The sequence below is a fragment of the Tachyglossus aculeatus genome, chromosome 22, assembly GCF_015852505.1.
Source record: "Tachyglossus aculeatus isolate mTacAcu1 chromosome 22, mTacAcu1.pri, whole genome shotgun sequence".
Lineage (NCBI taxonomy): Eukaryota > Metazoa > Chordata > Mammalia > Monotremata > Tachyglossidae > Tachyglossus > Tachyglossus aculeatus.
The window spans coordinates 38,291,802-38,578,947 of record NC_052087.1 but is presented as its reverse complement, the minus strand read 5'-3'; the positions used below and the strand labels follow the sequence as shown (position 1 = coordinate 38,578,947).

General features: G+C 46.0%; 7 protein-coding genes across 26 annotated transcripts; 4 read left to right on the top strand and 3 right to left on the bottom strand.

Annotated features, from left to right (window-relative positions):
• Positions 1–5,704: 5,704 nt before the first annotated feature.
• SPINDOC (spindlin interactor and repressor of chromatin binding) lies at positions 5,705–19,521 on the bottom strand. Of its 7 annotated transcripts, none has more exons than XM_038764489.1 (8): positions 19,495–19,521; positions 16,804–16,991; positions 8,832–9,152; positions 8,608–8,703; positions 8,201–8,344; positions 7,814–7,987; positions 6,311–6,460; positions 5,705–5,846 (listed from the first exon to the last, which is right to left on the bottom strand). In XM_038764489.1, the coding sequence occupies exons 2-8, from the start codon at positions 16,982–16,984 to the stop codon at positions 5,728–5,730; spliced, it is 1,185 nt and encodes a 394-aa protein (XP_038620417.1). In that variant the 5' UTR covers positions 16,985–16,991; positions 19,495–19,521; the 3' UTR covers positions 5,705–5,727. The 7 variants fall into 7 exon arrangements, with proteins under 7 accessions (XP_038620417.1, XP_038620411.1, XP_038620412.1 ...); XM_038764483.1 differs by lacking the exon at positions 19,495–19,521 and adding an exon at positions 17,232–17,331; XM_038764484.1 differs by lacking the exon at positions 19,495–19,521 and adding an exon at positions 17,232–17,331 and having other exon boundaries at positions 5,705–5,843.
• Positions 19,522–32,801: 13,280 nt separating this feature from the next.
• Positions 32,802–54,130, top strand: C22H11orf95 (chromosome 22 C11orf95 homolog). The gene is made up of 9 exons (XM_038765347.1): positions 32,802–32,838; positions 39,258–39,405; positions 39,819–39,944; positions 40,045–40,121; positions 47,697–47,798; positions 49,320–49,814; positions 50,287–50,649; positions 51,049–51,624; positions 51,913–54,130. The coding sequence occupies exons 1-9, from the start codon at positions 32,802–32,804 to the stop codon at positions 52,365–52,367; spliced, it is 2,379 nt and encodes a 792-aa protein (XP_038621275.1). The 3' UTR covers positions 52,368–54,130.
• Positions 54,131–58,098: 3,968 nt separating this feature from the next.
• Positions 58,099–114,772, bottom strand: RTN3 (reticulon 3). 5 transcript variants are annotated; one of them, XM_038764068.1, is made up of 9 exons: positions 114,518–114,772; positions 99,556–99,612; positions 88,837–91,248; positions 69,658–69,865; positions 67,283–67,421; positions 64,707–64,776; positions 63,668–63,714; positions 62,659–62,717; positions 58,099–60,685 (listed from the first exon to the last, which is right to left on the bottom strand). In XM_038764068.1, exons 1-9 carry the CDS (start codon positions 114,627–114,629, stop codon positions 60,640–60,642), a joined length of 3,150 nt encoding a protein of 1,049 aa, XP_038619996.1. In that variant the 5' UTR covers positions 114,630–114,772; the 3' UTR covers positions 58,099–60,639. The 5 variants fall into 5 exon arrangements, with proteins under 5 accessions (XP_038619996.1, XP_038619998.1, XP_038619999.1 ...); XM_038764070.1 differs by lacking the exon at positions 88,837–91,248 and having other exon boundaries at positions 114,518–114,748; XM_038764071.1 differs by lacking the exons at positions 88,837–91,248; positions 99,556–99,612 and having other exon boundaries at positions 114,518–114,747.
• Positions 114,773–136,698: 21,926 nt separating this feature from the next.
• Positions 136,699–171,946, top strand: ATL3 (atlastin GTPase 3). 6 transcript variants are annotated; one of them, XM_038765192.1, is made up of 15 exons: positions 136,700–136,953; positions 144,831–144,932; positions 146,208–146,268; positions 147,088–147,305; positions 147,475–147,618; positions 149,915–150,019; positions 150,760–150,810; positions 151,653–151,709; positions 152,591–152,683; positions 153,794–153,932; positions 159,750–159,877; positions 161,100–161,156; positions 162,374–162,445; positions 166,233–166,664; positions 168,823–171,946. In XM_038765192.1, exons 4-15 carry the CDS (start codon positions 147,099–147,101, stop codon positions 168,910–168,912), a joined length of 1,575 nt encoding a protein of 524 aa, XP_038621120.1. In that variant the 5' UTR covers positions 136,700–136,953; positions 144,831–144,932; positions 146,208–146,268; positions 147,088–147,098; the 3' UTR covers positions 168,913–171,946. The 6 variants fall into 6 exon arrangements, with proteins under 6 accessions (XP_038621117.1, XP_038621116.1, XP_038621120.1 ...); XM_038765193.1 differs by lacking the exon at positions 144,831–144,932 and having other exon boundaries at positions 136,936–136,953; XM_038765190.1 differs by lacking the exons at positions 136,700–136,953; positions 144,831–144,932 and adding an exon at positions 145,834–145,951.
• A 4,149-nt stretch (positions 171,947–176,095) lies between these two features.
• LOC119943410 (phospholipase A and acyltransferase 3-like) lies at positions 176,096–184,540 on the top strand. Of its 3 annotated transcripts, XM_038764376.1 has the most exons (6): positions 176,418–176,647; positions 177,075–177,208; positions 177,360–177,435; positions 180,544–180,646; positions 181,747–182,015; positions 184,317–184,540. In XM_038764376.1, exons 3-6 carry the CDS (start codon positions 177,421–177,423, stop codon positions 184,416–184,418), a joined length of 489 nt encoding a protein of 162 aa, XP_038620304.1. In that variant the 5' UTR covers positions 176,418–176,647; positions 177,075–177,208; positions 177,360–177,420; the 3' UTR covers positions 184,419–184,540. The 3 variants fall into 3 exon arrangements, with proteins under 3 accessions (XP_038620305.1, XP_038620304.1, XP_038620303.1); XM_038764377.1 differs by lacking the exons at positions 176,418–176,647; positions 177,075–177,208 and adding an exon at positions 176,096–176,163; XM_038764375.1 differs by lacking the exon at positions 177,075–177,208 and having other exon boundaries at positions 176,419–176,647.
• Positions 184,541–188,101: 3,561 nt separating this feature from the next.
• On the top strand, positions 188,102–219,584 carry LOC119944126 (phospholipase A and acyltransferase 5-like). Its single transcript, XM_038765346.1, has 6 exons — positions 188,102–188,166; positions 188,254–188,400; positions 197,312–197,463; positions 200,191–200,459; positions 203,103–203,184; positions 219,102–219,584. Exons 1-6 carry the CDS (start codon positions 188,102–188,104, stop codon positions 219,377–219,379), a joined length of 993 nt encoding a protein of 330 aa, XP_038621274.1. The 3' UTR covers positions 219,380–219,584.
• Positions 219,585–222,085: 2,501 nt separating this feature from the next.
• Positions 222,086–256,064, bottom strand: LGALS12 (galectin 12). Of its 3 annotated transcripts, none has more exons than XM_038764963.1 (9): positions 256,003–256,064; positions 232,354–232,442; positions 231,773–231,986; positions 229,925–230,044; positions 228,255–228,293; positions 226,750–226,776; positions 225,455–225,543; positions 225,207–225,357; positions 222,086–222,783 (listed from the first exon to the last, which is right to left on the bottom strand). In XM_038764963.1, exons 2-9 carry the CDS (start codon positions 232,392–232,394, stop codon positions 222,637–222,639), a joined length of 828 nt encoding a protein of 275 aa, XP_038620891.1. In that variant the 5' UTR covers positions 232,395–232,442; positions 256,003–256,064; the 3' UTR covers positions 222,086–222,636. The 3 variants fall into 3 exon arrangements, with proteins under 3 accessions (XP_038620891.1, XP_038620889.1, XP_038620890.1); XM_038764961.1 differs by lacking the exon at positions 256,003–256,064 and adding an exon at positions 238,022–238,220; XM_038764962.1 differs by lacking the exon at positions 256,003–256,064 and adding an exon at positions 238,022–238,220 and having other exon boundaries at positions 225,455–225,540.
• Between the last annotated feature and the right edge of the window lie 31,082 nt (positions 256,065–287,146).

Genomic DNA, 287,146 nt, shown 5'->3' with positions numbered 1-287,146 from the left:
TCTGTGCCTTAGTTACCTCATCTGTAAAATGGGGATTAAGACTATGAGCCCCACTTGGGACCATCTGATTATCTTGTATCTATCCCAGGGCTTAGAACAGTGCTTGGCATATAGTAAGCGCTTAACAAATACCAACACTATTATTATTATTATTAAACTTGGTTAAATATACATCCATCACACGAATACATGTGTATGCAGTGTACGAAAATGCAGCTAGCAGTGACAAATTCAAATGATGCAGCAGTATAGCGGAACGGCTCCCGGCTCCGCCAATTGTCAGCTGTGTGACTTTGGGTAAGTCACTTAACTTCTCTGTGCATCAGTTATCTCATCTGGAAAATGGGGATTAAGACTGTGAGCCCCCCGTGGGACAACCTGATTACCTTGTAACCTCCCCAGCGCTTAGAACAGTGCTTTGCACATAGTAAGCGCTTAATAAATGTCATCATTAACAGTGGACTTAACCACACATGTATCCTAATCTGCCTTGACTATTACTCTAGCCTCTTTGCTGACCTCCCTCCCTGCCTGTCTCTCCCCACTCCAGTCCATATTTCAGTCTGCTGCCCAGATCGTTATTCTTAAAAAAAAACACTCAGCCCATGTCTTCCCATTCCTCAATCAATCAATCAATCAATCGTATTTATTGAGCGCTTACTATGTGCAGAGCACTGTACTAAGCGCTTGGGAAGTACAAATTGGCAACACATAGAGACAGTCCCTACCCAACAGTGGGCTCACAGTCTAAAAGGGGGAGACAGAGAACAGAACCAAACATACCAACAAAATAAAATAAATAGGATAGAAATGTAATTCCTCAAGAACCTCCAGTAGTTGCCCATCCACCTCCACATCAAACAGAAATTCCTTACCATAGGCTTGAAGGCCACTTGTCAGCTGTGTGACTTTGGACAAGTCACTTCACTTCTCTGTGCCTCAGTTACCTCATCTGTCAAATGGGGATTAAGACTGTGAGCCCCCCGTGGGACAACCTGATCCCCTTGGAACCTCCCCAGCGCTTAGAACAGTGCTTTGCACATAGTAAGCGCTTAATGCCATCATTATTATTATTATTATGAAGGAGACTTTGATACTCTCCCCAGCCCCACATCACTTATGTAAATATACAGAACAGTGCTTTGCACATAGTAAGCGCTTAACAAATGCCATCATTATTATTATATATTCTACAATTTCTCTTTTCCCTTATCTGTAATATATTTTAAAATCTATCTCCCCCTTTAAACTGTAAGCTCCCTGTGGGCAAGGACTGCCTACCAAATCAATCAATCAATCGTATTTATTGAGCGCTTACTGTGTGCAGAGCACTGTACTAAGCGCTTGGGAAGTACAAGTTGGAAACATATAGAGACAGTCCCTACCCAACAGTGGGCTCACAGTCTAAAAGGGGGAGACAGAGAACAAAACCAAACATACTAACAAAATAAAATAAATAGAATGTATTCTATTGTTCTTTCCCATGCACTTAATACAGTGCTCCACACTTACTAAGTGCTAAATACCATTGATTCATTGATTGGTTGATTGAAGGCATTCAATCAAGCTCTCTCTTACCTTTTCTTGCAGATTCCTACTATAACCCAGTCCGTACACGGGGACTGTGTAGAGAAGCAGCGTGGCTCAGTGAAAAGAGCCCGGGCTTTGGAGTCGGAGGTCATGGGTTCAAATCCCAGCTCCGCCAACTGTCAGCTGTGTGACTTTGGGCAAGTCATTTAACTTCTCTGTGCCTCAGTTACCTCATCTGTAAAATGGGGATTAAAACTGTGAGCCCCCCGTGGGACAACCTGATCACCTTGTAACCTCCCCAGTGCTTAGAAAAGTGCTTTGCCATAGTAAGTGCTTAACAAATACCATTATTATTATATTATTCTCTGGGCCTCAGTTCCCTCATCTGTAAAATGGGGATTAAGACTGTGAGCCCCCGCTGGGACAACCTCATCACCTTGTAACCTCCCAGCACTTAGAACAGTGCTTTGCACATAGTAAGCGATTATTAAATGCTATCATTAAATTAATACACTGCTCTTCAATTCAATAGCATTTATTGAGTTCTTACTGTGTGCAGAGCACTGTACTAAGTGCTTAGTTGCTTGCTCTTCTACCGCCAATCTACTCACAGTACCCTGTCCATGTCTATCTCGCCACTCACCCCTTACCCACATCCTCCCTCTGGTCCGGTCTGGGAGACATGTTTCCCTCCTTCCCCCTTCATACACATCAGACCATTAATTCACATTTATCGAGAGCTTACTCTGTGCAAAGCACTTAGACCACCACTCTCCCCACCTTCAAAGCCCTATTAAAAATCAATGTCCTCCATGAGGCCTTCCCCAGATTCACCTTCATTTCCCCTCCTCTTTCTCCTTTCTGTATTGCCCTTACACTAGGATTTGTAGCCTTTAAGCACTTGATATTCACCCCACCCTCATCCCTACTGCACTTATCTGTAATTTAACATAATAATAACAATGATGGCATTTATTAAGCACTTACCACGTACAAAGTACTGTTCTAAGGGCTGGGAAGGTTACAAGGTGATCAGGTTGTCCCATGGGGGGCTCACAGTCTTAATCCCCATTTGACAGATTAGGTAATTGAGGCACAGAGAAGTTAAGTGACTTGCCCAAAGGCACACAGCTGACAATTGGTCTGTCACCAGCTATGGCCTGTAAGCTCCTTGTAGGTGGAGAGCATGTCTCCCAACTCTTTCACATTGTATTCTCTCAAGTACTTAGTACAGTGCTCTGAAAGTGCTCAATTAATACCACTGACTGAATGAATGACGGTAAGGAAACAATAGTGGCAGAATGGCTTAATGGGTGGCGGTCAGGAAAGAGGTGACTCTCCTTGAGCAGAGGCTTCGGTAAGGTTTCAGAAGGAATTGAAAACCACTTCTAATTCTACAAATGTTATCCGTGCAATAAAGGATAATCACAGGGTGCACACAGAATGGAAGGAACTTTTGGTTAGATCTTGGTCTTTTCAATCACAAACTTGGAAAAGCAACATTTTCAAACACCCAGGATAATTACAGATTTAATAAAACATGAATACAATAGCTACATGGGAATGCAAATTATTTGATACACTGCAAGCTTGTCAAAAATCTTTCTTATATTAACCGAATAAGGGAGAGGGGGAGGCAGAGGCTGCAGGGGACCAAAACATCCTGAGAAGCAAGATACTTATGTTCCCTGGGGGCTGTGAGATTTGAAAATATAATCGCCTAAACTCTACTGGATGAGTAGAGCTTAAATTTGCCTCTAATTCCCTGTGAAATCCCTCATCACTTTGGCATTCAACATATGACTGTTGTAGCAGGGTGAGATATTCTAGACTGTGAGCCTGTTGTTAGGTAAGGACCGTGTCCATTATATGTTGCCAACTTGTACTTCCCAAGCACTTAGTACAGTGCTCTGCACACAGTAAGCGCTCAATAAATAAGATTGAATGAATCGGGGAAGTGGATTCTAGTCCCTCAGGCCCCACCCACTTCCAGAAGCAGAGAACAAAAACAGCCAGGCAAAATATTTGCCTAGACAAGGAGAGCAAAAGAGGGAAGTGGTTCTTTATAATAATAATGATGGCATTTGTTAAGCGCTTATTATGTGCGAAGGACTAAGTGCTGGGGAGGATACAAGGTGATCACATTGTCCCTCGTGGGGTTCACAGTCTTAATCCCCATTTTACAGATGAGGTAACTGAGGCTCAGAGAAGTTAAGTGACTTGCCCAAGGTCACACAGCAGACATGTGGGGGAGCAGGGATTAGAACCCAGTGGGGGAGCAGGGATTAGAACCCATGACCTCTGACTCCCAAGCCCGTTATGAAGTACCCCTGGTGTGTTTGTGTTTCTGCCAAGATCTTAAGGTCAAGGGATTGTCTTCAGGCATGTATTTCCCATGCTACGAATCAAAAAGAATACCTTGTTCTCCTTGACGATATCTGCTGGCACCAGCCTCGAACCCAATCTATAGCCTGTGCCCACCTTCCCCAGTATCCCAATCTCCATTCTATTGCCCCAAAGTCCTCTGTCCATCCTGTTGAGTATCAGAAAGCCAAAGAGTCTCTGGCAGAAGCAGGGTGGCTTAGTGGATAGAGCACAGGAGTCGTAAGGACTTGGGTTCCTAATCCTGACCCTGCCACATTTCTCCTGTGTGATCTTGGGCAAATTGCTTCACTTTTCTGGGTCTCAGTTACCTTGTCTGGAAAATGGGGAGTAAGAGTGTGAGCCCTATGTGGGACAGGGACTGTGTCCAACCCAATTACCTTGCATCTACCCCAGGACTTAGTACAGTGCCTGGCACATAGTGAGCACTTAAATACCACAATTATTATTATTAAATTTCTGGGCCACTCCTGCCCCTCCAAGAGCGGCTCAGACTTGTTTCCCAGGATTGGGGGGTGGTGCTTTACCCCAATGTAGGATTGCAGATGGAGGTGGAGCGTTCTGGGAGAGATGTGTCCATCGAGTCGCTATGGGTCAGCATAAGACAAGTTGTCCCTGGACACAAATGGGATCTGTAGTCTCCATAAATACAGGCTCTAAGGCAAATGCGATGTGTGTGCATGCATGCTGCTCATTGCGGGTAGAGTCGGTCAGTCAATTGTATTTATTGAGCACTTGTATGCAGAGCACTGTACTGAGCGCTGGTTAGTGTACAATACAATAAACAGACACATTCCCTGCCCACAATGAGCTTACAGTCTAGAGGGGGAGACAGACATTTATATAAATAAATTACAGACGAGGGCATGAAGAAGGTGGGGGGAGGGTGTAGAAGAAATGAGATGAGTCAGAATACAGGGGGGCCGATCAAACGGGAAAGAAAAGGGTAGTACCCTTATCACTCTGGTTCACAAAACTGCTCAGGGGGTGGGAGGACCTGGGGTGCCTGGGTCATAAGCTCCTACTAAGAGTTCTGGAAACCCAGTGGGCCAAGGACCTTGTACAGTCCGCGCTTTCACTCAGCTCTAGAGGACTGCTGGAAAGGGAGAGGTGGTTCCATGGGAGGGTTGGGGTGGAGGACAATGGGAGAGAAAGAGAGGCAGGAGTTGGCCAGGTCCTGGGATCCCTGACAGTCCCCAGGAACTGATGGAAAGGGAAAGAGTCTTGGTTTCCAGAGGGTATTGGGAAACTACATTGTTCAGAGATAAGGACACAATCCTCCCAACCCTTTCCACCTACTTAGCCCAGTCCTGGAGCCTCCAAATGGCAGCATGAGACACCAACTCACCCACGTTACAGTCTCCCCCCTCTAGACTGTAAGCTCGTTGTGTGCAGGAAATATGTCTGTTTATTGTTACACTGTCCTCTCCCAAGCGCTTAATACAGTGCTCTGCAGACAGTAGGTGCTCAATAAATACGATTGAATGAATAAACTGGGCTCAACCTGTGCCATTCCAGATCCCTTAAGGGCAAATGCCAATGAAAGGGAACCAACAAGGGGAGTCCTAGACTGAACTGGTCCTAACTCCAACTCACGGGGTTGGGGTGGCATACAACTGTCTGCAGTTCTGCAGGAAGCAGTTATATTCAGTTTGCTCTGATCATACTACTGAACAGCTCTACCCTTCTCATTTTCCATAAGGTAGAGACGGAAAGGGCAATAACCATGTCCCTCCCAGCCCAGTTCCCTTTCTCTTTCCGGAACCTTGTACAGTCCACGCTGTCACCGATCTTCATTTAAAAAAAAATAATTTATTACCAACAAAAGAGGTATTTACACAAGAACTGGAGGAATAAACGGGGAGGGGGACAACAAACAACCCCCATGATGGCTCCTCTTCTCCACACCATGGCTCCTGAGATCTCCCTCCCTGCTGGGGGAGGAGGGGGAAGGAGGTAATAAAGACCTCTTCGACTTGGAGAGTGCAAAAGGGATGTGGTGAAAGGAGATTCCCCTGAGGTAGTGGGGGACCTAGGGTCTGCCCCTCCGCCCCATGGCCACCTGCTGGATAAGGCACTCTGCCAAGGGAAGGAAGTGGGCAGAAAGGAGAGAAGCTGAACCAGCTGAAGCTACGCAATTTCTTGGACATCAACAACTCTCCATGTACAACTTTAGCTTTTCCAACTTGGGTTATACCCGGGCACTGATCTCCTCCACCTGGCAGATGTTGCCTGGGGCCCAATGGGTACCCTCGGCCCCTACCCAATCACCGATGCCCAACTTGATGGGGGAAGTGATTGGCGGCCAACAGGAGGAAGGGGGATCAGCAGGGCTCACACATCATGCTCTCTCTGGACGCCCACCTGGCGCCACGCTAGCATTTGCCGGCAGTCCCACCTGCCAGCCTGAGGGCATCACATGTACCCACTCCCTTTGGTCCTTGGGGGTGATTGGGCCAGCCCTGCAGGAGGCTGCCAGTTGAAGAGTCATCCAGGCAAAGATGGATCACCTGTAAACCCAGGGCCCCTCTGAGACCAGAAGAGGAAGCTAAGGGAGAGTAAAGGAGAGGGAGAGAGACAGAGAGAGAAGAAAAATTATTACCATAACCATCGCCCTCATCAGTGGTATTTTTTAAGAACTTACTTTGCGTAAAACACATTTCTAGGGATTCTGGGGAATTTACAAAACAAGTTGTAGAGGTCTCTTGCTCTCAAAGAGCCTAATGGACAAAATAAGCCAACATTAGAGCAAGGCCATATAATCTGGTCAAGTCCTAGAACCCAGGGGTTCTGACCCTATTCACCCCAGGCTCAAAAGCAGCCAGGCCCCCCAGTTCTCCCTACACAAGCCAGACATCCTGGCCCCCAATCTGGATCCCCACACCAGAATCAATCCTACAAAGAATTGGGTCTGCAACCATCCTGCCCCTCCACCTTGCAAGTTTGGGGGCTTTTAGTTTTCTTTTTAATGGTACTATCTTCCAGGCATTGTAATGATAATAATAATTATGGTATTTGCTAAGTGTTTAATATGTACCAAGGGGTGGATACAAAATATTCAAGTTGGACACAGATGAGTCTCACACGGGGCTCACAGTCTAAGCAGGAGGGAATACATTTTAATCCTCATTTTACAGATGAGGGAACTAAGGTACAGAAAAGTTAAGTGATTTGCCCAAGATCACACAGCAGACATTTGGCGGAGCCAGGATTAGAACCCAAAGTCTCTGATTCCCAGGCCAGCGCACTTTCCACCAGGCCACACTGTTTCCCTAAGCACTCTACTAACCACTGTGTTAGATAAAAAGGCAATCAAGTCAGGCACAGTCTCTGTACCCATCTGGGGCTCACCATCTAAAAAGAAAGGAGGAAGATTAAATTCTCATTTTCCAGATGAGGTAACTGCAGCCCAAGGAAGTGACTTGCCTAAGGTCACCCAGCAGGCAAGTGGCATGGGCAGGATTAGAATTCAGGTCCTCCGACTGCCAGGCCCGTGCTTTTTCCATTAGGCCACACTGCTACCCTGAACCAGCACTTTGGCCTCCTTGTTCCAAATTCAGCCAAGAGGGGACCTGCCAGCAGTAAGGATTGGCGGTTCCCAGAAGGAGAACCCCAATACACCTCTTGGAGGAGTGGAAAATGGCCCATTAACTTTAAGGTGCAAGAGGGTTAGGTCACTCTTTGCGTCACAAAGAGTGAGTGCCGCTCTTTTGAAAAGACAATGACCACCTTCCAGGGGCAGGGCCTCAGGACAAAAAGGAAGTGGTTCCCCAGCAATCCAGGCCCACCTACTCAAGAAGCCACATTCCTCTGTAACCTGTGTCCCATCTCCTCATCCTCTCCCTGCTGCTCGACCTGCTCAGCAGACTCAGGCAAGGCCCCTTTTGGAGCCACAGCTTACCTGGCAAGGGGCTCTGGGCCTGGCTAGGGCCCTCTTCTGCACAGCCCTTCGCTTCGAATGAGGCCCTGACCTTGGGGGACTCCAGTCGGGACTTGGAGAAGAGTCGGAAGGTAAAGCCGGTGGGGAAGCTGCCGTCGCTGAAGAGCCGGATCTCCGCCGGGGCTGCATCTGGCTCTGGAGAGGGGTGTGGTGAGGAGTACAGCAAAAGAGGCATCGATGGAAAACAAAACAAAACAACCAGTAACTCAGGACTCCTGGTCTCCCTCCTCTCCAATTTCCTATTCTGAAACCAAGGACCCTGCCCTATCAACCTAACTTCCTTCTTACAAAACAGGATCTGTTCCTCCAGTGCCCAGACCTCCCTATCACCCAGATCCCATCTCTCACCTGGAACGGGGTCTGGCGGCTCAGGGGTCACGCTGGCTTTGCAAGAAGGTCTCCCTCTCTTCTTTTTGGCCACCGCCCGCCCCTGGAGCCCTGCCCACCTCCGGCCCCGTGGCTTCCTGCTCTCCAACTCCACAGCGGAGGGAGCTGTAAAGAGAGGACAACCCCCAGCTCACTTTGGGAGAATTCCAGACCCAAGCTCATTGTGGGCAGGTTATGTGTCTGTTTATTGTTGCACCGTACTCTCCCAGGAGCTTAGTTCATTGCTTTGCACATAGTAAGCACTCAATAAATACGACTGAGTGAACGAATGAATTCCATGGCTGCATTGGTCCTTCTTGGAACCCAGAAAGCCTGTTCGGCAGCCCCCTCCCTGCCTTTCTTCTCCTGGCTTCCCAAGGGGGTCTCACCAGGAAGCTGCATGGGGCGAGCAGCCCGTCTCCGGTGACGTGGCTGTTCCTCAGGGTCGAGGGAGACTTCGATCTCGGCTGGCCCCTTGGGAAGGTCTGGGTTTGGGGGGGGAACAGAACTGAGGAGTATCCCTCTTTGGGGCACCCCACCCCATCCCAGCTGGCTCCCCTGTAGCTCTGCCCTTTCATACCCTGCCCAGCATTCCCGCCAGCCCTCCCCGCACCTGAGCCGGGAGCTGGCGGGGAGTCAGCCCAAGTCCAGGCTGCCTCATCACACCAGGCCTCGAGGATATTGCACTTCTCCGCGGGGCTGAGGCCCAGCGTGTGTGGGTGTTGGCCCAGGATGTGTTCTTTGGCTGCTTGGACCGAGTGGGTGGAGAGTTTCTCCCCGCACACCAGGCACAGTGTCCGCCCGCTCCCCCCGGGGCTGCTCCCAACCAAGTATTCTTGCTCCCAGGACCCCAGCAACTCCTTCTCTCCATAGCCGCCTGTGTCCCATTCCAACTGGCGATGTCCAGGCCGCCTGGTCTCGTCCTGGTGTCCAGCTGAAGGAAAAGAAAGGAGCTGGTTACTCTCTCTGAGCCACTGTGGAGCTGCTCTGGACCAAAGGGATTCGGGATCGGTAACTCTGGGTCCCATCTCTCAGTGCAGGAGGGCAGGAGAATAAGCCTGGGTCTTCTCCTGGGCTAGGCCTCCCTAGGGGATCCTCAATCTAGCAGTCTAATTCTTCCTCCAAGCCTCAGTTTCCCCTTCACAGGGTTCCTGGGTAACCACTTCTCTCTCTTCCACCCCACACCTAAGGAGACTAATAATAATAATAGTGGCATTTATTATTACTACTAATAATAATAATTACTACTAATGCTTTGCACATAGTAAGCGCTTAACAAATACCAAAATTATAAATAATAGCAACAATGGTACTTGTTAGGCACTTATTATATGCCAAGCATGCTTCTAAATGTTGGGATAGATACGAATCAATCTGGTGGACACATGGGGCTCACATGCTTAATCCCCATTTTACAGATGAGGTAACTGAGGCCCAGAGAAGTTAAGTGACTTGCCCAAAGTCACACAGCTAGCAACTGGCGGAGCTGGGATTTGAACCCATGACCTCTGACTCCCAAGCCTGTGCTCTTTCCATTGAGCCACGCTGCCTCGGGGGTTACAGTAACCCCAGGGGGAAGAGCAGGTCACTTTCCTCATCTTTCCCAAAAGCCCTTCCTCCCTCCAGGCTCAGTCCCATGCCCTTCTGAGGGGGTGGGCCCATCCAGAGCTTAGTAGGGTGCCTGTCACATAGTAAGCGCTTAGCAAATACTATCATTATTATTATCTGAGTGAACCAGAGGGGGAAAGGCCTGAGCAATACAGGGCCGTTAACAGTCAGGTGATCCGGGTGCCAACTTTTTCACTTTAAGCGGAGGCAAAGGAGAGGCTCTTCTGGGACCACTTCCTCCTCTGCATGAGCTGCTGTCACCCATCGAGCAGCAGTGGCCTTGACAGGCAGCTCCAGGCTTGGAAGGAGCTCTGGAGCCCCTATGCCTGTCTTGTCGGTGTCCCCCCACCCCAATAATAATAATAATAATAATAATTTATAGCAATGTCTGTCTCCCCCACTAGACTGTAAGCTCCTTGTGGGCAGGGAATGTGTCTTATTCATTCATTCAATCGTATTTATTGAGCGCTTACTGTGTGCAGAGCACTGTACTAAGCGCTTGGGAAGTACAAGCTGGCAACATACAGAGACGGTCCCTACCCAACAGCAGGCTCACAGTCTAGAAGGGGGAGACAGACAACAAAACAAAACATATTAACAAAATAAAATAAATAGAATAGTAAATATGTGCAAGTAAAATAAACAGAGTAATAAATCTGTACAAACATATACAGGTGCTGTGGGGAGGGGAAGGAGGTAGGGTGGGAGGGATGGGGAGGGGGAGAGGGAGAGAGAAAGGAGGGGGCTCAGTCTGGGAAGGCCTCCTGGAGGAGGTGAGCTCTCAGTAGGGCTTTGAAGGGAGGAAGAGAGCTAGCTTGGCGGATGTGCGGAAGGAGGGCATTCCAGGCCAGGGGGAGGATGTGGGCCGGGGGTCGATGGCGGGACAGGCGAGAACGAGGCAGAGTGAGGAGGTTAGTGGCAGAGGGGTGGAGAGTGAGGGCTGGGCTGGAGAAGGAAAGAAGGGAGGCGAGGTAGGAGGGGGCGAGGTGATGGAGAGCGCTGAAGCTGAGAGTGAGGAGTTTTTGCCTGATGCGTAGGTTCACTGGTAGCCACTGGAGATTTCTGAGGAGGGGAGTAACATGCCCAGAGCGTTTCTGCACAAAGATGATCCGGGCAGCAGCATGAAGTATAGATTGAAGTGCGGAGAGACAGGAGGATGGGAGATCAGAGAGGAGGCTGATGCAGTAATCCAGTCGGAATAGGATGAGACCAGTCGGGATAGGATGAGAGTCTTACCAACTCTGTTCCATTGCACTCCCCCAATCACTTAGTATAGTGCTCTGCACACAGACAGCGTCCCCTCCCCATCACCCCTACTCCCTCCCTCTGCTCTACCCCCTTTCCCGCCCCACAGTACTTGTGTATATTTGTGCATAGTTATTATTCTCTTGATTTTATTAATGATGTGTGAACCTCTATAATTCTATTTATCTATTTTGATGCTATTGATGCCTGTCTACTTGTTTTGTTTTGTTGTCTGTCTCCCCCTTCTAGACTGTGAGCCCATTGCTGGGTAGGGATTGTCTCTATCTGTTGCCAACTTGTACTTTCCAAGCGCTCAGTACAGTGCTCTGCACACAGTAAGTGCTCAATAAATATTATTGAATGAATGAACGAATGAATGAGTGCCCGATATATACCACTGATTGATTGGTACATGGCTGCTGTGTGCACTGATGGGGAGAAGCCAGAGCCAACATTATGGCTTCAAGGGATGGGGTGGGCAGCTTTAGCTAGCCCAATTTGCCCCAAAAGATATGGGGGTGAAGCCATTAGTTTCGATCTTTCAGTGACACTTCCATGGGGCCAATGGCCCCCCTCCCCCTATTGGAGAAGCCACCACCTGGGATGGACTTTGCCATGGCTCAAGACAGAATGCTGGACTGAGTTGGTCAAATCCAATTACATCATTACTTATTATTACTGATAATAATAATAATAATAGCATTTGTTAAACACTACGTGGCAAGTACTGTCAGATTCTGCATTAAGTAGATCGGATACAATCATTGTCCCATATGGGGTTCACAATCTAAGAGGGAGGGAGGTGTTTAATCTCCATTTTAAAAATGAGATAACTGAGGCACAGAAAAGTTAGTGGCTTGCCCAAGACTGTACAGCAGAAAAGTGGCAGGAACAGGATTGGAACCAAATGGGGAAGTAGCATGGCCTAGTAATAATAATAATAATGATGGTATTTGTTAAGCCCTTACTATGTGCCAAGCACTCTTCTAAGCGCTGGGCACACAGGTAATCAGCTTGCCCCACGTGGGGCTCACAGTCTTAATCCCCATTTTACAGAAGAGGTAACTGAAGCATAAACAAGTTAAGTGAATTGCTCAAAGTCACACAGCTAACAAGTGACGGAGCCGGAATTGGAACCCACAACCTCTGATGACTCCCAAGCTAGGTCTCTATCCACTAGGCCATGCTGCCGCTCAATTAAGTAACTTGCCCAGCAAGTGGTGACTAAGCCTTCATTTCTCCTCCCTGCCAACTTCCTCTGCACTTGGATCTCTACCCCTTGTCTTCTTTTATGTCGTCGAGTCCTCTCCGACCCATAGCGACTCCACAGACACATCCCTCCCAGAACGCCCCACCTCCATCTGCAATCGTTCTGGTAGTGGATCCAGAGAGTTTTCTTGGCAACAATATGGTTGTGGTTTACCATTGCCTCCTTCTGCGCAGTCAAGTTGAGTCTCTGTCCTCAACACTCTCCACTACTCCAACACTCTCCACTCTCCAACGCTGCCCAGCACAGGGGAGTTTTGACTTGTAGCTGATTGCCTTCAACTCGCTAGCCACTGCCCGAGTTATGAATCAATCGATCAATCGTATTTACTGAGCGCTTACTGTGTGCAGAGCACTGTACTAAGCACTTGGGAAGTACAAGATGGCAACAGACAAAGACAGTTGCTACCCACAGTGGGCTCACAGTCTAAAAGGGGGAGACAGAGAACGAAACCAAAAATACTAACAAAATAAAATAGAATAGATATGTACAAGTAAAATAAATAGAGTAATAAATATGTACAGACGTATATACATATATACATGTATATATGGTATGAATCAATCAATCAATCAATCATATTTATTGAGCACTTACTGTGTGCAGAGCACTGTACTAAGCGCTTGGGAAGTACAAGCTGGCAACATATAGAGACAGTCCCTACCTAACAGTGGGCTCACAGTCTAGAAGGGGGAGACAGAGAACAAAACCAAACATACTAACAAAATAAAATAAATAGGATAGGTACAATCTATGAATGAAATGGATAAGCCACTGCTTGACTCTTCCTCCCATAGTCGAGACTGGTAGAGTAGTGGAAACTCTCCAGGTGCGATGCTGAGAGGGGCTTTACCCTTTAAGCACTTGATATTCATTCCATCCATACCCTCCCAGCACTTATGTATATATCCTTACACTCTGCCATTTTCCCTACCTATAATTTACTTCAATGTCTGACTCGACCCTCTGGACTATAAACTCCTTATGGGCAGGGATTGTATCTACCAACTCTATTGTATTTACTTTCCCAAATGCTTACTACAGTGTTCTCCACACAGTAAGTGCCCAATAAATACCACTGATTCATTGAAATGCCGATCTGTACTTCCCAAACGCTTATTACAGTGCTCTGCACACAGTAAGTGCTCAATAAATGCGATTGAATGAATGAATGAATGACAGAGATCGGCTTAGAACCCAGGTTCTCTGACTCCTAGGCCTGTGTTGTTTCCCCTGGGCCAGGCTGCTTCAGGTGGTTGACTATTTTTTTTTTTATAATGGTATTTGGCAAGCACTTACTATGTGTCAAGCACCGTTCTAAGTGCCGAGGTAGATACGAGGTAATCACATCGGACACAGTCCATGTCCCTCATGGGGCTCACTGGCAAGTAGGAGGCAGAACAGAATTTAATCCCATTTTACAACTGAGGAAACTGAAGCACAGAGAAATTAAATGACTTGCCCAAGGTCACACAGCAGGCAAGTGGTGGAGCCAGGATTGGAACCCAGTGCTTTTATCCACTAGGCCATACTGATTCACAATTTTCCAAGGTAGTAAATTTCAACTCTTGATCTTGGACTTCCAAGATCTTCTCCAGGCTGCCTTATCAGTTCATCCCTCTTGGGTTACTCTTTGGTCTCCTTCTCAGCATCACCCCACATGCCCCTACCCACAACTTCTGCTTAACCATCTCACCAGGCAGCACCACACTTGCCTGGGGCAATTTATCCACATCCACTCAAGCCCCTATAGTAGCTGTATACATCCTATAGAGAAGCACCTTGGCTTAGTGAAACAGCGTGGCTCAGTGGAAAGAGCACGGGCTTTGGATTCAGAGGTCATAGGTTGACTGTGAGCCCCCCGTGGGTCAACTTGATCACCTTGTAACCTCCCCAGCGCTTAGAACAGTGCTTGACACATAGTCAGCGCTTAATAAATGCCATTATTATTATTATTATTAGTGGACAGAGCAAGGGCCTGGGAATCAGAAGGACCGGGTTCTAATCCCTGCTCTGCCACGTCTGTATGTGACCTTGGGCAAGTCACTTCACTTCTCTAAGTCTCAGTTACCTCACCTGTAAAATGGAGATTAAGACTGTGAGCTCCATGTGGGACAGGGATTGTGTCTAACCTGATTAACTTGTATCTACCCCAGCACTTAGAACACTTCTCCCCCTTCTAAACTGTGAGCCCGTTGTTGGGTAGGGACCATCTCTATATGTTGCCGACTTGTCCTTCCCAAGTGCTTAGTCCAGTGCTCTGCACATGGTAAGCGCTCAATAAATATGATTGAATGAATGAATGAATGAACTTCTTGGCACATAGTATGTGCTTAACAAGTACCACAATTATTAATTATTATTCTGGGGTTCCATTTGTTTTTTGCCTTAAGACAAAAAGCTCCTCCTCCAGAATGCTATCCCTGATTAAGTAGAGCTTGGATCCTGTCTGGGTCTTCATCATCATCTTGGTATTTATTGATCATTTACTCTGTGCAGTGCACTGTATTAAGTGCACAGTGCAATTCTACAGAGTGGGCAAATATGTTCCCTGCTCGCATGTTCCCTGCAGTCTAGTGTAGATGTAGATCTGCATTTGTACCAGAACTCAAAGCATTTCACTCTGTCCTGACCCATTCATTTAGACTGTAAGCTCCCCTTTGGGAACCTATAATACCTAGCATAGCTGGAGTTACAGATTTTGATACCCAAGGCTAATTTTCAATCAGTCTCTACTAGTAGCCATAGCACTTACTGAGGACCCACTGTACTAGGGGTTGGGGAAGTATAGACAAACTAAGGTGCATGTTCCCCGCCCACAAGGAGCTTCCACTTGAACCATTCTGAATTTTTTTATGGTATTTGTTAAACACATACCGTGCGCCAGGCACTGTACTAAGCACTTGGGCCTTGTCTTGACTTATGCTGTCGTTTCCAACCCATAGCGATTCCATGGACACATCTCTCCCACAGCTCCCCACCTCCGTCTGAAATTGTTCTGGTAGTGTATCCACAAGCTAATCAAGTTGGACACAGTTCTTGTCCCACATAGGATTCACAGTTTTAATCCCCATTTTACAGATGAGATAACTGCGTCCTGGTGAAGTGGCTTGCCCAAGGTCACACAGCAGATGAATGTACAGTGCTCTGCACACAGTAAGCGCTCAATAAATATGACTGATTGATTGATTGAATGGTGGAGCCAGGATTAGAGCCCAGGTCCTTCTGACTCCCGGGCTGTGCTCTTTCCACTAGGCCATGCTGCTTCCACAGAACGTTTTTGATGATAACGCTAGTACTTGTTTTGATGTGTGTATATATATATATATATATATATATTAATCTATTTATTTATATTGATGCTGTTTACTTGTTTTGATGTCTATCATCCCCCTTCTAGACTGCAAGCCCAGTGTGAGAAAGGGACTGTCTCTCTTTATTGCTGAACTGTACTTTCCAAGTTTTCCGCACACAGTAAGCGCTCAATAAATACGACTGAATGAATGGAACGTGCCTACCAACTCGGTTACACTGCAGTCACCCAACTCTGATTGACTGATTGACTGACTGATCAAGGTTCAAGCCCAGAAAAGACTCTTGCCTAGGTGAAGTCTGAGGCTGAGGCCCCTGACCTCTCCAGGCTCTGTCAAAAGCCAGGACAAGCCTGGCTCTGAGAAGCAGTGTGGCTCAGTGGAAAGAACCTGGGCTTGGGAGTCAGAGGTCATGGGTTCAAATGCCGGCTCCGCCACTTGTCAGCTGCGTGACTTTGGGCAAGCCACTTCACTTCTCTGGGCCTCAGTCCCCTCATCTGTAAAATGGGGATGAAGACTGTGACCCCCCCCCCCCCACAACCTGATCATCATTCATTCATTCATTAAGAGAAGCAGTGTGGCTCAGTGGAAACAGCACGGGCTTTGGAGTCGGAGGTCATGGGTTCAAATCCCAGCTCCGCCACTTGTCAGCTGCGTGACTTTGGGCAAGCCACTTCACTTCTCTGGGCCTCAGTCCCCTTATCTGTAAAATGGGGATGAAGACTGTGACCCCCCCAGAACCTGATCACCATTCATTCATTAAGAGAAGCAGCGTGGCTCAGTGGAAAGAGCCCGGGCTTTGGAGTCAGAGGTCATGGGTTCAAATCCCGGCTCCGCCACTTGTCAGCTGTCTGACCTTGGGCAAGTCACTTAACTTCTCTGTGCCTCAGTTCCCTCACCTGTAAAAGGGAGATTAAGACTATGAGCCCCATGTGGGACAACCTGATTACTTTGTATCTACCCCAGCGCTTGGCACATAGTAAGCGCTTAACAAATGCCATCATTATTATTATTACTATAATCACCGTGTATCCTCCCCAGCGCTTAGAGCGGTGCTTCGCACATAATAAGCGCTTAACAGACGTCATCATTATTATTAAAAGAGAGTGTGACGAACTGAGGAAGGTTTAAGGGTCCGGCCCCCCTCTTCTTACCAATGCCCTGGGGCTCCTGGATCACGGGCTCTTTCTTGGCCTTGCTGGATGCCAAGCAGAAGGATTCAGGGGCGGCGGGGTTGGGGCCATGAGGGGCCATCACCGCCTCTTCTTCCACCTTCTCACACTTCAGCGTCACCTTGATGTAGTCCAGCAGGGCCGGCTCATTCTTAACTGCCATGGTCCTGCTGTGGGAGGGGAAGAAAATGAGGTTGGGATGGTCCTAGGGGGGGTCCAGTTCTCAGTCACCTCAGGGCTGAGGAGAAACTCCCAGAAGCCTTTGCCCTCCTGCCTCAGGGCCTGTCCTTTTTGCCCCCTCATCCAGTCCTCCCTCCTCAGCCTCCCCTGCTCACCCCAGCTCCCCCAGGAAGCCCACCTCCTCTCCAACCGCCCCCACCCAGTGCCCCCTGGCCCACCTGTCGCCTCACCTCCTCCCCTCCACACGGCTCCAGTCGCCACAGGGCCCGAGTCCTCCCAAGCACCATAGAGTTCCCCGGCCCCGGCACGGGAAGCCCATCCATCCCGGGCCCTTCTTCCAACGTCGCTATTTTCTATGGTTTTCTTCCCCGTCTCCCCTCGCCCCCGCCCGACCATTGTCAAACGTAAGCCCCGCCCCCCTCGGCCAAGGTCCACCAATCGCGAGCCTTTATCTCCTTAAGCCCCGCCCCCCAAAGCGGAGACGCTGCCCACAGGGGACTTGGAGCCGGGCGCAAGAGGCCGGGAAGGAGGGCGCCACCCCACGGCCGAGAGGAGGCGGTGCAGGAGAAGAAAGGCCGGCGCACAAAAGGAAACTTCCCCGTAGGAATTCCATTCATTCATTCATTCATTCATTCATTCATTCATTCATTCATTCAATCAATCAGTCAATCAATCAATCGTATTTATTGAGCGCTTACTGTGTGCAATCAATCAATCAATCGTATTTATTGAGCGCTTACTGTGTGCAGAGCACTGTACTAAGCGCTTGGGAAGTACAAGTTGGCAACATAATAGAGACAGTCCCTACCCAACAGTGGGCTTACAATCAATCAATCAATCAATCAATCGTATTTATTGAGCGCTTACTGTGTGCAATCAATCAATCGTATTTATTGAGCGCTTACTGTGTGCAGAGCACTGTACCAAGCGCTTGGGAAGTACAAGTTGGCAACATATAGAGACAATCCCTACCCAACAGTGGGCTCGCAATCAATCAATCAATCAATAAATCAATCGTATTTATTGAGTGCTTACTATGTGCAGAGCACTGTACTAAGCGCTTGGGATGTACAAATTGGCAACACATAGAGACAGTCCCTACCCAACAGTGGGCTCACAGTCTAAAAGGGGGAGATAGAGAACAAAACCAAACATACTAACAAAATAGAATAGATATGTGCAAGTAAAATAAATAAATAAATAAATAGAGTAATAAATATGTACAAACATATATACATATATACAGGTGCTGTGGGGAAGGGAAGGAGGTAAGATGGGGGGATGGAGAGGGGGACGAGGGGGAGAGGAAGGAAGGGGCTCAGTCTGGGAAGGCCTCCTGGAGGAGGTGAGCTCTCAGTAGGGCCTTGAAGGGAGGAAGAGAGCTAGCTTGGCGAGTGGGCGGAGGGAGGGCATTTCAGGCCCGGGGGATGACGTGGGCCGGGGGTCGATGGCGGGACAGGCGAGAACGAGGGACGGTGAGGAGATTAGCGGCGGAGGAGCGGAGGGTGCGGGCTGGGCTGTAGAATCAATCAATTAATCAATCAATAAATCAATCGTATTTATTGAGTGCTTACTGTGTGCAGAGCCCTGGACTAAGCGCTTGGGAAGTACAAGTTGGCAACATATAGAGACAGTCCCTACCCAACAGTGGGCTCACAGTCTAAAAGGGACACAGAGAACAAAACCAAACATACTAACAAAATAAAATAAATAGAATAGATATGTACAAGTAAAATAAATAAAGAAATAAATAGAGTAATAAATATGTACAAACATATATACAGGTGCTGTGGGGAAGGAAAGGAGGTAAGATGGGGGGATGGAGAGGGGGACGAGGGGGAGTTCATTCAATCAATCCATCAATCATAGTTATTGAGCGCTTACTGTGTGCAGAGCACTGTACTAAGCGCTTGGGAAGTACAAGTTGGCAACATATGAATGGCAACATTTATTCGTTCGTTCGTTCATTCATTCTTCATTAAATCATTTATTCATTCTTCATTCGTATTTATTGAACGCTTACTGTGTGCAGAGCCCTGTATTAAGCGCTCGGGAAGTACAATTTGGCAACAGAGACAATCCCTACCCAACAACGGGCTCACAGTCTAGAAGGGGGGAGACAGACAACAGAAGAAGTAGACAGGCGTCAATACCATCAAGATAGATAAATTATAGCTATATACACATCATTAACAAATAGAGTAATAAATATGTACAAATATACACAAGTGCTGTGGGGAGGGGAAAGGAGTAGGGTGGCGGGGGAGATGGGGAGGGGATCAAGTGAGTAAATTCCCCAGGGTGTGAACTAGACACCTTTTAGAGATGTATTTATCTATCTGAGCAATATTTGTGTTTGAGAAGCAGCGTGGCTTAGTGGAAAGAGCCCGGGGTTGGGAGTCAGAGGAGGTAGGTTCTAATCCCGGCTCTGCCACTTGTCTGTTCTGTGATCTTGGGCAAGTCACTTAACTTCTCTGTGCCTCAGTTACCTACCTGAGAAGCAGTGTGGCTCAGTGGAAAGAGCCTGGGGAGCCTGGGCTTTGGAGTCAGAGGTCATGGGTTCAAATCCTGGCTCTGCCAACTGTCAGCTGGGTGACTTTGGGCAAGTCACTTAACTTCTCAGTGCCTCAGTTCCCTCATCTGTAAAATGGGGATTAAAACTGTGAGCCCCACGTGGGACAACCTGATCACCTTGTAACCTCCCCAGCGCTTAGAACAGTACCTTGCACATAGTAAGCGCTTAACAAATACCATTATTATTATTATTATTACCTCATAAATCAAATAGGGATTAAGACTGTGAGCCCCAGTGGGACAACCTGATTACCCTATACCTACCCCAGTGCTTAGAACAGTGCTTAACACATAGTAAGCGCTTAACAAATACCATAATTATTATTATTATTTCAAGCTCCATACATAGTAATAATGATGGTATTTCTTAAGCACTTACCATGTGCCAGGCACTGTACTAAGCGCTGGATGGGAGCTCTGTGCCCACATTCTGAGCAGCAATTTATTCTTATTGTCTAAGCAGCCTGAAGGAGAGAATGCATCTCCAAGGACCCAGAGGTCCTGGGCTTTAATACCAGATAATAATAATAATAATAATGATGGCATTTATTAAGTGCTTACTATGTGCAAATCACTGTTCTAAGCGCTGGGGAGGCTACAAGGCAATCACGTTGTCCCACAGGAGGCTCACAGTCTTAGTGCTGTTCCACATGAGGCTCACAGTCTTAATCCCCATTTTACAGATGAGGGAACTGAGGCACAGAGAGGTTAAGTGACTTGTCCAAAGTCACACAGCTGACAATTGGGGGAGCAGGGATTTGAACCCATGACCTCTGACTCCAAAGCCCGGGCTCTATCCACTGGGCCACGCTTCTTCTCAAACACAAATATCGCTCAGATAGATAAATACATCTCTAAAAGATCTGCCCCTTGTCTGCTGTGTGACCTTGGGCAAGTCATTTAAGTTCTCTGTGCCTTAGTTACCTCATCTGTAAAATGTAAGACTGTAAGCCCTGCGTAGGACATGGACTGTATTGATTCATTCATTCAGTCGTATTTACTGAACACTTACTGTGTGCACAGCACTGTACTAAGCGCTTGGGAGAGTTCATTACAAAAATAGTCACATTCCCTGCCCACAACAAGTTTACAGTCTAGAGTGGGGGAGACAGACATCAACATAAATAAATAAAATTACAGGTATGTACAAAAGTGATTAGCTTGTATCTACTCCAGCTCTTAGTACAGTGCGTGACACTTAGTGTTTAACAAATAGCAGCGTGGCTCAGTGGAAAGAGCACGGGCTTGGGAGTCAGAGGTCATGGGTTCTAGTCCCGGCTCCCCCACGTGTCTGCTGTGTGACCTTGGGCAAGTCACTTCACTTCCCTGTGAGAAGCAGCGTGGCTCAGTGGAAAAAGCACAGGCTTGGGAGCCAGAGGTCATGGGTTCAAATCCTGGCTCCGCCTATTGTCAGCCATGTGACTTTGGGCGAGTCACTTAACTTCTCTGTGCCTCAGTTACCTCATCAGTAAAATGGGGATGAAGACTGTGAGCCCCCCCATGGGACAACCTGATCACCTTGTAACCTCTCCAGCGCTTAGAACAGTGCTTTGCACATAGTAAGCGCTTAATAAATGTCATTATTATTATTATTATTATTCTCTGGCCCTCCGTTACCTCATCTGTAAAATGGGGATTAAGACTGTGAGCCCCACGTAGGACAACGTGGTCACCTTGTATCCCCCCAGCGCTTACAACAGTGCTTTGCATATAGTAAGTGCTTAACAAATGCCATTATTATTAAATATTATTTCAAAAAAAATGTTTAAGGGGCCAGGCCTGGCTTCCAGTGTCGCAGTCAGATCGAACATTTACTGGGGGCTGAGCTTCATTCTCACAAAGAGTTTCCCTCTTACAATGTCCCTGTTTTATATGATTCCCCCTCCACCCCTCCACCCCCAAAAAATAAAATAAATCCCAAACCCACCCCTGGACCAGGGCACACCAATCTCTACCCTTTATCTCCACACACCCTAAGGGCAACAGTAAAGATGAAGCTGAGAGTAAAGGTAAGGGTGAAGCTGAGAGCAAAGGCAAAACCAAACTCAAACCCAAGGGCAAAGCAAAGGCAAAGTTGAGGACAAAAGATAAGGATGGAACTGAGGGCAAAGCTGAGGGTGAAGTCAATAATAATAATAATAATAATAATGGTATTTGTTAAGTGCTTACTATGTGCAAAGCACTGTTCTAAGCACTGGGGAGGTTACAAGGTAATCAGGTTGTCCCATGAGGCGCTCACAGTTTTAATCCCTATTTTACAGATGAGGGAACTGAGGCCCAGAGAAGTTAAGTGACTTGCCTAAACTCCCCAGCACTTAGAACAGTGCTTTGCACATAGTAAGCACTTAATAAATGCCATTATTATTATTATTATTTTGGCCTTACTTTGCCCTTACCTCCATCCTTGCCTTTACCTACAGGCTTGCCCACACATTCATTCTTGGCTTTTCCCTCAGTTTTGCTCCTATTTTTGTCTTTACGTTGTCCTCACCTTTGCCCTCGGTTTTTCCCTCAGCTTTAACCGTACCTTTACTCTTGGCCTTGCCCTTTCCTTTGCCTTTAGCTTAGCCCTCAGCTTCACTCTTACTTCTCTTTCTTCTTCATCCCCACCTTCACCCTTACTTTGCCCTCCCCTTCACCCTTGACTTCACTCTTACTATTACTCCACCACTTACCAGCTGTGTGATCTGGGGCAAGTCACTTAACTTCTCTGTGCCTCAGTTACCTCATCTATAAAATGGGGACGAAGATTGTAGCCCCATGTGGGACAACCTGAGTACCTTGTATCAACCTCAGCGCTTAGAACAGTTCTTTGCACATAGTAAGCACTTAACAAATACCATTATTAATAATAATGGCATTTATTAAGCACTTGCTATGAGCTAATAATTATTATTATTATTGCCCTTAGCTTCATGTTTCTCTTTGTTTCTTACCTTGGACCTTACTTTGCCCTAACCTTCACTAACAACTTTGTCTTTAGATTCACCCTCAGCTCTGCCATTTCTTTGCCTTCACTTTCTCTCTCAGCTTTTTCTTTACCTTTGCCCTCACCTTCACGCTTACTTTTGCCCTTATCTTTGCCCCTTTTTTATGGTATTGTTAAGCGCTATGTGCCAGGCACTGTACTAACCGCTGAGGTAGATTCAAGCTAATCAGGTTGGACATAGTCTATGTCCCACATGGGGCTCACAGTCTTAATCTCCAGATTGGAGGGGGTCAAGGAGAGAACTGGAGGAGAGAAAACTGAGACAGCGGGTGTAGACAACTCACTCAAGAAGTTTAGAGAGAAATGGTAGGAAGGAGATGGGGCAATAGCTGGAGGGAGATGTGGAGTCAAAGGAGGGGGTTTTTTTAGGTTAGGGGAGATATGAGCATGTTTGAAAGCAGTGGGGAAAAGCCATTGGAGAATGAACAGTTGAAGATGGCAGTCAGGAAGAAGGGAGGGGGCAAGTGCTTTGATGAAGTGTGAAGGGATGGGGCTGAATGTACAGGTAGGGGGGTGGATTTTGAGAGAATGCGGATCTCCTCCTGAGATATTGCTGGGAAAGATGGGAGATTTTAATCTTAACTCACAGCTTCTCCCTTACCTCATTAGCTTTATCTTCTCCCAGTGTCTCCTCTACCTCCTCTTCATTTAAGCTTCTCCCTTACCTCCTCTGCCTTTACCTTCCCCAACTTCTCCCTTTTCTCCTCTGCCCTTCTCTCCTCCCAAAGTTTCTCCTTTACCTCCACCTCTTACCTTCACCCTCAGTATTGCTTTTACCTTCTTCCTTACCTTCACCCTCATCGATGGGCAAAAAGCCGAGGTGACACCATCTGCAAGATAAGGCCAAAGTTGAGGGCGAAACTGTGGGAGAAGATAGCTAAGGAACATGGTACATTCTCGATTCATACCACCGATTGTTTATCAAACAACAGTCATTAATATTATTTGTCATCTACAAATGAGCCTCCTATAAACTCAGTTCCTCTGCTCCAGGCCTTTGGAACTGCCTTCACTTCTTGTCTCTCCCTGGAGTGTCCCTCATAAAAGTACCCTATTCTTTGCCATACTGAGAGTAGCAGAGAAGCAGTGTAGCCTACAGCACGGACTTGGGAGTCAGAAGGACCTGGGTTCTAATACTGGCTCTGCAACTTGTCTGCTGTGTGACCTTGGGCAAGTCACGTCACTTCTCTGTACCTCATTTACCCCATCTGTAAAATGGGGATTAAGAATTTGAGCCCCATGTGGGACATGGACTGATTAGCTTGTATCTATCCCAACACTTAGTACAGGGCCTGACACATAGTAAGCGCTTAACAAATTAAAAAAAAGACAAAACAACGGGGAAGGCTGGGAGTTCTCCTGGGCAATGTGGAGGGAAAGAATGGAACATGAGGCCGCAAGAGGCTCTGCAACCTGGCTGGCTGGAGAGGAACTTTGACCAGCTGAAAGGAGTCTAAAGAGATGGGGGCCCATTGTGAGTTTTCATGAAGGCAATGACATGGCAGATGAGACAAGATGACTTAGGCAGCAGCATTTCAGAATGGCTGGCAAGGAACGGTCAGTCCATGTGGGAAATAATCAGGGCGCAGATTGTGGCCTGGGCCAGGAAATGGAGAGATAAGACTTGTTTGAAAGATACTCAAGGTGCTAATTCCAGCTAATAATAATAATAATGGTGGCATTTGTTAAGCACTTACTATGTTCCAGGCACTGTACTAAGCATTGGGATTGATACAAGCAAATCGGTTGGACGGTCACTGCCTCAATGGGGCTCCCCATCTTAATCCCCTTTTTCTGGATAAGGTAACTGAGGCGCAGAGAAGTGAAGTGACTTGTCCAAAGTCATGCAGCAGAAGAGAGGCAGAGCGGGGATTAGAACCCAGGTCATTCTGTCGTGCTGTGGGGTCGGGAGTGGGGTGAATATGTAACAACTCAAATAGCCATAAATGTAAAATGCCGTTTCATTTGTCATTCATTTCATAAATGTGAAATGCAAACATTTGCTCAAATTGCAACCCAATCCTTCCCATCCCAGCCCCCGATCCCAGCCCAGCCTCTCCCCAGCCCCATTGCTGCTCCTTGCCTCCCCACCCCTTAATCCAAAGGCCTGGTGCCATGTGGGCACTTCCTTGTAGATTGGGGCTGATCTGATTGAACCTAGTTCAACGCTTTGCACAGGGCTTGACACAATGCTTGACATAGAGTAAGCATTTCCCAAAAAGCACGATTCTTATTATCACCAGCACGCGATGGGGTGCTCAGTAAATACCACTGATTGACTGACTCTGAAGGAAAAAGTAAAGGGGTGTGAGTGAAAACTGGGATTGAAGAACATAATAATGATGGCATTTCTTAAGGGCTTACTATGTGCAAAGCACTGTTCTAAGAGCCGGAGAGGTAACGAGGTGATCAGGTTGTCCATGGGGGGCTCACAGTCTTAATCCCCATTTTACAGATGAGGTAACGGAAGCACAGAGAAGTGAAGTGACTTGCCCAAAGTCACATAGCTGACAATTGGCGGAGCTGAGATTTGAACCCATGACCTCTGTCTCCAAAGCCCAGGTTCTTTCCACTGAGCCACGCTGCTTCCCTAACATACAAGGGAGTGAGAGCATTAGAAAATTGTACAGTAGACAGTGGAAGCAGGGCCATCTAAGGGACAATAAAACTTTGATGGGAGATTTTTTTATGATATTTGTTAAGTGCATACTATTTAATAATAATAATGATGATGGTATTTGTTAAGCGCTTACTATGTGCAAAGCACTGTTCTAAGCGCTGGGGGGATACAAGGTGATCAGGTTGTCCCACGTGGGGCTCACAGTCTTAATCCCCATTTTACAGATGAGGGAACTGAGGCACAGAGAAGTTAAGTGACTTAACCAAAGTCGCACAGCTGACAATTGGCGGAGCCGGGATTTGAACCCATGACCTCTGACTCCAAAGCCTGTGCTCTTTCCACTGAGCCACGCTGCTTCTTCTATATGTGCCAAGCACTGTACTAAGCACTGAGGTAGATATAAGATAACCAGGTTGGACACAGTTCCTGTTCCACATGGGGCTCACAGTCTTAATATCCATTTTACAAATTGGGGTAACAGGCACATTGGAGTAAAATGACTTGCCCAAGGTCACACAGCATTCAAGTGGCAGAGTTGGGATTAGAACCCAGGTCCTCTGACTCCCCAGCCCAACGAGGCCACGCTGCTTCCCTGAGGTGAACAATTGGGTCCGGGACCAAGGGAGAAACCTACTTTGGTCTGGGCTTGGAATTGGACCATCCCAAAGAAACAGATTTGGTGCTTGTAAGAGGGGAATTGCCAAGTCCCGGGAAGTTCGAAACCCCACCGACCTACAGGCTGGATGGTGAAGAAAACATCCGGCAGAACCGATCATGAGTTATCAACCAGTCTGGGCCGGATCAGGAGCTTTCCAGACCAGGAAATATCCTGGAACCTCCTTGAGTGACAGGAAGTCCAAATTAAAGAATCTAAAGTTAGGAACAAGACTATCTGGAGAAGGCTTGAATAGCCCCGTCCCTTGGAGGGAGGATGATCCGCTTATGATGCAACATGCATACTTGCATGGGTTAAGAAAAATGGGTTATAGGTAGTTATAGTGGTTGTGGTTGTTATAAGCCTAGGGTGAAAACAATTACTTTCTAGTGAAGGTTTTACATCTTATATACGCAAAAAAAACACTTAGTAGGCATTAACTCTAGATTTAGTGAGTGTGGGAGGAATTATGTTCTAGTTATATTTGTGTATTTTAAGAAGTGGATTTTAAGTGAAGGCCCCAAGCAACATAGACGGTTCTGGGGAAATTGTGTAGCGCATGGGGCCCACATGAATCAGCATAAGTCAGCAGCACTGAATCCTGGTACATACCAATCAATCAAGCAATTGTATTTATTGAGCGCCTACTGTGTCCAGAGCACTGAACTCCTTGAACGAGTTGTCTACACCCGCTGCCTCGAATTCCTCAATGCCGACTCTCTCCTCAACCCCCTCCAATCTGGCTTCCGTCCCCTACATTCCACGGAAACTGCCCTCTCAAAGGTCACCAATGACCTCCTGCTTGCCAAATCCAATGGCTCCTACTCTATCCTAATCCTCCTCGACCTCTCAGCTGCTTTCGACACTGTAGACCACCCCTTTCTCCTCAACATGCTATCCAACCTTGGCTTCACAGACTCCTCCTCCCCCTCCCATCCCCTTACTGTGGGGGTTCCCCAAGGTTCAGTGCTTGGTCCCATTCTGTTCTCCATCTACACGCACTCCCTTGGTGACCTCATTCACTCCCACGGCTTCAACTATCATCTCTACACTGATGACGCCCAGATCTACATCTCTGCCCCTGCTCTCTCCCCCTCTCTCCAGGCTCACATCTCCTCCTGCCTTCAGGACATCTCCATCTGGATGTCTGCCCGCCACCTAAAACTCAACATGTCCAAGACTGAACTCCTTGTCTTCCCTCCCAAACCCTGCCCTCTCCCTGACTTTCCCATCACTGTTGATGGCATTACCATCCTTCCCGTCTCACAAGCCCGCAACCTTGGCGTCATCCTCGACTCCGCTCTCTCCTTCACCCCTCACATCCAAGCCGTCACCAAAACCTGCCTGTCTCAGCTCCGCAACATTGCCAAGATCCGCCCTTTCCTCTCCATCCAAACCGCTACCCTGCTTGTTCAAGCTCTCATCCTAGCCAGTCTGGACTACTGTATCAGCCTTCTCTCTGATCTCCCATTCTCATGACTCTCCCCACTTCAATCCATACTTCATGCTGCTGCCCGGATTGTCTTTGTCCAGAAACTCTCTGGGCATGTTACTCCCCTCCTCAAAACTCTCCAGTGGCTACCAATCAATCTGCGCATCAGGCAGAAACTCCTCACCCTGGGCTTCAAGGCTGTCCATCACCTCGCCCCCTCCTACCTCACCTCCCTTCTCTCCTTCTACAGCCCAGCCCTCACCCTCAGCTCCTCCGCCGCTAAGCTCCTCATCGTGCCTCGTTCTCGCCTGTCCCGCCATCAACCCCCGGCCCACGTCATCCCCCGGGCCTGGAATGGCCTCCCTCTGCCCATCCGCCAAGCTGGCTCTCTTCCTCCCTTCAAGGCCCTACTGAGATCTCACCTCCTCCAGGAGGCCTTCCCAGACTGAGCCCCTTCCTTCCTCTCCCCCTCGTCCCTGTCTACATCCCCCTCATCTTACCTCTTTCCCTTCCCCACAGCACCTGTATATACGTATATATGTTTGTACATATTTATTACTCTATTTATTTATTTTACTTGTACATATCTATTCTATTTATTTTATTTTGTTAGTATGTTTGGTTTTGTTCTCTGTCTCCCCCTTTTAGACTGTGAGCCCACTGTTGGGTAGGGACTGTCTCTATATGTTGCCAACTTGTACTTCCCAAGTGCTTAGTCCAGTGCTCTGCACACAGTAAGCGCTCAATAAATACGATTGATGTTGATGATGATGACTTCTGGTTCCAGAAAGTGGCTCACATCCTTGGAAAGCCCGGAACAGACTCTCCCGTGCCCTCTTACCCAGTCACCCGCACATGCAATCAAGGGTACTTATGGAGCGCTCACCGTGTACAGAGCACTGTACCAAGCGCTTGGGAAAGTACAATACAACAGAGTTGGAAGACTTGATCCTCACCCATAAGGACCTTACCATCTACAGCATAGTGTAGTCGATAGAGCATGGGCCAGAGAGTTCATTCAATCATTATTTATTGAGCACTTACTGTGTGCAGGGCACTGTACTAAGCGCTTGGAGAAAGTACAATTCAGCAACAAAGAGAATCAATCCCTGCCCACAACGGGCTCACAGTCTAGAAGGAGGGAGATAGTCATCAAAACAAGTAAACAGGCATCAATAGCATCAATATAAGTAGTATTATAGATATGTACATATATACACAAGTGCTGTGGGAGCGTGTCGGGGCGATGTGGGGGGGTGGAGCTGAGGAAAAGGGGGGCTAAATCTGGAAAGGCCTCCTGGAAGAGGTGAGCCTTCAGTAGGGCTTTGAAGGGGGGAATTGTGATTGTTTGGCAGATGTTGCCAACTTGTACTTCCCAAGCGCTCAGTACAGTGTTCTGCACACAGTAAGCGCTCAATAAATATGATTGAATGAATGGATGAATGTGAGGCGAGAGGGCATTCCGGGGTAGGACGTGGGCCTGGGGTCGACAGCAGGACAGGCGAGAATTGAGGCAGTGAGGTTAGCAGCAGAGGAGCCGAGTGTGTGGGCTGGGCCATAGAGCAGAGAAGGGAGGTGAGGTAGGAGGGGGCAAAGTGATGGAGAGCTTTGAAGCCAGTAGTGAGGAGTTTTTGCTAGATACAGAGATTGATAGACAATCACTGGAGATTTTTGAGGAGGGGGGTGACATTCCCAAAAGGTTTCTTTAGAAAGATGATCCAGGCAGCAGAGTGAAGTATAGACTGAAGCGGGGAGAGAAAGGAGGTTGGGAGATCAGAAAGGAGGCTGATGCAGTAATCCAGTCGGGATAGGATGACTGATTGTACTTATTGTCACCCGTCTTCCGGGCCCTGGTGACATAAATGGCAATGAGGACGGGATTGGCGATAGGCAACAGAGAGCTGGGAGGCTGATTGAATTCTTTGCGGATCAGGGATGGAAAACCTCGAGGTGGGCCAGCCGGCCAGGTGGATGTGAGTCCACAGGAAAGCAGCCGCCTGGACTTGGGTCCAGGGGTGGACATGGTCAAAGTCGTGACCTCTGGACCTCACGGCGCACTTGACTCGGGGGAGCCACTGGAGCCAGCAGGGAAGGATTGGTGCCTTCCTATGGAATAATCCCACGACATTAAACAAGCACTAACCAAGTTATCTAGTTTTAAGTTGCAGGCACCAAAACATTCATGCGCTTAGAACAGTGCTTGGCACAGTAAGCGCTTGACAAATGCCATCATTATTATTCTTACGTGAGAGATCTGTGTGTGCTGGAAGCTGATTCTTAACGCCCAGAAAACCTCTCTGTTCTGTTGTAAAGTACTGAAAACATTGTGTGAATGTGGGATTGGGCACACCCTCCTCTTTGAGTGGGAGAGTTATCGTGTAGAGCGTTCTGCTTTGGGAGTTGAAATGATTGAATGAGCAAATTCCCCTGGTATTTTGTGTGCATAGAATGGAGGACATTCTGAGAACACCAAGTAGTTGAGATTTGAGGTGAGGTCTATAGAAAGGTTATGTATATGTCTGTGGGTGGAGCAGGAACGAAGAAAGATTTAGGCATTTGTCCTGAAGGTGGTTGGAAATTAACATCTTGATTGATACGGAGGAAGGGGGGCGGTTGGCTTTACCACTGCGTCCGTGTGAAAGTGTGTTTAGGATGAGTTATGTTTTAATTAGTTGGCCGATGTGAAAACGTGTATTGTTCATTTAAGATAAATTCCTAGATGAATCTGGGTAGCTCCGCAGATTGAGAGTCATTTTATTGGCCTGGGGTTTTTAATTCTTCTCCCTTCTCTCACCTGTTCATGAAATCACCCAGTAACTTGCAACAAATTTGCAAGTTAAGGCTTGGGGGTAGGAAACTTAACCAATTTGCCTTCAGGGCCAGAGATGTCAGTTTGGGAGGTCAAAAGGGAATTCCTTCGAGAGTAGGTACCTTCCTCCAGCAAAGGGTTGCCTCCTTCTCAGTGAATGGCAGTGAATGGCTGCCCTCCTCAATCTAAGGCACCTCCCTCTAGAAACTACAATGGTGATAATTGGGAGTGAATTTGCCATTGTTCTCCAAGCCTAGGAATAACTGTAGGGGTGGTGATTTAATCATTATTTCTAAAATTCTACTGCATTAAATTTGGCTAAATTGGTAAAAGAGGTATATAAGCAAATCAAATACAAAAAAAATCATCTTGATATATTTGGAATATATCTGGCTGGTATAAAGCCAGATATATATAAGCAAATCAAATACAAAAAAATCATCTTGATATATTTGGAATATATCTGGCTGGTATAAATGCGATGGTTTGAATAAGAAAGCCTACCTCGACCTGTCCACTATGGAATTAATAATAATGATAATAATGGCATTTATTAAGCGTTTACTATGTGCAAAGCGTTGTTCTAAGCGCTGGGGAGGTTACAAGGTGATCAGGTTATCCCACGGGGGGGCTCAAAGTCTTAATCCCCATTTTACAGATGAGGTAAATGAGGCACAGAGAAGTTAAGTGACTTGCCCAAAGTCACACAGCTGACAAGCAGCGGAGCCGGGATTAGAACCCATGAACTCTGACTCCAAAGCCCATGCTCTTTTCCACTGAGCCACGCTGCTTCTTCAACCAGTGCTTCTACAATTGCTTCTACAATTAACCAAATGTGTGGTGAAAAGAAAATGTATGGAAGGCGTGTGGTCACTTGTATAATTTTTGATAAACTGGAATATTAAAATTTGGTGTAAAGGGATATTGTTGGGGTAAAGGTAGTACTAATATTGGGAGGGAAACTTGGAATGATAATTGAATCTGGAGCTTTCCTCTCCTTAAATGGATTTTTATGAAGTTTACTAAAATTGAAGTTAAGAAGTTAACTAAAATCAGCCATTGATCTTAAGGAGTCTAGTAAGGGGACAGCTGCACGCAAAGTCCAGATTTAATTGCTGCATATTATAAATTGAATATATTAGAAATGGGGTTTGTTCATCTTCACTTGTTAAATTGGTTCAAATGGTCTGTAATATAAAATTTCCATTATGTTAAGGGTTGACAATGTGTTGTCTCTGCCATAGCCTAGCTAAGGGGCTAAAAGCAGTTGTACGTTATTTGGTATCATACATATGTACAGATAATAATAATTATGGTAAGTGCTTACTAAGCTGGGGAAGCAGCATGGCTCAGTGGAAAGAGCCCGGGCTTTGGAGTCAGAGGTCAGGGATTCAAATCCCGGCTCTGTCAATTGTCAGCTGTGTGACTTTGGGCAAGTCACTTAACTGTTCTGTGCCTCAGTTACCTCATCTGTAAAATGGGGATTAAGATTGTGAGCCCTCCGTGGGACAACATGATCACGTTGTAACCTCCCCAGCACTTAGAACAGTGCTTTGTACATAGTAAGCGCTTAATAAATGCCATCATTATTATTATTATTACTATGTGCCAAGCACTGTACTAAGTGCTGGGGCAGATACAAGATAAGCAGGTTGTCCAACGTGGGGCTCACAGTCTTAATCCCCATTTTACAGATGAGGGAACTGAGGCACAAAGAAGTCAAGTGACTTGCCTAACGTCACACAGCAGACAAGTGGTGGAGCCGGGATTAGAACCCACGACCTTCTACTCCCAAACCCGGGCTCTTTCCACTAGCTACGCTGCTTCTCAATCTGGATGTCTACTTTGTCTTTGTGATCGTTTCCTTTTAAGCGACTGGAAAGGTTTAGTCACCATTTCCCAAGGATTTGGAAAGCAACAGAAGAATAAAAATTGGAAAATTTGTTAAATTATTAGTTTTTTTAAGAATGAGTTAAGAATATGTTAAATATTATTAGGAAAAAGCTATTATTTCAAACTTTATCAATCGTATCTGGCTATATGATGCTCCTGGGTACTTCTCTGCCTCACAATTCTAAGGTAAGGATTGCCCGACTTCCAGACAGGTCCAGCAAAGGAATAATCAATTAACTGCCTCCCAATCAGTCAATCCATCAATCGTATTTATTGAGCGCTTACTGTGTGCAGAGCACTGTACTAAGCACTTGGGAAATACAAGTTGGCAACATATAGAGACAGTCCCTACCCAACAGTGGGCTCACAGTCTAAAAGGGGGAGACAGAGAACAAAACCAAACATACTAACAAAATAAAATAAATAGAATAGATATGTACCCAGAGAGCCTGTCTTCAGTCTTAGCCATGACGTGACAGCATCGGGGAAGGGAACCTGTCTCTACCAGGCCACCTGTTTCAACCTGACCGGTGGCCCCTCACCCCTTCACCCCAGTAATTCTGGACAATTGGACGCGATCATTTCTAGCAATGTACCATGCGGCTGACGAGGAGTCCACCCCACAGAAGGAGTTTGGGGCTGGTTTTAAGGCCTCCTTCGAGAACTGAGGCAGCTCCCTCATCCATGGGTTGCAAAGACTTTTGCTATTAACTAAAGGTGTGCTAGTTGGGAAGTGTTATCTGTCCCACTGCTGCACCGCTCTATCTGCATGCAGCGGACACTTCAACCATCTTTGGCCCCGTACCTCAGTGCAGTGCCTCAACAACCATGGTGGGCCACCAACCACCTTCCTTACCTCCTATTCGTACGCCTTAAAGGCGGGGTGCCGCCTTCTGTTGCCCCGGCCATGGGATAGAAACTGTCCTCTGCCCAGACCCATGGATCTGCTTTCCTGACAAGCCAGGGAGGTTATCGGCCCATGCGGTCAGGGGAAGGACAGCGCTGGAAGGCATGGCTTCCAGTGCCACCCACCACCACATGACCTAGAGGGGATGCAGGAAGAGGAAGAATGAATTACTGCATCAGGTGGGCACAGATGGCGAGGGCCAAGGGGTGGTATGTCCCAACGTGACCCTGGGGTACCAGCTATCTCAAATTCAAATGCTATCTCGCCTGAGCCAGCAGGTGGGATAATAATAATAATGATGGCATTTATTAAACGCTTACTATATGCAAAGCACATCGGAGAAGCCGTGTGGCTCAGTGGAAAGAGCCTGGGCTTCGGAGTCAGAGGTCATGGGTTCAAATCCTGGCTCCGCCACTTGTCTGCTGTGTGATGTTAGTCAAGTCACTTGACTTCTCTGTGCCTCAGTTCCCTCATCTGTCAAATGGGGATGAAGACTGTGAGTCTCCCGTGGGACAACCTGATCACCTTGTAACCCAGTGCTTAGAACAGTGTTTTGCACATAGTAAGCACTTAATAAATGTCATCATTATTATTATTGTTATTATAAGTGCTCCCATGGCTTCAACTATCATCTCTATGCTGATGACACCCAAATCTACATCTCTGCCCCTGCTCTCTCTCCCTCCCCTCAGGCTCCTGTCTCCTCCTGCCTTCAGGACATCTCCATCTGGATGTCTGCCCGCCATCAAAAACTCAATATGTCCAAAACTGAACTCCTTATCTTCCTTCCCAAACCCTACCCTCTCCCTGACTCTCCCATAACTGTAAACAGCACGACCATCCTTCTAGTCTCACAAGCCTGCAACCTTGGTGTCATCCTCAACTCCGCTCTCACGTTCACCCCTCACATCCAATCCGTCACCAAAACCTGCCGGTCTCACCTCCACAACATCGCCAAGATCCACCCTTTCCTCTCCATCCAAACCACTACCTTGCTGGTTCAATCTCTCATCCTATCTCGACTGCATCATTACTCTGATCTCCCATCCTCCTGTCTCTCCCCACTTCAGTCTATACTTCACGCCGCTGCCTGGAGCATCTCTGTGCAGAAATGCTCTGGGCATGTTACTCCCCTCCTCAAAAATCTCCAATGGCTGCCGGTCAACCTATGAATCAGGCAAAAACTCCTCACTTTCGGCTTCAAGGCTGTCCATCCCCTCACCCCCTCCTATCTCACCTCCCTTCTCTCCTTCTCCAGCCCAGCCCGCACCCTCCGCTCCTCTGCCGCTAACCCCCCACAGTACGGGGGTGGGAGGGGGAAGAGGAGCCTGCAAAAGAGACTGAGAATGAACGACCGGAGAGATAAGAGGAGAACCAGGAGAGGACGGAGTCTGTGAAGCCAAGGTCGGATAGCGTGTTGAGGAGAAGGGGGTGGTCCACAGTGTCGAAGGCAGCTGAGAGGTCGAGGAGGATTAGGATAGAGTAGGAGCCGTTGGATTTGGCAAGCAGGAGGTCATTGGTGACCTTTGAGAGGGCAGTTTCCGTGGAATGTAGGGGACGGAAGCCAGATTGGAGAGGGTCAAGGAGAGAGTTAGCATTGAGGAATTCGAGCAGCAGGTGTAGACGACTCGTTCAAGGAGCTTGGAAAGGAATGGTAGGAGGGAGATAGGGCGATAACTAGAAGGGGAGGTGGGGTCAAGAGAGGGTTTTTTAGGATGGGGGAGACGTGGGCATGTTTGAAGGCAGAGGGGAAGGAACCAGTGGAGAGTGAGCAGTTGAAGATGGAAATTAAGGAGGGGAGAAGGGATGGAGTGAGAGATTTCATGAGATGAGAGGGAATGGGGTCAGAAGCACAGGTGGCCTGAGTAGCACTTGAGAGGAGGGAGGAGAGCTCCTCTGAGGATACTGCTGGGAAGGATGGGAGGATAGAGGAGAGGGTTGAGAGCAGGGGGGTTGGAGAAGGGGGAGGTGTGACTTTGGGGAGCTCAGACCTGATGGAGTTAATTTTACTAATGAAGTAGGAGGCCACATCGTTGGAGGTGAGGGAAGGAGGAGGGGGAGGAACAGGGGGCTTGAGAATACTCACACTCCCTCCCCTCTCCCCAACCTCCTCTCCCTCCCAGCTCTGACCCACATCTTCCTTTCATTCATTCATTCATTCAATTGTATTCATTGAGCGCTTACTGTGTGCAAGAGCACTGTAGTAAGCGCTTGGGAAAGTACATTACACCAATGAAGAGTGACAGTCCCTGCCCATGAAGAGCTCATGGTCTAGAGGAGGGGAGAGAGCCCTCAAGATAAAGAAACAGACATCAGTACAAATAAAAGAAAATGACGGAAGTGCAGTGGGGCCGGGGGCAGGAGGAGAGGAAAGGGAGCAAGTCAGGGCCAGGCAGAAGGGAGTGGGAGAGGGAGGAAAAGTGGGGTTTAGGCTGGGAAGGCCTCCCCCCACCCTCGGACCCTCCTCCCTCTTCCTCCTAACAGTGCTTGGCACATAGTAAGTGCTTAACAAATACCATCATTATTATTATGAGAAGCAGCGTGGCTCAGTGGAAAGAGCCCGGGCTTTGGAGTCACAGGTCATGGGCTCAAATCCCGGCCCCGCCACTTGTCAGCCGTGTGACCTTGGGCAAGTCACTTCACTTCTCTGGGCCTCAGTGACCTCATCTGTAAAATGGGGATGAAGACTGTGAGCCCCCCGTGGGACAGACTCATCACCTTGTAACCTCCCCAGCGCTTAGAACAGTGCTTTGCACAAAGTAAGCGCTTAATAAACACTATCATTATTATTATTATTATTATCATTACAATGACTACTCCCTTCCCCCCTTCGGCCCCCTCCTCTGAACCTCCTTCCCACCCTCCGTCCCTCCGTCTGTCCCCGATGCCCAGCTGGCCGCCCTCAGCTTTGGGGGGCCCCCCGAGGGGAAGTGGGGGTCGCCCCTGCCAGGACTGTTAGATGCCCAGCTCTTCCCCCGGCCTCTCCTCCTCTCGCTCCCTCTAGGCCGGGGCCCTGTGCCCGGGGTTCAGTGCCTAGGGATCAATGCCCAGTACTTGGTGCCCCGGGCTCAGTGCCCAGGGCCCAGTGTTTGGTGTCTGGTGCTCAGCACTTGGTGCCCAGGGCTCAGTGCCCAGTACTTGGTGTCTGGGGCTCAGTGCCCAGTACTTGGTGCCTGGGGCTCAGTGCTCAGTATCAGGGCTCAGTGCCCAGTGCCCAGTACGTGGTGCCCGGGGCTCAGTGCCCAGTACCTAGTGTCTGGTGCTCAGTGCCTGGTTCCCAATGCTCGGTGTTCGGTGCTCAGTGCCCAGTGCTCGGTGCCTAGGGATCAGTGCCCAGTACTTGGTGCCCCGGGCTCAATGCCCAGGACCCAGTGTTTGGTGTCTGGTGCTCATGACTTGGTGCCCCGGGCTCAGTGCCCAGGGCCCAGTGTTTGGTGTCTGGTGCTCAGCACTTGGTGCCCAGGGCTCAGCGTTCAGTACTTGGTGCCCAGTACTTGGTGCCTGGGGCTCAGTGCTCAGTACTTAGTATCCAGGGCTCAGTGCCCAGTGCTTCGTGCCCATTGCCCAGTATGTGGTGCCCGGGACTCAGTGCCCAGTACCTAGTGTCTGTTGCTCAGTGCCTGGTTCCCAATGCTCGGTGTCCGGTGCTCATTGCCCAGTGCTCGGTGCCTAGGGATCAGTGCCCATTACTTGGTGCCCCGGGCTCAGTGCCCAGGACCCAGTGTTTGGTGTCTGGTGCTCAGTACTTGGTGCCCGGGGCTCAGTGTTCAGTACTTGGTGCCCCGGGCCCAGTGTTTGGTGTCTGGTGCTCAGCACTTGGTGCCCAGGGCTCAGTGTTCAGTACTTGGTGCCCAGTACTTGGTGTCTGGGGCTCAGTGCCCAGTACTTGGTGCCTGGGGCTCAGTGCTCAGTACTTAGTATCCAGGGCTCAGTGCCCAGTGCTTGGTGCCCATTGCCCAGTATGTGGTGCCCGGGGCTCAGTGCCCAGTTCCCAACGCTCTGTGTCTGGTGCTCAGTGCCCAGTGCCCAGTGCTCGGTGCCCAGTACTTGGTGTCCAGTGCTCGGTGCCCAGTTCCCAGCATTTGGGGTCCGGTCCTCAGTGCCCGGTGCCCAGTACTTGGTGTCCAGTGCTCGGTGCCCAGTTCCCAGCATTTGGGGTCCGGTCCTCAGTGCCCGGTGCCCAGTACTTGGTGTCCAGTGCTCGCTGCCCAGTTCCCAGTGCTTGGTGCCCAGTTCCCAGCTTTTTGGGTCCGGTCCTCAGTGTCCAGTGCCCGGTGCGGCCCAGCAGCATGGGGTCGGGAGCCTGGCCCAGATGCCCCCTCACCCCGCGTCAGGGCAACACATTCCCCGCAGCGTGGGCTGCCGTTGGGGGGGGTACACCGGGGGGCGGAGGGGGATATTGTACAGTGCTTTGCACACAGTGTTGCCCAATGGAAAGAGCCCAGGTTTGGGAGTCAGAGGTCATGGGTTCTAATCTTGGCACCGCCACTTAATAATAATAATGATGATGGCATTTGTTAAGCACTTACTCTGTGCAAAGCACTGTTCTAAGCTCTGGGGGAGATACAAGGGAATCAGGTTGTCCCACGTGGGGCTCACAGTCTTCATCCCCATTTGACAGATGAGGTCACTAAGGCCCAGGGAAGTGAAGTGACTTGCCCAAAGCCACGCAGCTGACAAGTGGTGGAGTCAGGATTAGAACCCATGACCTCTGGCTCCCAAGCCGGGGCTCTTGCCACTGAGCCACGCTGCTTCTCTTAAGAAGACGTTTGTCAGCTGTGTGACCTTGGGCAAGTCGCTTCGCCATTCTGTTCCTCAGTTTCCTCATCAGGAAAATGGGGATGAAGACCGTGAGCCCCACGTGGGACAACCTGATCACCTTGTATCTACCCTAGCGCCTAGCACATAGTAAGCGCTTAACAAATACCGACATTATTATAAATACGATTGAATGAATGCTAATGATGGAATTTGTTAAGGGCTTACTACAAGCAAAGCACTGTTCTAAGCGCTGGAGTAGATGCAAGGTAATCAGGTTGTCCCACGTGGGGCTCACAGTCTTCATCCCCATTTTACAGATGAGGGAACTGAGGCACAGAGAAGTGAATAATAATAGTAATGGCATTTGTTAAGCACTTACTATGTGCCAAGCACCGTTCTAAGTGCTGGGGGGATACAAGGTGATCAGGTTGTCCCACACGGGGCTCAGTTTTCATCCCCATTTTACAGATGAGGAAACTGAGGTGCAGAGAAATGAATAATAATAATAATAATGATGGTAATTGTTAAGCGCTTACTATGTGCAAAGTGCAGTTCTAAATGCAAGGGGAGGTTACAAGATGATCAGGTTGTCCCACGGGGGGCTCACAGTCTTCCTCCCCATTTTACAGATGAGGGAACTGAGGCACAGAGAAATGAATAATAATAATACTAATGGTATTTGTTAAGCACTATGTGCCAAGCACTATTCTAAGCGCTGGGGGGAATACAAGGTGATCAGGTTGTTCCACATGGGGCTCAGTCTTCCTCCCCATTTTACAGATGAGGGAACTGAGGCACGGAGAAATGAATAATAATAATACTAATGGTATTTGTTAAGCACTATGTGCCAAGCGCTGTTTTAAGTGCTGGGGGGAATACAAGGTGATCAGGTTGTTCCACATGGGGCTCACAGTTTTCATCCCCATTTGACAGATGAGGAAACTGAGGAGCAGAGAAATGAATAATAATAATAATAATGATGGTATTTGTTAAGCGCTTACAGCGTGCAAAGCACTGTTCTAAGCGCTGGGGGAGGGTACAAGGTGATGAGGTTGTCCCACGGGGGGCTTGCAGTCTTCATCCCCATTTTACAGATGAGGGAATTGAGGCACAGAGAAATGAATAATAACAATAGTAATGGTATTTGTTAAGTGCTATGTGCCAAGCACTAGTGTAAGCACTGGAGGTGATACAAGGTGATCAGGTTGTCCCACATGGGGCTCACAGTTTTCATCCCCATTTGACAGATGAGGAAACTGAGGCCCAGAAAAATGAATAATAATAACGGTATTTGAGCGCTTACTATGTGCCAAGCACTGTTCTAAGCGCTGGGGAGGGTACAAGGTGATGAGGTTGTCCCACGGGGGGGGGCTCAAAGTCTTTCTCCCCATTTTCCAGACGAGGGAACTGAGGCCCGGAGAAGTGAAGTGACTTTGCCCCAAGTCACCCAGCTGACAAGGGGCGGAGGCGGGATTAGAACCCACGACCCGGGCCACGGAGCGGCGCTGAATGAATGAATGAATGATGGGGGGGCGTCTCTCGGAGCGCCCCCCCCGCCCCCCCCCCTCAGGAGCCGTCGGGCGGAAATAGCGCGCGGCCCCTTTAAATTTGCCCAGGAGCCCCCCCAGGGGCCCCGCGCGCCCCCTACTGGACCCCCCTCAGGAGCCGTCGGGCGGAAATAGCGCGCGGCCCCTTTAAATTTGCCCAGGAGCCCCCCCCAGGAGCCCCGCGCGCCCCCTACCGGACCCCCCCCCCTCAGGAGCTGTCGGGCGGAAATAGCGCGCGGCCCCTTTAAATTTACCCAGGAGCCCCCCCAGGGGCCCCGCGCGCCCCCTACTGGACCCCCCTCAGGAGCCGTCGGACGCAAATAGCGCGCGGCCCCTTTAAATTTGCCCAGGAACCCAAGCGCTTAGTACAGTGCTCTGCACACAGTAAGCGCTCAATAAATACGATTGATGATGATGATGATGATGAGAGGAGCCCCCCACAGGGGCCCCGCGCCCCCCCTCAGGGGCTGTCGGGCGGAAATAGCGCGCGGCCCCTTTAAATTTACCCAGGAGCCCCGCAAAGAGAGTAGAGGAGCCCCCCCAAGGGCCCCGCGCGCCCCCCACCGGACACCCCCCCCCCGGAGCTGTCGGGCGGAAGAAATAGCGCGCGGCCCCTTTAAATTTACCCAGGAGCCCCGCAAAGAGAGGAGAGGAGCCCCCAGGGGCCCCGCGCCACGCCCCCCCATCCCTCCCTCCCTCCCTCCCCGGCCGCCGCGCACCCACGGCCCCCGCCGGCGGGCACGAGCCCGGGGAAGGGTCCGTCCATGGAGCCCGGCCAGGACCGGCCCCGCCGGGGCGGCGGCGGCGGCCGAGGAGGAGGAGGAGGCGGCGGCGGCCCGGCCCCCGCCGGCCGGAGCCCGCTGCTGCTGCTCGCCTGCCCCGGGGGCCCCGGAGGCCCTGGAGGCCGCCCGCGACACGACGGCGACGGCAGAGGTGAAAGGGGGGCCCGGGGGCCCGGGGGGGGGCGGGGGGCGCGCGCGCACCGGTTGGGACGCTCCCCCGGACCCTGCCACAGACACCCAACAAAGCCGGCGCACGCCGGGGGGGCGCGCCGCCTGCCGGCACGGGACCGGCGCTGCAGGGGGAAAGGGCACGGGGCCCGCGGCGGCGCCATCTGGCGGGCGCGGAACGGCGCTGCAAGGGGAAAGGGGACGGGGCCCGCGGCGGCGCCACCCGGCGGGCGCGGAACGGCGCTGCAAGGGGAAAGGAGAGGGGCCGGACGGCGGCGCCACCTGGCGGGCGCGGGTCAGTTCTGCAAGGGGAAAGGGGAGGGCGCGGGCGCGATTTAGCGTTGCAGGGGGAAAGGGAGGGGGCGGGCGGCGGCGCCACCTGGCGGGCGCGGACCGGTTCTGCAAGGGGGAGGGGGCGGGCGCTATTCAGCGCTGCAAGGGGAAAGGAGAGGGGGCGGGCGGCGGCGCCACCTGGCGGGCGCGGGCCGGTTCTTCAAGGGGAAAGGGGAGGGCGCGGGCGCGATTCAGCGTTGTAAGGGGAAAAGAGAGGGGGCGGGAGGCGGCGCCACCTGGTGGGCGCGGCCCGGCGCTGCAAGGGGAAAGGGGACGGGGCGAGCGGCGGCGCCACCTGGCGGGCGTGGACCGGTTCTGCAAGGGGAAAGGGGAGGGCGCGGGCCCGATTCAGCGTTGTAAGGGGAAAAGAGAGGGGGCGGGAGGCGGCGCCACCTGGTGGGCGCGGCCCGGCGCTGCAAGGGGAAAGGGGAGGGGGCGGGCGGCGGCGCCACCTGGCGGGCGCGGACCAGCGCTGCAAGGGGAAAGGGGAGGGCGCGGGCGCGATTTAACGTTACAAGGGGAAAGGAGAGGGGGCGGGCGGCGGCGGCGCCACCTGGTGGGCGCGGACCGGTTCTGCAAGGGGAAAGGGGAGGGCGCGGGCGCGATTCAGCGTTGCAAGGGGAAAGGGGAGGGGGCGGGCGGCGGCGCCACCTGGCGGGCGAAGACAGGCTCTGCAAGGGGAAAGGGGAGGGGGCGGGCGGCGGCGGCGCCACCTGGTGGGCGCGGGCCGGTTCTGCAAGGGGAAAGGGGAGGGGGTGGGCGGCGGCGCCACCTGGTGGGCGCGGACCGGTTCTGCAAGGGGAAAGGGGGGGAGGGAAGGGAGAGAGGGAGGCCGCCCCGCGCTCCTTAAATGTTAATAATGGTAATAATAATGTTGGTATTAAGCGCTTACTATGTGCCGGGCGCTGGGGTAGATGGCAAGGTCATCAGGTTGTCCCACGTGGGGCTCACAGTCTTCATCCCCTTTTTACAGATGAGGGAACTGAGGCCCAGAGAAGTTAGGTGACTTGCCCAAAGTCACACAGCTGAGAAGTGGTATTAAGCGCTTACTATGTGCGACCTTAAATAATAATAATAATGGCATTTGTTAGGCGCTTACCATGTGCCAAGGCCCTACTGAGAGCTCACCTCCTCCAGGTGGCCTTCCCAGACTGAGCCCCTTCCTTCCTCTCCCCCTCGTCCCCCCTTCATCCCCCCGTCTTAACTCCTTCCCTTCCCCACAGCACCTGTATATATGGATATATGTTTGTACATATTTATTACTCTATTTTACTTGTACATATCTATTCTATTTATTTTATTTTGTTAGTATGTTTGGTTTTGTTCTCTGGCTCCCCCTTTTAGACTGTGAGCCCACTATTGGGTAGGGACTGCCTCTATATGTTGCCAACTTGTACTTCCCAAGCGCTTAGTACAGTGCTCTGCACACAGTAAGTGCTCAATAAATATGATTGATTGATTGCCAAGCACTGTTCTAAGCCCCGGGGTAGATACAGGGTAATCAGGTTGGCCCATGTGGGGCTCACAGTCTTCATCCCCATTTTGCAGATGAGGGAACTGAGGCCCAGAGAAGTTAAGTGACTTGATGGTATCTGTTAAGCACGTACTATGTGCCAAGCACTGTCCTAAGCGCTGAGGGGGATACAAGGTGGTCAGGTTATCCCACGTGGGGCCCAAAGTCGTTATGTTTTGTTTTGTTGTCTCTCTCCCCCTTCTAGACTGTGAGCCCGTTGTTGGGTAGGGGCCGTCTCTGTGTGTTGCCGACTTGTACTTCCCAAGCGTTTAGTACAGTGCAGAGGCACACAGTAAGCACTCAGTAGATACGATTGAATGAATGAATGAAAGTCCTCATTTTACAGATGAGGGAACTGAGGCCCAGAGAAGTGAAGTGACTTGCCCAAAGTCACCCAGCTGACAGGTGGGGGAGCAGGAATAGAACCCACGACCTGTGACTCCCAAGCCCAGGCTCTTTCCACTGAGCCACGCTGCTTCATGATGATGATGATGGCATTTATTAAGCGCTTACTATGTGCAAAGCACTGTTCTAAGCGCTGGGGAGATTACAAGATCAGGTTGTCCCACAGGGGGCTCACAGTCTTAATCCCCATTTTCCAGATGAGGGAACTGAGGCCCAGAGAAGTGAAGTGACTTGCCCAAAGTCACCCAGCTGACAAGTGGCAGAGCTAGGATTTGAACCCATGACCTCTGACTCCAAAGCCCGGGCTCTTTCCACTGAGCCACGCTGCTTCGTGGCAACCTCCTTCTCGCCACCCTTACAAAGGCCCACGTTTCCATCCCGTGCCCAGCCGGTTTTATTATTGTAGAAGCGGCGAAGAAAGAGCCCGGGCTTGGGAGTCAGAGGTCATGGGTTCAAATCCCGACTCCGCCCCTTGTCAGCTGGGTGACGTTGGGCAAGTCACTTCACTTCTGGGCCTCAGTTCCCTCATCTGTAAAATGGGGATGAAGACTGGGAGCCCCACGTGGGCCAATCTGATGACGTTGTATCCCCCCAGCGCTTAGAACAGTGCTTAGCCCATAGTAAGCGCTTAACAAATACCATTATCATTATTAGTACAGTGCTGTGCATTCATTCATTCTAGATTTTGAGCCCCTTGTTAGGTAGGGACCGTCTCTATATGTTGCCGATTTGTACTTCCTAAACGCTTAGTACAGTGCTCCGCACACAGTAAGCGCTCAATAAATACGATGGAATGAATGAGTGAATTCATTCAAGCGTATTTATTGAGCGCTTACTGTGTGCGGAGCAGTGTACTAAGCTTGGAAAGTACAACGCTGCAATGAAAAGACAATCCCTGCCCACAACGGGATTATTATATTTTATATATATATATATGATAATTAATATAGTGCTCTGCATTCATTCAGTCATATTTATTGAGCGCTTACTGTGCAGAGCACTGTACTAAGCACTTGGGAAGTATAATAAGGCACTAAAGAGAAACAACCACCGCCCAGAATGGGCTTAATAATAATCACAATAATAATAATTAGTACAGTGCTCTGCATTCATTCATTGTCGTATTTATTGAGTGCTTACTGTGTGCACAGCACCGTACTAAGCGCTTGGAAAGTACTGCACTAAAGAGAGATGGTCCCTGCCCAGAATGGGCTTAATAATAATAAAAATAATAGTACAGTGCCCTGCATTCATTCAGCCATATTTATTGAGTGCTTACTGTGTGCACAGCACTGTAGTAAGCGCTTGGAAAGTAAAATACTGTAATAGAGTCAATCTCTGCCCGCAACGGGCTTAATAATAATCGTAGTAATTATATATTCATTCATTCACTCATATTTATTGAGCGCTTACTGTGTGCAGAGCACTGTCCTAAGCTCTTGGGAAGGACAAGAAGGCAACTAATATAGAGACGGTCCCTACCTAACAATGGGCTCACAGTCTAGAAGGCTCCAGTCTAGAATAATTAGTACAGTACTCTGCATTCGTTCATTCAGTCATATTTATTGAGCGCTTACAAAGTGCACAGCACTGTAGTAAGCATTTGGAAAGTATAATACTGCAATAAAGAGAGACAGTCCCTGCCCACAACGGGCTTAATAATAATAATAATTAGTACAGTGCTCTGCATTCATTGCCGTATTTATTGAGCACTTACTGTGTGCAGGGCACTGTACTAAGCGCTTTGAAAGTACAATACTGCAATAGAGACGGTCCCTGCCCACAACGGGACGCACATCGTAAACGTTCAATAAATACGATTGAGTGAGTAATAATAATTATGGTATTATGCACTTACCACGTGCCAGGCACTGTAATAGGCGCTGGGGAGGGTATAAGCAAATCGGGTTGGAGACAGACCCTGTCCCACCTGGGGCTCACCATCTTAACTTCTCTGTGCCTCAGTTACCTCATCTGTAAAATGGGGATGAAGGCTGTGAGCCCCCCGTGGGACAACCGATCACCTTGTAACCTCCCCAGTGCTTAGAACAGTGCTTTGCACATAGTGAGCGCTTAATAAATGCCATCATTATTATTATTAATCCCCACTTTATGGGAGGCAGCAAGTGAGGCACAGAGAAGTGAAGTGACTTGCCCAAGGCCATACATCAGTGGCAGCACTGGGATTAGAACCCATGACATTCCGACTCCCAGGTGTGTGCTCTAGCCACTAGGCTCTGCTTCTTCTCCTCTTGGCTTTAATAATAGTAATGATAGCATTTGTTAAGCGCTTACTATGTGCCAAGCACTGTTTTAAGCTCCAGGGACGGTCACCTTTTTCCCCCTCTCTTGGAGAGAAGCAGCGTGGCTCAGTGGAAAGAGCACAGGCTTGGGAGTCAGAGGTCATGAGTTCTAATCCAGGCTCCACTACGTGTCTGCTGTGTGACCTTAGGCAAGTCACTTCACTTCTCAGAGCCTCAGTTACCTCATCTGTAAAATGGGGATTTTCCAGATGGGACAACCTGATCCCCTTGTATCCCCCCCCCAGCGCTTAGAACAGTGCTTCGCACATAGTAAACACTTAACAAATGCCTTATTATTATTATTATTATTATTATTATTATTATAAAGAGACACGGTCTCCCATTTTAAAGAGGCAGGACCCCCCCCTTACTAGAACAGTGCTTTGCACGTAGTAAGCGCTTAATCATCATCATCAATCGTATTTATTGAGCGCTTACTATGTGCAGAGCACTGTACTAAGCGCTTGGGAAGTACAAATTGGCAACATATAGAGAAAGTCCCTACCCAACAGTGGGCTCACAGCCTAAAAGGGGGAGACAGAGAACAAAACCAAACATACTAACAAAATAAAATAAATAGAATAGATATGTACAAGTAAAATAAATAAATAAATAGGGTAATAAACATGTACAAACGTATATACATATATACAGGTGCTGTGGAGAAGGGAAGGAGGTAAGATGGGGGGGATGGAGAGGGGGACGAGGGGGAGAGGAAGGAAGGGGCTCAGTCTGGGAAGGCCTCCTGGAGGAGGTGAGCTCTCAGCAGGGCCTTGATAAATAAAATAAATGGCTTAATAAAATGCCATTATTATTACAAGAGCAAACTGCCCCTTTCTTATGGTGGGTAAGACTGTGAGCTCCTTGTGGGCAGGGATTGTCTCTTTTTGTACTTTCCCAAGCGCTTAGTACAGCAGCGTGGCTTAGTGGCAAGAGCCCGGGCTTGGGAGTCAGAGAACGCGGGTTCTAATCCCGCCCCCGCCACTTACCAGCCGTGTGATTTTGGGCAAGTCACTTCACTTCTTTTAGACTGTGAGCCCACTGTTGGGTAGGGACCGTCTCTATATGTTGCCAACTTGTACTTCCCAAGCGCTTAGTACAGTGCTCTGCACACAGTAAGCGCTCAATAAATACAATCGATTGATTGATTGATTCACTTCCCTGGGCCTCAGTTCCCTCATCTGTAAAATGGCGATGAAGACTGTGAGCCCCACGTGGGACAACCTGATTGCCTTGTATCAACCCCACTGCTTAGAACAGTGCTTTGCACATAGTAAGCGGTTAATACCATTATTATTATTATTATTATTACTACTGCTCTGCACACAATAAGTGCTCAATAAATAGGATTGAGTGAAATGGGTCTTCATTTCTCTCAAAAGACTAAGCCCTACCTTCCCGGCGTGTAAAGAACTCTTCTCTCAAAATTCAGAGCTCCCCGTTATTCTTGAAGGGAGAGCCCGACCTCTCTCTAAAACAGACCTGCCCTCCCTTGAATAATAATAATTATGACGGCATTTGTTAAGCGCTTACTATGTGCCAAGCACTGTTCTAAGCGCTGGGGGGATACAAGGTCATCAGGCTGTCCCACGGGGGGCTCACAGTCTTCATCCCCATTTTACAGATGAGGTAGCTGAGGCACAGAGAAGTTAAGTAACTTGCCCAAAGTCACACAGCTGACAAGCGGCAGAGCCGGGATTTGAACCCATGACCCTTGACTCCCAAGCCCATGCTCTTTCCTCTGAGCCACGCTTCTTCTCGTTGCTTGAAGGGACCAGATTTTGCCTTCGACCTTAAATACTAATTTCCTCTCCGCCCCTACCCGTTTTTAGAGGGCCAGAGTTTTCCCCCTAAAAGAGAGCCCCATTCCTAAAGTCATTTTATTTTCCAAGCAGTTCCCCCTCCTCTTCTCTACCCTAAGGCTAAAATCAATCAATCAATCGTATTTATTGAGCGCTTACTGTGTGCAGAGCACTGGACTCAGCGCTTGGGAAGGACAAGTTGGCAACATATAGAGACAGTCCGTACCCAACAGTGGGCTCACAGTCTAAAAGGGGGAGACAGAACAAAACCAAACATACAAAATAAAATCAATAGAATAGATATGTACAGGTAAAGTAAATAAATAGAGTAATAAATATGTACAAACATATATACATATATACAGGTGCTGTGGGGAAGGGAAGGAGGTAAGATGGGGAAGAGAAGCAGCGTGGCTCAGTGGAAAGAGCATGGGCTTTGGAGCAGAGGTCATGGGTTTGAATTCCGGCTCCACCAAATGTGAGCTGTGTGACTTTGGGGAAGTCACTTCACTTCTCTGGGCCTCAGTTACCTCATCTGTAAAATGGGGATTAAGACTGTGAGCCCCACGTGGGACAACCTGATCACCTTGTAACCTCCCCAGCGCTTAGAACAGTACTTTGCACATAGTAAACGCTTAATAAATGCCATCATTATTATTATTATGGGGGGATGGAGAGGGGGACGAGGGGGAGAGGAAGGAAGGGGCTCAGTCTGGGAAGGCCTCCTGGAGGAGGTGAGCTCTCAACTCCTCTCCTGCTCTTTATAACATCCCAAGGAACCTTCCCCTCCCCAAAGGGCCTGCAGCCCTATCCTCCATGCGGGATCAGAACTCCTCCCCTCTTTGGTTCTTAAGGGGGCAGCTGTTGTTTTTAAAGCCTTTTTTTCTTTGCTCATAAAGACCACCAACCTTAGAAATATGCAAAGCCCCCCCCCTCCCCCTTTAAAGGAATAACTCCTTCCCTTTTGACCTTAAAGGAAAAGCCCAAAGCATTCCTCCTTTTTGCCCTTAAGGGAATACTATTTTCCTAGGTACTTAAAGCATTCATTTGAGTGTATTTGTTGACCGTACTAAGCGCTTGGGAAGTACAAGTTGGCAACATACAGAGACGGTCCTTACCCAACAACGGGCTCACAGTCTAGAAGAAGCACCCATCCAAATCCTTTTTTTTTTTTTGGTAAAATTTATTTATTGTCTGGCTAGGCTGTCATTTGCCCAAGCTCCAGGCTGTATCCAGGAAGCAGAAAGGAGTCAAGCAGCATAAAGGAAAGGCCAGCAGTCACAGGACCAATAAGGGGGGAAAAGGTGAGCAGGGGGGAAAGATGTCAGAGTGTGGCTCTTTGTTTCCCCTCCTCAGTCCGGGGGTGGGGGTCCTTTTGTGTAATGGCAGGTGGAGGATGAATGCCAGGGTGGTGATGGGATCTGGGCCCCCCCCTCCAAAAAAACAAACCTACATGCTCTTGAGCGGGACACCTTATTTAGCCTCAAGTGTGCAGGCTAGTAGCTAACAGCAGGGCTGGCTTAATTGTGTGGCCAGTTCCATCCTCTCAGCTCTTCTACAGACCCTCGCCTCTTTTGTTCTCAAAGCATCAGGCCCCTGTTTCTTAGAGACAGACCCCCTTCTCTTAGATGCCGTCAACGGAATGGTCCTAGCTTCATCATAATAATGGCATTTGTTAAGCGCTGCCTATGTGCAAAGCATCATCGTCATCATCAATCGTATTTATTGAGCGCTTACTGTGTGCAGAGCACTGTACTAAGCGCTTGGGAAGTACAAGTCGGCAACATATAGAGACAGTCCCTACCCAACAGTGGGCTCACAGTCTAAAAGCACTGTTCTCCCTCACGTCCTTAAGGAGAAGGACGCCTTCCCATCCTTCCTGCCTTTATCGTCGTTCTCCCTCCCAGAGCCACATCTGGCCTCTGGATTGGGAGAGCCAGTAGGCTCTTTGTAGATACCGTTGGCACAGGGTGAGGTGGACTGTGGCATCTCCTTGTGGGCCATTTTCAGATTAAGATCTTTCGATGGCTCTCCTGGTGGTCTCCATTTCTTGGCTTTTGCTCCCCCCCACTTCTCCGTCCCCGCTCACCTCCCTGACGCTCAATGTCTCGGATTCCCAGCTCCCTCCGTGGATGGCACAAAAAGGGCAGGCGGAGCTGGGGGATGGAGGGAGGGGAAGGTCTGGGCTGTCAAAGGTCTCTGCCAGGCCTAAGTCTAAAGGACACGGTTTCATAGGGACCCCTCTGCTCTCTTTATGGGACTGAAGCATCTTCCCACGGAAACAGGCCACCTCCGCTCTTACAGGAGCCAGATGCCACGCTCTGTAGCTGCTTGGCTCGCCATTCCCTAGGTCCCATCCTGCCCCATTAACCTTTCTTTTGAGAGGATGCTTTCCTCCAGGCAGCCCCCCTGCCTCCCCCACACTCCAACTTAAAGCCATAGCTAGTCCTTCTATCACGTGGGCCTTTCTCTTAAAGAGACAGATGCCACCCTCTTCAACAATTCTTTCCTCAACAATGCTCTTCACCCAGCTTCTCTTTCAGGCCCCTCTTTCTTTTGTTCTCTCTCCTCTCTTAAAGCGACAGTGCTTCTTTTTTTGCTCTTCCTTAAAGGATTTGCTATTGGCCCCATTGCCCGTCCATGCCTGTCTCTTGGAGACAGGGCACTGAGACCTCGTCCCTCCCTCCGCTTCCTCCTTCCTCCTCCCTCCTCCCCACCAGCCCCGCAGCTGAGTACTTCTCTAGGTCTGGGGAGTGGGACCCCCTGGGTTCTGTTCCCAAAGAGCCCACGGATGAAATCCACCCACCCTGTGCCTCCCCTCCCAGGGCAAGGTCTGCAGCCCGAGGGGGATGCCCCAGGACCCTGGGGGAGCACCCCCATCTCCTCCCCCAGGTCCGGGGGCCTGGGCCCGCCCGCCGGGCGGAAGTACTCGGACCACTGCGAGGCGTGGGCTTCCCGGCCTGGCAAGAGCCGCATCCCCGGCCGCGACCACCGGCGCTACTACCACGACCACTGGCGACTGGAATACCTGATGGACTTCAACCCTCCGCGGCACGGCATGGTGTGCATGGTGTGCGGCAGCTCCCTGGCCACCCTCAAGCTCAGCACCATCAAGCGCCACATCCGCCAGAAACACCCATACTCCCTGTACTGGAGCCCCCGCCAGAAGGAGATCATCAGCAGCAGCTGGGACGCTCATCTGGGGCTGGGGGCCGGGGGCGAGGGGCCGGGGGCTGGGGAAGAGCAAGGGGCGGAGGAGGAAGAAGAGGAAGAGGAGGAAGGGGGGACAGACCCACCCGCCCACCTGTTGAAGAGCTCAGGTAAGGGGGAGGTGGTGGGAAGGGGGCAGAAAAGGGAGGGAGGGGCCAGGCTGGGGGCCATGCTGGGAGAGTCATCAGGCTGGAGTTGGTGGGGAGGGGACCGTAGAAAGGAGGGGAGGGCAAGGTGTAGTGGTCCAGGGGAGAGGAGACCAGGAGTCCAAGTTGATGATGAGAGGGGTAGGAAGTGGGTGTCGGGGAGAAGGTTAGGGAGAGGGAAGTTTAGGGGTGGGAGAGGGGGCCCAGGGGTCAGTGGGAACTGGGATGGTCGGGAGGGGGCAGGGAGGAGAGGGAGAGGAGCAACGCGGGGCAGGCGGGACGAGAAGTGAGGAAGCCACCGGGCAGGCCCTTTGGACCGGGATGGGATGTGGGCGGAGGGTGGGGTGGCGGGGTGCCGCAGGAGAGGAGAAGGCGAGGGGCTGGGTGGCGGGAGTGGGGCCTCAACCATCCAGCCTCCTCCTTCCACTCATTGCAGGCAATTCCCCAGCCCCTGAGGGCTGCTGGCGGCGTGGGGGTCCCTCGGCTCCCCGGGCCTGGCGCGCCTCTGCGGCCCGGTGGGCGGGGGGCGGGGGTGGGTGGGGGCAGAGTTTGGAGCGGCAGCTGAAGGAGTCTCTGCAGAGCTGGTTCCGGGCCGAGTTCCTCATGGATTACGACCCGCGGGGGAACCGGCTGGTGTGCATGGTCTGCTGGCAGGCGCTGCCCAGCCTCCACCTGGACGACATCCGTGCCCACGTGCTGGAGGTCCACCCGGGCACCCTGGGGCTCACCGCTCCCCAGCGCTGCGCCCTGCTGCGGGCCTGGGGCGCCTGGGCCGAGGGCCCGGCGGGGCCCCCTTCAGGTGCGCGGCCCTTGCCCTTCGCCCCTGCCCCCATTTACCCCAGGGGGCCAGGCCCTCCGGACCCCCGCTTGGGCGGGGAGGGGGTTAAGGCCCCCGACGGGGGGGAACGGGAGTCCCGGGTTTTGGGCCATCTGGTGGGCAGAGCATCGGACCGCCTGGCCGTTTCTCCCAGGTCCTCTTTCCAGCCCACGGCTGGGGGTGGGGGACGTGGATTAATCTGCTTCTAGGGCTCGGACGCAGGCCTGTGGGGTGGGGGCGAGGGGGCTCCGGTGCCTCTAGCCTGGCTAGCGGAAGGGGACTGGTGCTCCCCGGCGCGGGCCGCAGTCGTCGGGCCGGGGAAGGGAGCTTGTGGCCGGGAGCCAAGAGGCTCAACATCCTTCCCCCCACTCCCCGCAGCAGATGATGACGTCGCCCCCCAGGACTTGAGCAGCAAAGCCAGCGGCCTGGCCCCTCCCTCCGGCGGCACCCCCTCACCCCCGGAGCCCAGCTCCTTGGGAGCGGACGGAGAGCTGGGCTGGGGGGTGGGGAGCCCTAGGGAGAAGGAGGAGAAGGAAGAGAAGGGGGCCTGGGCGTCCCCCAGCATGGCCCGGGGCCGAGACCACCGGCGGTACTACCAAGAGCGCTGGCGGCTGGAGTACCTGATGGACTATGATGGGGGCCGGCGGGGGCTGGTTTGCATGGTGTGCGGGGGGGTCCTGGCCACGCTCAAGGTCAGCACCATCAAGAGGCACATCCACCAGCGCCACCCGGGCTCCACCCAGCTCAGCGGCCCCGTCAAGGCCCTCATCGCTCGGGAGTGGAGCCGCCAGGCTCCCCGCCTGCTGGGCCTGGGGCCGGGGCCGCCCTTCCTGGAGCTGTCAGGGGGGGCCGGGGGGGACCCTGTCGCCGCTGCCACAACCCTGCAGGGGGACGGGGAGGAGGAGGAGGAGGTGGTGGTGAAGGAGGAGGCGGTGGTGGAGGAAGAGGAAAAGTGGGGTGAGCCTGGGGAGGGGGAGAGGGGCTGCCCAGGGCAGAAGGCAAAGCAAAGGGGGAAAGGGAAGTCCTTAGGCAGGGGGAGGCAGAGTAGAAGGGGAGAGAGGAAAAGGACAGGAAGAGGGGGGATGGATGGGAAAGGGTTGGAGGAGAGGGGCAAAGGCAAAATATGGGTGGTGGGGGGGGTCACCGTCATGGTTGGGGGCCGGAGCTAGAGGCGTCTGCTCTTGACTGCCCCGCTATCTCCCCCGCTATCTCCCCCGCCCGGCCCCTTCCCCGCTCTCTCCGCAGCAGACCCTCGTCTGTCTTCTGAAGAGCCAGCCGGCGAGGAGGAGGAGGAGGAGCAGGAAGAGGAAGAAGAGAGCCTGAGCCTTCCCATGAGGGCGCCCCCGCCCCCGCCCCCGCAGCCCCTCACCCCGCGCAGCCGGGAGCAGCGGCGCTACTACCAGCCACGCTGGCGGAGCGAGTACCTGATGGACTACGACGGGGGCCGGCGGGGGCTGGTCTGTATGGTGTGCGGGGGGGCCCTGGCCACGCTCAAGGTCAGCACCATCAAACGACACATCCTGCAGGTCCACCCCTTCTCCCTGGAGTTCTCCCCCCAGGAGCGGCAGACCATCCTGGAGGCCTACGAGGAGGCCGCCCTGCGCTGCTACGGGCAGGAGGGCTTCAGGGGCCCGGCCCAGACGCCCGGCCCCAAAGCCGAGGTCAAGGCCGGGGTTGGGGGAGCCACCTGCAAGGCGTAGCTGAGGAGGGCAGGAGCGGGGTCGAGGGTAGGGGAGAGGTCCCCCCCCCCTCGCCTCCCTGGGGAAGGGGTGGTCAACACCGCCCGGCCCTTAGGAGCCGTTAGAGCCAGGCCGGGCCCTCGGACTCTCTTCTCCTGGAGGTGGGGCGGGGACCCACCCCCATGGGACCGAGCTGGGACCGGGGCCTGGCTAATTGGAAGATCTCCTCGCTCCCCATCCCTCCCTGGCTCTCTCCCTGCCCGGCTACACCCCTGGTTGTCACCCCAACCTTGTCCCTGGGAGCAAAAAAGGGGCCCAGGGCGGTGGTTTCCGCCTGGGCCCACACGTGGTGCTGGGCTGGTGGGACCGGCGTGGAGCCACAAGGACAGGACTGTCATTGCACCTTGGTTTTTGGTGTTCACAGCTCAAACTGCCCTTGACCCCCTCTCACCCTGAGCCTCGACTTTACCCTCCTTGGGGCTGTCTATTTCTCCCCCCTCCATCCCGCTGGAACGGGGGGCTGCTCTCTTCCCTCTGGGGAAAGGCGTAAGCCTTTGCCCCACAGCCGGAATAAAGAAGTGGGGCTGGAAGACTAAAAGGGGGCCTTTGCAGGACCTCTGTCTGGCCGCCCCCCAGGCCTGGCCTTCTCCGCGGGGCGGGGGGCGCTGGGCCCAGGGTGGGACGGGGCAGCAAGTGAGACTTCCCCCACCCTTTTTCTTTTTGCTCCGACGACCCCCAAGGGGCTGAAATGCTAAAACGAGGAGGGGGGAGGCCCTACCATAATCAGTATTATGGCCCGTGGAGGGCATGAGGGAAGACAGCCTGAGTCCTCGGCTAGCGGGGTGGTCTCCCGTGCCCTATTGCACATGAAGAGACGCTTGCTTATTTCACGGGGGATCCGGACCTCCCACGTGGCCAAGCTTGCTCCAGACCTCAGTGGAGTTGGCTGGGGGGCGGGCTGGAAAAAGGAGACCCTCGTCCAGATGACTGAAGGACTTGTGGCCTGGGCGGGCAGGGGGTGTGAGGAACCTCATTTGGGTCTTCAGCTTCTGGGTGGGAAAAAGAAGTGTGGCTTAGGTGGCAGGAGGAGGAGCATGAAATGTGCCCAGGAAGGGGGCACCTGGGCAGGGCCTCCCGCCCCCTCCCCATCTCCCACCCTCTTCCTTTCCGCCTCCTGCTCGGATGGGTGGGCATGATGCCTTCGATGCCAGCTTTCCCTTCATTCCCCAGGGGGTCTAAGACCCTCAGAGTGGTGGGGAGCTGGGAGAGAGAGCATGTGATGACAGTATTATTACACGACCATGTGAAAAGGGCCGCTTTGGGCCTGAATCCCCCTGCGTGGGGTCCAGGGAGAGCCGGGCCTTGGGAGCTGCGGGCAAGGGATTAGCACTTTTTTCATTGTAAACACACTCCTGGGGTCCAAGTGACCCACCTCCCCATGCCCAATTCTGCCTTGCGAGACGAGAAGGTGGGGGGGTCCTGTCGCCCCGCTCTTCCACGGATGGTACAAGGCCACGGATGAGGGGTGGTCTCTTGCCACCGTCCCCCCGGGCTGTCGCTTGGATTTGACTCCAAAATGGGAGCCCCGGGACTGATCGCAGAGGGGACCCTCCAAACCTTCCCGGCCCCGTGGGGCCGAGGGTCTCCGGGGCCGGGTGGGTGAAGTCACCCGGGGGTGTTTTGACTCATTCTCTCCTGTGGAGAACAGCTGGCCCTGCCATCAGGCCTTTCTGCGCTTATTTTTATTTTATTTTGAAGCCGTATTTAATGCTTTTATATTGAAAAAGGAGGGGGAGGGGGGAGGGAGGGAGCCGGCCCGGTCACCTTTATGTGCAAATGTCTTATTTATTATCCATATCAGAGATAAGCTGTGAGGTGCTGGATGACCCCAAGTGGGGCAGAGAAGCTAAGTATTATTATAGTTATTTCCTCAAGGGCCCAAACTGGTAGGACAGCAGGGGCAGCTGGAGGACACTTCACCCCACAGATCCTTTCAGGGGGACTGCCCGGTTGGGCCTGATGCCCATTCTACCCAGGAGCGGGCAGACTCTTGTCCCTTGAGTTTTCCCATCCGGTCACTCTGGAGGAAGAGGAGGGGTGCCAAGAGCAAATCAAATGGATTTTTGAGCCAATATTGCCAAAAGCCCTTGAAGATAGTAATAATGGGATTTGTTCAGCAGGTACTATATGCCAGGCACCGTACTAAGCGCTGGGGTACAAGCAAATCAAGTTGGACACAGTCCCTATCCCACATAGGACTCACAGTCTCCTCATTTTTCAGGTGAGAGAATTGAGTCCCAGAGAAGTACTTGCCCAAGTTCCCACAGCAGACACCCCGGTGGAGCCAGGATTAGAACCCGTGACATTCTGACCCTCAGGCCTGTGTTCTATCCAGTATGCCATACTGCTTAAAAAAGACCATTATTGTTATTATTAAATTAGATAGGGGCAGCAGATCACCACAAACGCAAACGTTTTTCATCCGTACTTTGGTGGAGTCTGCAGCAAAACACTACGTTGCCCCCTGCCGTAGTCACAGCCACTTTAGTAATGATGGTATTAAGCGCTTACTATGTGCCAGACACTGTACTAAGCGCTGAGGTGGCTCTTTGGCTAGCACTTGAATCTCCCCCTGTCTGGGCGCTCTCTGGCTCAGAAGCCATTGCAGGGGGAGCTTTTAAAAAATAACCTCTCCCTTCCTCGGGGGGCTGTAGATGGGACAATGCTTGGCAGGACGGTGAAAGAGAGGCCGCCTTAACTTCCTCCTGCTTTCCTGGCCTCTTGGAGGGCAAGGGATCATGTCTAACAAGCGCTTAGTACAGTGCTCTGCTCCATTCATACTGCCGATTGACAGGTTACCCCCTTTAAGTACTGCTGACAGTAAGCACGGTTCTGTGCCACTCTAGCTTTGGCTAAAGCAAGTCACTGTGGCCCTATTTTTTTTTTATGGTTTTAAGCGCTCACCATGTGCCAGGCACTGTACTAAGCGCTGGGGTAGATCCAAGCCCTTAACACAAGCCCCAAGGCAGCTTGCTGCTCTTCCCTATGGTTTCTTTGATGCGAAGACATGGTGTGAAGTTAACTTTAGCAACGTCAAAGGTTTTTTTCAATCAAGCCGGTCCCGTTATTTCAGTTGGCCTGGGAATCCTGGATGGCTTGGACTTCCCCGCGCCGGCCTTTCTGCGACTGTATCAGCCTGCAATAAGACAATTTCTCCAGGCCGGTCGTTAACAGGTAGAGGCACACAGGTTGGGCCAGCTATCAATCACGTTTTGCTATCCTCCAGCTTAAGCATTTCTTCAAAAAGCCATGGTGGGGAATAGGCGAAGGCCTCCCCCCAAATATTTGGGGGTCTATGGGGGGAAACCAGGGGTCTCAGTCCCTAGTGCCCCTTAATGGGCACACAACGTTAGTAATCTAGAGCAGGCACCAACAAACAGGCCAAAATGGCAATATGACCCAAGCCTTCGTATGCCTTTTGGGACAGGCTGGTCTGCCACTGGCACACGCTTGGCTACTGCGATATTTCCCACTCCGGCATCAGCCCAGAGTGAAGGGGACTTGGGAATCGAGAAGCTGGGGATGGATGCAGTGGTAATTTCTGCCTTCTTTGTGGCCTACTTGCTGCCTTTTCTCAATGGTACCTGGCTTGGTACATTAATAAGGTCCTCAAAGCAAGGTACAACTCAAAGAACTTCTCCGTGGCCGGAGCCCCGTGCTAAAAGGTCAGGAAGTTACAGCCTCATCCAGAGGCAGAGTGGTTAACAATGTATTTCTGTTCAAGGCATATCACCGATTTTCTGCCTCTAGTCTGGGATGAACAGATGACGCTTTCTCCATTCATTAAAAAACAAAACGGTATGCTCGCTCTTATGGCTAATATGTAAATGTTACTCTGAATATATTATATTTATATGCCATGTTACTTCTTAGTGACACTATTGGAACATTTGTAATGCGTATTCGTGAAAACTTGTTTGCCTCAGTCCATTTTTTTTATATCCGCCTAAGTTTTGTAAACAGGTATGTCAAATAAATTCTTTAAAAACCAAGCTGTAAGAAACTAAGTAGCCTGCACTCGTCTGCGGGGATTGGAAATAAAGCGCATCCAAAGTGACGGAATAAAATCCTTTCACATAAAGGGGAAATAGCTGTATTGTCTGGTCCCCCTTCTATTCTCCATTTATAATAAATAATAATGGTATTTGTTAAGCGCTTACTAGTTGCCAAGCACTGTTCAGCACAGTTTAGAGCACGGGCTTGGGAGTCAGAGGTCGTGTTCCCGGCTCTGCCGCTTGTCAGCTGTGTGGCTTTGGGCAAGTCACTTAACTTTTCTGTGCCTCAGTTAACTCATCTGTAAAATGGGGATTAAGACACAAGCCCTATGTGGGACAACCTGATAACCTTGTATCTACCGCAACTCTTAAAACAATGCTTAGCACATAGTAAGCATGTAGCGCTTAACGAATACCATCATTATTAATAATATCCCACCTTGACTACTGCCTCAGCTTCTTCGCTAACTTCCCTGCTTCTTTTCCCCTCTCCATTCCACACTCCATTCTGATGCACAGATCATTTTTCTTAAAAAACAAAAACCGAGTCTACATCTTCCAGCTCCTCAAAAACCTCTAATGGTTGCTCATCCAACACCGATAAACTCCTTACCATTGGCTTTAAAACACTCAATCGGCTCTCCCCCTCCCACCTAATGTAGCTGATCTACTATAATCCAACCCGCACACTTTGCTCCTCTAACACCAATTTTCACTTTATCTTGATCTCATCTTTCTAGCCCAACCCTTTGCCTACATCTTCCCTCTGGCTTGGCACTCTCCCCATTTCATATCTGGCAGACCGCCACCCTCCCCACCTTCAAATTCACATCTCCAAGAGTCCTTCCTCAACTAAGCTCTCACTTCCCTGTCTCAACTATCCCTTCTGCATCAGCTAATGCACTTGGGTCTGCTCCTTAGTGATATTCACCGCTTCCACAGCGTTTATGTACACAGCCATCTGTAATTTATTTCAGTCTGTACGCTCCTGGTGGGCAGGGATTATCTAAGTAGGAGGGAGAATATGTACTGAATTCCCGTTTTGCAGATGAGGAAACTAAGAAAACAGAGGGTTTAAGTGACTTGCTCAAGGTCTCCCAGAAGGCAAGTGGTGGAGCTAGTAGAGTCCAGGTCTTCTGACTCTGTTCTCTAATAATAGTAACAATAATATTATGGTATTTAGCGCTTACTATGTGCTAAGCGTTGGGGTGGATACAAGCAAATCGGGTTGAACACAGTCCAGTGCTTAGAACAGTGCTCCAGTGCTTAGAACAGTGCTTTGCACATAGTAAGCGCTTAATAAATGCCGTCATTATTATTATACCTCTTTCAAAATTGTGCTCTCCCAAGCGCTTAATACAAGTGCTTCGCACACAACACAAAATAAGCAAGCCCTCCGATTTCACACCGATTGGTACAGCTGGGACGAAGTTGGGTTCTCTGATTTCCAAAACAGAACTCTTCCCATCTCTTACAAAAACCAACAAAAACAAGCTCCTTCCTGAGACCTCACGAACAAAATTCAGGATGCCAACCTGAACTAAACTACAGTTCAGGGGTTAGCTAAACGTCCAGGATCCCTTTCAGTTTGACAAGCAGCCAATCACCTATTTTTTTCAAACGCTGATGGATCACAGGTAGAGTCGGCTCTCAGCCGTTCCCCAACCGAACATGCCAAAGTAAAGTGAGCCGGAATCATCTCACAGACATTATGTTCTTTTTATTAATATCACATCAATTTGCAGTTTTACAGGAACCAAGATTCTTCAAGCTCCTTAGGTGCTACTGTATTTTATGCTGCACGTACATACACGCACACACACATAGCTTCATTAGTTTTTTTGTCTACTTTTGATTTTTTTCTTAAAAAAAAAAAAAGAAAACCTGCCTGGCACAAAGATCTGTCCAATGTATCTAAACACAGCAGTAACAGAACAGACAGAAGAGCTAGGCTTGGCGGCTTCCAGTGCAGAAAGAGGTCCTTGGGAGGGGGAAGCCCGATAAGACAATCAGTGCATTGATTTCCTGGGAAAGCTGTGGGTGAAGATGGAAAATGGTTTTGTTACCATGACATGACACCAGATAAAGATCGAAGAGGAAGGGGGACATGGGAGGGGGAAAGCAAGGAAATGGGCTAGGTAGACAGGAGCAAACCATTTAGGAACTTCTCATTCTGAAATTCCCAGCCTACCCAGAATCTAAAAATGGATTTTCCAGGGAAAAATGAGTGGACTCAAATTTTCTTTCTACGCTCTCTGGAGCTAAAACGTCTAGAGAAATACCGTTCCATTTATTTTAAAAGCCCCCAGGCGCGATATTCCGAGATTTCCTGTGCTACCTACTTACATCTTTACAGAGCCACGACCAGGGTAAGTTCAATGACAATGGTGTCAGTGTGAACTGTTTCCTAATTTACTGATAGAAAAAGTTGTGCCGTGGGACAGGGACATACCCAACTCATTCTCAAGTAGGCTGAAGATACAAACTTTAGACCAGTTATCCCAGCCTCAGAGTGGACCCGGGCACCTTGGCTTTTTACTTGTTCTGCTTTATCACTGTCCTTCAACCTTGCACGTTCCTCAAATCAAAAAAAAAAAGGGGGGGGGGGGGGGGGGGAGAGCCCTTCATGGCCTTTCCTTGTCCAAAACCCTTTTTTCCTTAACCCCACTATAAAGGGTTTGTTGTCCAGATGAACATTTTGGGCTACAGCAAATCTGACAGCTCTTTCCCCTTTCCCAGAGCAAAGACAATCTCTCTCCTTAGAACAAAAACACTCACACTGCAAAGCTCTCTTCAAAACAAGTTAAAAAGACACCATACGAACCACAAAGCTAAGCCTCTGCATTCTACTCTTTTGTCGTTCATTTAAAAGCAAACCCTCAAGCCCACCACCCACCCCAAAACATCTCTCCTTACCAAACCCTCGATAATGGGTGAGGTTCCCCCCACCTCCCATCTCTGGGGACCCAAGGGGCCACTCGGGTTCAGTCAGACTTCAACTTTGCTCCTTGGGATAAGGATGATGAGGGCAGGAGGAAGTAGGTGGGGCATTACATGAGGGAAGAAGTGGGGGAAAGAAAGGGAAAATGTAGCATGGATCTTACGTTTCTGTAGTTCACCTTCTAAGAAGGTTCCCCCCGCCCCCCGCCCTTGGACTGAGATAGAATTACGACGACTGAAGAGTCCACATGCAGTTACGTTTTTTTCCTCTAACAGGTTTACAGCAGTGTACAGCAGTTACAGACATCTTTTTTTATTTCATAATAAGAAAAGTACAACCTTATTAAACTCGAAGTGAGGCGGGATAAAGGGAGAAAAGCACACTGCAGGAATGAGTTACCAGACGAAAGCTTGGAACTGGTGTCACGAGGAAGTAAAGCAGACACCTACTTCTCCAGCGGTGGGCGGGAGTCTGTGTGTGTGTGTATGTAGGGGGGGGGTGTTTTGTTTTTGGGCAATGGGAGAAGGTATGACAGGGAGGCGGCTGCTCCAATTTTGGATTTCTTTCAGGCACCATTCCCCTCTGCCATTATGGTGAGAAAGCACACTATCACTCGTGAGTCCTAAAACAGAACTGAAGTTTCCATTTTCCAAAGGGGTTAGAGGGAGACGACAGCACTGCGTAGAGCGGACAGTTTCCATTCGTTTTGCCCTTGTGGGGCAGAGAGGTGAGTCAGAGGACTCTAAAAAGATCTACAGGTAGGAGGACACGTGAAAGCCATCTGTCCTCCTGACCCCCCTACTCGTTCTCTTCCAAAGTCTATCAAAAGCAATCTGGTCTCCCATAACCAAATTCTGAAGATTGAACTATAATGAGAGATGGGCTGAAGGCCAGTAGTGGGAGAAAGGTGTGAGGTATGAGGCAGTCGGGTAGAGGGAAGATGCATTTTCCATGCCACCTTCCTTCATTTCCTGACTTACTCCGCCTCCCATCTTTCCCTCGTTCAAACCCGAGGCCAAACCCCACCACCCTTGGAGTACCGCTTCATCGCACAAACTGTAATCACTCTTTATTCTTGCAGTTCTAAGACATCAGTTCTTTTTCAGTCCAATATGTTCTTGTGCTCGATGTTGGTCGGGGGAAAGGGTGAGGAAGGGAAGAATGTACCAAATTAAAAAAAAGCTTGGAATGCAGGCTCAAGCTGACACTGAGCATATTCCTTCATAGGTACAAGTAACGAAGATTATAACTATTAAATGGTGTTTTAGTAACGGCCGGATTTCTGGCTTCCAAATGCTTATTCTGCCTTTTTCTTTGCGATGCCAGGGAGTTTCGCTTGGATCCTATTGAAGGAGAGTAAAAGAGAAGACAGACATAGGTCAACGCAGGTTCTAACCAAGATGTCTGTGGGTCTGAGCAAGTCCTTATTAAAGTGTTCTCCCTTCAGTCTGGAACACACCTCATTTGTTAGGGATGAAAAAGGGAGAGTGGACAGCTAAGTGGCAACTGTAAAGAACAAGTAATCTATAGGTTATGTCAACAAATGTCAGGAGATAAGAGGCCAAGGGGTACTTTCTTATGACCTAGAGAACAGGATAAGTATCCAGCCTAGCTTGCACTTTAAAAATCAGCTCACAAAGGCCACTGGGAGTCCTTGGGGAGAGAATTCTCATGCCCCACCCCCCCGCCCTGCCAAAAAAGGATATATACAAATGCTCCACGGCTCCTCATGTTTAAATATACACAACAACAGGAGGCAAAGACATTAGAATCCAACCTCTGAGGAAGTTAAAACTTTTCCATTTTCTATCGATACACGGGGAACTGGGGATATCTCTGAAAACTACATTTTTAAAGGCCTTTAAAAATGAGCAGAACTTAAGGGTCTCAGAGGGCTTCAAACTTACTTTATGAAACAAGTGGAATAGGAAATCTTCAATCAGATATACTGTCCTCGGCAGGACTTCTTTAAAGTACAAGGGACGCACCCTCAGATTTCAGACACAACAAAGCAAGAAATCTTAAAAGCTGAAACAGAGAAGGTAGTCCAGATTTCATGGCCATTTTCCACTTAAGCAGTGGCGTGGCCTAATGGAAAAAGCATGGGCTTGAGAGTCAGAAGACCTGGGTTCTAATTCCGCCTCTGCCACGTGTCTGCTGTGTGACCCTGGGCAAGACACTTGACTTCTCTGAGCCTCATTACCTCATCTGTAAAATGGGCATTATGGCCTACCCACTTCTACTTAAACTGTAAGCCCCATGTGAGACAGTGACTGTGTCCAACACGATGAACTTGTATCTACTCCAGCACTCAGGCAGTGCTTGGCACAAATTAAGCATTTAACAAGTACCATAAAAAAAAAAGCAGTACAAAGTGTTTTTTTTTTAAAGAGGCCAGAGAAGTGAAAAACTGCTGCTTAGAAAAAACACTACACTCACAACTTTTGAAATAGCAATTCAACCCTATATTACTAGGTAGAAAGAAAATAAATGATATTGGGGAATAGAGCTGGCTCTATTATTTTCTTGTGGATAAAGTGCTCGTGGGAGGAGTTTTCCTGTGGTGGGAGTAGAGTGGTCCAAGAATAGGAAGAGGGCTAGAAGCTAATAAGAGACAGACAGAGCTACAAAGATGGATAGATGGAGACAGAGATGCTGACCCAGACATAATTGTCAGACATGACATGGGAACACCTCCTCTTTCCTCCCTCCACCCTGGCCACCCTTTCTCCGCCACACCCACCCACATGACTCTCTTCTCTCCCACCACTCCATCAGAGAAGGTGGCAGAAGCAGGAGAGTGACAGAGCGGAGAATGTGACATCTCCACATTTACTGAGGAACGCAGCTCCTTTTTCAGAGCTGGAGTTTGTAAACTCATTACGGGCAGGGAACGGGTCTGCTAATTTGGCTCTACTGTACTCTCCCAACCGCTCAGTACAGCGCTTTGCACATAGTAAGCACTCCAATACCAGTGACTGACTGACTGAGGGGCCGCTGCCACCCCAGCCCTCTGGGGTTTCTGCCACAGAAACCTGGAAACCCCAGAAAGCGTGGCCATAGCAGCCCAAGCCAGGAACCAAACTGCCAATGATGGGGATGGGCACCTCAGCTGCATCTTCCTCCTTTTGCTTCCCTGTTGTACGCAGCTGCCTGGGGGCCGGCTGCCCAGAAACTTGTAGGGGGCTGAGGGTTTGGCAGGGCTGCTTTAAACCAATTGAGATTTTCTGCACTACCATCTGGCCTCTTTGGCATCAGTGCTCTAAAAGTTTGAGGGAGAAACATTTTTGAGTGTAACGTTGCCCAGGAGACTCACTTCGCAACAATTGACTTGGTCTGGTCCCGGGCGATGCTGACATAGTGGTCGATCTGTGTCTGGAAAAAAAATCGAAAGAGTAGCTAAGTAAATAGGGCAGATGGAAGGAGAAATTATTTTCCATCAGACCTACGTCCATCATTCTCCCCTCTCATAATTAATACAGTCATACAACACTCCACTGAGAACTAACGAGAGTCACTGACTTGATGAATTTGATCCTAACGAGTTCAGTGGCCTTTTCTGGCATCCATCAAAAGATATCGGTCTAAGCTCTTAGGAACTCGTATGTCTAGCCCTCCAATTTAATATGTTCCAGGAAACAGCAAGAAGTCTGCCCGACTTTTTTAACCCACAAGCCCCCACCCTGTATTTTAATGCATTTCCCTTTTTCACTTGGTCAATTTACTGGAAAGATCAGTTTTGCAGAAAACCTTACCCTGTAGAGTAAGACCTTCTACAACATTTATTTTCTTTGCATGTTTTGAATAGACTGTGGAGGAATTAGGGAACATTCTCTCCACAACTCATATCCGTCTGAATGCAGTGCAAGGCAAGGTTGGAAGAATCACATGCACAACGTAAGCGTTGTCCATCAAGGCCCGGAACTACTGGAGAATGTGCATTTTATGTGGTATTTCAAGAACACAACCCCCGAGTTACAGAACAGATTGCATTCCCTTGACAAAAACTTTGGATATAATCAGTTATCTGAATTTCAAGGATTTTATAATCACAAAGTTCTTGAGAAAACTCCGAGTAGTTTACGTTCAAAAACTTTTTGATGATGATACCATTATTTCAACTACTCTGTGTGACTTCTCTCAAAAAATCTGAAGTTGCAGAAGGCCAAATCCACACAAGACTTTTCAAAGTAAAACTGAGGGGTTGGACGCTAAAAAGAATGGTACACAACACTTAATTCCTAAATGACAGCAGACACACAACAAAACTCTAATCCCCTCTACATCTCCTGTGGTTTTTTTGTTCAGAATGGACAGTTACCCACCTTATACTTTTCATAGACAATTGGAACACTGAAAACCAGCAGTTCAGCTGTAAGGAACAGAGTCAGAGGTTATGGGATGGGAAAAATAAGACCAAGTCTCAAGAAATCAAAAGATAAACACCAAAGAAAAAAAATTCCTACACTTTGATTCAAAACCATGCTCGGCGATAATGTGCTAAACAGAGGAAAGCACTTGGGGAAATATCAAAACACAAAAGGAAAATGGCTAAGGATTAGACATGCGCAAGCTGTTTTACCAATGCATTCCAGTTTCCTTCAGTTTCTAAATTTATCAGAGATCTAAACATTTTCTGCCTTTCTAAGCTGCTCTACCCTCACCCCAGCTCATGACTGCTTTTGCATAGTTTTTGACAGCTGTGACTGGCAGGAAAAAAACTGCTTGATCGTAGTACATATTCATTACTTTATTTATTTATATATTTTACTTGTACATATCTATTCTATTTATTTTATTTTGTTAGTATGTTTGGTTTTCTTCTCTGTCTCCCCCTTTAAGACTGTGAGCCCACTGTTGGGTAGGGACTGTCTCTATATGTTGCCAACTTGTACTTGCCAAGCACTAAGTACAGTGCTCTGCACACAGTAAGCGCTCAATAAATACGATTGATGATGACAGTAAGGGTCAGGACATCCAGAATTGATCAAAATACGATGGTCACTGGGCTTAGAAAGGCATGACCCAGGCTATAGGTCCATTCAATCAATAGTAGTTATTGACCACTTACTATGTGCAGAGCATTTGGGAGAGTGCAAAATAACAATAAAATAACAATAAACAGACACATTCCCTGCCCACAATGAGCTTACTGTCTAGAGGCTACTGCACAGATCTTGAGGGCCCTCTGGCCTCTATTTTCCTCTATCCTGGTGTCTTCTCTTCTACATGTGCTCCCCTCTAGAGATTATGCTTCTTTCGTCAAAATACTTCTCCAGAAATTGAGAATGGGAATTGGCCTCATGCAGATAACTGGCATGAAAAGATCTCCCTTCCCACTTCCACAGTGGGCCGCCACCTTACCTAAGATCAGAAGGGTAATCCCATTGAAAACGGCACCGACGTAGGTCATCAACCACATGAATACAGCTAGCTGTGAAAGACAAGACCAAGGCAGTAAGTAAGGACAGTCACGATTCACGAACTGACGCTCAGCCTCCGAACCAATTTATCGAGCCGGTTCTCAGGCTAAGACGATCCAAGTCGAGAACTTCGGGTCACTTTAACGGCCTAAATCAGATCTCAGAACAAGCACTTTCAAATTCTAAATTACCAAGCGTCTGAGGCTTCGCTCCCAACCTATATATAACCAAGGGTCTAGGCATCTTACGTCTGATTCTTGCCCATTTTCCCTCCCATTTCTTTCCCAGTGTGTGTGTTTCCCAGCAAGTCGGGAGAGCTTCTCCACTTACCCTTTTATTCATTCATTCAATGGAATCTATTAAGTGCTTACTGTGTGCGGAGCACTGTACTAAGGGTACTTGGGGAGTACAAGTTGGCAACATATAGAGATAGTCCCTACCCAACAACGGGCTCACAGTCTAGAAGGGAGAGACAGACAATAAAACAAAACAAGTAGACACGGTGATGGGGAGGGGAGGAGGAGCAGAGGATGGGGGGGCTCAGTCTGGGAAGGCCTGCTGGAGGAGGTGAGCTCTCAGTGGGGCTTTGAAGAGAGGAAGAGAGCCAGCTTGGCGGATGTGTGGAGGGAGGGCATTCTAGGCCAGGGGTAGGACATGTCCCAGGGGTTGATGGTGGGACAGGCGAGTACAAGGCCCAGGGAGGAGGTTAGCGGCAGAGGAGTGGAATGTGTGGGCTGAGCTGTAGAAGAAGAGAAGGGAGGTGAGGTAGGAGGAGGCGAGGTGATGGAGAGCTTTGAAGCCAAGAGTGAGGAGCTTTTCCTTCACTGGAGATTTCTGAGGAGGGGAGTGACATGCCCAGAGCGTTTCTGTGAGAACAGGGAAGATGTAGATTTGCTTGTCGTCTGCTTAGAGATGATAGTTGAACCCGTGTGAGCAAATGAGTTCACCAAGGGAGTGAGTATAGATGGAGAACAGAAGGGGACTAAGAACTGACCCTTGAGGAACCCCTACATTAAGGGAATGGGAGGGGGAGGAGGAGCCTGTGAAGGAGACTGAGAATGCATGGCCAGAGAGATGAGGAGAACCAGGAGAGGACGGAGTCCATGAAGCCAAGGTTGGATAACATGTTGAGGAGAAGGGGATGGTCCACAGTGTCGAAGGCAGCTGAGGGGTCGAGGACAATTAGGATAGAGCTGGAGCCATTAGATTTGGCAAGAAGGAGGTCACTGGTGACCTTTGAGGGGGCAGTACTGGTGGAGTGCAGGGGATGGAAGCCAGACTGGAGGGGGTCTAGGAGGGAGTTGGAGTTGAGGAATTCGAGGGAGCGAGTATAGACAACTCGTTCTAGGAGTTTGGAAAGGAAGGGTATGAGGGAGATAGGGCGATAAATGGAAGGGGCACTGGGGTCAAGAGAGGTTTTTTTAGGATGGGAGAGACATGGGCATGTTTGAAGGCAGAGGGAAGAAACCATTGAAGAGTGAGCAGCTGAAGATGGAAGTTAAGGAGGGGAGGAGGGAAGGGGCGAGACTTTTTATAAGATGAGAGGGAATGGGGTCTGAAGCACAGGTGGATACTGCTGGGATACTGCTGGGAAGGATGGGAAATAGAGGAGAGGGTTGAGAGTGTGTGGGGGGGAATGGAGAAGGGGGAGGGGTGACTATGGGGAGCTCAGATTTGATGGTGTTAATTTTCCTAATGAAGTAGGTGGCCAAATCTTTGGGGGTAAGGGATGGAGGAGGGGGAGGAACAGGGGGCCTGAGGAGGGACTTAAATGTCCGGAACAGCTGATGGGGCTGATGGGCATGGGTGTAAATGCGGGAAGAAAAATAGCTTTACCTGGCAGGAGAGGGCAGAGTTAAGTCAGGAAAGGATAAATTTCAAGTGAACAAGGTTGGCTTGGTGTTAAGACTTTTGCCAGCAGTGTTCAGCAGCTCGAGCACAAGAGTGAAGGAGGCGGACAGTGGCAGTAATCCAAGGCTGTAGGTTAGTGGTGCGAGAGCGATGAAGGGAAAGGGAAGCGAGCAAGTTGAGTAGAGAGGGTGGAGTTGACAGCAGTAATCTGGTCATCATGAGTGGGTAGAGAGGATAAGGAGCGAGATGGAGTGTGTTGCGCTGAGAGCGCTGGATGGGGCCAAGAGAGCGGAGGTCTCTGTGGGGGAGTAATATAGATTTACATGGGGAAGGAGTGTATGGTCAGAGAGAGGGATTTCAGAGTTGGTGAGGGTGGAGATAGTGCAGCAGCAAGAGATGATGAGATTGAGGGTGTGACCAAGTTGGTGAGTGGCTGAGATGGGGTGGAGCAGGAGGATGGAGGAGTCAAGGAGAGATTGAAGGTGGGCGGCAGAGGAATCACCGGGTATATCCATGTGGATGTTGAAGTCTCCGAGGATCAGTGTGGGCATGGAAAAGGAGAGAAGGAAGGTGAGAAAGGGTTGTGTCAGTTATGGGAGAGTATGCCTTATCAGCATAGACCTAGTTGGGGCTGGGGTGGGGTCCTCGCCTACAGTTCTTACTGACCTTCAACGAATCAACCAGATCCTCCACCAGAAAGAGACGGATGATGAGTTTGAGCGCCCTGTTGACATATACCATAGCAGCATTCACATAGTTATGGAAAGCCTCTGATGAGAGAGCAATGTCCACATCCAGGTAGGCTCTAAAAAAAAGACAGAAAACAATCACACATCTGAGACGGAGAAGCCGCAAGGCCTAGTGGAAAGAGCATGGGCTTGAGAATCAGAGGCCCTGGGTTCTAATCCTGACGCTGCCAACAGCTTGCTGTGTGGCTTTGGGCAAGTCACTTAATTTACCTGTGTCTGTTCTCCCTCCTACTTAGACTATGAGCTCCATGAAGGTCAGGGACTGTGTCCAACCTAATTAACTTGTATCTACCCCAGCGCTTAGAACAGTATTTGGCACATAGTAAGCGCTTAACAAGTACTCTGTGCGTGTGCGTGTGTGTGTGTGTGTGTGTGTGTGTGTGTTGTGTGTGTCTGTGTATATATATATTTATATATAAAGTATATTTATTTAAAAAGGCAGCCTGGTTTAGTCAGTAGGTAGTGAGATGGACAATAATGAGAAGACCTGAGTTAGGGTCTGGGTACCTCCTCCAATGTGATATAACCATGGACATTTCAATTCCTGTCCCAGTTCTGACCTCTATTAAATTAGAAAAATTATGCCCATCAACAAGGAGACTGCAAAGTAGAATTAGATAATGTCTGCAAATGACTGGGCCGCAGAAAAATTAATTATACGAATACATGGTTATGCACTGAAGAGAAAAAAAATAGCACCAAGCTCAGATTGAGAGAAAGGTTGCAAGCAAGCTGTTCAATTTACTTTGCTAGCAGGCCTATGATCTTCCAAGCAAACCTACAAAGTAAAGGTTGTTTCTCCTCCTTTCCCCATAAATGTGGGGGAAACTGAGGAAAAGGGTGACAGCAGGAATGAAGCAAGACACTAAGAGTAAAGCACTGGGTAGCTCTCTGAGGGCAGGGATCTGTCCACCAACTTCCCCAAGTGTTTGATTTAGTGCTCTGCACACAGTAAGTGCTCAGTAAATACCACTGATTAATTTCTAAGCATTGTTACCAATTCTCAGGTCAATGTGAGTTTCACTCCCGCTGACCTCACCCTTCCTACCTCCACCATTTCTCTCAACACCCTGGCAAGCTCTACATTCTCTAAAATAAGGACAAATATATTTGTCATGCTTCCCCTTGGAGACATGTTATTTCCTCAAATAGCAAGTTTGAGATCAATCATATTTATTGAGCACTTACTATGTGCAGAGCAGTGTCCTATGCGCTCAGGATAGCATAATATAACCAAATTAGCAGGAATGTTCTTTGCCCTCGAGTTTACAGTCTAGGGGGGTTGGAAACGGACATTAACAGGAACAATGTTGAGATAAAAACAACTAATAACACTACTCTGGGAGGGGAGAAAAGGAAGGATATAAGAAGGGGAGCAGCATGGCCTACTGGAAAGAGCCCGGGCTTAGGAGTTAGAGGACCTGGGTCCTAATCCCAGCTCCTTGCCTCCTGTGTGACTTTGGGCAAGTCACTTAACTTCTCTGTGCCTCCGTTTCCTGATCTGTAAAATGGGGATTCTCCTTCCTCCTTGGATTGTCTGTCCCATGTGGGACAGGGACCGTGTCTGACCTAACGTGTATCTACCCCAGTTCTTAGAACAGTGCTAGACACATAATGGGCACTTTAGAACCATAATCATCACCATCATGAAAGGGAGAGAAAAAACACGGGCCACATTTTTGGCTATAAGAGCCTCTATTTACACTGTAAGCCTCTTGTACTTGTAGTAACAATAATATATAATAAAATATATATTATTATTGTACTTGTTAAGTGCTTACTATGTGCCAAGCACTGTTCTAAGTGCTGCAGTAGATACAAGTTAATCAGGTTGTTCCTGTCTCACACAGGGCTCCCAGTCTTTATCCCCATTTTACAGATGAGGTAACTGAGGCCCAAAGAAGTTAAGTGTCTTGCCCAAGATCATAGAGCAGACATGTGGCAGAACTGGGATTTGACTCTCAGGCCTTTGCTCTATCCACTAAGCCAGGCTACTTCCCTTGTGGAACCCAGGGGCTGTGTCTAACTTGATTATCTTGTCTCTAACCTTGTGCTTAGTAACACAGTAAGCACTCAACTAATCATAATAATAATAATAATAATAATAATAATAACCCTTCCACAATGGACAATGTGTAATTCATCCAAGATCTTGTAGATCCAAGGACAGAACCCATAACCCTTGACTTCTAGTCCGTGCACTAAAACATACAGCCACTTTGGAGTTAGGGCCCCTGGATGAAAATGTTTTTCCAAATACTGAGCTCTAGAAGGGACTGCAGTCTAACTTACTTGAAGGGATGACCCTCTTCTGACTTTTGTACAGCTTGGATGACAGACTTGTAGACCCTGAAGCTGATGGTGACAGAGAGAAAAGCCAGGATGAGGTAAGAAGCCACACTGATGACACTGAAGGCCGCCAGGGAGAGGAGCATGATCAGTGTAGTGCCGAAGACAAGCCCGGTCTTCTTCACATCCCGCCAGAAAATCAGGTCATGCACTGCCAAGAGAAAAAGGGAAAGGAATGTTACAGGGTTGGAAGCAACAGCTGCTTCCAGCATTCATATCCCAGGGCCTCAGGGGCCTGTCCTTCTCTGGAAATGAAGTGACACCTGGGTCACAACATATGAGGCTAAGTCAATCAAGCTTATATTCCCCCTTTGGCTGGACTGAAACAATAAGGCTCACTGAGGAGTACTTGAGAGGAATGGGTGCCGCCAACAATCCTAATCTTGACATAGGAAGATCTAGTAATTATCAACCCCTGACCTGAGCTAGATAGTATTCCCTGGTTACCCTGCCTGGACTTGCCAACTTCAGGCCCCACTTTGACCGTCTTTATTAATAATAATGCTGGTATTTGTTAAGCACTTACTATGTGTCAAGCACCGTTCTACGCGCTGGGGTAGTTACAAGCTAATCAGATTGGACACAGTCCCTGTCCCACATGGGGCTCACAGTCTTAATCCCAATTTTACGGATGAGGTAACTGAGGTCCGGAGAAGTGAAGTGACTTCCCCAAGGTCACACAGCAGACAGTAGGGATTGTCTCTATCTGTTGCCGAATTGTATTTTTCAAGTGCTTAGTACAGTGCTCTGCACACAGTAACGGCTCAATAAATACGACTGAATGAATGAAGTAAGAGTCAGGATTAGAGCCCAGGTCCTTCTGACTCCCAGCCCCAGGCTCTATCCTCTATGCCATGTTGCTTGTAATCCTTGTTCAGCTAATCAATCAATTGTATTTGAGCACTTACTATGTGCAGAGCACTGCACTAACTGCTTGGGAGAGTCCAATCCAATAGAATTAGCAGGCACGTTCCTGCCCATAATGAGCTTAGAGTGTAGAGGACTGCTTAGGAGTCACAAGGTGCTTCTTCTACCACCCAGTAAACTGCTTCCTGCTACTATTCAGGAGCCCCAAGCCAGGAAATAGTAGCCATTGCAGACAAGGCACACACCCTCTTAGTCAGAGGTCATGGATTCTAATCCCGGCTCTGCCACTTGTCAGTTGTGTGACTTTGGACAAGTCACTTAGCTTCTCTGTGCCTCAGTTACCTCATCTGGAAAATGGGGATTAAGACTGTGAGTCCCATGTGGGACAATCTGCTGACCTTGTATCTACCCCAGTGCTTAGAACAGTGCCTGGCACCTAGTAAAGCGATTAACAGATACCATAATAATAATTATTATTATTACTGTACCTCTACCATCCCTTGAGCTGACACAGCAATACAAAACCATGTCAGTGACAAGTCTCAACAGAGCAGAAAACTTGGCGGGGCTCTTGGGACACCTGCCAGAGAAAGCAGGAGCCTTGTTTCTCAGGAGAGTTTCTGCAGATCTAGAGATATGGAATGACAATATAGGAACCAATACTGATTCGTCTTTCTGCACGGGATCTGCTCACCAGGAAATTCAATCCATCAGTCGGTCAGTCAGTGGCATTTATTGGGTGCCTAATGGGTAGAGCACTGTACTGTGCTTCTTGAGAAGCAGCGTGGCTTAGTGGAAAGAGCCCGGGTTTGGGAGTCAGAGGTCGTGGGTTCTAATCCCAGCTCTGCCACATGTCAGCTGTGTGACTTTGGGCAAGTCACTTTACTCCTCTGTACCTCAGTTTCCTCATCTGTAAACTGGGGATTAAGACTATGAGCCCCATGTGTGACAACCTAATTGCCTTGTATCTACCCCAGTGCTTAGAATAGTGAATGGCACATATAAGCTCTTAACAAACACCTTCATCATTATTATTTCTATGTGCTTGATGCAGAGCACTGTACTTGCTGTGTGAAACTGTACTGTATAGTTTCAAGTGCTTGAAACTGATAATCTCGGGAACAGCAGTACTTTTATGGAAAGGACATTTGACCCCAGGGTTCCAATGAAGCTGGCTTAAGCAATTTCATTTATTGAGAAATAAGCTTCTTGTTTTGGAAGCCGATATCGGCTGTGACTTCTGTATAGCCTGTTCCATTGCCCAGTGGGAGGCAAGTGTGCTTTAGTGGGCCGATCTTGAGCCTGCCTTAATGCAGTCCCCTGGAAGTTTAGGTACTTGGCTCTTCCCTAAGCCCTGGTAACATGAATGAGGAGATTGAAAGGGGATGAAGATAGGATCAGTAAGACACTTTCAGTATGGGAAGAACGACCATTAGAAAAGCTCCAGAAGTTTCTCCAGGGACCTGGTCTTTTTGAGTGGCCTAGGTTGCTTTACAGCCCGTCCTAGAGATTGGCCCATTCTCAAAGGACTTGGTCCCGGCTGTAATAATAATAATAATAATAATAATGGCATTTGTTAAGTGCTTACTATATGCAAAGCACTGTTTTAAGTGCTGGGGAGGATACAAGGTGATCAGGTTGTCCCACGTGGGGCTCACAGTCTTAATCCTCATTTTACAGATGAGGTAACAGGCACAGAAAAGTGAAGCGACTTGCCAAAGTCACATAGCTGACAAGCAGCAGAGCTGCGATTAGAACCCACAACCTCTGACTCTCAAGCCCGGGCTCTTTCCACTGAGCCACGCTGCTTCCCATAACTGCTTAAGAGCTAAACAGCAGTGGCCAGATAGAGACAGTCACGGTTACAGGAAAGAGCTAACCTCTCCCACCCCCAGTAGCAACAATCACAGGGGCGGGGAGGGAGTGCCTTGGGTGAAGGGAAGATTTCAAGTCAACTGTTCTCCAAAACTTCTAATTCGCTTAATTGTATTTATCAATCGTATTTTGCTTAATCAATTGTATTTATGGAGCACTTATGAAGTGCAGAGCTTGGGAGAGTAGAATGTAACAATCAGCAGGCACATTCCCTGCCCAGAAGCAGCTTACAAACTAGAGGGGGAGACAGACATTACTATGAATAAATAAGTCATTTACAATATATAATTTAAAGATACGCACCTTAGTGCTGTGGGGTTGGGGCGAATATCAACGGTCCAAAGATTACAGATTGAAGTGCATAGATGATGCAGAAGGGAGAGTGAGACGGGGAAGAGGGGAGTTAATTGAGGAAGCCCTCTTAGAGATGTGACTTTAGTAATGCTTTGAAGGTGGTTTATATGGAGGGGGAGGGAGTTCCGGGTTAGGGGGAGGATGTGAGAAAGGGGTCGGTGGTGATATAGATAAGATTGGGGCACAGTGAGTAAGCAGGCGCTAGAGGAGCAGAATGTGCGGGCTGGGTGGTAAAAGGAGATCAGTGAGGTGAGACAGGATGGGGCGAGCTGATTGAGTGTTTTAATGCCAATGGGAAGGAATTTGATGTGGAGGTGGATGGGCCACCACTGAATATTCTTGAAAAGCGGGGACACATGAACTGAAGGTTTTTGCTGATAAATGATTCGTGCAGCAGAGTGAAGTAGGAATTGGAGTGTGGAGAGACAGGCGGCCAGGAGGTCAGCAAGGACAGAGATGCAGTAATCAAGGCGGAACAGGCTAAGTGTTTGGATCACTATGGTTGCAGTTTGGATGGAGAGGAATTTTAGCCATGTTGTGAAGGTAGAACTGACGGGATTTGGTGACAGACTGAATATGTGGGTGGAATGAGAAAGGTGAGTCGAGGACAACACTCAAGTTATGGGCTTGTGAAGAAGGGAGGCTAGTGGTGTTGTCTACAGTGATGGGAAAGACACACGGAGGACAGGGTTTAGGTGGGAAGATAAGGAGTTCAGTTTTGGCCACATTTAATTTGAGGTGTCGGCGGGCCATCCAACATTGCAAAAGCAATGGTCTTGTGCTCTGGGTGATTCCCCATGTCACCTGAAATATGAAACTGCCCTTGCCTAGCTCCTTTTGATTTATTTGGTACCAATCCTGCCACCGCTGGCAGCTAAAATTTTGAAATTGAATGGTTTCCTGTTTGACAGCCCCCCATGGAGGCCGTCAAGACTCTCCAGAGGAACACTGTATGTACCAATAATAAACGTCTGGAAGATGCCCACTGAGAACAAGCCAACTTTTTCTACCTTAAAACTAGCTATTTGTCTGACCAATTCTAACAAAGAGAAGTCATTCCAAAGATCTCAACAAGCATTGCCAAGTAATGACAGATGCTGTTGAAACATTTCATCTCATTGTTACCTTGTGAATATTACTCATTTCAGTTTTCCTTTACATGGAATACCTCAAGCATTTCTTCAGCACATACATTTGTGTCAGAGGCATTAAGACGCACTTTAACTATATGTTGTATCCTAACAAAGTGTCAGTTGCAATATCGAAATAAAAAGGCACTTTGGCAGGAACACTGAGGCATCAACCATCGCTATAAATAAGCAGGACACCCTGAAACCAGATTTACTGCTTTTCTTCTAAGGTTCGCAGATCTTCTGTACATTTAATCTGACTACAAAACTGAGCAGTATTATTCTGAAGGATCCTAGACACCAACAGACACACACACATACACGCATGTGCTCTCTCTCTCTCCCCCGCCCTTCCTCCCTCTCTCTCCCCCCAACCCTCGCTCCCCAAAGACAGTCCAGGCCAATAAAGTGCTCAATTTCAGCATTTCATTTTAAAAGCTAAATCAAGAATTGCTTTTATCAGCCATCAACAATGACAAAAAAAAATCACTTTGAAAGGAATAATCCTAAATGCAATGTATATATGCAGGGGAGTCAATAAGCTACCTGAACGCAAAACAGCAGAGCAAGTTGGCAGCATCTGGAGTGTGGCATTTTGACTGAATGATGAACTAAATCAATCTTTGCTGAGTCTTTGTCTTTTATAATTGGATTTATTTAGTCAATCAACAATAAGTGCCTTCTTTCTAAGTAGCTCAAAAGCACTTCGCATATACCACATGTCATTTTCTCCCGGAGAGGAAGCTAGGGAACAGATTCAACCATACACATATACTACAGATCAGGAACTAGGCCTAAAAAGATTTGGGATTGACAGCTAGTTGGTTGGCAGAGCCAGGACATATTCTAAATCCAGCAGAGAAGTATCCAGCCCTCACAGTGTTTTCCCTTCTGGGCAGCATTTCCACCTCAGGTAGCACTCAAATAATTAAGGGGAAAATAAAGGAGAACCAGGACTAGAGGTCAACTGAAGAGGAAGTTGCCTGAGACTGATGGTTATTTTGCTGCTTATCGGTGAGTTTTAGAAGGAGCCCCTACAGGTGTACAGTCAAGGTAACATTAAGGGAACTCCTGGGTTTTTTACTCCAGAGTACTCAGCTTCAAAAACAACATTTTAAAGCCGTCTCAGTCACCCCCTTCTTGCTAATGTTGCCACTGTAATCACCTCATTACTACTCTGAATCCCTCTGCTCACTTCCAACAACGACTTAAGATTCCCAATGGAGATGACTCACGAACATTTGACCCTTTTTAATTTGCTATCACAGGATGGAGAACAGTGGCATATAAGAGAATAGCAAAAGGATGCCAGCTTTAGCAAGTTACACACATAACTTCAACCACTCTTTAGCAAAAAACACAATACTTCCCCCTCAACCTCGGACCCCCAAACTAATTGTATCAGCAGCCTCTGAAGTCATCTAACTATTCTGAGGTGTTAGTCATTCCAGAGGAAGATCTCCCAATTTAGAATGCTATATTTGACGCGCTAATTTTGTTTGCTTAAAGCTCTCTTTTGAGGGAGGCAAAAAAAAATCAATGCCCTAATTGAAACATCAATTACTCAATCAGCAATAGGTTTTAGATACTGAACTTTTTACTAAAGAGATATCAAAGTCTCTTTCAGGATTCCACGACAGACTGGCAGAAATCATCACTTCCTGAGGAAGTGATTTGCACTTGACCTCAGTGTTTGGGTAAATCTCACCCCACTCTTAGAAGAGTGGTTTACATCTTTCCTGTCACCCTCCATCTATTGAACTCTAAATTCAATCCTTCCCCTCCTGCTGGGCTGGTCCAAATTGTTTCTTTTTTTAAACTGCCCTCAATCCCTCCCCATTCCATCCCCACTGCCCTCAGCTTCAGTAGTCCCCAGAGGCAGAGTCTGCAGGCCTGGAATGGGGAGCTGGGGAGGGGGAAGTGGTGGGAGCAGCATGCACTGTGGAAAGATCATGGGCTTGGGAGTCAGAAGGTCATGGGTTCTAATACTGCCTCCATCATTTGTCTGCTGTAGAGGCTGTCAGATTTGGCAAGATGGTTAGTGAAGACTGGATACGGTCCTCTGCTTTCAGCCCAAGGAAAGGGGAGAACTGGTATTTTTACCCTCATTTTACATATGAGAAGATGGAGGCATAGAGACCTTAAGCGGTTAGCCGTGATTTACTTCACTTCTCTGGGCCTTAGTGACCTCATCTGTAAAATGGGGATTGAGACGATGAGTCCCAGGTGGGACAGGGACTGTGTCCAACCCAATTTGCTTATATCTACTCCAGCACTGGTGCATAGTAAGCGCTTAATAAATACCATTATTATTATTATCTGGTGAAATAAAGGAAAGAAAGGGTCTGGGCCAGCCTGGTGACTGGAAAGGGAGTGCAGGGGGTGCTTGAGATGAGGTTCAGGAAGAACTGGAGCCTGGCCTAGTGGGGAGAGCATGGGCTGGCGAATCAGAAGGACCCGGGTTCTAATCCTAGCTCTGCCACATGCCTGCTGTGTGACCTTGGGCAAGGCACTTCACTTCTCTGGGCCTGTTACCTCCTCTGTAAAATGGGGATTAAGACTGTGAGCTCTGTGAGGGACAGGGACTGTGTCCAACCTGATTAACTTGTATCTCCCCCAGTGCTTAGTACAGTGCCTGGCACATAGTAAGCACTTAACAAATAATAATAATAATTATTATTATTATTAGGGAGGAGGCGGGGGATCTCAACATGAGGGAAGGGGAGGCAGGATAGCCATAAAGAACCTACTCTAAGAGCAGGGAGGGATGGACTTACCTCGATAGGAAATCGGCAGCCAAAGTTCCTGTAGTGGGGTATCTTTTTAAAAAAAATTCTGGTATTTGTTAAGCGCTTCCTATGTGCCAGGCACTGTACTAAGCACTGGGGTAGATACAAGCTAATCACGTTGGACAGAATCCAACTTACCACATGGGGCTCACAGTCTTAATCCCCACTTCACAGATGAGGTAACTGAGCCCCAGAGAAGTGAAGTGACTTGCCCAATGTCACACAGCAGACAAGTGGCAGAGCGGGGATTAGGACCCAGGTCCTTTTGACTCCCAGGCTGGTGCTCTATCCACTAGGCTATACTGCTTCTTTATCTTCTACTAGGTTTCACAACCCGACATGTAGGTATTACAGAAGTTAAATTTTGTTTTTAAAAAAGTGCACTTCAAAATATTTAAATCAGTGCTCTCCTAGTCAACATCTTCAACCCTCAGGGAGTCACCACGACCTAAGTCTTGTATGCCCATGCTCCTCCAGAGTCACAAAGCAAACTATTTTAATGCCCAGGCACAGGGCTTCCCCATAGAACCAAAATCATGCTATATAATAATAATAATAATGGCATTTATTAAGCACTTACTACGTGCAACGCACTGTTCTAAGCGCTGAGCACTGTTCATGAAGCTTTCCCCAAACATTTGGCTCTCCACCACCTCACTACTTCTAATTCCATATCAAGTTCATCAAATAAACGGTCTTAAACAGTGTTTTGATTAATGGGGTAACACCCCATTAGGGTTGGTTTGGACCTGCCTTTTCTTCACAATAGGAAGTCACTTCTAGTACTCTGTTTGCAGGGATTGAGCACATCTCTAGTGGTAATGGTAAACCCCAAAGCTAACCCCCCTGCTGCTTATTTTACAATGGCTCTGAAGGGGGACTCTTGGAAAGACACCAATTACAGTCAGTCATTCCCAGAGGGCTGGCAAAGTCAATCAATCCTATTTATTGAGCACTTATGGTGTACAGAGCACTGTACTAAGCTCTTGGAGAGTAAAATATAACAATCAAACACATTTCCCTGCCCACAATGAACTTACAGTTTTAAGGGGGAGACAGAATCATAAATAAATTACAGAGATGTACACGAGTGCTGGAGGGCTGTTGGAGGTGGGGGCAGGGAGGAAGAGAAGAGAGGCTCACATCGCTGTGGTGGAATAGGTTTTTTAATGTCTCTATTTGAAAATGAATTAGGAATGGAAGAAAAATCAATGTTCTGCAGTTATCTAACAAGCTGAAAACAAACAAAAAAACCAAACACAACCCCAGATTCTCAAGCTCCTTCTGTTAAATACAGACATGGATACAAAAGTTCGTTAGCAACTGTGTCATTATCATTTTCTGAAGGAACCTGCTCCTTGTGGGTCAAGACCTGTGTTTGATCTGATGAACTTGCATCCACCTCAGCACCTGGCACATAATAGTAATAATAATTGTATTTGTTAAGTACTTACTATGAGTCAAAAACTGTCCCAAGTGCTGGGGTAGATACAAGCTGATCAAGTTGGACACAGTCCCTGTCCCACATGGGGCTCCTAGTCTTAATCCCCATTTCACAGATGAGGTAACTGAAGCCCAGAGAAGTGAAATGACTCGCTCAAGGTTGCACAGCAGATAAGTGGAGTAGCCAGGATTAGCACCCAGGTCCTTTGGACTCCCAGGCCCGGGTTCTCTCCACTAGGCTTTGCTGGCTCACTCAACAAATACCATAATTATGACCTTGATTTCAAATAAACAAGATAGGCTTTAAATAACTGCAAAGTGAAAAGTCCATCAATGAAATGAAAAATGAGCAGTTGCCTCCCTGAGGACTGAATCCTTCAGACAAGGGGAAAAGTTGCCGATCTGGCAAAACTAGATCTCCTCGATTAAACTGAAAATATATGAAGACTAGCCTTAATCTGATGATATTTTGACCTCTGATTAAACTTTGTGTAGGTGCTAAAATGGGTTAACCGACTGCTTTGCTACATATCTGTCCCCAGCCAAATCAATCCCCCTCAAAATGGCACAGAGCAGTGCATTGACCAAGAGCGAGCACAATGCCGCTACTGTGAAATATGGTCCCTCATGCTCTCTGCTCTGGAAAAGCTGGCAGTGGCCCAAAAGAAATCTGTAGGAACCCTTTTCAAACCAGCTTTCCCTTCAGACCTGTGGAAAAAAAATAGTTTCTACCCATTATAACAACCCCACCACCCTTCTATACTCAATCTTAAGCTTACAAAACACAGAGCACAAAACAGCATTGACCACAGAGTTGACAACCTTGGGTGGCCCGGCAAGTTGAAACTGAGTGGGAACTTTTCATTTGGTTTCACACAGGAGTTAGCGAAAATACTGAACATGCGGGGTAAAAGAAAATGGGACGTCACAGTTTATAAATGCTACAGTTGATGCAATTAGGGTCCATTCAGTTCATTTCTTTCATTTCTTAGCTACTTGCTGACTCAAGTCGGACATATCATTCACCTAGTAAAGTGAACTAAGCTGCAGTTTGGAGGAGAGATTTTTAAGCAAAAAAAGAAATGCTTGGACCAGGGTGAGATAATTTATAGCATACAAATCTAGGCTCTAGGCCTTGCACTGCTACATTTTTTAACTTAGCTCAACACTGAAGATAATAATAATAATAATGACAGTATTTATTAAGCGCTTACTATGTGCAAAGCACTGTTCTAAGCGCTGGGGAGGTTACAAGGTGATCAGATTGCCCCACGAGGGGCTCACAGTCTTAATCCCCATTTTACAGATGAGGTAACGGAGGCACAGAAAAGTTAAGTGACTTGCCCAAAGTCACACAGCTGACAAGTGGTGGAGCCGGGATTTGAACCTGGCTGTGCACCAAGTTGAAAACTCAACTTTAAATGGCCAAATCTCTTTCCTAAAGTTGTGATGAAATGTCAGCCTCTAATTTTCTGCATCTTATCAGCATCTATTAATAATGGTGGTATTTTTTAAGCACTTATGTGTCAAGCACTGTTCTAAGTGCTGGGGAAGACACAAGATAAGCAGATCAGGCACAGTCTTTGTCCCACACAGGACTCACAGTTTAACAGGAGGGAGAATGAATATTGACTCCCCTTTTTACAGATGAGGTAACTGAGGCACAGAAGCAAAGTGACCTGCCCAAGGTCACAACAGCAGACAAGTGGCAGTGCTGGGATTAGAACCCAGGTCCTCTTATTCCCAGGCCACGAGTTAGTTAAATGTTGGCAATTCGATATACTCTAGTAGTCCACAAAATAGGACCATTCAGGACAAGAAAATAGCATAGTACTTGTAATGATAGTACTATTATTTTTTATTACTATTTATTGAGCAGCCACTGGCTGGAATGCATTGTATTAAGTACCTTCAATGAGGGAAACTGACATACAAACAATTTAAATAACCACTTCACAAACAACGTCACACAGAACTGAATAGAGTTTGCAATAATATACATGCACACTATGGTAATGTTAAGTACTTACTATTATTTTTTATTACTATTTATTGAGCAGCCACTGGCTGCAATGCATTGTACTAAGTACCTTCAATGAGGGAAACTGACATACAAACAATTTAAAATAACCACTTCACAAACAACGTCACACAGAACTGAACAGAGTCTGCAATAATATACACACACACTATGGTAACGTTAAGTACTTACTATGTGCCAAGTACTGTCCTAAGCGCTGGAGTAGATACAAGTTAATCAGGTTGGAAACAGTCCTTGCCCCACATGGGGTTCACAGTCGAAGTAGGAGGAAGTAGGAATTAATCCCTGTTTTACAGATGGGGTAACTGAGGCTAATAGAAGTTAAGTGACTTGCCCAAAGTCACACAGCAGACACGTGGTAGGGCTGGGATTAGAACCCAATGTGTCAACCAACTTTGCTATATTGTATTCTCTCCCAAGTGCTTGGCACATACTTTGCACACAGTAAAGCACTCAATACCATTGATTACTACGAAAAAATAGACAAAATAATTTTTAAAATGCCAAGTACATCAATGATGACTTAACTTGTATGCAAAGTATAGTCCAGTAAAAAATGGAAAACAGTTGGGGTTTTGTGAAGGTTATCTGCCAAGCCTTTACAGGGTTGCACCCTATTTTTATTGCGACTGTTCATATTTTTTTTTATGGTATTTGTTAAGTGCTTGCTATGTGTCAGGCACTGTACTAAGCACTGGGGTAGATACAAGCAAATCGGGTTGGACGCAATCCCTGTCCCACATGGGGTTTACCGTCTTAATCCCGATTTTATAGATGAGGTAATTGAGGCACAGAGGAAATGAAGTGACTTGCCTAAGGTCACACAGCAGACAAGTGGCGGAGTCAGGATTAGAACCAAGGTCCTTCTGGGCCCATGCTTTATCCACTTGGTCACGCTGCTTCTTACTGAGCGACTGAAATGCATTAAGAACTTTAGACTACATCCACATCAAATTCTTTGTCCTTTATCACAAACAGTTCTTCCTGGACTATGAAAACACTACACACTGTGAGCCTTCTGCGGGACAGGGATTGTGTCTAATTCCCACCTATCTATTCTTTCCCAGTACTTCATTCAGTACTCTGCACACAGTAAGCACTTAATAAATAAGAATAAATGTTAAGCGTTTACTATTTGCCAAGCACTGTTCTAAATGCCGGGGTAGATACAAGTTAATCAGGTTGGACAGAGTCCCTGTCCCACATAGGGGCTCTCATTTTTAATCCCCATTTTAGATGAGGTAATTGAAGCCCAGAGAACTTAAGTGATTTACCTAAGGTCACGCAGCAGACATATGATGGAGTTGGAATTAGAACCTGGGCCCTTCTGACTCCCAGGACCATGATCTATTCACTAAACCACGCTGCTTCTCATCCTACTAGTAATAAATATTACTATTAATACTACTATTCATTCATTCAATCGTATTTATTGAGCACTTGTGTGCAGAGCACTGTACTAAGCGCTATTGCAAAGAAGAAGAGGACTTCAAAAGAGAACAAAATGAAGAAATTTAGGTATCTTCAGTCTGGAACAAAGACAGCTGAGAAAGGACAGGACTGAAGTTTACAACATCATGAAGAATGTGTTAGAACGGACAGGGAGTTGTCAAATCCAAATCAAATCCAGCAACAAGAGGGAGAGGACATACTGCTTAAAAGCTTTCAGAAATTGCAACAAGAAACAGTGAGGAGATGATACAGGAACTCAACAATGCTACCATAATCACGGTTATCAAGAAGAAAGGTCTACTGAGGCATTTCATGACTCTCCATGGTTGGTATGACCCTGGTAGGGTTGATCAGAACTGGCTACTGCAAACTAATATTTACTGGGCATTCCCGAAATCACAATGTGGCACCAAAGGTGTGACAGCAGACATGATACCCGCAGCCTATCAGACACTGGAGAAATGCAGGGGGTAGCAACAGAACGTCTAATCAGTTTTCACAGAACTTAAGACTGCATTTGATGCCACTGGTAAATCCGAGCAGAAACTGCTTGATTCCTTAAGATTCTGAGTGCCTAATCTAATCTATTCCCCATCAAAATGGGGTACAGTCTCTAGACTGTAAGCTTGTTGTGGGCAGGGAACGCGTCTACCAACTCTGTCGTACCGTACCGTACTTTGCACACAGTAAGTATTCAATAAATACCACTGACTGATTGATAGAGCAGGTATACGTTTAGGAGGCTCACCCCTGTTTGGTTTAGAGTATGTAGCCAGGCTTTGGGCCAGGGATTACAGAAAGAAACCTAGACACCAATGTTAACGTATATTTTCCTCTTCTGGGAATCTTTTCCAATGCAAAATCCTTATAAACCACACTGAGTCAGCCAGGACCTATGAACAGAAGTTACACTTGATGAAGTAGCTGCATCAGTTTGTTTCAGGGAAACCATAATCCCAAGCCAAAGTTTTTCATTGGCATCCTGGAGCTAAACCAGAATTCTATTTCCCAGTCAGCACAATAGCCAGCAACATAATGAGACAAGTTAGAAGAAAACTGTATCAAGGCGGCCAGAACAACCTAAGGGAAATGGTCAGCTTGCTGTAGCATGGCGTTAGGGGTCAGAAAAAACTAGAGGTCTTCCAACATCTTTACGGTTTTAGGATCTAGAGCCCCCTGACAGTACTACACCCGATTCCTTGACCAGTTCTATAAGCGTCACCTGTGGGTCACACTGAACTGCAACATCAAGTGAGGCCGGTCTCCTGGCACTGAAGTGGTATTTTACCTCAAAAGGGTTTTGTTGTGTGGGGCGTGGGAGGACAATGGCTAACAGTAGGACACAAAAACAACTGCAGCATGGTGGAGCTGAAACTAGACATAGTGAACGCATTTAAGAATGCAGTAAAACCCTCTCCTAAAATACCATGTCTCAATTAAAAACCGAAAGACAACCAAAAGCCTGAACTGGAACACTACAGCCAAGAAAGGAGGGCTCCTTTTAAGCAGAGGTTTCATAGGGAACATAAGAAAAAAGAGGCAGGATTGAGAACAGCACTGGGCTCTGAAAGCAACAATAGGACAACATGACAGAGGACAGTCTTTGTGTGTGCTTGAGATGGGTCAAAACTTTGGGCCTCAGAGGGTGCATGGGTGACTCAAAAGGCCAAAGTAAACATTACCATTACTGGCAGCTTCTTCAAATATCAACTGCATTTCTATATGGAAGAAAACTACAGAAACACCTTCAGGGTGAGGAGGTACCAATGGAAGGCGCAAGGGGTTAGGTTCAAAATAAATGAAAACAATTCATTCTTACCATTAGCTCCGGGCTGTTTTCTAGAGAAGGGACAACTGGGGCAGTCGCCAAGTCTCTGAGCCAGCTTAGAATACTGGACTCTGGACTCCCTGTGCTGTGTACAGTGGCAAGGTGGGGGTAGACTGCATTCCCATGTCCCCTTACTCCCCTCCTACATAGCAATAGATACTTGAAGAGGAGTGGGATCCAAGGCTTTCTGAGGATTTGCCAGGACAGATGGGGAGAGAAGGCTGGTGCCACCACCTCTCCACACAACCTGGCAACTCTCTGCAAAGCCCCAGGGTCCAGGTGCAGGAGGACCCCTGAACCAGGAGGGGAATTTGGGCCCAAGGCTAGCCAAAGTGTGCCTGAAGGGACAAGGGGCAGGGAAGTTGTAGTCATGGCAGCAGCAGCTGAGACCCTGGAAGTCCCACCGCAATAATAAAGAAGGGGCTGAGGATGGGATGATGATGATGCTATTTGTTAAGTGCTTACTATTTGCCATGTACTGTTATAAGCCCTGGGGTAGAGACAAGCTAATGAGAATGGACCCAATCCCCATCCCACATGGGGCTCACAGTCTTAATCCCCATTTTACAGATGAGGTAACGGAGGTGCAGGGAAGTTAAGCAGCTTGCCCAAGGTCGCACAGCAGAAAAGTTGGGGAGCCAGGATTAGAACCCAATTCCTTCCGGGCCTGTGCTCTACTCACTGGGTCATGCTGCCTGTGAGGGAGAGGGAGAGAAGACGACACAGGGAGAAAAAATTTAACGGGAAAAAGTTCTGCCCTTCCAAACCCCCCATGACTGAAACAGACACACCAAGCTTACTGCCCCCACCTCCACTTTCGACTTGATTATGTAAGTGGGATGCCTTATCTCTCCTGTGAGTCAGCAACTTGAATTTTCCCTTTTCCCTCCAACTCTCATATCTCCTCTGACAGCAATACTCCCCAAGGTTACTAATTCCCCAACTTGGAGACTGAGGACTGCAGACCATCAGGTCAGGAGAGTTACTAAGTTGTCCGTTAAGAGAGTTCTGCTTCAAGGAGAAGAAAGAATGCATGAGGTTTAAGTTTCAAACTCTAGCTTTACGATCATAACAATAATAACTGTAGTATTTTTAAGTGCCTACTGGGTGCCAAGCACTGTACTAAGCCCTGGGATAGGTTCAGGATAATCAGGTCCCATACGGAGCTCGTAGCTCAAGATAATCAGGTCCCATACGGAGCTCGTAGCTTAAGTAGGAAGGAGAAGAGGTACTGAATCCCCATTTGGCAGGTGAGGGAACTGAGGCACATAGAAGTGAGATGACTTGCCCAAGGTCACAGAGCAGGAAAGTGGTGGAGCTGGGATTAAAACCCTGGTGTCCTCTGACTCCCAGGCCAACTGCTATGACTCTCGAAAGTAAGCTGGATAAATATTATTGTTTTCCTGAAACCTCCATCCATGAAATTCAGCACAAAATAATTCTTCTATAGAACAGGTGGTGTGGACAACCCAATGACGGACTCTGAGTCTTTCCTAAATAAAAGTTGGGCAAGCCTCGGTCCTGTCATGAAGATTTCAGAATGAGAACCTGTGCATAAGAATAATAATAATAGTAATAATGGCATGTATTAAGCGCTTACTATGTACAAAGCACTGTTCTAAGTGCTGGGAAGGTTACAAGGTGATCAGGTTGTCCCACGTGGGGCTCACAATCTTAATCCCCATTTTACAGATGAGGGAACTGAGGCACAGAGAAGTTAAGTGACTTGCCCAAAGTCACAGAGCTGACAATTCGTAAAGCCGGAATTTGAACCCATGACCTCTTACTCCAAAGTCCATGCTCTTTTCACTGAGCCACGCTGCTTCTCTAAACTGAAGACATACTAGTTAGTGGTCTGCAGAGTGCTACTAAAGTGGCTTACAATGCCTTCATTCTTCTAGAGCTCCTTTGAGGGCAATGATAACTTGACCTGGAGGATTTGTGGCTGCATTTTAATCAGAGGGATGAGACTCCAGCTTTATTACAAATAAAACAGAATTCTGATTACCCAAACTATTGTTATCTGTATCAAGGCTAGTTTGAATATCTGGAAAAGTTCAGATAACCAAAGAAACAAAGGCGGGGGCTCACTTGGTTGAGAGAGTCAAATCCAATTGCTCACTTGAACTTTATCATCTGATACAGGCTCAGTCACAACCTCACCAAATGCTGTTGGTTTTCTTCACATCTCCAGAATCTGCTCCTTCCTCTCAAGTCAAACTGCCACCAAACTTGTCTAAGCACTTGTCACAGCCCGAAGTGATTACTGCATCAGCCTCTTTGCTGACGAAGAAACTCTCCTCTCTCCACTCTGCTGCCCAGGAATTTTTCTAAAACATCTTCTGTGGACTTTTCCCTATTCCTCAAAACTTGATGCCCAATCCTCTGGTCAGCAAACTGCACTCTCCAAATTTCTCAGCTCTAAGGCACTCAATCAGTTCTTTCCCCACACTGTGTGACCTCATCCCTCTCCTGCAGCAATTCAGCCCACAACACTTAGCTCCTCTAACACCAACGAACTTACTTTGCCACGCTCTGGTCTCTCGGTCAGCCCCTTGCTCACGTCCTCTCTCCTGCATGAAACTACCCTCCCCACTTCACTACTGAAGACTTCTGCATATACATCCCCCCCACTTTTAACTCTTGCTTCCCGCTAATTTGATTTTATTTTAGTGTGTGTTTCCCCAGCTAATATTTACATTCTTGAGGGTGTGGCTCATATTGACTAAGTAAGTCCTCTACGCAAAGTAAGTACTCAATAAACACTACTACCAACTGACTTGCTCATCAAACCACAAGGCAAAGGGCTTCTGTAATATTTCATTATTCTCATTGTATGACTACTAATCAACTTTTCTGATCATTTTTAAGAAAGGATAACAGTAAAATGTTCCTACTTTGGGGGAAAAAAAGGTCATTAAGATCCAGGTATATCCCTGGTTACTACAACCACCTCAAAGAAACAATTTACTCTAGTTTGTGTCAGATTTTCAAGATGGTGAACTGGGGAGGCAACTTCTTTTGGAAATGGATGCTGTAACTATCAATGAGTTAAATGTATCTCATTCAGAGGAATCGCCCGATGAACGCCAACTTCAACACTCCAATGTAGCATTGCAAGATGCCAAAACAGATGGAAAAATTAGGGTTTTTCTACCACTAACTGAAATTTTGGGATTAAAAAGTTTTACATCAATTTTCAAGAAAGCAGATGACCCTATAGGTATGACTGAAGAAGACCGTAATGGAGAGAGGAATTGAAAGGTGTGGAGGGGGAGTTCATAAGGAGTTGGCCTGCTATTAAGCACCATTAAGAAAAAGAAGAAGGCTGCTGGTCTACTCAAACTGCATGAATTCTTCACTGAAGTTGAAAAACCACTATCACAGTCAATAGATTAAGCTTCTATTTCTGCTGACACCTGCAAAGACTGAAAATTATAACTCTTCATTTACCTAATATTGTGATGTTATCTTTGAATTACCTTAATAAAGATTAAATAATAGGTGAGGCTTATCATGACAAGTAAAAGCATTTCATATATTTTCAGAGGTTCTGGAACAGATCCTAATTTATATCAACTTGTGGAAAATGTACCCCATGATAAAACCACATTTTCAAGGTAGAGTGCACCTATATTACAATTTATCAAACATACAGAGATGTCAGCAAGCTGCTCAAATTACTTCAGTTTTTAACATTCCTGATCCAAAGACCAGAAATATTCCCTAGGTTTTTTACTAAGTTGGGCAATTTAAACCTTTGTCAACTTTAAACACAAAGAGGAATAACCTCCAGTTTCTTGGCCTAAGAACAAAACATTAAAATGTTTTGACAGCATTAGCAATAACCATCAATTATGGAATCTGTATAATGATAAAGAAGCAGCTCTTCTATAATTCCTTTCATCTACACTTCTTCACACGGTACCATTGTTAATTAAGACTCAACAAGCCTGTGAAGTAATAATAATCAGCCTTACTTTGTTTTGCCTGTGCTGACCCCATGAGGTAGGGCTCAATTATTAGACTCATTTTAATTAAGGAACTGGCTGAGGCAGTGAGGTTAAGTTGTTTTGTCTGAAGTCAAAGCAAGTATTAAGTCTGAACCTGGATAAGAAATCAGAGTTCTTAATCCAGATTCCCTTGACACATCACAAAGGTTACATTAATTCCAAGAGGCAGGAAGACACTAGAACTTGGGCCTCATTTGTTCTAACGAACAATTTGGCCTCACCTCTGGGTGCCAGCAACTTAGATGTCAGAAGCTAGGTACCAATGGTTAGAATGGTTGAAGCCGAATTCAAAATTTAGGGGAAGGCAAAAGCGCTTGCTGAATACAAGAGAAGCAAGTCAATAGGTGCTACCTGAATTGCTTGTTTCCTTGGCCAGAGGGCTGCATATTAACAAAGCTCTCTTCAAACCACATGAAAGTCGTTGGCACTGAGTTTTAGACAGACTTTAGGGTATCAAATGTTTATCTTAGTCCTATTCTTTGTTCAGACATTCCCTTTAAAAAACCCTAAAGCCAAACCAAAAAACTCATAAGCATCCATGATTATGTTATTGCTTTCATTTCTTAAATCCCCCAACTCATACAACAATGGAAGAATTCAAGATAGTCCACTGTCATTTAATCATTAATGGGGAAAACAACCCTTTTAAAACAAATGCTACCACCTAAAAAAAGGGTTACAAATAATGAAAACTGATGTGACTTCTCTCTATTCTGATCGTTTCAAAAGTATTTTAAACAAAGTTGGATGAAGAGGTATGTTTTTGAGTTTTATCTAAAAGCACTCCACAAAAAGTGCCCAATCACCAGGCCACCCTCTTTCATAATTGCATGAAATTTATATCCAGGACAGGATCCATTAACAAAAAGTTCTGCTTAACCTTTCTACTAAGATGGACTCACCTTCTGGTGCTTGAATGCACTTCACGGGCCTTGTTTTTAATCAATCTAAAAAGCCCATTGCAGAAACAATGGCCATTTTTAAGACACATCTTGTCTGGATGGGTGAAAATCCTGAATATTCTGTGGAACTGAGAAGCAACCTTCCTGACCAACAAAGACATCTGCAACCCCAAGAAGAAAGCCTGCAAATGATTACCTGAAGCTTACATTTTTGTGAAAGGTAGGCCAATTTTAGCGAAGAAATGGTGAAAGTACAGGAAAGGTAAAACGTGAATCTTGACGACAAGGTTCTATCTTCCCCTAACTTAAGTTCAACACATGATGTTAATTTTTACCAATATGGCTTACGGGGGTTATGATGAGAGTTGATTATAAGACAAGGACAGAAAAACTCATTACACACTGTATTTCCAATGTAAAAGGTTTACCTGAGAATTCGGTCAGAAGTCTTGTTAGGGCATGCTCATTTACCAGTTCGGTCTTGCTAGAGTTGGATGTCATTTCTACCTGGGTAACCTCTTTGGGAACAAAAGGCTCTTTAGTAACCCCAAGGTCTGGACCAGAGGTAGCCTTCATATCTGTTTGTTCTGGGATATCACGTGAGCTCTTTGACCAAATAGATTCTGCAGCAAACACAGAAGTGGCCAAATCTGTTGAGGTTGGCATAAGTCTTTCTTTTTCTTGTGGGGCTCCTATAATCTCTTGGGGAGGTTCTGGTCTTTTGCCTAATTCCTTAAGGGCCTTGATTGTGAGTTGTTCCTGTTCTAAATCTAGAGAGGTCACTGGTGTGCCTACAGCAGGAAATTTCTGGAGTCCACTGTCATTTATTCTTTGGCTTTCCACAGAGAATGTGCTGTCCTTGCCTCTGACTTCCATATCATCTGGCTCACCTTCATGGATCGCTTCCATGGGAAGGGCTGTTTTTGAATTTGGTCCCCTTCCCAGGGGTTCTCCAAAGGTATTCACCTCGGCTTTGGCTGCACTTTCCTTTATCTCGACTCCCTGAAGTGTTCCCAGAAGGACTTCTGTTGAGTCTCCTCTCTTAGAATTCGGACTCTCCCTCATGAAGCCTCCCAATTTTTCTTCATGAAATGAATCTGGGCACCGTGGAGCTGCTAACTCTCTTAGCTCTTTCACCTGAATTTTGGTTGGAGAAAATTTGGACTGCTCCGTTTGGACAGGTTCTCTACGAATGACCTGTTTCACATCTTCAAATGCTGTACTTACTGCAGATGCTTTTGGAAATGTGGTCTCACTGAGTGGACTTCCTTCAAGAACGGCAGGTTTGGCCTGTAGAGTTTCAAAGTCATTAACAGACTCTCTAAGGTCTTCGGGTTTCTTCGACTCTTTGATTTTCTTCTCATCTGCCTCCATAATAGAACTTGGAACAGACATAACTTTTTCTCCCTGGATCACATCCCTATCTGCAGTTTGGAATAAAACCTTCTCAGATTCTTTTTTCTCCCTTTCAAACGACGAGTCAACAACGTCTTCTATGACAGTATCATCAGATTCACCGGAGCTATCGGCTTCTGTCATTTCCACCAGCCCAGAGTTCTGCCACTTTGCATCACCCTTCAGGGAATCATCAGGTAAAGCCTCCTTCACATGAACTACCCCCACAAGACCCGCGGATGCACATTTCTCAAACTGAGATCCTGGTAACTCTGGAAGTATGCTGCCTATTTTCTGTACGTTATAAGCAACAGGTTCAACATGTATTTCCTTTGTGGCACCCGGGTGGGTTGGGGAAGCTTTTTTATCAATGGCACGTTCCCAGATCGGGGCTACTTCTGCCAGATCACCCGCTGATTCAGGGAGGGAACCACTTCCATCTCTGGAAGATACTGAAATTTTCTGATGAGGGGAGGTTCTAGGATTTATGACAGGAATTTCTGACTCACCCTCGTCTACAACTAATCCCGAAGTCGTAGTAACTTTGTCGGAAGGCTTTTCGGGTTGTTTTGCTTGCACTAAATCCCAGGTTAACATTTCATTTGTGAAGTTGTGCATGTCACTCACACACCTGGAAACCTCTTCTAGGGCAGCAGTTGTACGTGAAAACTGGCGGGTGAGCAATGCAGAAGTTGGAAACCGCCCTTCCTCCCGGCTTCTTGATGTAAATACTCTTGCTGGAATGTCTGTGGATGATTCTCGGTCAGTATGCATGGCCCAGCTACCAAATTCATTGGTACTCTCCTTATAAGACTCCTTAAACTCTTTGTCAAATGCTGCTTTGTCAATTATGACTTCAAAGGGTGATTCAGGGGAATCTTTTTCAATATTGGTCACGCTGGCAATTTCCGACGGGGATGAGGAATGTGAATAAACACCTCCCGTCTTAGATGGCTCATCATGTGATTTTTGGTCCATTAGCAAAGTAAACTTGGCATCATCATCATCAGACACAGCTTTGTCATCCTTTGTTGGTTCCTTTGTTTGGGTCTTTAAGTCTTGGCCCTTGTTTATGTGTTGTTCGGCTTCCCCAGTTTCCTTTGCAAGAAAGGTAGTGTGTTCAGGAAAACTTGTTGGAATAGATGAGCGGTTACAATGAACATCTGTTCCAATAGAAAATGGAGATTCTTCTAAGCCGGAAGATCCAAAAGATGGAGGGCCAGTTCCTGAGCCTGCACCAGGCTCTGGAAAACATTCTGTTTTTTTACTCTCTAGAGCAGCATTGGACTCTTTTCCTTCCTTTGATACAGCAGACTGGTCATTCAACGCTTTGCTGCTTTCTCCAGCTAATGTTGTTAGAACAGCAGTAGGAATTTCAGAAGATGAAGGAATAGAGGAAGTCTTAATTTCTGAAGGTGTCTTAGAATAGAGAGAGCTCATTCCCTCTGAAGTCAGGATTTGAAAGAGAAAAGTATTTACAGGGTGCAATTTCAGAACAGCTAGTCAGTCAAGAAGCATGCTTTTAATTTTTATTTTTACTTCATACATATTTGTACAGGGAAACAGTGGCAGATAGCTTTACTACAAGACATGCAGGAAATTGCCAATTTTGAAACAGGAAAGCCAACTTGTGCAAAGAGTTGCGACTTTACACAAATATTTTTAAGCAGTCCTATTCCTGTGACATCAAACCACAATACAAAGCTGTGCTAGGTGTGGACATAGCAGCTGAGGTGTTGGGGAAGGTAGAGGGGGTCTGCATGCAGCTTCATCAATGAAAGCAATTCACACTATAACATTACTTAATATTTTATAAAAACAATCCTTATTTAAATTCCTTATCACCCTCATTACTGGAATTTCAGTTTAAAAAAAAATACATAGGAATATTTATGGAACAGAGATGGCTAACTAAATATTTCAGAAATAAGCCATTCAAAAATGACTGTTTCTGGATGTAAGAATGTATCTCAGTTTACGTAAAGCAGAATATCCAGCTCTGTTCTACCCTTTGGTAGGGAAGGAAGAGATGTTATAAAATGAGGGAGAAGGGTCCGCCTACCCTACATCACAAGAAAGGCTAGTGAACAAAGACATTCTTCGGCAACCTAAGTGGACAGCATGCTGAGAAATACCACCCTGGATGAAGGGGAGAAGTGATAGTACACAAGGTAGCTTGTTTATCCAAGAGGATACTCAGTCTCATGGGTCCAGATAGAAGGGAGCTGGTTTTGCCCTACTCCTATCCACTTTACTGAACCATTTTTCACTTCCTTTCAACTCTTATCAGAAGACCTCGATTAACTATTCAACAGGATCCTGTCTTTCAAAATACAAGTTAAAAGTAGGTAGCAGAAAAAAGAAAAATCAAACAGTGAATCTTTACTATCAGGTGTGTCCTTTTGAGCTTGTGTACCATTTAAGATGAAAAGAAATAGTACACTTTACAATCTGGAAGCTGAAGCTGAAGAACGTAAGCACTTGGGGAACTTAGCAACGATTAAATGAGATGAAGAGTTATGAATTATGCATTGCTGAGGTAGAGGCTATTTGGCCCAACCCACTATCCTATACCTGTGCTAATAAAGCACCAAAACATACTTTTTTCTTTGCCTAAAGGCAGTATGGTATTTTCAGCAATGTAGTCAGAACTCCTACTCCAGTCCACACTTCACTCAGCTGCCCGGCTCATCTTTCTAAAACACATTCAGGACATGTTACCCCCATCTTCAAAAATCTCCAGGGGCTGCCCACTCACCTCTATATCAAACAAAAACTCCTCATCATTGGCTTTAAAGCACTTCATCACCTTGCCCCCTCCTACCTCACCTCGCTTCTCTCCTTCTACAACCCAGCCCGTGAAGTCACTCTCTAGTGCTAACCTTCTCACTGTGGCTCAATCTCACCTCTCTCGACACCAACCCCCTTGACATCGACCCCTGGCCCACGTCCCGCCTCTGGCCTGGAACACCCCCCATCAACTCGGACAATTACTTTCCCCTCCTTCAAAGCCCTACTGAGGGCACATCTCCTCCAAGAAGCCTTCCCAGACTAAGCCTCCTTTTCCTCTCTTCCACTCCCTTCTGCGTCACCCTGGCCTGCTTCCTTTGCTCTTCACCCCCCGCCTGCAGCACTTGTGCATATATCTGTAATTTTATTTATTTGTATTGATGTCTGCCTCCCAGCACCCAGCCCCGCCTCACTGTGAAATCATTGTGGGCAGGGAATGTCACTGTTTATTATTGAATGGTACTTTCTCAAGGGCTCTGAACAATGCTCTGCACACAGAATGAATGAATGAACTATAGGTAATCATGAATCGGTGGAAGAATTATCCCGGAACCAATACATGGGCTCCTTATGTTTTTACTCGGCTTACTGACTACGCCAAGGAAGATGATTTGGATTGGATAGGGGCAAAGCAACACTCTCAGGGAAGCCCTCCCAGCAAAGCGAAATGAGATTCAGAGATGAGCAAATTGGTTTCACCTCATGGGGAGAACAAATGTTGGGTGTGTTTCCTCCAATGATTCGGGCCTGACTGCTGATCTTGTTGTGAATAACCGAAGACTCAGGATAATCAGTTTGGGGATTTTTAAAAATGGAATTTGCATTTCTTTTCCAATAATGCAGGGGTGTGTTCCTAAAGAACTTCACTTTAAGGAGAAATCTCACTGAAGTACTCGTATTGTGTGTGATGCTGTGCGCATGGGCCAAACTGTTTTCTTTCAACCCTGCACTGCACTGAATCCAGACAGATGTACATTGCTGGAAGATTCCATTCATTCATTCTTTCAATCGGATTTATTGAGCGCTTACTGTGTGCAGATCACTGTACTAAGCGCTTGGGAAGTACAAGTTGGCAACATATAGCGACGGTCCCTACCCAACAATGGGCTCAATAGCCTCCCATCCAAAACACATCATGAAAACACACATCAAAGCAGAACAGATTGTACTTGGGGGTAAAAAAAACTCTGACTTTTCTTTAAAGTACAACCTAAGAATACTGCCACCTACTCCATATTAAGCTGGATCCTGACAAAGGTGTTCAACACAAGACAAATTCAAATTTATTGAAAATAATTTTTTTTAAACTGAACAAAGGAATCAACTCAAGCCTCAACAATACAAAAGGTAATTTGCTGAATATGGATAACTGAGGGTCACAGAGATGCCAACTTTTCATTTTGAGCCGGGAGGCAAACTTGGGGGCAGAGCCTTGAGGGGAAAAGGAAGGAAGAAACAACAGGGAAGGAAGGAAAAGAGGAAGGGAATGAGTGAGGAAGGAAGAGGAAGTAAAAGGTACAAAAGAAGGACAGCTGCTTCCTTTGCTGTCTCACCTCTGGCCCTGACAAGGAACCGGGGCCTGATGTGAACAGCTTTTTTTGCCCAATCAAATGCTATCACCATAGCAGCCTCACGGCCATGTTTGATAGGCCTGAAAGACTCTTTAGGAAAATGGCTGACATTTTAGCTGTTAACTAAACCTCTACATCCTGAATAATTTACACTGACAATATTCAGATTTGGAAAGACCAATTGTTTTATTCCTGTGAAGAGACAAAAGTGAGGTCGCTGAACTTTACAGCCAATTAATTCATCTCTCCTACTTGCAGCCGAACAGAAAAGTACTTCCTTCTGAACATGCGCTTTTTTATTCTCTGGTTTTGAACTGCAGCACTGGATTAAAGCCTGACAGCACAGTTATGAATAGAAAATTCTCTGGCAATGTTAAAGTATTAGCAGACTTCGGCAGGACATGCTAGCACCAAGACATGGTGCTAAGCTAGGTTGAAAGTAAATTACTAAGGTTTTATGTGATGGTGTGGAAGCACTTCAAAATTCTCCGGACCTAGATCTAAGCCCATCAACAATCTGAAATGGCCCACCAGGAACACAGTTCTGATAAATACCGCATTATTCCAAACTTTATGGCATGGCATTAAATATTCGGGCATGTAATAGGCAAAACTGGCAATATCTGACAGGGAGATGAAGGAAGAAATTGGGAAAGTTCTTAAAATCCCCAACATACATTATGGTTAGAGTGTATGTTGGGGATTTTTAAAAATGTAGAGTTACAACTCTGGAAGCTACACCACTTTATGGGCTGGAAAAGGACACAGAGTCTACTGGTCCTTTTCTCCTTTGGGCTAAATAAAGAATTTCATTTTCTGGAGGTTAATGATGATAAAATCAGAATGCCATTCAAATATATTAACAGGTCTTAAAAAACCAGGTAGAAAACAACAATCATAAATATTGTTCAAAAACTTGAGGTGGTTTAAAAATCCTGCTAACATATTCTGAAGAATTGAAAAGCCATCATTTAGGGGTACAATTTTTGCTTATACAAGGGAATATTGAAATCAGAGGCTTTATTCCAGGTTTCCTGTTGGCCAGTGGAAATATCACTAATTGGTAACTGAAAATCTACCTTCCTTTCCACAGTTAACTACCAAAATTGGCATTAACTTAGAAAAAACACCAAGATAAAACTCAACTGTAAAAGGCGAAGTCTACAGGGAACATTTTTGACTAGAAAAAGTTACAAAAACAATTCACTCTGCACAAAAGGCCATCTAAAACCATATTTTATATTCTCTTGATTGTTTTTGCATTTTCTTTCTAAGTTTGTGAGACAAATTAATGCTACCCGGCATATTCTGGAGAAACCTGGCTCACAGATACTTTGGCTTTCTTCCTCTATTCAGGCAAATGGGAAAATCGTAAAGGAGCTTAAAAGGCCTTCATTTTACTGATACAATCTGTACATTATAAATTCTTAGCCAAAGTTGAAAAGTTGTTCAGTTGGGTTGCACCAGACCACTTGACCAGTTTTAAAAGTGTTTAAATCCGGATATATTTGTCCCTACTCTTACTGCTCTGGTCTATACAGGTAGATGTCTTAATGACTTTATCTTGACCCCACCAACCTGAGATACTGGAATTCCAGGATTAATCCCCACAGTAAATTCTAGTTTATGGTGCAACTTGCCCAAATACTTGGTAAACATAATGATGAGGCACCACAAAGGAGCAACAAGTCATTAGTTTAACTTTCTACATTTCTGGGAAACAACACAACATGGAATTGACTACTGGTGTTTCAAAGGAAAGTTCTAACCATATTTCTCATAATCAATGAACAAAACCAAGACAACAGATTTAAATAATAGTTCTTTGGTTCAGATAAATTAGGAGATTAATTTTAAGAACTCACATCAATCTTGCAAGAGTTGTAAATGATTTAACCTTCTTTTAAGTTCCCCACTTTTAATAAAATTGCTCCCTTAAACCCAGATTGCTTAATCTTCCCTCTTTAATCTTTCCTTCCCTCAGTTTGTCTCTTGCAAACCTGGACTGCACAGATTAAGTGCCAGTGTCTGATAAATTACTGAAACAGGCATCTACTTGGTTCAATCCAGATTAAGAAACTAGTAAACAGAAATAAATCTGTTATTCTACTTCATATAAAGGGCAGCATTTCCATAGGGTGAGTGGCATAGGATAATGTCATAGCTAACATTTGGTCAATAAATTTAACACTGCCACATACATTTAAACACACTCTAACCAAGCTCTTGAAAAAACATTCAAGCATAGGTTTCCCTCCACATGAATCTTTCTAATTTACAAAGCAAGTAGGAAAGACAAAACTGAAGCTAAATAACGTGCAAAGCGGTATCAGCAATTTCAGCCACAGCACCAAAATAGGAAGTTAGCCAGTAGACACTTTGCAGCCAAGTTGGGTCCTAAACAAAGGGTTTCTTTTGAACAAAGAAAAATGTTGTTTTTTGTAAAAAGGCTGTAACTGGCTAAATACTTTTTCCCTAATGCCTGCCCCCAAATTCTCAACACTGAAACTTCCTATTCAGGATGCCTATGTATTGCACTAACGAGACTGAATCCACAGACATCCAAGGAAGCAAACGCACTTCTGATCCTGTGTAGTAACGCTGTTTCAATTTGTTTTTCCCCTAAATGAAATAATTCATAGAATTTATTCTTCCTGATTCTGCTTTTAGTAAAGGCTGAACATCAGGCTTAAACAAGGAAATCCAGGGATAGCTTATACTTATTTCTGACAAGGGATATCCCTAAATACAAATTTACTGAATAGGATACAAGTTAAGACAAATCATGGTAATATGATTACAGCCAAAACTTAATGCTCCATTATTCCTTAGCTTTTAACATTTCAAAAGAAAGGAAGAGCCTCTCCAGATAATCACTAGGAAGAAAAGGGTGCTGGACATGATTCAGAAATGGGGGCAAAGTCTGAGCTGGTGGCTAACCACTTTTGGAGAAGAATCTCTGGAGAACCTCTAGACTGAAGTGTGAGTCACTTTACTGATAAAAATCTTTCCCACCTCTTAGATCCCATAAATGCAGGTTTTAATGAATTGCACTTGAAAATTGAAAAGATGTCACATTAATAAATACATTGATGCCAAACTGGCATTATTTGTGGATGGAAGCACTGTGGCCTTGTGGATAAAACACTGGCCCGGGAGTCAGAGACCTGGGTTCTAATCCCAGCTCCATCACTTACGTCCTGTATGACCTTGGATTTAAATTTTCTATGCCTCAGTTCCCTCATATGAAAAATGGGGATTCACTACCTGTGCTCCCTCCTACTTCGAAAGTGAGCCCCAATGTGGGACCTGATAATCTTGCATCTACCCCAGCACTTAGTACAGTGCTTGACACCTAGTAAGTGCTTAACGAATACCATTATTACTATTGTCCTTTGAAAAATGAACACTACCATATAGTTTGATCCATAACTCGGATATCACCTACTACTCCCATTGCACCAGCAAAATGAAAGCACAAATTTACACAAATTTCTCTCTAAAGTTCAGAATAAATTGTGAAATTAAAACTGTTTTGAGTGGATTTCAGATTAGAAAAAAATCCTACTTTTTCTATTCTCCACTCTCCATTGGTTTAAAAAAATAATAAAACCAGGAACCTGCTAAGGGTATTTCTTTAGTCAGCTGCTGCCTGTTATTCTCTCATCTGTAGACATGTTTAGTGATGTTAGTTGTACATAGGTCAGCATCAGCATGCAATGCTTACACTGGCAGAACTGTTCCTTTCCTCCAAGCACAAAAAAAGTCCTGATGAAACTGAGGCATGGATTTATGAAAAGGTATGAGATGACACTTGCAACGATGAGAAGAGAGCAGAGCAAAATTTCCTTTCTGCCATCACCCCCTCAGATTCCACCAGTTAATTCTAGAGCATAAATTTAAAAATAACACCTTTTCATTTACATTATTTTATCACTGCATTAAGAGCACTGACGTATGCAGAAGCAGTGTGGCCTAGTGAATAGAGCCTGGGCCTGGGAGAAAAAGGATGTGTTCTAATTCCGGCTCTGCCACTTGTCTGCTGTGTGCCCTTGGTCAAGTCACAACTTCTCCATGCCTCAGTTAACAGCTATAAAATGGGGATTAAGACTGTGAGTCCCATGTGGATATAACCTATTAGCTTGTATCTACCCCAGCGGTTAGTTCAGTATCTGGCACATAATAAGCACTCAACAAATACAATATTTCTTTTAAAATGCCAGTCAATAGACTGTCTGACCTCAAATCAGCAAATTGTCTGATAGTAAGTAAACTGAGTGAAAATTATGCTATTCTTTTCACCCCCTACGGGCTTTATTCTCCAAGAGATGATAATTAGCATTTCTATGGCATCAACCAAATGGACTTCCAACCTATTGAATTTCACCTGGGATAAAGCCTAGGGAAAATAAAAGTCTATTTCATTTCTCTTAATAAGACTTATTTAGAGTGAATTTAATTAGTTTTTTTCTTTTACAAAAAATGGCTCTTTCACTGATCTTTATAGGGCCCACAACAGCAGTAACAACTATAATCATTATGGTACTTGTTAAGCACTTATTGTGTGTCAAACACCAAGATAACCAGGTTGGGGCTCACAGTCTACGTAGGAGGGAGTAGGATTTAATCCCCATTTTACAGATGAGAAAACTGAGGCACAGAGATGTGAATGACTTGCCCATGGTCACCCAGCAGACCAGGAGAGTGGAGCAGGGATTACAACACAGGTCCTCCCAATGAAGCAGCAGCTATTTGAAGAAGTCAGTGAAGCCCACTTCTTTCCCCATCCTACACCAATTTTTTGGAAGTGCAACCACTGCCAATTCTCCTTCTTACTGATTTCCAGATTAAAAAAAGGAAAAACTACAACAATCTCTAGGTCAGCAAGTCCTGCTGGTTTGTTAGGGAGTCTTGCTTCAATACTCTCTGAATACTCTGGTTCAATCTAAGGACCCTTAAAAGCAGGCTGATGATATTTAACAACCTGCCTTTATCACTGGCAATGGAGGCAAATTTGCGTCTTCCTTTTCCAAACCCTTAGTGTCTCAGTAACAGTTATGCGGCAATGAATGTCGCACTTCGATCATTCTGAAATTCTGAATATTCTGGAGGTCTGTGTTTTTTCTGAAGATATTCCCATGGCTCATTTTTTAGAGGACAGTTTGACTTTACTCCTTCAACAATATAAAAGTAAACCCCTGAAACAAAATCAAATCTTAAATTCTTTAGAGAATAGATCAGGTCCTGAGGAACTTATACCCAAGAGTTTACTTGAACTGGTTTGAAATTCATGTTTTTAGGGATGTGGTGAAAACTTGCATCACATCCCCAGTTACAGCCTCTTTTGGAACATTTTTCTTTTATTAATACACAAGAAAAAGACAGACTTGCCTTGGGAGGTCGAAAATATAGATACAGGCTGAGAGGAAGAAGAAGAAACAAAGGAATCTGAAAGAAAATATACAGGATGAGAATTTAACAACCTCACATAGGAAAAATATTGTTTACTTTTGGTTAAGAATCTTTAACTTTTCCAGCTTTTAACAGGGCCACTAGCACTCACCTTCATAGGAAGGAAAACACTACTCAATTTTCACTCACCTGGAAGCAAAACCTCAATTTGCATTTCAAGAAGAACCTCTGCAACTTAAAGGGAACAACCAACTATTTTGCTCAATATTTTTATGTCTAAAGGAGAAAAATGAAGGAACTTGTGTCCCCAAAAGCCCACTTCCCTGATAAAAGATGGTTCTACTGCTACTTTTGTTGGGGGTGGGGGGAGGAAGAAGAATTTCATATTTATTCAGACATGTCAGTTTTCAAATGTATTTACTTTTACTACTGTAGGTACTTCACAAACCCTCCTCTTTCAGAATGGTTGTTCATGAACTTCCCAGCTATTACTTTATCAATACAAAGACAAAATCAACATCAGCTTCTCGTTATAAGACATTGATGATTATGAGGAAAAGGAAACCCAAGAGAAACTACTGAACCTTTTAAAATCATATACCTACGGGGCATTGGAAAATGCCCACTGTCTAGGACAGCCTCTCTTCTCCTTCCAGGGGAGTAAAGTCCCACATTCTACTGGAGTGGAAGAGGGATACATATTATCCTCCCAAATTTTAGAAAGTTGTGAATGTTGTGGGGTTCCTAGCCAAGAATTGTTTGGCCTGCAGCAGTGAGGAACTCAGAAACTATCCCCTCCATACAGTGTTTAACATACCTTTTATCACTGATATTTTGGATCACTGGATTTTCATTTTCACTCATATGTACTACATTCTTGTTCTTCTCCTTGTCCACCTCCCTCCCCCAACCCCCAACCCTTTCAGCCCTGTGGCCTTTGTTTTTATTGTCTTGTATTTACCCAGTTTGGTGCTTTGCAGTCCAGCTGCTAGTCCAAGGGACTGAATGCTGCTCTGACGATTGGGAGAACTGGATTTTGGTTCCAGTTCTGCCTTTAGCTAGGTAACATAAGCAAAGAGGATCAATTCCTCTGGGCAGATCCTGAGACCTCACACGTCATCTCTGAGAAGAAGTGTGGCCTAGTGGATAGAGCAGGGGCCTGGGAGTCGAAAAGACCTGGGTTCTAATCCTGGCTCCACCATTTGTCTGCAGGGTGACCATGGATGAGTCACTTCACTTCTCTAGGCCTCAGTTATCTCACCTGTAAAATGGGGATGAAAACTGTGAACCCCATGTGGGATACAGACTGTGCCCAATTCGATTTGCTTTATCTACCCCAGTGCTTAGTACAGTGCCTGACACATTGTAAGCGATTAACAAATGCCATCATCTCATTGTAAGTGCTTAATAAGACAGTACATTTCCAAACCTACTGAACTTCACGATCTTCTACAAAATAATTGTCTCAGTTCTCTTTAACTGAACACTACTTAAAATATCTATAGAGTTTGGGTAATTGAATTATTAGTATATTTCACGGTAACTTCATAATTTGGTGTTTCCCTTGAATATTACAGATCGGTAACTCAAAAATGCCAAGACCTTTAACTCAGTGTAACAGACACAAAATGAAAGACTCCTCCTATCTTTCCTCATTCTACATACAATAATTTAGTGGAACCATTTGGAGTGGGATTGCAGTTCTTTAACTGCAAAGATTCTGAGCACAGAACAGGGCTCATTCTGAAGAGGAGTTCTGTACTCACTCAAATGGAAGAGTTCATATTCACATATAGTTCTTCCATATCACAAGTCTTTACTTCGCATTTTGGGTAGATGGCTATTAGGGTACAAGGGAATGTTCTTGTAATGCTCACACATGACAGACACGTTTCAGTTTTCCTTCACGTGGGATTACTCAAGAATCAATCAATGGTATCAGTCACTCAGAGGAACGTTACTCTGCATTACAGGAGAACTGAACATACTTGAATAAGGATCTTCCCTTGCCTGTCCACTCCCCCTTTACTAAGGCTGTTCACCTATTTCTTCAATACATTCAAATACAGTGAAGTATATGACCTTGTGCAAGTCACTTCACTTCCTCTGTGTCTCAGTTACCTCATCTATAAAATGGGGATTTAAGACTGTGAATCCCACGTGGGACAGGGAATATGTCTGACCTGATATGCTTGTGTCTACCCCAGCGCTTAGTATAATGCCTGGCACATAGTAGGGCACTCAACAAATATAATTATTATTATTATCATACATTTATCTGAAGTTTTAGAACCCCAAGAGTAAAACTGGAAAAATGAACAAATTCAAAAAAACCAAACTATAAATCCAGTGTCAAAAATTAAAGGTGGCAAAAGGAAATAACTTCCTCCCAATTTATGATCTCTCTAAGCTTCATCCCTTCCAACTCTTTTACAATGGAAAATTTTAACATGAAAGCATTAACTATGAAAAGTAGCTCTTCCACTACATAGCACAGGTCATAAGTTGCATCAGAGGCCTGTCTGGGGTCTTCTACTTACAGAAGCACATTATAGGGCATTTTATTGTATTTTTTTGGCTTACTCCATCATTCATTTTCCCCTTTCAAATATTATCAAAAGTGTCCAATAAATTCCACTGACTATCAAACGTTAGCTGTTCTTTCCATGAAGCCAGTTACTGCACTAACTATAAGACTACGCTTTAAGTAATTCTCTGTTTATAGACTTTTTGGCACCCAAGATTCTTACAGACCATAGCTTTCTCCACATACAAAGCCCTTCTAAAAATTCCACATCCTCAAGGAAGTTTTCCCTGATTAGTTCCCCACGCCCCAAATTCTGTCAAAAACTGCATTTATCCATATATGTATATTCAACTTGTTCTTGCTTTGGCTCCCACTACTTGTAAATCACTGATTTCTGCCTGTCTCCCTCATTATTTTGTCCAGTTCTTGAGAGCAGGGGCTGTTTTTTGATCCAAATGCCCTTTCCCAAGGGTTTAAGTGTACAGTGTTCTCCGCTTACATAATAAATACCACTGATTAACTGATAGCATGCTGTAATAAATTATTACAAAAGAAACGTATTGTCTATATTCTTAATTAGGCTTGTTTCAACTTTGTCATCAGCTGAAATGAACTGATTAAATATACTGATAAGTAACCAATTACAGGTTAAAATACATCCACTCTGAGGAAGAATCACTAATCACAATTATCCAGTATGAATGACCTATTGTGTTATAATTCATTCAGTCAATCGTATTTATTGAGTGCTTACTGTGTGCACAGTACTGTACTAAGCGCTTGGAAAGTACAATTTGGCAACAGATAGAGACAATCCCTACCCAACCACGGGCTCGTAATGTACTCTCCCAAGAGCTCTGCATATAGTTAAGTGCTCAATAAATGCAATTTATTGACAGAAAAATCTGTAGCTTGGATGGATTGATCACACTTTATTGGGGTAAACTGTAGCTCAATTTCAATGAAATCAAATCACATAAAAATGGACACATTTATCCTGTATTCAGTTCTTCTATCTGTTTTTGTTTCAGTTCTTCCTTTTATCTGCTTTGCTTTAGGGCACATTCAAAAATGTTCCTGCTTAGTGCAATGCTCAACACTTAGTGTGTAAACACTTAATAAACACTACTACTATGACTATTAATTTATTTCCTCCACTGACCTTCATACAGAGCTTTTGTTTTGCTTTTAATAGCCAAGTTATTTGATTAAAGCTTCTTCCAATCCACAAGGAAGCTAGAATTTTAATCAAGTTTATCAGAAACCAAAATCAGGGGCTAAGTTGACAATGAAACATGTCTAGGTCCTTGCTCTCATTTTTTCTTCTCTAATATTGTACTGGAAGTTAAATCATGTACAGAGTCATTGTTAGACAATGCACTAATTTATTTCCAATTAGGTGGCATTTCTTTTGTTTACCTTCAGTTACCTGTGAATGCCTTTCCTTTTTGCCCCTCCTTAGTCACAATTTTAGTCAGTTTTGCGGTGGGGGCGGGGGGTGTTAGAATTTGTTCTACTTCTCAGTTTTCAACATGGTTTACTATAGCATTTTTACTTAAGAGCATTTTAATCCATAATTTTTAATGGCAATCTTCAGAGTCAGCATTTGATCTCAAATTGAACTAGTTACATTTAATTCCCAACTGGGATAATGGCCAACCGCACCCAAAACTCTGTAAACAATATGCATGCCATTTACTGTCTATGTAATCAGCAGTTAAACAATCAAAAGGATTTCAAATCCCACACAAAAAACCTGAAGTACTGAGTTTATCTGGAGACTAAACTGTAAAAATAATCCCCTTTTAAATATTTTAACTCTCGTATATTTACACCTAGATTTTCAATGTCAAGGACTGATCGCAGGAAGTAAAGATCCATTTCACTGAATCTTTTAAATACAAAATGGTCAAGAGGATAATCTCTTCTGCTTTTAAAGAATGCTTCTGAAAAAGGGTTGCTGAAAGGAGTTATCTGATTGTCCACAAAACGCAAAGACAATTTGTTCGGCTATTTTTAGTCACTAGGGAGAGCTGGGATCAGAGCTGTCACTCCAGGCTTTGATCCCTCCAGCTGATAATTGCTGGTGATTGGCAGGTGGGGTGAATGTGGTCGATTTTTCTTGTTTCTTTCATTATTAATCTGAACCTGCTTGACTATTTCCAAACATGACCCTTCTAAAGTACAGACTTCTAAGTCTCAGTGTAACTAGCCGCTTCCATTAATTTCTTGCAGCACCAAGAACCATTTACTAGATTAGTTCCCTAACCAAGTGCTTTGTAAAAAGCTATTGCCTGTTGGGAAAATACGCATCAGATTTTTGTTAGCTATAAAACATAATAAGACAGCTTCTTAAATGGGTATATCAGAGTGAATGCTACCTATTCCCTTCACATTAAACTGTTAGTAAATTTTATGATAGTCTCTTGCACGAAGTACAATAAATATCAAAAACAAGAGACCAAAGAGGTCTCTTCAGTTCTGCAAGAGAAACAAAATTAAAACACCTTAAACATACAGTCAATAAACCTGAAACCATATAAAACTGGGGGGCACCCAGCACTGATAGTTAATACTCAGGGACACCGCTTCTTCCAAAAATAAAGCACTTTATGTATTTAAGCACCAAATCCTGGATTTTGAATTTCGTCTGGCATAAGGATTGGAACGTATATCACTTTTTAAAGAAGGTGAATTGATTAAATTGGAAATTCATCTGCAACATAATGACTTATGTCGTAAACATTCAAATGGAAAATAAACAGGGACAAATACATATTTAAGAAATCAGCCTAGCAAACACCAGGATAGTATATTGGTTAATATGGTTACCTGGTTCTTTACTGTGCAACATGCCTATTGAAGCCACTGAAATAATGTGAAGGCCTTCAAATGATGCAATCACAAGCAATGCTGACTGCAACTAAACACCCTTTCAGTAAGCAGACTTTCTGAAACTTTCACTCAATAGCACAATGACAAGGCAAAGGCTCTGCTTGTGGCAGGTTTGATCAGATAGGACGAAATGGAAGATCGCCAGAATTTCCCACTGCCAAGTGCTGCATGAGAGATTCACAAACAACCTGAAACGCCTAATCTAAATAGAAAGCTTAGGGTCATTTACTTAACTTTTCTAAAATCGCACAAGAGGTATTTTCATCATAATGTCCACATTTTCTAGGTAAAAAAAGGATTGGTTAATTGCAACACCTGAGTACCAACGATGTATGTGTAATAGTTGGCTTTTTCTTACTAGTTTATGTATTTCAGATGTTGAGTTAAACTTTTATTCCTTCTGTCAATGGTATTCGCTGAGCACTTAGTGTGTGCCAAGCACTGTACTAAGCGCCTGGGAGAGTACAACATAGCAATAAACAGACTCAATCCCTGGCCACACGATCTCACAGTCTACAGGACCTGGTCAAAATTGCTAGTATCTTGAACCTAAGAATTAGGGTTACAGCAAAGTTGATTTCTACAGGTCAAGTGACTTAGCTCATAAAATAAGACCTGTGCTAGACTCAAATCATGTTTTACAATTTTCTCCCTAAAAAAATTACTGTAAACAGACTGATCATGGTACCTATTTCTTTAAAGAGTTGCATGATGATAAACTGCTCCTGAAAGTTTTTGAAGAAAGGGAAAAATATGCATCTTTACAGTTTTAAACATAGGGGCAAGATAACTAATTATTATGTTTGGCTTGGGGTGGGGGGGGAAGGTGTGGTTCTGATATGAGTTATCTAGCAAGTACAGTATTTGAAAATTAAACCTATAAAGTAATGAGATATCCTTCAAATGGACATGAATGCCTTCTGTTGATATTACAATTTTATCTAGTCAGAGGCCATGGGTTCAAATCCCACTCCACCAATTGTCAGCTGTGTGACTTTGGGCAAGTCACTTAACTTCTCTGGGCCTCAGTTACCTCATCTGTAAAATGGGGATTAAGACTGTGAGCCCCACGTGGGACAACCTGATCACCTTTTCATTCATTCAATCGTATTTACTGAGCTTACTGTATGCAGAGCACTGTACTGAGCGCTTGGGAAGAACAAGTTGGCAACATATAGAGATGGTCTCTACCCAACAACGGGCTCACAGTCTAGAAGGGGGAGACAGACAACAAAACAAAATAAATAGAATAGTAAATATGTACAAGTAAAATAAATAGAGTAATAAATCTGTACAAACATATATAAAGGTGCTGTGGGGAGGGGAAGGAGGTAGGGCGGGGGGGTGGGGGGTGAGAGGAAAGGGGGGCTTAGTCTGGGAAGGCTTCCTGATGGAAGTGAGCTCTCAGTAGGGCTTTGAAGGGAGCACCCTGTATCCCCCCAGTGCTTAGAACAGTGCTTTGCACATAGTAAGCGCTTAACAAATACCATTATTATTATTATCTAATTTCTTTACTCAGCTATCTTGTTTCCCAGATCACAAACATCACAACCATTTGTTGTAAATGAAATTCTGTAGGTAATAGGTAGCACATTAATAATGCCAAACCAGCAATACTGCTGTACACCCTACTTCTCTCTAAGTTGAGAGACAAGGTATTCCCTCCTCAATGGAGAAGCCAGAGGCTGATCACCTGTTCACCAGGGTGTAGGGGTACAGTTAATCCCTCTCCATCAGGATTGGATTGGTGGGGGGGTCATCTACACTCATCTCACCCTTTCAATGATTTATTAAAATCACATCTCCTCTAGGAGGCCTTCCCTGACTAAACTCTCTAGGCCCTTGGAGCTGTACCCTTCTTACATTTGATATTCACCCCTCCCTCAGCTGCACAATACTTATGAACACATCTGTAATTTACGTATTTGTAATATTGTATCTTCCGCTCTAGACTGTTAGCTTCTTGCAGGCAGGGAACAAGTCTACCAACTCTGTTGCATTGTACTAGGAGAAGCAGCAAGGCATAGTAGATACAGCATGAGCCTGGGACTCAGGAGGTCATGGGTTCTAATCCTGGTTCCGCCACCGCATGTCTCCTGTGTGACCTTGGGACTTCTCTGAGCCTGTTACCTCATCTGTAAAATGGGGATGAAGCCTGTGAGCCCCACGTGGGACAACTTGATCACCTTGTATCCCCCCAAGCGCTTAGAACAGTGCTTTGCACATAGTAAGAGCTTAACAAATGCTATCATTATTATTATTATTCTCCGGGCCTCAGTTTCCTCATCTGTAAAATGGGGATTAAGACTGTGAGCCCCATGTGGGACAGGGACTTTGTCCAACCTGATTTGTTTGTATTCACCCCAGTGCTTAGAACAGTGCCTGCCACATAGTAAGTAGTTAACCACAATTATTATTATTACTCTCCCAAGCTAAGTTTAGTGTAGTGCTCTGAACACAGTAAGCACTCAATAAATACCACTGATTGATTGACTCTACTTTCTCAAGAGCTTAGTACAGTGTTCTGCACATGCTAAGCACTCAAATACCACTGAGTGGTTATCTGAGCCATCAGTTCTCCTATAAAGAAGACTTTCAGCAGAGGAGGCCACAAGAACAGTTTAAATGATTTCAAGCATTAGGAAAAAATACAAATGAACAGTATACAATATTAAATGTTGTGTGGAGAGTGCGCAAAAATGTTTTTAGAAGGAACCCCCCAAAACAATTAAGTTTTATGGAAGGAAAAAATGGCCAAAAATGGCAACAAAATTGGTTTTAAAAAAAGACTGCTGCCAAGCTGTATTAGCCTGGAGCTGATTTTAACAAGGAAGATGCAACCATAGTTTATTTTGGCATTGTGTTTCTAAACGAGAATCACAAATACTAGTCTGGGGCAAGATACTGAATTTCACAAGTTATGTAAATATACATTATAAAGCAAAAGGAATGTCTTTCAGCTTACATTAAAGATGACAGACTCCGCTAAAGTAGTGGAGGCAGCTATACTATATATAGTTGCTTTGTTTATTCTGAAAATTATACTAATATCTAAGTTCTTCTACTTCATCCCCATTATCAACACCTTCACCTATGGCAAAAAGACAAAATTCCACAAAGCCATTTTAAACTATGGATCTCATCCTTTCCTCTTAGAAATCCATTATAATGGTAAAGTCTGTTTTACAATATTCAAACATACTGCACAGCAAACCTGGCCAAAAAAAGCCAAGAGACCTAGCTACCAGATCCTACACTTCCTTGTTCTGCACTGTTAGAGGGACTCTTGTTTCTAAAATTCACACCAGACAGGTCAGGCAAGGAAGGCCTGTACCCTGCAGAACACTAGTTATAATTTTTGAATCTCCAAATCAACAGGACTTTGAGGGCATATGCAATCAACTGAAGGTTGATTACATCACACACACACACGAAAAAACAATTCCCCCTTTAGGTTGTTCCAGAAAGGTGTGATAGGATACAAAGGGAAATTCATCCAGACTTTTCTGGCTGATTCAATCTTGAGGAAAGGGATTATGAGGCAGGATTCAATGAGGGGAATGTAGAAGATTAAGAGGATTCTAAAAGGCAAAACCCACTCCATACCTTTTTGGAAAGCATTTGAATTAGCTATGGACAATGACGCTGTTTAATAAGCTATCGGAGCATGTGAATCCAATGCTATAGATGTATGTCCTTACACAAAAGGTTATTTGAGACCAACAAAACCAACTTCATCTTATTTCGATGTAAGCTGAAGCTCAGGGCATTACACAGTATGAGTGCCGTGGAGACCATTTTGCGACGAGGAAGAGTTTCAGTAATAAATTGATGACTGTACACTCAAGCATCTTTAAATGCAGGGTAAGCCTTTGTGCAATATTGAGGCACAGATCTAAAAATAGGGATGGCGCAGAGAATACAAACTAACTGTTTGAAGAATTCAGATGCATCTCCAGATACAGTACATCTATATAGACACAGACATATATGTTTACATCTAATTCAGAACAACACCTCAGGGACCCAGTAAGAAATTAAGTTCATTTTAAATTTAGTGGGTGGACATCACAGCATTCACGTCATTATCATCCTCAATGGTATTTATTGAGCACTTACTGTATGCAGTTAACTGTAATAAGCACTTAGGCGAGTACAAGAGTTGGTAGACATGTTCCCTGCCCATGCTGAGCTTACAGTCTACAGGGGGACACAGACACTATAAATAATGCATAATACATAATTTATCAAGATGTACTTAAGTGCTGCGGGGCTGAGGGTGGGGTGCATATCGAATGCTCAGAAGGTCACAGATTGAACTGCAGAGATGACAGAAGGGACTGTGAGCTTGTTGTGGGCAGGAAATGTGTCTGTTTATTGTTATACTGTACAACCCCGAGCGCTTAGTACAGTGCTTTGCACACAGTAAGCGCTTAAGAAATACGATGGAATGAATTAATGAATGAGATGGAACCAGGGAAAAGAGGCCTTAATTGGGAAAAGCCACTTGGAGATGTGACCTTAATAAAGCTTTGAAGGTGGGGAGAGTGGTGGTCTGGCGTATACGGAGAGGGAGGGAGTTCCATACTAGAGGGAGGATGTGGGAAAGGGGTTGGTGGCAAGATAGATGAGATGTAAGCACAATGGGATTAATAAGGAACATTCATTTTTACAAAGTGTTGCATATATAAGGAGATGTTCGGAATATATAATAATAATTGTGATATTTATTAAAAGCTTACTATGTGCCAAGCATGGTACTAAGTGCTGGGGTATATACAAGCTAATCAAGGTGGACACAGTCCATTGTCCCACATGGGGCTCACAGTCTTCAACTCCATTTTGCAGATGAGGTAACTGAGGCCTAGAGAAGTTCAGCAACTTGCCCAAGGTCACACAGCAGACAAGTGGTGGAGCCAGAATTAGACCCCAGGTTTTATATGAATATGCACATATGTTTTTCCCCAAGGACTATGTTCTAAAGTGATGAAGCTTCCAAATGACTGAAAACATGAGGATCTTCTTAAAATGTGAATTTTTTAAAACATCAACTTAAAGCAATTATAAGCAATTTTTTGCTTATCTTTCCACTATCAGAGGCAAGCTGTGGTGGGCTTCCACCATAAGACAGCTGCTAGATCTAATACTAATGATGATTCCAGAAATATGGTCAAGAACAGCTAGGACAGAAGGGGGAACATGTAAATTATGTCATCAAATTTATATTTCTTCCCAGAGTTTATCGGCTTTGTTTTGGAAAATAATCTGTCCTCTAAGTAGACATCCCTTGCCTCCCAGCTATTAATACTTTGGTGTTAGAGGGAAAACTGTATATAAATGCATATCTACCCTAAAGTTTTATTTTATGCTAGGTCTAAATTTTTCATGTCTACTGCCAGATTGTCTAAAACGTTGGCACCGAGTTTGTTTTGTAAATCAGAGGTTCTGTTCTGCGCAAATGCCTTGTTACGAAAAACTCACCGTAGAAACCAAGTCTTGACCAATGCCAGGCACATACGCAAAAACATTTCTCTGACATTGCATTACACTCTTTCCAAATAGAAGTGTATTGTTGGAGGAGCATTCCCAATTCCCTAACAAAGTTCTATCTAAAATGTATAGTGAAAGCACACATTACGGAAGAATCGAGTGTACAACAGTTTGATTCTCAGAACTATGATCTGAAATCACAAACTGCAACTGAAAAGAAACTGGGGCATGTAGGCCTTAGAAATTGGGTGGGGTGCACACCTCACAGAGATACCAAGGATGACGATCTTCACACAGTGAGGTAAAAAAAAAAATTGGTTAGTACTATTTAATGTCCTCTTTTTGGAGCTAGGCAAAGAATAGATTAATAGAGGAAAAAAGTAGAGGTAAAATAGGCTCTTGTGAATTATCAGGTTCTTTTTCGATCTTGATTTAGCCAAGGAACATGTGACTCAAATTTGCTGCCTCATTCCTTTTCCAATCCAGATAACCCTCGACCCAGAGAATGTTGCCTCTGCTCAGTTGCAGAGAACCACAAAAATAATCAGGGGCATATCCAGAATCCTAAAAGGGCATAAAAGTCCTATAACAGGTGGAAATTGCACAAAACCATATATGTCACAGAATATATACCTACAATAAGCTACAGTGATAGCTCCTTTCTTACTGAATCTATATCACACGCCAAGAAGAAAGAACAGAGTAAAGAATTCTTTGACAAACCAAACTCTTTAAATTAATTTTGAATGGAAAGATAAAAACCGTCTGTCTTGGTCACAGCTTAAAACCTTTAAACAAAAACAAATAATGTTTATTATTGTGTTGTTTTTTTCAGGAAGAGGCTCAAGTCCCTTTAAGAACCATCACCTGCCTGGGTTGCTTTTTTTTTTCTTCTGAGGAGGCATCTGCACTGCAGATCTCTGCACAAGGGGAGGTTGCCAGCCAGCTCCCACCAACGAGCAGACATGTATACAATGGAAACTAAAGGCGGCCTTGCTGCTTCTCTCCATGTCATTCAGAGGGAAAGAGAAGGGGGCTAAAGCAGACCCTGCTTTGTTCCCATCCTACCCCTTCACCCTCCTTTGCTTCAGAACCCTCCTTTTCGTTTTACTGCGACTGAAAATATCCCACCGCAAACACGATCAAATCAATGCATATTTTCCATTTGGTACGATTACCTATCACCACTCCCTATAAAAATAATGCAACTGCTTTATGCAGTAACTCCTACAGAGATAAGGTACTCTCCTGTCTCTTCTCGATGGCGAACAGCAAAGGGACCCGTCACGTTGCAGAAGATGGTGAAACGGATCCATCTTTGCACCAACCAAGAACTGCCTCCTAAATCTTCCCTGAGACGTTAGGGACAATCCAGTTGCTCCAGAGTCTCTTATATAAGAACCATTGCAAATATCAGACATTATTGAAATGGATCTATAAATATAAAATAAAGGTACAAGAAAAGCCCAAGTGTTAAAATGTGGGGTCTGCCTGAAATTCCTATCAAGCCTCCGTTTCGCCCTCCTATTATAAAACAAAAACACAAAAATCCTACATTTAGAGCTCTCCCCACTCTGAACCCCCCCAATCGCTATCTGGAAAATTTCTTTCCTATTAATCCTCAACTCATTTGACACCCACCCCTACAAAATCTGAGCCGGCCTTATTTATTTTAACCAGACCGACCCCAGCAGTCTCAATTCCCCTAGAAATCCCAGTCCTGAATTCTCTCAGCAGAGCCCCAACTCCATTAAAAGATCTTTCTGTCCCCTAATCACAGCCCTCTCCACCCGAATCCTATGCCACCTCCCTTTCCCAAGATGTTCCTTCTCCCCTGCCATTTCGTGGGCGTCAACTCCCACTCCTGGGAGCACCCCTTTCCCCACCTGTTCCCTTCACAACCTGTTACAGGAAAAAAAACAATTCCTGGTTTTTCCCTCGTCACTTCAGCCGCTTCATCTATCCCCCCTTTTTTCCTCTCTTCCCCTCCCCACAGCACTGTGTATATTTGTACATACTTATTACTCTATTTATATTATTATTATTAATGATGTGTCTATAGCTATAGTTCTATTTATTCTAATGTCAACCTACTTGTTTTGTTGTCTGTCTCCCACTTCTAGACTGCGAGCCCATTGTTGGGTAGGGACCGTCTCTAGATGTTGCGGATTTGGACTTCCCAAGTGCTTAGTACAGTGCTCTGCACATAGTAAGCGCTCAATAAATGCAATTGAATGAATGAATAAATATGATTGAATGAATCTACCCATACTCCCCTTCCCCTCTGGGCTCCCCACTGTTTGGACCCCTAGCATTTGAGGGTAATTCAGCGTTTTGTTTTTTCACGTCATCCCCAGACCCCTCTTCTGTTGACCCCCTTTGTTTCGACGTCGTCTCCCCCATCTTTTTACCTCATGATACCACCTTTTACCTCATTAAGGCCTTCCTAGTGTGGTCAAGCTAACTCATCCTGTGCCCCTTCACCCTGATATTCCCTCATTCTGTCAGGGCTTTCTTCACTCCCCATGGTGTCTGTCTCTAGAGAAGCAGTGTGGCTCAGTGGAAAGAGCCCGGGCTTGGGAGTCAGAGGTTGTGGGTTCTAATCCCTACTCCACCGCTTGCCAGCTGTGTGATTTGGGCAAGTCACTTCACTTCTCTGGGCCTCAGTTCCATCATCTGTAAAATGGGGATGAAGACAGTGAGTCCCATGTGGGACCACCTGATCACCATGTATCCCCTCCAGTGCTTAGCACATAGTAAGCACTTAACAAATACCATTATTATTATTATTCACTTCTCTGTGCCTCAGTTCCCTCATCTGCAAAATGGGGATGAAGACTGTGAGCCCCTAGTGGGACAACCTGATCATCTTGCATTCCCCCAGCACTTAGAACAGTGCTTTGCACATAGTAAGTGCTTAACAAATACCATTATCATTGTTCACTTCTCTGTGTCTCAGTTCCCTATCTGTAAAATGGGGATGAAGACCGTGAGCCCCATGTGGAACCACCTGATCACCTTGTATCTCCCACCCCCACCAGTGCTTGGCACATAGTAAGCACTTAACAAATACCATTATTATTATTATTATTCATATCTCCCCCCACCAGTGTTTGGCACATAGTAAGCACTTAACAAATACCATTATTATTATTATTATTATTCACTTCTGTCTTAATTCCCTAACTGCAAAATGGGGATGAAGACTGTGAGCCCCATATGGGACAACCTGATCACTTTGCATTCCCCTCAGTGCTTAGAACAGTGCTTGGCACAGAGTAAGCGCTTAACAAATACCATTATTATTATTATTCATATCTCCCCCCCACCAGTGCTAGGCACATAGTAAGCACTTAATAAATACCATTATTATTATTATTATTCACTTCTCTGTGTCTTAATTCCCTATCTGCAAAATGGGGATGAAGGCTGTGAGCCCCACATGGGACAACCTGATCACCTTGCACCCCCCCCGGCGCTTAGAACAGTGCTTGGCACATAGTAAGCGCTTAACAAATACCATTATTATCATTTTAATTATTATTTTCCTCTCTCCCTATCTGTAAAACGGGGATGAAGACTGTGAGCCCCACATGGGGCAACCTGATCACCCTGCATCCCCCCCAGCGCTTAGAACAGCGGTTGGCAAGGCCAAGGCCCTACTGAGAGCTCACCTCCTCCAGGAGGCCTTCCCACACTCAGCCCCCTCCTTCCCTTCCCCACAGCACCTGTATATATGTTTGTACATATTTATTACTCTATTTATTTTACTTGTACATATCTATTCTATTTATTTTATTTTGTTAATATGCTTGGTTTTGTTCTCTGTCTCCCCCTTCTAGACTGTGAGCCCACTGTTGGGTAGGGACCAACTTGGACTTCCCAAGCGCTCAGTACAGTGCTCTGCCCACAGTAAGCGCTCAATAAATACGATTGATTGATTGGCACGTAGTAAGCGCTTAACAAATCCCATTATTATCATTTTTATTATATTTTCCCCTCTCTTCTTCCCCCCGGGGCCCTCCTTACCCGCACAAGAGGAGGCGCAGCTCTTCCCCGCAAGGCTGGGGCTGCCGGCGGGGTCGGCCCCGGAGGACGACGAGATGGAGGGAGACTGGGTGGCTGCCGCCGGATCCGCCATGGCCTCACGGACCCGAGGGGGAGGAAGGAGGAAAAATAAAAAATAAAAAAAAATATCAAGCAGCGGGTCCCCGAGGCTCCTCGCGTGGCCCTCCCTCAGAGGACCGGCGGCGACTGACTGGGCCGGGAGGGCGCGACGGCTCCCAAGGGCGGGAGGCGGGAGGGTGCGCATGCGCAGAGGCGGGCTGCGGCCGCTCCGGAGGAGGGCGGGGGGGGGGTGGGGGGGAGGGGAGGCTCCCAAGGGCGGGAGGCGAGCGGGTGCGCAGGCGCAGAGGCGGGCTGCGGCCGCTCCGGAGGAGGGGGGGGCGGCTCCGCCCTCCAGTACGCAGGCGCAGGAGGGAAAAGGGGCGGGGCCTAATCGCCGTTTCTAGGCGGGCCTTCGGGCCTGGTTGGTACTTTGGTTCTCTGTCATTCCTCGCTCGGTTTAAGGTCGGCAGGGCTCTTTTTTCATTCATTCATTCATTCATTCATATTCATTCATTCATATTATTCATTCATCCATTCAATCGTATGCATTCATTCATCCATCCATTCATTCATATATATGCATTCATTCATTCATATTCATTCATTCATCCATATTCATTCTATCCATATCCATTCAATCGTATTTATTCATATTCATTCATTCATTCAATCAATCGTATTCATTCATTCATATTCATTCATTCATTCAATCAATCATATTCATTTATTATTCTATTTATTTATTTTACTTGTACATATCTATTCTATTTATTTTATTTTGTTAGTATGTTTGGTTTTGTTCTCTGTCTCCCCCTTTTAGACTGTGAGCCCACTGTTGGGTAGGGACTGTATATGTTGCCAATTTGTACTTCCCAAGCGCTTAGGACAGTGCTCTGCACATAGTAAGCGCTCAATAAATACAATTGATGATGACGATGATGATTCATTCAATCAATCGTATTCATTCATATCAATCAATCAATCGTATTTATTGAGCGCTTACTATGTGCAGAGCACTGTACTAAGCTCTTGGGAAGTACAAATTGGCATCACATAGAGACAGTCCCTACCCAACAGTGGGCTCACAGTCTAAAAGGGGGAGACAGAGAACAGAACCAAACATACCAACAAAATAAAATAAGTAGGATAGAAATGTACAAGTAAAATAAATAAATAAATAAATAAATAAATAGAGTAATAAATATGTACAACCATATATACATATATACAGGTGCTGTGGGGAAGGGAAGGAGGTAAGACGGGGGGATGGAGAGGGGGACGAGGGGGAGAGGAAAGAAGGGGCTCAGTCTGGGAAGGCCTCCTGGAGGAGGTGAGCTCTCAGCAGGGCCTTGAAGGGAGGAAGAGAGCTAGCTTGGCGGATGGGCAGAGGGAGGGCATTCCAGGCCCCGGGGATGACGTGGGTCAGGGGTCGATGGCGGGACAGGCGAGAGCGAGGTACAGTGAGGAGATTAGTGGTGGAGGAGCGGAGGGTGCGGGCTGGGCAGTAGAAGGAGAGAAGGGAGGTGAGGTAGGAGGGGGCGAGGTGATGGACAGCCTTGAAGCCCAGGGTGAGGAGTTCATATTCATTCATTCATTCAATCGTATGCATTCATTCATTCATTCATTCAATCGTATGCATTCATTCATTCAATCGTATGCATTCGTTCATTCATCCATTCATTCATTCAATCGAATGCATTCATTCATTCCTATTCATTCATTCATTCAATCATATTTATTTATTCATTCAATCGTATTCATTCATTCATATTCATTCATTCATTAGAGAAGCAGCGTGGCTCAGTGGAAAGAGCCCAGGCTTTGGAGTCAGAGGTCAGGGGTTCAAATCCCAGCTCCACCACAAGTCTGCTGTGTGACCTTGGGCAAGTCACTTAACTTCTCTGAGCCTCAGTTACCTCATCTGTAAAAATGGGGATTAAGACTGTGAGCCCCACGTGGGACAACTTGATCACATTGTATCCCCCCCAGCGCTTAGTACAGTGCTTTGCACATAGTAAGCGCTTAACAAATGCCATCATTATTGTTATTATTATTCATTCAATCAATCATATTCATTCAATCATATTCATTCATTCAATCGTATTCATTCATTCATTCATTCAATCGTATTGAGCGCTCACTGTGTGCACAACACTGTACTAAGCACTTGGGAATTACAAGTTGGCAACATAGAGAGATGGTCCCTAGTTATTGAGCGCTTCCTGTGGGCAGAGCACAGGACTAAGCCCTTGGGAAGTACAAGTCAGCAACATGTTTTGTTGTGTTGTCTGTCTCCCCCCTTCTAGACTGTGAGCCCGTTGTTGGGAGGGACCGTATCTAGATGTTGCCGACTTGTACTTCCAAGCACTTCGTACAGTGCTCTGCACACAGTAAGCGCTCAATAAATACGATTGAATGAATGAATGAATGAATGAATGAATATAGAGACCGTCACTACCCAACAACGGGCTCACAGTCTAGAAGGGGGAGCCAGACAACAAAACAAAACATTCATTCATTCATAATAATGATGGCATTTATTAATTCATTCAATTGTATTTATTGAGCACTCACTGTGTGCAGAGCACTGTACTAAGCGCTTCGGAAGTACAAGTCGGCAACATCTAGAGACGGTCCCTACGCAACAACGGGCTCACAGTCTAGAAGGGGGAGACAGACAACAAAACAAAACATTAATTCATTCATAATAATGATGGCATTTATTATGTGCAAAGCACTGTTCTAAGCTCTTGGGCGGTTACAAGGTGATCAGGTTGTCCCTCGGGGGGCTCACAGTCTTAATAATAATAATAATAATAATAATGGCATTTGTTAAGTGCTTACTATGAGCAAAGCACAGTTCTAAGCGCTGGGGAGGATACAAGGTGATCAGGTTGTCCCATGGAGGGCTCACAGTCTTCATCCCCATTTTACAGATGAGGGAACTGAGGCACAGAGAAGTTAAGTGACTTGCCCAAAGTCACACAGCTGACAATTGGCGGAGGTGGGATTTGAACCCATGACCTCTGACTCCAAAGCCTGTGCTTTTTCCACTGAGCCATGGTGCTTTTCTTCACTCCCCATGGTGTCTCTCTCTTGAGAGAAGCAGTGCTCAAGAAATACGATTGAATGAATGAATTCGAGAAGCAACGTGGCTCAGTGGAAAGAGCCCGGGCTTGGGAGTCAGAGGTCATGGATTCTAATCCCAGCTCCACCAGTTGTCAGCTGTGTGACTTGCCCAAAGTCACTTAACTTCTCTGTGCCTCAGTTACCTCATCTGTAAAATGGGGATGAAGACTGTGAGCCCCCTGTGGGACAACCTGATCACCTTGTAACCTCCCCAGCACTTAGAACAGTGCTTTGCACATAGTAAGTGCTTAATAAATGCCATTAAAAAAAAAGCCCAGGCAGAATGAGGGAGTATCAGGGTGAAGGGGCACAGGATGAGTTAGCTTGACCACATTAGGAAGGATTTAATGAGGTAAAAAGTGCTATCATGAAGTAAAAAGATGGGGGAGATGACGTCAAAACAAAGGGGGTAAACAGAGGAGGGGTCTGGGGATGACGACATAAAAACAAAAGGCTGAATTCCCCTCAAATGCTAGGGGTCCAAATGGAGGGTAGTCCAGAGGGGAAGGGGAGTATGGGTAGATTCATTCAATCGTATTTATTGAGCACTTACTGTGTGCAGAGCACTGTACTAAGCGCTTGGGAAGTACAATTCGGCTACAGATAGAGGCAATCCCTACCCAACAACAGACTCACAGTCTAGAAGGAGACAGACAACAAAGCAAAACAATACCATCAATAACATCAAAATAGATAAATAGAATTATAGATATATACACATGGTAAAATAAATAGAATAATAAATATGTACAAATAAGCACAAGTGCTGTGGGGTGGAGAAGGGGGTGGGCAGAGGGGGGGAGTAGGGGCTATGGGGAGGGGAGGAGGAGCAGAGGAAAAGTAGGGCTCAGTCTTGGAAGACCTCCTGGAGAAGGTGAGCTCTCAGTCTTGAGTTACAGGAGCAGTTTTCTCACATTTCAAGTAGGGTCATTTGCTTGGCCTTTCCTGCTTGATTCTAGTTAATACAAACATAAACCTCAAAACGTGAGCCCTCTTTCGTGATAATAATAATAATGATGGTATCTGTTAAGTGCTTACTATATGGACCAAGCATTGTTTGAAGTGCTGGGGTGGATACAGTAATAATAATGGTATTTGTTAAGCGCTTACTATGTGCCAAACACTTCTAAGCACTAAAGGTAATCAGGTTGTCCCATGTGGGGCTCACAGTCTTAATCCCCATTTTACAGATGAGGTAATTGAGGACCAGAGAAGTTAAGTGGCTTGGCCAAGGTCACGCAGCAGACAAGTGGCGGAGCTGGAATTAGAACCCACATCCTCTGACTTCCAAGCCCGGGCTCTTGCGACTAAGCCACGCTGCTTCTCAAAGACTTTATGTATCTATCAATCATTCGGTGGTGTGTACTAGGGAAGTAGCTAATACCTGTTTTCCTCCTACTTAGACTGTGAATCCCATGTGGGACATGGAGTGTGTCCAACGTGATTTGCTTGTATCTGCCCGAGTGCTTAGTACAGTGCCTGGTATATAATTAGCACTTAACAAATATTATAAAAACACTATAAATAATATGGTATAATGGGAAGAGCACAGGCCTGGGAATCAGAGGACATGGGTTCTAATCTCACCTTTGCCACTTGCCTGCCATGTGAGCCTGGGCAAGTCACATAACTTCTCTGGGCTTCAGTTTCCTCATTTGTGAAATGGGCATTCACTACTTGTAATCCCTCCTTCTTAGTGAGCTCAGTATGAGGCAGGGTCTGCATCCGATCTGATTATCCTGTATTTTCCCCAGTGTTTAGTACTGCGGTTGGCACATATTAAGTAATAATAATGATAATAATAAATATGGTATTTGTTAAGAGTTTATTAGGTGCTAAGCATTGTTCTTAATGCTGTAATAGATACAAAGTAATCAGGTTGTCTTAATTCCCATTTTACAGATGAGGGCACAGGGAAGTTAAGTGACTTGCCCAAGGTCTCACAGCAGAAAAGTAGCGGAGCCGGGATTAGAACCCACAGTCCTTTGACTCCTAAACCCGTGCTCCCCTTCTAGACTGTGAGCCCACTGTTGGGTAGGGGCCGTCTCTATATGTTGCCAACTTGTACTTCCCAAGCGCTTAGTACAGTGCTCTGCACACAGTAAGTGCTCAATAAATACGATTGAATGAATGAATGAATGAATACTGCTTCTCTAAGTGCTTAACAAATACCATTATTATTATTATTATTATTAAGCACGCCTGTGTACAGGGCACTGTACTAATCTCTTGAAAGACTACAATATAGGAGACATGATTCTTACTCTCAAGGATCTTGTAATCTAGTGGGGAGAAAGACATTTAAATAAATTACAGATAGGGTAAATAGTAGAGTATAAAGGTATTCATTCATTCAATCGTATTTATTGAGCGCTTACTTTGTGCAGAGCACTGTACTAAGTGGTTAATGCACATAAGGTATACACATAGGGCTGTGAGTTTGGGGAGCGATTACCTCGAAGAATCTTCATCCTACCCCTGTGGAGAGGGAAAAGGGTTGTTGGGTCAAACTGAGTTTGTGACTTTCTCCATTTCATTCATTCATTCATTCATTCAATCGTATTTATTGAGCGCTTACTGTGTGCAGAGCACTGTACTAAGCGCTTGGGAAGTACAAGTCGGCAACATATAGAGATGGTCCCTACCAACAACAGGCTCACAGTCTCCATTTCATATAGTAAATCAGTGGCAGGGTTGAGACCCGGGAGCATGGACTCCGGTTATCTACCCGAGTTTCTCAAAATGGGGCTCGGGATGAAGAAATGTTATCAACGGAGGAACGGGGACCAGAGACTAAAATGAAATCTGTGGGGGATGTTTACTGAAAAGATCATGCTACACAGAGAAATTATAGGCCTGGTAGGAAAGATGTCCCAGAGATAACATTAATACAACATTTGCTGTGGCCCTGGAGGGAAGCTAAAATGAAGGACGAAAATTGAAAGGAGGTCCACAAAATGTAAACAATATAAAGAGGATTCCTGTAATGAGTAGCTTTAATAGAAAAATATTTATGAACCAGTTGCACACTGTTTTTACTTTAGGCTCCATTACCTCAAAACCTCTTGGATTATACAGCCTAGTCCTGATTCCAAAACTGCATTTCAGGGACCACCTTTTTTCACTAGTTAATCTTCTTGAATGGCCTTTTCATTTCTTTACCCTATTTTATCCACCCCCAGGGCCACAGTAAGTGTTACATTCATGATTTCTCTCAGTTTTTTGAAGACACAGAATTAGTCCTAAGGCAAAATTGCACGTCACTTTGAATGAGAAGCTTTATCTTGGGCATACAAGCTGTACGTTTCTTTTTGTTTTTTACTAAGGTCACAATCAATAACCAAAATGACGCAGCTGCAGTGACAGCATGTTCTACTGTAAAGATGATACCTCATCCAGAGAGAGACTGCCAGTCAGCCAGGCACTAAAAGGAAAAAGCAATCAGGCCCTTGGAAACCTTCTCCAACGGGCAGGATACATCTGCCCTTGACCATTAATAAGGTCAGATAAAACCCAGACAGGAGAAAGGATTGGCTGTATCAGCTCTTAGTCACCAAAGAAAATCTCCCAATATAACCTCACAGCAAATGTCTTCCTCTGGTGCATATGCGAACATGTCAGCTGATAGTGTAGCAATGCAGATAGGGAGTGGAACTACGATTCTATCTGTTAACTCAACAAAACATTATTTTAACCATTCCAATAAGAGCAGTAGTTTTGACAACTTCAATGCTTGGGGCAAGATAAGGAAATAAATGATCCCAGAAACCTGGAACAGATGAAAAGAAGTATTAGTGAAGCAGAGAAAGTCAAGGATCTGTCTCCAGGGCTACGTTTCAGGGTCTGAAAACAGCAGCCCTAACTCAGCTTGGTTGTAGGGATGTCAAAGACCCTTCAGGGGAGCTTGCTGGAAAAGGAGGAGTCTATGCTCCAATGCTGATGGATTCAAATTTTCCATCGTTCTGCTCCCACCATGTTATTCCAGTATTCAATCTTGCTGAGTCAATTCTGCTTAGGAAAGGCTTCTGCTCAGGCAACTCACGTTCTCTGTTCTGTCCATTGTCTAATAATGTAGCTGGCAATCCAACAGCTGTTCAGATTTCTGGCAATTCATCAGTCAGGGAGGGAAGCCCCGGACTCCATTCTCCAAGGGGAGCAGCAAACTTGGGGGGGTTTCCATTTCTTTTTTGTGGCTGGGGGGATGGGTTAAAGTTAAAATTATTTCTAGGAGATTTTTCTAAAAGAACTGCTACCTGGGGTGTCTTCAGGGACAATCCCATTAAAAGCAACTTTATGTAACTAACACACACAAACACACACACACACACACCCGACCCCCCCCGCCCCCGCCCCGCAAAAACACTGAAAGACTGAGCACATTTCCCAGTTAACAACCAGACCAGATTCTAAGTCTCTGCCATAGTGAATTGTCACATTCCTCTTTTGGGAATATATATATACATACATATATATATATATATATATATATGCATGTATATATACACACACATATATGTATGTATATATATACATACATATATGTGTGTATATATATATACATGCATATATATATGTATGTATATATATACACGCATATATGTATGTATATATATACATACACATATATGTGTGTGTGTGTGTGTGTATGTGTCTCCCAAATTTGCAAGTATGTATACAGTCATTCTGTGTATACGCAGTACATACTACCCTAGCTCCTAGGCAGTTTAATACGTGTGCCATAGTTTCCATTTTACAGATGGGCTAATTAAGAATCAATAGATTAAGTAATGTCCAGGAACATATATAGCCAGTTAGTTGCTGAAACTAGAGCCTAATGTTTCAATGTATCCATTTAGTTGCAAAGCAAAATGAACCTTTTTTTTTAGCCTGTATTTCACAATTAGATACTTCTGATGTTGAATCACCAGTGTTCTCAATTTCATTACCTGTAGTGGAATGGTGAATCCTTTCCTTATCAGAAAGAATGCAGGGGCCTGAAGTCTTTTCTTCCTTCTCTGTTTAAAGTCTATGACAGATCTAGCACTCCTCAGCTGCTCTAAATCTCTAAGACTGACAAGGATGAAAGACTGTGAGCTCAACTCTAGACTGTGAGCTCCTTTTGGGCAAGGATTGTCACCCTTTATTGTTGTACTTTCTCAAGCGCTTATTGCAGTGTTCTGCACACTGTAAGCACTTAATAAATATGATTGAATGAGTGAATGAATGAATGATAGAGTGTGAGTGGCCCTGAACAAACTACTAGCACTATAATCAATGCTTCTGAGCAAGTTCTCAGTCTTGAAGTCTGTGTGATGGTGTATCCATTGTTGATGGGAGAGTCCATCATTAGAAATTATTTTTTAAGGTAGCGAATCCGGGGAATGGGCAATAGGATAGGGAGAATCTAGAGGCTATGGTAGCAAAAGTGACTGGCCCAATGGAGAGACCTGGGTTCTAACCCCTATGTGACCTTGGGCAAATCACTTAATTTCTCTGTACCTCAATTTCCTCATCTGTAAAATAGGGATTAAAATTATACTCCCTTCTACCTAGACTGTGAGTCCTATGCAGGACAAGGACTGCATCCAAGCTTATAACCTTGTACCTTAGAGAAGCAGAGCGGCTCAGTGGAAAGAGCACGGACTTGGGAGTCAGAGGTCATGGGTTCTAATCCTGGCTCCACTCCATGTCTGCTGGGTAACCTTGGACAAGTTACTTAACTTCTCTGAGCCTCAGTTACCTCATCTGTAAAATGGGAATGAAGACTGTGAGCCCCATGTGGGACAACCTGATCACATTGTATCCCCCCCCCCAGCATTTAGAACAGTTCTTCGCACACAGTAAGCACTTAACAAATGCCACCATTATTATTATTATCTACCCCAGGGCTTAGAACAATGCATGGCACATAGTAAGCCCTTAACAAACACCGCAATGATAATAATAACTACAGCCTACCTGTATTGTGGTCCCGGTTTTGCAGTTTGCTGGAAAGGAATGGGAAAGCAGGGAGTGGAAAGTGGAGACTCCTCCAATTTCAGTGGGTGGCAGAAGGCCAAGAGCTGTATTTGCTCTCCCTGCTGAACAGCAGGTACCCTTGTGATGAGCTGGGGAGCAAGACTAGCTGGAGGGAAGCCATTGGATGAAGCGCTTCCTGGCTTGCTGCCTTTCGCATCAAATTTGTACCCCTTTTCCGGGTGGGGAAAGTATAAAAGTGGGATATTATTATAATCACCCCTTCCCACATTGCCTGCATTTCAGCTTCTTTTGTGCGTTACCTGCAATCTTCAGATCTGTGGAATGACGCTGTAGCAAAACTAGCAGTCATTTTGTAGGGGTCAGTGGTATTTATTGAGCACTTACTATGTACAGAGCACTGTTCTAAGCACTTGGGAGAGGGCAACAGAATTAGCAGACATGTTCCCTGCCCATAATGAGCTTACAGTCTATTTGTGTATTATAATAATTGTAGCATTTGATAAGTGTTCAGTATGTGCCAAACACTGCAGTAAGTGCTGGATAGATACAAAATAATCAGGTCAGACACAGTCCATCTCACAAGAGCCCTAAAGTCTAGACAGAAGAAAGAACAGGTATTGAATCCCAGAGAATAGAGTGCAGAGACTTCCTCTCAAGACTGAAAGTGAATAGGAAAAGCAAAAATCTCCTGTACCTTTTTCTTCTCTTCACCCCTACTTTGTTTCAGATTTAGTCCTGGGTGGATTTCAGTGTGGGTTTGTGCAGGGGGGCTGAGTTGTTGGTTTTTGGGTTTTTTTTAAACTATACATTAGCTGGACTAAATGATCGTGTTATATAATTCTGGAAGGGGGGTCTTCAAAGAAATATTTGTAGGGGTTGATGAAAAGCCCGCTAATAGAGATGGACAGTGGGCTTTCTGGGGGTGAATAGATACAGGGTGGTCTAGTGGATAGAGCATGGGCCTGCTAGTCATAAGGACGTGGTTTCTAATCCCAGCTCTGCCACTTGTCTGCTGTAACCTTGGGCAAGTCACTTCACTTCTTTGTGCCTCAGTTACCTCATCTGTAAAATGGGGATTAAGACTGTGAACCCCATGTGGCACATGGGCTGTGTCTAATCTGACTCACTTGAATCTACCCCAGCACTTAGTATAGTGTTTGGCACATAGTAAGTGCTTAACAAATGCCATTAAAAATCCCTATGTTACAGATGAGAAAAATGAGGCACAGAGAAACCTACAACTTGCCCAAGGTCGCATACCAGCAAGTAGCAACACGAGGATAAACTGGCATGTGTCGGACACACATGCTTAACTATGTGTCTGACATTTATGTTTTCAGCATGGAAGGGAAGGGAGTGTTGGGGTTTTAACTGAGGAGGATCTACCAGTTGGCAGTCAAAATGATTAATTTGGGGATTTAGGGGGCCCATTCAATACCCCTCTGAGCAAATTCCTTAAACCCCAGTAGTTCTGCATTTTCAGAATGGAGTATGAGCATTTAGGAGCATGGATATTAACGCATAGTCCTACTAGCCCCAGGACTATAGGCTAATCTTACCTTCCAACTGCCTTATCTTTGTGATTTTAGAGAGGGAAGGGACACCGGAAAAATCCTGTTCCAGGGTCAATGACTAGATTGTTCCTTCATTGCATGTAAAAGGGGAGTTTCCTAATTGACTCAAACACAATGGTAAATCACAGCCCTGACAAACCATTAATACTATTACTTTTTTTATGGTATTTGTTAACCTCTTACTGTGTGCCAGGCATTGTATTAAGCACTGGAGTAAATACAAACTAATCAGATTGGACACAGTCCATGTTCCAAATGGGGCTCACAATTTTAATCCCCATTTTGCAGATGAGTTAACTGAGGCACAGAACAGTTAAGTGCTTGCCCAAAGTCACACAGCAGACAAGTGGTGGAGCTGGGATTAGAATTCAGGTCCTTCTGATTCCAAGGCCCATGCTCTATCCACTATGCCATTATTCTCAAATCCCTTATGCAGATTCTTGGTCCTGAGGTCTTTGTGGCTTGACCAAAGATTATCCATTTGCCTCGATAACTGCTCTAATCGAATTGTTTTATTATTATTACTATTAATAATAATAATAATGGCATTTATTAAGTGCTTACTATGTGCAAAGCACTGTTCTAAGCACTGGGGAGATTACAAGGTGAACAGGTTGTCCCATGTGGGGCTCACAGTCTTAATCCTCATTTTACAGATGAGGTAACTGAGGCACAGAGAAGTGAAGTGACTTGCCCAAAGTCACATAGCTGACAAGTGGCGGAGCTGGGATTTGAACCCATGACCTCTGACTCCAAAGCCCGGGCTCTTTCCACTGAGCCACGCTGCTTCTCTAAACCACGCTGCTTGTTTTGGCTTTCTTTTTGACGAGGTGATGACGGCATCTTTGTGGCATTTCCTCAGTGGTCTATATGTTAAGAAAGAACTTGTGTCAGTGCTTATGCAAGGTGTCCACTCTCTCCTTTTAGATCTCAGTAGAAATGCCTTCAGGTGTCCATTTTTTATTACTTTGCTGCAATAGCTAGGACAACTGCGATATTTTCACATGATGGAAAGTTTTGTATGTTTTGTCCATACATCTCAAAAATCTCCAGTGGTTGCCTGTCAACCTTCATATCAAGCAAAACTCCTCACTCTCGGCTTCAAGGCTCTCCATCACTTCGCCCCTTCCTACCTCACCTCCCTTCTCTCATTCTGCAGCCCATCCCATACACTCCACTCCTCTGCCGCTAACCTCCTCACCGTGCCTCGTTCTCGCCTGTCCCGCCGTCGACCCCCGGCTCACGTCCTTCCTCTGGCCTAGAATGCCCTTCCTCCGCACATCTGCCAAACAAGCTCTCTTTCTCCCTTCAAAGCCCTACTGAGAGCTCACCTCCTCCAGGAGGCATTCCCAGACTGAGCCCCCCCTTTTTCCTCCCCTCCTCCTTCTCCCCTCCCCATCACCCCCTTGTTCTACCCCTTCCCCTCTCCACAGCACTTGTATATATTTCTACATATTTATTACTCTATTTTATTTGTACATACTTACTATATTTATTTTATTAATGATGTGTATATAGCTATAATTGTAGTTATTCTGATAGCATTGACACCTGTCTACTTGTTTTGTTTTGTTGTCTGTCTCCCCCTTCTAGACTGTGAGCCCGTTGTTGGGTAGGGACCATCCCTATATGTTGCCAATTTGTACTTCCCAAGCACTTAGTACAGTGCTCTGCACACAGTAAGCGCTCAATAAGTACAATTGAATGAATGAATATGTTTTGCAGGACCACTTTTTCAATAATAGAAGGTGTGTTGAGATGAACATGGAATATTAATAATAATAATAATAATAGTATTTGTTAAGCGCTTACTAGGTGCCAAGCACTGTTCTAAGCACTGAGGGGGATACAAGGTAATCAAGCTTGTCCCACGTGGGGCTCACAGTCTTAATCCCCATTTTACAGATGAGAGAACTGAGGCCCAGAGAAGTGAAGTGACTTGCCCAAAGTCACACAGCTGACAAGTGGCGGAGCCGGGATTCGAACCCTTGACCTCTGACTCCCAAGCCCAGGCTCTTTCCACTGAGCCACGCTGCTTCTCTAAAGCACTGTTCTAAGCGCTGGGGAGGTTACAAGGTGATCAAGTTGTCCCAAGTGGGGCTCACAGTCTTCATCCCCATTTTACAGATGTGGGAATTGAGGCACAGAGAAACTAAGTGACTTGCCCAGAGTCACACCGCTGACAATGGCAGAGCCGGGATTTGAACCCATGACCTCTGACTCCAAAACCCGGGCTCATTCCACTGAGCCACGCTGCTTCTCTGAGCCACGCTGCTTCATGCCATCTCTTCAGGACTAATTGATTGAGGTCTTCCCCTACTAGCTCCTGATTTCCTCTTCTCCTACTCTCTTCTGCACAGTCCTTGCACTTTGATTTGCACCCTTTATTTACCCCTCACTCAACCCCACAGCACTTTTGTACATATCTGTACTTTACTCATATTGTTTGTCTCCCCCTCTAGACTGTAAACTCATTGTGGGGAGGGAACATGTCTACGACTTCGTTATATTGTACTCTCCCAAGCATTTAGTACAATGCTCTGTGCACAGTAAGTGCTCAATAAATTTGATTGATTGACTATGATAAGACTCTAGACTGTAAGCTTCCTCTAGACTGTAAGCTCTTTGTGGGCAGGGAAAGCACCTGCTAACTGTGTTGTAGTATACTCTCCAAAGTTCTTAGTAAATTGCTCTGCCCGTAGTAAGTGCTTAATAAATAATAATAATAATGATGGTATTTGTTAAGCACTTACTATGTGCAAAGCACTGTTCTAAGCACTGGGGGGGATACAAGGTGATCAGGTTGTCCCACGTGGGGCTCACAGTCTTAATCCCCATTTTACAGATGAGGTAACTGAGGCACAGAGAAGTTAAGCGACTTGCCCAAAGTCACACAGCTGACAATTGGCAGAGCTGGGATTTGAACCCGTGACCTCTGACTCCAAAGCCCAGGCTTTTTCCACTGAGCCACGCTGCTTCTCTACCACTGATTGATAAGACTCAAATTGACTTCAATCCTCAGAGGAACTGTGATAGCATGGTTGCGGGAAGGGAATGTGTCTGTTTATTGTTGTATTGGACTTTCCCAAGCACTTAGTACAGTGCTCTGCACACAGTAAATGCTCAATAAATATGATTGAATGAATAATTATAATTTCTTTGGTAATTTGTAGACGTTTTTGGTTTCACTGTGGTCGGCATAGCTCTGGATCTCTACTGCTTTGGCAACATATCACCTATCATATATGTCCTTTAATGTGATTTGCATGTCACGATGCAAGTTTCTGAAAGGCTCACCCCTTTGCCACAAGATGCTGCTGGTACAATAAGTATTTTGCAGGGAGACATTTTTGTTGCATCAATCCTACTGATTATTCTTGGCCATATAAGGTTGCCTGGAATACAGTCCTTCTGCATGTTGGGGATTGAGGTTTAATTTTTTTGTTCCGGCATAGTTGTTATAATGTTGCTATAGGGCTATTTTTGGATATCTTCATTCTCCAAGAGCTTAATGTTCTCCAGGAACATTTTTGATAATTTGAAGTTCACTTTTTGACACAGTCAAAGGACAGCATGTGCTTGAAGAGTACAAAATAATGATTTGTCCAATATTCTGCTCCATGTGTGATTGCTATGACCAGAAGCTACAAGTTGGCCTACTTCTCATGAGGAGTAAAATGTGTAATAAGAAATGAATGTACCATATCCAGGGCACTTTTGTCGAAAGCAAATTATGGCCAAAAATCATTAATAAAAAAGTATTACAGACAGTGCTAGGCACAGGAAAAATCAAGGCCTCCCACATTTAGCACACCATACGTAATATTCATGCATTCAATTGTACTTATTGAGTGCTTATTGTGTGCACAGCACTGTACTAAGCACTTGGGAAGTACAAGTTGGCAACATATAGAGCTGGTCCCTACCCAACAACAGGCTAGTGAAATGCCCAAGGGTCAACTCTAAAGAGACAATGGGGGAGTGAATGTTGATGAGGGAATCCCCATGTCTCTGGAAAGAATTAGAAGGTTGAAGAAAGATTTAGGCATCTGTCTGGATGGGTGGAAATTGATACCTCATTTGATAGGAAGGATCTGCGTTACCCTTGTGAAAGTATATGCAGAATTCGCTCAGTCATTCATTCACTTTTTTAAGGTACTTACTGTTCATTCATTCATTCAATCGTATTTATTGAGCACTTACTGTGTGCAGAGCACTATACTAAGCGGTTGGGAAGTACAAATCGGCAACATGTAGAGACAGTCCCTACCCAGCAACAGGCTCACGTCTAGAAGGGGGAGACAGACAATAAAACAAACAAGTAGACAGGTGTCAATACTATCAGAATAAATATAATTGTAGCTATATGCACGTCATTAATAAAATAGAGTAATAAATATGTACAAATATACACAAGTGCTGTGGGGAGGGGGAGGGGGTAGGGCAGAGGGAAGGAGGGGGTCGATGGAGAGAGGAGGAGGAAGAGGAAAGGATAAAGGGGGGGCTCAGTCTGGGAAGGCCTCCTGGAGGAGGTGAGCTCTGAGTAGGGCTTTGAAGGGAGGAAGAGAGCTAGTTTGGCGGATGTGTGGAGGGAGGGTATTCCAGGCCAGAGGTAGGACATGGGCCAGGGGTCGACGGTGGGACAGGTGAGAACAAGGCCCAGTGAGGAGGTTAATGGTGGCAGAGCAGCGGAGCGTGCGGGCTGGGCTGGAGAAGGAGAGAAGGGAGGTGAGGTTGGAGGGGGCGAGGGGCTGGAGAGCTTTGAAGCCGAGGGTGAGGAGTTTTTGTTTGATTTGAAGGTTGATAGGCAACCACTGGAGATTTTTGAGGAGGGGAGTGACATGTCCAGAGTGTTTCTGTACAAAGATAAACTGGGCAGCAGAGTGAAGTATAGACTGAAGCGGGGAGAGACAGGAGGATGGGAGATCAGCGAGAAGGCTGATGCAGTAATCCAGTCGTGATAGGATGAGAGATTGAACGAGCAAAGTAGCAGTTTGGATGGAGAGGAAAGGGTGGATCTTGGCAATGTTGTGGAGGTGAGACCAGCAGGTTTTGGTGACAGATTGGATGTGTGGGGTGAATGAGAGAGTGGAGTCAAGGATGATGCCAAGGTTGCGGGCTTGTACGACTGGAAGAATGGTAGTGCCGTCTATAGTGACAAGAAAAGTCAGGGAGAGGACAGGGTTTGGGAGGGAAGATCAGTCTTGGACATGTTGAGTTTTAGATGGCGGGAGGACTTCCAGATGGAGATGTCCTGAAGGCAGGTGGAAATATAAGCCTTGAGGGAGGGAGAGAGAACCGGGGTGGAGATGTAGATTTGGGTGTCATCAGCGTAGAGATGATAGTTGAACCTTGGGAGCAAAGGAGTTCACCAAGGGAGTGAGTATAGCTGGAGAACAGAAGGGGACCAAGAACTGACCCTTGAGGAATCCCTACAGTTAGGGGATGGGAGGGGGAGAAGGAGCCCACGAAGGAGACTGAGAATGAACAGCCCGAGACATAAAAGGAGAACCAGGAGAGGTTGGAAATTTTGAAGCCAAGGTTGAATAGTGTGTTGAGAAGAAAGGGATGGTCCACAGTGTCGAAGGCAGCTGAGAGGTCAAGGAGGACTAGGATAGAGTAGGAGCCATTGGATTTGGCAAGAAGGAGGTCACTGGTGACCTTTGAGAGGGCAGTTTTGGTGGAGTGTAGGGGACAGAAGCCAGATTGGAGGGGATGTAGGAGAGAGTTGGAGTTGCGTGCAGAGCTCTGTACTAAGTGAAAGAACAATACAAAAATAAATAGTGAAAATCCCTGCCCACAGCAAGCTTACACTCTAGAGCAGGGGAGACAGATGTCAATACAAATAAATAAAATTACAGATATATACGTAAGTGCTGTGGGGGAAGAGCAAAGGGAGGGCAACTCAGGGCAACTGAGAAGGGAGTGGGAGATGAGAAAAAGTGGAGATTAGCCTGGGAAGTCCTCTTGGAGGAGATGTGCCTTCAATAAGGCTTTGAAGGTAGGGAGAGTAATTGTCTGGCAGATTTGAGGAGGGAGGGCGTTCCAGGACAGAGGTAGAGTGAAGGGTTGGCAGTGAGATGGGTAAGATTGAGGCACAGTGAGAAGGTTAGCATCAGCAGAGTGAAGTGTGTGGGCTGGGCTGTAGAAGAGAAGCAAGGTGAGGTAGGAGTGGGCAAGGTGATAGAATGCTTTAAAGCCAGTGGTGAGGAGTTTTTAATTTGATACGGAGGTCGATAGGCAACCACTGGAGATATTTGAGGAGGGAGGTGACATATCCTGAACGTTTTTGTAGAAAGATGATCTGGGTAGCAGAGAGAAGTATTGACTGGAGTAGGGAGAGACAGGAGGTTAGGAGGTCAGCAAGGAGGCTGATGCAGTAATCTAGGTGGGTTAGGATGAGTGATTGTATGAACTTGGTAGCAGTGTGAATGGAGGGGAAAGGGCGGATTTTAATGATGTGAAGGTGGGACTGACAGGATTTGGTGACAAATTGAATATGTGGGTTGAATGAGAGAGGAGTCAAGGATAATGCCAAGGTTACGGGCTTGTGAGACAGGAAGGATGGTGGAGCAGTCTACAGTGACGGGAAAGGCAGGAAAAGGACAAGGCTTGGGTGGGAAGATAAGGAGCTCTGTTTTGGACATGTTAAGTTTGAGATGACTGGAGGACACCCAAATAGAGATGTCTTGAAGGCAGGAGGAGATGAGAGCCTGAAGAGAGGGAGAGAGATCGGGGAGGAGCTGTAGATTTGGGTATCATCAGCATAGAAATGTTAGTTGAAGCCATGAGAGCGAATGAGTTCTCCAAGGGAGTGGGTGTAGATGGAGAATAGAAGGGGACCCAGAACTGAACCTTGAGGGACCCCCACAGTTAGGGGGTGGGAGGCAAAGGAGGAGCCTGCAAAGGAGACTGAGAACGAATGGCCAGGGAGATGAGGAGAGCCAGGAGAGGACAGAGTCAGTGAAGCCAAGGTTGGGTATCGTTTCCAGGAGAAGGGTGTGGTCCACTGTGTCGAAGGCAGCTGAGAGACCAAGGAGGAATAGGATGGAGTAGAAGCCGCTGGATTTGGCAAGAAGGAGATCATTGGTGACCTTTGAGAGGGCGGTTCTTGTGGAACGAAGGGGACAGAAGCCAGATTGGAGGAGGTCCAGGAGAGAATTGGAGGAGAGGAACTTGAGACAGCGGGTGAAGTTTGGAGATGAATGGTAGGAGGGAGACAGGGCAATAACTGCAAGGAGCAGTGGTGAAGGGAGGGTTTTTTTAGGATGGGGGAGACATGGACATGTTTTTAAGGCACTGGGGAAGAAGCCATTGGAGCCATTGGAAAATACCATCCAAAGACAACTCTACCAAAACCTCTGCATTGTGCCCCAACTCCTTGCCCCCTTTCCTGCCTCATTGCTCCAGAGAAGCAGTATGGCCTAGTAGATAGAACATGGACTTTTGCCTCCAACACTTGTGTGCTATGTGACCTTGAACGAGTCACAACTTCTCTGTGCCTCAATTATCTTATCAGTTATATTTATCGAGCATTTACTAGATGCAGAGCACTGTACTTAGTACTTGGGAGAGTACAATATAACAGAATTATCAGACAAGTTCCCTGCCCATGCATGAGCAGCAGCTTGGCCTAGTGGACAGAACACATGCCTGGGAGTCAGAAGGTTCTGGGTTCTAATAATTTATTCATTCATTCATTCTTTCTTTCAATTGTATTTATTGAGCGCTTACTGTGTGCAGAGCACTGTACCAAGCACTTGGGAAGTACAAATCGGCAACATATAGAGACAGTCCCTACCTAACAACGGGCTCACAGTAATCCCGGCTTCGCTGCTTGTCTGCTGTGTGACCTTGGGCAAGTAATTTAACTTCTCTGGGCCTCAGTTACCTCATCTGTAAAATGAGAATTAACACTATGAGCCCCATGTGGGACAGGGTCTGTGCCCAACCAGATTAAGTTGTATCTACCCCACCGCTTAAAACAGTTCTTGGAACATAGTAAGTGCTTAACAAATACCATAATTATTATTATTGTTATTATTAAAGTGGGGATTAACACTGTGATCTCCCTGTGGGTTGGACTATGTCCAACCTGAGTAGCTTGTATCTATCCCAGTGCTTAGTAGAGTGCCTAAACCCCTGGAGGCCCAACAGACATTGGAAGCTGAGGAAAGCGCCCTATGTACACGACTGAGGAAGGCTGGCTTTAGCTTCTAGCTGAAAGTCCATTTGAACCTCTATGAAGCACTAAAAGACTAAATCCTAAATGTGATTGTAGGTTGATGAGGAAATCATTTTACAATCATTATTCACTCCTTTCAAATAATAATAATAATGGTGTTTGTTGAGTGCTTATTCTGTACCAGGCACTGTATTAAGCGCTGGAGTGGATACAAGTAAATTGGGTTGGACACAGTCCCTGCCCCACATGGGGTGAGCCCATTTTTGGGTAGGGATTGTCTCTATCTGTTGCCGAATTGTACTTTCCAAGCGCTTAGTACAGTGCTCTGCACACAGTAAGCGCTCAAGTCATTCATTCATTCAATCGTATTTATTGAGCGCTTACTGTGTGCAGAGCACTGTACTAAGCGCATGGAAAGTACAATTTGGCAACCGTTAGAGCCAGTCCCTACACAACAATGGGCTCAATAAATATGATTGAATGAATAAGACTGATAATAATGATGGCATTTATTAAGCTCTTACTATGTGCCAAGCACTGTCCTAAGCACTGGGGAGGTCACAAGGTGATCAGGTTGTGCCACGGGGGGCTCACAGTCTTAATCCCCATTTTATAGATGAGGTAACTGAGGCACAGAGAAGTTGTGACTTGCCCAAAGTCACACAGCTGACACTTGGCAGAGCCGGGATTTGAACCCATGACCTCTGACTCCAAAGCCACTGAGCTATGCTGCTTCTCCAAACAATGGTATTTGTTAAGTGCTTACTATGTGCCAAGCAGTGTTATAAGTGTTGGGGGAGTTACAAGATTTTCAGGTTGTCCCACATGAGGCTCACAGTCTTCATCCCCATTTTACAGATGAACTAACTGAGGCACAGAGAAGTCAAGTGACTTGTCCAAAGTCATATAGCTGACAAGTGGCGGAGCCAGGATTAGACCCCACGACCTCTGACTTCGAAGCCCGGGCTCTTTCCACTAAGCCACGCTGAATGAATGAATGGAGCTCACAGTCTTAATCCCCGTTTTACAGATGAGGTAACTGAGGCACACTGAAATTAGGTGACTTGCCCAAGGTCACACAGCAGATAAATGGAGGAGACAGAATTAGAACCCAGAGCCTTCTGACTCCCAGGCCTACGCTTTATCCCTCACATGTCAGCTGTGTGACTTTGGGCAAGTCACTTCAGTTCTCTAGGCCTCAGTGACCTCATCTGTAAAATGGGGATTAAGACTGTGAGCCCCACGTGGGACAACCTGATTACCTTGTATCTCCCCCAGTGCTTAGAACATAGTAAGTGCTTAACAAATACCAACATTATTGTTATTCATTAGGTCATATCTCTCCCCTTGAAAACTCCCCCTTCTAGACTGTGAGCCCGTTGTTGGGTAGCGACCGTCTCTAGATGTTGCCAACTTGTACTTCCCAAGCGCTTAGACCAGTGCTCTGCACACAGTAAGCGCTCAATAAATACGATTGAATGAATGAAGACTGCATAAGAACTCCCAAGGGCGTTTATTGAAAGGGTTGTATTGGTCGAACATGTCGCCTGAGGATGACAAAGTCCGTTTTTCCTGCAGACCGTTTTACCTCACGGCCTGGCAAGAGGCTCAACATGGCCCTGAGGTAAACACTCCCACAGCAGGAACAGCCCTACTGAGAGCTCACCTCCTCCAGGAGGCCTTCCCAGACTGAGCCCCCTCCTTCCCCTACCCATCCCTCCCGCTTTACCTCCTTCCCCTCCCCACAGCACCTGTATATATGTATATATATATTTGTACGTATTTGTTACTCCATTTATTTATTTTATTTGTTCATATTTATTCTATTTATTTTATTTTGTTAAAATGTTTTGTATTGTTCTCTGTCTCCCCCTTCTAGACTGTGAGCCTACTGTTAGGTAGGGACTGTCTCTATATGTTGCCAACTTGTCCTTCCCAAGCGCTTAGTCCAGGGTTCTGCACACAGTAAGCGCTCAATAAATACGATTGATTGATTGGCACATAGGAAGCACTTAACTAATACCATTATTATCATTTTTATTATTATTTTCCCCTCTCTTCTTCCCACCCCCTCCCCCTGGGGCCCTCCTTACCCGCACAAGAGGAGGCGCAGCTCTTCCCCCCAAGGCTGGGGCTGACGGTGGGGTTGATTGATTGACCGTCTCTATATGTTGCCAACTTGTCCTTCCCAAGCGCTTAGTCCAGTGCTCTGCACACAGTAAGCGCTCAATAAATACGATTGAATGAAGCTCTCTTCCTCCCCTCAAGGCCCTACTGGGAGCTCACCTCCTCCAGGAGGCCTTCCCAGACGGAGCCCCTTCCTTCCTCTCCCCCTCGTCCCCCTCTCCACCCCCCATCTTACCTCCTTCCCTTCCCCACAGCACCTGCATATATGTATATGTCTGTACATATTTATTACTCCATTTATTTATTTATTTATTTACTTGTACATATCTATTCTATTTATTTTATTTTGTTAGTATGTTTGGTTTTGTTCTCTGTCTCCCCCTTTTAGACCGTGAGCCCGCTGTTGGGTAGGGACTGTCTCTATATGTTGCCAACTTGTGCTTCCCTAGCGCCTAGTACAGCGCTCAATAAATACGATTGATTTATTGATTGATTTGTTCTCTGCCTCCCCCTTTTAGACTGTGAGCCCACTGTTGGGTAGGGACTGTCTCTCTATGTTGCCAACTTGTCCTTCCCAAGCGCTTAGTCCGGTGCTCTGCACACAGTAAGCGCTCAATAAATACGATTGAATGAATGAATGAATGACTGAACATAACCGCGGGCCGCGCCCCTAGCGGGCGGGCCTCGCTAGCGACCGCCCCCGCCCACCTCCCCGGACCCCCAAAGCCACGCCCCCTTTCGCATCGCCTACCTGGGAGTCGTAGTTCACTTCGGGTTGTCAGTTTCCGGTCCCCGCCAGGGCGAGCCGGGAGGGGACGAGCGGGAGACTACATTTCCCACAAGGCAGTTGGGGGGGCCTCGCTAGAGACCGCCGTCGCCCACCTCCCGGGATCCCCATAGCCACGCCCCTTTCGCATCGCCTACCTGGGAGGTGTAGTTCAGTTCGGGTTGGCAGTTTACGGTCCCCGCCAGGGCGAGCGGGGAGGGGACGAGGGGGAGACTACATTTCCCATAAGGCATTTGGGGGGGGGGCGTGGCGACACCCGCCAATCCCTGATTGCCCGCCCTCGCCCCCCCCTCCCCTCAGCTTCTAACAGCTTCAGGGAAACAGGGGCGCGGCCCTTCAACGGCCTCTCGCGCCTGGATGCCGTAGTAGACGCCCCCCGCTCCGCATTTCCCTCTTCCGGAGGAAGCCCCCGCCTGTTTCCCGCCTCCCCTCTCTCCTCCTCCTGTCCTTTTCCTCCATTCCCTGCCCCTTCTCTCTCCTCCCACCACCCCCCTTCTCAGCGCCCCTGCTGCCTCCGCCTGAGGAGGCTCCATGTTTTCCCCTCAGAGAGCGGCGACGACTACCTCAGGAGGAGCAGGTGAGGCGCCAGGTAAACCCCCCCTCCCGCCATTTCTTCCTTCCTCAGGACTAACCCCTTGCCTCCCTCTGAGGAGACCGCCCCTTTTAAGTCCCGTTTTCGGTTTTCTTGGCCCGTTTGGGGCGTTTATTGAGGCGTTGGCCTCCACCGTCATTTCCCGGCATCCTCCATTGGCCCACATGGTCAAGACGGTCACCGCCATCTCCCTCGCTGCCGTCGTGGAGTTTGAGGCCGGCAGAGTTGCACGTCCTCAATCAATCAATACTACTTATTGATCGACTGAGACGTACCCACTCTCCCATAGCAGACCCATAACTTAGTCAGAACTGCCCCAGAATGGGCCCCCATGATGAGGCCTTGCCCCGAGCGAGCCCTCTCCAATGGCAGGAAATCCTTCTGTCAGACGATGCTGTGCCCTCTGCATCCTCATCAATCGTATTTATTGAGCGCTTACTATGTGCAGAGCACTGTACTAAGCGCTTGGGAAGTACAAATTGGCAACATATAGAGACAGACCCTACCCAACAGTGGGCTCACAGTCTAAAAGGGGGATATGACCCATATCTTAATCGACAGGCAGTCAGAACTGCCTAAAAATGGGCCTCCATGCCAAGCGAGCCCTCTCCAATGGCAGGAAATTCTTCTGTCAGACGATGCTGTTCCCTCTGCAGCAAGAAGGTTGGCCAACCCTAAATTTCCCACGACTAGCATGGGCCCATATCTTAATCGACAGCCAGTCAGAACTGCCCAAAAATGGGCCTCCATGATGAGGCCTTGCCCCAAGTGAGCCCTCTCCAATGGCAGGCAATCCTTCTGTCAGACGATGCTGTGCCCTCTGCAGTGAGGTTGGCCAATCCTAAATTTCCCACGACTAGCATGGACCCATATCTTAATCGACAGGCAGTCAGAACTGCCCCAAAATGGGCCTCCATGCCAAGCGAGCCCTCTCCAATGGCAGGAAATCCTTCTGTCAGACGATGCTGTTCCCTCTGCAGCGAGAAGGTTGGCCAATCCTAAATTTCCCACGACTAGCATGGGCCCATATCTTAATCGACAGCCAGTCAGAACTGCCTAAAAATGGGCCTCCATGATGAGGCCTTGCCCCAAGCAAGCCCCCTCCAATGGCAGGAAATCCTTCTGTCAGACGATGCTGTGCCCTCTGCAGCGAGAAGGTTGGCCATTCCTAAATTTTCCACGACTAGCACGGACCCATATCTTAATCGACAGGCAGTCAGAACTGCCTAAAAATGGGCCTCCATTCCAAGCGAGCCCTCTCCAATGGCAGGAAATTCTTCTGTCAGACGATGATGTTCCCTCTGCAGCGAGAAGGTTGGCCATTCCTAAATTTTCCATGACTAGCATGGACCCATATCTTAATCGACAGGCAGTCAGAACTGCCTAAAAATGGGCCTCCATGATGAGGCCTTGCCCCAAGCGAGCCCTCTCCAATGGCAGGGAACCCTTCTGTCAGACGATGCTGTGCCCTGTGCAGCGAGAAGGTTGGCCAATCCTAAATTTCTCACGACTAGCATGGACCCATAACTTAATCGACAGTCAGTCAGAACTGCCCAAAAATGGGCCTCCATGATGAGGCCTTGCCCCAAGCGAGCCCTCGCCAATGGCAGGAAATCCTTCTGTCAGACGATGCTGTGCCCTCTGCAGCGAGAAGGTTGGCCAATCCCAAATTTCCCACGACTGGCATGGTCCTTCTTGGCAGAAACCCCCCTCCCTATATTCCCCCTTCCCTCCCTTGGCCAGAAAAGTAGATTTAATGGGCAGGTGGGGCCTGGCGGAATGTGGTTTTTCAGTATGGATGCTGTGGGCTTTCTGTGTGCCTGTATGCCCACTTTCTGGAAAATTTGGCATATCGGTCCATATTCTCCAGAAAAGATTGTAGAGAGGTGAAATTGTACATAGTATTCCATGTTTAAAATGTGAAAGAACCGGCGCCAGGTTATTAATCCAGATTTGAGCTACCTACTTGAAAGATTGAAACAGAAAGTAGGGGGGTTAAGAGTTGTTGAGTTTTTTATCCCCAAAAAACAATAAGGACTAAAGGTGATATAGATGCGTATGTTTTAAAATCCATGGCCCATTTGTCTTTTGAGAGGAACTTTGTGGGAAGCAGGAAATACTCTCTATTTAATGTACATTGGGTTCAAAGACTGTCATAGGTAATCTCATTTTTATTTTCAAGTTTGTGGGGTACTGATATAGTGTCGACAAATTCTGTTTCTGAAGTCCATAGCCGAAAACGTTTTGTCTCAGATTGGTTTGGCCTCCAAATTTTTATAAGGAACTGGATTCGCAATTCTTGCCCCAAAGAGGGGAAAAGGCATTGTACACTTGATTCCCAAAAAGGAGCAAAAAATGACTTTTTAATTGCCTGCTTGCCAGAATAGCTGGGTTTTGAGAAATATTTTTAGGAAGCTGTTTTTAATAAGGAAGAATAAGGTAAACACCTGCTGTGATTCTTATTCCACTTGTTTATGGTGTCGAGGATGTCACCCAGGCACATTTGCTCTTTTACCTGGAATAGGAAAAATTTTGTGTGATTATATTATCTTCGTACAGTATTGTGTTTTAGATTTCTCAGATCAAAAGACAATAAGTATAGTATTTCTTCAGCCAACTTTTAACGAATGTCATAGTTACAGACTTTTAAAGGGCATTTTTTAACAGTATGTTCATATGTGCTCCTTTGCGTAGTTGAACGAATTTTCAGTTACAGTTTTAAAATGATCAGACTCAAACATAGAGTATCTTAAGTTTCAGTGATATTTTGCTGGTGGTGATATTCTACTTGACTTTTCTAGACAAGGACCTTGAAATTTTATTGCAAAATATTTAATTTTTTTCAGTTTTCAGTTTAAATTTGTGTAGTGTACATTGTGGCAAACGTGGAAAAAAATGACATACTCTTATATAAATTGAAAAAGTTCAATAAAACATTCTTCCTGCTTTCTGAAATTCTTGGGGTAATTTATGTAAGAAATTAAAAAGGAACTTTTGTGGAAAATTCTTCATCCTTACTGTTTACAAATTAAAAAGAACTAGAGAAGCAGGCCTTATCCTGGGTTCTAGTTCTGGCTCCACCACTTCATTCATTCATTCAATCGTATTTATTGAGTGCTTACTGTGCGCAAAGCACTGTACTTAGTGCTTGTCTGCAGTGTGACCTTGGGCAAGTAACTTCACACTCCGTGTCTGTTACCTCATTTGTAAAATGGAGATTAAGATTGTGGGACAGGGACTGTATCCAACCTGATTGCCTTGTATCTACCCCAGCTCTTAGAACAGTGCCTAACACATAGTAAGCACTTAACAAGTACCATAAAAAAACTCATTTGAATAACCCAAACTGCAGAGGGTACAGCACATGATATCTTCAAACATTAACACAAGGTTAGAAAAAGGGTGATGCCATTCCATAATAATTTGTGAATTGTGAAGTTTTGAAGAATTAGAAATATGACATTCAGAAAATGTTATGGATTATAAGATTGTGTATAAATGTTTGGGTACAGCATAGGTCAATAAATTAGTTTAACAGCATAATTTTTGAATAGTGATCTTTCACTTGGTCTTGGTTTCTGAAACATAAGAGGACTAACGTGAAAGATGAACAAAAAACTAAGCCAGGGAATTGTAAATTATATATTTTCCTATGGAGTCATTTAGTCCAGAGACACGTACCCATATAAGCAAGTACTTAGGGAGGAAGAAGATTTTAAAATGGAACCGTTCCAAACCTGGCCTTAGAATTAGCTTCAGAAGCATGCAGTTGCTGAGCAGCTTTTTGTAACAGCGTATTGCGTATTGAACAATTATCAAGTTGAGAAGTTGGCAATGAAACATGCAATGAAAGTGGTGTGCCTGTTTTTCTGGGTGTGTTGCTTTTGCTTTTTAGAGAGTGGTTTGAAAGGAGAATGGAAAACTCAAATCATAGCTTTCCCCTGAGTCATGCACATTAATTACAGTAGTCTGTTTCCTTGACTTGGGCTAACTTTTAGCAATTCGCAAAATCAAAAAGTCTTAAAAATCACTTTTTAAAAAGGCTATGATTCAGCATTCAAGAAATCATGATTGCCCTCATGTTGGAGGAAGAGTTATCTCATGTTTAGCCCCTCCAAATCTTCCCCATCACTGTTTTTCATTCTGGGGCCTTTGTTTCCGAGGCATAATTTATTGATGCAATTTTCACCAATAGTACATTCCCCTTTTTGTCCCTTATTTTCATTCAGTCACTGAAGGTGGGAGTCAAAAAGATACTCAGAGACAAGAAGTGCGTAGTACAGTGCTCTGTCTCTGGGAGTCAAAAAGAAGGCCAGAGGCAGGACAAGGGTGAGAAGACAGAGGCAAGATAGAAATCAGGGTACAGCAAGGTTAGCATTAGAGGAGCGAAATGTGTAGGACAAGGCGCAAGAAGCAAGAGGCAAGAAGCGCTTAGTACAGTGGAGGCACGCAGGAAGCCCTCAATAAAAGTAATTGATTGACCTGTGCTAGAATTTCCTACTAACATGTTTAATTTTAAACTATGGCTGTAGAATTATAGTTTTAGGTGACTAGGTGAAATCTTGTGGTACTTTCTAATCCTATGGTTAAGTGAAAAATATTCTCTTTTTTGGTTTCCATGTATAAGTCTATAAAATGATAATTACTTTTCAGCTCTAGCTTTTCCCGTGGAATTAAAATTTCTGTGTTCCGTAGGTTTGATTGCATAGGCCAGCTGTGATTCCCTATCATTTTATTTTGGCCTGTCTTTAGCAACATAATAATAGATCATCTTGTGTACACATTTCTTTTCTTTTGGCTATATTTGAAATGTAGAAATAATCCATTTTTTTCCCATGTCATTCACATTTGGTTGGTCTTTTTTTTTTAGAGCTGAGAAAACTAAGTGATAATGATAGCAGTAGAAGCAAGGTGGCTTAATGTATAGAGCACAGGCCTGAGAGACAGAAGGACCTGGGTTTTAATCCTGGCTCCTCCTCATGTCTGCTGGGTGGCCTGAGGCAAGTCACTTCATTTATCTGTGCCTCAGTTACCTCATCTGTAAAATGGAGACAAGAGTATGAGCCCCATGTGGGATAAGGATGTGTCCAACTTGGTTAACTTGTATCTATCCCAGTGCTTGGAGTAATGTTTGGCACATCAGAAGCACTTAACAAGTACCCTAATTATTATTAATTATTATTATTAGATTGCTGGATATGCATATAATGTATCCTCTTCATATGTCCTGGTACCTCCGTATCTAAAACAAAAATACTGCTATGGTATTATAATAGGCTTCCACTTTGCTCTGCTGGCATATTCTTAGCCCTGTTTTGTAGTTGGCAATTACATTTCAAAACTGAGGAAGAAAATCATATTGAATTTAATGTTTGTGGAGGTAAAGTAGTAAATAGTTCTCTATTACTGCTAGGATTGATAATAGTAATAATAATGATGATGGCATTAAGTGCTTACTATGTGCAAAGCACTGTTCTAAGTGCTGGATTAGGTTCTTGATAAACCTCATGCTAAAGGAAAACTTATAATATGCCTTGACCCACACTGTGTGTATTTAGTCACTACATTACATTAATAATAATAATGGTATTTGTTAAGCGCTTACTATGTGCAAAGCACTGTTCTAAGCACTGGGGGGGATACAAGGTGATCAGGTTGTCCCACGTGGGGCTCACAATCTTAATCCCCATTTTACAGATGAGGTAACTGAAGCACAGATAAATTAAGTGATTTGCCCAAAGTCACACAGCTGACAACTGGCGGAGCCGGGATTTGAACCCATGAACTCTGACTCCAAAGCCCGTGCTCTTTCCGCTGAGCCACGCTGCTTCTCTATTCTATCCAGTAAGATGTGCACTGTTGGAAGAACTTTCTCTAATTCCCCAACCCTGTTTTATTCATTTATTCAATCATATTTATTAAGTGTTTATTGTCCAGAGCACTGTACTAAGTACGTGGGAAAGTACAATACAACAATAAAGAGTGACAATCCTTGCCCATAATGAATTCACAGTCTAATGTGTAGTAAAAACATGCATTATGGGAGAATTGATACCTTAAAATATGTATTTCTGGAATTTTGGCATTTATTAAGTGTTTACTATGTGCTAAGTACAAAATAATTAGATCAGACATAGACCCTGGCACACGCAGGGCTCACAATCTGATTCCCATTTTACAGATGAGGAAGTTGATGATAATAATAATGATAACAATAATTTTAGTATTTGTTAAGCTCTCACTGTGAGCCAGGTACTGTACTAAGTGCTGGGGTGGATACAGGCAACTCAAGTTGGACACATTCTCTGTCCCACTTGGGACTCACAATCTTAATCCCCATTTTGCAGATAAGGTAACAGAGGCCCAGAGAAGTGAAGTGACTTGCCCAAGGTTATGCAGCAGACAAGTGGTGGAGCTGGGATAAGAGCCCGTGACCACCTCCCAGGCCTGTGCTCTAACCACTACACCATGCTGCTTCCCCGAGTTGAGGCTTGTGGAGGATGTTACCTGCCCAAGGTCAAACAGCAGGCCAGTAACAGTGCTGAGTAGTTCTATGCTCTTTTCTCTAGTCTTTGCTTACTTCCAGTGTGTCAAGCTCTATGCTTTTTTCCTGAGGTTACGGGCCTGAATGATGTCCTGCTCCAGCCTCCATTTTCCTTCCTCCCTCATCCCATGTACCCTGGATGGAGCCTGCCATCAACTAGCCCGCTGTTAGTTGGTTGGGTAGGGACCGTCTCTATATGTGGCCAACTTGTACTTCCCAAGCGCGTAGTACAGTGCTCTGCACACAGTAAGTGCTCAGTAAATGCGATTGATTGAATGAGTAAATGAATGAACTAGAGCAGGGGCATGGGGAGCCTCCCTATATAACTCTGGGTCAGGGGAGGCTGCTAACCATTGTTTAGGGCTAAGACCTGGCTTCTACATGTGTTGACGTGAAGGCTTTTACTCATGGTTGGGGAAGCTGGTTTCACTTGTTAATCTGATTTCACACAGGAACTTAATGGCTCTAGTCTCACATCATCATAAATGCTATTTTTGAGGGCTTACTGAGAGTAAAACAGTGAGCACAAGGGTGTGTATAGCAGGAGCAAGACTTATAATAATAACAATAATGATGGTATTTGTTAAGCACTTACTATGTGCCAAGCACTGTTCTGAGTGCTGGGGTAGATACAGGGTAATCGGGTTGTCCCACATGGGGCTCACAGTTTTAATCCCCATTTTACAGATGAGGGAACTGAGGCACAGAGAAGTGAAGTGACTTGCCCAAAGTCACACAGCAGACTGGTGGCAGTGGTGGGATTAGAACCCACGACCTCTGACTCCCAAGCCTGTACTCTTTCCACTAAACCACATATCAATCAATCATATTTATTGAGCACTTACTAAGTACTTATTGTACTAAGCTCTTGGGAGAGTACAGTACAACAGAATTAACAGACACATTCCCTGCCCATACTTGGTAATCACTCCATCCTCAGCCCCACATCACTTAAATATTTATCTGTAATTTATTTACTTATATCAATGTCTGTCTTCCCCTCTAGACTATAAGCTCCTTGTGGCTGGGGAATGTTTCGACCAAATTTTGCACGTGCTCTCCCAAACACTTAGCGCCGTGCTCTCAATAAATGCCATTGGATGAATTTGATCCCCTCCCTCTAAGCATTTACAGTCTGAGACTCATCTCAGTTGCTGGCTATTTCAAGGCTAGGCTGGTGTGTATTTTAAACTTCTTCGTCACCAATAGTTTCATCGTACTTATTTTGATGAGTAGCAAAGGCAGTAGAGATTAACAAATAGAAGTCAAGCAACTACACTTTCTGTTTTCTCAGGTTAGTTATACCCCCTTTTTTCAGGAGAAGAGGTGCAGTCCTTGGACTAGTCTGGACCTGTCCTATTGCATGATAATCTTGGCAGAAGGTGAAAGAAAGTGAAGGTCATCCAGATTTCTTTGTCAGGTATTCTTGAGAAAGAACATGTGTTTTCAGTATGTCATGCTTTGGTGAATACCTCTTTTAAAAGCTAATTGCTTCTCTTTTGAAGGTATTTCTGGATCATTATTTGTAGTTTGGTATTTCTTAGGGCCTCTGTCATGGTCAGAGTAAGGTTCAGTGCTGGCATTAGAATGCAGATCGTTTTGTCTCATCTTAGTCATGTAATTAGACCACACCCATGTGTATCCTTATGAATTTGTACCAATGCAGGTATTTATAGCTTCCACCCTGCGTGTGCTCTCCCCCCTGCCCAAATATGTATGTAGCTGCATTCTCTACAGAACTATGGAAAACAATTGTCTCTGTAAAGATGACCCTCATGCCAGATTCCCTTTAAGGGCACTTTAACCATCAGTACACTTACAGAAGAGCCAGATGATTATTTGGTAAACTTGGACAGGATATTCAGGATTTCTTTGTCTAAATTCATAATTGGCTCATATATATTGGAGATTTCAGGGAAGCTTGAAATCTACACATTCTTTCCTAACCCTCCATCACTGAGGAGGTAGAATTAGTCCAGGTGCCCGTAATTGCCATTTTCAGAAACTTTTTGCCGCTGGAGCCTGCATTTTAGCTGTCAGACAGTTTCCTTCTCTACTGTATTCTTATCATTGTTGCTAGGAAACAGAGAACCATGCTAGCTCAAGGACTACAAAGACTTTACCTGTCAGGTGCCTTTTTGGTATTAGACACAAAGTTGCAAGCCCAGTACCAAACACTCCCTCATGTACATTCTTGGGTGTTATAGAGCAGACAGAAGGAGAGAGTAGAGGCTTCCAGGGAAAGCATCATCACCTGCACCATTCTGACTTCACAATTTTCCTTTGACCAAGTTGCTTTTGGCAGGAGCATGTAGGCACAGAACCTTCTGGTCATGATTCAACTGCCCTGGGCTTTCACGCTACATTTGCAACCTCTGTCATCACTTTTGGGTTTTTTGCCATTGTTTTCTTCACCCACCCCTCCACCTTAGAGAGACAGTAAGTATCTGGAACAGCAGCGTGGGAACAAATAGCGTAAAGGAGTGATAGCCTCAAAACTAGTATGAATCCTTCCCATTTTGTCTCCAGATTGACTGATGTTGGCGGGCTATAATAGTATCTACAGCTGCCTGGACTTTTGCATGAAATACTAATTGTGAACTTAAGTACACAGAGAGGAATCTGTAAAATAATCCAGTGAAAGCTTCAGAAAATGTAATGTTGACATGATATACTTTTTTCTTTTTATTTGCAGTGATTCTCTTAACCAGCTATCTGCGTCAGTGTCAGGATTCTAAGATAAATTAAGGAGCAAGATAAGTCAAGTTTTGATTAATGTAATAGGTAATGTAGTAGCTGTAGTAGGACAATTATTTCTCTTCATTTCCCGCAATGGAGGTAAAGCGAGTTGGAGTTTTGATAGTGAAACAGTAGAGATATTCATTTGCAGACCAATAAAATAAAATTAAGAGCAAACTTGGATGAGGGATGTGTGCTTTCGATAGGAGGTTGAGCCAACTGAGCTCTTGATGAGTTAAAAAATCTGCAGTCTAACTTCCCTTCAGCTCTGTGAATAAGGAGTAAAAGAACATAGCTTTTCATTTAGTCTGGATCCATTTATGTCTTTGGTAGAAGGGAGTAAAGATGGGAGTCCTACCCTAGTAACTACAAAAGTGTTATTGAGACTGGGCTATTAATATTCCTTGCATATCCATTACAGGACAAGGTTTAGCCTACTTTTCTATGACGGGCAGGGTCTCGCGCAGTTTTAGGGTCTTATTCTTGCCTGGTGTTTGTAGATAGAAAGGAAAGGCTGTACTCTGGTGGAAACGTTTTGTTGTTGTATCATTTGGGAAATTAACAATTCCCCTTACTTGAGGGTCCAGGTCTGTGAAACTGATTGTCTCGACAGCACTAGCACAGGGGCTTTCCTTTGAGCTGTTTGTCGTACCTAGCCTAGCGTGAACCTCCAGACGTGCAAAACCGTGCTTTTTAAATGCCTTGAAGTAGGAGATGATGATTTTTCCCCCTTTATGTTTTTATACTTCTCTGGGCTCACCGGATTCTGAATATTGCTGTGCTAAATCCTGATAGAAAGCTGTTGATTATTGACTGTTCTTTATTCGTGAATGCAGGTAGTGATGACATGGGGCGCAGAAGTCCTGGCCCTGTGCAGATTGTCTTGGTTCACAAAGACCAGCATTCCTTTGAACTAGATGCCTCAGCCCTGGGCAGTGTCCTCCTTCAGGACCACATCAGAGATCTCGATGTTGTGGTGGTATCAGTGGCTGGAGCGTTCCGAAAAGGCAAATCCTTCCTGTTGGATTTTCTGCTGAGATACATGTACTTCCAGGTGAGTATTTAAGGAACCACAAGTTCTTTAAACTATAAACCCCTGTAAAAAATTGAAGCCTTCTTGTTCCCAGAACAAGACAGTTATTCATGGTACCTACCAAGGATAAGTTATGCCTTAAGTTGACTATTTAAGAAAAGTTCTTGAACTGTTTCATTTCTCCTTGTAGAAGGAAGGTGGCCGTTCAAATTGGTTGGGGGAATTAGATGAACCGTTAAAAGGATTTTCATGGCGTGGTGGCTCTGACCCTGAAACTACAGGAATTCAGATCTGGAGTGAAGTCTTCACTGTGGAGAAATCTGATGGGAAAAAGGTAAAAAAATAAATGCCAGTTGAAATAAATTCTACCAGAATCTTGACCTCTTGAATTTACTATGTGTGTGTGGTTTCCATTGTGTTTCCATTGTTAATTTGCCACAAAGTTTGGTGTTATTTTATGAAGGAAATTGAATACTGTCCAATATGAGCATAAGAATAATAGTAATTGTGTTATATGTTAAGCACTTACCACGCAGCAAGTATTATACTGAGTGCTGGGGTAATCAGATAATCAGGTTAGACTGAGACTGTATTCCACATGGGACTCGCAGTTTAAGTAGGAGGCAGAACAGGCACTGATTCCTCATTTTACAGATGAGGAAACTGAGGCAGAGAGAAGTTAAGTAACTTGCTCAAAAGTCACATAACTGGCAGAGTGGCAGTCAGAATTAGAACCCAGGTCCTCTGCCAATCCTAGGGCCAGGCAATTTCCACTAGGCCAAACTACTGCCTGTAACTTTCCTCTTTCTGTAAGTTTAATGTCTGTCTCTCACTGTAGACTGTAAGCTCCTTGTGGGCAGGGATTGTGCCTACCAACTCTGTTGTACAAACACTTTATACAGTGCTTCTGTGCTCAGTAAATAACCACCTGAGATACTAGTTAATCAGTAGAAAGGCTCAACTTTGTTTTTAAAAGTTATTTTAGCCAATTCTAATATTTTCTTTTTTTAAAGTTATTTTAGCCAATTCTAATATTTTCTTTTTACTTTCTGCTATACAGTCTCTAAGATTAGGAAGAGAGAAGTCTTGTTGATGGATTTGTTTTGCTTAGTAAAAAAATCATGGGGAGGTTGCTACATCATTCCCTCCTCAAAACGCCAGGACAGTGTCAGTAATAAAAAGGAAAAAGAAAAGCTATTGTCTACTATTTTAATTTAAAGTCACCTCAAATTCATTTTGGTTTTTGCCTGAATAAAACCCAATTAAAAATGAATTTCTTTGGTAAAGTACTGTGCTTTTCTTTTTAATTTGTTTTCATTTTCCATTTAGAATGTTGTAAGGCGTGGATATAAAGTATGAATTCCAAACTGAGCAAATCAATCATTCCTTAGGAATTTTTTTGTCGACAGAGAAGCAGTGAGGTGTAGTTGAACAAGCGTGGGCTGGGAATCAGGAGATAGGGGTTCCAGTCTCAGCTCTGTCATTGGCCTGCTCTGTGACCTCAGGGAAATCACTTAACCTATCTGGATTCCAGTTTCCTCATTTTAAAGTATATGCTCTCCCCAACTCTGAGACTGTTAGTTTTGGGTGGGACAGGTACTGTGTCCAATCAGTTGTCCTGCATTTCCTCCATCACTTAGCCCCGGGCTTCCATCCCTAAACTCACTATGGGCAGGGAATGTGTCTACCAACTCTTTTGTAGTTTCCCAAGCTCTTAGAACAATGCCCTGCATACAGTAAGCACTCAGTAAATTCAATTGATTGATAGTAAGCACTTAATAAATTTCATAACTACTATTCAGAAATGACCGAGGAATTCTGTACAAACTTTGTAATTTTCTTATTTAAAATTACGTCGCTCAGTTAACGGTTCTGATTGAGCTTACAGGACTAAGCTGTTCGGAAAGATGTAGTTTCTGCCCACAAGGAGCTTACAATCTTACAGGGGAAAAAACATTTTTAAAAATTATGACCAGCAAAATACTTAGAATATGGTAAATGTAATTGACGATATGGGTAAATCTCCTGACATTTTTCTGGAAGAGAAAACTAATCACTAGGAAGAGTCTGAGACTTTGTGCTGTGTAGGATAGTTCAGCGAATTAAATAGATTATGAGGATACGTTTTTTATTTTTTTTCAGTATTCCTCCAAAAAGGGGTGATTTTAAAAAAATAGGAGCAATCAAAGCCTTCATCCATCAATTAGAGAACCTAGAAATTTAGAAAGATCAATTAATCAGTGGTATTTATTGATTGCTTATGTGCAGAACACTGTACTGAGCATTTGGGAGAGTAAATACAACAGAGTTAGACACATTACCTGCCCACAAGGAATTTGTGTTCTGGAGGGAAAGATCAATATAGTCTGGCCAGTGAGTCCCGGAAATTTGCTGATTCAAATATTTAATCAGCCTCCTCTCCCTGTGGAAAGAATACAGACTTAAAGTGAATAAAATCAACTTATTCCGCTGAAATTGTTACTCACCAAAGATGTTATTTTTGAAAGCATTCTTAAAGGTTTAGGATGCAAAGAATTGTATTTTAAGGTAATCACATTCACCTTCTGAATGTAAATACCTTTATTCATTTTCTTTACTTTTGTACCATGTTTACATTATTTCTTGTTCAGGTTGCAGTTGTCTTGATGGACACCCAGGGTGCATTTGACAGCCAGTCAACTGTGAAAGATTGTGCCACCATCTTTGCTCTTAGCACTATGACCAGCTCTGTCCAGGTAACTCTTCTCTGATTTCTAAGACATGCAGTAGTCTTCAGGAAGCAGAGAAAGAGAGACCCTCTAGTTTCTAAATTAATCTTTTATTTAGCAGTGAGGCTATGAAACTCTTTCAATAATGTACAATAAGCTCCTGCAGATTTGAAGAGCCAAATTTGAATGAATTATGTAGCTAATTGTCACTTGCATGAAAGATCAGAATAATTGGCTAGGAAAGGGAATGTCAGAGGTTTTTAATCCAGGGGCACAAAAACCACCTGGAATACTTGAAAGTATTGTGGAGGGTGATTGAATTGATTTTTTTTTTAAAGATGAGTAAAGGTTTAGCTTGTCCAATGTCTATTTTCAAGGCAATCTGCTTTGTCCTTCTGAATTAGAACACCTTCAGTTTCTTCTTTTTTGCACCATATTTACATTTGTTTCTACAGCAGCACCTCTCCGTGCTGAACTGTCTCTAGCTAGGCTGTTTATGATTTCATCATCATCATCATCATCATCAATCGTATTTATTGAGTGCTTACTGTGTGCAGAGCACTGTACTAAGCGCTTGGGAAGTACAAATTGGCAACAGAGACAGTCCCTGCCCAACAGTGGGCTTACAGTCTAAAAGGGGGAGATTTCAGACTATTGTGCACCAGTCAGTATAAGATGCTGTACTTGGATGACTCGGGCTAATTTTGAGATTTGTTTGTCTTGAAGTCACGATTGTGTTAATTATGGAAACTCTCTTTTTGTCACAGATCTATAATTTATCTCAGAATATCCAGGAGGATGATCTGCAGCAGTTGCAGGTAAAAAAAGGTTTTTAAAACTTCCATTTTAGAGAGCACCATCCAAAGAAAGACTTAGATCCTTGGGTATTTAGTAGAGGGTGAAAGGATTATTGATACCATAAATCCCTGTAGTGACTCTGTATTGTGACCAAGTTGTAGTGATGGAATACATATTTTTTTCATTAATTTTAAGTATTGATTTCTTAATCGGCTATTGTAGCAGTTCAGCTGATAATGAGGGGAAAGTCTGTGACTTAGACTTGTCATTCGTGGACCTCATTAATGAATAAACAAACCTCCTTGTGAAGGGCAAGGTTTACTCCCTACCTCTCATGCAGGGAAGGTAGTTGTAGCCGGAGGAATACAGGATTGAGTTTAATACAGTGCAGGAGCATGAAAGTTATGTTGAGATCACGGAAGAAATGTGCTTTCTGGAGAGTCATGATGGGCTATTTAAGTGGACCCCAGGGTACAACATAGAAAAGTGGATGGGGGGTCATTGTATTATCTGGTCAAATTCTGCTAGGAAGGTTAAATGCTTTGCTTTTGTGGCAGTAATAGGCAGATAAAGCTTCAGTAAGAGGTTATAATAGGAGACCATCTTTGATAAAACTAAAACGTCCTTTCTAAAGGGTGGTGCTTTTGCCTAAATATTGCAAATTTGAAGAACTTGCCGAGGCTAGAGGTGCAATGGCTTCTTGTCCCTAAAGAATATATATTACTGGGTAGGGTATTCTAATTTCCTTTTGAAGACTGAGAATAATTCTTAAACAGTGTTTACAGTATTATGTAAATGATAAGTATCAGAAATAATCAAGGTAATTTTGGCCTAATATTGATATCTCTCTCATTTTTTAAAGCTATTCACAGAATATGGGCGGCTGGCTATGGATCAGATATTTCAAAAGCCTTTTCAGGTATTCTGCTACTACTAATAATGATGATGGAACTCATTAAGCAGTTATTATATGCCGTGCATTGAAGTAGTCACAGAGGTAGATTCAAGGTTTGACATATCCCTGTCCCACATAGAGCTCTCTAGTAGGGAGTAGGATTTAATCCCCATATTACAGATGAAGAAGCAGAAGCACAGAGAAGTGAAGTGACTTGCTCAAGTTCACACAGCGGACAGATGGTGGAGCCGGGATTAGAACCAGGTCCTCTGACTGTCAGACCTGTGCTCTACTTCCCTTAGATTTCCCTAGGATCTAATTTCAAATTTTTTGCTTTAGCTAGTCTTCTCATGTTAATGGAAGATTTGAGAATGAATGGGCTTAGAAGCCTCTTTTCTGGCTCATTCTGTTGTTACAATGTTTGAGGTCAGAGATAATTTTGTTTGTGAGACTATTAGAGAAGGCAGAAATGGTCCTAATTTCACTGCACCCCCTGACGTGAGTTGCTTTTATGATGAGAGAGTAATATGGATTTGTATTCCTCTCCCTAGCCCTTTTTTCCCCCTGATTGTTTCATACTTGCCTTTAGGGCAAATCTTCGTTTTACTTTGTCTCATCAGTCTTTTGCCTGTTCTTATTTAACTTATCTGTGGGAACAGCAGCAACTATTGGAATTTAATGACTACACAATTGCTCATGCATGTTTTTCACAGCAGAAGAGAGAATCATATGCTACCAAGAATGATGACTATTTCTGTAGCCTGCATTAGACTAGGTAAAGTGCTCTAGTAGATGTTTTTCTTGTGCAGTAAAGGGCATCTCTCTATTTAGAAAAGATGTCTTTTAAACACTCTCTTGAACAATAAGTTGTCTACAGTGATCCAAAATTTTCTCTCTCTTAATAGACACTGATGTTTTTGGTGAGAGACTGGAGTTTTCCCTATGAGTACAGCTATGGACTGGAGGGAGGCATGGCATTTCTGGAGAAACGTTTGCAGGTAGCTTTTAAGAAATATTTGGTATCACCTTGGATATTAAAGGGCTTGACATGCTTTCCGTCCCTTTTATTGAAATATTTTTTAAAGAATGACTTTGGATGTGTTGGCAGATAAAAAAATTCAGTCCAAAGAAAATAAAAGCATATATACCCAAGTTAAAAACACTGGGATGTGGCTATTGAACAACATTATTGTGAGACTACTGGTTATTTAGTAGCACACAGTTGAAGAGCTTACTTTTATTGAGTTCTTATTGTGTGCAGAGCACTGTACTAAGCACTTAGGAGAGCACAGTAGGGTCAGCAGGCCGATCCCTGCCCTTGAGGAGCTTACCTGTCCATACACCTTCCTGGAGCTGGACGTGTACTGAACCAGGGGGTGGCTTGAGAAGCGGGTGATGGAGACAGACTCAGGACTGTGGAAGCAAAGCAGTTGCCTTTTGGGACTTCCCGCTTCTCACCACTCAGTAAGCGTGGATCTGGCCTATCCTGAAGCCTTGAATGTGTATACCTCAAGGGTGAGGAGGTGGTAGAAAGGGCTATCAGGCCCCTCCCACCTTGTGCTTCGAAAGAAAGGCTCTCACTCCCTTATTTAATGTGTAGTCTCTTATAGCTTTGACATGGAAATGGTGAGCATTTTGATTTTTCCATTTTCCTTCATGTATGGTTTTATCCAGGCATTTTTCTGGGGTTTTTTTGGCAATAGGAATAAAGTCAACGTGGTTTGTCATCCAGAGCCAATGAACACATCATAGAAGTATGTCGGCAAGTGCTAACTTGTTTAACCGCTCATTATGACCTCATGCCTTCTCTCGTTCTGCCTGGAGATTAGGCAGGACCTTTCTTTGGCAATATGTTGGACTCATTTTATGTTAGTGTAAGAGCCACTGTTTAGAGAGGCAAAGTCCTGTCCATTCCCTTTGTTCTGAATGTTCTGCTTGGGCAAAAATCCAACACACAGTGACGAACGATGATTACATGTGATGAGGACTTGCTTAGTGTGTCCTGAGGAAAATCTTCCCTCTGCACAGTAGAGATTCAGTAAGATCATCACATTGTTTAGCTCTCACTGAGAGCTTGGAGGTGAGTTATGGGTTGTTTGTCTCGGCAGATGAAGGAACATCAACATGAAGAAATTCAGAACGTCCGCAAGCACATTCACTCTTGTTTCAGCAGCGTCAACTGTTTTCTGTTACCACATCCGGGGTTGCAGGTGGCCACCAGTCCTGATTTTGATGGAAAACTGAAAGGTATGGTGCAGTGATTCCCGTTAAAGTCATTTATTTAATCCAAACCTGAAACGGTGTTTTCGAGTTGCTATCAGAATATATCAGTGAGGCATCCAGCGGATTACTTTTTTAGAGGTCAAGTGTAATCTACTTGAAAGAGCAATAGTTTGGGAGTAAGGGAATGTGAGTTCCAGTTCTAGCTAAATTACCACCTCATGGTAGTGCCTTTGGACAAGCCCCCTGGTTGCCTCAATTTTACTTTTTGTAAATTGGGGATAATAATTGCTTGCTTCTGATCTGTCTGGTAGGGATCTTGTGATATACCAGCTCACATCTAAAAAAAAAAATCTGTGAAGATAAATGAGGTATTTGCCGAAAGGTATTATGCAAATCACAGTGGCCTTGTGATTTTTCTATTTTTAGTCTTTCAGTGAGTTGAGTGACACGACGCCATGTCATGGCTTGAAAAGATGACACTGGTTAGTGGGCAATGCAGAGGATTCATTTGGGATCCTGAGGATCTGGTATCCTGGTTTTGTGTGTTCTTGCTTTGTGGGCTTCAGTGAATCTCATCATTATTGTGGTTCATCTATAAAACTGAACATTTTGGGCAAATAAATAAAAAAAGATGTTTTCTCATCTACCTCAGTGGAAGTGAAGGGAGATAGTGTAAAGACCTGCATTCAAACTGGGCTCATGTCACAAATGAAAGGGAGTTTGACAGCTCCACCTTTGTCCTCTTTTGAGGACAATAGAACTCTTTTCACCTAGTTGGCACTTAGAGTGCCCCAGGGCTTGTGATTCCATCACTCAGAGTCAAGGTCTGTTGGCCCCAGCGTTGTCAACTCCATGGACTTGGGAGGTGATGCCATTAGCATAGACTCTAAGGCTCTTTGGGCAAGGAAGCCACAGCTAACTCTCCCCATCTCTTGGAGTTTCCATGGGTCTGGAGTGGATTCAGGATGGCAGCTCCAGTTTTGCCCTCTTTCCGAGGCCTCAGAGCACTTCCCAGGGTTGGCCTGAGGTGAGTTGGGCACCTGACTCTTTCCTACAGGGCTTTAAAGGTTAACAGAGCCTCCAGCCCATTGCCTGAGTCTGGTAAGGGCAGGAGGAACTGGGCTGAAGAACCATCCCTCTTTCTGAGGGATGTTCTGGGGCAAGTTGGGCTCTGAAGGGGCTGTGGTGACGGATGTCTGGGGCTGGTTTGCACAACTGCTGTTCCAGGTTCTGCAAAAGTAGAACCGCTGAACTGAAGAGCATTGGCCCCATCTGTCTTGGGCAAGAGCCATAGTCGTTACCATTTTTACTAGTGGCACAGTGCTGGTGGTGGTGGTAGATAGTGGAGTTGGCATGACAGTGGACAATAAGTAGCCTTTTTCCTTCCTCTTGCTTCCCATCCTCTTTTCCTTCCTCTCTTTCGCGTGGCTCAATGGAAAGAGCACAGGCTTGGGAGTCAGAGCTCATGGGTTCAAATCCCGGCTCTGCCAATTGTCAGCTGTGTGACCTTGGGCAAGCCACTTAACTTCTCTGTGCCTCAGTTGCCTCATCTGTAAAATGGGGATTAAGACTGTGAGCCCCCTGTGGGCCTACCTGATCACCTTGTATCCTCCCCAGTGCTTAGAACAGTGCTTTGCACATAGTGATGCTTACAAATGCCATTATTGTTATTATTATTATTATTATCTACCTTCCTCTCCCCACTACTTTATTTTCCTTCTCCAGTGCTTCAAGCAATAGCATTTATTGAGTACCTACTGTTTGCAGAGCACCTAACTATACTTTTGAATAAAGAAGACGTGATGCCTGTCTTCAAGGAGTTTTCAGTTTAGTGCAGGAGACAGAAACAAAATAGTTTTACAGAAATGGAGATGGGTAAATGGTCAGCAGTAGAATGTCAGAAGTGCCATGGGTAGGTGTGTGAGGGCCAGAGTGTGTAACTGGCACAGAGGGGCTGAGTTAATAGTTGGGAGGATAGGATCGGGGGAGAAAAAATAATAATCATGGAAGGTCTTCTGGAGGAGAAGTTACTTCAGAAAGGCTTTGAAGTTGGGGAATGCTTTGTTCTGGCATATTTGAAGCAGGAGGGAGTTCCAGGCAGAGGGAAAGACATGTTCAAGGGTTGGGAAGTATGAGAGACGAGAATAAGGCACAGAAAGCAGGTTAGCTTAAGAGGAATGAAGTGTGCAGGCTGGGCTATAGTGGGAGAAGAGAAGTAAAAGGAGGAGAGGCTGAGGGAGTGCTTTGGCAAGGGATGGGTTATTGAAGGTTGTTGAGAAGTGGAGACACCTGGGCGGAAAGACACTGCAGAAAAAACATCTGCTCAGTAAAGTGATCCATGGACTGGAGGAGGGAGAAACCAGATGCAGGGAGGCTAGTGAGAGGGTTGATGTATAAATCAAGGTAACATATGACAAGTGGCTGAACCAGGGTGGTTGGGGCCAATCTGTGAAAGGTTGTGGTGGAAAAACTGATAGGAGTTAGTCGACCAACTTAATCTTCTGAGGGTTGAAATAGGAGTCAAGGAGAAGCAGCACGCCTTATTGGATAGAACATGGGCCTGGGACTCAGAAGGACCTGGGTTCTAATCCCACCTCCGCCACGGGTCTGCTGTGTGACTTTGAAGTCACTTAACTTCTCTGTGCCTGTTACATTATCTGTAAAAATCCTATTTGGGATTGTGGCCACCCTGATTATTTTTTATCTACCCAAGTGCCTAGTAAGGTGCCTGGCACCTACTAAATGCTTAACAAATACTGCAGTTATTACCAAGGATGATACCAAGGTTGTGTGCTGCAGAATCATGGAGGGTGATGGTGTGGTCAACTGTGGTGAGAATGTTTGGTGGAAGAGAGAATTTGGGAGGGAAGATGAGTTCAGTTTGTGACATCCTTGTGGTGGTGTCCGATTTAACCATTCTTTCCCTCTTAATTATCATCTTCTTTTCCCTCCCTTCTTCCCCTTCTCCTTTCCCCTGTGCCTTGAAAACTTTTCCCTTTTCTTCCTCATGCTCAAAATAAACAGTTGGGCCTCCGAGTGATATGGATTTTGCTCATTTAACCAAGCACTGTCATTTCAACTTCTCACCCCATCATAAAATTAATTAATTCAAAAGTATTTATTGTGGGTTTACTCTGCACAGCACCAGGGGAAAAGTACAAACCTGATAATTCAGACATGATCCCTGGCCCACAGGGGTTCACAGTCTAAGAAAAGTGGAGGAGGGAGGAAACTGCTTATGGACATAGGTCATAAGATTAAAACAATAAATGCAGCAAACAAGTTAAGGAACTAAGGAGTACAATGAGAGTGCCAGAAAATTGCCATCAAGGAGTAGATTTTACTGCTCAGACACTATCATCCAAAGTCCAATAGTCATAATAGCTACAGGTACCCAATCTATCAATCAGTGGTATTTGTTGAGTATTTTTTGGGTGCAGAACACTGTACCAAGCCCTTGGGAGAGTACAGTACCACAGAGTTGGTAAATGTATTCCCTGCCCACAAGGAGCTTCCAGTGTTGAGGGGAATTCTAAAGGTTATTGTGGACATGCTGCCATTTTGACTTGTGCCCTGATGGCGTGGTTGGGTGGGGGTGGGGGTGGTGGTGGTAAGGTAGGCAGAGGGTAGTGTCACTTCCAGTCAGCAGGAATGGAGGATTTATTTTTTCACAGATAGATTTGGGTAAAAATTGTTTCCTAATATAGTCAGAAAAATATATAGCCTTTGGTGTCCCAGTATTTTAATGTATTCAGGGGCGTGGGAAATGGGGGGAGGGGTGTGTGTGTCTGTATGTCCTTCTACCCCCCACTTCTTCTCTCTTCCTCTCTTCTACCTCCTTTCTTTCCCCCTTCTCTCTCCCCCATCTCCTTCTTTCTCTCTTCCCCCCTCCTTTCTGTCTCTCCCTTCTCTCCCCCTCCTTCCTTCTCTTTCTCTCCCCACTCCTTCTTTCTCTCCCCCTCCATCCTTCTCTTCTCTCCCCCTCTCTCCTTCTCTTTCTCTCCCCCTCTCCTTCTCTTTCTGTCCCCCCTCTCTCCTTCTCTTTCCCCCCTCCTTCTCTTTCTCTCCCTCTCTCCTTCTCTTTCTCTCCCCCCTCTCCTTCTTTCTCTCCCTCCTTCCTTCTCTCCCCCCTCTCCTTCTTTCTCTCCCCCTCTCTCTTTCTCTTTCTCTCCCCCTCTCTCCTTCTCTCTCCCTCTCTCCTTCTCTCCCCCTTTCCTTCTCTTTCTCTCCCCCTTTCCTTCTCTTTCTCTCCCCCTCTCCTTTCTCTCCCCTCCATCCTTCTCTTCTCTCCCCCTCCCTCCTTTTCTTTCTCTCCCCCTCTCTCCTTCTTTCTCTCCCCCTCTCTCTTTCTCTTTCTCTCCCCCTCTCTCCTTCTCTTTCTCTCCCCCTCTCTCCTTCTCTCCCCCTCTCTCCTTCTCTTTCTCTCCCCCTCTTTCCTTCTCTCCCCCTTTCCTTCTCTTTCTCTCCCCCTCTCTCCTTCTCTTTCTCTCCCCCTCTCCTCCTTCTCTCCCCCTCCTTCTCTCCCCCTCTCCTTCTCTTTCTCTCCTCCCTCCCCTCTCCCCCTCTTTCTCTTTCTTTCTCTCCTCTTCTCTCTCCCCCTCCTTCTCTCTCTCCCCTCCTTCTCTCTCCCCCCTCCTTCTCTCTCTCCCCCCTCTCTCCCCCCTCCTTCTCTCTCTCTCCCCCATTCTTCTCTCTCTCTCTCCCTCCCTCCTTCCCCTCCTATTTGACACTCTCTCCACTAGAAGGAAAAAGACTGCCTATGGAAGTCAGGTATGGAGGGAGACTAGAAGAAGGTGGGTGAAGAAGGAGCTGTACAGAGCTGGAGCCAAGCTGCTGCAGGCCTATTCCCTCTCCCTCATAAGGCCTGGAAATCAGAAGGACCTGAATTCTAATCTCAGCTCTGCCACTTGTTTCCTGTGACCTCGTGCAAGTCATCCTTATGCCTCAGTTACCTCATTTGTAAAATGGGGATTAAGAAAGGGAGCATCATGTGGGACATAGACCGTGACCAACCTGATTAACTTGTATCTACCCCAGCATTCATTCATTCAATCAATCGTATTTATTAAGCACTTACTGTGTGCAGAGCACTGTACTAAGCACTTGGGAAGTACAAGTTGGACTTAGGACAATGCCTGGTACATAGTAAGCACTTAACAAGTACCATAGAAAACTGGCTGAAAGGGACCAGGTGCCCCCAAAGGGGAAAAAAAAAGGCCCAGAACCATTAACACTAGATTTGGACACATTTTATTTTGATGGATACCATAATATTCCTAATCTCTTTAGTGAAAGATTTTCATCTTAAAATTTGTTTCCCTTGTTAATTTATAACTGTATAATCAATGTATTTCAGGAAAATGCTGTTATTAAATAGGACTTAAGTCCCTAAAGCTCTGGTTTTTTTTTTAATCATCCTTTTTTGTACATTTTTCCAAATGGTCTACTTTTTTCTCACTTGGTCTGAAATTTGTCATTCTCTGGGTCTTTATTTGGGGAACTACAGTGTAGTTGCCCAAGAAAAAATGTACCCAAAGGAGACATCCTAGTAACTAAAACTATAAATTAAGTAGTAGTAACTACTTTTTTAGCTTGAAAGATAATTTGGGTTTGTGTTTTTTGTTGTTTTTTAAAGAGTGTTTCCACTTGAGAAAGGGAAGGTCAGGTACTAAAATTTAAAACCAAAATACTTAAAAAAAATTTGAGGCTAGAATGCTTTGAAATCTTGACTGACGTAATGTAAAAGCGTTTCAGTAGTTTATCTATGGTTTTAGTGAATCTGTTGCTTCAGCTATTCAGTAAGGTGCTTTGATTTGAGTTTCTTTTGGTTTTTGTGAGCAGACATCGCCGATGAATTCAAAGAGCAGCTACAGAAGCTGATACCGTTTGTTCTAGACCCAAGCAAGTTAATGGAAAAAGAGATAAATGGCTCAAAAGTCACCTGCAGGGGATTACTGGAGTATTTCAAGGTAGATACGTTTTTTTTTTATTTGTATATATCTACCTACCTAGGTGCCAGTTCCAGAGCAGGCCATCACCCCCATAGGACGTGCACTGAGGAGGCCAAAGCCATTTGCTTCTCAACCAAAATTTTTTGGACTTCTTGGATACAGAAAGGGACAAGAGAGGGAGCCAAGTTGATGATTCCATCCCTTGCCCTTGGCTGGCAGGACACTCCCATCCTCCTCTCCCACTCCCTTCTACGTCACCCTGACTTGCCCCCTTTATTCTTCCCCTTCTCCCAGCTTCAGAGCACTTATGTACATACCTGTCATTCACTTCTATTAATGTCTGTCTCCTCTTCTAGACTGTAAGCTCATTTTGTGCAGTGAATGTGTCTCTCTCAAGTGCTTAGTACAGTGCTCTGGACTCAGTAAGCACTCAATATATAAGATTGAGAGACTGACCGCTGTGCCCATCAAACTCTGGGCCGTGGTGTAAGAGGTTTCTCTCACCCCGGTGCTTCAGGAAGACCAACTGGTTTGCCTTCCTTACACCTGTCCAATTTGTCCAGCCATACTGGAGAATTGCCAGGAGACACCTGGGGAGACACCCCTCCCAAACGCCCCAGAGATCTTCTGGTCCAGTTCCAAGTCCCTAAAGCATCCTGGTGTGATGGTTGTCACCAATGCTGTCTATTTTTTTTTTTTCCTGTTTTTTAAAGATTTTCCAGGTGGGTGATGAAATCGGCTAGGCAATTTCGGTTAGGCTTTGTGAAAAATTAAACCTTAAATATGAGTCTGATATGAGCCATGGGGTGGCAGCAATGATCCAAGAAATAAACTGAAAGTCCCTTTCTCCTCTTGTAGAAGAGGAGAAAAGAGCTGATGGTTTAAGGAAATTGCTGAGTGACTGGGAATCTGCTTCTTGCTTTGACAACTCCACGGTGAAGGGTCACTCTTCCCAGGTAGTGGTGGAACTGATAATCACGTGCATGGAAAGTGGATTAATCCATTATTGGAATTCATTGTTTCCTCTGACACTGTGCTAGTGAAAGAAGCATTCAGATAACCCCTCTTAACCCACGCACCCGAAGTTGTGGTTGGTTGATGCTAATTTCTGGTTTGGGCTTTCTAATTCCTAGGCAAATGCAGTGGTGATGTCATTGGTTTGCTAAGAATACTGTGAGATTGAAATGAAAATGAAGTGCTTTATGAATTTTCATAATCGTTTTAATCTGTTTGTTCTAAGGCATATATTAAGATTTACCAGGGAGAAGATTTGCCTCATCCCAAATCAATGCTTCAGGTAAGCAATTCTGTTCCATCAGAGACTGAAGGCAGGTGATATAATAATAATAATAATTGTGGTATTTGTTAAACACTTACTCTGTGCCAGACACTGTTCTAAGCAAAAGGGTAGCTACAAGATAATTGGGTTGGATACCATCCCTATCCCACATAGGGCTCAAACTGATCCCCCACATTACAGGTGAGGGAATTGAGGCACAGAGAAGTGAAGTGACTTGCCCAAGGTCACGGAGCAGACAAGTGGCAGAGCTGGGATTAGAACCCAGGTCCTTCTGACCCCCAGGTCTGAGGAAGGTCCTCTGTTCAAAGGGGTCACTATCTCTAGGTAGAGGCAGAGGCCCACCCTGAGGCCCACCCTAGTTTTCTCTACTCCTTATTTTTAGCACAGTCACCTTCATCTGTCAGGATTGCTTTTGGAAAACTACTTAGACTTCACTTTAACTAGAAGATAAGATTTCAGACTTGAGCAGAAAAGCAGTATTTCATTCCAAGTTTTGCCCTTTCTGTGGCAGAACTCTTACCTGAGACAGCCAAACCTTATTTTATTTTTTTGCTTATGTAACATTCCCCATATTTAATCCCTACAACCTGAACTAAGGCAAACCTCTGAGTGCTAAGGAAGACATATTCTTTCTAATTTTTAGTGTGTGTCTTTGCTGTGGTAGCAAATTGTAAAGTCCATAATTGATTATTGATATAATTGGAGGGATGTCAGTGAATTGTTAAGATATTTGGAACAAATTCATATTATTGAAGTCCTGGATTCTATTGGTATTGTTAATAATAGTAATTGTGCTATTTTTAAACACTTACTACACTACACTGTACCAAGGGCTAGGGTGGATATAAGCAATTCAGGTTGGACACAGTCCCTGCACCTAGTGGGGCTCACAGTTTCAATCCCCATTTTCCAGAGAAGGTAACTGAGGCCCAGAGAAGTGAAGTGATTTGCCCAAGGTCACGCAGCAGACAAGTGGCAGAGCCAGGATTAGAACCCAGGACCTTCTGACTCACAGGCCTGTGCTTTATCCCCAATGCCATGCTGCTTCTCGTAAGAAGCCAGCCACGATTCATCAATTGTAACACTGAAAAAGAAAGCTAAACATGAGAAAAAAAGAAATAGGTTTAGATGATAATCTGAGAGGATTGGTGGGAAAAGGAAATGAAAGACTTTGAATTAAAAGACCTTATTTTCACATTTTCATTTCTTAAAAGGCTACTGCTGAAGCCAACAATTTAGCAGCTGCTGCCTCTGCGAAGGATCTCTATTACAACCACATGGAACAGGTATGGTGTGTCTACCCAGGCCCATAAAACCTGGGTGTATAGCCAAAATCAGAAAAAAGGCAACTAGGTAAAGTCAGAGAAACCTTGTAATGTAAGAAAAAAGGAAAATTATAGCCCTGATGTATTCAGTACAGAATGGAAACAATCAGTCAGTGGTATCTTTTGAGCACTTATTGTGAGCAGAGCAGTGAACTAAGAAGCTTGGGAGAGTACAGTACAGCAAAGTTGGACAACTTCCTTGCCCACAATGAACTTACAATCTAAAGCCTAATAATAATAATACTAATTTAGGAATGGATCCCTGAAAGTGTTGCTTTTATTGTGCTCTTCACACAGGAGGCACTCACTCAGTAAAGGTTATTTATTGATTAACAGAGTTATAGTTCCCTAAACTCTAACAATAATTAATGCAAATTAGGCTGTGACCAAGCAGCCTTGGGACTAAAATATAAAATGGGAACTACATTTTATAAGAAAGTAACATCAAAACTATAATCAAATCCAAAATGAAATATTAAAATCCAAGAGAAACATGGACCCAGCAGTCCAGTTTGTATGTTTGGAAGTTTCTGGAAATGAGGAATGCTGAAAATTCATTCCCAGCTGCTAGTGCAGACTGGGGAAAGGGGTCACTGCTGGGCTGTAGTTTAGCCGACGCAGAGGTCTCCTTTGATTTTACTTACACTAAAGCAGCCTTGTAATCGGTTTCATTTTTCTTGCTTGGAAGAAGTTTACCTGTCGGCCATGCTTATATTTTAGTGAGAACCGATATGTGTCTCATCATGCTTTGAAAGTTAGTCTCCTGGATGAGAGTCCATCCGAAGAGGGTACCGGACCCCACCACTGTTGTATTACAATGTCAGTAATCCCCCTCATGAGATAATTAATAAACTGGTCGCTGGTTCACTAAAATATAGTATTAAGTCAGTACAGGCTGAAAATGGTGGCCCAAGCTGAGCTCCAGTTTGGGGGAGTCTAGATAATAATGATGGTATTTGTTCATTTATTCATTCATTCAGTCGTATTTATTGAGCGCTTTTTGTGTGCAGAGCACTGTACTAAGCGCTTGGGAAGTACAAGTTGGCAACATATAGAGACGGTCCCTACCCAACAATGGGCTCACAGTCTAGAAGGGGGAGACAGACATCAAAACAAAACATGTGGACAGGTGTCAAGTCATCAGAACAAATAGAATTATGGCTAAATGCACATCATTAACAAAATAAATAGAATAGTAAATATGTACAGGTAAAATAAATAGAGTAATAAATCTGTACAAACATATACAGGTGTTGGGAGGGGAAGGAGGTAGGGCTTGGGGGGGTTGGAGAGGAGGAGAGGAAAAAGGAGGCTCAGTCTGGGAAGGCCTCTTGGGGGAGGTGAGCTCTCAGTAGGGCTTTGAAGGAAGGAAGAGAGCTACCTTGGCGGATATATGGGAAAAATATGGAACGCTTCACGAATTTGCGTGCGTTAAGCGCTTACTATGTGCCAGGCACTGGGCTATGCTCTGGGGTGGATACAAGCATATCAAGTTGGACAGCCCCACTCTGTCCCGTGTGGGGCTCACATTCTCAGGCCCCATTTTGCAGATTAGGTAACTGAGGCACAGAGAAGTTAAGTGACGTGCCCGGGGTCACACAGCAGACAAGTGGTGGAGCTGGGATTAGAAACCATGACGTTCTGTCATCCAGGCCCCTGCTCTATCCACTACGCCCTGCTGCTCTGCCAGTCCAGAGGGGATCTTATCAAAACTGCAGTGGCAGCCAGCCCTTACTCCTGAGTGGGCTTGCTGTCATGCACCCGTGGTGGTTGTCCTTGGTATCAAGCGTGAATACATGACTTTATTGTGAATGTGCAACACTGTCCCAGCTTCCATTGTCATATTGTACTCTTCCAAGTGCTTGGTGCAGTGCTGTGCACACAGTAAGCACTCAATAAATACGACTGACTGACTGACTTTCATGGGTCAGTCACCTGGACGTCTTTTAGGAGTATCAGACACTCAGGCGATGGTTTATATATTCCTGCACAGCCTTAATTCAGCACTTGGGTCTGATACTCCCAAGAGTGTTTTGGGACAATGTGTGCTGGGGCATCTGGGTCTGACCATGCCCAGCTAGGCAGGCCATTGACCTCCCAGGCCTGCAGTGTTGAGTCCCAACAACCAGAAATGGAAGAGAAATGACAACCCCGAGTTGAGTGTTGTCTACCCCCTCCTAAAGGCGAACAAATTTTCAGTAGCTCGAAGCGGGACTGACTGGGCCAGTTCCAAAAAGAAAAAGCAACACACGGGGACAGGGCGTGGGGATAAAAAAAAAGAGACGGACCTGAGCTCGAGGCATGGGATGGTGGTGGTAGGAATGAAAGGCAAAGCACCTACACATCGAGACCCACGAGCCCTCAAAGCTACAACCATTTCTCACACAGCTGCTGTGGAGGTTAAAAATCACTGCTACTGCAGTGGCTGCAGATGCCTTGAGCTGTTTCTTTTAGCGATATTTATTAAGCCCTTGCTACGTGCACTGTACTGGGCATTGTAAGTTTTTTTGGTATAGTCACCATGTCGCATTTCCAGTCGTGCTCAAAAAAGCTCCAAGAAACAGCAGTGGGTCAGGATAGCCGCGTTGGCGCTACCTTACTTGCTCTTTCACCTTTGCTGTGATTGCCGAGGCTCCTCCCCCGCCCCGCCTCAGCCTCAGCAAGTGGACTTGAAACTGGTAGGTCGTTTTTCGAGTGGCAAAGCAGGAACCCCAAATTCACACCTGTCCCACTTAATTCATTTTGTCTCTATCAATGTGTCTGAGACATGCTATTCATTCATTCATTCATTCAATTGTATTTATTGAGCGCTTACTGTGTGCCGAGCACTGTACTGAGCTCTTGGGAAGTACAAGTCGGCAACATATAGAGACGGTCCCTACCCAACAATGAACGCACAGTCTAGAAAGGGGAGACAGACAACAAAACAAAACATGGAGACAGGTGTCAAAATCATCAGAACAATTAGAATTACAGCTATATGCACATCATTAACAAAATAAATAGTAAAAATGTACTAGTGAAATAGAGTAAGAATCTGTACAAATATATATACAGGTACTGAGGGGAGGGGAAGGAGGCAGTGGGAAATCCAAAGTATTCTGAACTAAGATGCTACCTCAGCATTATTGCTGGGTGTGTCGAGTGTCATTTGCCCATTGTTGGAACCAACTCAGACCTAAGAAGAAGATGAGAATCACATCTGAAAATAGGTCCTCTTATCTCACTTGGACTGGCTAATTGCCCAGTTTCTGATCATAGCCCTGTAGTCTATTTACATAAATTGATTTACGATTGTTAAGTCCACATTTTTATCAGATGTGATCCATTTTGACTAAAACTGGCCATGGTTTTAAATCTCATAAGAATTATTTTCACTTGCTGCCATTGTCCTTTTTTTCCTATATTGTAAATGCTGATTGCCCTCTCTGTCTTGCTCCATTTTTTAAAAGATCTAAAACATCACACATAATACTCCACTGCTCTGCATGTAGCCTCGCCATCATCGGGATTTGTCAAGCCACTTCTGTGAGCCGAGCATTCTGCGTGGGGGATTTATAGATTTACTCAGTTCCTGGCCATAAAAAAAAGTTACAAGCATAAATGGATTTTTAAAAAATCATAGTTGAAAGAATAAGGAAACATATAAACACAGGTTGATGAATTGCAAGTCAATGTAGTGCAGTATTTTCTCATTAATTCCTGTTAGAGCGGCTGCATAGTGTGCCTTTTTCTCTCTCTCTTTTAGATTTGTGGTGGAGAGAAGCCTTATATGTCCCCTGAACTCCTCGAACAGAAGCACCAAGAGTTCCTGACTGCATCCGTGGACCAGTTCAAGAAGACCAAGAAGATGGGTGGGAAGGATTTCAGCCAACGTTACCAGGATGAACTGGAGAGGGAAATCAAAGAATTGTATGACAATTTCAGCAAGAGCAACCAGAGCAAGAATATCTTTAACACTTTCCGCACACCCGCCGTGCTGTTTTGCATCATTATGTCTTTATACATTGGTTCTGGCCTCACTGGCTTTGTAGGCCTTGATATCGTGGCCCAGCTGTTCAACTGTATGGTCGGACTGTTGCTAATAGCCCTCTTCACCTGGGGGTATGTTAAGTACTCTGGCCAGTATCGGGAGTTGGGTGGAGCTATTGATTCCAGCGCTGCGTATGTATTGGAACAGGTGAGTAGCGATGGTGTCTCTGAAGCAAGCCGGAGGGGTGGTGGTAATGGGCATAAATGATTTACCTTTACATTGCAAAATAACAGTGCTTTGCACGTAGTAAGGGCTTAAAAAATACCATTATTACTATTGCTATTATTAAAATACAGTACCATTTAGGAATGTTTCAGGGCAAAGAAAAGACAGAAACTCATATCGTGTTTTGCCTGTTTGTGGTTGATGTCCACCGCTCCCATTAAGGATCATTCACATATGTTCCCTGTGACAACTTTGAATTTTCTGGCAGATGACTGCCCACTCCTAATCTTGCTAAAAGGTGGTCATCTCTGTACAGTCAGTTCTGCTATCGGGCAGTAGTTGTGTTCATGAAGAACCTTGTGTTATGGAAAGATGGCATTGCGGTACTCATCATCATCATCATCAATCGTATTAAGCGCTTACTATGTGCAGAGCAGTGTACTAAGCGCTTGGGAAGTACAAATTGGCAACATATAGAGACAGTCCCTACCCAACAGTGGGCTCACAGTCTAAAAGGGGGACTACTCATCCTTTGACCACCACTTGCACATAACCAACTTTTTTCCTCACAGTGTGGATCAATGGAGATCATATTGTGCCCAGAGTAGACTCGTGCTGTGGGGAGAACGGCCCCTTATTCTTCAGTAGGGTTCGATCCAAAGTGCAAAACTAAAATGCTGCTAGAGCAGAACTTTCTGTAATTGGCCATTTGCTAGCCTGCCGTATGCATTAATCATTGCATTTAGGTTTGAGAAAGTTTTCATTGGCTCCCAAAAGGAACTCTGGTCCAAACTCCCCAACTGAACCCAAATGATCTTTCCTTTCTACTGTCGCCCCTCCCCTCCCCAAACACTATGCTGGGCCTTCCTAAACACCCCATCCTCTCCAGGTGGTTCAGATCCCTTGATTCGGTTAGACTGCCTAATCCTTGTACCAAATAGACTAAATCCCAACTGTGACCCCATCTCACTGCGAGGCTGGCTCCTGGAACCAGTGGGCCTTCTCAGCCTCCATCATCTACTCTCACTATGGGCAACCCCACCTACCCTCTCTCTCCTTTCTTCTCCAGTCAGATCTGAGCCCCTCTCTCGCCTTTCCTCCACTGCCCAAACCAGCCTTTTGGTTCAAATGCTTCTCTTTCTCCTTTTTAGAGCCTTTTCAAAATTTCAAATGGTAAAAGGAATTTATTTTTTTTTTTAAAAGTGAGACTATGAGATAGGGAGGTCATGGGCCTGGAGAAAACAAAGTGCATGCATACGCATGCCGTGAAAATCAGTTCGCCTCAGTAAATCACAACCTTCTTCAGTTCTATTTCTACTAAAATGGGAGCATTCTTAAATTTTATAAGCATTTATACACGCGGCTGTGGCGTTCCCTACTTTGAGCCAGAAAATATCCTGCTGACCAGTCTTACCTCTGACATTAATTTCTTGATTTTTTTTTTCCTTACGAGAAGCACTGTTTATTTTCCTTCTTGAGTAATTGTTAGCTGTGTCAAAAGGTAGTTGTGCAACTTACAGGAATTTTCCTAACAGTGGGCTAGTTCCTAAATTCTTAATATAAGAATTATTTGGGTCGACACTCTCGCCACCATCTCTAGTATTCCTGGGCTCAATTGAACGTTCTTGGGTTAAGGGGTCCCTAGGTCCCCCACATTTTTCTCATCTCCTTTAACGCCCTATAATCTTTGAAAGTATATATATATTTACTTTTGAAAAAAGTGAATATATTCTGTTCTTCTTTCCGATATTATTATTATTAGATTAGATCTATATTATATTATAGATTATTATTACTATATTATTAGAGCAGCAACGTGGCTTAGTGGAAAAGAGTATGGGCTTTGGAGTCAGAGGTCATGGGTTCAAATCCCTGTTCCGCCAATTGTGAGCTGTGTGATTTTGGGCAAGTCAGTTTACTTCTCTGTGCCTCAGTTACCTCATCTGTAAAATGGGGATGAAGACTGTGAGCCTTCCGTGGGACAACCTGATCACCTTGTAACCTCCCCAGCGCTTAGAACAGTGATTTGCACATAGTAAGCGCTTAATACATGCCATCATTATTGTTACTAGTATTATTTAGGGCATTATGCTGAATATTGTAAACTCATGGGTTTTATACGTGGATTTTTTTTTTTCAGGCTACCTCTCGAATGGGCAACTCCACTCGAACAGTTGTAGGAGATCTAGGAATTGGAAGAGCTCCCTTGGAGAAAAAGAAAATTCAATAAGATCAGTTGGGAGGATCCAGCAAGAACTCTACTGGTCCCATCTTGATACCGTGTTTCTACTCTAGCTACAGTTCCAGGTCCAGAGCAGGATGCAATTTGTCTCATTCAAGATTCAGTGCCGAAATAACAAAAGAGTCCTAAGCCCTTGGTTTTGAACTCTAAAACCCACTTTGAATGCAGTTGGAAGCATTTCTTTCCTTTCTGATATAGGTCCAAGCCTGTGTCTGGTTTGGGTTTTTTTCGTTTGTTTTTTCTTTACTTTGCTTTCCTTTTTTGCACTTTACGGGGGGAAAAACAGGAAAAGAACAGCTTTAAAGTCCTTTATGTACCGCATAGTGCCTTTTAAAAATCGGATTTATGATGTTCTATGGATAGGGTGGGCAGATAGAGAAAACCCAAGGTATTATCAGCGTTGGAGTGGGACACCCTTTTTAAGAAGTCTTATGCCTACCAAAGTCATAGACTGTGACAGAGGAAAAAAAAATCCTACTGAACTTCTTTATCTACATTAGGGTTTTAAAACATGTTCACTATAATTAAATCCTGTTTTCCATCTGATGCGGAAAACTGCTACCAGATTCAAAGACTAGTATGTAAGAAGCCACCTCACTTGGCAGATTAGTTTCATCTCTTCGCAAGGAAGTAAGGAACATGGTAATGGACAACTTTATTGCTAAATTCTCTGTTTTTTTATTTCCTCCCCCGCAGTCTCTCAGCGTACATCTTCAGGAGGCACTTAAAATAACAGGGAGAGCCCCAGTTCAAATAGTGACCTCTGTAATTAAAGTCACTTTCACCTTGCTGTGCCTTGGCCAACTGTACACATATATAGTGTAGTTCATTTTTTGTTTTTTCTGCTTTATTATTCTTATTTTTTAAAAAAGTAACCTCATTCATACAGATAAACTTTCTTGAGTAGAAGGAAAATATTACCAAATATAACTGCCTTCAGACGATGTCTTATATCTAATAGCTGACCAGGAGGAATTTTGTTTTGCACCTCAGTGCAAAGCATGCTGCTTGCATCCCCCACTCGTGTGCTTTGTGTTAAATGTATTTAATAATGAAACCACAACTGCTCTAATTTTCACCTGTAAATCTTGCCCTAGTCTGTGGACATGAGCCTTGTGGGGGACATCTATAACATAATAGCTCAGAAGCCCACCAAAGCCCAACAATTTGTAAGCAATCCATCCTATTTTGCCTCGCTTGGTTGATCAAAAAATGGGTATTATAAGCTGACCAGATGTCTCTTCTCTGTAGTTCATGCTTTTGAGCCTTCGTGGGTTTTTACATGATTTTTAAAACTTGATGTGTTTGTGTATATGTGCACATCTGTAACTGCTCCATGTTTTAATTTTACAAAATAAATTTGATCATGCATTTTGTAGCCCTTAAGTGATGTTAAAAAAAATTGGGAGTATAACATTCAAGTAAATGGTTAAGGAATGCCAAATTGCCTTTTATAAGTGTATTGATAGTCTAGTCTAGAGTTTTTCATTCTGTGCATATTGAATCCAGTATTAATTTCCAGGGCTTAGGTTATTTTTGTCTCATGTTTATGTAAGATCTAACACAATGCTTGATTTATTTGTATTTGTTAGTAGTGAAATACAGAGGGCCAGCTTTTTCTAAGATCTGATACTTGGACACTAAGTAGCTTAATTCTTAACAATTATTAGGTGGAATTGCACCTCCTTAGGGAATGCATTTTCCCTTAATACATTTGGCTGGAAAATCATTCTCCTAGTGATGAAAACTTATCAGTGAATTCTGAACCAGACCTGTTAGTTTTAAAACAGCCAAATTTGTGTCTAAAGGAGTCCTGCCTGCCTTCGTGTCAGTAAAATAAAAATTGAAAATATAGGAAACTCCCACCCCTCACACAGGAATGGAAACTAGCTCTTTTTTCAGTGATTCTCCCAGTACGTGAGCTTCTAACTGATTTTAAGTTGAACATTTTGGGAAGCCACTTGAAGTCCTTTCAAGTCACCAGTGAACTGGTACATCCATTTTTCGAAATGGTTCTCTAATCCATGCAACTTCCAAAATGGAGGATCTGACTCAGGAGAAATGAGTTGGTAAAATCATGGGATTAATTTCAGTTTTGAATAGGCTCTCTCAGGTCTGTTCAAGTGGCTTTGGGCTACATTATTACACATGGGCAGAAGTCTCTTTGTAATCATCTCATTCAGCCTGTAGCAAAGACGTATAAATTCTCTACCTGAAACTTCGTTTACCTTGGCTTCTACTTTCACTTTTCCAGTGTTCATCGGATTGCTCCGTGCCTGAACTTTTTGTTTTGCATAAAGCATCACCGCTGTTGGTTATGAATTCTGGGAGGTTGACTTTGTGGCCGTGTCGAAAAGAACATTTTTCGTCTTCATTCTCATTACCTTATAATCTGTGTGTTGGGGCATCATTCAGGAACTTGGATTCCTCTCCAAACTCTAGGACCAGAAGTATTAATATACTGCCACTACTAGCTAGCTAGCCCTTTCAATCATATTTGTTTTTAGCACATTTATATTTTTTAGGATTTTTTTTAATGGTATGTAAGTGCTTACTATGTGCCAAGCACTGTACTAAGCACTGGACTGTTCATTGTAAGCACAAATGCAAAACAGAGGAAAATTCCAAAATTTATATTATATATAACTAGTTATAGGAAAAGTAAAACTGCTAAAGATGGGTGATTTTGTGTCTCTATAAAATGACAATTTGGCTACTATACTCTAAGCCAGAGAGAAGCGAGAAGCAAGTCTCTAAAGTCTGTAAATCTTCAATGCTTATCCGACCAGGCAGTGGGGCAGGTAATGTTGCTCTGCATTGCTCTTGAAATTATTTTTATCATGTATAATTAAGAAAATAATTTTTAAGATATGGGTGTTATGTTTTCGACAGGTATGTTCTATATTAGCAGCCTAGTTGCAGACATCAATTTATAATAAAGTTTAGATAATTGCTGGCTAGCCGTTGCTCCTGTGAATATATTTTTTTTTTGTTCCTCACTTAAATAAAATATATTTGACAACAAAGCTGCCTCCTTTTGGCAGTGTGGAATATTCCTTAAGTGGACCATTGTTCCCAAAAAGAGTTCAACCACATCTCTATCCATAAGGTTAGTGTTGGGGGTGGGGGGGAGTATGCGTGTCTGTGTGTGTGTTTGGGTGGGAGGGGGTTGTGCATGCACACACGTGAGCGAATGTCCATACCCCTGAGAGAGGGAAAGTAGAAGCAAGAAAACACATTCTGTTGCACTTTGATTTTTTTTGGTCAAAATATTCTGAACTTGTTATAACCTGAACCATGTCACTCTGGCACTAAATATAGCAGAACCTTGTTTTGTGTAGTACATTATAATTTTAATATTACCTACCCACTTCTTGAAAAACACAGGGACTCTTTTGCATAGCATAATCACTGATGCTTAAAAATAGTTTTAAAAACGCGAAAGTAGGGACACCTTCCAACAATCTGGCCTTCCTCCTGCAGAACGGGGTGATGAGCTCCATACTATAACGGGCATTTAAAAAAAACAAATCAGTGATTAGTACAGTCCTGAAGGAAGCAAATTTAAGGCCAGACAGTCTAGAGTCCTCAAATCTGATTGATTGGCAGTGTTAGTGGCTTTACAATGCACCAAGCACTGGGGTAAATGTAAAATAAACAAGTTAGGCATAGTCTGTCCCTCGTGGCTTCACAATCTAAGGAGGGAGAAGGGGTAACTAACCCCCGGGAAAAGAGACCCAATGAAGTGACTTGTCCAAGGTCACATAGGCAAGTGGCAGAGCTAAGTTTAGAACCCAGGTCTTGTAACTCCCAGGCCACACTGCTTCCTACTTTATTATTATTATTGTACTTGTTGCTTCCTGCTTTATTATTATTATTGTACTTCATTCATTCAATTGTATTTATTGAGCACTTACTGTGCAGAGCACTATACTAAGTGCTTGGGAAGTACAAGTTGGCAACATATAGAGACGGTCCCTACCCAACAGTGGGCTCACAGTCTAGTGGGGGGGAGACAGACAACAAAGCAAAACATATTAACAAAATAAAATAGAATAGTAAATATGTACAAGTAAAATAGAGTAATAAATATGTACAAACATACAGGTGCTGTGGGGAGGGGAAGGAGGTAAGGCGGGGAGGAGGGGGACAGGAAGGAGGGGGCTCTGTGGGAAGGCTTCCTGGAGGAGGTGAGGAGGGAAAAGAGCAAGGGGCTTGGGAGTCAGAGGTTGTGGGTTCTAATCCCTGCTCTGCCACATCTGCTGTGTGACTTTGGGCAAGTCACTTCACTTCTCTGTGCCTCAGTTACCTCATTTGTAAAATGGAGATTGACTGAGCCCCAGGTAGGACAACCTGATTACCTAGCATTTACCCCAGTGCTTAAAACAGTGCTTGGCACATAGTAAGCGCTTAACAAATACCATAATTATTATGTTCTAAGCACTGGGGCAGATACAACTTAATCAGATTGGACACAGTCCCTGTCCCAAAGGGGCTCACACTCTCAATCCCCATTTTACAGATGAGGTAATTGAGGCACAGAGACATTAAGTGACTTGCCCTAGGTCACACAGCAGACAGGTGACGGAGCTGGAATTAGAACCCAGGTCCTTCTGACTCCTAGGACCATGCCGTATCCACTAAGCCACACTGCTTCTCAGTGGTAAATAGTATTAGGCAAAGCGTAGAACAATTCTTGATCAACATTTATTTAGGAAGTTCATGTTCAAATAAGGCAAATAGATCCTATATTTATTATTTGAATAATAAATGTAAATGTAACAAATAATGTATTTATAAATAAATGTAAGGGCACCCAAGTGCTAGCTACTTGTTTTAGAAGGATTGTGAAGATTGGAGAGGGGATCCTCTAGACTTTACCCCAACCCACCCTTGTAAATAAACACCCAAAATGGCCATACCATCCTCTTGCAGAAAATTCAAAGTTAATAGGTTTTCAACATCAGTTGTCCCTGATTACTTGCCTGGCACATGGCTATTATCAAGTATTTATTATTCCCCTAACATGAAGGATCCTGCATTCACTGTATATGAGTTGGCCTTGAAAGAGTTTGGGCCTGAAAGGCAGAAGTTCTGAGTTCTAGTCCCAGCTCTGTCACTTAAATAATACAAAATAATTGATGGTATTTATTAAGCACTTACTATGTGTCAAGCATGTTTCTAAGTGCTGGGGAAGCTACAATCTAATCAGGTTGGACACAGTCCCTATCCCACATGGGGCTCCCAGTCTTAATCCCCATTTTACAGATGCGGTAACAGGCACAGAGAAGTTAAGTGACTCACCCAAGGTCACACAGCAGACAAGTGTGGAGATGGGATAAGCATTCAGACCCATGCTCTGTCCACTAAGGCCAAGCTGCTTCTCTTGCCTGCTGTTGTGAGTCTAGAAAAGCCACTTATCTCAGTTTCCACATCTGTAAAACGGGGAATAAGTACCTGTTCTCATTCTTACTTAGACTGTGAGCCCCTTGTAGAACCTGATTATCTTACATGATATCTACCTGATTATCTACCCCAGCGCTTAGTACAGTGCTTGACACCTAGTAAATGCTTAACAATTATTATTATTATCATTCCTTATATTGTAAGGGACTATCTGACAGTGTGGCTCAGTGGAAAGATCCTGGGCTTTGGAGTCAGAGGTCATGGGTTCAAATCCCAGCTCTGCCAATTGTCAACTGTGTGAGTTTGGGCAAGTCACTTCACTTCTCTGGGCCTCAGTTCCCTGATCTGTAAAATGGGGATGAAGGCTGTGAGCCCCCTGTGGGACAACCTGATCACCTTGTAACTTCCCCAGTGCTTAGAACAGTGCTTTGCACATAGTAAGTGCTTAATAAATGCCATTATTATTATTATTATTATCTTGTATCTACCTCAGGGCTTAATACAGCACTTGGCACATAGTAAGCACTTAACCAATACTACAATTATTCTTAGCTTATATCTTAATCATAATCATAATGGCATTTATTAAGCGCTTACTCTGTGCAAAGCACTGTTCTAAGCACTGGGGAGTTTACAAGGTGATCAGGTTGTCCCGTGGAGGGCTCACAGTTTTAATCCCCATTTTACAGATGAGGTAACTGAGGCCCAGAGAAGTTAAGTGACTTACCCAAGGTTACACAGCTGCCAGTCCAAATACCCCTTCTGTTCCCAGGCATTGAAAGAAAAGGCCAAGGGGAGAAATTATCTCGGTGAGCTCCAAAACTGCTGAAGGAGAAGTAGGGTCAAGGGAGAGAAATGGGGCTATTTGTGGCTAATGAATTCAGGTATCATTTCACCATTTCTTTCAGTAGCTTTGTCAAAAACCATTCAGCAAGAGTGACTAACATTGCTCTGCAGGTGAGCAAGAAGAAGGCAGAGGGAGGCCCCAAAAGTGATGGAACAAGAGGTCATGAGGAGTTGGAGGGGGCAAAGAGTCACAAGATAAAGTGGAATGAGTGATACGCCATAATTGTAGCATTAAGCTCCTAATGATAGTATATTTGAGTAATCTGGGGAAGTTAGAAGCCCCCAAATAGCGACGTTTAGAGTGCTGGAATGTCAAAGAAATTACAGCTCAGTTCAACACAATATGTCAATTAGAACAGTGGAATTTGAAAAAAACAAAGCCAGTCACTCCCACGGACCAACCCCCGCTCTGAAAGGAGATTGCATATTAAACCGAAGTGCTGCTAGCTCCTGCAGCTGACAGAGATGACATTTCTAGAGCATTAAAAATCCAATAATAATTATTATGGTATTTGTTAAACACTTACAAGGTGCCAGGCACTGTTCGAAGCGCTGGGGGTAGACACAAGCTAACAGGGTTAGACACAAGTCCCTGCCCCCCGTGGGGCTCACAGTCTTGATCCCCATTTTTCCAGATGAGGGAACCGAGGCCCAGAGAAGTGAAGTGACTTGTCCAAAGTCACTCAGCAGACAAGTGGGAGAGTGGGATTAGAACCCATGCTATCTCTATCTCATTAGGCCAATACTTCTGAGTTGTTGAGGTGGGTTGGTTGCTCTTTCCCCTTAAATAGTGCCAGCCCGGTCAGCTTGGGCAGGTATTTGGCTGCTAATGCAAGCAATCGGAGCTGTCACCGCCGAGGCCCAATTGTGGCGGCTGATTAGGCAGTCAAACAGGGAGGAGTCATGACTTCATCCTGTTTTTCCCATCTCCGCCTTTAGTTTCCTCGCTCCAACTGCGGAAGCTTTCCATCTCCCAGGTCCTGCAAGGTTGGTAGAGTTTGTGCTCTGAAATGCAGATCTGTGGGTTTTTTTTTTCCTGTTGCAATCCTGGCTTATCTTCCTGCCACGTTCCCCCTTGAATAGTGGGTTTGGGGTTGCTGGTTTTTTGGGGTTTTTTTTGGAAATAGAGTGTGTGGGAAAGCTGAGTGAGCAAATGACTGGTCATTCGTGGAATTTCGGTCCTGTCACATGGGTTCAGCCTCAACTATGAGAGGCCTGGGGGTTGTGGGGGGAGAGTTGGAGGAGTTTCCAGCGGCTACTACTTTCCCTTCCCCCCCCCTCGCCATCCCGCCCACATCAGCTGTTCAGTGGGGGAGGATTCTGGAAAGATCAGGGCAGAGCAGAATCCTGTGAGGCCTGCGGGAGGGCAGGAATTGGAAGTGCTTACTGAATTAAAGAGTGTGCTCTCTAAGGCGATAAGAATCCTCGAAGAATCCTTGTTCGGGCCAGATTTAGGCTGCTGATCTTTCAGGTGAGTTCCTGGAGAAGGGTGACCAGGGGAGGGAGGTGATTGTGAACAGCTGTTCCAAGAAAGTGACCTGAAACCAGTGATTATTTCTCATCAACAGACTTTAGTATCATCAACAGACTTCAGGAGTAGCCAAGGGGGAAAATATCTGGGTGATATAAGCATCAAAGCTGCTGGAGGAGAGGCAGGGGCCTAGGAGAAGGAGAGGCAGGGTGGCCTATTGGATAGAGCCTGGGAGTCTGAAGGGCGTGGGTTCCATTTCCAGCATTGCCACTTGTCTGCTGTGTCATCTCGGGCAAGTCACTTCACTTCTGTATGTCTCCGTTTCCTCATCTGTAAAACGGGGATTAAGACTAGGAGCCCCATGTGGAACAGGGACTGGATTCAAACCTGATCTGCTAGTATTTAACTCAGTGTTTACTTATTACAGCGCCTGACACATAGTAAACACTGAAATACTCCAAAAAAAGGGACTACTTGTGGAAAATGAATTTTGGTATTACTTCACCATCTCTTTCACCAATTAAAAAAAAAATTCGCTGAGTGAATAACACTGCGCTGCAGGTGAGCAATTAAGGAAGGCAGAGCAAAGGCGTCTGTTGCCCTCTTCCAGCTATTTCCATCATTTGAAGGCTTTCTGGGTCATTTGCTCAATGAGGTGTTTACTCTTTAATTGAATACAAATGCACTCCACTTAACACCTGTTTTGGTTAAGGAGGTGAAACAGAAAGTGTCCCAGGATCAAGACCTTTGCAGCATCCTTCAACGGAATAAAGATGCGAGCTCTTATAGTGAGTACTTGAACCTGAGTCTTTTGTCGCACTCTGGGAGCCTGCTTTTTGGATCGAGGACATGGGGTTGGTGGGTGGGGATGAGCCTTCATTATGCAGCACACTATTCAACCACCTTTCACTTCCAGAAAACTCACAGAACTGGGTACTGTTCACGGAGCTTCTTGGAGAACAGGCCAGAAGAGCAAGTTGACAATGAATATGCCCTTGTCTCGAGAAAGTGATGAGCCCTAGCCACAGGATTTAGTCTTCCTGGAAAAGCAGTGAGTCCGAGATTGAGTTGCCAGATGCCATTGACTTATTGTTTAGGAATTGTCAGGCTACCTGGATGTAGTTCCAGGCTTGAGGAAGGACACAGTGGTGACCAGAACAAAGGGGCTTAAAGCCCAAACTGTGATGGATCCATTTTAGGCCCTTTTGCTGACTCCCTCTGGTCCAGGAGCAAGCAGCATGGCATAGTGGATACAGCAAGAACCTGGGAGTCAGAAGGTCATGGGTTCTAATGCTGGCTCTGCCACTTGTCTGCTGTGTGACCTTGGGCAAACCATTTCACTTTTCTGTGCTTCAGTTCTCTCATCTGGAAAATGGGGATTGAGACTGTGAGCCCAACATGGGACAGGGATGTGCCCACACAGATTTGCTTGTGACCACTCCAGTGCTTGGCACATAGTAAGCACTTGACACATAATAAGCGCTTAACAAATAGCATAATTATTATTATTAGGACCCAGATACTTTTCAGGACTCATTACCGCTTATCCAAACTGGGAACTAGGTGGGTAATGAAGACTTAATTCCTTTCTTTTAATATCAAGTCGCTCCTCCTTGGGGCCAAGCCCAGTCAGATATAGCTCCTGACTTGGCTTTTTCCCTGCTGTGGACTAAACTGCCCATCCAACTAAATCCCCATGGCCCAAGAGGGAAATACAAAGAATTAACCATTCTCCCTCATGTCAGTCCTCTCGTTGGTTCCAAAACTCCACAGTAGGAGGCCTAGGGTCAAATGAAGCCCCCTCTGAGACTCTTCAGCCCTTAATTCTCTTCCCAGCCTCTTGAACCTCCGCCTCTCTGGCCCCTTATCAAATTCTCCAGACTGGAGCTCTGACAGAGTAGGCAATAACTAGGCATTGATATGCAGCACCTGGGGCTGTGGGGAGTGCCAACTTTAGGGAGCTCAGCTGGGAAGGGCCATTGTCCTTTCTGTTGTCTAGTGTCCCCTGCCAACTCAATCTGTTTCTGGGCAAGCATCTCTGCCTTCCCTCCCTCCCCAACTTGGCCCTATTCCCGGGCAAGCCCGCTGTTGGGTAGGGACCATCTCTATATGTTGCCAACTTGTACTTCCCAAGTGCTTAGCACAGTGCTCTGCACACAGTAAGCACTCAATAAATACGATTGAATGAATGAATGAAGGAGGGAGGCGTTAGCAGCTCTGAAGGGAGGGGAGGGCAATTCCCTGCCCCTTTCTCTTTTGTCCACTGTCCATTCCTGGGGGGAGAGACCAGGGGAGGGTCAGCACAAAACTATGTGGGTCTTGGGGAGCAGAGGCAGGGTTATGGCTGATTTAGCACTTTCCCCCATACCTCCTCTGTCCTCCTGCTGCAGAATACAAGCATCATCTCTCTCCCTTTCTCTCTTTCTGTCATTCGCTCCCTCTCTCTCCTCCCACCTTTCTCTCATCAAACTTTCCAACTGGACTGGGAAGAGTTCAAATGGAGCTTAGGGATAGGACTCCTGAATTCTGATCCCCAGAACAGAGTGGGAACGACAGTTCCCTTTCTGAAAAGGGAAGGGAAGCTATCTATCGGGCTTTTAGGAGGACTGAGCTTCAAAAAAATGCAGTAGATTTTCACGATTCACCAACTGCAGGGACTAAAGGATGCTGAACTGAAATATGGGGTGCCCTGGAGTGACCAGGTGTGTTCTCTGCTTTATTAAAAAAAAGAACTGGTCTGGGTGGTCCTTTGCTTCAGTTTTCCCAACTCACCAGGAGCAGCAAAGTTAGTAACTACTTTTGAAAGGAATCAAAGACTGGAAGTTTTGAGGGGGGCAGCCGCTCGATGACTGGAGTGGAAAAGGTGTAAGAATTGCTAGAGAAATATAGAAGACGTTATCTCTCTTCTGTCCACTGAACTTTCTCATGGCCATTTGTCAAGGAGGGATTCTTGAGTGTGTTCAAGGCAGTTTTTGCCACTTTCCAAGTCTTTCTTCAGGCTCATTCCATCCCATACAGCACCCAGCACTGGCTGTGCAGGTCTGGAGTCTACCACTTGCCTGCAAAGTTTGCATAACAGGGATTGAAGTGTTGAGTGGTTATAGTCCTCCAGACGGTAAGCTCATTGTGGACAGGGAATGTGTCTTATCAGCTCTGTTATATTGTCCTCACCCAAGTGCTTAGTAGAGTGCTCCGCACACATTAAGTGCTCAATAAATATGATTGAGTTCATTCATTCAGTTGTATTTATTGAGTGTTTACTGTGTGCAGAGCACTATCATTATTAATTATTATTATTATTACCCACGGAAAGGACAGAGGTAAGAGCTCGCAAGAGTACGCTAGAGAAGCAGCGTGGCTCAGTGGAAAGAGCCCGGGCTTGGGAGTCAGAGGTCACGGGTTCAAATCCCAGCTCCGCCACTTGTCTGCTGTGTGACTTTGGGCAAGTCACTTAACTTCTTGTGCTTCAGTTACCTCATCTGTAAAATGGGGATTAAGACTGTGAGTCCCAAGTGGGACAACCTGATCACCTTGTATCCAACCCAGCACTTAGAACAGTGCTTTGCACATAGTAAGAACTTAACAAATGCCATAATTATTATTACAAAATAACAATAAGCAGACACATTCCCTGCCCACAAGGAGCTTATATCCCCTTGAGTTGTGGCTCCTGATTCTCATTCATTCATTCATTCAGTCGTATTTATTGAGCGCTTACTGTGTGCAGAGCAACTTGGGAAGTACAAGTTGGCAATATATAGAGACAGTCCCTACCCAACAACGGGCTCACAGTCTAGAAGGGGGAAATAGACAACCAAACTCTTTGACACTCATCTTAGATCTGGGCATCGGTTTCCAATTCAGTATCTTACCTGATCCTATGCTTGGTCTTACAGCCAGAGCCAAACCCCGGAGACCTGATTGAGATTTTCCGAATGTGCTACAAGCACTGGGCCATCTACGTGGGTGATGGCTATGTGGTCCACCTGGTTCCCCCAAGTAAGTACAGGCCTCCCAGGCACCCAAATGCATCCCCTGCCATGCAGCTTCACCGGTTCGGGTCTGCGAGTCAGAAGGACCTGTGTTCTAATCCCACCTCTGCCACTTGTCTGCCGTGTGACCTTGGGCAAGTCACTTCTTCACTTCTCTGTGCCTCAGCTCCCTCATCTGTAAAATGGGGATTAAGACTGTGAGCCCCATGTGGGACAGGGACTGTGTCCAACGTGATTATTTTGTATCTACCCCAGCACTTAGAACAGTGCCTGGCAGCGTGGCTCAGTGGAAAGAGCACGAGCTTGGGAGCCAGAGGTCATGGGTTCTAATCCCGGCTCCTCCACTTGTCAGCTGTGTGACTTTGGGCAAGTCATTTCGCTTCTCTGTGCCTCAGTTACCTCATCTGTAAAATGGAAATTAAGACTGTGAGCCCACATGGGACAACCTGATCACCTTGTATCCCCCCAGCGCTTAGAACAGTGCTTCACACATAGTAAGCGCGTAACAAATGCCATTATTATTATTATTAATAATAATAAGCGCTTAAATAGCAATAAAAAAAGAGAAAAGTGGAGGTTGAAGACTCCTGGGGGCAAGGAATGTGCCTACTGACTCTCTTGTAATCATTGAGAAGCAGCATGGCTCAGTGGGAAGAGCCAGGGCTTTGGAGTCAGAGGTTATGGGTTCAAATCCTGGCTCCGCCAATTGTCAGCTGTGTGACTTTGGGCAAGTCACTTCACTGGGCCTCAGTTACCTCATCTGTAAAATGGAAATTAAGACTGTGAGCCCACGTGGGACAACCTGATCACCTTGTATCCCCCCCCAGCGCTTAGAACAGTGCTTTGCCCATAGTAAGCGCCTAACAAATGCTATTATTATTAATAAGCGCTTAATAGCAATAAAAAAAGAGAAAAGTGGAGGTTGAAGACTCCTCGGGACAAGGAATGTGCCTACTGACTCTCTTGTAATCATCCAAGCCCTTAGTACAGTGTTCTGCACAGAGTAAATGCTTAATAAATACCATTGATTGTTTGAGGCAATGCTCAAGTAAAAGTTTGATTCTCCTCTGGGAATTGACTCTATCAGCCTCTTTTTGTGTCCGAAAGGCGAGTACGCCGGTGCCGGTGCCTCGAGCATCATGTCTGCCTTGACGGATAAAGCCTTGGTAAAGAAGGAGCTGCTCTACGATGTGGTTGGAAGGGACAGGTATCGGGTCAACAACAAACACGATACGGTTCACCAGCCGCTGCCTCCCAGCAAAATCGTCCAGAATGCCGAGGAGCAGGTGGGAAGAGAGGTCCTCTACAAGCTCACCAGTGAAAACTGCGAGCACTTTGTGAACGAACTGAGATATGGGGTGCCCAGGAGCGACCAGGTGCGTTCTCTGCTTTTATAAAAAAGGAACTGGTCTGGGTGGTCCTTTGCGTGAGTTTTCCCAACTCACCAGGAGCCGCAAAGTTAGCAACTAGATACTTTTGAAAGGAATCAAAAGCTGGAAGTTTTGAGGGGGGCAGCCGCTTGATGACTAGCGGAAAAGGTGTAAGAATTGCTAGGCGATAATTTCCTTGAGGGCAAAGATCATACCGCTCTACTCTGTCGTACGCTCCCAAGTTCATAAAATGATATTCTGCCCACAGTAAGTTCTCAACAAATACCATTAATGACTGGAAATGCACACTAGGGATGAAAAGGACATAACCCAATAGCTCAGCAAATTTTTTAGTTCAGTTTTTGCTGGGGAAGAATTTGGAGAGATTCCCCTACCCACTCTGATGAGTTATTCACAGAGTAGCCTGCCTCCTCTTTTCTCAGAATCTGTTCACCAGCTGACCATTTAGGATCATCCTTTTTTTTTAATGGCATTTATTAAGCGCTTCCTATGTGCTAAGCACTGTTCTAAGCACTGGGGAGGTTACAGAGTGATCAGGTTGTCCCATGGGAGGCTCACAGTCTTCATCCCCATTTTACAGATGAGGGAACTGAGGCCCAGAGAAGTTAAGTGACTTGCCTAAAGTCACACAGCTGGCAATTAGCGGAGCTGAGATTTGAACCCATGACCTCCGACTCCAAAGCCCATGCTTTTTCCACTGAGCCACGCTGCTTCTCTTCCCTCACTCGGAAATATTTTGTTGGAGTTGTTGCTTGGGAAATGTCTTGGGGCTCTGGAAAAGCTTGCATTATTCAGTTGTATTTATTGAGCGCTTACTGTGTGCAAAGCGCTGTACTAAGTGCCTAGAAATATAGAAAATTAGAAATGAGGCATCGCATTCACAATGACCTAGGCTGCTCATCTCCTTCCAGTTTCTTGGGGAGGTTGTTCATAGTCACCACCTGGAGGGAGTGTTGCCTAGTGAGAAGCAGCATGGTTCAGTGGAAAGAACCTGAGCTTTGGAGTCAGAGGTCATGGGTTCAAATCCCAGCTCCACCAATTGCCAGCTGTGTGACTTTGGGGAAGTCACTTAACTTCTCTGGGCCTCAGTTCCCTCATCTGTAAAATGGGGATGAAGACTGTGAGCCCTCCGTGAGACAACCTGATCACCTTGTCACCTCCCCAGTGCTTAGAACAGTGCTTTACACATAGTAAGTGCTTAATAAATGCCATTATTATTATTATTATTCTTATTATTAGTGGAAAGAGCATGGGTTGGATAGTCAGTATACCTGGGATTTAGTCCCAGCTTTTCCTCTGGCCTTCTGTGTGACCATGGGCAAATCATTTAACCTCTCTGTACCATAGTTTCTTCTTCTGGAAAATGGGTAAAACCCTTTTATTTGCACTTAAATTATGAGCCCTGTATGGGAGAGAAAGTTGTCTAAATGGTTATTTTATTATCTACTTCAGTGCTTTTCCCAGAAATAAAATTAATAAAAGCCATCATCGTCATTATTATTATTGGGATGACAGTGAGGAACTTTTCCAATTCAAATTGGAAAGTCCTTATTTTTTTAAATAATAACAATAATGAATGGTGGCATTTGTTAAGTGCTTACTATGTGCCAAGCACTGTCTAAGCGCTGGGGTAGATACAAGGTAATCAGGTTGTCCCATGTGGGGCCCACAGCCTTAATCCCCATTTTCCAGATGAGGTAACAGAGGCACAGAGAAGTTGTGACATGCCCAAAGTCACACAGCTGACAAGTGGCGGAGCCGGGATTAGAACCCATGATCTCTGACTCCCAAGCCCGTGCTCTTTCCACTGAGCCACGCTGCTTCTCTTTTTTACATCAACGTGGCCCTGTTCTTCTTCTCCATATCGTCAACTCTTTGCTTAGCCTTCCTCAGTGCATTGTCTCCTCCATTAAATAAGGGGTCTGAAATTTTGCCAGAGCTGTGTACCCCAATTGGATGAAAGGTGGTGGTTGTTTGGGGTGGGAAGGTAGCAGCGTGGCTCAGTGGAAAGAGCCCGGGCTTTGGAGTCAGAAGTCATGGGTTCAAATCCCGGCTCTGCCAATTGTCAGTTGTGTGACTTTGGGCAAGTCACTTAACTTCTCTGTGCCTCAGTTACCTCATCTGTAAAATGGGGATTAAGACTATGAGCCCCCAACGTGGGACAACCTGATCACTTTGTAACCTCCCCAGCGCTTAGAACAGTGCTTTGCACATAGTAAGCGCTTAATAAATGCCATAATAAAGAACGCTGTTTGCTGACTGACTAGTCACTGTTTCTGTTTTCAGGTCCGAGATGCCCTGGTGGGAGCAAGCGTGGCAGGAGCCGGCCTAGCTGTGGTGGGCCTTATTGGTGTGATGTTATCAAGAAACAAACGTCAAAATCAATAAGAATCATCCTGAGAGAGTTGTGGTTTTAGAGTGTTAGTTTGCCAGAGATTGGTTGGCTTTTCTTACAAATTTGGATCCATGTAGTTACTGAAATAAAACTGGAAATTTTATTAAGGAAAAAACCTGCAGTGTGGAGATTGTTCAGAGCTCAACATACTTCCCTTCCTGACTAGGTAGGGGTTGCCCTGGGAGATGCATTTCAATTGTCTGGGAAGGCATTATTAACAACAACAACAACAACAACAATAATAATAATAATAATAATAATGGTATTAAGTGCTTACTATGTGCCAGGCACTATTCTAGGCACTGGGGAAGATACAAGTTAATCAGGTTGGACAAAGTCCCTGCCCCAAGTGGGGCTCACAATCTTAATCCTCATTTTACAGATGAGGTAACTGAGACCCAGAGAAGCGAAGTGACTTACCCAAGGTCACGCAGCAGATAAGTGGCAGAACCAGGATTAGAACCCAGGTCCTTCTGACTCCTAGGCCCATGCTCTATTCATTAGGCCAGGCTGCATCCCCTAATTTCGAAGCAGACCTAGAGGTTCATGGATTGGAAGGGGCCATCGAGGATCCCAAAATTCATACCTCTGACCCCAAGTGTCTTTCATCAGAGTCATTTAAATTGATGGCCATGAAAATCTATGCAGTTATTAAACATCTCCAGGGAAAATAGTTCCCTAATTTTCCAGAAATTACCATCAGTAAATTCTTTTTGACACTAACGTACCTTGCAGCAATTTGAGCCTTTGCCATTTTATTCTGTCTCCACTAAATTCAGGCTGAAGACAGCTCGGTTTTTGACCCTAAAGGACATATTTTACTGCCTTACCCCAAGTGAAACTCATTGCATTTTGGGAGAGCATTTTTACCATTTGAATCCTATTCCTCACTTCCCTGCTCTCTCTCATCCATCCTCCTGTACGTGGATAAGTGCTGTTTTAGAATTCTGTTACCTAGGCAGCACACTGCCCAACAATATTATGACAGATCAGGAAGTGGACTGTTGAGTCAAGACCAGCCCATCATTGGTGAGACTGTCACGGTGTGTTGGCACCTTGGCATCAGGCCAGGCTGGAGGCCTACAGCTTTGTACTGGTCTCCAGCCAGCTATAAATTATAAGATTGTGAGCTATCACATGCACGACAAAGATCAGTCTCCACCCATTGACTACACACTATAAGCTCATTATGGACAGGGAATGGGTGTGCTAATTTTGGTTTATTGTACTGTCCCAAGAACTTAGTACTGCACTCTGAACATAGTAATTGCTCAATAAATACTATTGATTGATTGAACTTAGGGGAAGCAGCACGGGCTAGTGGAAGAGCACTGGTCTGGAATCTGAGGACCCTGTTCTGAGCCTGAACTCTGCCACCGGCCTGCTGTGTGACTGTGGGTGAGTCATTTAACCTCTCTGTTCCTCAGTTTTCTCATCTGCCAAATGGAGAAAATTATACTTGCCCTTCCGCCTATTTTACAGGATTATTGGGGGGGCAAAAATGAGAGAGGTAATGCGAAAGCCCTTTAGAAATAAAAGCACTCTACAAAAACAAAGATCTTATTGAAGCTGGGCTCATCTCTACCTAGTTGTGTAGATTGGAGGAGGTGAAAAGGACAGCTATGGTATTCAGTGTTCTAGACACTGTACACTGTCTAGACTGTAAGCTCGCTGTGGGCAGGGAATGCATCCCTCATATTGTACTCTCCCAAGCACTTAGTACAGTGCTCTGCAAACAGTAAGAGTTTAGTAAATATGTTTGACCAACTGAAATGGGAAAAAGGAAATTAAGCCCCCGGGGAATTATTTCCAAGTCACAGTACAGCAGTCTGACAAGTATATTCCCTCAGCTGAAATTCGCAGCAGGTAGACCAGCCCAGCACACCACAATCAAGACAGAAGCACCTCTTTCACAGTAGAGGCCTCATGAGGCTCATGAAAGAAGCAGAAGTGAAATCAATGCCAGCTGTTACACACACACACAGACATTAGGCAAGCATTGTGTGATTGAGCCTGTGAGTGCCACACTGGCTTTTTCAATCACTTCTGCACACAAAGTTAATAATTAAACTGCTCCCTCTTTAAGGAAGAATCTCTGTCTCTAAATCACAGGGAGGGGACCTCTGTCTGATAGTAATACTAATAATAATGACTGTGACTGTGAGCCCACTGTTGGGTAGGGACTGTCTCTATATGTTGCCAATTTGTACTTCCCAAGCGCTTAGTACAGTGCTCTGTACACAGTAAGCGCTCAATAAATACGATTGATTGATTGATTGATAATGATGGCATTAAGCGCTTACTATGTGCAAAGCACTGTTCTAAGCGCCGGGGAGGTTACAAGATGATCAAGTTGTCCCACGAGGGGCTCACAGTCTTAATCCTCCTTTTTACAGATGAGGTAACTGAGGCTCAGAGAAGTAAAGTGACTTGCTCAAAGTCACACAGCTGACAAGTGGCGGAACCGGGATTTGAACCCATGACCTCTGACTCCAAAGCCTGGGCTCTTTCCACTGAGCCACGCTGCTTCTATTGATAGCTCAATAACTGAGTCCGCATGGAGGAAAGTACATAGCTGGAAAATTGGACTGTTTTTTCAAAGATTTCACGTTTTCAAAGGCTTTCAATAAGCCAACTAACTGCTAGGCCTCATGGATAATGGTCGTGTACATGGGGTAATATCGGGGTCCTTGCTGGTGCTTAGTTATTGATCGGAAAATCTGCCCCAAGGACCATTGCTGCTCAAGTTGCCGGTAGGGATTCGTGGATGTCCTTGCTCCTTTGCCACCTTTCTGGTCCCCCAGACTTCACCAAGCCCTTTTTTCATTCATTCATTTGTTCGTTCACTTATTCAATCGTATTTATTGAGCACTAAGCGCTTGAGAAAGCACAAGATAACAATCAACAGAGGCACTCCCTGCTCACAACAAATTTAGTCTAGAGAGGGGAAGACAGACATCTAGACAAATAAATAAGCTAAAGAAAGGTACTTAAGTGTGGTGCGGCTGGGAGAGAGGAAGAACAAAGGGAGCAAGCCAAGGCGATGCAGAAAGGAGTGGAAGAAGAGGAAATAGGGGGCTTAGTCTGGGAAGGCTTCTTGGAGGAGATCTGCCGTCAGTAGGACACATCTTCCCACGGTGCCCAGTGAGGATGACGGGTTGATCAATCAATCAATCAATCAATCAATCAATCATATTTATTGAGCGCTTACTATGTGCAGAGCACTGTACTAAGCGCTTGGGAAGTACAAATTGGCAACATATAGAGACAGTCCCTACCCAACATTGGGCTCACAGTCTAAAAGGGGGAGACAGAGAACAAAACCAAACATACTAATGAAATAAAATAAATAGAATAGATATGTACAAGTAAAATAAATAAATAAATAAATAGAGTAATAAATATGTACAAACATATATACATATATACAGGTTGATGCTGAGGGGCCTGAGGTATGGGCTGAGCCTGGACCAATAGTTGTCCATCTTGCCTATGCAGAGCCCACCCTACTACTGTAGCTTTGGTGCTCCAAGTTAGACTCACCTCAAATGGCCTTAGGGCAGGAGAAAATGCCTTTCCAAATATATTCCCGAGGCCCTTCCCTCCTCTTGGCAGGGGCTGCGATGTGGGAGCAGGATTTAGTTGCCATGGCAGGGCAAGGCTGGGTGATGTGGCTATGTGGGAGATAGGAATTTGTGTAAAGGACAGAGTGCACTGGGGCAAGGGTGTGGAGCGGGCCTGGTGAGAGCATTTGTGAGGGTGATGGGCAAGGGTCAAGGAGCACATTACAGTCCACAGAGAGATTCAGTGCATTGTCCACCGGCCCAGGACAGATCACCGGGTCTCAGAGCAGAAGCTGGAGGAGAGGGGAGCATTGGTTCAAGATGGCTTCAACCTGGGTGGAGGCAGCTGGGTCTTGGACTTTCCTACATCCCCTCCTGCCCCCTACAACATGGAGCAGGGGAGCTCCTCCTGGTATCCTGGCCAAGGGGCAGGAAGGGGAAGTGGGCCAAGGGGCCAAGGACCCACTTTCCCCTGGACTTCCAGCCCACTCAACTGGCAGACAGGCCCCTTGATGGGGGAGGGAGCAGAGTTGCCCTAACTCCAGGCCCCGTCTCTCTCCCATAGAAGGCCTGTCTGGATCCCTTGCCATTCAGCTGCACGTTGACTGCAGCTGGTTCCTGCTCTACCTATGCTGGGCCCCTATTCTCTCCCCAGAAGAAGTGTGGCTCAGTGGATAGAGCATGGGCTTGGGAATCAGAAGGACCTGGGCTCCACCACAACTGCTGTGTGACCCTGGGCAAGTCACTTTACTTCTCTGGGCCTCCGTTATCTCATCTGTAAAATGTGGATTAAGATTGTGAAGCCCATGTGGGACAGGGACTGTGTCCAACTTGATTTTCTTGTATCTACACCAGCGTTCAGTTCAGTGTCTGGCACATAGTAATCACTTAGCAAATACCACAATTATTATTATTATTTTTATTAGCTTCCTCATCTGTAAAATGGGAATCAGATTGTGAGTCCTGTGTGTGCCAGGGTCTATGTCCGCTCTAATTATTTTTCACTTAGCACATGGTAAACACTTAACAAATGATCAAAAATTCTGGAAATACATATTTTAAGATAGAAATTATGATTTCTCTGACAATGCGGGTTTTTACTACACATTTTGGCTAAAACATCGTTGGGGAATTAGAGAAAGTTCTTCCAACAATGTACATCTAAATGGATAGAATGTAGGGCAGTGACTAAATCGACGCACTGTGGGTCAAGGCATATTTTGAGTTTGATTTTAGTGATGTTGTGAAAGTGAAACCAAGAGGATTTAGTGATAGATTGAATATGTGAATTGAATGAGAGAGAGGAGTCAAGGATAACTCCAGGGTTATGGGCTTGTGAGACAGAAAGTGTGGTGGTGCCATCTACAGTGATGGGAAAGGCAGGGAGAGGACAAAATTTAGGTGGGAAGATAGGGAGTTCAGTTTGGACACGTTAAGTTGAGGTGACCGGAGGACATCCAAGAGGAGATGTCTTGAAGTCAGAAGGAAATGGCAGACTGCACTGAGGGAGAGAGATCAGAGCTGGAGATGTAGATTTGGGTATCATCCAAAGAGAGGTGGTGGTTGAAGCCATGGGAGCAAATGAGTTCTCCAAAGGAGTGGGTGTAGATGGAGAATAGAAGGGAATCCCACAGTTAGAGGGTGGAAGGCAGAGGAGGAGCTCACGAAAGACTGAGAATGAGTGACCAGAGACAGAGGAGGAGAACCAGGAGAGGTCAGTGTCAGTGAAGCCAAGGTTGGATAATGTTTCCAGGAGAAAGGGATGGTCCACAGTGTCAAAGGCAGCTGAGAGGTTAAAGAGGACTAGGTTGGAGAAGAGGCCGTTGGATTTGTCAAGAAGGAGATCATTGATGACCTTTGAGAGGGTGGTTTCTGTGGAGTGAAGGGGATGGAAGCCAGATTGGAGAGGGTCAAGGGGAGAATTGAAAGGGAGGAATTTGAGACAGTGGGTGTAGACAACTTGCTCAAGGACTTTGGAAAGGAATGGTAGGAGGGAGATGGGGCGGTAACTGGAGGGATCCGTCGGGTCTAGGGAGGGTTTTTTTGGAGAGGGGAGACATGGACTTGTGGAAAGTGAACAGTTGAAGATGGCAGTTAGGGCGGGAATAAGAGAGGGGGTGTTTTGATAGGGTGTGAAGGAATGGGGTCGGATGCACAGGGGGAGGGGGTGGATTTTGAGAGAAGGCAGGAAATCTCCTCTAGAGATACTGCTGGGAAAGATGGGAGAGTAGAATAAGGGGCAGGATGTGGGAGAAACTGGGAAAGGACAGGGGAGATTCCCAGAACTCTGAAACTCTTCTGCCTATTAGAGAACTCGTGTACCCACACTGGAAATTCATTGTCATAAGAAAAACACTTCCCATTGCTTTGAACTTTTCAAAAGTAAAAGAGAAAGTGAATACTAGCTCAAGCCAATAAGGGGGGCACAATAGGAGTGACGCATTAGTACAGCTGCCTTGATCTGAAGATGGCTGCCGTAAGTATCATAAACCTTTTCTAAAATCTTCATTCTGTTCAACCATGGACTGCAGGTTGATCTTGGCTCTAGAAACGGTTCCCACTCTGCAGGTCCAAGTCCTTCTGTAAACTGTATACCGAGGGGAAGTTTTCAGATAACTGAGGTTGGAGGGAGTCTAAGACATGGTCTCTGTTATGCTGCTTCAGTTTGGGCTGAGTCACTCGGAGTGATTCGACCATTCTCCCACCATTTTTCTTTCTAAAATTTATTTGATTCCCTTGAGGGATTGAGGGAATTTCTCATACGGATAAATGACTAACACACTCTTTCTGAATAGGCAGTGGCCTAGAACGCTTAGTACAGTGCTCTGCACACAGTAAGCATTCAATAAATATGATTAAATGAATAAAGAATTTCTGAGCATCAGCAGGGCCTTAGACAGCTGCAGGGTACCAAGGGAGTCACTGTGGGGGGGTGCAAGATGTCAAGTTCATGGTAACATGGGATTGAAACCAGTCTTTTTGCCCCCTCATCTCCAGCTTTCCTGTTCATGAAATCTCAATGTCCCTTCTGTCTAGGAAACAGTAGGGCTCTTACCCACATCCTACCTCTGGCCTGGAACGCCCTCCCTCTTCATATCCAACAGAAAGTAACTCTCCCCCACTTCAAAGACTTTTTGAAGGCACATCACCTCCAAGAGGCCTTCCCTCACTAAGCCCTCCTTTCCTTTTCTTCTACTCCCTCTGCATCGCCCCTGACTTCCTCCTTTTTTAAATCCCCTCTCTCAGCCTCTCAGCGATTGTGTACATATCTGAAATTTACTCATTTAGATTAATGTCTGTCTCCACCCCCTAGACTGTGAGCTCACTGTGGACAGGGAATGTGTCTCTTCATTGTTATATTGTACTCTCCCAAGCGTTTAGTCCAGTCTAGCGCTGTGCACACAGTAAGCACTCAAATACGATTGACTGACTGACTGGGGGGAGTGTGAATGTTGTCTGGACTGACTGGGATGGGCACTCAGGTCAGTGGTCCCCTTTGGCCTCCCTGAAGGCAGTAGAGGCATGGCTGAGGGTGGCAGAGCAGTTAGGTTAATTGCCAGTATCCGACACTGTATAAGCCCCTCAGCCATCTCTAGCACCTATGAACTAATCTCCCCACTGTGCCTCGTTCTTGCCTCTCCCTCCCTCCACAGATCCACCAAGCTAGCTCTCTTCCTCCCTTCAAAGCCCTACGAGAGCTCACCTCCTCCAGGAGGCCTTCCCAGACTGAGCCCCCTTTTTCCTCTCCTCCACCCCATCCCACCCAACTCTGCCCTACCTCCTTCCCCTCCCCACAGCACTTGTATATATTTGTACAGATTCATCACTCTATTTATTTTACTTGTACATATTTACTATTCTATTTATTTTGTTAATGATGTGCACCTAGCTTTATTTCTATTTATTCTGATGACCTGACACCTGTCAAGCCCGTTGTTGGGTAGGGACTGTCTTTAGATGTTGCCAACTTGTACTTCCCAAGCGCTTAGTACAGTGCTCTGCACATAGTTAGTGCTCAATAAATATGATTGAATGAATGAATGAATGAATGAACTCATTTAACATCACCCTCAGCACTTTTGCAAATATGTTTATTCAACCGTTCATTTAGTTGTTTATCTTGACTATACTGCTTACAAGGTTACAAGGTGATTAGGGTGTCCCATGGGGGGGCTCACAGTCTTAATCCTCATTTTACAGATGAGGTAACTGAGGGCCAGAGAAGTTGTGATTTTTTTATGGCATTTATTAAGTGCTTACTATGTGCAAAGCACTGTTCTAAGTGCTGGGGAGGTTACAAAGTGATCAGGTTGTCCCACGGGGGGCTTACAGTCTTCATCCCCATTTTACAGATGAGGGAACTGAGGCCCAGAGAAGTGAAGTGACTTACCCAAAGTCACACAGCTGACAAGTGGCAGAGCTGGGATTTGAAACCATGACCTCTGACTCCAGAGCCCGTGCTCTTTCCATTGAACCACGCTCCTTCTCAACATGGGGCTGGGAGTCAGAAGGACCTGGTTCTAATCCTGTCTCCGCCACATGTCTGCTGTTAATCTTGGGCAAGTCACTTAACTTCTCTGTGCCTCAGTTACCTCATCTGAAAAATGTGGATTAAGACTTCGAGCCCCATGTAGTACAGGGACTGAGTCCAATCTGATTAACTTGTATCTACCCCAGCAGTTAGAACAGTGCTTGGCACACAGTAAGCACTTAATCAATCAATCAATCAGTCAATCATATTTATTGAGCGCTTACTGTGTGCAGAGCACTGAACTAAGCACTTGGGAAGTACAAGTTGGCAACATATAGAGACAGTCCCTACCCAACAGTGGGCTCACAGTCTAAAAGGGGGAGACAGAGAACAAAACCAAACACACTAACAAAATAAAATGTGTCATAATTATTATTATCACAACATTGGAAGTTGGCCCCTTTCCCAGACCTTGCTTTTTTTAAAATGGTATTTACTGAGCACTTACTGTGTGCCAGTCACTGTACTAAAGTGCTGGGGGTAGATACAAGATAATCAGGTTGGACAGAGTCCATGTCCCACTTGGGTTTACAGTCTTAATCCCCATTTTACATTCTCAATCCCCGTTGAGAAGCAGCGTGGCTCAGTGGAAAGAGCCCGGGCTTGGAAGTCAGAGGTCGTGGGTTCTAATCCCGCCTCCGCCACTTGTCAGATGGGTGACTTTGGGCAAGTCACTTCACTTCTCTGTGCCTCAGTTACCTCATCTGTAAAATGGGGATTAAGACTGTGAGCCCCACGTGGGACAACCTGATCCCTCTGTATCCCCCCAGCGCTTAGAACAGTGCTTTGTACATGGTAAGTGCTTAACAAGTACCATCATTATTGTTATTTTACAGATGAAGGAACTGAGGCTCAGAGTCTGATTCCACCCTCTGCAGTAATAATGATGGTATGTGTGAAGCACTTACTATGTGCCAAGCACTGTTCTAAGTGCTGGAGTACCCAGTGCTGGCTGTGCTGGCCTGCTCCTTGTCCTGCAAAGTTGGAGTAGCTAAAGTTGAGTTACTAACCAGAGTTGGGGCTACCAATTGCTTCCTTAAACTAGCCAACTTGTTTCCTCTGCAAGGGCAAAGCCGACTTTTCCCTCTCCTTCTCCCCATCTCCCCTGCCCTACCTCCTTCTCCTCCCCACAGCACTTGTATATATTTGTACAGATTTATTACTCCATTTATTTTACTTGTACATATTTACTATTCTATTTATTTTGTTAATGATATGCATATAGCTAGAATTCTATTTGTTCTGACGATTTTGACACCTGTCTCCATGGTTTGTTTTGTTGTCTGTCTCTCCCTTCTAGACTGTGAGCCCGTTGTTGGGTAGGGACCGTCTACAGATGTTGCCGACTTGTACTTTCCAAGCGCTTAGTACGGTGCTCTGCACACAGTAAGCGCTCAATAAATACGATTGAATGAATGAATGAATGACTGAATGAATGACTTCCAACACTAAGCCAAAGGGGCCGTCGCTTCACGGCGCACCGTCAGAGGGCAGCCACTAGGGGGCGGAAGTTGAACTCTTTTTTTTCTTCTTTTAAATGGTATTTGTTAAACGCTCACTATGTAATAATAATAATGATGGCATTTATTAAGCGCTTACTATGTGCAAAGCACTGTTCTAAGCGCCGGGGAGGCTACAAGATGATCAGGTTGTCCCACAGGGGGCTCAAAATCTTAATCCCCATTTTACAGATGAGAGAACTGAGGCCCAGAGAAGTTAAGTGACTTGCCCACAGTCACACAGTTGACAAGTGGTGGAGCCGGGATTTGAACCCATGACCTCTGACTCCAAAGCCCGTGCTTTTCCCACTGAGCCACGCTGCTTCTTACGTATGTACTACATAAAGGCCCGTTAATCAGGTTGGGCACAGTCTGTGTTCCACATGGGGCTCACAGTCTTAATTCCCATTTTACTGACGAGGTAACCGAAGCACAGAGAAATGAAGTAATAATAATGATGGCATTTGTTAATCAATCAATCGTATTTATTGAGCGCTTACTGTGTGCAGAGCACTGTACTAAGCGCTTGGGAAGTACAAGTTGGCAACATATAGAGACAGTCCCTACCCAACAGTGGGCTCACAGGCTAAAAGGGGGAGACAGAGAACAAAACCAAACATACTAACAAAATAAATAAAAAGCACTGTGCTTTTGAAAAAGCACGTTCCCCGCCCACAGCGAGCTTATGGTCTAAGACTGTGAGCCCACTGTTGGGTAGGGATTGTCTCTATTTGTTGCTGAACTGTGCTTTCCAAGCGCTTAGTACAGTGCTCAGCGCACAGTAAGCACTCGATAAATACGACTGGATGAATGAATAAATGCTATATATGTGGCAGTGCAGCTGTGGAGGAAGGGAGGGGGTAGGAGACGTCTCTAGGCTGGTAGTCACGTGCCTGCAGTCACGCACACAGACATATTCATTCATCCAGTCGTATTTATCGAGTGCTTACTGTGTGCTGAGCACTGTACTAAGCGCTTGGAAAGTACAGTTCAGCAACAAATGGAGACAATCCCTACCCAACAGTGGGCTCACAGTCTTAGACCATAAGCTCGCTGTGGGCGGGGAACGTGTCCGTTAACTCCATTGTATTGTAAAAATGAGATTAAGAATTATGGAATTTGTTAAGCACTTACTATGTGCCAGGCACTGCACTAAGCGCTGAAGCACTCTGCCAAGCACCTAGTACAGTTTTTCTGTATATAGTAAGTGCTCAATAAATACCACTGACTGGTAAATAATAATAATGATGGTATTTGTTAAGCGCTTACTATGTGCAAAGCACTGTTCTAAGTGCTGGGGGGATACAAGTTGATCAGGTTGTGTGGGATAGCGGCTCCCTCTACCCACCAAATCAGAGTCCAGGTCAGGATCAGAAAGAGTCTTTATTCTTTCTCATGAGAAAGGGCACTACCCCCGTCGCTCAAACAGCATCAGCCGGGGAGTGCGCTTGTTGATTGTACGAAGCTGATTTTTATAGCCCTAACGCATCCTCTTCCTCCCACCGACTATCCCCTTTCTCCATTGTCTGGATACTTAGGGCGTACAATTTAATCGCGGCAGCTAGCACCCAACACGCGCTCACGTACAAGGCTGACAGTGGCCTTGCGGTTTAACCTGCATCCTGTTTTTTTTGGTTAGCTGTGTCCTGTTTTTTTTGTAAACAGGTCCTGCAATGTGGCTGTTTTATTTTCCCTTTATCTCCTTCCGGTTTGTCGTATCTGGTGTAACCCGGCCTGGCCCGGGGAGATAGCTTCTGCCTTCCCTCCTGGGGTCTCATGAGGAAACTTCACTGGGTTCCATCCCTCACAAGGTTGTCCCACGTGGGGCTCACAGTCTCAATCCCCATTTTACAGATGAGGTAACTGAGGCACAGAGAAGTTAAGTGGCTTGCCCAAAGTCACACAGCTGACAAGTGGCGGAGCAGGGATACGAACCCATGACCTCTGACTCCCAAGCTTGTGCTCTTCCCACTGAGCCATGCTGCTTCTCTGAGTCTTGGGCTGCTCTCCTAGAGAGGTGCAGCAGTGTTTTTCCCTCCTCAGGGGGGCCGAGTGTCGGGATCTGGCCCCAACTGTGCATCAAAGATTGTATTGTTGCATTGCACTCTCCAAAGTGCTTAATACAGTGCTTTGAACACTGCTTACATCTACATCTCTGCCCCTGCTCTCTCCCCCTCCCTCCAGGCTCGCATCTCCTCCTGCCTTCAGGACATCTCCATCTGGATGTCTGCCCGCCACCTAAAGCTCAACATGTCGAAGACTGAACTCCTTGTCTTCCCTCCCAAACCTTGCCCGCTCCCTGACTTTCCCATCTCTGTTGACGACACTACCATCCTTCCCGTCTCACAAGCCCGCAACCTTGGTGTCATCCTCGACTCCGCTCTCTCATTCACCCCTCACATCCAAGCCGTCACCAAAACCTGCCGGTCTCAGCTCCGCAACATTGCCAAGATCCGCCCTTTCCTCTCCATCCATACCGCTACCCTGCTCGTTCAAGCTCTCATCCTATCCCGTCTGGACTACTGCATCAGCCTTCTCTCTGATCTCCCATCCTCGTGTCTCTCTCCACTTCAATCCATACTTCATGCTGCTGCCCGGCTTATCTTTGTCCAGAAACGCTCTGGGCATATTACCCCCCTCCTCAAAAATCTCCAGTGGCTACCAATCAATCTGCGCATCAGGCAGAAACTCCTCACCCTGGGCTTCAAGGCTGTCCATCACCTCGCTCCCTCCTACCTCACCTCCCTTCTCTCCTTCTCCAGCCCAGCCCGTACCTTCCGCTCCTCCGTCGCTAATCTCCTCACCGTACCTCGTTCTCGCCTGTCCCGCCGTCGACCCCCGGCCCACATCATCCCCCGTGCCTGGAATGCCCTCCCTCTGCCCATTCGCCAAGCTAGCTCTCTTCCTCCCTTCAAGGCCCTGCTGAGAGCTCATCTCCTCCAGGAGGCCTTCCCAGACTGAACCCCTTCCTTCCTCTCCCCCTCGTCCCCCTCTCCATGCCCCCATCTTACCTCCTTCCCTTCCCCACAGCACCTGTATATATGTATATATGTTTGTTCATATTTATTACTCTATTTATTTATTTTACTTGTACATATCTATTCTATTTATATTATTTTGTTAGTATGTTTGGTTTTGTTCTCTGTCTCCCCCTTTTAGACTGTGAGCCCAATGTTGGGTAGGGACTATCTCTATATGTTGCCAATTTGTACTTCCCAAGCGCTTAGTACAGTGCTCTGCACATAGTAAGCGCTCAATAAATATGATTGATTGATTGATTGCTTAATAAATAGGATCGACTGGCTGACTGACGCGAACACTGCCCCTTCTTTGGTCTTGCAGGAAGAGCCGAAACCCGGAGACCTGATTGAGATTTCCCGAGGGTGCTACTGTCACTGGGCCATCTACGTGGGCGGTGGCTATGTAGTTCACCTGGCTCCCCTGAGTAAGTACTGTCAACAAATTCATCCATCAGCGGTACTTACTGAGCGCTTTCTTTGTACTGAGCACTGTACTATGCTCTTGGGAGAGCGCAATGCAGTTGGAAGACATGATCCCTTGCCTCAAGGAGCTGACAGTCTAGCGGAAAAGATGACATTAAATTGATGATGAGCAGCAGCGTGGCTCAATGGAAAGAGCATGGGCTTGGGAGTCAGAGGTCATGGGTTCAAATCCCAGCTCCACCAATTGTCAGCTGTGTGACCTTGGGCAAGTAACTTCATTTCTCTGTGCCTCAGTTCCCTTGTCTGTAAAATGGGGATTAAGACTGTGAGCCCCATGTAGGACAACCTGATCATCTTGTATCTGCCCTAGCGCTTAGAACAGTGCTTTGCACATAGTAAGCACTTATCAAATGCCATTATTATTATTAAATTACACTGTAGGTAGGAGAAGCAACTGAATATAATAATAATAATAATAATATTAATGATCACATTTATTAAGCACTTACTATGTGCATATAGTACTATATACATATGTACAGGTGCTGTGGGGGAGGGAAGGAGGTAAGATGGGGGGATGGAGGGGGGGACGAGGGGGAGAGGAAGGAAGGGGCTCAGTTTAGGAAGGCCTCCTGGAGGAGGTGAGCTCTCAGTAGGGCCTTGAAGGGAGGAAGAGAGCTAGCTTGGCGGATGGGCAGAGGGAGGGCATTCCAGGCCTTACCCTCGGCTTTAAGGCACTCAGACAGCTCTCGCCTCCTTCCTCACCGCAGTGATCTACATCACAACCCAGCCTGCGCATTTTGTTACTCTAGTACCAACCTTCTTTCGGGACCTCCATCTCATCTATCCCACCGATGACCCCTTGCTCAAGTCTTCCCTCTGACCGGGAACTCCCTCTCCCTTCATATCCAACAGACCACCACTCTTCCCATCTTCAAAATCCCCCTAAAATCACATCTCCTCCAAGAGCCCTTTCCTGATGAATCCCTCAATTCCCTACTCTATTTACCCTTCCTTTGCCTTTCGGACTGAACCCTTCAAGCACTGTGATATTCACCCTACCGCCCAGCCCCACAACACTTCTGTACCTATCTTTAAACTCTGCTGGTTCCCTTCTATAGTTTCTTCCAATGTCTGTTTCCCCCACTAGATTGTAAGCTCCTTAAAGGCAGGGATCATGTCTATCACCTCGATTGTACAGTACTCTTCCAAAAGCTTAGTATAGTGCTTTGCATATGGTAACCCCTCAAGAAATACCAATGATTGATAAGTTCTGGAGATGGGGATGGGATATGGATGATGGATTGATTTTGGGGGTGGGGATGGGGTCAGTACTTAAGTGTTTTGGGGGGTAGGAGTGAATGCATGGGGGAGGCAATGGGGAGGAAAGATAGAGTGGAGGTTTGAGAGTGTAGACAGGGAAGACCTCCAAGAGTCTTTCCCAATTAAGCCCTTGTTTTCCCTGCCCCTTCTCCCTTCTGCATCATTTATGCACCTGGAACTGTGACTTTTGTGCATTTCATATTTGCCTCATCCTTAACCCCAGAGCCGCTTATGTACCTATGTATATCTGTAAATTATATTAAAGTCTCTCTCCCTCTTTACACTGTAAGCTCATTGTGGGCAGGGAACGTGTCTACCAACTCTACAGTTTAGGAGAAACAGAGTCGCCTAATGGTTAGAGCACGGGCCTGGGAGCCAGAAGCACCTCAGTTCTAAACCCAGCTCAACCACTTGTCTGCTGTGTGACCTTGGGCAAGTTACTCTGCTTCTCCGTGTCTCAGTTACCTCATCTATAAAATGGGGATTAAGACTGCGAGCCCCATGTAGGACATGGCCTGTGTCCCTTCAAGACCCTACTGAGAGCTCACCTCCTCCAGGAGGCCTTCCCAGACTGAGCCCCCTCCTTCCTCTCCCCCTCCTCCCCTTCTCCATCCTTCCCGCCTTACCTCCTTCCCTTCCCCACAGCACCTGTATACATGTATATATGTTTGTACATATTTATTACTCTAGTTATTTATTTATTTTACTTGTACATATCTATTCTATTTATTTTATTTTGTTAGTATGTTTGGTTTTGTTCTCTGTCTCCCCCTTTTAGACTGTGAGCCCACTGTTGGGTAGGGACTGTCTCTATATGTTGCCAACTTGTACTTCCCAAGCACTTAGTACAGTGCTCTGCACACAGTAAGCGCTCAATAAATATGATTGATTGATTGATTGAACCTGATTAGCTTGTATCTACCCCAGTGCTTAGAACAGTGCCTGGCACATAGTATGCGCTGAACAAATACCATAAAGAAGAAAACCAAACTCTGTTGCAATGTAATAATAATAATAATAATGGCATTTGTTAAGCACTTACTATGTGCAAAGCACTGTTCTAAGCGCTGGGGGAGATACAAAGTGATCAGGTTGTCCCACGTGGGGCTCCCAGTCTTAATCCCCATTTTACAGATGAGGTAACTGAGGCTCAGAGAAGTGAAGTGACTTGCCCAAGGTCACACAGCAGACATGTGGTGGAGCTGGGATCAGAACCCATGACCTCTGACTCCCAAGCCCGTGCTCTTTCCTCTGAGCCACGCTACTTCTCTTCCAACATACTGGTCCAAGCACTTAGCCCAGTACTCTGCATACAGTGAGCACTCAAGAAATATCGCTGACTGATAGATTGAAGCAACACTTGAGTGGGGGAAGTGACTCCATCGGCCTCTTTTTCTGTCCCGAAGGCAAGTTCCCCTGGGCTTGTTCCACGAGCATCATGTCTGCCCAGTTGGATAGAGCCGTGGTGAAGGGGGAACTGCTCCATAAGGTCGCTGGAAGGGACAAGTATCGGGTCAACAACAAACACGACGCTATTTACCAGCCGCTGCCTGTCACCGAAATCATCCGGAAAGCCAAGGAGCTGATGGGAAGAGAGGTCTGTTACGACCTCTTCAGTAAAAACTGTGAGCACTTTGTGAATGAACTGAGATATGGGGTGGCCAGGAGTGACCAGGTGCGTTCCCTGCTTTATAATAATAATAATACTAGTATTTGTAAACACTTACTATGTGTCCAACGCTGTACTAACTGCTGGGGTAGATACAAGCTATTCGGGTTGGACACAGTCCCTGTCAATCAATCAATCAATCAATCAATCAATTGTATTTATTGAGCGCTTACTGTGTGCAGAGCCCTGTACTAAGCGCTTGGGAAGTACAAGTTGGCAACATAGAGAGACAGTCCCTACCCAACAGCGGGCTCACAGTCTAGAAGGGGGAAGTCGCGTCGCGTCGCCGGGCCTCGGTTCCCTCATCTGGAAAATGAGGATTGAGACTGTGAGCCCCATGTGGGGCAGAGACTGTGTCCGACCTCGTGTGCTCGTACGGTGCCTGGCATCTAGTGAATGCTCAACAAATGTCACAATCAATCACTCAATCATTTGTATTTATTGAGCGCTTACTGTGTGCAGAGCACCGTACTAAGCGCTTGGGAAGTACAAGTTGGCAACATATAGAGACAGTCCCACATGGGACTCACACTTTTAATCGCCATTTTCCAGAGGAGGCCACTGAGGCCCAGAGAAGTGAGGTGACTTGCCCAAGGTCACACAGCAGACACACGGCCGAGCCGGGATTAGAACTCAATCCTTCTGACTCCCGAGCCTGGGCTCTACCCACTAGGCCGTGCTGCTTCTCTGGGATGTTAGGGGAGCGGGGAAAGAGTGGGATGGAAGGGAATGGGGGATGGAGGTCTGGGTGGTCCTTTTCAATCAATCAATCATTGCTATTTACTGAGCGTCTATTCGTTCAATAATATTTATTGAACACTTACTCTGTGCAGAGCACCGTCCTAAGCACTTGGAAGAGTACAATATGACAACAAACATGATTGGCCAATGCTCCTCTAGATTGTACATTCCTTGGGGCAGAGAATATGCCTACCAAATCTGTTATATTGAACTCTTCCAAGTGCTTAATACAGTCCTCCTTTTTAATGGTATTTGTTAAGGACTAATTGTCAGGCACTTTTCTAAGCTCTAAGCAAGTTAATCAGGTTGAATACAGTCCACGTCCTAAATGGTGGGGGCGTCACAGTTTTAATCCCCATTTTACAGATGAGGGAACTGAGGCACAGAGAAGCGACTAGCCCAAGGTCACACAGCAGACAAGAGGCAGAGCTTGAATTAGAATCCAGGTCCTTCTGACTCCCAGGATCATGTTCTAGCCATTAGGCCAGGCTGCTCTGCACACAATAATCAATCAATAGTATTTATTTAGCACTTGCAGCATGCAGAGCACTGTACTGTTAGGGAGAGTATGATATGATAAACGCTCAGTAAATGCATTGACTGACTGATTGCTTGCCAGTGGTCTCCTCCATTGACTAAGAGGTCTAAGTCATCTATAGTATTTCCAGAGCTGTGCCCATAAGCAGTGTGAGGGAGCAGAGAAGCAGCGTGGCTCAGTGGAGTCAGAGGTCATGGGTTCGAATCCCGGCTCCGCCAACTGTCAGCTGTGTGACTTTGGGCAAGTCACTTAATCAATCAATCAATCAATCATATTTATTGAGCGCTTACTGTGTGCAGAGAACTGTACTAAGCGCTTGGGAAGTACAAGTTGGCAGATAATAATGGCATTTTGTAAGCGCTTACTATGTGCAAAGCACTGTTCTAAGCGCTGGTGGGGGATACAAGGTGATCAGGTTGTCCCACGTGGGGCTCACAGTCACCATCCCCATTTTACAGATGAGGGAACTGAGGCTCAGAGAAGTTAAGTGACTTGCCCAAGGTCAAAAAGCAGACATGTGGTGGAGCAGGGATTCGAACCCATGACCTCAGACTCCAAAGCCCGGGCTCTTTCCACGGAGCCACTTAATTTCTCTGTGTCACAGTTCCCTCATCTGTAAAATGGGGATTAAAACTGTGAGCCCCCGTGGGACAACCTGATCACCTTGTAACCTCCCCAGCGCTTAGAACAGTGCTTTGCACATAGTAAGCGCTTAACAAATACCATCATCATCATCATCATCATCATCATCAGCTAGTTGGAAGGAGTAGGCTCAGGGTTGTGGGGCATGTACTGTGGCTTAGTGGATGGAGCCTGGGCAGCAGAAGGTCATGGGTTCTAATCCCTTATCCACTGCTGTGTGACCTTGGACAAGTCACTTCATTTTTCTGGGCCTCATCTGTAAAAAAATGGGGATTAAGAGTATGAGCCCAGTGTGGGACAGGGACTGTGTCTGACCTGATTAACTTGTATTTACCCCAGCGCTTAGAACAGTGCTTGGCATATAGTAAGCGTTTAAGTACCTTAATTATTATAGAGAAGGGTTGTGACTTAGTGGAAAGAGCACAGTCTTGGGAGTCAAAGGATGTGGGTTCTAATCCTGGTGCCGCCACTTGTCTGCTGTGTGACCTTGGGCAAGTCACTTAACTTCTCTGTACCTTGGTTACCTCACCTATAAAATGGGGATTAAAACTGTGAGTCCATGTAGGGCAATCTGATTAACCTGTATCTACCCAGCACTTAGAACGGTGTTTGACACATAGTAAGTGCTTAACAAATACTATCATTATGATCATTATTATTATTATTAATTATTATTTTGTAGTGAAAAGCACTGTTGGCTAATTAACCAGTCACCATTTCTTTTACAGGTCAGATATTTTGCCGTGATGGGAGCACCAATAGGAGTTGCCCTGTCAATGACAGCCTTGATTGGTGTGTTAGGGTCAAGAGGTAAACGTCAAAATCAGTTGACATCTATCCCCCAGGTGGAATTGGGATTTTTTAATGGCATTTGTTAAGCGCTTACTATGTGTCAGGCACTATGCTGCGTGACTCAGAGGAGCAGCGTGGCTTAGTGGAAAGAGCACGGGCTTGGGTGTCAGAGGTCATGGGTTCTAATCCCGACTCCACCACTTGTCAGCTGCGTGACTTTGGGCAAGTCACTTAAGTTTTCTGTGCCTCAGTTCCCTTATCTGTAAAATGGGGATTAAGACTATGAGCCCCACGTGGGACAACCTTGATTACCTTGTATCCCCCCAGTGCTTAGAACAGTGCTTGGCACATAGTAAGCGTTTAACAAATACCAACATTATTATTATTATGCTAAGCGCTGGAATAGATACAATCATTCATGCTTTCCTGCCTGGATTATTGCATTAGTTTCCTTGCTGATCTCCCAGCCTCCTGTCTCTCCCAACTCCAGTCCATACTTCACTCTGTTACCCTCTTTCTCTCTTTTTCCCCTCTATCTCTCTCCCCCCTTCTCTTCCCCCCCTTTCCCTCTCTTTCTTTCCCTCTCTCTCTTTCCCTCTCTCTCCCTCCCTCTCTCTCTCTCCCTCTCTTTCCCTCCCTCCCTCTCTCTTTCCCTCTTTCTCCCCCTCTCTTTCCCTCTCTCTCTTCTCCCCCCTCTTTCCTTCCCCCCCTTTCCTTCCCCCCTCTCTCCCTCTCTCTCCCCCTCCCTCTCTCCCTCTCTCTCCCCCTCATCTCTCTCTTTCCCTTTAGAGAAGCAGCGTTGCTCAGTGGAAAGAGCCCGGGCCTTGGAGTCAGAGGTCATGGGTTCAAATCCCGACTGCCATTTGTCAGCTGTGTGACTCTGGGCAAGTCACTTAACTTCTCTGTGCCTTAGTTCCCTCATCTGTAAAATGGGGATTAAGACTGTGAGCCCCCCGTGGGACAACCTGATCACCTTGTAACCTCCCCAGTGCTTAGAACAGTGCTTTGCACATAGTAAGCGCTTAATAAATGCCATTATTATTATTATTATTATTATTATTATTATTACCAGGATCATTTTTCTACAAAAACCTTCAGGACACGTCATCCCGCTCCTCAAAAGACTCCCATCCACCTCGGAGCAAACAAAAATTCCTCGCCATTGGTTTTAAAGCAACTTGCCCCCTTCCACCTCACCTTGTTACTCTCCTTCTACAAGTCAGCCCGCATACTTCACTCCTCTAATGCCAACCTACTCACTGTACCTCGATTTCATCTATCTCGCCACTGACCCCTAGCCCACATCCTGCCTCTGGCCTGGAACGTCCTCCCTCCTCAAATCTGATAGACAATTACTTTCCCCCCTTCAAAGCCTTATTGAAGGCACATCTCCTCCAAGAAGTCTTCCCAGACGAAGCACCCCCTTTCCCCTTGTCCAACTCCCATCTGCATCGCCCTGACTTGCTCCCTTTGTTCTTCCCCTCTCCCAGCCACACAGCACTTACGTACATATTTGTAATTTATTTATTTATATTGATGCCTGTCTCCCCCCACCCCTAGACTGAGCTCATATGGGCAGACAATATGTCTGTTTATTGTTGTATCGTGTTCTCCCAAGCACTTAGCACCGTGCTCTGCACAGAGTAAGCGCTTAATAAATACAATTTAATGAATGAATGAATACAAGTTAATCAGTTTAGACGCAGTCCAGCACCACTTGAGGCTTACAGTCTTAATCCCCATTTTACCATGAGGGAACTGAGGCATAGGGAAGTAGGGCAAGTGACTTGCCCAAGATCACACACGAGGCAAGTGTTTGGACCAGGATGAGAACCCAGGTCTTTCTAACTGCCAGGCCCTTGCTCTAGCCACTAGGCCATGCTGCTTCTCATCATTGCCATCATTTGCCTCTTTGGGATTGAGGAATTTGGGCCGGGCAGAGGTCATCCGAGGGCTGGCTTTGCATTTCCCGTGGGGATGACTCACACCCTGGACACCCTGGCCAGCTGTCCAAGGAAGGATCCAGGTGGAAGTTGGAGTTCGGAGAGGAGAGTGATGTCAGAGCGGTCATGTGTGGGAGGCAGGGACAGACGCCTCCAGGGAGGACAAGGTTATTAGACTGTAAGCTCATTGTGGTCAGGGAATATGTCTGTTTACTCTTCTATTGTACTCTCCCAAGTGCTTAGTACAGTGCTCTGCACATAGTAAGTGCTCGATAAATATGATTGAATGAATGAATGAGTGGTAGAGCACAAACAGCATCTATTGAGCCCTCACAGGGCGCAGAGCACTATTTTAGAGGCTTTGAGAAATTAAGACAAGACCCTGGCTTTGAAGAACTTCCTGCTTAAGGGGGAGGCCACTTGATGACAGAGAAATCAACCAATCAATGTGTCTAATCCCGGCTCTGCCACTTGTCAGCTGTGTGACTTTGGGCAAGTCACTTCCCTTCTCTGGGCCTCAGTTCCCTCACCTGTAAAATGGGGATTAAGACTGTGAGCCCCACGTGGGACAACCTGATTACCTTGAATCCTCCCTAGCGCTTAGAACAGCGCTTGGCATATAGTAAGCGCTTAACAAATACCATCATCATTATTATTATTATCAATGGAATTTATTGAGCACTTACTGTGTGCAGAGCACTATTCTAAGTGCTTAGGAAAGAAACGTACTCCAGAGTCAGTAGACGTGATGCCTGCTCGCAAGGAGCAGCGTGAGAAGCAGTGCGGCCTACTGGCTGGACCACGGGCTTGGGAGTCAGAAGGACCTGGGTTCTAATCCCGGCTCTGACACTTGTCTGCTGTGTCTCTGGGCAAATCGCTTAACTTCTTTGGGCCTCCATTCCCTCATCTGTAAAATGGGGATTAAGACCGCGAGCGCTGTGTGGGACATGGACCGTGTCCAACCTAATTAGCTTGTATCTACCCCAGCGCTCAGCACAGAGCCTGGCGCATAGTAAGTGCTTAACAAATACAATAAAAAGGCTCTCTTCCTAGTCTCCAGCTTCTCCCTGTTCAATCCATCTCCCACTCATCAGCCTCTTCCACCAACTGCCCCACCAACGTCCCTAATTCCCTCATCTGCGTCGCCCACCTACCTCTTTCTCCCCTTCCTAGAGCCTCATTAGTCAAACCAACCTCCTTCTGCTCCCTACTCCCGACTCACACCCCAAGTCATTGTCAAAGCCATTCTCCACACCTAGAAATAGCCCCAAATCCCTTTACCCAACTCACCCCTCCATATTCTCCCAAAAGCGCTAATAACCGCCTCCAGTGGGAAGCCTTCCTAAATTGCTATCACATGACTCTACATATTAAAAGCACAAGAGCGCAAGTGACAGATTCTATAAGCTATTTATAAGTAGCTGCGTGTGTGACCTTTTTAGTTGCTTTCATGTTCCTGTCGTTTGTTTTATGCCAGAGTTCATGGGTTCAAATCCCGGCTCCACCAATTGTCAGCTGTGTGACTTTGGGCAAGTCACTTCACTTCTCTGGGCCTCAGTTACCTCATTTGTAAAATGGGGATGAAGACTTGCCAACTTGTACTTCCCAAGCGCTTAGTACAGTGCTCTGCACACAGTAAGCGCTCAATAAATACGATTGATGATGATGATGATGAAGACTGTGAGCCCCCCGTGGGACAACCTGACCGCCTTGTAACCACCCCAGCGCTTAGAACAGTGCTTTGCACATAGTAAGCACTTAATAAATGCTATCATCATTATTTACTAAGCGTTTGGGAACCGATGCGCCATGGCTGGCTGGCAGTTCCCTGGGTTAGCAGGAAGGATCTCAAAATGGGGGTCCTCTAGACTGTAAGCTCATTGTGGGCAGGGAATGTGTCCACCGAATCTGTCGTCTTGTAATCAATCGGTTGTATTTACTGAGCGCTTATTGTATGCAGAGCACTGGAAGAGTACAATGCAACAGTTGGTAGACATGTTCCCTGCTCACAACATGCTTGTGCTTAGTAGTGTGGTCTGCACAAGTACAGTGCTCTGCACATAGTAAGCGCTCAATAAATACGATTGATGATGATGATGATGATGCACACAGTAAGCGCTCAATAAATACCACTGATTGATTGGCGACTTCAAAAATGTCTCCAAGTTTCCCTCCACCTCTCTCTGCAGGGCTGAAGATGTGGTGGTCCCAAATCCACCCCAAGAACCCATTCATTCATTCATTCAATCAATCATATTTATTGAGCGCTTACTGTGTACAGAGCACTGTACTAAGCGCACATCTGGTCCCAGAGTGGTGTTGTGGGAATGGGGGAGCCTGATTCCTGGATCCCTCCCCCCGTAGAGCTGTCATCAGAGCCCACTAGCCCACTCTGAGGATTCTGTCCTGGTTGCTGTCACTTCAGTCATGGTCCTGAGGGAAGATAGTGGATAGAGCATGCGTCTGGGAGCCAGAAGTTCATGGGTTCTAATCCTGACTCCGCCACTTGTCTGCTGGATGACATTGGGCAAGTCACTTCACTTCTCTGGGCCTCAGTGACCTCATCTGTAAAATGGGAATTGAGACTGTGAGCCCCAGGTGGGACAGAGACCGTGTCCAACTCGATTTGCTTGTATCCACCCCAGCACTTAGTACAGTGCCTGGCACATAGTAAGCGCTTAACAAGTACCATCGTCATTATTATTTTTCCGTGACTCAGTGAGCCCCTCCTCTCCCTACTAGCTCAGTCCCTTCCTGGCGTCTTGCTCACCCCCTTCCAGGCAGATGGAGAGGCTGCTGCCGGATGGGAGTTTGGAATGGGACCCAGACTGTGTGGAACGGGAGATGGATTCATGGGATTGTTGCTGCTCTCAACCTGTTAGGCCTGGGGTGTTCAGGATTATCCCTTCTTTACTAACATAGGTACGTGCATTATCCTGGACTTCGGCTTTCAGGAACACTGCTTAGAGAAGCAGCGTGGCTCAGTGGAAAAGAGCACGGGCTTTGGAGTCAGAAGTCATGGGTTCAAACCCCGGCTCCGCCAATTGTCAGCTGTGTGACTTTGGGCAAGTCACTTCACTTCTCTGTGTCTCAGTTACCTCATCTGTAAAATGGGGATTAAGACTGTGAGCCCCACGTGGGACAACCTGATCACCTTGTAACCTCCCCAGCGCTTAGAACAGTGCTTTGCACAGAGTAAGCGCTTAATAAATGCCATAAAAAAAGGAAAATACAATCTTCAAACAGATCCTCCCCTCAAGGGGCTTCCAAACTAAGAGGGAAGACAACAGAGAAACACCACTAGCTAACCATCAGAAATAACCAGCTAGAGCCTCCTGGTGCATTAGACTAATTGCTCTCCCCTTCTCATCTCCCACCCTCTGCTCACCCCTTCCCCATTCATTCATTCAATCATATTTATTGAGCGCTTACTGTGTGCAGAGCACTGCACTAAGCACTTGGGAAGTACAAGTGCCCCAGGCTCTGCTTAAGCCACCAGTCAGCGACAAAACTACGAGGTTTGAGAAGCTCTGAAATCTCACCTCACTTGTCTTATTCTGAGCCCAACTCTCTCTTTCCCCTATTCCTCACATATTTTAAGTAATAATAATAATGATGGCACAGTCTTCTAGACTGTGAGCCCACTGTTGGGCAGGGACCGTCTCTATTTGTTGCCAACTTGTACTACCCAAGCACTTAGTACAGTGCTCTGCACACAGTAAGTGCTCAATAAATATGATTGATTGATTGATTAAGGGCTTACTATGTGCCAAGCACTGTTCTAAGCGCTGGGGAGGATACAAGGTGATCAGGTTGTCCCACGGGGGGCTCACAGTCTTAACCCCCATTTTCCAGATGAGGGAACTGAGGCCCAGAGAAGTGAAGTGACTTGCCCAAAGTCACACAGCTGACAATTGGCGGAGCTGGGATTTGAACCTGTGACCTCTGACTCCCAAGCCCACGCTCTTTCCACTGAGCCACACTGAGTGTTTTCAATCTGCATGAAGGAAAAGCTTCTCTTCACCCAAAGCCAGCCTATTTCGGAAAGGTAGCCTATGGGGTGGAATGAGACCAAGATGAGGCAACTAAGCCCAAGTCTTGCAGCTTGCCTGTTATGCAGTGAGGGCAATAATAATAATAATAATGTTGGTATTTGTTAAGCACTTACTATGTGCAAGGCACTGTTCTAAGCGCTGGGGTAGATACAAGGTAATCAGGCTGTCCTGCGTGGGACTCACAGTCTTCATCCCCATTTTACAGATGAGGGAACTGAGGCCCAGAGAAGTTAAGTGACTTGCCCAAAGCCACACAGCTGACAAGTGGCAGAGCCGGGATTTGAACCCATGACCTCTGACTCCAAAGCCCGGGCTCTTTCCACTGAGCCACGCTGCTTCTCCTAAGGGCAAGGGCAACCCTAAGGGTTAAGGGCAAGTCACTTAACCTATCCCTGCTTCAGTCTCCCCATATAATAATAATAATGACGGTGTTTGTTAAGCACTTACTATGTGCCAGGCACTGTTCTAAGCGCTGGAGTAGATACAAGGTAATCAGATTGTCCCATGTGGGGCTCACAGGTTTCATTCCCTCCACATATCCACCGAGCTAGCTCTTTTCCTCCCTTCAAAGCCCTACTGAGAGCTCACCTCCTCCAGGAGGCCCTCCCAGACTGAGCCGCCTTTTTCCTCTCCTCCTCCCCATCCCTCCACCCCACCTCCTTCCCCTCCCCACAGCACCTGTATACATATTTGTACAGCTTTATTACTCTATTTTACTTGTACATATTTACTATTACCTCATTTGGAAAATGGGGATTAAGACTGTGAGCCCCATGTGGGACAACGTGATTACCTTGTGTCTACCCAGTGCTTAGAACAGTGCTTGGCACATAGTAAGCATTTATGCATTTAGTTTTAATTCTATTTGTTCTGACGATTTTGACACCTGTCTCCATGATTTGTTTTGTTGTCTGTCTCCCCCATCTAGATCGTGAGCCCGTTGTTGGGTAGGGACCGTTCTCTATATGTTGCTGACTTGTACTCCCTAAGTGCTTAGTACAGTGCTCTGCACACAGTAAGCGCTCATTAAATGTGATTGAATGAATGAATGAATCCCCATTTTACAGATGAGGGACTGAGGCACAGAGAAGTGGCTTGCCCAAGGTCACACAATTGACAAGTGGCGGAGGCGGGATTAGAACCCACGTTCTCTGACTCCCAAGCCCAGGCTCTTTCCACTGACCCACGCTGCTTCTCTAATGCAAAATGGGGATAATAATCCCTGACTTTCCTACTTCACAGAGATGTCAGGAGGACTAAAATGACCCAAGTCACGTGAGAGAGTACAAGCTCTACACGAAATCAAACTATTATTAGAAAGGTTCACTTGGTCCCCTCTGCTGGTACGAAGAAAATCTCCCTGCTTCATAGGGAGCCTAGTCAATCAATCAGTGACATTTATTGAGCATTTTCTGCATGCAGGGCACTGTACTAAATGCTTGAGAGCAGGGAATGGGTCTGTTTATCATTATATTGTAATAATAATAATAATAATGATGGCATTTATTAAGCGCTAACTATGTGCAAAGCACTGTTCTAAGCGCTGAACAGTACTCTCCCAAGCACTTAGTACAGTGCTTGGCACACAGTAAGCACTCAATAAATGTGATTAATTAACGAATGAGTGAACGAATGAATGATTATTATTATTATTTTGGTATCTGTTAAGTGCTTACTATGTGCCAGGCATTGTACTAAGCGCTGAGGTGGTGGCTCAGTGGAAAGAGCCCGGGCTTTGGAGTCAGAGATCATCAGTTCAAATCCCGGCTCCACCACTTGTCAGCTGTGTGACCTTGGGCAAGTCACTTAACTTCTCTGTGCCTCAGTTACCTCATCTGTAAAATGGGGATAAAGACTGTGAGCCCCACATGGGACAAGCTGATCACCTTGTAACCTCCCCAGTGCTTAGAACAGTGTTTTGCACGTAGTAAGCGCTTAATAAATGCCATTATTATTATTATTATTATTATTATATTGTACTCTCATTCATTCATTCATGGTGTAATGGATAGAGCATGGACCTGGGAGTCAGAAGGTCATGGGTTCTAATCCCAGCTCTGCCCCTTGTCTGCTGTGTGACCTTGGGCAAGTCACTTAACTTCTCTGTGCCTCAGTTACCTCATCTGTAAAATGGGGATAAAGACTGTGAGCCCCACATGGGACAACCTGATCACCTTGTAACCTCCCCAGGGCTTAGAACAGTGCTTTGCACATAGTAAGTGCTTAATAAATGTCATTATTATTATTATCATTATTATTATTATTATTACAAGCAAATCGGGTTGGACACAGTCCCTGTCCCTCATGAGGCTCACAGTCTCAATCCGCATTTTACAGATGAGGTCGCTGAGGCCCAGAGAAGTGAAGTGACTTGCCCAAGGTCACACAGCAGACAAGGGGCAGAGCCGGGATTAGAACTCATGACCTTCTGACTCCCAGGTCCATGCTCTATCCATTACACCATGAATGAATGAATGAGAGTACAATATAATAATAATAATAATAATAATAATGGCATTTATTAAGCACTTACTATGTGCAAAGCACTGTTCTAAGCACTGGGGAGGTTACAAGGTGATCAGGTTGTCCCACGGGGGGCTCACAATCTTCATCCCCATTTTCCAGATGAGGGAACTGGGGCACAGAGAAGTGAAGTGACTTGCCCAAAGTCACACAGCTGACAATTGGCGGAGCTGGGGTTTGAACCCATGACCTCGGACTCCAAAGCCCGGGCTCTTTCCACTGAGCCACGCTGCTTCTCTACACAATAATATAATTGTGGTACTTGTTAAGAGCTTATATGTGCCAGGCACCATTCTAAGCACTGGGGTGGATACAAGCAAATTGGGTGGGACGCCATCCCTGTCATTCATTCATTCATTCAATCGCATTTATTGAGCGCTTACTGTGTGCAGAGCACTGTACTAAGCCCTTGGGAAGTACAAGTTGGCAACATCTAGAGACGGTCCCTACCCAACAGCGGGCTCACAGTCTAGAAGGGGTAGACAGACAACAAAACAAAACATGTGGTCAGGTGTCAAGTCATCAGAACAAATAGAAATAAAGCTAGATGCACATCATTAACAAAATAAATAGAATAGAAAATATGTGCAAGTAAAATAGAGTAATAAATCTGTACAAACATATATACAGGTGCTGTGAGGAGGGGAAGGAGGTAGGGCGGGGGAATGGGGAGGGGGAGAGAAAAAAGGGGGCTCAGTCTGGGAAGGCCTCCTGGAGGAGGAGAGTGCTCAGTAGGGCTTTGAAGGGACTGTAACAGACGCTTTCCCTGCCCTTAGTGGTTTTGAAGGTGGAGAGTGTGGTGGCCTGGCATATATGCAGGAGGAGGGAATTCCAGGCTAGGAAAACTGCATCTTACACTGCAGAAGTCAGTTGGGCGCTAAGTGTTAATGGCTAATATGGAAGGTCTTACTGAAACTTGATGGGGATGTATTGAAACTCACCACACCATTTCCATACACTCATCGTCCCTCTTGCCCTTCTTCCCTACTATCCCTGACTAAGTCCTACTCTCCTCTTCTCCCCCTCCCTTCCACGCTGCTCTTACTTGTTCCTTCATTCATCCTCCCCCGATCCCCACAGTATATCTCTGTATATATCTATAATTTATTTATGTATTTATTTCTATTAATGTCTGTCTCCCCCTCTAGACTGTGAGCTTGCTGTGGGCAGGAATGTGTCATCCTCCCCCCATCCCCACAGTGTATATCTCTGTATATATCTATAATTTATTTATGTATTTATTTATTTCTATTAATGTCTGTCTCCCCCTCTAGACTGTGAGCTGGCTGTGGGCAGGAATATGTCTGTCACTATATAGTACTCTCCCAAGCACTTAGTACAGTGCTTTGTGCACAGTAAGCACTCAATAAATATGACTGAATGAATGATTACTCAAGGCCCTTCCACCTGGAGACAACAATGGACTGGGGCCAGAACCTGCTGGTTGTCTCCCAATTCATCCTTCAATCATATTTATAGAGAAGCAGCGTGGCTCAGTGGAAAGAGCATGGGCTTTGGAGTCAGAGGTCATGGGTTCAAATCCCAGCTCCACCAATTGTCAGCTGTGTGACCTTGGGGAAGTCACTTAACTTCTCTGGGCCTCAGTTACCTCATCTGTAAAATGGGGATTAAGACTGTGAGCCCCCCGTGGGACAACCTGATCACCTTGTAACCTCCCCAGTGCTTAGAACAGTGCTTTGTACAGAGTAAGCGCTTAATAAATGCCATTATTATTATTATTATTTATTGAGTGCTTCCTGTGTGCAAGGCACTGTATTAAAGGCTTGAGGGAGTATGACAATGAGCAGACACATTCTTTGCCCACAACGAGCTCACAGTCTAGAGGGGGAGATGGATATTAATATAAATAAATTATAGGGCCTGGGGCCAGAATGGCTGGTCATCCTCCCAACAGATCCATCCTGTGGGTGACAATGAGGGCCTGGCATTAGAGTCAGCCACCCTCCGCGGCCCGAGGCGGCAAATCCCCAGCTGGGGAAGGGTTTAGCCTCATTAATCCTCCTCCGACTGCCATCCGGGTCCTCCCGGCAGCAGCAGGTCCAGCTCTGGAGCCACAGGACATGGTTGACCACAAGTAGCTCAGACCACACTCGCCAGCTACTCTCCCAGGGGCTCCTCTCTCTGGTGGATTTCTGTTTTGGGTTGGGCTCATTGTGCCTGGGCACTGGAGCCTGGGAATCCTGGAGAGGCTCCACCAGCTCAACTGCTACTTCAGAGCAAGCAGCAACCCCACAGGTGAGTAACGCACTGGCACGTGCCAGTCTCTTCCTCTGTGGGCACACCAGGGCTGGGCAGCGCTGGCCTGACCCAACCCTTCCCAGTCCTTCCTAGACTGAGCCCCCTTTTTCCTCTCCTCCCCATCCCCTCCCTCTGCCCTACCTCCTTCCCCTCCCCACAGCACTGGCATATATTTGTACAGATTTATTACTCTATTTTACTTGCACGTATTTACTATTTACTTTGTTAATGATGTGCATATAGCTATAGTTCTGTTTGTTCTGATGATTTTGACACCCGTCTACGTGTTTTGTTTTGTCGTCTGTCTCCCCCTTCTAGACTGTGAGCCTGTTGTTGAGTAGGGACCGTCTCTAGATGTTGCCAACTTGTACTTCCCAAGTGCTTAGTGCAGTAAGCTCTCAATAAATACGATTGAAAGAATGAAGGAATGAATGAATGAATGACCCTTATTAGCATGTATGTGTCGTGAGTCCCCCCCGGGGTGAGTTGTGTGGGGCTCATCCTGGTTACACCTGGAAGGGTGGAGGAAAAAGGCTGCCATCCATCAATCAATCAATCATACGTATTGAGCACTTACTATGTGCAGAGCACTGTACTAAGTGCTTCAGAGAGCACAATACAACTAGGTAAAGGGAAGGCTGCGGCAGAGAGGTTCTGGGAAGGAACTCAGGCTGGAGAAGTCCGCATTCCTGCTTTAGATTATAACATCGTTGTGGGCAGAATGTGTCTGTTTTTTGTTATATTGTACTCTCCTAAGTGCTTAGTACAGTGCTCTGCACACAGTAAGGGCTCAATAAATACTATTGAATGAATAGTTGTGGAAGGGAGGCAGCCGTGGGATTGAAGCCAGCAAAACTCCCAGGGCCGTACAGCTGAGAGAGACTCTTGGCTACTGGACTCCATTTTTGTCCACGAGGCTCTTCTGATTTCCACCTGGGGCACTGGGGCTGCCCTGACTGTAGAGTTATAATCCCTGGGGTCTTTTTGAGCCACTTGCCTGGGAACTGTTGTTTGCTGCTACTCAACTCTTCCCAGGCAAGACGACAGTGAAGCAGCATGGCGAAGTGGATACAGCACCAGCCTGGGAGTCAGAACGTCATGGGTTCTAATCCTGGCACTTCCACCTGTCTGCGGTGTGACCTTGGGCAAGTCATTTCTTTGAATGAATGAAGCAGCGTGGCTCAGTGGAAAAGAGCATGGGCTTCGGAGTCGGAGGTCATGGGTTCAAATCCTGGCTTCACCAATTGGGCAAGTCACTTAATTTCTCTGTGCCTCAGTTACCTCATCTGTAAAATGGGGATTAAGACTGTGAGCCCCCCATGGGACAACCTGATCACCTCGTAACCTCCCCAGCACTTAGAACAGTGCTTTACACATAGTAAGTGCTTAATAAATGTCATTATTATTATTATTCTCTGCACCTCAGTTCCCTCATCTGTAAAACATGATTGGGAATGTGAGCCTCATGTGGCACAAGGATTGTGTCCAACCCAATTATCTTGCATCCACCCCAGCACTTAGTCTAGTGCCTGGCTCATAGTCAACGCTTAACACATAGTGAAGCAGCGTGGCTCACTGGGAAGAGCACAAGTTTTGGAGTCAGAGGTCATGGGTTCAAATCCTGGCTCCGCCAACTGTCAGCTGTGTGACTCTGGGCAAGTCACTTCACTTCTCTGTGCCTCAGTTACCTCATCTGTAAAATGGGGATTAAAACTGCGAGCCCCCCGTGGGACCTGATCACCTTGTAACCTCCCCAGCACTTAGAACAGTGCTTTGCACATAGTAAGTGCTTAACAAATACCATCATCATCATCAACGCATACCACAATTATTCTCTGGGCCTCAGTTGCCTCATCTGTAAAATGGGGATTGAGACTGTGAGCCCCATGTAGGACAGGGACAGTGTCCAACTCAATTTGTTCGTATCCACCCCAGCGCTTAGTACAGTGCCTGGCACATAGTAAGCAATAAATACTATCACTGTTATTATGAATGGGGCTGAAGGAGAGCCAGCTAAACCACATCAAAAGGCAGTGTCTGCTCTCCAGCTTGCTGCCGTACAGGTCAGGGTCAGCGAGGGTCAGTGGGGCTAAATTCAGGCTGCAGCAATTCCCAAGTCTCCAGACGGACCACTGGATTCGTGGGGATCACCACCCACCTCAGTAGGGCCTGTTTGAGGCCTCAGAGAAGGGGATGGTGGCAATCAATCAATCAATCATATTTATTGAGCGCTTACTGTGTGCAGAGCACTGTACTAAGCGCTTGGGAAGTACAAGTTGGCAACATATAGAGACAGTCCCTACCCAACAGTGGGCTCACAGTCTAAAGTGGCAGCTTCAAGGAGAATGTTTCTGAGCCAGAGGACGGAGCTCTCATCTTAGGGAGTGGGTAAGAGGATTTAGAGCTGAGAAAGGGCAACTGAGATTTGTTCCCTGGAGGGGTCAGGGCCAGGCTGCTCTAAGGCAGAGGATGCTGAGAAAAGGATCATGATGATGTTGATCCTTAAGGGATGAAAGTGGACCCCTGGCCTGTTGGAGAGAGCACTCACTGGCTTGGGAGTCCGAGGCCTGAACTCTGCATCATGACCAAGGCCAAAGTCACTTCCTTTCTCCATTCCTGTCAATTCAATCCCAGCTTCCCCACCTCCACCACCTTTCCAACTAAATCATCTTGGAGAAGCAGTATGGCATACTGGATAGACCATGGGCCCGGGAGTCAGAAGAACATGAGTTGCCATTTGTCTATTTCTTAGGCAAGTCACGTCACTTCTCTGTGCCTCAGCTACCTCATCTGTAAAATGGGGAATAAGACTGTGAGTCCTATACAGGACAGGGACTGAGTCCAACCCAATTTGCTTGTATCCACCAAGCGCTTAGTACAGTGCCTGGCACATAGTAAGCACTTAACATATACCATCATTATTATTACTGTTATTATTATTCTGGCTCCACCACTTGTCTTCCATGGGACCTTGGGGAAGTCACTTCACCTCTCCGTGCTTCGGTGACCTCATCTGTAAAATGGGGATTGAGATTGTGAGCCTCAAGTGGGACAGGGGCTGGGCCCAACTCGATTTGCTCATATCCACCCCAGCACTTAGTACAGTGCCTGGCACATAGTAAACACTTAACAAATACCATCATTATTATTATTATTGACTTTGTCAGCCTGCCTCAGACCCCTCAGCATATAGGGAGTGTATGAACCATTATGTAGATCAAAGCTGCCCAGGGGGAAAATAAGGTACTTGTCTGTTCCCCAGTTCCCTTGCCCCACCATTACCTGACCTTGAAATCGAACCAGCAAGCGGGAAAAGGGGTGAGGAGACAAAGTCAGATGAGCAGGAGCTGGGCGGAAGTTGGGGAAGATCCCACAGGCGAGCTCAATCTACCAGTCACATTAAATAACATTTCCAACGGATCTCTGCCCCACCACATGGGCAGGATGAACAAGGTGATAGGTAATTACCGTCACCAATAAACTGAGCACCTCCAGAATGGAAAGACTAGAGTATGCTGGGAAATCTTTGCCTGCCAGCTTCTGAGTCCCAAGCAGCAGTTCCCCCGAAGGTCCCTAGAACCGAGCTGGTCCCAAGAAAGTCTGTTCTTTTTGGTTTTTTGGGGTTTTTTTATGGTATTTGTTTAGCATTCATTATGTGCCAGGCACTTTAATAAATGGTGGAGTAGTTACCAGCTAATCAGGTTGGACACAGTCCCTGTCCCACATAGGTTTTACAGTCTTAATCCCCATTTTACAGATGAGGGAACTGAAGCCCAGAAAAGTGAAGTGGCGTGCCTGAGATCACACAGCAGACAAGTAGCTGAGTGGGGATTAGAACCCAGATCCTTCTGACTCCAAGGCCTGTGCTCTATCGTCTAGGCCACACTGCTTCTTGTCCTAGGTAAACCTGGCCTGCTGGTCACCAGATTCCATGGGGAAGAAAATAGCTGGGGATAGGGAAAGGGGAAAGGGAAGGAAGAGCCAGGAAGAGGTCTCTGGGTGCCATTTTGCCCCCTCTAGGACCAGCCCGAAACCCCAAGAGTTTCTGGGCTAGAGAAGCCTGGAAAGGACTCACCTCTATGAGGGAATACTTTCAGTCCTCTCCATCATCTTTGGCCAAAATCCAGTGACCCAGCCCCTGAGGCAAAGGGGAGGGGGCTGCTCCAGGCTCAGCTTGTTCCCACTCCAATTGCCCTTGGCTATTTTGGGCCTCAGAATCTCGGAGCAGGTTTCAGTCAGTCCTAAAGGGGCCAGAGACCAGGGACCCTATAGACCAAGTTCGACAGAAGGAAAGTTTGCCCATTCAAACCCACATAACTTAAATAAGTCTTTGCAAAGTCATTTAAATACTCAGGTCTGTTTTGAGTCAGTCCTAAAGGGGCCAGAGACCAGGGACCCTATAGACCAAGTTCGACAGAAGGAAAGTTTGCCCATTCAAACCCGCACAACTTAAATAAGTCTTTGCAAAGTCATTTAAATACTCAGGTCTATTTGGCCAATGTTGTTTAAGCCTACAATAGCGGTGAAGCCCAGTCACGGCTGGATATGGTTTGCAGCTTCACAAAGGGAGGTTAGAACATCTCCTTCCCATCTGACTTCCTGCTTCTCCATTGGCCGGGCCCACTCCTCTAATAATAATAATAATAATAGTACTTGTTAAGTGCTTACTATGTGCCAAGCACTGTTCTAAGTGCTCTGGTAGATACAAGTCAAGCAGGTCGGATGCAATCACTGTCCCACATGGGGATCACATTCTTGGTCTCCATTTTACAGATAACTGAGGCCCAGAGAAGTGAAGTAACTTGGCTAACTTGGCTAAGCAGACATGTGGTGGAGCCGGGATTAGAAAGAAACCAGGTCTTTCTGACGCCCAGGCTTGTGCTCTATCCTAGACTCTAAGTTTGCTGTGGACAGGGAATGTGTCTGTTTATTGTCTCCCCCTTCTAGACTGTGAGCCCGTTGTTGGGTAGGGACCGTCTCTATATGTTGCCAACTTGTACTTCCCAAGCACTTAGTACAGTGCTCTGCACACAGTAAGCGCTCAATAAATATGATTAAATGAATGAATTGCTATACTGTACTCTCTTAAGCACTTAGTACAGTGCTCTGTACACAGTGAGAGCTCATTAAATTCGATTGACTTACTGATTCCCAGCAGCCATGTCCAAGGAGCAAATGGAGTCCATGGTGCGTTCGGTGGAGGCGCTGCCCGCCGAGGCGGAGCAGCTGAAAAATCGCTGCAGGCAGCAGGACGAGGACATCAGGCTGATGATGGAGGATCTGAAGCGGGAGAATCAGGAGCTGGTTCAGCGGTTCCAGCAGGCCGAGCGGGAGATGGAGGAGATGAAGAGAGTTCTGGGAGAGCTGATGGACACTAAGATGACCTTTGACGCCCGGGCAAGGCAGGTGCGCAAGCTCAGCAAGCAGCTGTGAGGGCTCTCCTCATCCAGAGGGGCAGGAGGCCGATTCGTGCTGTGTAATTTGTGCTGCTTAATTTGTGCTGGCACCTCTGGGGTTGGCGATCCACCACAGCCCGGGGCCCTCTGGGGTTGGCCATCCACCTGGGCCTGGGCCCTCCTGGGGTTGGCGATCCATCTGGAAGCTTCAGAATTTCCTTCATAATAAATAAAGCACTGCATTGGCTGCCGTCCTGAGTCCCTTCTTACCGCTCCCCCCTATTCACTAGAGAGTTAAAGACCCCAAGGAGAAGGCAGTTTCCCTCCGTAGTGCCCCTCTTTGGCTGATCACGGGTGCCCGGAAAAGACACTCAGAAACAATAGCGGAACGTGTCTGCAGCAAAAATGCCTCAGACTCGGCATGTCTGAGGTGAGTGGTGGCAGGTTGGTGATTCTAAAGGGGTTAGAGAGCTGGAGATGGAGGGTCAGCCTTCTCCAAGATGCTCTCTGGCCTGCTACACCCCGGGCTTGGGGAAGCCATTTTCTAGAGGGAAAAACCGGGATCCAGAGCCTGGAAGCTCTCCCACAGAGTCTCAGTGAACGGGAGCCTGTCGGCCCTGGGCTCCATCCCTGTCCACACTGCCCATCTCCGACACGCCCACTCGGACAGGTACACCAAGGGGGTCACCAGAATTTCTCTGTAGAGGCTGCTTAGTTAAGGGTCCTCATGCGAACTCTCCTTTTTCTTCGATAAAGATCTCCAGAGGTCCTACCTGTATCTGGCCCACTGTCTTCTAGCCCCAAGTGTTGGGTTTTGGGTTTTTTTTGTATCTGTTAAGTTCTTATTAATAATAATAATGATATTTGTTAAGCGCTTACTACGTGCCAAGCACTGTTCTAATCACTGGAGGAGGGGAATACAAGGTAATCAGGTTGTCCCACGTGGGGCTCAGAGTCTTAATTCCCATTTTACAGATGAGGGAACTGAGGCACAGAGAAGTTAAGTGACTTGCCCAAAGTCACACAGCTGACATGTGGCGGAGCTGGAATGCACATAGTAACCACTTAAGTACCACAGCTGTTATTATTATTATTTTGTGCCAGGCCCTGCACTAAGTGCTGGGGTACATCCAAATTAATCAGTTTGAACACAGCCCTTGTCCCACATCAGGCTTAGAGACTTAATCCCCATTTTACAGATGAGGTAATCGAGGCACAGAGAAGTGACTTGCCCAAGGTCACACAACAGACAAGTGGCAGAGGTAGGATTAGAACCCAGGTCCTTCTGACTCCCAGGCCCACACTCTCCATAATAGGCCACACTGCTTCTCAATGATGCTGTTTGACAATCAATCAATCGTATTTATTGAGTGCTTACTGTGTACAGAGCACTGTACTAAGTGCTTGGGAAGTACAAGTTGGTAACTAGCAAGTGACAATAGCCCAAGGGTGGGAAGAGTTTGCTTGTCGCCTGTGGAGAGTAAGGGCCTGCGGGTCAAGAGAACTGGCTTCTAATTTTACCTCCAACCCTTGCCTGCTGAGTGACCTTGGTGTCATCCTTGACTCCATTCTCTCATTCACCCCATACATCCAATCCATCACCAAAACCGGCTGGTCTCAGCTCCGCAACATTGCCAAGATCCGCCTTTCCTCTCTATCCAAACCACTACCCTGCTCGTTCAATCTCTCACCCTATCCCGACTGAATTATTGCCTCAGCCTCCTTTCTGATCTCCCATGCTCCTGCTGCCCGGATTATCTTTCTACAGAAACACTCTGGCCATGTCGCTTCCCTCCTCAAAAAAATCCAGTGGTTGCCTATTAACTTTAGCATCAAGCAAAAACTCCTCACTATTGGCTTCAAAGCTCTCCATCACCTCGCTCCCTCTTACCTCACCTCCCTTCTCTAGCCCAGCCCGCACACTCCGATCCTCTGCCGCCGCTAACCTCCTCACTGGGCCTCATTCTGGCCTGTCCTAATAATAATAACGGTGGTATTTGTTAAGCGCTTACTATGTGTCAAGCACTATTCTAAGTGCTGGGGTAGATACAAAGTAATCAGGTTGTCCCATGTGGGGCTCACAGTCTTTATCCCCATTTTGCAGATAAGGGATCTGAGGCTCATTGAAGTTAAGTGACTTGCCCAAGGTCACACAGCTGACAGGTGGCAGAGCTGGGACTAGAACCCATGACCTCTGGCTCTCCTACTTCTGGCCTGGAACACCCTCCTCCTCACATCCACCAAACTAGCTCTCCTCCCCTCTTCAAAGCCTTTTTGAGAGCTCACCTCTTCCAGGAGGCCTTCCCAGACTGAGCTCTCCTTTTCCTCTGCTCCTCTTCCTCCCCGTCGCCCCTATTCCCTCGATCTGCCCTACCCCCTTCCCCGCCCGCAGCACTTGTATATATTTGTACATATTTATTATTCTATTTATTTTATTAATGATGTGTATATATCTATAATTCTATTTATCTATTTTGATGCTATTGATGTCTATCTACTCATTTTGTTTGGTTGTCTGTCTCCCTCTTCTAGACTGTGAGCCCACTGTTGGGTAGGGATCGCCTCTATTGCCAAATTGTACTTTCCAAGCCCTTAGTACAGTCCTCTACACACGCTAAGCGCTCACTAAATATGACTGAATGAATGACCTTGAGCCAGTCACCTGTTTTTTTGGTGCCTCAGTTTCCTCATCTGTAAAATGGGAACCGGATACTTTTTCTCCCTTCCCCTTAGACCATGAGGCCTCTGTGGATCAGAGACTGGGTGTGATTTGATATTCTATTGTATCTATCCCAGTGTCTGGGACAATGATTTATCCATAGTAAGCCCTTAACCGGAGCTGCTACTGTTATTATTTGTATTCAGCCCTGAGCAGATCATGAGAGTTCCAAACTGTAACAGATTTTTAATGTCAAAGGGAAGGCCCAAAGAGGAGCCATCTAGCTGGGGAGCTGATGGCTGCTGGGCCACGAGGGTGGCCTGGGGCAAGGCCTGGAGTTTCAGCTTTCCTCGTTGGATCACAGGGGCGTCCAGGGGTGGGGGCCGAAGACTCTGCTCTCCCCCCCCCGGGTCACAGGAATGGCCAAGGGAGGGGGCTTGAGTGTCCGCTCTCCTCTTTGAGTCACAGGGGCAGCGAGTAGAGCCTCCGCTCTCCCTGTCAGGTCACAGGGGGGCCAACGGCAGGGACTAGAGTCTCCGCTCTCCCTGCTGGGTCACAGGGGCAGGAGTCTCCGCTCTCCTCACTGGGTCACAGGGGTGGCTGATAGGGGATGGGGGCTCAGGAAGGATGCACAGTCAGCACTGGACACTGTAGAGTTCCACGCTTCCACGGATCTGCAGCTCCAAGGGCTGTTGGAGGCCCAGTGGCCCAGGGCTGAACTCCCCCAGGGCATTCCCATTCATCGCCAACCTGCAGCGCCCCTCCTCAGCCAGCAGCAGCACCTAGGGCATAAGAGTGGGGAAAACTGGCCTCAGAGAGCGGCACTGCCTGCCAGGTGGTGCCCCGGGGGCATAGGGGTTCTTGTACTGGAATGCCCTCCCACCTCACACCCGATAATAATAATAATAATGGCATTTACTGAGCACTTACTATGTGCAAAGCACTGTTCTAAGCACTGGGGAGGTTACAAGGTGATCAGGTTGTCCCACGGGGGGCTCACGGTCTTAATCCCCATTTCACAGTTGAGGTCACTGAGGCACAGAGAAGTTAAGTGACTTGCCCAAAGTCACACAGCTGACAATTGGCGGAGCCAGGATTTGAACCCATGACCTCTGACTCCAAAGCCCGGGCTCTTTCCACTGAGCCACACTGCTTCTCTAATTACTCTTGCCCCCTTCAAAGCCTTATTGAAGGCACACCTCCTCCAGTACACTTTCCCTGACAAAGCCCTCCTTTCCTCTTCTCCCACTCCCTTCTGCACTGTCCTGACTTGCTCCCTTAATTCATCTCCCCTCTCAGCCTTACATCCATATCTGTCATTCATTCATTTATATTAATGTCTCCCTCCCCTTCAAGACTGTAAGCTCAATGGGGGCAGGGAATGTGTCTGTTCTATTGTTCTCCCCCAAGCGCGTAGTACAGTGCTCTGTACGCTATGTGAGAGCTCACCTCCTCCAGGAGGCCTTCCTAGACTGGGCCCCCTTTTTCCCCTCCTCCCCTCCCCTTCGCCCCCCCCTCTCTTCCTCTGCCCTATCCCCTTCCCCTCCCCACAGCACTTCTGTATATTTGTACATATTTATTACTCTATTTTATTTATGATGTGTATATATCTATAATTCTATTTATCTATTCTGATGGTATTGACACCTGTCTACCTGACACCAAAGTACACACTATTCCAATAGATACTATTTCCAACTCAGTTCTCTCCTTGGGCAGATAGGCACTGCCCCTGACCAGTCTGGGGCAGAATTTCCACCCCTCCAGGACAGAGCAGGGGAACAAAGCTAAGACTGAAATCACGGAGGAGACTGCCCAGGCACCAGAGGGGCAAACCAGCACAGAACCCCAAAATGAGCCTTGTTTCCCAACACATTCCTCTCCAAAGTACAGAGGAAGTCCCTAACAGGGTTCCGATAATAATAATGATGGTGTTTGTTAAGCGCTTACTATGTGCAAGGCTTTGTTCTAAGCACTGGGGCAGATACAAGATAATTGGGTTGGACACAGCCCCTGTCCCAAATGGGCTCACAGTCCTAATCCCCATTTTATGGGTGAGGGAACTGAAGCCCAGAGAAGTTAAGTGACTTGCCCAAGGCCACTCAGCAGACAAGCGGCAGAGCCGGGATTAGAACTCATGACTTTCTGACTCCCAAGCCCGTGCTCTATCCAGTAGGCCACGTTGCTCCTCACTAGACCACGTTCAGTTCCCAGGAAGGGGCTGGTCAGGGCTGAGTAAAGTGTGGGGGGATTGTCTCCTGTTCCCCACAACAGTCCATCTCAGCATCATTCCCAATTTTTTAAAACTGAGCAGTACTGCTTCTACGTAGAAGTCCACTTAAAATGCCCCATCACCTTGCTACCAGATTCAAGACTCGCCCTTAACTTGATAAGTATAAATTTATATACTTTATATACTTGAGAAGCTGCATGGCCTATTGGATATAGCATGGGCCTGCTGGTCAGAAGGATGTGGGGTTCTAATCCCGGCTCTGCTACTTGTCTGCTGTGACCTTGGGCAAATCACTTCACTTTTCTGGGCCTCAGTTATCTCACCTGTAAAATGGGGATTAAGACAGTGAGCCTCATGTGGGACAGGGATTGTGTCCAACCCGATTACCTTGTAAAAATAATAATAATGATGGTATCTGTTAAGCGCTTACTATGTGCCAAGCATTATTCTAAGCGTTGGGGAAGACACAAGGTAATCAGGTTGTCCCACGTGGAGCTCACAGTCTTAATTCCCATTTTACAAATGAGGGAACTGAGGGACAGAGAAGTGAAGTGACTTGTCCAAAGTCACTCAGCTGACAAGTGGTGGAGCCGAAATTAGAACCCATGACCTCTGACTCCCAAACCCGTGCTCTTTCCACTGAGTGACGCTGCTTCTCTATCCACCCCAGCACTTAGTACAGTCCCTGGCAAGTAGTAAGCACTTAACACATACCACAAGTATTATTATTATTCTCTGGGCCTCAGTTACCTCATCTTTTAAAACGGGGTTTAAGACTGTGAGCCCTCTGTGGGACAGGGACTGGGTCCCACCTGATTATCTTCTATCTACCCCAGCACTTAGAAGAGTGTCTGACACATAGTAAGTGCTTAAATACCATGAGAAAAAAAACCAAAAAAAAAACGAGAGAGCCTCGGCAATAGGCAAACCAGACTGCACCACTCACCAGCCAGCCTGGAGAAAGAGCGTTACCTCAAAGAAGCGCTGGGGATGAAAGATGAAGGGAGCACAGACTCGCTCCTCCTGGCCCTGCGGGGAGGTCCAAGCCAACGTCCGATCTCTGAAGTCTGCTCGTAGCCGCACAGGATGGTGAGCCGTGTCAGCCTGAAGGCTCAGTACAAACCTGCACAATGGGACAGCGGCAGTTGGGGGCTGAGGAAGAGCGAAGCAGGGGATGGGGATGGTCCCTTCCCTCAGTGGGCTCCTCCTCAGATACTCACTCTTTAGGCTCCTGACAGACAAGACCCCGCACAGTTATCACCTGCCCAGACCCCAGGCCATGAGGGAGAAGACAAGAGAACGGCACCTGCTGAGGGGACAAGGAGGGAGAGTTACGGTTAAGATGGCGCCAATCCCAGGGGGTGGGGAGGCAGGTGGCATGGACGGAGCAGGTCAGCCTGGCCCCCCACCCACCTGACTGGCAGAGGTGCACCGAGGCAGGCCTTGGGAAAGGGCTTCCCCTGGCCAGAAAAAGGGCGAAGCTGGGGTTTACCCCGAGCACCGGGGTAATTGGCCCTGCCACGGCAGGGCAGACAGAAGCGTCACCCACACCGGTATTCTGACAACGGTTGGCCCAGAGGAACAGGTGATGGTTGCCATTCCTGAGGCTTATCCTGGTGAGAAAGGAGACACTTCCTGATACCCCTACCTTTCCCCCTAAGGGCTCACTACGGACTGCTCATCCAAGAAATGAGCATCTTGAACCCACTGGCATCCTCTGTCTGCCCAGCTTCCTCGTGTTTGCTGTCTGCCCTGGAGTCCTGAAGGAGAGAGCCAGGGAACTCCAGGGGCAAAGCCGGCCACTTCCTCCCTCCTCCAGCAGCTGCTTGGACCACAAGCCCAGCCCCCTCTTCCACACTGCCAGCACCTGGTTCTTCATCAGAGATGTGGTCATAACGGCCAGCATCTGCACAGCTCTGGGAGCCGGGTTCTCAGATTAGTTCATCCCAAGCCTCTGACAAGACCTCAGAGTTTCCAGTCAGGGCTGAAAAGAACCAAAATGGTGGCTTTCTGCCCCATTGGTTCATTGAAACCTGCCTGCTCCCATTCCTCCTCCCCTCAACATCTCTGCCCTGGTTCCACTCACGAGGAAAGTTGGCAGTTTATCCCCCAGTGGGGCCTAAATGGATTTCACAGAACGCTCAGATCAAAGGGAGTGGCAGCGGTCTTGGCCAAGCAGTAAGAAAGGGGGGCCACATCCAAGGGGGAAGACCCCCATGGCCTTGAAGTGGATAAGCACAGATTACCCACGTGCACACAAGAAGTTGGGCATTGGGGCCTCAACTTCTAGGTCCACCAGACCAAAGAGACCAGAAAGACACCCCTCAAGTCTGACCTGACCGGCCCCTCTTCTCGGAGACCGTGTCCAGCACTCCCTGCCCCCTACACGCTTTCACCCTCCTCCTCCTCCTGCTTCCAGCTTTCTAGAGGGGAAACCAAACCTTCCCTCCACCCACCTCTGCCCCTTCCACAGAATGCAGGAAGGAAGTGCAGGAAGGAAAGGTGCAGGACTCACCAATCTGGGGTTTTTCAACAAGAGAGGCTGCAACAGGAATGGGGAAAAAGCCAGGAGACAGTCAGGATCAGAGAGATGGCACTCCCCCAGCATGGCGGGGCCCACCCCCCTCACCACCAGACCTAGGTATTTGTGTGCTTCAGGTAAGGTCGGGGAGATGCAGACACAAGTGGAGTCTCTGCCCTCATTCCTCCCTGGCACAATTTTTGTGTCCCCCTCCCCGCTATGCAGTGGCAGAGGCCACACTGGAGAGAGGGAAGGGGTACTGCATATGGGAACCCACCCTCTCCTCCATCTCACACAACTACCCCGGCATTCGCCACACTTTCCGGTTCCTTCATCTGTAAAATGAGAATTAAATACCGTTCACCCTCCCACGTAGAGTTTGAGCCCCATGTAGGACATGGACTGTGCCTGACCTGATTATCTACTCCAGCACTGAGTGCAGTGCTTGGCATGTAGTATGTGCTTAGGAGCTCCCACAATTATTACCCTCTGCAGAAACCTGCGCTCATTGTTGTCTCCGAAGCCAGGCAGGGAGGCCCTCCTGGGCACTTGCAAGAGAGAGGATGCCCCCCAACTCCTACCACCAGTAACCCCACCATGGTTCAAGTTGCTGGGCAGCAGCTCTGGAGGTCAAATCACCCATAGGCCCAGGCTGAGTTCTCACAACGAGAAAATGGGGGAGAAAGTTACAGGAGCTCTGCCGGGCCAGGCTCCAGCTCCCTCCTTAGCCACAGAAGCTGGGAGGGAGGAGGCGGCTGGGGCAGAATGGGATTTCTGGCTTGGACAATCCCAGCATGGGCACAATGAGGTGCAAGGTCAGAGCCAGGAGAGGGAGGAGGGGCAAGAAGGGTTGGGGGGGAGGGTTTGAATTAGAGGAGGGAAGGCTTAGCAGCCTGGGGTCCTGTTGGGAGGAAGCCCTGCTCCTCTTCCAGGAGAACACAGTGTGTCCACCGGCTCACAGGTCAAGCTTCCAAGGGGAATCAGGGAATTGCGGGAGGAAGGGGAAGTGTTGCCAGCCTCCAGTGTGGGCTGTGCCCACTTCCCGGCAGGCCAATCGGGATTGGGTCTGCCTCTGGCCTGGAACGCCCTCCCTCTTCATATCCAACAGACAGTTACTCCCCCAACCGTCGAAGCCTTATTGAAGGCACATCTCTCCCAAGAGATCTTCCCTGACTAAGCTTTCATTTATTTTTCTCCCACTCCCTTCTGCATTGGCTCCCTTTATTCACCCCCGCCCCCTCAGCCCCACAGCACTTATGTACCTATCCGTAATTTATTTTTTTATATTAAAGTCTGTCTCCCCCTCTAGACAGTAAGCTAGTTGTGGATAGGGAATGTGTCTGTTATATTGTTATTTTGTACTCTCCCAAGTGCCTAGTACAGTGCTCTGCACACAGTAAGCACTCAATAAATACAACTGATTGATTGATGGTCCCAGCCCCGAAACAACAGCTTTCGAAAGGGTACAAGGGGCTGCCGGGAGCCGCCAGCATACTCACATGTCCAATGGGATAGTCCGGTCTGCTGGCCACAAAAGGCTGCCCATGGAAAAGAGAAAAGCCTGTTTAGAGCCCAGCAGCTTTGCCCTGATAGACTTGCCCTGTCTACCCATCACAATGGCCATCAGCAGGGCAATGGCCTGGCAAGCTCCTCCTGTGGACCCAGACGGTCCTTATTACAGAGCCCTTAATAAATAGCGCTGACTGCCCGAGGGACTGATCGACAGACTGACAGTTCGACCACGGGCTCTGTTCCAACCCATCCCTCCGGCTTCCGGGGACCAGACCCAGCTGGATGTAGCCTGTTCATTCAAGGTACAAGCGATTCCCTTGATGGACTGGGACTACCCCCTTCTCTTCTACCAAGTCCAGTTGGGCAAAGACACCTCCTTGGATATCACCTGGGCCCGTTCCGCCATTTCAGGCCGGAGGGTCTCCAACATGGCAGCTGGGATGTGGTTGCTTCCCACACGTGGTGAATTCCCGGATGCAAGGGAGCGTCCAGGGATTTGCTCAATGGGTACGAGCAGCCGTACACTCTGGGAGTGCTATCCGAGCCCCCTTACCATCTCATCAGACTGGTTAGAACCTAGATATCCCTGAGCTTGTTGTGGGCAGGGAATGTGTCTATCAACTCTGTTATACTGTAGTTCCCCAAGCACTTACTACAGTTCTCTGCATACGGTAAGCACTCAATAAATATGATTGATTTGGCTTGGGCCAGACGGGGTGGGGCCAGTTTGAATGGAGTTAGGAAATCTGGGTGAATAGGATTTCACCCTGCACTTTCCGCTGGTAATTTCGATCCCACACCCGAACCAAAGCAGGAAGTTCTTATCTCCAAACCAGTCCAACTACACTAATCTGCGTGGCTTGAGGGGGGTCAAGGGGTTTCCCTCAGGCTGGAGTTCATGCGAACACCACAAAAACTGCCCGGGCGGTTCAGTCATTTCAGAGGACATCAGAATAGCTCATGGTCTGCTCAGGGGCCAACTAGCAAATCATCAAAAGCCAAATGCTGAAAGGACAAATCAATCATATTTATTGAGCACTTACTGTGTGCAGAGCACTGTAACTAAGCACTAGGGAGAGTACAATAGAGCAGAGTTGGTAGACACATTCCCTGCCCATGGAATAGCTCATGGTCTGCTCAGGGGCCGACTAGCAAATCATCAAAAACCAAATGCTGAAAGGACAAATCAGTCATATTTATTGAGCACTTACTGTGTACAGAGCACTGTAACTAAGCACTAGGGAGAGTACAATAGAGCAGAGTTGGCAGACACATTCCCTGCCCACAATGAGCTTACAGTCTAGAGGACTGTACTCAGTCCTCAACACCGCTTCCTCAACCTTAATCTTAGAGAAGCAGCATTGCCTAGTGGAAGGAGCACGAGCTTGGGAATCGGAGGACTTGGGTTCTAATTCCAGCTCCGCCACTTCTCTGCTGTGTAACCTTGGGCAAGTCACTTAACTTCTCTGAGCCTCATTTCCCTCCTAATTAGACTGTGAGCACCATGATTAGCTTGTATCTACCCCAGGGCTTAGTCCAGTGCTTGGCATGTAGCAAAGCGCTTAAGAAATACCAGTTATGATTATTATGATTGAGATGCTTGGAAACCACATTGTTGACCAGACGCTGCATCGCTTTGGTTCAGAGGGAAAATTACATTGCTGTTCAGGAATCCGACCGCCTTCACCATGATGTCACCAAATACGCCCAGGGTATCCACATGGGGTAGAGGAAGCCGATAGGTGTAGTGTAGAAAGTGCTGGCCATTGACGCTCACCTGGAAAGACACAGATGGCAGAGAAGCAGCGTGGCCTAGTGGAAAGAGCGTGGGCTTGGGAGTCAGAGGACCTGGGTTCTAATCCCGCTCTGCCATTTGTCTGCTGTGTGTGACCTTGGGCAAGTCACTTCAGTTCTCTGTGCCTCAGTTACCTCATCTGTGAAATGGGGATTAAGACGGTGAGCCCTATATGGGACAGGAACTGTGTCTGACCCGATTATCTTGTATCTACCCCAGCGCTTAATACAGTGCCTGGCACATAGTAAGTGCAAGAGGTCATGGGTTTGAATTCCGACGGCCAATTGTCAGCTGTGTGACTTTGGGCAAGTCATTTAACTTCTCTGTGCCTCAGTTCCCTCATCTGTAAAATGGGGACTAAGACTGTGGGCCCCCCGTGGGACAACCTGATCACCTTGTAACCTCCCCAGCACTTAGAACAGTGCTTTGCACATAGTAAGCGCTTAATAAATGCCATCATTATTAAATACCGCAGTTATTATTAGTTTTCCCTTTTCCTGCAGCCCCATCATGTCTCTCCCCCAGTTCCACCTACCCCCCAGCCCCACCTGCCCCCTTAAATAAACACACAAACACACACACACACACACACACACACACACACAGCCTGTAAACGGGAGCAGGGGATTACTGGAATTACATCACTGTAATCCTGACAGCAGGGACCAGCTGACAAAGAGGCGGTCAAGTCAACCACTGGGTTTACTCTTTAAGAAATTTTCCCCTCTTGCCTACTTAGGGAATGCCTTGTTTTGTTTGGAGAAACAGCAAGGCATAGTGACTAAAACCACAGGTCTGGGAGTCCCAGGGTCATGGGTTCTAATCCTGCCTCTGCCACTTGTCTGATGTGTCACCTTGGCAAGTCATTTCACTTCTCTGTGCTGCAGCTACCTCATCTGTAAAATGGGGATTGAGACTGTGAGCCCAGTGGTGGGGACAGGGACTGGGTCTAATGGAATTTGCTTGTACTTACCCCGGAGCTTAGTACAGTGCCTGGCACATAGTAAGTGCAGCACTTGGAACAGTGCTTATCACATAGCGCTTAACAAATACTATTATTATTATTACTATAGTAAGTGCTTAGCAAGTACCATAATTATTATTATTCATTCATTCATTCGTATTTATTGAGCACTTACTGTGTGCAGAGCACTGTACTAAGCGCTTGGGAAGTACAAGTTGGCAACATATAGAGACAGTCCCTACCCAACAGTGGGCTCACAGTCTAGAAATTGTTTTCCAATCCTTGCCTAGAGTTCCTAAGAATGGAAAACCAGACTTCTAAGTCACCTCACTTCATTTTACTAAGCAGTGAAGCAGCGTGGCTCAGTGGAAAGAGCACAGGCTTTGGAGTCAGAGGTCAGGGGCTCGAATCCCGGCTCCACCACATGTCTGCTGTGTGACCTTGGGCAAGTCAATTAACTTCTCTGAGCCTCACTTACCTCATCTGTAAAATGGGGATTAAGACTGTGAGCCCCATGTGGGACAACCTGATCAACTTGTATCCCTCCCAGCACTTAGAACAGTGCTTTGCACATAGTAAGTGCTTAACAAATGCCATTATTATTATTAAGCCAGCTTGCTGGCCATTTGCTAAGGGTCAGGCAATGCCACCTCATGTTTATTGGGAAAGGAGGGCAGAGGGCAGGAGGCAAGAAGCCTCCTGGTTCATAGCAGCTCCCTATGCCCCGCTCTCTCCACCTCACTGACCTTCACTTCTTCCCTTTCAAAGAGGAACAAGAGCAGAAAGCTGGCCCCTCGCTGCAGGCCCAGGCCGGGCCACCTGTCCTCTTGCAGCCACCGGCCCCCGTGAAGGGTGTTACAGACGACGTGGGGCTTAGAGCTGTGGAAACGGGGGTTAAAGTGGATGGCGATGTCCGGCCTGGGCCATAGGCTGCAGCCACACTGAAAGTCGATCTGGAACCTGGTGGGGAGAGGAGAGGGAGGCAGGGAGGTCAGGAGTAGCCCAGGGCCACCTGGCCTGTGGTGGGGTGACCAGAGGGAAAGGGGGAAAGTGGCAGCTTCACAAAGTTGGGCTGGGCCAGAGGACGAGACCCTGCATGGGCCCAGGGGGACCACGAGCGACCCTCCACCCGGCCCCGCCCCCAACTGTGACCTTGGCGTTCTTTTCTGTGAAATGGGGATGGGACCCTTGCTCTCTCCGGGCCACCCTGAGGTGCGGGAAGGAGGGGTGGGATGAATTATGTCAGGCCCCCAACCCTCTGCCCCTTGCAGATGGGGTTTAGGCCTCCCAACCCTACCCACTCCCCAACTCGGCCCTGCCTCTCTACCTGTCCGCTTCGTGAGGGACCGTCCCCTGCATCATCACCATCTTCCCAGCATACAGGCCGCCGAAGATCGTGGTAACGTACGGGATGACCTGCAATGGCCCAGAGAGATGCAGCGTTGGTCCAGCGTTATCCACCCCATGCTGGATGCTGGGCACAGGGCGGGGGACGGTAGAGGCACTTATTCTTATGTATTATTATTAATTAATTAATTAATTAATTCAATCGTATTTATTGAGTGCTAACTGTGTGCAGAGCACTGAACTAAGAGCTTGGGAAGTACAAGTCGGCAACATATAGAGACGGCCCCTCCCCAACAACGGGCTCACAGTCTAGAAGGGGGAGACAGACAACAAAACAAAACAAGTGGCAGGTGTCAAGTCGTCAGAACAAACAGAATTAAAACTAAGTGCACATCATTAACAAAATAAATAGAATAGTAAATATGTACAAGGAAAATAAATAGAGTAATAAATCTGTACAAACATATACACAGGTGCTGTGGGGAGGGGAAGGAGGAAGGGCAGAGTGGGGGCAATGGGGAGGAAGAGAGGAAAAAGTGGGCTAAGTGTGGGAAGGCCTCCTGGAGGAGGTGAGCTCTCAGTAGGGCTTTGAAGGGAGGAAGAGAGCTAGCTTGGCGGATGTGCAAAGGGAGGGCATTCCAAGCCAGGGGAAGGATGTGGGCTGGGGGTTGACAGCGGGACGGGCGAGAACGAAGTCCAGTGAGGAGGTGAGTGGAGGCAGAGGAGTGGAGGGTGCGGGCTGGGCTGGAGAAGGAGAGAAGGGAGGTGAGGTAGGAGGAGGTGAGGGGATGGAGGGCCTTGAAGCCGAGAGTGAGGAGTTTTTGCTTGATTGCTTGAATATTAATGGCATTCGTTAAATACTTACTATGTGTCAAGCACTGTTCTAAGTGCTGGGGTAGATACAGGCTAATCAGGTTCCTAGTCTGTGTCATCTGGAGGGGGAGTGGGATGGTCTGTTATGCTCTGCCAGCTTCCCAGGAACAGATGTACTAACAACTTCCTGCGTTTGCGGGGCAGCATCAACCCCAGGTGATAATAATAATAATAATGGAATTTATTAAGTGCTATGTGTCAAACACTGCGCTAAACACGGGTGTAGATACAAGATAACCAGGTCTCACATTAATAATTAGGGGGCTCACAGCCTAAGTAGGAGGAAGAACAAACAGCCACTGAATTCCCAATTTGCAGATGAAGGAACTACAGCACAGAGAAGTGAAGTGACATGCCCGAGGTCACACAGCAGATAAACTGGGGAGCAGGGATTAAGAACCCAGGTCCTCTGACTCCCAGGCGCATGCTCTTTCCACTAGGCCACACTGCTTCTCATTGGCCTTTTAGACTGTGAGCCCACTGTTGGGTAGGGACTGTCTCTATATGTTGCCAACTTGTACTTCCCAAGTGCTTAGTACAGTGCTCTGCACACAGTAAGTGCTCAATAAATACGATTGATTGATTGGTAATCGGGATGGCCAGGGACTGGGCTAGTCCTTGTAGCTCAAGAATCTGGAATGGGAGTGCAGAGACAGGTTTACATTTCCTCTCCGTGGGGCTTCATCCTCTGGACTGTAAACTCATTGCGGGCAGGGAATATGATGATGATGGTATTTATTAAGCGCTTACTATGTGCCAAGCACCGTTCTAAGCTTTACAAGGTAATCAGGTTGTCCCACGTGGGCTCACAGTCTTAATCCCCATTTTGCAGGTGAGGGAACTGAGGCCCAGAGAAGTTAAGTGACTTGCCCAAAGACACACAGCTGACAAAATGGCAGAGCTGGGATTAGAACCCATGACCTCTAACTCCCAAGCCTGTGATCTTTCTAGTGAGCCACGCTGCTTCTCTAATATGTCGGTTTATTGTTTCTACTGTACTTTTCCAAGTGCTTAGTACCAGTGCTGTGCACACAGTTAAGTGCTCAATAAATGTGACTGACTAAAGTAGAGCATCCCCAGAATTTCCTTCTGATGCTGATAGACTAACCAGAGCCCCAATGAGGGGTCTGCCGGCAGGGAGATGGAAGACTGAGCCCCCCTTTTCCTCTCCTCCTCCCCATCGCCCCCCCACCTCTTTCCCCTCCCCACAGCACCTGTATCTATGTTTGTACAGATTTATTACTTTATTTTTTACTTGTACATCAATCAATCATATTTATTGAGCGCTTACTCTGTGCAGAGCACTGTACTAAGCGCTTGGGAAGTACAAGTTGGCAACATATAGAGATAGTCCCTACCCAACAGTGGGCTCACAGTCTAAAAGGGGGAGACAGAGAACCAAACCAAACATACTAACAAAATAAAATAAATAGAATAGATATGTACAATTAAAATAAATAAATACAGTAATAAATATGTACAAACATATATACATATATTTACTATTCTATTTATTTTGCTAATGACGTGCATTTAGCTTTAATTCTATTTGTTCTGACGACTTGACACCTGTCCACATGTTTTGTTTTGTTGTCTGTCTCCCCCTTCTAGACTGTGAGCCCGTTGGTGGGTAGGGACTGTCTCTATATGTTGCTGACTTGTACTTCCCAAGCGCTTAGTACAGTGCTGTGGACACAGTAAGTGCTCAATAAATAAGATTGAATGAAATAGGAGTCAGGGCGGATGCAGCCTCATTACCTAAGGGCTGACCTCAATGGCTCTGAGGCAGGGGGCAGGGTCTGCTGGTTAGGAGGGACACTAAAGTCAAGGTTGAGAAGGAGGTGTTGACCGAGTACAGTCCTCTAAACTGGGAGCTCCTTTAGACTATGTGCTCGCTGTGGGCAGGGACCTGCATTCCAGTCCCTGCTCCACCACTTGTCTACTGTGTGACCTTGGGTAAGTCACTTAACGTCTCTGTGCCTCAGTTACCTCACCTGTTAAATGGGGAATTAAACTGCGAGCTCTATATGGGATATGGACTGTGTCCAGCCTGACATAGAGAAGCAGCGTGGCTCCATGGAAAGAGCCCAGGCTTGGGAGTCAGAGGTCATGGGTTCTAATCCCAGCTCCTCCAACTGTCAGCTGTGTGACTTTAGCTGAGTCACTTAACTTCTCTGGGCCTCAGTTCCCTCAGCTGTAAAATGGGGATTAAGACTGTGAGCCCCCCGTGGGACAACCCGATCACCTTGTAACCTCCCCAGCGTTTTGCACATAGTAAGCGCTTAACAAATACCATCATTATGATACAAGCAAATTGGGTTGGACGCAGTCCCTGTCCCACAAGGGGCACATCATCTCAATCCCCATTTTCCAGATGAGGTCACTGAGGCCCAGAGAAGTGAAGCGACCCGCCCAAGGTCACACAGCAGACAAGTGGCAGGGCTGGGACTAGAACCCATGACCAGGCCCAGGCTCTATCCACTCTGCCCTGCTGCTCCCCAACTTGTCTGCTTTTAGGCTGTGAGCCCACTCTTGGGTAGGGACTGTCTCTATATGTTGCCAACTTGTACTTCCCAAGCGCTTAGTACAGTGCTCTGCACACAGTAAGTGCTCAATAAATACGATTGATTGAGTGATTGATTGCTGTGTGACCTGGGCAAGTCGCTTTACTTCTCTGTGCCTCAGTGACCTCATCTGTAACATGGGGAAGCAGCGTGGCTCAGTGAATCCTCACACTCTGCCCTCCCCGGGGGCCTGGGGTGGCTAAGACATCTCAGTGTTTCACCAACTGCTTGGGCCCGGGGTTATTACCCTTGAAAGCAGAGCTGAGGGGCTAAGGGGGCACACTGGCTCAATCCGTCAATCAATCGTATTTAATGAGAAGCAGCGTGGCTCAGTGGAAACAGCCCAGGCTTTGGAGTCAGAGATCAAGGGTTCAAATCCCGGCTCTGCCACTTGTCAGCTGTGTGACTTTGGGCAAGTCACTTCACTTCTCTGTGCCTCAGTTCCCTCATCTGTAAAACGGGGATTAAGGCTGTGAACCCCCAATGGGACAACCTGATCACCTTGTAACCTCCCCAGCACTTAGAACCGTGCTTTGCACATAGTAAGTGCTTAATAAATGCCATCATTATTGTTATTATTAATGAGCACTTACTGGGTGCTGTACTAAGCGCTTGGGAGGGCACACTATAACAACGATGAAGAGTTTGAGCCCCATGTGGGACAAGGACTGTGTCCAACCTGATTAACTTCTAACTACCCCAGGGCTTAGAACAGTGCTGAGCACATAGTAAGCACTTGGCATGCAGAAGCAGCGTGGCTTAGTGGAAAGAGCCCGGGCTTGGGAGTCAGAGGTCATGGGTTCTAATCCCGCCTCTGCCGCTTGTCAGCTGTGTGACTTTGGGCAAGTCACTTAACTTCTCTGTGCCTCGGTTGCCTCATCTGTAAAATGGGGATTAAGACTGTGAGCCCCACGTGGGACAACCTGATTACCCTGTATCTACCCCGGCTCCACCAATTGTCAGCTGTGTGACTTTGGGTAAGTCAGTTCACTTCTCAGTTACCTCATCTGTAAAATGGGGAGTGACTGTGAGCCCCCTTTGACAACCTGATCACCTTGTAGCCTCCCGAGCGCTTAGAACAGTGCTCTGTACATAGTAAGCACTTAATATATGGCATTATTATTATTATTACCCCAGCGTTTAGAACAGTGCTTTGCACATAGTAAGCACTTAATAAATGCCATTATTATTATTACCCCAGCGCTTACAACAGTGCTTTGCACATAGTAAGCACTTAATAAAAGCCATTGTTTCTAGACTGTAAGCCCACTCTTCTAGACTGTGAGCCCACTGTTGGGTAGGGACTGTCTCTATGCGTTGCCAACTTGTACTTCCCAAGCGCTTAGTACAGTGCTCTGCACACAGTAAGCACTCAATAAATACGACTGATGATGACGATTGATTATTATTACTACCCCAGTGCTTAGAACAGTGCTTTGCACATAGTAAGCGCTTAATAAATGCCGTTATTATTATAATAATGATAATAATAATGATGGCATTTATTAAGTGCTTACTATGTGCAAAGCACTGTTCTAAGCACTGGGAGGTTACAAAGTGATCAGGTTGTCCCACGTGGGGCTCACAGTCTTAATCCCCATTTTACAGATGAGGGAACTGGGGCACAGAGAAGTTAAGTGACTTGCCCAAAGTCACACAGCTGACAATTGCTGGAGCCGGGATTCGAACCCATGACCTCTGACTCCAAAGCCCGGGCCCTTTCCACTGAGCCGCGCTGCTTCTCTAACTTCTCTAGCTTCTCTATTACTACTCCCCCAGCGCTTAGAACAGTGCTAGGCACATAGGAAGCGCTTAACAAATACCAACATTATTACATACCATAATTATTATTATTATAACAGACACATTCTCTGCCCATGACCAGCTTACAGCCTAGAGGGGGGAGGCAGACATTAATAGAAATAAACAGCAGGTTTGGAGACAGTCGTTGGCACACGGAAAACGCTTAACAAATCAATCATATTTATTGAGCGCTTACGGTGTGCAGAGCACTGTACTAAGCGCTTGGGAAGTACAAGTTGGCAACATATAGAGACGGTCCCTACCCAACAGTGGGCTCACAGTCTAAAAGGGGGAGACAGAGAACAAAACCAAACATACTAAGACCAAACCAAACCAAACAAAACCAAACAAATACTATTATTATTGCTATTATTATTATTATCCGGAGGTCCCACCCAAACTACTCACCGGGTGGAAGATCGGAGGCTGCAGGATGAAATTGTCCTGCAACGTGTCCTCCATACCTGCCCAAGGGAGCTGAGGAGAGCGACCCTGCAGCCACCTGACCGCCCCTCCTTTTGGGATCTCAAAGCACCCAAATCCTCTCCCAACTCCCTCGGGGTCCTAAAGCCCCCCTGCCAGGAATTGGGAAACTGCCCAGCTGGGCTGGCATTAGCCGGAGGCCCAGGAGCCTGCTTTGGGATTGCAACAGGATCCCGGGAATGCAGAAGCTGCAAAACATTAACTCATTCCTGGGCCGGCTCATAGGAGCAGCGATCGGGAGTCAGAAGGACCTGGGTTCTAATCCTACCTCTGCCACTTCTCTGCTGCTGCGGGACTTTAGGCAACTCGCTTCATTCATTAGAGAAGCATTGTGGCTCAGTGGAAAGAGCTCGGGCTTGGGAGTCGGAGGTCATGGGTTTAAATCCCGTCTCTGCCAATTAATAATAATAATAATAATAATAATGGTATTTGTTAAGAGATTACTATGTGCAAAGCACTGTTCTAAGCGCTGGGGAGGTTATAAGGTGATCAGGTTGTCCCATGGGGGACTCACAGTTTTAATCTCCATTTTACAGGTGAGGCAATTTGTTCTCTGTGCCTCAGTTACCTCATCTGGAAAAGGGAGATTAATAATAATAATAATGTTGGTATTTGTTAAGTGCTTACGACGTGCCAAGCACTGTTCTAAGCGCTGGGGGATAATAATAATAATAATGGCATTTATTAAGCGCTTACTATGTGCAAAGCACTATTCTAAGCGCTGGGGAAGTTACCAGGTGATCAGGTTGTCCCACATGGGGCTCACAGTCTTAATCCCCATTTTATAGATGAGGGAACTGAGGCCCAGAGAAGTTAAGTCACTTGCCCAAAGTCACACAGCTGACAAGTGGTGGAGTTGGGATTAGAACCCATGACCTCTGACTCCCAAGCCTGGGCTCTTGCCACTGAGCCACACTGATTAAGACTGTGAGCCCCAGGTGGGACAACCTGATCACCTCATATCCTCCCCAGCGCTTAGAACAGTGCTTTGCACATAGTAAGCGCTTAACAAATGCCATCATTATTACTACTATTATTCATTCAATTGTATTTATTGAGCGCTTACTGGGTGCCGAGCATTGTTCCAAGCACTTGGGAAAGTACAGTACAGCAATAAAGAGTGACAATCCCTGCCCACAACGAGCTCACTCTCTAGAGGGGGGGAAGACAGACATCAGTACAAATAAACAGACATAAATAAAATGACGGATATATACAAAAGTGATATATACAAAAGAGCAAAGGGAGCATGTCAGGGTGATGCAGAAGGGGATGGGAGATGAGGAAATGTGGGGCTTAATCTGGGAAGGCCTCTTGGAGGAGATGGGCTTTCAGTAAGGCTTTGAAGTGGGAGAGAGTAATTGTCTCTTCACTTCTCTGTGCCTCAGTTACCCTATCAGTTACCGTCCCTCCTACTTAGACTGTGAGTCCCATGTGGGACAAGGGATTGTATCCAACCTGATTACCTTGTATCTACCCCAGTGTTTAGAACAGTGCTTGTGAGTGCTTAACAAGTACCATATATACACTTACGTGCTTGTTAGGTGCCAAGCACTGAATATAGGTGTGTGTATATATGTGTGTATGTGTGTGTGTGTGTATACACACAGACTACGGAGGCTACCCAGTGCTTAGAACAGTGCTTTGCACATAGTAAGTGCTTAATAAATGTCATCATTATTATTCTTTCAAAGAAAATCTCCCTGGCTACGCACCCATGCATCCCCCAGGCCCAGGGCAAGCTGAGCAACCCTGATGATGATGGCATTTATTAAGCGCTTACTATGTGCAAAGCATTGTTCTAAGCTCAGGGGAGGTTACAAGGTGATCAGGTTGTCCCACGTGGGGCTCACAGTCTTAATCCCCATTTTACAGATGAGGGAACTGAGGCCCAGAGAAGTTAAGTGACTTGCCCAAAGTCACACAGCTGACACTTGACGGAGCTGGGATTTGAACCCACGACCTCTGACTCCCAAGCCTGGGAGTCACGCTGCTTCTACGCTCCTTGTGGCCATAAACTCAGGGGTTCGTTCGGATGATGGATGGCAGGCCCCATTCACTCAGGATTGTAGGGAAGGATGGGGGAAGGATTTGGCCCCCCAAATCCATCTGGTCTCCCTTGGGTTGGAAAAATCTTTAAATCCAGGCCAGTTTCCAAGTCCCGTCAATTTACAACACTCTAAAAATAAAATTATTTGGTTTCCCACTAGGGGACAGAGTTACATCACGTATATTTGCTGCACAGGGGCCTTGGAGAAGCAGCGTGGCTCAGTGGAAAGAGCTCGGGCTTTGGGAGTCAGAGGTCATGGGTTCTAATCCCTGTTTATTGCTATATTGTAATCACTCAAGTGCTTAGTACAGTGTTCCGCACACAGTAAGAGCTCAATAAACTTGATTGAATGAATGAATGTCATGGGCAAGAGGCCAGCAGAGAGATAGAGGAGATGGAGATACAATGAGGAGGTTAGCACAAGACTCTACTCGTCATCATCATCATCATCAATCGTATTTATTGAGCGCTTACTGTGTGCAGAGCACTGTACTAAGCGCTTGGGAAGTACAAATTGGCAACATATAGAGACAGTCCCTACCCAACAGTGGGCTCACAGTCTAAAAGGGGGAGACAGAGAACAAAACCAAACATACTAACAAAATGAAATAAATAGAATAGATATGTACAAATAAAATAAATAAATAATCTCCAGGCAGGTTGACGATTCTAGACTGTTCTGGATTCTAGATTCTTTCCCCCTTCTCGACTGTGAGCCCGCTGTTGGGTAGCGACTGTCCCTATGTGTTGCAGACTTGTAATTTCCAAGGGCTTAGTACAGTGCTCTGCATACAGTAAGCGCTCAATAAATACAATTGATTGATTGATTCCCCATCAGGAAGTGGAGCAGTTCTAGCCTGAGCTTCCCATCCCAGCTGCCCACCTCTCTGTCATCAGACATGATTTGGAACTGGTAGCAGATGGCACCTGTTCTGTTTCTGTGAAGCCTCCCTTAGAGAGGTATCATAGTTTCTTCTGACCCCCCTTAACTGATCCCTCCCTGCCTAAAATATCACCTTACCTTCCGCTTATTCTACATTCATTTCCCTATGTAATTCATTCAATGCATTTTCGGTTCTTGGTTTGCCTTTTTTGTGTCTGTCTGCATCAATCAATCAATCAATCGTATTTATTGAGCGCTTACTGTGTGCAGAGCACTGTACTAAGCGCTTGGGAAGTACAAGTTGGCAACATATAGAGACAGTCCCTACCCAACATCATCATCATCATCAATCGTATTTATTGAGCGCTTACTGTGTGCAGAGCCAACAGTGGGCTCACAGTCTAAAAGGGGGAGACAGAGAACAAAACCAAACATACTAGCAATCAATCGTATTTATTGAGCGCTTACTGTGTGCAGAGCACTGTACTAAGCGCTTGGGAAGTACAAGTTGGCAAGATATAGAGACAGCCCCTACCCAACAGGGGGTTCCTGAGCGCTTAGGAAGTGCACAGCCCTGTACTAAGCCCTTGGGAGAGTAGAAGGGGTAGTCAAGATTCCATTTTCCAGATGAGGGAACTGAGGCCCAGAGAATAATAATAATAAATAATGGCATTTGTTAAGCGCCCACTATGTGCAAAGCACTGTTCCAAGTGCTGAGGGGACACAAGGCGAACAGGCTGTCCCAGGCGGGGCTCACAATCCCAATCCCCATTCAGACTAGTATAGTGCTCTGCACATAGTAAGCGCTCAATAAATATGGTTGATGATGATGATGATAAACACCTAGAGGCCAGGGCCCAGGGCTGTTAACTTGTTTTGGGCAGGAGTCAGGCCGGAGCCCTGTGACTTGAGAGAATGTTTTTGCTAAGGATGATAAAGATGAGAAAGAAATCCTGAGTCCACACCCTGTTCTTCTCTGGGCTGGAAGGTATTGGGAAGTGTTTCTGCCCACAAGATAATCAATCATTCAATCATATTTACTGAGTACTTACTGTGTGTAGAGCACTGAACTAAGTGCTTGATAGAGTAAAAAGAAGTCAGTAGACATGTTCCTGCTCACAGTGAGTTTCCCCAGGTTTGTGTACTCCTTTTGCTGGTACTGAGGATTTTTTTTTTATTGGTTTTTATTAAGCTTTTACTATATGCCAAACACTATACTAAGTGCTGGATTAGATATAATAATGACATTTATTAAGCACTTACTAAGTGCAAAGCACTGTTCTAAGCGCTGGGGAGGTTACAAGGTGATCAGGTTGTCCCACGGGGGGGTTCACAGTCTTCATCCCCATTTTACAGATGAGGGAACTGAGGCCCAGAGAAGTTAAGTGACTTGCCCAAAGTCACACAGCTGGCAATTGGCAGAGCTGGGATTTGAACTCATGACCTCTGACTCCAAAGCCCGGGCTCTTTCCACTGAGCCACGTCCTTTTCCATATGGGGCTCACAGTCTGAGGAATTAAAAAACTACCTTCTAGATAGTCCAAGCCACTGACACTTTAGGCGAGTTCAGGTCAGGCAATCACATTTATTGAGTGCTAACTGTGTGCAGAGCACTGTGCAAAGGGCTTGGGAGAGTGCAATATAACAGTAGACAGGTTCCCTGCCCACAATGAGTTTACAGTCTATATAGGAAGATCAACATGAATATAAATAAATTTCAAATACATTCATTCATTCAATCGTATTTATTGAGCACTTACTGTATGCAGAGCACTGTACTAAGCGCTTGGGAAGTACAAATTGGCAACATATAGAGATGGGCCCTACCCAACAACGGGTTCACAGTCTAGAAGGGGGAGACAGACAACAAAACAAAACACGTGGACAGGTGTCAAGTCCTCAGACAAATAGAATTAAAGCTAAATGCACATCATTAACAAAATAAATAAAATAGTAAATATGTACAAGAGAATAGTAAATACGTACAAATACACACATAAGTGCTGTGGGGCTGAGGGAGGGATGAATAAGGGGTGCAAATCTCAGTGCAAGGGTGAAGGGTGACACAGAAGGGAGTGGGAGAAGAGGAAATGAGTCATGGAAGGCCGCTTGGAAATGTGCTTTTAATAAGGCTTTAAAGTAGGGGAGAGTGATCACCTGTCAGATATGAAGAGGGAGAGCGTGGCAGAACGTGGGTGAGGGGCCCGTGGCAAACCCACTTAGGTTAAACTCACTCGGTTTCCATGTTATGGAAGCAGCCCCAGTTTCTAGGAAGAAACATGAAGAAATCAATCAATCAATCGTATTTATTGAGCGCTTACTGTGTGCGGAGCACTGTACTAAGCGCTTGGGAAGTACAAGTTGGCAACATATAGAGACAGTCCCTACCCAACAGTGGGCTCACAGTCTAAAAGGGGGAGACAGAGAACAAAACCAAACATACTAACAAAATAAAATAGAATAGATATGTACAAGTAAAATTAATAAATAAATAAATAGAGTAATAAATCTGTACAAACATATATACATATATACAGGTGCTGTGGGGAAGGGAAGGAGGTAAGATGGGGGGGATGGAGAGGGGGACGAGGGGGAGAGGAAGGGAGGAGCTCAGTCTGGGAAGGCCTCCTGGAGGAGGCGAGCTCTCAGTAGGGCCTTGAAGGGAGGAAGAAGAAAGAAAGAAATGGAAGAAACCTAGAGAAGCAGCCTGGCTCAGTGGAAAGAGCAGGGCTTTGGAGTCAGAGGTCATGGGTTCAAATCCCTGCTCGGCCAATTGTCAGCTGTGTGACTTTGGGCAAGTCACTTAACTTCTCTGGGCCTCAGTTCCCTCATCTGTAAAATGGGGATGAAGACTGTGAGCCGCCCGTGGGACAACCTGATCACCTTGTAACCTCCCCAGCGCTTAGAACAGTGTTTTGCAAATAGTAAGCGCTTAATAAATGTCATTATTATTATTATTATTATTAAATGTTTGGAGGGGTTCCTGTCGATGAGAAGCTGCATTCCACGCAGCTGAGGGTGGAAGTTTGCTGAGCCCCCCAATAGCCTTCAGCTGGGAAGCAGTGTGCCCTAGTGGAAAGAGCTCTGGCTTGGGAGTCAGACCACCTGCCTCCTAATCCCAGCTCTGCCATTCACCTTAGGCAAGTCACTTAATTTCTCTGAGCCTCAGTTCCCTCCTCTGCAAAATGGGGATTCAATATCTGTTCTCCTCTGTGGAAAAAATGTGGTCAGCCTCTTGCAAAACGCTCTTCTCTTCCAACCCTCCCCTCTTCTCTAAACTGGTTTGTCTCCAGGCCTGCTTGATTGCCTCATAGCAGGATACTCAAGGCAAACCCATCACATATCCTTTTCCCCTTGATCCATTTTACTTATCTTATCAGGGAGATTAGGTTATCAACTCAAGACTGATGAAGTTGTTCCTCCCTTAGCAAAGTCAGGGCCCTTGGCCGGTTTATCAGTAGTATTTGATCACTTGGAGAACAAAGTATGACTGGAAAATTGCCCAAGTGGGAAATCATTGCTGCCCTTTTTGAAGTATATATCTCTGATCACGTGCGGAGCTGTACCAACTGTATATATGGAAACCCTGAGTTGAGCTGGCATTGAATAATAATAATGATAATTATGATATTTGTTAAATGCTTACTATGTGCCAAGCATTGTTTAAGCACTAGGATAGATACTAGGATAGATATCCCATGTGGGGCCCCCAGTCTTAATCCCCATTTTCCAGATGAGGTAACATCAGATGAGGCCCAGAGAAGTTAAGTGGCCTGCCCAAGGTCACACGGCAGACAAGCGGCTGAGCCGGGATTAGAACCCACATCCTCTGACTTCCAAGCCCATGGTCTTGCCACTAAGCCACGCTGCTTCTCAAACTCTGCCCATCACCCACCGCTCTCAGTGGAAAGAGCACCGGCTTTGGAGTCAGAGGTCATGGGTTCGCATCCCAGCTCTGCCAATTGTCAGCTGTGTGACTTCGGGCAAGTCACTTAACGTCTCTGTGCTTCAGTTCCCTCATCTGTAAAATGGGGATTAAGATTGTGAGCCCCCCGTGGGACAACCTGAACACTTTGTAACCTCCCCAGTGCTTAGAACAGTGATTTGCACATAGTAAGTGCTTAATAAATGCCATTATTATTATTATTATTATTATTACTAGCGCTAATAGGAGTGCTATTAGAAATAAACTTGCCTCTGACATACCCACTTGAACACAATGCAGAATCTGTGATGTTTTCTTCCGTACCTTCTATCATCATCAATCGTATTTATTGAGCGCTGACTGTGTGCAGAGCACTGTACTAAGCGCTTCTTTCTCTCTGGACTCTCATTCTCAGTCTCTTTTGCAGGCTCCTCCTCTACCTCCCACCCCTCAAAGTTCAGTTCTGGCCCCCTTCTATTCTCCCATGGTGAACTCAATCTCTCCCCTGGCTTCAACTACCACCGCTATGGGAATGGTTCCCATAGCCTAGTGGATAGAGGACAGGTTTGGGAGTCAGAAGGATGTGGGTTTCAGTCCCAGCTCGGCCACATGTCTGCTCTTTGACCTTCAGCAAGTCACTGAACTTTCCTGTGCCTCAGTTACCTCATCAGTAAAATGGGGATTAAGATTGTGAGCTGCATGTGGGACAGGGACTGTGTCAACCCAACTTGTCTGTACCCACTCCAGTGCTTAAACAGTGCCGGGCACATGCAGAGGGTTTAACAAATACCACATTGTTATTATTATTATTCCCAAATCTACATCTCTGGCACTCATCTCTCCTCCTTTCTGCAGTCTCGCAGAGACTTGCCTTCAAGACATCTTGACTTGGATGTCCCGGGAGCACCTCAAACCTAACATATCCAAAACAGAATTCCTTATCTTTCCACCCAAACCCTATTCTCTCCCTGCTTTCCCTATTACTGTAGACGGCACCACCATCCTTCCTGTCTCACAAGCCTGTAGCCTTGGTGTTATCCTTGATTCCTCTCTCATTCAACCCACATATTCAATCTGTCACTAAATCCTGTCAGTTCAACCTTCATGACATCACTAAAATCTGCCCTTTCCTCACTGTAAAATGGGGACAAAGACTGTGAGCACGATGTGGGACATGGACTTTGTCCAACCTTATATCTACCCCAGTGCTTAGAACAGTACCTGGAACACAGTAAGTGCTTAATAAATAACATAAAGAAGACAAAGATAACTGCTATGGGGCTGATGGAGGGGAGAATGAAGGGAACAAATCCAGTTTTGTCCATTCCATGTTCACACCCTGCCTCTCACCCCACTCTTTTTTTTTCTTTTAGTGGCATTTATTAAGTGCTTACTATATTCCAGGCCCTGTAATAATAATGATGGAATTTGTTAAGCGCTTACTATGTGCAAAGCACTGTTCTAAGCGCTGGGGAGGATACAAGGTTGTCCCACGGGGGGCTCACAGTCTTAACCCCCATTTTACGGATGAGGGAACTGAGGCCCAGAGAAGTGAAGTGACTTGCCCAAAGTCACACAGCTGACAATTGGTGGAGCCTGGATTTGAACCCATGACCTCTGACTCCCAAGCCCTTGCTCTTTCCATTGAACCACGCTGCTTCTCTGTTCTAAGCCCTGGAGTAAATACAAGATAATCAGATTGGACACAGTCCATGTCCCACATCGGGGCTCCACAGTCTTGATCTCCATTAAGCAGATGAGGTAACTGAGGCACGGAGAAGGCAAGTGAGTTGCCCAAAATCACACAGCAGACAAGTGGCAGAGGTGGGATTAGAACTCATGACCTTCTGACACCCAGGCCCCGGGATCTATCTGCTAAACCATGGAATGCCCTCCCTCTGCACATCCGCCAAGCTAGTGCTCCTCCTCCCTTCAAAGCCCTACTGAGAGCTCACCTCCTCCAGGAGGCCTTCCCACACTCAGCCCCCCTCCTTCCTCTCCCCTCCCCATCCCCCCCGCCCTACCTCCTTCCCCTCCCCACAGTACTTGTATATATGTTTGAACAGTTTTATTACTCTATTTTACTTGTACATATTTATTATTCTATTGATTTTGTTAATGATGTGCATCTAGCTTTACTTCTATTTATTCTGATGACTTGACACCTGTCCACATGTTTTGTTTTGTTATCTGTCTCCCCCTTCTAGACTGTGAGCCCGCTGTTGGGTAGAGACCGTCTCCACATGTTGCTGTGTACTTCCCAAGCGCTTAGTACAGTGCTGTGCACACAGTAAGCACTCAATAAATAACGATTGAATGAATAAGCCATGTGGCTTCTCACATGGCTTCGACCCCCGGCCCACGTCCTCCCCCGGGCCTGGAATGCCCTCCCTCTGCCCATCTGCCAAGCTAGCTCTCTTCCTCCCTTCAAGGCCTTACTGAGAGCTCACCTCCTCCAGGAGGCCTTCCCACACACATCCCCTTCCTTACTCTCCCCCTCGTCCCCCTCTCCATCCCCCCATCTTACCTCCTTCCCTTCCCCACAGCACCTGTATATATGTATATATGTTTGTACATATTTATTACTCTATTTATTTTACTTGTACATATCTATTCTATTTATTTTATTTTGTTAGTATGTTTGGTTTTGTTCTCTGTCTCCCCCTTTTAGACTGTGAGCCCACTGTTGGGTACGGACTGTCTCTGTATGTTGCCAACTTGTACTTCCCAAGCGCTTAGTACAGTGCTTTGCACACAGCAAGCGCTCAATAAATACGATTGATTGATTGATTGATTTTAGACTGTGAGCCCACTGTTGGGTAGGGACTCTCTATATGTTGCCAACTTGTACTTCCCAAGCGCTTAGTACAGTGCTCTGCACACAGTAAGCACTCAATAAATACGATTGATGATGATGATGAGTAAGTGCTCAATAAATACGATTGATTGATTCTCTTGGGTGTCCTCTAAGGTCCCCGAGGACAGCTCTGGGTTGCCCCCCCGCCCACTGTAAACTCGTTGTGGGCAGGCAATACGTTTTCTTATTGTTGCATGGTCCTCTCCCAAACGTTTAGTACGGTGCTCAGCACACAGTAAGCATTCAATAAATAGGACTGACTGAAGGAAAGTTCTTCCCAAGGGCGTCCCAAACGTTTAGTACGGTGCTCAGCACACAGTAAGCGCTCAATAAATAGGACTGACTGAAGGAAAGGTCTTCCCAAAGGCGTCCCAAACGTTTAGTACGGTGCTCAGCACACAGTAAGCGCTCAATAAATAGGACTGACTGAAGGAAAGTTCTTCCCAAGGGCGTCCCAAACGTTTAGTACAGTGCTCAGCACACAGTAAGCGCTCAAAAAATAGGACTGATTGAAGGAAAGTTCTTCCCAAGGGCGTCCCGTCGTGGACCAGCAGGTGGCGCTCAAGCCTCATAAGAGGGGGGGCGGGGGCCGGCAGGGAGGAGGAGGCTGCGGTTTTCCGAGCGGTCCTTGTGCCCGTCCTCCTCTCCCACCTGAATGAACCCAGGGCCTGGAGCCAACCCTTGGGCTCTCCGGCCCTTTAGGGAAGGACCAAGGGTAGAGGGGAGGGGAGAGACCACCTGGAAAAACAAAACCAAAACAATACAACGATGGCAGGAACGTTCCAGATCATTAAGAGAACCGAGAATCTGGAAAAAGAGGAGAGGGAGGGGTGGTAAATGGGGGAATCAATCAATCAGTCAATCAATCAATCAATCGTATTTATTGAGGGCTTACTGTGTGCAGAGCACTGTCCTAAGCGCTTGGGAAGTCCAAGTTGGCAATATATAGAGACGGTCCCTACCCAACAAGTGGGCTCACAGTCTAGAAGGGGGAGACAGAGAACAAAACCAAACCTATTAATAAAATAAAATAAATAGAATAGATATGTAGAAGTAAAATAAATAAATAAATAGAGTAATAAATATATACATATATACAGGAGGGGGAAGGGGGAAGGGGCAAGGATTGGGGGATGGAGGGAGGGGGAAAAGGACGGGACTGGGGGGGAGTGAGGAGGGAGGGGATGGGAGGGAGAAGGAAGAGGATGGGAGGGAAGGGGGTGGGAGGAAGAAAGAGGGAGGGGGCTGGAGGAAGGGAGGGGAGGGAGAAGGAGGGAGGGGGCTGGAGAAGGGAGAGGAGGGGGAGGGAGGAGGGAGGGGGTGGAAAGTTGAAGGAGGGAGGGGCAGGGGGAATAAGGAGGGAGGGGATGGGAGGGAGAAAGAGGGAGGGGGCTGGGGGAAGAGAGGAGGGAGGGGAGGGGGCAGGGGGAATGAAGAGGGGGGAGGGAGGGGATGGGAATAAGAGGGAGAGGGCTGGGGGAAGGGAAGAGGGTGGGAGGGAGAAGGAGGGAGTGGGCTGGGAGAAGGGAGAGAAGGAGAAGGGGGAATGAGGAGGGGGGAGGGAGGGGATGGGAATAAGAGGGAGAGGGCTGGGGGAAGGGAAGAGGGTGGGAGGGAGAAGGAGGGAGTGGGCTGGGAGAAGGGAGAGAAGGAGAAGGGGGAATGAGGGAAGAAGAGGGAGTGGGCTGGGGGAGGGAGAAGGAGGGAGTGGGCTGGGAGAAGGGAGGGAAGGGGGCTGGGGGAGGGAGGGGAGGGGTCAGGGGAAGGGAGGAGGGAGGGGGCTGGGGGAGGGAGGAGGGAGGAAGGAGAAGAAAAGAATGGGAGGGAAGAGGGAGGGGGATAGAGGAAGGGAGAGGGCAGGTCCCTTTTTCTCACCCTAGAGGTTCTTTGCTACCCCTGCCTTCCTTCTGGGGAGGGGGGCCGGGAAGGGAGCCGTGTGTAATGGGGAGGGGGCTATGGGTGAGAGGCGGAGGCGCCCAACTTGTAGGGAATGCTGAATCGTATCTCCAACAGTTCAGCCATTTAGTAGCTGCGAGTTGCCATGAGAACCGCACTGAGCTTCCAGATTTTCCTGGTTCCATTTAGGAAGGAAAGTCTTTATTCCTAAATTGAATAATAAATAATAAAGTCAACTGAAGCTGGCTGCTACTATCAATGCCGAGGAAGGCATGAAACAGCCACTCTAAAAATAAAATCTCTCCCCCTTCCCTCCTGCCTGCTCTCAGCTTCACTCTCTGTAAAAGACCCTTTTCCCACACTCTCTCCAGGGCCTGCGAATTCCCTTCTCTTCCCTCACCTCACCCCATCCTCACCCATCATTGGGAAGTTTACTATTTAGAGTTAGTCCCTTGCATAGGACTGGGTGAGTCCAATGGAAAATGGTACCCAACTCCAAGGCCATAACTGACACACACAGGCTTCCATAGTGTTGTTCATCAGTCCGAGGCTAAATGAACCGTAAGGTCATCGCCCGGGTTCAGAAATGAGAGGTGTGGGAAGGAAAGCAGTCGCCGCAAAAGAAACCACAAACCGAACGCATATGGAGACAGACAGGAAAAAGAGGAGATGAAACAGTTGTTCTGGTCTGGGGGTGTCCCCCCCACCTCATCCATCTGGCTTTCAGTTGTCAGGCCATCTTGTGAGAGGTACAGGAGATTCATGGAAAGGTTTGAAGAGTCTTAGAACCTAAAGGCAGGGGAATCAGTGAAAAGCAGCTTGGCCTAGTGGAAAGAGCACAGGCCTGGGAGTCGAAAGGGCCTGGATTCTCCTCCCGGCTCTGCCACTTGTCTGCTGGGTGACCTTGGGCAAGTCTCTTAACTTCTCTGGGCCTCGGTTACCTCATGTGTAATAGGCAAATTAGTACAGTACCTGTGTGTGCCACTTGTAGGACTTAATGTGCATGATGTACTTGATGTGCATTTAGCTCTAATTCTATTAGTTCTGACGACTTGACACCTGTCCACATGTTTTGTTTTGTTGTCTGCGAGCCCATTCATTCATTCACTCAATCGTATTTATTGAGCGCTTATTGTGTGCAGAGCACTGTACTAAGCGCTTGGGAAGTACAAGTTGGCAACATATAGAGAGACGGTCCCTACCCAACAGCGGGCTCACAGTCTGGAAGGGGGAGACAGACAACAAAACAAAACAAATCAACAAAATAAAATAAATGGAATAGTAAATATGTACAAGTAAAATAGAGTAATAAACATGTACAAACATATATACAGGTGCTGTGAGGAGGGGAAGGAGGTAGGGCGGGGAGAGGAAGGAGGGGGCTCAGTAGTTGGGTAGGGACCGTCTCTATATGTTGCCAACTTGTACTTCCCAAGTGCTTAGTACAGTGCTCTGCACACAGTAAGCGCTCAATAAATACGATTGAATGAATGAATGAACTTAGATACCATTTAAAAAAATAGAATCTCCCATTTTCTCCGTGTTGTTGGGAGAGAAGCACTGACGTTCATAAAAGTTTGCATTTGAGGAAGGTCAAAAGTTGGAATTAAAAGACATAGTGACTAAATGTGAAGGCTATTCATTCAATCGTACTTATTGAGCACTTACTGTGTGCAGAGCACTGTGGTACACCCAGCCACACACCCAGCCACACACTCACCCACACACACACACACAAAAGAATAAGATGTGTGAAAGGGTAAATTTTCACAAGCGCAAAAAACCTGATAGAGCAATATCATACAGAACCGAAAAGGCTTGGTAAAACAGATAAATTTCAGGATGAGAAATGACATTCTCTGTGAGATTCCAGACAGTGTCCTCTGAGAGAACCAATTGCAAAGGACAATATTTAAGAACCCCCACTAACGATGGTCTTTTCACCAACTAAGCCCATGATCAGGCTCTCAGCTCAGTATTGTTTACTTCGAATAAATAACTCTTCGGATCAGCAAACAGCAGAAATGGTCAAGGCCCGGGTTGGTGAGACAAACACCCCAAAAAGCGCTAATACAGTGCTCTGGATGCGGTGCAAGCTGAAAAAATTCCACTGATTGATTGAGAGGACCGTCATTACCTTAAGCAGAAAAAAATAGGGGTAGGATTGCCAACCTGAAAGGGTAAAGTTCCCCTGCTATAAAAGTCATGGCCGAGGAAGAGAGAGGGCTGAAACAGTTGTGAAATGCAGCACTGAGCTAATGCAGTTCCCGGTAACTGGAAGGTTGATTCGATTGTGACAACTATTTTGCAAAATGCTGTAAATTCCAATCCTCTAATACTCAAGAGCAATCCATTAAACATCCATGCAGTAAGTTGTGATACTTATTAGATTGTACCAGTCCCCGTTTCACAGGGGCTTAGGTTAGGGTAGGCAGATAGAGGCAACAGTAACAACTGAAGCCCTAACGACCGGCTTCAACATGATCTAGTGGCCAGAGCCCAGGCCTTGAAATCAGAAGGACTTGGGTTCTAATCCTGGCTCTGCCACTTGTCTGCTGTGTGACCCTGGACAAGCCACTTCACTTCTCTGTGCCTCGGTTACCTCATCTGTAAAATGGGGATTAAGATTGTGAGCCCCCATGTGGGTCAAGGACTGTGCCCAACCTCATTCATTCATTCATTCATTTAATCGTATTTATTGAGCACTTACTGTGTGCAGAGCACTGTACTAAGTGCTTGGGAAGTACAAGTTGGCAACATAAAGAGACGGTCCCTACCCAACACGGGCTCACAGTCTAGAAATGGGCTCACAATGGAAAGATCACGGGCTTGGGAGTCAGAGATCATGGGTTCTAATCCCGGCTCCACCACTTGTCAGCTGTGTGACTTTGGGCAAGTCACTTCACTTCTCTGGCTTACAGTGCTCTGCACACAGTAAGCACTCAATAAGTATGATTGATTGATTCTCTGGGCCTCAGTTACCTCATTTGTAAAATGGGGATTAAGACCGTGAGCCCCATGTGGGACAACCTGATCACCTTGTATCCCCCCCCAGTGCTTAGAACAGTGCTTTGCGCATAGTAAGCGCTTAACAAATACCATCATTATTATTATTATCTACCCCAGTGCTTAGTACAGTGTCTTCAGTTTGCACTTAACAAATACCATTAAGAAGGAAAAAAACAAAACAAAACCAGTACAACAATATCAGGATGACAGGATGAAAATGCCAGGACTGCAATAGAATGGCTCCAAGCGAACAGTCCTTAGATTGTGAGCCCCTGAGGGCCAGGGACCAGATCTAATTCCCCCAACGCTAAGTACAGAGCTCTGCACTCAGTAAGTACTTAATAATAGGAAGCAGCATGGCCTAGTACAAAGACCACAGGCTTGGGAGTCAGAGGACCTGGATTCTAATCCTGCCTCTGCCATTTGCCTCCTGTATGACCTTGGGCAAGTCGCTTCTCTGTGCCTCAGTTTCCTCATCTGTCAAAGGTTGTTCTCCCTCCTACTGGACTGTGAGCCCCATTTAGGACAGAAACTGTGGCCGACTAGTTTAACTTGTATCTGCCCCAGTGCTTACAACAGTTCTCGACACATTTTGTCTTGTCTTTTACTAACGAGTTATCTCCGACCCATAGCGACTCCATGGGCACATCTCTCCCAGAACGGCCTACCTCCATCTGCAAACATTTTGGCAGTGGTTCCTTAGAGTTTTCTCGGTAAAAATAAGGAAGCGGTTTACCAGCGCCTTTTTCCATACATTAATTTGAGTCTCTGCCCTCGACTCTCTCCCATGTCGCTGCTGCCCAGCACAGGGGAGTTTTGACTTGTAATAGTTTGCCTTCCACTTGCTAGCCACCACCCAAGCTAGGAATGGAATGAATATGCCTCTCTGCTTGACTTTCGCTCTTAGAGCCGAGACTTGGAGGGTCCTGGAAATTCTCCAGGTACAATCCTGAGAGGAGGCTTGATAAATAGTGAGTGCTTATCCAACGCAATAATAATATTACTACTAATAAATAACAATGTTGGTATTTGTTACGTGCTTACTATGGGCTGAGCACTGTTCTAAGCTCTGGGGGTAGATACAAGGTAATCACGTGGGACTCACAGTCTTAATCCCCATTTTGCAGATGAGGTAACTGAGGCACAGAGAAGTTAAGTGACTTGCCCAAAGTCACACAGCTGACAAGTTGCGGAGCAAAGGGGCTAGGGAAGCCTGGACTGGCTGTGACAGAAGACCCACAAGCCCCGGGTGACTCTGCCCTTGCCCATTGATTGATCTAATGATTGCCCACCCTCTGCCCACCCTCGGCTGGTGAAGGGAAAGAGATTACCAGCACATGGTGTCCTGAGGCCTTGAGGAGTCCCATAAGACTTGTCTGGGCCTGGAATTTATGAGCTTGCAGTGCAAGAAGAACTAGTGAAAGAGACTGGGTTCCACTGGAAGGATTTCAGTGAACCATGGTTGTATTGAAACCAGACCCTGGTGCGCAGTTTATCATTTGGTCAGATTATACAAGACTAAAATTAAAAGTAAAATTGCATCCCACTCACAAGAAGGCACTTGACTTCTCAGAAACAAAAATTCTGGTGAAAGGAAGAGACGTAGCACGAGCGGTAGGTATGAAAACACCCAGTACAAGCCGAGGTCCATTATAGGAGCTAAAGAAGAGACTCCAATTTGGGTCCTGGTCGCAGACCAGAAACTTAATCTAGCCACTTTACACAAATGCTCTCCCTACAGAAACAAGCCGGTTTGGACTCTGAGGCCTTCATTGCCAAATTCTGGGATCTATTTCGAGGATTAGTATGTTTGCCAGGTGAAGAGTACAATCTAGTTTAATAATGAAGTCCGGCCCCTTACTGCCCAGGCCAAAAGCAACCCTTGGCTCCCGGGATTAACTTCAAACTGAAGTTGCAAGAATGAAAACACAGGTTATACAGAAAACTAAGATTGGGCTCTGGAGTTCTGGAGGAGCAATCTGATAATAAAAGTGACAATTGTGGTATTTAAGCACTTACTATGTGCCAAGCGCTGTACTAAGAACTGTAGTAGATAGAGGATAATCAGGTCGGACACAATCCCTGTTCCATGTGGAGCTCACAGTCTCAGTAGGCGGGAGAACGGGCCTTGAATCCCCATTTTACAGATGAGGAAACTGAGGTACAGAGAAGTGATTTATTGCCCATGGTCACACAGCAGACAATTGGAAAAGTGGTGGGCCACCTGAGAGGATGTTGGGGCCCGAGAGTACTTGATGAGGAAATCTAAGGGGAGCGTTAATCAATCAATCCTATTAATTGAGCTCTTACGGTGTGCAGGGCACTGTTTTAAGTGCTTGGGAAAGTACAGTACACAAAATAACAGACGCATTCCCTGCCCACAATGAGCTTTAAGTCTAGAGGGAACATTTCACACTGCCAACCTGAGAAGAAATCATGTTTTGATTTTCAAACACAAAAATATTTGGCAAATAAAATGCCTCAAGTTTTCTGGCAGCTCAGGCTGACCCAAGAAAGCTGAAAATTACGTGCATTGATGGACCCATTTTATAGGGTGCATAGGGTTTTTTTAATGCTACTTGCTAAGCACTTACTATATGCAAAGCACTGCGTTAAACTTTGGGTAAATACAAGATAATCAGAATGAATAGGCCCTGTCCCATATGGGGCTCACAATCTAAGTAGGAGGGAGAACAGTATTGAATCCCCATTTTTATTGTTGAAGGAACTGAGGCACAGAGAGGTGAAGTGATTTGCCTGAGGTCACACAGCAGGCAAGTGGCAGAGCAGGGATTAGAACCCAGGTCCCCTGACTCCCAAGCTCATGCTCTTTCCACTAGGTCCCGCTGATCTAAAGCTCCCTGTGGCTTGCACCAACTCCTCAATGGTATCATACTCTATGTACACATAATCTTTGACCCATTCCTGGCTTGAAGCCCTCCATGGATGATGATATCACCAAACAGGAGCCCTGATCAAAGACTCTGGGAAGGGCTGGAAATAACTAGCTTAACAACCTCCAAACTAAACAGCTCAAAGTTTATGTTCAAGGTAATCAAATTTTGAGATTTCTGCCCAGTGGGTGAAACCTCCCTTCTCGCTGTGATTTATTTTAGTGTCTTTCTCCCCCACTAGATTGTAAAATTCTTGAGGACAGAGATCATGCCTGCTCATTTGATTGTACCCTCTCAAGTGCTCAATAAATGTGATTGATCGATTGTTCGACTGACAAGTGTTCTCTAGGGACAGCAACTGGCCTTGGAGAAATCATTCTTAATCTGCTCACCTTTCTACGGATTTTTCTTCAGAAGAATGAGTGTTGCTGAGATGTAGGATGGGAAACATCGTGGTGAACTTTGAACCAAGACTGGAAGGGACCAGGGCCTACTAATTCTGTTCCATTGTACTTTCTTGCATTGAATTGCACTGTATTCTTCCAAGTGCTTAGTACAGTGCTCTGCACATAGTAAATAAAGACCACTGATTGACTGAATGGTTGACCTGTTACAAGAACAAATGTTACAGTTCTATGGCAATAATTATCCTGCAAAGATCTTAATAGTAAAAATTAATAATTATTATTATTGTACTTGTTAAGCACTTACTATGTGCCAAGCACTGTTCTAAGCATTGGGGTTGTTACAAGTTAATCGGGTTGGACACAGTGCCTGTCCCACACAGGGCTCCCACTCAATCAATCCTATTGATTGATTGGATTAGATTGATTGATTAGAACCCCACTGTTCTAAGCATTGGGGTTGATACAAGTTAATCAGGTTGGACACAGTCCCTGTCCCACATAGGGCTCCCACTCTTAATTCCCATTTTACACATGAGGTAACCGAGGCCCAAAGAAGCTAAATGATTTGATGCCTGTATTGTTTTGTTGTCTGTCTCCCCCTTCTAGACTGTGAGCCCGTTGTTGGGTAGGGATAGTCTCTATTTGTTGCCGAATTGTACTTTCCAAGCTCTTAGTACAGTGCTCGGCACTCAGTCAGCGCTCAATACACACGATTGAATGAACGAATGAATTTGCCCAAGGCAACACAGGAGACATGTGGCAGAACCAGAATTAGAACCCGGGTCCTTCTGACTCAGGCCCGTGCTTTGTTGACTAAGCCATGCTGCTTCTCCACACAGATGAGCTTGGGGTGCGGTTACTTCACAAAATTATCAGCAGCTCTGGCCACCTCGCCTGGGGCCTCCAAATCCCTAGGATTTGTGGACAAATCCCATGGGAATCAGGATGACCCTGTAGAAAGAGCATGGGCTTGGGAGTCAGAGGACCTGGTTTCTAAACCCAGCTCTGTCACTTGTCTTTTGCTGTGTGACCTTGGGCAAGACGCTTTGCTTCTCTTAACCTCAATCACCTCACCTGTAAAATGGGGATGAAGACTGTGCGTCCCATGTGGGATATGGACTACGTCTAACTTGATTATTTTCTATCTACCCCAGTGCTTAGTACACCTGGCGCATGGCAAGCACTTAAAAATACCATAAAAAAAAAGAAATCCCTGACAAAGGCAGAGCTCAGATACACGCAGATCAGAAAGGACGAAGGAGCTGTTTGGAATATAGTTTACGCGGACTGTTACTGTATTTTTATGACAAGAGAGTATACACGAAAAAGCTCAAGTGACTCTCCTGAGAGGATTCAAAGACTGATGGTTTGATTTACCGAATTGTGATTTGGTACACGGACTCCAAGCCAGTGGAGTTCAAGCCTGCGACAGGCTGAGCACTGGTGGCCCTCAAAAGTACTGGATATAGAGACGCATGGGACGTTATGTGCATTATGCCAAGCATGCAGCCAAACATTATTCATTTATTCAATCGTATTTATTGAGCGCTTACTGTGTGCAGAGCACTGTACTAAGCGCTTGGGATGTCAGCCAGGTGCTATCATAGTCCTACCAGAGCAGAGACAGACCAAGTGAAAGCAGTCCAGCCAGTGGCCATTCTAGTAGCTGATAGACCGGACTGTGAGCCCGTTGTTGGGTAAGGATTGTCTCTGTTGCTGAATTGTACTTTCCAAGCGCTTAGTGCAGTGTTCTACATGCAGTAAGCGCTCAATAAATATGATTAAATGAATGAATGAATGAATGAATGAATCAATCAATCAATCGTATTTATTGAGCGCTTACTGTGTGCAGCGCACTGTACTAAGCGCTTGGGAAGTACAAGTTGGCAACATATAGAGACAGTCCCTACTCAACAGTGGGCTCACAGTCTAAAAGGGGGAGACGGAGAACAAAACCAAACATACTAACAAAATAAAATAAATAGAAAAGATATGTACAAGTAAAATAAATCCGTATAAACATCTATACATATTTACAGGTGCTGTGGGGAGGGGAAGGAGGTAAGGCGGGGGGATGGGGAGGGGGAGGAGGGGACCTATCGAGATGGTCCCTCCCCAACAGCGGGCTCACAGTCTGGCACTGCAGACCCAGCAGATGCCGTGACAGTCACCGAGACGGTCACCAAGCTAACCGTAATAATAATTATCATGGTACTTGTTAAGCACTTACTATGTGCCAAGCACTGTTTAAGCATCAGGGTAGATGTAAGTTAATCAGGTTGAACGCAGTCCCTGTCCCACATGGGACTCACAAGCAGCATGGTTAGAACATGGGGCTTGGGAGTCAGAAGGTCATGGATTCTAATCCCAGCTATGCTACTTGTCTGCTGTGTGACCTTGGGCAAGTCACTTGACTTCTCTGGGTCTCGGTTACCTCAGCTGTAAAATGGGATTGAAACTGTGAGCCCTAGGTGGGACGGGGCAGTGTTCAACCTGATTTGCTTGTATCCACCCCAGCGCTTAGTACAGGGCATGGCACATAGCGCTTTATTTATTTTACTTGTACATATCGATTCTATTTATTTTATTTTGTTATGCTTGGTTTTGTTCTCTGTCTCCCCCTTCTAGACTGTGAGCCCACTGTTGGGTAGGGACTTTCTCTATATGTTGCCAACTTGTACTTCCCAAGCACTTAGTACAGTGCTCTGCACACAGTAAGCGCTCAATAAATACGATTGATTGATTGATTGGTGCTTCCCAGGTCCCAAGAGGTTTGAACCAATCCAGGGATTGGATTATTTCAGTGTCAACGAGATCACGGGGCACAGCCTAAAATGCCACATCCAGCAGGAGAGCTGGTTGACTCGGCCAGTCAATCAATAAATCGATCATATCTATTGAGCACTTACTGTGTGCAGAGCACTGTAATAAGTGCTTGGGAGAGAATGATATAATCGGGGAGAATTGGGAGACACAGACCCTGCCCACAATGAGTTTACAGTCTTAAAATAAATTACAAGTATGTACCTAAGTGGAGTGGATAAAGGGGACAAATCCAAGTGCAAGGGCTATGTGGAAGGGAGAGGGAGTAGAAGAAATGAGGGTTTAGTCGAGGAAGGCCTCTTGGAGGGGATGTGCTTTGAAGATGTGGAGAGCATTGATCTTGTCAGATATGAGGGGGGAGGGGGAAGAAAATATCCTCAAACGACTGAGTCCCTCTCCTTATCCGAACCAGAAGGACCAGAATGAGGAGAACGAGAGAGCTCGCCAGACACCAGGAAGGAGCAGACGCTCTAAAGATCCGTAAGAAAGGCCAAACCGCCCACAAGACTCATTGAGAAACTGTTAATGAGCCAGAAACTAGCGTGCAAGAGGAAAGTGGGAGGTAAAGACTTCTGAGTGATGTACTCCGAACCGAGGTGACAGTTCTTTGAATTAGATTTTTTTTTATAGTATGGTAATTGTTATTTATGCGTTCGGAATGTTTATAGTCGCTCTCATCAGTGTTAGGAGGGAAGGTGAAATAAGACTAATTTACAGAGCTTCTCCCTTGTGTGGGATTGGCAAGGCACAGTGGAAATTGGGTCTACCCCCTAACCTGGGGGAGCAAAATTTAGCTTCCTCCCACCCCTCCCCATAGAGGAGGGCAGCCGACTTTCCTACGCTCTGCTCTCTCTGTTAAGGTTTCGGTTCTCGGTGGGGTCATTAAACCCTAAAAATATTTCGCATTCCAGCTCAAAGCCAGGCGAGCGCTCCAAGAAAGTGGAGCAAGAGGCCCTTCCCTCTCTGTTTCTGTCCCCACACTGTTCACAGCCAATCTGCTGAACTAAAGAAAAGGGGAGAAAATATGACTGCCGGAAACCCACACAAAGAGAGTAGTGTATTCAGGCGTCCTTTGTATGTGAAATCTCCCCTTCTAGACTGTGAGCTCGGTGTGGGCAGGGAACGTGTCTGCAAGATCTGTTCTATTGTACTCTCCAAAGTGCTGAGTACAGTGCTCGACACACAGTAAGAGCTCAATAAATGCAATTGATTGATTGATTGAAATGTATGTCTGGCACACATCCAGAGTACGGATGATGATGATGATGATGATGGCATTTGTTAAGCGCTTACTATGTGCAAAGCACTGTTCTAAGCGCTGGGGAGGTTACAAGGTGATCAGGTTGTCCCTCATGGGGCTCACAGTCTTCATCCCCATTTTACAGATGAGGGAACTGAGGCGTAGAGAAGTGAAGTGACTTGCCCAAAGTCACACAGCTAAGTGGCAGAGCCGGGATTTGAACCCATGACCTCTGACTCCAAAGCCCGGGCTCTTTCCACTGAGCCACGCTGCCATAGTCAATCAGTCAATTGTATTTAATGAGCAATTACTGTGTGCAGAGTACTGTACTAAGCGCTTGGGAGAGTACAATAATAATAATAATAGAGATATTTGTTAAGCGCTTGCTGTGTGCCAGGCACTGAACTAAGTGCTGGGGTAGATACAAGTTCATCGGGTTGGACACAGTCCCTGTCCCACTTGGGGCTCACAGTCTCAATCCCTATTTTACAGATAAGGTAACTGAGGAAAAGAGAAGTGACTTGCTCAAGGTCACACAGCAGACAAGCAGCAGAGCTGGGATTAGAACCCATGACCATCTGACTCCCAAGCCTGTGTTCTATCCACTATGCCATGGTGCTTCTATGTTACTTTTTTAGAGCGGCAGACCCCCAGTCCAGCCAGTTCTGTATTCCATCTCAGACAGCTGTCGAGAAGCCATCTTCTAGGCGTCGTGTGATAGATGCCTTCTTCGAGCCTGGCCCTCTGAGGTAAGAACGTGTCCCCTAACTTTGCCAGGCTTTCTCTAAAAACAATCCTTTGTGGACCTCGCCTCCTTGAATAGCTCCAAATCCTTTTTGAACCTGTTGAGATTTTCCACCTGTAGCACACCCTGGGGTGGTAATAAATTCCATTTGCTCGTGGCTCAGTGGCAAGAGCACGGGCTTTGGAGTCAGAGGTCATGGGTTCGAATCCCGACTCCGCCACATGTCTGCTGTGTGACCTTGGGCAAATCACTTAAATTCTCAGAGCCTCAGTTCCCCTGTCTGTAAAATAGGGATGAAGACTGTGAGCCCCACGTGGGACACCTTGATCACCTTGTATTCCCCCCAGCGCTTAGAACAGTGCTTTGCACATAGTAAGTGCTCAACAAATACCATCATCATCATCATCATCACCTGCTAGTGAAGGAGTGTTTCTTTTTGTTGATTTAGAGAAGCAGCATGGCCTAGTGAATAGAGCCCAGGCTTGGGAGTCAGAAGGATCTGGGTTCTAATCCCGGTTCTGCACAGCAAACAAATGACTTGGGTAAATCACCTCATTTCTCTGGGCCTCAGTTTCCTCATCTGTAAAACAGGGATTAAGACTGTGAGTCCCACGTGTGTGTCCAATCCGATTATTGTATATCTATCCCATGTTATATTGCCAACTTGTACTTCCCAAGCGCTTAGTACAGTGCTCTGCACACAGTAAGCGCTCAATAAATACGATTGAATGAATGAATGAATTCCAGCACTTCGTGCCGTGATTGGCACATAGTAAGTGCTTAACAAATACCACAATTATTATTTCGAATCCGGTGCCTTCAAAGTTCACTAGGTGCTCCCTCATCCTAGTACTGAGGGATTTGTTAAACAATAATTTCAGGTTCGTTCTGAACCTGGCGTTGCTATGAGTTGGACGTGGCTCGACAGCATAAGACAACAACAGTTGCTTAATTAATACCACAATTATTATTATTATTATGATTTCCATTTACTCATCCCGGGTTAGACCATGTGCTACCTGAAACTGTCACTTTTAGGGCCCAGAAATGGTATTTCCACAAACCTGGCCCTTCCCTGGGAGACTGCCAGGGTAAATCCTGGCACAGCCAGCAGGTATGTACCAAGGTGAGGAACACCTGTCTCCATGTGCAAATAAAGCAGACTAGGATAGGGTTGGGGGTGGGGGGCAAGTCACTTCACTTCTCTGGGCCTCAGTTCCCTCATCTGTAAAATGGGGATGAAAACTGTGAGCCCCTCGTGGGACAACCTGATTACCTTGTATCTACCCCAGCACTTAGAAAGCCCAGTGCTTTGCATATAGTAAGCGCTTAACAAATACCAACATTATTATTATTATTAAGGGGAGAGAGCTGCAAGTATGCATATCTGGAGAGTCTTCTGGCTGTCTTTGGTATGTGAACAGCTGTAGAGGGGATGGAAGCTGGCTAGAGGAACAGAAATAAGGAGTCATTCATATTTTTTGAGTGCCTATTGTGTATAAAGCACTGTACTAAGCACTTGGAAGAGCACATTACAACAGCAAACGGACACATTCCCTGCCCACAATGAGCTCACAGTCTAGAGGGGGAGACACATTAATATAATTACTTAATTATGGTATTTGTTAAGTGTTTACTATGTGCCAGGCACTGTGCTAAGCGCTGGAGTAGATACAATAAATCAGGTTGGACACAGTCCCTGTCCCATGTGGGGCTCACAATCTTAAAAGCCATTTTGCAGATGGAGGTAACTGAGGGACAAAGAAGTAAAGTGACTTGCCCAAGGTCACACAGCAGAGCTGGGATTAGAAACCACGACCCTCCAACTCCCAGGCCCATGCTCTAGCCACTACACTATGCTGCTTCTCAATGTAAATAAATAAATAAATAAACACATAAATTATTGATATATTCAGATATACATGTATGTGCGGTGGGGATGGGAGGGAGAATGAATGAAGGGAGCAAGTCAGGGCGATGCAGGAGGGAGTGGGAGGAGAGGAAAGGAGGGTTTAGTCAGGGAAGGCCTCTTGGAGGAGATGTGCCTTCAATAAGGCTATGAAGGAAGGGAGAGCAAATATTTCTGACAAGAAGAGGGAGGGCATTCCAGGACAGAGGGACAGAGGTAGGATATGGGCGAGATATAGGCGGCGAGATAGACGAAATCAAGGTGCAGTGAGAAGGTTCATATTAGAGGAACGAAGTGTGAGGGCTGGGTTGGAGTAGAGGAGTAGCAAGGTGAGGTAGAGGGGAAAAGTGATGACGTGCTTTAAAGCCAATGGTGAGAAGTTTTTGTTTGATGAGGAGGTGTCCTGGGAGTGAAGAAGTAATTAAGAAGGGAGTAAGAGAACGGGGGAATTAAAAGAGAAACAAACAGGAGAAATATGAAGGGAAAGATGAGAGGTGGCAGAGTGAGGAAAGGGGCCCCAGGCTCCAAAACTGCGGCCTTTTCCTGAGGAAACAGGAGGTGCCTGGCTTGCAGCAGGGAGGCTTAGAATGAAAATTTTATATGGTGGAAATAAGAAAAACTGTGGCATTTGTTAAGGTCTCACCATGTATCAAGCACTGGGGTGAATATCAGATAATCGGGTCAGGCACAGTCCCTGTCTCACGCCGGGCTCACAGTCTAAGGGGGAGGGAAAACAGGTATTAAATCTCCATTTTACAGATTAGGAAACTGAGGCACCGAGTATATAAGTGGCTTGACTTAGGTCACGCTGCAGCCGAGTGGAAGAGCTGGAATTAAAACCACGGTATTTACTTTTATTTATTTATATTAATATCTGACTCCCCCTCTAGACTGAAAGCTCATTGTGGCAAGGGAATGTGTCTGTTATAGTGTTATATTGTACTCTCCCAAGCGTTTAGTACGGTGCTCTGCACACAGTAAGTGCTCAATAAATGCTACTGACTGTTCCTTCTTTCTGCAAACTTGTTATCCCGGCCCCCATTTTTGCTCCACAAACTGTTAAACATCAGAAAACTCTAAACGTGACCAACTCCCCTTAAGATGTTACCTTTCCCAGGAAATGTCAATGAATTGAGGAGCTTTTGACCAGGCCGTACCATTTTATCCCTCAGATTCCCTAATTCACTTTCCTGCCCAGGAGAACAATTCCCCAGCAGCCTTGAACCCAGTGTACACCCAACTGGGAGGAAATTCCAAATTCTACCAATGGAACCTGCCTCAGAAAGATGCCAGGAAATCAGTAATAGGATGTGCCTGCTATTGACCAGGATTTTGGAACTGGGATTTTTTTCTTCACGAATTATTCAAAGCCACTTGAAAACATCTTTCATCATCACTGGTCCAAGCTGAGTATAAGGAGCAGGAGAGAGGTAAGTTGTTGTCATTTATTACTCTATTTATTTTACTTGTATATATTTACTATTCTATTTATTTTGTCAATGATGTGCATCTAGCTTTACCTCTATTTATTCTGATGACTTGACACCTGACCGTATGTTTTGTTTTGTTGTCTGTCTCCCCCTTCTAGACTGTGAGCCCGCTGTTGGGTTGGAACCGTCTCTATATGTTGCCAACTTGTTGCGCTGCACACAGTAAGCGCTCAATAAATACGATTGAATGAATAAATGAATGAATTTCTCTTCTACTTTTTTTAATGGTATTCGTTAAGTGCTTACTATGTGCTGGGCACTGCACTAAGCACTGGGGTAGATACAAGGTAATCAGGTTGGACACAGTCCTTGTCCCACTTGGAGCTCACAGTGGGTCATAGACTGTGTCCAACCTAATTAGCTTGCATCTACCCTAGCACTTAGTACAGTGCCTGGCACAAAGTAAGAACTTAGTAAATACCATTTTTTAAAAACTGGAGGAGGGGAGGAATTCCAGGTCAGGGGAAGAGCTTGAGCAAGGGAATCCAAGTAGGAGAGTCAAAAATGAGGAGCAGTCAGAAAGTTGGTTTGAGAGAAACAAGGAAGGAGCTGAGGAGAATCAGGTAAAGAGAGCAGGTATATTAAGATGGGGAGACATGGTGACAAGTCTTAACTTTGAGAGCTTTGGGAGAAGCAGGGCTGGGGAGGGGAAAACTTAAAAAGGGTGTGGGGAATCAATCAATCAATCATATTTATTGAGCGCTTACTGTGTGCAGAGCACTGTACTAAGCGGTTGGGAAGTACAAGTTGGCAACATATAGAGACAGTCCCTACCCAACAGTGGGGTCACAGTCTAAAAGGGGGAGACAGAGAACAAAACCAAACATACTAAAAAAATAAAATAAATAGAATAGATATGTACAAGTAAAATTAATAAGTAAACAAAAGGAGTAATAAATATGTACAAACATATATACATATATACAGGTGCTGTGGGGAAGGGAAGGAGGTAAGATGGGGGGATTGAGAGGAGGATGAGGGGGAGAAGAAGGAAGTGGGGAAGAAACAGAAGAGACAGGGAGAGAAGAAACAGAAACAGAAGAGAAGGGAGAATGTTACCTGATCTCCAGATAGAATCACCAGGAAGAGGTAAAGCTTCCCTTGTACTTCCGATGAAGTAAAGATCAGCAACTCTGTTGGGGAACGTCTCTGACTCGATGCAAATGCATCTGGGAAACGGCATAGCCTAGTGGATAGAGCGCGGGCTGGGCATCAAGGTCAGGGGTTTCAACCTCGACTCCGCCACTTGTCTGCTGTGACCTTGGGCAAGTCATTTCACTTCTCTGTGCCTCAGTTACCTCATCTGAAAAATGGGGATTGAGACTGTGAGCCCCACATGGGACAGGGACTGTGTCCACCCCAGTGCTTAGAACAGTGCTTGGCATATAATAAGCGCTTAACAAATACCATCATCATCATTATTATTACTATTACAGTATCTGACACATAGTAAGCGCTTGACAAATACCGTAATTATTGTTATTATTAATGTAGCCATATTATTTATCTAAAATCAATCAATCAATCAATGATATTTATTAAGCCCTTCCTGTGTGCAGAGCACTGTAATAAGTGCTGGATTACTGCATCAGCCTCCTTTCTGACCTCCCAACCTCCTGCCTCTCCCCACTTAAGTCCATACTTCAGTCTGCTGCCCAGATTATCTTTCTACCGAAATGTTCAGGGCATGAGCCCACTGTTGGGTAGGGACTGTCTCTATATGTTGCCAATTTGTACTTCCCAAGCGCTTAGTACAGTGCTCTGCACATAGTAAGTGCTCAATAAATACGATTGATGATGATGATGATGATGTACACCCTCTCCTCAAAAATCTCCAGTGGTTGCCTATTCATTCATTCATTCAATCGTATTTATTGAGCACTTACTGTGTGCAGAGCACTGTACTAAGTGGTTGGGAAGTACAAGTTGGCAACATATAGAGACGGTCCCTATCCAACAGTGGGCTCACAGTCTAGAAGTGCCTATCAACCTCTGAATCAAACAAATACTCCTGACTATTGGCTTCAAAGCTCTCCATCATCTTACCCCCTCACTTCCCTTCTCTCCTTCTACAACGCAGCCCTCACACTCCACTCCTCTGCTGCTAACCTTCTCACTCTGCCTCCATCCCACCTGTCCCACCGTAGGTCCCTGGCCCACGTCTAATTTCTGGCCTGGAATGCCCTCTCTCCTTAAATCCACCAAATAATCACTCTTCCCCCCTTCAAAGCCCTTTTGAAGGCGTCCCTCCTCCAAGAGGACTTCCCAGACTAAGCCCCCCTTTTCCTCAGCTCCCCTTCCCTTCTGCATCATCTCGACTCTCTCCCTTTGCTCATCCTCCTCCTGCCCCCAGCACTTATTAATTCTATCATATTTATTGAGTGCTTACTATGTGCAGAGCACTGTGCTAAGCGCTTGAAAAGTATAAGTTGGCAACATATAGAGACGGTCCCTACCCAACAGCTGGCTCACAGTCTAGAAAGGGGAGACAGACAACACAACATACTAACAAAATAAAATAAATAGGCTTAGGCTTATGTAAAATAAATATGCTTATGTATAAGCAGCCTGGCTCAGTGGAAAGGACACAGGCTTGGGAATCAGAGGTCATGGGTTCTAATCTCGGCTCCGCCACATGTCTGCTGTGTGACTTTGGGCAAGTCACTTAACTTCTCTGAGCCTCAGTTCCCTCATCTGTAAAATAGGGATGAAGACTGTGAGCCCCACGTGGGACAACCTGATCACCTTGTATTCCCCCAGCTTTTAGAACAGTGCTTCGCATATAGTAAGCACTTAACAAATGCCATCATTATATATATATATATATATATAATTCTATTTATTGATATTGATGCCTGTTTACTTGTTTTGACGTCTGTCTCCCCTCTCTAGACTGTAAGCCCGGTGTGGGTAGGAATTGTCTCTCTTTACTGCTGAATTGTAATTTCGAAGTGCTCAGTAAAGTGCTCTGCACACAGTAAGCGCTCAATAAATACGACTGAATAAATGAAGTGTTTGGGACAGTAGAATACCACATAGTTGGTCGATACAAGCCCTGCCCTCCAAGAGTTTACAATCTAGTGGAGGAATTTATAATCTACAATCAATCCATTATTCACTGAGTATTTAATTCTGAATAATTTTGGTAAAAATGAGGCCTACAACCTCTGTTCAGGAACCAGTTCCCCATTTGTAATGTTCCTATGGGTTCTAGTTTACAGTGTTTCACCTTAAGATGCAGTTTTCAGGAACCACTGTTTTTCTCTTACGGTATTTGTCAAGTGTTTACCGTGTGCCAGGCACCATTCTAAATGTTGGGGTAGATACTAGCTAATCAGATTGGACAGAGTCCATGTCCCACTTGGGGCTCACGGTTTTCATCCCCATTTTTCAGGTAAGGGAACTTAGGCCAAGAGAAGTGAAGTGACTAGCCCAAGGTCACACAGCAGACAAGTGGAAGAGATGGGATTAGAACCCAGGTCCTTCTGACTCTCAGGCTTGTGCTCTATCCACTAGCCCACGCTGCTTTTCTAGTTTTCCAGGGACCGTGGTTTAGTGGAAAGAGTCCGGGCTTGGAAGTCAGAGGTCATGGGTCCAAATCCCACCTCAGCTCCTTGTCAGCTGTGTGACTTTCGGAAGGTCACTTCACTTCTCTAGGCCTCAGTTGCCTCATCTGTAAAATGGGGATTGAGACTGTGAGCCCCACGTGGGACAACCTGATCACCTGGTATCTCCCCCAGCGCTTTAGAACAGTGCTCGGCACATAGTAAGTGCTTAACAAATATTATCAAGTGCTTAGTACAGTGTTCTGCACACAGTAAGTGCTCAATAAATACGATTGAATGAATGAGTAAATATTTGTCTCCCTCTGGGCCTTTCCTAAGGCGGCCTTGCAGAAACCTCTGTCCTTCCTGGGGTGGGTTGTAGTCCAGGTTAGTCTCCCTGCCTCAGAACCACCTTCCCCCGGCTCCCTTCCTCCAGCCCCAGGCCTGCAGCTGGCCTCCCCTCAGCAGGATGGGGAACAGATGTTCCACCACCTCCAAAACACCACCCCCAGGGGTTCTCCCTGCTTCAAAGTTTCCCTCTGAGGTCCGGCCGGCCCGAGTTCACGGTCTGCCGTGGGAACGAGCCACCCGTCCCACGTTTCCAGGATATTGCGACTTTTTCCCAGGGGCTTCTGCCCTCTGGAGGGTGGGCCCTGGGGGAGGTGGGAATCAGGGGGTGGGGAGGAGTAAGAGGGTCTGCTGATGTGATCTCTGGTGCCTGCCGTGAGATCCACCAGTTGGCTTTTCGCTCCTGGGACCCTCTGCCCAGATTTCAGATTCTGCCTTCGACCCCCGTCTCGAAACCCGCAGATATGTGATTTTAAAAAAAAAATTCTTTTTACAGTATCTGTTAAGTGCTTACCATGTGCCAGGCACTGCACTGAGCGCTGGGGTGGATACAAGCAAATCAGGTTGGACACATTCCCAGTCCCATGTGGGGCTCACGGTCTCAATCTTTATTTTACAGATGTGGTTATTGAGGCCCAGAGAAGTGAAGTGCCTCGCCCAAAGTCGCACAGCAGACAAGTGGCGGGGCCGGGATTAGAACCTAGGTCCTCTGATTCCCAGTCCAGTGCTCTATAACAATAATAATGGCATTTATTAAGCGCTTACTATGTGCAAAGCACTGTTCTAAGCACTGGGGAGGTTACAAGGTGGTCAGGTTGTCCCACGGGGGGCTCACAGTCTTCATCCCCATTTTACAGATGAGGGAACTGAGGTCCAGAGAAGTGAAGTGACTTGCCCAAAGTCACACAGCTGACAAGTGGCAGAGCCGGGATTTGAACCCATGAACTCTGACTCCAAAGCCCAGGCTCTTTCCATCGAGCCACGCTGCTCTAGCTACAAGGACATGACTTAGGAGGCAAAGATGCAAAGAAATATCAGAGTTGGAGTGGCACTGTCCTAAACCTGAGTATATCAATCAATCAATCAATCAATCGTATTTTTGTATTATATCGTATTTCGTACATATGTGTGTTGGGTTGAGGGAGGGAGTCTAGAATGAGATGGCACTGTGTGGTGTCTGACCTTAGGGAATGTTAGTCTTAGGAGAGAACCCCTGGGTTCAGACTGCACCAGTTTTACCCTGGGGAGGCCGAAGAATGAGTGTGGGATGACCACGATGCTGCAAACCCCATTTAGAAAGTGACTTAGCTCATGGCTCTTGTCTCAAAAATTATGGCTGCGTCTATGCCCGCTCCTGGCATTTACTCTCTTCCTCTCTTCCTCCCTTCAAGGCCCTACTGAGAGCTCACCTCCTCCAGGAGGCCTTCCCAGACTGAGCCCCTTCCTTCCTCTTCCCCTCGTCCCCCTCTCCATCCCCGCCATCTTACCTCCTTCCCTTCCCCACAGCACCTGTATATATGTATATATGTTTGTACATATTTATTACTCTATTTATTTTACTTGTACACATCTATTCTATTTATTTTATTTTGTTAGTATGTTTGGTTTTGTTCTCTGTCTCCCCCTTTTAGACTGTAAGCCCACTGCTGGGTAGGGACTGTCTCTATATGTTACCAACTTGTACTTCCCAAGCGCTTAGTACAGTGCTCTGCACACAGTAAGTGCTCAATAAATACGATTGATGATGATGATACCGAGAAACAGCATGGCCTAGTGGAGAGAGCTCGGGCCTGGGCGTCAGAAGGACCCGGGTTCTAATCCCATCTCTTCCACTTGTCTGCTGCGTGACCTTGGACAAGTCACTTCACTTCTCTGAGCCTCAGCTACCTCATTTGTGAAAATGGGGATTAAGACTCTAAGCCCCATGTATTATTGTTATTAATTACTATATAGAAAATTGTCCCTGCTTCTGCTCCTCTCTCCCCAGCAATCCCCCAGCCTCTGGTCCTTCCTTCTGATGTGCCCAACTCTGCTTCCCTCCAGCTCCTGGGGCGTTAGGACTAGCCCACTCTGGAAAAAACGGGAAGTTGGTCAGTCAGTCAATCATATTTATTGAGTGCTTACTGTGAGCAGAGTACTGTACTAAGTGCTTAGGAGAGTCTAATAGAACAATATAACAGGAGGTCAGGCCTAGACTGAGGAACCCAGTGGAAGTTTCCAGCTCAGAATTCCCTGATCCTCCCCTCAGGGACAACCCAGTTCAAATGGGAGTAGCATAGCTCATTATGGGCAGGGAACTGTTTATAGTTATATTGTGCTCTCCCAAGCGCCTAGTACAGTGCTCTGCACACCACAAGTGCTCATTAAGTATGATTGACTGACTGCCTAGTGGAAAGAGCATGGGCCTGGGAATCAGAAGCACCTAGGCACATGCCTGCTGTGTGACCTTGGGCAAGCCACTGAACTTCTCTGTGCCTCAGTTACCTCATCTGTACAATGGGGACGAAGACTGTGAACCCCACGTGGGACATGGACTGTGGGTCCAACCTGATTAACTTTTATTTACCTCAGCACTTAGTTCAGTGCCTGGCATGGAGTAGTTTAATAAATACCATTAAAAAAAACCCCAAAACCAAAATAAAAACAAAAAGCAGCCAGTGGCCCCCAGTCCTCAGCCGAGCTAAGGAACTTGATTTGCATGCTCAGTGACAGTTGGAGACTAATTTCTGCAGGCACAGAGGCCCTCCAACCAAGCCCATGATTGCAATCATTTTCCCATCTTCCCTCCTCCAGAGCATCACAGTCCAGGAACACACACAGATGGCAACCGGCATCGCCGGGGCCTGGGCCAGGGAGACGTGTCCTGCCCAGCCCAGAAGGGCTGGATTTGAACTAGCCCAGGCTGTTGACTCCCAGGACTCCTTCCTGGCTGCAAACATATTCACACGTGCATGGGCCCGGGCCCTAGCAACAATCATGCTGTCTCCCTCCTAAGGGAACATTCAATGAAAGAAACCATATTCCGACCCCCGAGCTCGTTTGCTTACAAATAACAATAAGTGTGGTGTTTGTTAAGCCTTTACTATGTGCCAAGCGCTGTTCTAAGCACTTGGAGAGATGCAAAGTAATCAGGTTGGACACAGTCCCTGTCCCACATGGGGCTCACAGTCTCGATCCCCATTTTACAGATGAGGTAACTGAGGCAAAGAGAAATGAAGTGACTCGCACAAGATCGTACAGCAGATGTGGCAGATGCAGGATTATAGCCCAAGTCCTCCGACTCATAAGCCCATGCTCTTTCCACTAGGTCATGCTGCGTCTCAATATTTCATTAATTCTCTGCACACAGTTAGCGCTCAATAAATACAATTGAATTAATTAATTAATTAATTAATACAACAGGTTGAGGTTTTTTTAATGGCATTTGTTCAGCCCTAATTGTGTGTCATGCACTGTACTAAGCGCTGGTGTAGATACAACACTAATCAGGTTGGACACAGTTCATGTCCCCCATGAGGCTCACAGTCTTAATCTCCATTTTACAGATGAGTTCACTGAGGCACGGAAAAGTTAAATGACTTGCCCAAGGTTACACAACAGATAAGTGGTATTGCCAGGATTAGATGCCCAGGTGCTTCTGACTTCCAAGCCCAGGCTCTACAATAATAATAATAATAATGATGATGGCATTTATTAAGCACTTACTATGTGCAAAGCACTGTTCTAAGCGCTGGGGAGGTTACAAGGTGATCAGGTTGTCCCACATGGGACTCACAGTCTTAATCCCCATTTTACAGATGAGGTAACTGAGGCACAGAGAAGTTAAGTGACTTGTCCAAAATCACACAGCTGACAACTGGTGGAGCTGGGATTTGAACCCATGACCTCTGACTTCAAAGCCCGGGCTCTTGCCACTGAACCATGCTGCTTCTCACCAGAACACACTGCTTCTCCAGACCGGGCTGCTTCTCTGACTTCCAGGGGAATATTTTTTTCCCTTTTGGTGAATTTTCAGTTTCATGATAAGAATAACATTAAGAAGAAATGTGATAGTTGTTAAAAGGTGCCACACACTGTATTAAGCCCTGGGGTAGTGGGGTTCTGGTGCAGATCCTACAATCCCTGTCCCACATGGGGTTCACAATGAGGACAGGTTTTTCATCCTGACTTTAAAGATGAGAAAACTGAGGTACAGAGAAGTTAAGTGACTTCCCCAAGGTCACACAGCTGACAAGCGGCGGAGTGGGATTAGAACCCATGACCTCTGACTCCCAAACCCGGGCTCTTTCCACTAACTGTTGATAGAATTTGCCCTGACCCTGAAAATCCTCTACGGTAGCTGAGGGTCTCTCTCCTAGACTCTAACCTCCTAGACTGTAAGCTCACTGTGGGCAGGGAACACATCTACGAACTTTGTTGTAGTTCACTCTCCCAAGCGCTTAGTACAGTGCTCTGCACACAGTAAGTGCTCAATAAATACGATTGAATGAATGAATGCACACAGGAAGCACTCAATAATTGTCATTGATTGATTAATTGGTAGCCAATACTGATGCCCCAGGCTGAAGAGGCAGGGCCCTGTATGGTCCCTGCTGTATTTATCTATTTATTCATTTATTTTCATAGTATTCAATAATAATAATAATGGCATTTGTAAGCGCTTACTATATGCCAGGCACTATACTAAGTGCTAGGGTGGATAGAAGCAAACTGGGTTGGACACAATCCCTTGTCCCACGTGAGGCACACAGTCTCAATCCCCATTTTACTGATGAAGTAACTGAGGCACAGAGAAGGTTAGTGACTTCATCATCATCATCATCAATCGTATTTCTTGAGCGCTTACTATGTGCAGAGCACTGTACTAAGCGCTTGGGAAGTACAAATTGGCAACATATAGAGACAGTCCCTACCCAACAGTGGGCTCACAGTCTAAAAGGGGGTCTTGCCCAAGGTCACACAGCAGACAAGTAGCAGAGCCTGGATTAGAGCTCACCTCCTCCAGGAGGCCTTCCCAGACTGAGCCCCTTCCTTCCTCTCCCCCTTGTCCCCCTCTCCATCCCCCCATCTTACCTCCTTCCCTTCCCCACAGCACCTGTATATATGTATATATGTTTGTACATATTTTTTACTCTATTTATTTATTTATTTATTTTAGTTGTACATATCTATTCTATTCATTTTATTTTGTTAGTATGTTTGGTTTTGTTCTCTATCTCCCCCTTTTAGACTGTGAGCCCACTGTTGGGTAGGGACTGTCTCTATGTGTTGCCAATTTGTACTTCCCAAGCGCTTAGTACAGTGCTCTGCACATAGTAAGCGCTCAATAAACACGATTGATGATGATTAGATAAGTGTCAAACACTTTTTAGTGCTGGGATAGATACAAGGTAATCAGGTCTAAGTAGGAGGGAGAACAGGTATTTAATCTCATTTTACAGTAGAGGAATCAATCAATCGTATTTATTGAGCGCTTACTGTGTGCAGAGCACTGTACTAAGCGCTTGGGAAGTACAAGTTGGCAACATATACAGTCCCTACCCAACAGTGGGCTCACAAAAGTGAAGTGATTTGCCCAAGGTTAGCCAGCAGGCAAGTGGCAGAGCTGGGCTTACAGCCCAGGCCCTCTGATTCCCAGGCCCCTGCCCTTCCCACTATGCCACGCTGCTTCTCTACTAGGCCACTACTGAGAAAGCGCTCAATAAATACCATTGATTGATTGATTGATGACCTCAGGGTGGGCTGGGTGGAGCCTGGAAGGACACAGGCTGGTGAGGGCAGGTGTGACTTCCCCATCAAGTGTGGCAACTGAGGCACTCCCTCTCCCAGCGGAATCAGCAGAAGCCCTGCTGGGACTACAATTCTCAGCTGCCGTCAAGGACAACCAGCCCCGACCCAAGGTGTCCCGCACACCCAGTCTCCCTCCTCCGCCTCCCTGATTATGAAGCGGCGTGGCTCAGTGGAATGAGCCCGGGCTTTGGAGTCAGAGGTCATGGGTTCGAATCCCACCTCCACCAATTGTCAGCTGTGTGACCTTGGGCAAGTCACTTAACTTCTCTGTGCCTCAGTTACCTCATCTGGAAAATGGGGATTAAGACTGTGAGCCCCACGGGGGACAACCTGATCACCTTGTAACCTCCCCAGTGCTTAGAACAGTGCTTTACACATAGTAAGAGCTTAATAAATGCCATCATTATTATTATTATTATTATTAGTGAGGTCGGGCTCAGCCATGGGTCAGGCTAGCTACAAGCTCTTCACTCCTCAGATTTAGCTCAGACCAGTTCAGGGCTTCCATCTGCGTGGCTCAGTGGAAAGAGCTTGGGCTTTGGAATCAGAGGTCATGGGTTCAAATCCCGGCTCTGCCAACTGTCAGCTGTGCGACTTTGGGCAAGTCACTTCACTTCTCTGGGCCTCAGTTCCCTCATCTGTAAAATGGGGATGAAGACTGTGAGCCCCCTGTGGGACAACCTGATCACCCTGTAACCTCCCCAGTGCTTAGAACAGTGCTTTGCACATAGTAAGCACTTAACAAATGCCATTATTATTATTATTATCTACCACCCCAGTGTTCAGTGTTTAGTACAGTTTGGCACTTAGTAAGTGCTTAACAAATACCACAATTATTTTTACTACTAGCCAGCTGTTTGCTGTCCTTTGAATTTATCACCATCTCTGTGTTGGTCATTTGTTGAGGAGAGGCAGCAGAGGTTTAGACATGTCCTACTGTATTTTGATGGGTATAGTGTGGGAGAGATGATCTCTCAATAATATTTATGGCTAGAGCCCCCTCCTTCCTCTCCCCCTCCTTCCCTTCTCCATCCCTCTCGCCTTACCTCCTTCCCCTCCCCACAGCACCTCATCATCAATCGTATTTATTGAGCACTTACTGTGTGCAGAGCACTGTACTAATTGCTTGGGAAGTACAAGTTGGCAACATATAGAGACAGTCCCTACCCAACAGTGGGCTCACAGTCTAAAAGGGGGAGACAGAGAACAAAACCAAACATACTAACAAAATAAAATAAATAGAATAGATATGTACAAGCACCTGTATATATGTATATATGTTTGTACATATTTATTACTTCTATTTATTTATTTATTTATTTTATTTGTACGTATTTATTCTATTTATTTTATTTTGTTAATATGTTTGGTTTTGTTCTCTGTCTCCCCCTTCGAGACTGTGAGCCCACTGTTGGGTAGGGACCATCTCTATATGTTGCCAACTTGTACTTCCCAAGTGCTTAGTACAGTGCTCTGCATACAGTAAGCGCTTAATAAATACGATTGAATGAATGAATGAATCCCCTTCACTCTGCAGAAACCACCCTCTCTAAGGTCACCAGTGATCTCCTTCTTGCCAAATCCAACTACCTCTACTCCACTCTATTCCTCCTCAACCTCTTGGCTTCCTTTGACACTGTTGACCACCGCCTTATCCTAGAAACATTATCTAACCTTGACTTCACTGACACTATCTCTCTGCCTGTATATATGTTTGTACGGATTTATTACTCTATTTTACTTGTACATATTTACTATTCTACTGAATTTCTTAATGATTCATTCATTCAATCGTATTTATTGAGCTCTTACTGTGTGCAGAGCACTGTACTAAGTACTTGGGAAGTGCAAGTTGTTAATGATGTGCATCTAGCTTTATTTCTATTTATTCTGATGACTTGACACCTGTCCATATATCTTGTTTTGTTGTCTTTTCCCCTCTTCTAGACTGTGAGCCCGTTGTCGGGTAGGGACCGTCTCTATATGTTGCCAACTTGTACTTCCCAAGCACTTAGTACAGTGCTCTGCACACAGTAAGCACTCAATAAATACGATTGAATGAATGACATGCTCAGCCTCTTTCGCTGGCTCTTCCCGTGCCTCCCTCCTCCTGTGGGAGTTTTTTGAGGCTCAGTTCTGTGTCCCCTCCTCTCCTCCATCTACATACACTCCTTTGGAGAACTCATTTGCTCCCACAGCTCCAATTACCGCCTCTTCACAGATGAGTCCCCAGTCTAGCTCTCCAGGCCTAACTCTCTCCTTCCCCGCAATCTCTCTTTTTCTCCTGCCTTCAGGACAGCACTACCTGGAAGTTTGATATCTCAAACTTCACATGTCCAAAACAGAACTCTTCATCTTCCCACCTAAATCCTGTCCTCCCCCAATCTTTTCCCTCCATGTAGACAACATCATTATCCTCCCTGTCTCACAAGCCCATAACCTTGGCATTATCCTCGACTCATCTCTCTCAATCAACCCACATATTTAATCTGTCACCAAATCCTGTCGGTTTTAGCTTCACAACATCGCTAAAAATCCACCCGTTCCTCTTCATCCTAAATGTTACTATGCTGATCCAAGCATTTATATATCTTGCGCAAATAACTGCATCAGTCTCCCAGCTTGCTGTGGGTCGGGAATGTGGCTGTTAATATTTTTATACTGTACTTTCTAAAGTGCTTAGTACAGAGCTCAATAAATATGATTAACTGACCACGCCTCCCATTTTTCCCAGCTCCAGTCCTTACTTCAAGCTAATCAGGTCAGACACAGTCCCTGTCCCACGTGGGGCTCACAATCTTAATCCCCATTTCACACATCAGGTTACTGAGGCACAGAGAAGTGAAGTGATTTGCCCAAGGTCACCCAGCAGACGGGTGGCAGAGATGGGATTAGAACCCAGGTCCTCCTGGCTCTATCCTCAAGGCCACGCTGCTTCTCTGCCATGCTGCTTCTGTAGTCTTAATAAAATCACATCTCCTCCAAAAGACCTACCCTGACTAAGCCCTCAGGATTGTTGGCCTTGAAGAACAATTTACCCTAGTCCAAATGGACACTGGAAAGACAGATGGGGGAGAGGTGAGGAGAAGAGAAGGGGAGAAAAATGAATAAAAATACTCTTCTGGCCTCAGTCAACCCAATCTGACAAAAACAATGGCCAAAAGTCTAGGGCCTCTGAGTTGAGTCAATCAAGCAATCAATCAATGGTATTTTTTGAGCACTTGTTGTGCGCAGAGCACTGTACTAAGTGCTTGGAGGAGAAGCAGCATGACATAGTGGATAGAGAACGGGCCTGAAAGTCGGAGGTCATGGGTTCTAATCCTGGCTCCGCCACTTGTCTGCTGTGTGACCTTGGGCAAGTCACTTCACTTCTTTGTGTCTCAGTTACCTCAACTGTAAAATGGGGATTAAGACTGTGAGCCCCACATGGGACAGGGACTGTGTCCAGCCTGATTTGCTTGTATCTACCCCAGAGTTTAGTACAGTGCATGGCACATAGTAAGCGCTTAACAAATGCCATAATAATAACAATAATAATGATAATAATATAATGTAACAGAGTTTCAGACATACTGCTTGCCCCCGAGGAGTTATAGTACATGACTGAGCCTTCAGGAGCTTTTAAACATCCAGTTGCGATGGGCCGGCTCACAGCACCACAACTCCTGACCAAATGCTGGATTGGCACCATCAATCAATCAATCAATCAATTGTATTTATTGAGCGCTTACTGTGTGCAGAGCACTGTACTAAGCGCTTGGGAAGTACAAGTTGGTAACATATAGAGACAGTCCCTACCCAACAGTGGGCTCACAGTCTAAAAGGGGGAGACAGAGAACAAAACCAAACATACTAACAAAATAAAATAAATAGAATAGATAGGTACAAGTAAAATAAATAAATAAATAAATAGAGTAATAAATATGTACAAACATATATACATATATACAGGTGCTGTGGGGAAGGGAAGGAGGTAAGATGGGGGGATGGAGAGGGGGACGAGGGGGAGAGGAAGGAAGGGGCTCAGTCCGGGAAGGCTTCCTGGAGGATCATTTTGCATGTTTAGTGGTTAGAGAACAAACGCAAACCTGAGAGTCAGAAGGACCTGGGTTCTAATCCTGACTCCTCCACATGTCTGCTATGTGACCTTCACTTCTCTGGACCTCAGTTTCATTTATTCATTTATTCATTCATTCAATTGTATTTATTGAGCGCTTACTGTGTGCCAAGCACTGTACTAAGCGCTTGAGAAGTACAAGTTGGCAACATACAGAGATGGTCCCTACCCAACAATGGGCCCACAGTCTAGAAGGGGACTAAACTTTCTTCATCTGTAAAGTGGGGATTAAGACTGTGAGCCCCTCATGGGACTGGGACAGTGTCCAACATGATTAACTTGTAATAATAATAATAACTGTGATATTTATTAAGCTCTTACTATGCGCCAGGCACTGTAATAATAATAATAATAATAATGTTGATGGCATTTATTAAGTGCTTACTATGTGCAAAGCACTGTTCTAAGTGCTGGGGAGGTTACAAGGTGATCAAGTTGTCCCATGGGGGGCTCACAGTCTTCATCCCCATTTGACAGATGAGGGAACTGAGGCTCAGAGAAGTGAAGTGACTTGCCCAAAGTCACACAGCTGACAATTGGCGGAGCCTGGATTTGAACCCATGACCTCTGACTCCAAAGCCCAGGCTCTTTCCACTGAGCCTCGCTGCTTCTCTGTACTAAGCGCTGAGATGGATACAAGCAAATCAGGTTGGACACAGTCCCTGTCCCATGTGGGTCTCACAGTCTCAATCCTTATTTTGCAGATGAGGTAATTGAGGCCCAGAGAAGTGAAGTGACTTGCCCAAGGCTACACAGTAGACATGTGGTGGAGTCAGGATTAGAACTCATGGCCTTCTGAGTCCTGGACGTATGCTCTATCCACTACGCCAAAATTTCGAACAGTGCTTGGCACATACTAAGTGCTTAACAAGTACCAGTAATAATAATAGTAATGGCATTTATTAAGCTCTTACTATGTGCAAAGCACTGTTCTAAGCACTGGGGAGGTTACAAGGTGATCAGGTTGTCCCACGGGAGGCTCACAATCTTAATCCCCATTTTACAGATGAGGTCACTGAGGCACAGAGAAGTGAAGTGACTTGCCCAAAGTCACACAGCTGACAATTGGCTGAGCCAGGACTTGAACCCATGAACTCTGACTCCAAAGCCTGGGCTCTTTCCCACGGAGCCCCGCTGCTTCTCTAGAAGTAGTAGTAGTAGTAGTAGTAGTAGTAGTAGTAGTAGTAGTAGTAGTAGTAGTAATATTCATTCATTCAATCTTATTTATTGAGCGCTTACTGTGTGCAGAGCACTGTACTAAGCGCTTGGGAAGTACAAGTTGGCAACATATAGAGACGGTCCCTACCCAACAGTGGGCTCACAGTCTAATAGTAGTAGTAGTAGTAGCATGGCATAGTGCATAGAGCCCAGGTCTGGGAGACAGATGATCACGGGTTCTAATCCTGTCTTCACCACTTGTTTGCTGTGTGACCTTGGGCAAGTCACTTAACTTCTCTGGGCCTCAATGACCTCATCCGTAAAATGGGATTGAGACTGTGAGCCCCACGTGGGACAAGGACTGTGTCCAACCCACTTTGTTTGCATTCCCCCCAGTGCTTAGTACAGTGCCTGGCACATAGTAAGCACTTAACAAAGAACACAATTATTATTATTAGTAGTAGTAGTAGTAGTTACTATTATTAAGTGCCGTCAAGTTGTTTCCGATTCATTGTGACTCCATGGATATACTTTCTTGAAAACGTCCTGTCCTCTGCCATAATCTGCAACCTTTCTAACGGTTCTTCCGTTATAGTTGCTAGAGAAGCAGCATGGTTCAGTGGAAAGAGCCCGGACTTGGGAGTCAGAGGTCATGGATTTGAATCCTGGCTATTGTCATCATCATCATCAATCGTATTTATCGAGCGCTTACTATGTGCAGAGCACTGTACTAAGCGCTTGGGAAGTACAAATTGGCAACATATAGAGACAGTCCCTACCCAACAGCGGGCTCACAGTCTAAAAGGGGGAGACAGAGAACAAAACCAAACATACTAACAAAATAAAATAAATAGAATAGATATGTACAAGTAAAATAAATAAATAAATAAATAGAGTAATAAATATGTACAAACATATATACATATATACAGGTGCTGTGGGGAAGGGAAGGAGGTAAGATGAGGGGGATGGAGGGGGGATGAGGGGGAGAGGAAGGAAGGGGGTTGGCTATGCCAACTTGTCATCTGTCTGACCTTGGGCAAGCCACTTAACCTCTCTGAGCCTCAGTTACCTCATCTGTAAAATGGGGATTAAGACTGTGAGCCCCACATGGGACAACCTGATCACTTTGTATCCCCCCAGCACTTAAAACCATGCTTCGCACATAGTAAGCGCTTAACAAATACCATCATTATTATCATGGTCTCTTCATCCAGCTGCCAGTCTGCCTCTTCCACGTTTTCCCTGGACTTTTCCTAGCATCAGTGTCTTCTCCAGAGAATTAGTTCTCCTGATTTTGTGTCCAAAATATGCTAATCCAAGTCGAGTCGTTTGACCTTCCAAAGTAATAATAATAATAATGATGATAGCATTTATTAAGCACTTACTATGGGCAAAGCACTGTTCTAAGCGCTGGGGAGGTTACAAGGTGATCAGGTTGTCCCATGTGGGGCTCACAGTCTTAATCCCCATTTTGCAGATGAGGGAACTGAGGCCCAGAGAAGTGAAGTGACTTGCCCAAAGTCACACAGCTGACAAGTCGCAGAGGCGGGATTTGAACCCATGACCTCTGACTCCAAAGCCCATAGTAGTAGTATTTACTATTATTATTACTCAGAGAGTCCGGGTGCCAATGACCTTTCTGGAAAAGATAATAATAATAATAATAATAATAATAATAATAATAATAATGGCATTTGTTAAGTGCTTACTATGTGCAAAGCACTGTTCTAAGCACTGGGGAAGGTACAAGGTGATCAGGTTGTCCCAAATGGGGCTCACAGTCTTAATCCCCATTTTACAGATGAGGTAACTGAGGCCCAGAGAAGTTAAGTGGCTTGCCCAAAGTCACATAGCTGACAATTGGTGGAGGCGGCATTTGAACCCATGACCTCTGACTCCAAAGCCCATAGTAGTAGTATTTAGTATTATTAATACTCAGAGAGTCCGGGTGCCAATGACCTTTCTGGAAAAGATAATAATAATAATAATGGTATTTGTTAAGTGCTTACTATGTGAAAAGCGCTATTCTAAGCGCTGGGGAGGGTACAAGGTGATCAGGTTGTCCCAAATGGAGCTCACAGTCTTCATCCCCATTTTACAGATGAGGTAACTGAGGCCCAGAGAAGTTAAGTGGCTTGCCCAAAGTCACATAGCTGACAATTGGCGGAGGCGGGATTTGAACCCATGACTTCTGACTCTCAAGCCCGGGCTCTTTCCACTGAGCCACGCGGCTTCTCCAAAAGATCCTCACTGCCTCTGGGCGCCACCAGATGGCGCTGTCACCCCGCGGGCCCTGGGGGTCAGTAGCCCGGGGCCCGCCAATGCCCAGTTGGGCATTATAATAATAATAATAATAATGATAATATTGATAATAATGATGATGATAATGATGGTATTTGTTACGCACTCACTATGTGCCAAGCACTGTTCTAAGTGCTAGGGTAGATACAAGGTGATCCGATTGTCCCATGTGGGGCTCACAGTCTTAATCCCCATTTTACAGATGAGGTAACTGAGGCACAGAGAACTTAATAATAATAATGGCATTTGTTAAGCGCTTACTATGTGCCAAGCACTGTTCTCTGTGCTGGGGTAGATACAAGGTGATCCGATTGTCCCATGTGGGGCTCACAGTCTTAATCCCCATTTTACAGATGAGGTAACTGAGGCACAGAGAAGTTAGTAATAATAATGGCATTTGTTAAGCGCTTACTATGTGCCAAGCACCGTTCTATGTGCTGGGGTAGATACAAGGTGATCCGATTGTCCCATGTGGGGTTCACAGTCTTAATCTCCATTTTACAGATGAGGTAACTGAGGCACAGAGAAGTTAATAATAATAATGGCATTTGTTAAGCGCTTACTATGTGCCAAGCACTGTTCTATGTGCTGGGGTAGATACAAGGTGATCCGATTGTCCCATGTGGGGTTCACAGTCTTAATCCCCATTTTACAGATGAAGTAACTGAGGCACAGAGAAGTTAATAGCAATAATGGCATTTGTTAAGCACTTACTATGTGCCAAGCACTGTTCTATGTGCTGGGGTAGATACAAGGTGATCCGATTGTCCCCTGTGGGGTTCACAGTCTTAATCCCCATTTTACAGATGAGGTAACTGAGGCACAAAGAAGTTAATAATAATAATGGCATTTGTTAAGCGCTTACTATGTGCCAAGCACTGTTCTATGTGCTGGGGTAGATACAGGGTGATCCGATTGTCCCATGTGGGGTTCACAGTCTTAATCCCCATTTTACAGATGAGGTAACTGAGGCACAGAGAAGTTAATAATAATAATGGCATTTGTTAAGCGCTTACTATGTGCCAAGCACTGTTCTATGTGCTGGGGTAGATGCAAGGTGATCCGATTGTCCCATGTGGGGCTCACAGTCTTAATCCCCATTTTACAGATGAGGTAACTGAGGCACAGAGAAGTTAATAATAATAATGGCATTTGTTAAGCGCTTACTATGTGCCAAGCACTGTTCTATGTGCTGGGGTAGATGCAAGGTGATCCGATTGTCCCATGTGGGGCTCACAGTCTTAATCCCCATTTTACAGATGAGGTAACTGAGGCACAGAGAAGTTAATAATAACAATGGCATTTGTTAAACGCTTACTATGTGCCAAGCACTGTTCTATGTGCTGGGGTAGATACAAAGTGGTCCGATTGTCCCATGTGGGGTTCACAGTCTTAATCCCCATTTTACAGATGAGGTAACTGAGGCACAGAGAAGTTAATAATAGTAATGGCATTTGTTAAGCGCTTACTATGTGCCAAGCACTGTTCTATGTGCTGGGGTAGATGCAAGGTGATCCGATTGTCCCATGTGGGGTTCACAGTCTTAATCCCCATTTTACAGATGAGGTAACTGAGGCACAGAGAAGTTAATAATAACAATGGCATTTGTTAAGCGCTTACTATGTGCCAAGCACTGTTCTATGTGCTGGGGTAGATACAAGGTGATCCGATTGTCCCATGTGGGGCTCACAGTCTTAATCCCCATTTTACAGATGAGGTAACTGAGGCACAGAGAAGTTAATAATAATAATAATGGCATTTGTTAAGCGCTTACTAAGTACAAAGCACTGTTCTAAGCGCTAGGGGGGAATACAAGGTGATCCAGTTGTCCCACCTGGGGCTCACAGTCTTAATCCCCATTTTACAGATGAGGTCACTGATCTAAACCTAAACCCTAATCCCTAATCCTAACCCTAACCCCTAATCCTAACCCTAACCCTAAGCAATACCACTACTCCCAGTGTTTAGAACAGTGTCTGGCACATAGTAAATGCTTAACAAATTTCACAGAAAAAAGATACCGAATCCCCATTTTGCAGATGGGGGAACTGAAGGCCAGAGAAGTGAAGTGACTCATCCAAGGTCGCACAGCAGATACGTTTGCACATATTTATTACTCTATTTATTTATTTACTTGTACATATCTATTCTATTTATTTTATTTTGTTAGTATGTTTGGTTTTGTTCTCTGTCTCCCCCTTTTAGACTGTGAGCCCACTGTTGGGTAGGGACTGTCTCTATATGTTGCCAACTTGTACTTCCCAAGCGCTTAGTACAGTGCTCTGCGCACGGTAAGCGCTCAATAAATACGATTGATTGATTGATTAATTGATTGGAGGAACGCAGGTCCTCTGACTCCCGGGCCCGTGCTCTTTCCACTAGACCACGTTGCTTCTCACGACCAACCAGAGGCAGCGTGGCTCAGTGGAAAAGAGTGCGGGCTTTGGAGTCATAGGTCATGGGTTCAAATCCTGGCTCCGCCAATTGTCAGCTGTGTGACTTTGGGCAAGTCACTTCAATCAATCAATCGATCGTATTTATTGAGTGCTTACTGTGTGCAGAGCACACTTCTCTGGGCTTCAGTTGCCTCATCTGTAAAACGGGGATGAAGACTGTGAGCCCCCCGTGGGACAACCTGATCACCTTGTATCCTGCCCAGCGCTTTACACATACTAAGCACTTAATAAATGCCATTATTATTATTATTATTATCACCTGAAGAGTTAAGTAGGACAATGAAGAGGAAGGATAGAGACTCCAGCCAATCCAACTCTCCCTGCCTCCACCCTCCAGCCCCCAGTCAGCTCCCCAGTCCCTCCAAAACTCCAACCGTTAGCTGCCGACCCTGCAGCTGGTGCTGAAAACTCCATTTCCCTTACAGCCTTAAGCCGGTTAACCCCATTATCCCCAATTTATTTGGTCATATCCACCCCAGCGCTTAGTACAGTGCTTGGCACATACCATAAATACCACGCTCATCATCATCATCATCATTATTATTATTACCCTCCCCAACCCATCCCCTTCAAAGGGGCTTTGGGTGCCGAAATCCTCCACCCTCATTCCTCCAGCCACTGGTGGCTATGTTCGAGAGGCCTGGGGTCCAGTTTCAGGCCGGTCCATCTCCGGTCCGTTACAGACGTGACGCAAGGCCCTCTATGTACAGTATTTTACACAGTTAATGCTCAGTGAGCACTTTCCCAGCCTCCTTCTTCTTCGGCCCCCGCCACCAAGTTCTTGGCTCAGACTGTGAGCCCACTGTTGGGTAGGGACTGTCTCTATATGTTGCCAATTTGTACTTCCCAAGCGCTTAGTACGGTGCTCTGCACACAGTAAGCGCTCAATAAATACAATTGATGATGATGATGATGATCCCCAGTCCGGGTTCACCGGGACCTGGGAAAGCACAATGTGCCTACAGACCCATATTAACCTTTTCAGCTACATTTACCCTCCTAGGTGAATAGAGAAGCAGTGTGGCCTAGTGGATAGAGCACACTGGGAGTCAAAAGGATCTGAGTTCCACTTGTCTGCTGTGTGACCTTGGGCAAGTCCCTTCACTTCTCTGGGCCTCAGTTACCTCATCGGTAAAAAGGGGGTGAAGACTGTGAGCCCCACGTGGGACAACCTAATTACCTTGTAACCTCCCCAGCGCTTAGAACAATGCTTAACAAATACCATCATTATTATTATTCTCTGGGCCTCAGTTACCTCATCCATAAAATGGGCATTAAAACTGTGATCCCCACGTGGGACAACCTGATTACCTGGTATCCACCCTGATGCTTAGAACAGTGCTTGGCACATAGTAAGCACTTAACTATGTTAACTATTCAATAATTATTCAGTTATTCAATAACTATTCAGTTGTGAGCCCCATGTGGGACAGGGACTGTGTCCAACCTGATTAACTTGTATCTATCCTCCTGTCTCTCCCCGCTTCAGTCTATACTTCACTCTGCTGCGTGGATTATCTTTCTATAGAAACGCTCTGGGAAAGTGATGATGATGATGATGATGATGGCATTTATTAAGCGCTTACAATGTGCAGAGCACTGTTCTAAGCACTGGGCAGATTACAAGGTGATCAGGTTGTCCCACGGGGGGCTCACAGTCTTAATCCTCATTTTACAGACGAGGGAACTGAGGTCCAGAGAAGCAAAGTGACTTGCCCAAAGTCACACAGCTGGCAATTGGCAGAGGTGGGATTTGAACCCCTGACCTCTGACTCCAAAGCCCGGGCTCTTTCCACTGAGCCACGCTGCTTCTCAAATCACTCCCCTCCTCAAAAATCTCCAGTGGTTGCCTATCAACGTTCGCATGAAGGAGAAGCTACTCACTCTCGGCTTCAGCGCTCTCCATCCCCTCGCCCCCTCCTACCTCACCTCCCTTCTCTCCTTCTCCAGCCCAGCCCGCACACTCCGCTCCTCTGCCGCTAATTTCCTCACTGTACCTGGTTCTCACCTGTCCCGCCGTTGACCCCTGGATCACGTCCTACCTCTGGCCCGGAATGCCCTCCCTCCACACATCTGCCAAACTAGCTCTCTTCCTCCCTTCAAAGCCCTACTGAAAGCTCACCTCCTCCATGAGGCCTTCCCAGACTGAACCCCCCCTTATCCTCTCCTCCTCCTCTCCTCCCCATCACCCCCACTCCCTCCCTCTGCCGTACCCCCTTCTCCTCCCCACAGCACTTGTACAATATTCATTTGTACATATTTATTACTCTATTAATGATGTGTATATATCTATAATTCTATTTATTTTGATGGTATTGACACTTGTCTACTTGTTCTGTTTTGCTGTTTGTCTCCCCCCTTCTAGACTGTGAGCCCGTTGTTGGGTAGGGACTGTCTCTATATGTTGCTGAATTGTAGTAATAATAATAATAATAATAATGGCATTTGTTAAGCGCTTACTATGTGCAAAGCACTGTTCTAAGCACTGGGGAGGGTACAAGGTGATCAGGTTGTCCCAAATGGGGCTCACAGTCTTAATCCCTATTTTACAGATGAGGTAACTGAGGCAAAGAGAAGTTAAGTGGCTTGCCCAAAGTCACACAGCTGACAATTGGTGGAGCCGGGATTTAAACCCATGACCTCTGACTCCCAAGCCCGTGCTCTTTCCTCTGAGCCACACTGCTTCTCTACTTTCCAAGCGCTTAGTACAGTGCTCTGCACACTGTAAGCGCTCAATAAATACGATTGAATGAATGAATGAACAAACAGTGTTTAGCACATAGTAAGTGCTTAACAAGTACCACTATTATTATTATTATTATTCACCTTCTTCAAACATGAAAAACAACTATGAATGCATATATCTCTCCACGCCTCCACACGGAGACCCAGGTTAGAGAAGCAGCATCGTAAGTGCTTAATAAATACCATTATTATTATTTTTATTATTACTAAGGGAGACTGGTCACTCCTAGTGGGAAATGTCCAGTTTCCCCTCAGATCACCCTATCCCACCCTGGGCTCACCTCTGCTTTTTTTTTCCACCATATTTGTTACGCTCTATGTGCCAACCACTGTTCTAAGCACTGAGGTAGACACAAGTTAATCAGGCTAGATACAGTCCCTGTCCCACATGGGGTGCATAGTCAAGTAGGAGGAAGAATAGGAATTGAATCCCCATTTTGCAGCTCAGTAAACCAAGGC

What these genes read in the sequence shown, in the direction of transcription:
- SPINDOC (XM_038764483.1), bottom strand. Translation starts at nt 17,320, where the DNA reads ATGGGCTTCCCGTGCCGGGGCCGGGGAACTCTATGGTGCTTGGGAGGA. An exon ending in CCCGCCAGCTCCCGGCTCAG is followed by an intron (nt 8,704 to 8,831) that starts GTGCGGGGAGGG and finishes CCCCAAACCCAG; the next exon opens with ACCTTCCCAAGGGGCCAGCC. An exon ending in TGATGCCCTCAGGCTGGCAG is followed by an intron (nt 5,847 to 6,310) that starts GTGGGACTGCCG and finishes CTCCTCCCCCAG; the next exon opens with CAGGGAGGGAGATCTCAGGA.
- C22H11orf95 (XM_038765347.1), top strand. Translation starts at nt 32,802, where the DNA reads ATGGTGGGCCACCAACCACCTTCCTTACCTCCTATTC. An exon ending in ACACGACGGCGACGGCAGAG is followed by an intron (nt 40,122 to 47,696) that starts GTGAAAGGGGGG and finishes TTGTCTGGCTAG; the next exon opens with GCTGTCATTTGCCCAAGCTC. An exon ending in GACCAATAAGGGGGGAAAAG is followed by an intron (nt 47,799 to 49,319) that starts GTGAGCAGGGGG and finishes CTCCCCTCCCAG; the next exon opens with GGCAAGGTCTGCAGCCCGAG.
- RTN3 (XM_038764068.1), bottom strand. Translation starts at nt 114,629, where the DNA reads ATGGCGGATCCGGCGGCAGCCACCCAGTCTCCCTCCATCTCGTCGTCC. An exon ending in ACTTCTGACCGAATTCTCAG is followed by an intron (nt 69,866 to 88,836) that starts GTAAACCTTTTA and finishes TTCTCTTGGCAG; the next exon opens with TGCATGACCTGATTTTCTGG. An exon ending in ACCAAGTCAATTGTTGCGAA is followed by an intron (nt 60,686 to 62,658) that starts GTGAGTCTCCTG and finishes CTCCTTCAATAG; the next exon opens with GATCCAAGCGAAACTCCCTG.
- ATL3 (XM_038765188.1), top strand. Translation starts at nt 136,908, where the DNA reads ATGTTTTCCCCTCAGAGAGCGGCGACGACTACCTCAGGAGGAGCAGGT. An exon ending in AGGAGCAGGTGAGGCGCCAG is followed by an intron (nt 136,966 to 147,087) that starts GTAAACCCCCCC and finishes TCGTGAATGCAG; the next exon opens with GTAGTGATGACATGGGGCGC. An exon ending in ATCCCAAATCAATGCTTCAG is followed by an intron (nt 161,157 to 162,373) that starts GTAAGCAATTCT and finishes ATTTCTTAAAAG; the next exon opens with GCTACTGCTGAAGCCAACAA.
- LOC119943410 (XM_038764377.1), top strand. An exon ending in GGTCCACCTGGTTCCCCCAA is followed by an intron (nt 180,647 to 181,746) that starts GTAAGTACAGGC and finishes TGTGTCCGAAAG; the next exon opens with GCGAGTACGCCGGTGCCGGT. An exon ending in GGGTGCCCAGGAGCGACCAG is followed by an intron (nt 182,016 to 184,316) that starts GTGCGTTCTCTG and finishes TTCTGTTTTCAG; the next exon opens with GTCCGAGATGCCCTGGTGGG.
- LOC119944126 (XM_038765346.1), top strand. Translation starts at nt 188,102, where the DNA reads ATGTGGGAGATAGGAATTTGTGTAAAGGACAGAGTGCACTGGGGCAAG. An exon ending in GAGCAGGGGAGCTCCTCCTG is followed by an intron (nt 188,401 to 197,311) that starts GTATCCTGGCCA and finishes CTTAATAAATAG; the next exon opens with GATCGACTGGCTGACTGACG. An exon ending in TGGTGTGTTAGGGTCAAGAG is followed by an intron (nt 203,185 to 219,101) that starts GTAAACGTCAAA and finishes ACTGATTCCCAG; the next exon opens with CAGCCATGTCCAAGGAGCAA.
- LGALS12 (XM_038764961.1), bottom strand. Translation starts at nt 238,075, where the DNA reads ATGGAGGACACGTTGCAGGACAATTTCATCCTGCAGCCTCCGATCTTC. An exon ending in GTCTGTCAGGAGCCTAAAGA is followed by an intron (nt 225,358 to 225,454) that starts GTGAGTATCTGA and finishes CCCATTGTGCAG; the next exon opens with GTTTGTACTGAGCCTTCAGG. An exon ending in ATCCCCAGCGCTTCTTTGAG is followed by an intron (nt 222,784 to 225,206) that starts GTAACGCTCTTT and finishes CTTATGCCCTAG; the next exon opens with GTGCTGCTGCTGGCTGAGGA.